The sequence below is a fragment of the Temnothorax nylanderi genome, unplaced genomic scaffold, assembly GCF_030848795.1.
Source record: "Temnothorax nylanderi isolate EJ_2023f unplaced genomic scaffold, tnyl_v1.0 TNYL_tig0011_pilon, whole genome shotgun sequence".
Lineage (NCBI taxonomy): Eukaryota > Metazoa > Arthropoda > Insecta > Hymenoptera > Formicidae > Temnothorax > Temnothorax nylanderi.
The window spans coordinates 706,134-994,491 of NW_027249073.1; the positions used below are offsets into that span (position 1 = coordinate 706,134).

General features: G+C 41.0%; 5 protein-coding genes, 1 non-coding gene and 2 pseudogenes across 24 annotated transcripts; 4 read left to right on the forward strand and 4 right to left on the reverse strand.

Annotated features, from left to right (window-relative positions):
* Positions 1-34,228: 34,228 nt before the first annotated feature.
* Positions 34,229-38,180, reverse strand: LOC139767641 (cytochrome P450 3A18-like; annotated as a pseudogene).
* Positions 38,181-38,322: 142 nt separating this feature from the next.
* Positions 38,323-154,785, reverse strand: Lmpt (four and a half LIM domains protein limpet). 10 transcript variants are annotated; one of them, XM_071697100.1, is made up of 11 exons: positions 154,588-154,785; positions 151,275-151,598; positions 114,556-114,641; positions 79,197-79,371; positions 77,935-78,168; positions 77,445-77,654; positions 56,799-56,999; positions 55,582-55,756; positions 41,978-42,147; positions 40,923-41,109; positions 38,323-40,605 (listed from the first exon to the last, which is right to left on the reverse strand). In XM_071697100.1, exons 2-11 carry the CDS (start codon positions 151,317-151,319, stop codon positions 40,448-40,450), a joined length of 1,641 nt encoding a protein of 546 aa, XP_071553201.1. In that variant the 5' UTR covers positions 151,320-151,598; positions 154,588-154,785; the 3' UTR covers positions 38,323-40,447. The 10 variants fall into 10 exon arrangements, with proteins under 10 accessions (XP_071553201.1, XP_071553200.1, XP_071553197.1 ...); XM_071697099.1 differs by having other exon boundaries at positions 154,570-154,785; XM_071697096.1 differs by lacking the exons at positions 151,275-151,598; positions 154,588-154,785 and adding an exon at positions 121,125-123,803.
* LOC139767608 (uncharacterized) lies at positions 106,108-111,316 on the forward strand (annotated as a pseudogene).
* A 2,230-nt stretch (positions 154,786-157,015) lies between the features above and the next one.
* Positions 157,016-159,318, forward strand: Rpiiic53 (RNA polymerase III subunit C53). Of its 3 annotated transcripts, none has more exons than XM_071697116.1 (7): positions 157,016-157,162; positions 157,322-157,794; positions 157,853-157,970; positions 158,296-158,614; positions 158,685-158,788; positions 158,842-159,072; positions 159,154-159,318. In XM_071697116.1, the coding sequence occupies exons 2-7, from the start codon at positions 157,502-157,504 to the stop codon at positions 159,271-159,273; spliced, it is 1,185 nt and encodes a 394-aa protein (XP_071553217.1). In that variant the 5' UTR covers positions 157,016-157,162; positions 157,322-157,501; the 3' UTR covers positions 159,274-159,318. The 3 variants fall into 3 exon arrangements, with proteins under 3 accessions (XP_071553217.1, XP_071553216.1, XP_071553215.1); XM_071697115.1 differs by having other exon boundaries at positions 157,038-157,279; XM_071697114.1 differs by having other exon boundaries at positions 157,038-157,794.
* Positions 159,319-159,359: 41 nt separating this feature from the next.
* Positions 159,360-168,219, reverse strand: Srrm1 (Serine-arginine repetitive matrix 1). 7 transcript variants are annotated; one of them, XM_071697107.1, is made up of 16 exons: positions 168,080-168,219; positions 167,871-167,973; positions 167,343-167,432; positions 166,855-166,977; positions 164,949-165,119; positions 164,297-164,460; positions 164,029-164,220; positions 163,134-163,946; positions 162,723-162,860; positions 162,149-162,655; positions 161,775-161,997; positions 161,531-161,619; positions 161,218-161,456; positions 160,964-161,125; positions 160,382-160,872; positions 159,360-160,309 (listed from the first exon to the last, which is right to left on the reverse strand). In XM_071697107.1, the coding sequence occupies exons 2-16, from the start codon at positions 167,880-167,882 to the stop codon at positions 160,097-160,099; spliced, it is 3,627 nt and encodes a 1,208-aa protein (XP_071553208.1). In that variant the 5' UTR covers positions 167,883-167,973; positions 168,080-168,219; the 3' UTR covers positions 159,360-160,096. The 7 variants fall into 7 exon arrangements, with proteins under 7 accessions (XP_071553208.1, XP_071553212.1, XP_071553211.1 ...); XM_071697111.1 differs by having other exon boundaries at positions 159,360-159,482; positions 160,193-160,309; positions 167,871-168,163; XM_071697110.1 differs by having other exon boundaries at positions 159,360-159,482; positions 160,183-160,309; positions 167,871-168,163.
* An 896-nt stretch (positions 168,220-169,115) lies between these two features.
* Positions 169,116-175,170, reverse strand: Sap-r (prosaposin). 2 transcript variants are annotated; one of them, XM_071697120.1, is made up of 13 exons: positions 174,893-175,170; positions 173,830-173,926; positions 172,993-173,353; positions 172,188-172,496; positions 171,931-172,119; positions 171,742-171,861; positions 171,384-171,650; positions 171,159-171,293; positions 170,928-171,092; positions 170,630-170,849; positions 170,205-170,519; positions 169,978-170,117; positions 169,116-169,905 (listed from the first exon to the last, which is right to left on the reverse strand). In XM_071697120.1, exons 1-13 carry the CDS (start codon positions 174,930-174,932, stop codon positions 169,744-169,746), a joined length of 2,520 nt encoding a protein of 839 aa, XP_071553221.1. In that variant the 5' UTR covers positions 174,933-175,170; the 3' UTR covers positions 169,116-169,743. The 2 variants fall into 2 exon arrangements, with proteins under 2 accessions (XP_071553221.1, XP_071553220.1); XM_071697119.1 differs by having other exon boundaries at positions 173,830-173,929.
* Positions 175,171-176,924: 1,754 nt separating this feature from the next.
* Positions 176,925-176,997, forward strand: Trnav-aac (transfer RNA valine (anticodon AAC)). Its single transcript has one exon. It is a non-coding gene; the product is annotated as a tRNA-Val (tRNA).
* Positions 176,998-242,921: 65,924 nt separating this feature from the next.
* On the forward strand, positions 242,922-245,485 carry LOC139767642 (uncharacterized). Its single transcript, XM_071697117.1, has 2 exons — positions 242,922-243,385; positions 243,661-245,485. Exons 1-2 carry the CDS (start codon positions 243,215-243,217, stop codon positions 244,399-244,401), a joined length of 912 nt encoding a protein of 303 aa, XP_071553218.1. The 5' UTR covers positions 242,922-243,214; the 3' UTR covers positions 244,402-245,485.
* The last annotated feature ends 42,873 nt before the right edge of the window (positions 245,486-288,358 follow it).

Here is a 288,358-nt window from a genome sequence, read left to right on the forward strand (position 1 = left end):
CGTGAATTGTTTGTTTTTTCACGTTGAATAACGCGAATAACGAAGCACGCTGTAACGATGTATATCATGGAGATTGGACAAACTGAACAATTTCGCGAAACTTTTTTCGGTGTTATATATAAGTTTATAAAAAAAAAAAAACGGAAACTATTAGTTTATCCGCACGGTTTATAAAACCGAAAGCTATCCGTAGGGAATTTTAAAAGCGGAGTTTGATTATATTAGAACCGATTTTTCCGCGACTGAAATATCGAGATGCAAATAACTCGGGAATTATAAAATGAATTGAAGATTGACGCTTTCAGACTATCATCCGTTCCTACTATTCACAATCAGTTCAATTCAATTGTATTTTATTCCTTTGACATTTTAACACGTAAAATAAAATGCAAAAATATTTAACATAAATAGAAAGTTGCAACGCAAATGATAAAATGTTTCTCAAAATTTCCTTTAAAGCAAAATCACCGTTTCAGATTCAATAGAAAAGTCAGTTGTCGAAACTATCATATTATTATTTCTGTATACATTGCACACGATACGTTCTTAATCGTCGATAAGGCGAGAAATGTCCGTGTAATCATAACTTCGGTACGGCGATAAAGCGGTATACACCCCGTAATCGTTGCGAAAGAGATTAAATAACGGAGTTTATGCGTTTCCGCATTGAGCGGCTCGGAACTTCAATGTCAATGTCAGTCGCCCTTTCACCTTATATAACGAATGAGCGCGGCTGACTCGCCGCCGAGACTCGGGCATATTATCCGCTTAATGCGATTCGAACGCGCGCGCCGTGGAACACGACGAAATAATTCCGCCGCCTGTTTTGCCGCTCGCCGAAGAATCAGGAAATGCGAAAATTACGCGCTCTCGCGTATCTAATCCTTCCTAATCCTGGAATCTTCTCTCCCGTGTCTCTACCCTCTCTCTCTTTTTCTTCCGTCGGCTCCCAGCTGTATCCTGTTTCGGTCGGCAGCTCCGACTAATTATCTAGCAAGTGTAACATTACACGACAGTTAACTGAAGCGAGCCACGGTCATCTCACCGTTTTTACCTCGGAAACTTGAAAATATCCTTCTGATCTTTTTCAAATTTAATAATTTCACTGGAATGTTTTCGTATAAGTCTGTTGGGTTTAAAAAGTTATAGTATTTCTTTCTTGGAAATAAGTATTCCTCTTTGGAAATTTGAAATTTTCATAAGATATAATATTTTTTTATCAGACTTAAAGGATTGGTTAGTAATTATGAATAAGAATAATTGACACACGTCAATAGAAACACTTACGTTAATTAAATCTATCAATTACAATAAAATCTCACTTATCTAATTTCTTTCTATTTTCATGTCAAGGAAGAAAAATATTGATGATAGAAGTTCCAATTAAATTCTTTTTACTAAAAGGAAGTGTACCAATTAAGGTACCTTTAAAAACAGTGGGTTTGTTTATATTCGTTTATCTCGTTAATTGATTTTATGGATTTTCTCATTTCTCTCGCACTCGGATATACGAGTTATCCGGACTCGATTATAATCGGGTAATAATTATCTGATATAATTAGGATATTAAATTATTTAAATATTTGTAGTCTTCATGTGTCGATTGAGACTTTTTAAGAATTCTTCAAGAATTTCTTGATCTCGCTGGGGAAGATTAAAGCGAAGCCATAAATGACTTTCGAAGTACGTTGCTCTGTTACTCGTTTGTGAAATTAAAGGATATTTTTTTTAACCATTCGCCCAGTAATCTCGGCTTTTTTGAATTGCTAATCGAACAAGGCTTGCTCCTTCCGTCCACCCGCGTATATTCCAGCAGCGTTCGCGGGTACTTGAGAAAATGGAAATTCTAAGAGATATCTTTCTAGGTAAGTGTACCTCCTTCGGTGCAGCGTGGCGATAGTAAAATGCGTTTATGGCCGTGGTGAGAGTAAAGGATACGTTCACGGCACGAGTCCGCGTATCGCTTGGCGAACTAAATTTAGCGCCGCTCGGAAGATGGACGATTAACTTTTCAGCATTGACAGTGGAAGAAGTCGGCAGCTGGCCGAGAAAAGTAGGTAAATCCGCGACGTGAAAAAAATCCCTTCGCGCGACACAATCCCTCGCGCCGCGAACTATTTTCTCGCGTCTGATTCTCCGAGCCTCATTTACTCAATCCTCTAACCGTTTTCATCGTTTGTCATCGACGTCAGAATCCGGAGACAGAGAGAGAGAGGGAGAGAGAGAGAGAGAGAGAGAGAGACGCATTTAGCGATAACGGATCCGCGACTTGTTTTTATTCGCGCTCAAACGTCGTTCGCGCATCTTCCTACTGGACCGCTTCCTGCTTTACAGTCTTCTGGTTTTGTGTACCCGCCGGTCGCAGCGGGATCACGCAAGTATTTCATCCGCTCTTTGCGCTGCGAGCGCACGTCGTCTTTAATTATCGTCGTATTCTCTCGCGTATTCGCCCGCGGAATTTTCGAAAGGGCGAACGGTCCTGAAACCCACGCGCGTGGAAACCGCTTCGTAAAGTTTGCTCGTCCCCGATAAAATAATCGCAAAGTTATCCCCGTGGTTTACCCTCGTCAAAGCGAGCGGCCGAATGCAAATTGCCTTCTGCCGGAATACAGTCTATACAGTCTATACGGAATGGCGGAATATAATGGAGGGATGATTATACAATCCGAAGTTTCATAAGAATGGTATGTCTTCTCATCGGCGGCGGTGGCGGCGGCTCGCTTCGATTAAATCAAAACGCAAAGAATTCCGCGTTACTGAATTTCTCATCCCACGGTAACGTTACCGGCAACAATTTATCGTCACCTCTCATTGTTCCACGCGCACGCGACCCTGATGCATCGATAATATATCAATTTAATTGTGATCGCGGAATATAGGATACTTTAAGCGTGCTAATTGAAATCTTGATTTATAAAAGACCGCGAGTGTTGTATTTCCATAGAATTATCTTTGCAAGTAAGGCTCCATGCACCGAGATCAACGGCATATCAACATACCGCAGATAAAAAAATTTTAATAAAAGAATACAGTTATAAGTTCTTCCTACTTTTTTCATAAAAAAAGCAATAGCAATAATAATATTGCATGTATAAATTAAGGAATTGATAAAAAAGAAATTTTAAATGTCAAAAGAAGAAAGAATTTAAAAGGTTAGATGGTTACTTTTAAAAGTAACATTTAATTATTTTAGAAAAGAGATTGATTCCTCACATCTATTTTGCTCTTTAAAATGTTAAAAAAAAAATAGTTTCTTCACAAATCTTAAACATTCTTATATTCTCCAAGAAATTTTTCTTCTAGAAATGGTCCCACCTAGTTATCTTGTCAGATATACTCCCGTAATTTTTACAGTATTTCGTATATAGCCAGATTCAGTAACATATTGTCCTAAGATTGATCGTTCAACGGTATATTTACTTTAATTTGACTCAGTCCGCCGCGGGGAAGAAGTGACGAGTTTACTACTCGCGCGCGGCTCGTCGCCGTCGCTGGGCCGACCAGCAAGGCTAAAGCGAAGCGAAGTGAAGTGAAGGGAGGGAATCTCACGGCTGACGGCTGGCCGTGACTTTACTCAACTCAGCCGGCACTCGGGCCGGAGCAACGCGTCAATGTAGAACGGTCATTGACTCCTCGCCTCGCGAGCCTCCTATATACGCGAGCGCCCGAGTCGATTCCGCGCCGCCCGAGCCTTCCTTCCCATCCGCAGACGTCGTCCTCTCGCCGGTGGACACCCGGTATATGAGCGCGCCACGCGGCTCGTGATACTTCGACGCTCGATGCGCGCTTTGACCTCCGCGATTCGATTCTCTACCGATTTACGCTAATTTTCATCTAGATCGCACACTTAGTATACCGGGTAGCCTAGAACTCCCGCGTAAACTCCATATTTTTGCTGCCAATGATAGTCTCGTAACATTTTTTCAGAATACAATAATATTAATCTTGCATTTAGGACTTATTGATATACAAATTAAATAAATTACATTTATATACAGGTGTAAATCTTCGACCTTAAATGCAGAACGCCAGACTGCGGGATTCACCGAATCTCAGTCCACTGAATTTAAAAGTATCTTAAATTCATATCTTTCAATGAATTTCTATCTAAATATTCATATCTCTCGTTGAATTTTTTTCGTCATGCGGGAGTTTCGATTCCAAGTATGTTCTCTAGTGTTTAAATGCGTTGCTTACAATTTCCGAGATTTTAAAATTTCGAAAATTTAATTTAATAGTCTACAGTTTCTTATTTATAATTATACACCACGGAGAAGTAAATTATATAACAATAAATTTTGATTTTCGAACGAATCGTTGTTTATACAATATTTTTTTGGCAATTTAACTAACGATCGACGATACACGCGACAGCGCGAACTTAAAAAGGTCTTCGTCCGTAAATAAACGAGGATTTAACGATGCGTTCTTACGATAAACACTCGTATAACTCGGCTCGCGTGTATTCCGAGATGTTGACGATCCGAGGTGCGGTGCTTCGCACGGCTCGCGATGGGAATTTTATCGCGATGAATTCCGCAGGCTGCGGCGTAAGTGACAATAAGGAAGCGCGCATATAATGATCACACACGATCAACGCGGCTCATTTTGTCAAGTGAATCGCGCTTTCACTGATGGACTGCCAAATCTTGGTGAGAATGGCCCATCCAATACTCGCATTATCATCATTAAGAAATCTATTTCCAATTTTTTGGTGTAAGATTTTCCAAAACGAAATGTAACAGCTTTGATACTACGGTGAGCTTCTATTCGCGCGATTAATGAATCATAGAGAATATGATAAGAGGAACAAAGTATAAATCATAATATTCAATTTACATTTGTCATAGATAATAGTATATTTTAAAATCGTTTCGCGCTGATAATAGAAACGGCAAAGAAGAGGAGGATTCATTTCGTTTTGGAATTTTTCGTTTAGCAAATGCTAATTTTTTTGGCGGATGTGCCACATAATTATCGTGCCAACGCGTTTTATTTGTTACGAGTTGTGTGACATCACGTACAGTACGTTGACACGAATTCAACTTAATTTCTATTGTTCCTGAATTTATCTCCTCATACTGATCGTACGCATTAGGGCCGCAGGTTCATGAGCGATCTAGCGGCACCCGATAGACACGGACGTAACACTTCCGAGTTCAGTGCATAGAGAAACAGAGAGATAGAGAGAAAGAGAGAGGCAGAGAGAAGAAACACAGACATAGGGAGGGAGAAAGAGAGAAGGGAGAGCAAGAGAGAGGAAGAGAGAGAAATTGATTGTGTGTGAACATTTTTTTCGTGCAATCCAAATCGCGAATTAGGTTTAGTACATTTCGTAGTCACCCTATAGATAGCATAATCGGGGTTATGGTACCGCGTAATACTTCGGAGAGTCTAGCCTGCGCGCCGCAGAAAATGCAGGCCGAGTTTATTGCACTCCGATCGCCGGGAGAAAATTTGCACTAATTCGGCGTTTCTGTCCGCTAGAGCCTTCACTGCGAATGAGAAAACCTTCTTCACCGAAATAAATCCCTCTTTTCCAAAGTACTAATTGTAAATATGTGAAATGCTCACGGTCCCAGTGATTTGAATAAAATTTAATATTATTATGAGTAAGATATGAAAACAATAATTGAAATTGTCGTTCAACATTAAAAAAAAATAATAATGAATAATAACGAATTTGAGTCGTTTGTGCTAATTGCAATTTTATTACATAGTGGACGTGCATTGTATTATAATGTATTAATTCATCATTAATAATCGACAGATTCTTAAAATAAAATTTTAAGTCTTGTAACTCTATCATGTTTCAAACAGTTTCAAATAACAACAGTTTCAAATAACGCTGAGAATCTCTTATTTCGCCGTCGAGATAATACAAAACAAGATTTCGAGAATTGCATTATGAGACGATACACTCGTTCATTGAACATAACGACACGACGGCACGACGCGCCGAACGGGACACCCCGTATACGCGCGACGGACGGTCATCGTTACGGTAGCGCGTAATACTTTACGGTTCGGCGTGCGTATTATCGCGGAATCGCACAGGACAAGCGCAATTTTTGCATGGAAAATGGCGCTACGGTACTTTCAGCCTCGCCGCTCGTCCGCGGCGGACGACGAATCTAGGCTAGGCCTAGGAACGACACGGTCATCGACCACCCTTGATTTTTTTTTCTAAAGACGGAGAAAGCCGTGCCGCCACGCGCGCACAGTCCGATTTCCCGTTGATTAGATTATGACACCGTTGCGGTATGTGGCGCCGGGCGAAATACATATCTCAAGACACGCGCGAATTACCTTCCCGAAGATAATCGAGAATTTTCAGTTACAACATAATTTTTAGTTAAATATTATCTGTGTCCTCAATTATATCGCTAAATATATGTGTGTGTGTGTGCGTGAGTGTGTTTGTAATATATTTATTGAAATTTATATATCCTTTCCGAAAACATTGCATCAGACTGACGTTCTTTCTCTGTTTCTGCTTTCTACAATAAAAATGTGATGAGTTTATCGAGTAGAAGCAATAATAATCCTTATTATTATCGTAAAGATAAAATTTTCATTGTGCCTAATTGAAAATTGATAATGATAGAAGCAAATAAACATCAAGTCGAATCGAATGATGCTAGGATTGGGAATATCTCTCGATCTTCGGGCGCTTCGCGGACATACAAGAAAGTACGGATCTTTTCGATCAGTGCCCCCCGTACGAAAAGTGCAACGACCGTTCCAATAAATCGACCGTCCCCCTCCCCTTGCCCTTCTCTCTCGTTTTCTCTCTCTCTCTCTTTTACCTCCACTTCCCCCACCCCGCGCCCCACCTCCCGTCCCAAAATGATTACATATACGCAAGTTCGCAGTGACCGCGGCTACGAACCGCGGCTGCGGATACCGTTATGTCACATTAGTAGGCACCTGCAAGCGTTATTATCCTCTCCCACAGCGTGCCATTCTCAAAATCGAAAAGCACTTATCCTGTAACACGCGAGAAAACGGTACCGGCCATCGACATTGGCCGGACCGGCACCTGAAAATATCCTAGCGTGGCATCACGCTCGCAGGACATTTAGGCGTTGCAGCGTCACGGGACGAAGGATGTTGAATCGATAATCAAAACCGGTACAATTCCGGGAAAGCTCGATTTGCGACGCTGCGAATGCCGCGAACCGTAAATATCTTAAATGGATTTTCGCGTTTGCGCATTCTCGGTAAATATATAAAGACTATTCTCCCGAAATTATATATGGAAGAATTTGCAAAAATAGGACAGCATATGCATATGGCAATTTCGTATACGTCTCAGTATTTTTTAAGTTATGAGATGATTTAAAGTGGTTGTGAAATTGATTATAGATTTGCGTGCCATAATAATTATGTCGAAATCGCACAATTTCAATTCCTATTTTACATTATTCTAACAATCGTTTATTAATAATAAATTATGGTATCTTTTTTGTTTCTGACTGGTTTTACTTAAAACATTATTTGATCAAAGCAGGGTCGTATATGTTATGTTATAACAAAGTTTTTTATATCACAAAATAGAAATTAAAAAATTCTTGAAAGTTTCTGATTTAATGTTATCTAATTTATATTGGTAGATAAACAAACGGCTATTTTAAATTTCAGATATAGAGTCTATTTATTTCTACATATTTGCAATAAAGAGGTCGAAAATGGGAAACCATTGTGATATACTTAAAAATATTCTCTAAATTTACATTTGTTATAGATAGTCAGTCGTGTTATTTCTCATGCAATTAATTCTTTACTGGATATATCAAATTAGAGACGTGTAAAATTTAATATAGTGATGAGTTCATAAGTTATTTACATTTAGATTTTTCAGCACATAACTTTTAATGCTTATTTAAATATTATCTATATATATATTTCAATATTTATATTCTTACATTTCTATTTTATATATACACACATATCATTATTTTAAGAAAATATAATTTTTTTGAAGAATTAATAATAACAGCGCGGACGTTTATGGAACAAAGGATTTCGCATACATATAAATGTGTATCCCTATTTTAGAATTTTATATAACGTCTCATAAACTGTAGAGCTAAATTATCGGATTTTCTGGAGACCCATCTTTCTATTTTGCGATTATTAAATCATGGTGCGCATTCGATAAAGACAAGTCTCTTCGTACTTCTTGAAGCAACGCCCGATAGGAAACGTGGGCCGTAGGTACAAAGGACTCGTTTCCGCTCTCGACTTCCTTTATACTTCGTAATCCTTTGACGCCTCAACAATTTTCCACTCCCCGTGCCTTTCCCTTCCCCGTCTCGCTTCCTCTTTTATCGTTGTCCGCGTTTGGGATTTTGTTTCAAATAAGAAACGTCGTCCTTCTCCGAGCCGAGATTTTCCTCGGCTGGACCGTGAGTTACGCGCCGACGAAAATTTCGTTCGGCCGAAGAAAAAATGGGAGGCCGCAACACACACCGTTATGTCATATTAGGAAATACATGCGTTTAACGGTGTTTCCCCGCACACCTCTCGTTCCTACGACAGGCAGACCGTTCCGATCATTCACTCAGTTATGAGTCGATATTATGCTCGGTTAACAACTGCGCAACAAGATGCATGATGTCACGTAAAAAGATCCATTGTTTATTCTTAAAAAAATAAAAATAAAAGGAAAATCTATAATATAATTATTTATAATTCATGGCTTTGTCGAGAATCACTGCAGAAAAGTTTGAACGGTCGGTAAACAGTTATTAATTTTTGGTTCAATGACCTCTTGAGAGTTCACATTGTACAAAGAAATACTCTTTAACGATTTCTCATTTTACCCATTGTCTCAGAAAAAAAGATAAATTAAATGTTGATTTGTTGCACGAATTATCGGTTAATACATTTATTCAAGATATCTCTTTTATTAGTTTGCTATTGTGTTGTTTACAATTTTAGGATATCAATTTTAGAAAATTATTATCATATCAAAATGAAACTGAGATTATACTTTATATTGTACAGAATCTCTATTTCGAAAAATTCAACAGTTTTTATGCTTTGTTCGTAAATAATGAAAAGATTATAATTGACTCTTTTTGTATCGCAGATAGATTTTGCTAAAATAACATCGGTTTCGAATGCGATTGAAATGAAGCGAGATGATATATTGTATGAAAAATGAACCGTATGTTGTAGTACCGCGGTACTCCGCAAAACACGGACTGTGTTATTGCTTTTACCGTTGTTTTTTTCCAGACTTTCGGCTTGGTCCTGGTACCGTTATGGACACACGGAGGCTCTCGAAGAACGAGCGTGAAGAAACACTTTCTGTATTCGAAGAGCATCTCCCGTGACGTAACGTGTATATCGAAGGGTTCAAAGTACTCGGGACTGCCTCGTATATATTAATTTTCGTTCCGCGCGATTATGCTCGCCGTTTTATCCGACTTGCTCGCCGTCCCGATGGACCGTTATGCAAAATTGCATAATTGTTGGGCTCCGTCGCTGCATTGTCGCTAATTTATTCATTTTATTTTCTGCTTGCCGGTTCGTTATACCTGGTTTTGTTAACCGCCAGCGTACGCGCGGAGACTTAAAAAAACAACGATCGAGTTTAATGCGATTTGACCAGATTATAATGCACATTGATACCTCTTGATTTATTTACGACGATTTGCGTCGTAATGATATCCCGATGAAATTGCGGATGCGAGTATTAATAACGAACGAGGGCGGATTTGCGCGCGTTTAATTCGATAATGTGGAAGAAAAGCGTCACGCTTTTCAGGATTAGTTCTTGACTTGATTTTAATGAGATTTCCGATCGTTTGCCATTATGTCGCACATTAATTTAATTCGCTATAAATTATATTACAATAGCAGTGAAATATCATCCCTTGCATCTGCATTCTAGGAACGTAAATTTATATAATGATTTAATACAAATTCGATATTTTTACTTTACTTTAAATTACTTTAAATCTATTAAGATACAAGAGGGATTTGTATATCAAGATACAGAAAAAAATTTAAGTTTGACGATCAACATTATGATCGTAAAGGTTATAAATACATTGTAATGGCAATCAACCAATTTATATGCAATTTAAGAACGCTAATCGTTTCACGTTCATTGCTGCTAACGTACATCATGTAGTAATCTTTGATTATGAAATCGTTGAAAAGCTTGCGTTGCCGTAAACCTCAAGATCTGATAACTTGGATTCGCCTTTCAAAAGCAAACAGCTTAACCCTGTTATCTCCTTTAAACGCGACGTGATGCAATTTGCAATATTTAAGCTTAGAATCTGACATTTACGTGAAGACGGTTTCTCGTTCAAAAATAAGTAATTGTGAAATTAAAATTTAACACCGATTCTACGAAATGGTAAATTTCCAGAGAAAGTGTTGACGTCATTTCAGTTTCGTGTAAAAAGGTTGATTAATCTTTTTTAAAGTATATCCACATTATTATTATGAATTATTTGTCTAATCGTGGGTTTATCTTTGCATTGTGAAAAGCCTCGTATACCAAGATTGGACAAAACGATTGCAGAGTGTCTAAGTGGTATATTTGTGTTATACACAGTATAACTCTACCTCTCGAAGTGATATTATCATACAATTTATCGGACTTACCTTGCGACGTGTCTGCCTGGCAGCCGGTGGATCCTCTCACGACGAACTGTCAAAGTTCACACGTCGAAGTCACTGACATATCTCCAGTCCGGCGACGTCCGGCTGATAATCCACCATCGATATCGTGTCAACCGATCGTACTGCCGCGATTCACGTCTCGCGATTGTTTCTACGATTTCTTTGACACTGAAGTATCGGAGTACCACCCGGCAGGAGACGATCTCGTAGCGCAATGTCACAATGTTTTGACGGTATCCCGCATTCGCAGTGCACCACCCACGAAAGAGACTCCCTCAGCTGTATCGTTGCGCTGCCGATGTTTAGTTTATTATCGTCGCGGAACGTTTTCGCACCCTTTCGCGCGTGCTGGCCGGTTACGACGAGATGGTTGAACTGAGAGTGCGGCTTTCTCGTAATCGCGCGCCTCAGGACTCCTCTCTCTTCTTTTTCTCCCTCTTTCTCGCTCTCTCTCTCTCTCTCTCTCTTTCTTGATCCGCGCCGGCAGTCGAGGACTGCCTCGTCCTTGACGTACGGTCGTGTACACCGTGCGGAGCCGCGTGGTTCCAACTGACGAGTACGAAGCGGGTAAGGTGAGTCTAGGTGTCTCCTTGCCCGTGCTCTCGCTCTCGCACGTGTGCGTGACCCACGTAGGCAGGCCGCGAGCAGGCGGGCGGGCCTACGTGCGTGCGTACCGCGGTTGGTGTATGCGTGCTGCGTGTCTCTGTGTGGGTATGCACGAGGGGACCAGCGAGGGGACTAAGGAAGGAAGAGGAGGCAGAGCCGCGATGACGACGATGGGCCGTTGGTTCTCTCGCGGCGTTGCTTGTTCTCTCTTTACGGCCACGCGGTGAACACCTCGTGCTGCGCACTCGGTTCCTTCGTTGGTTCGTTGGTTCGTTCGTTCGTTCGCTCTCTCGCTTGTTGGTACGATCGTCCGTTCCCTCTTTTCCTCCTCCGCGCCACGTTGTCTTTCCTCGTTCGTTCCGTCCAGGTTGGTGCTCGCCGCGGCATACAGGCGGGTTATTCGTTTCGTTCGTGCGCGCACGCCGGCATTCCCCATCGACAGAAGCAACGGTACTCTTCCCCACCCCCGTTTTCAGCATCGCTCGGCATCGAGTTCTTCTCTCCCGTGTGTACGCTATCACTCGCCTCCTTCACCTTCTCTTGCACCTCATCCTCCTCGTGCTCGTCTCCCTTTCGCCTGCGTTGGACCCCTCTCGTCCTCCTTATCACCGTGCCCTGGGTGTCTGATCGTCGCTGCGTTCGCTTTGCCGTGTATCCTTTTATTCTTAGATTTCCGCCCTCTAAAATATCCAGCTTTTCTATTTTTATCATATTATCAAAGCAAATTTGGTTATTTGTAGAACTTTAACTTTAGTCCATAGTCTACGCCAATGGCGCGTGGAATGAGATTGTTTTGCAGCACTCTCAGCGTACAGACGTAATGCCAAGAATACGGAAGTGTTAAGAATAGGTAGATTCGAGATTCCACACTTTTATTAACATTTAAAGTTTGGGAATTTTCTTCGCGCTCATCACCGACTCGCTTTGTTTTATTCTTCGTTCCATCTTCTCTTCGGTTATCTCTTTCCTTCCGTGGGTGCTAGTGTTCTCTTTTCTTCTCTCTTTTCCTCCCTCTTTTCCTCCGTCTCTTCCTCTTATTTTGTCTTTCCCTTTTCTTACTCTGTCCTTTCTCTCTCTCTCTCTCTCTCTCTCTCTCTCTCTCTCTCTCTCTCTCTCTCTCTCTCTCTCTCTCTCTCTCTCTCTCTCTCTCTCTCTCTCTCTCTCTCTCTCCCCCTCTCTCTCCTTCCACCTTCCCTGTCTCTCCTTGCCTCTTTTCCTCTGTCTCCCACTTCATCCTTCCTTTTCCTAGTCTCTTTTCCAATACGTTCTACTCTGTCTCTCCTTCTTTCCCTTTCCCTGTCTCTTACTTCTTTTTACTTGTCTCCTACTCCGCGTCTTCTTTCTCTTTCTCTCTCTCTCTTTTATATATCCTGCCTTATTCTTCATTCCATCCTTTTCCCTGTCTGTTAATTCATCCTTTCTCTTCTCTTTTTTTCAATCTCTTACTCCGTCCTGTCCTTCTCTCTCCTTCTGCATCCCCTCCATCCCGAACATTTTCCACTGTCCTCTTTGGAGTCTACCTCGAGCGTATACGTGTGTAGGTCTCTTCTTCCGTCTCCCTCCTTATGAACGGCGAACGAGCATGCCTTCCACGTTCTCTGGTTACTGACCTCCGAAAATACAAGCCGATCATCATATTCGCTAGTAGGATGGATTTTAGGAAATTTTTTCCTTACGAAATATCGTATAACGGCAATCTACGGCATTACTCTCTTCGAATGCTTGCCCATGTATGCCCTCTCCATTTCTTCTGGTTACTGACCTCCGAAAATACGAGTCGTCCGATCGCCAGCATTATATTCGCATCGATTTTGCTTACGAGATGCCGTGAAACGGCAAGGCTCCATCGAGTATCCGTGTGCCATCAGTCCTCGGATCTCTTAACGGACGACGGGCAACGACGGGGAATCTGGTGGCCGCTGATGAAACGACGGAGATGACCGATAACGACGGCGATCAACGTATATTGCGGTTTTGTTTTTAACTACCTTGTCAACCTTCCACCGCGCGCGAGAAATGTGCCCCTCTCGATTTCGTCTGCGTTTCCGATGACCGTTGTCGTTGAACAGATGGTTCTTATTATATTCGACGTTATCCCTTATAATTACTTGTTTAATTTTGATTATTTCAAAATTTATGAGAATGCTTCGTAAATTAGTCATAATTTACATTTTAACAGACAATTACAATGGAAATTATATGATTGAGATACCTCAAAAACGACATAAATTAAATTTTGATACAAAGCAAACTTAAATAACTATTACAAGTATATAAAGTATATTCTTGAATATGAATACATATTATTTGCGTTATTCAGATTTTAATTTTACTTTTAATAACACACACTTTTGAGTAATGTTGTCACACAATCTAAGATATAATGTACTATCTTTCTAAATAAGCTAATAGCTGTTTAAATTAGAATTCTACTCATAGATAATTAATGTGGAAATAGTTGCAATAAATCACAGTCATTTTTCTACTTTTATCGTGCCAATGGTAATCACTATATTTCTTAGTGCCTAGATTTTACTTATCAAAGCCGAGATATCGTTGATATATCGGGCGGTCTGTTACTGCAATATTCCTACAACCTTGTACTTTGCAATTCCATGCCTCTGTAATATCTTTGCAATATTATACCGCAATTTGTAAGAGTTCTATGTTCCCGCGATGTAGCCGAAAGGTACTATATTGTACGAAGCCGATCGTCACGATCGCGATAAAGCCGCTTGCCAGTCGAAGAGCGCCGATTTTGTGCGGTTCGTATTTTTTGCGTTAACACAAAAACATCAGCCTTGCCAATGTACGAACGGATATAGAGATACGGCTATGGCTTCATCGGCATCTGGTGAGCTTCGCGCTCGCCAGAGTCTCCTATCTGGCATTGAAGTCTCCGGAGTTGACGCCTACGTAATTCCTCGGCACGGCCAACGAAACCAACTCTATCCGATTTATAAATCTATACGATTGTCCCGAGTTGCGTAACACGTACGAAGCAGTGAGATCATTGTACTATAACGATATACAGGATATTTTTATTTGAGAAGCATATTGGGATAAATTCAGTCTTGTAACATAATGAATTTATAATTAGATACTGATATAGAGTTGAGATCGACAGTTAGAATTTAGCTAGATTCTCGAAACTGATGGATTCTGTTTCCTTGGAATCATGTATTTGAATATAATGGCGAGTTGGGCTTTTAAAAAAAAATAGACACTTCTTAAAGATATCGAAATAAATGAAAAAAATTAGTACTAAATTATGACAATGTAAAATTTCCATGTTAAATTCTTTAACATTAATTATTATTTGAAACCGTAAATTAATTTTTATTTGTTTATTAGATTTTTAATGTAAGTTTGACGTATGTAATAATATAAAAAAATTAAGAAATTTATAAATTTTTTGTGACGTATTTTATTGTGACGTATAAATTCTATTTTATTGCCGCTGAAGAGATTTAACGTGATGATTTAAGGCAATCCGTGGGCACCGACATTTCACATCAATCACCATCCGGTGGCACTTCGGGTGGCAAGAATAAGATGGGTACTCGTGGAAGAAGGATGCGATCAGAACAGGAAATCGCACGGTAACGGAATATCATTGAACGATTCGCGAATGGAATGTCGTTGCTTTGAGGCGTAATTTCTCAAACATTCTCTCGTCTCCAATCGATTTTTTTCACGGTCGGTAATTAAACTCAGGACCACATTTCATTAGTAAGCTCGACTTGTTCAAAGAATGAAATTGTAATGAAACATTTTCTTGTTACGTGATGTTATCATGAATGAATGGAATCGGAGGGTGAATTGAATTAACGTTAAAGCCTCGCGTTCCATAAAAAGTAAGAAGATGGATATCTAGTAATTGGAGCTCTGAGAATGTTAGTGCATCCTCATTGGAAAGAAAGTCATGGCTGTTGAGAGCTGGTTTTCTATAAAAATCTTAATTAAAAGAAAAAGGAAGAATTATATTTAGTTTGCTAAAGTCGACGGTAGAGATTATGTTTATGTCATTTTCCACGCAAAAGATAAATTATTTGAGTATATTACTTGACTGTGTGAAGAATATTAATCACGCAGTTCAATCTTTTCTCCACCGTGCATGCAATATATGTATATATATCTGCATTTACTCTGCAGAAAACTCAAACTTGTTGCTTATAACATATAAAATCGCGCTCTACGTTTTCCTGGGACCGAGAAAGTTCCCTCGGAAGGACTGCGTAAATGGGAATTTAGATACTTATCACATCCGAATAACGGTGCCGCCACGAGAGAACTCGTCATTATACGGCGTAGGGCGAGCTTCTGCCGCGCAAAAAGTTAGACGGAATAGCTCGCCGTTTTCCTCGAACGCGAAAACGCTAATAGGCGAGTTCTAGAGAGAAGGTGGCAGCGAGCGATCGCCCGTGCCGCGCCGGAGCGGGTAACCGGAACGGAACGGAGCGATCGCGAGTGGTTACTGACCTCTAGAGCCGAGCACTCTCTTACGCTTGCACTACTTAGCTAACTTGTCGTTACCGCGTGTATTGCGTACGGCGCGGCGCGGCGGCGCGGCGGCCCGTCGGTGGTCACGCTGAATCGCCACTTTTCACGGAGATACCTTCACCTTGGACGCAGTTGCAACATCGGAGCATCCGCATAGCTTCACGACTCGCGGTAGTTCCTAGTACGTTTATATTGGGATTGCGAGATAAATTGCGAGGCGAATATACATGCGTTTATACTCAGGTCATTCGTACGTTGCAGAAATTTGCCGACCGCAACCAAAATTGGAATTTCGGATAACCAAAATAATATCCTATTAATATAAGACAATTGATTTACCCAAAATTGTACGACCGTTATATTCGTCACAGTCTGATTTATTTTATCCACATTTTGGATAAGCCAATTCGGCGCTCAATAATCGCTTTCCCCTATTTAGAGCCGCGTCGCGCAAACCGCGCGCCGCGCGATGAACGGAGCATCCGGCGCGGCGCGCGAATGAGCTCGACGTAGCGCCACCGCCGCGGCCGCTCCGAGCTTAGCCCGTGGAGATCGACTTTCGAACGGAACTCAAATTAAAATCACGTTCGCGGAATCGGGAGAAAAAATGGCCGATTTCCCTCGGCAGCGCCGTCATCGAGCCGGTGCCCCGCGTCGTCGTCGGCGAAGCCAGGCAGGCTCGCGAGGAGTTGTGGAAGCGCAAAGTAAGACACGACCGGCGAAGATGGCCGACTCGGCGCCTCTCGGGTTCGTTAACCCCCCTTGAAAATACTCTCCTTACAACACGTCGTTACGTGTTGCACACGCCGCCGCGCGCGGTTCTCCGGCTCCGGGGATGCACTAGTTTACTTCGCGCATCGCCGCCACCGCCGCCCCCTCCTCTCATCCCCCTTCCGTTTCATCCTCGTCTACTAGAGGTAACAGAGGCGGACCGCCCCGCGCGCGGTTCCCCACGTGGTGAGCGCGCGTGAGATACTTGGACGTGTCTTCGTCGTCTCGCACGCTTCGTATCATTAGAAAAGCCACTTCACCTACATCGGTGCAGATAGGAATAGGAGAGGATGGCTCTCTCGACGCGTCTCGCTTTTACATCGCCGCGGAAGAACGATTACGGTCGCCGTCGCGCGCGGTCACCATCCTCGAAGGCGATCTTCCCTCGAAGACGATTAGGATTGAATTTTCGAGCGAGCGAGCGAGCGAGCGAGCGAGCGAGAGAAAAAGAAAGAGAGAAAGGGAGAGGGATAGATTTCGCCTTCAGAATAATTAACTAATTACTCATTAACTCTTTAAGATGCAAATTTTTGTATATTTTAATCAAAAATTTGTGTGTGATCTGGATCTCTAAATTGCAAGCTTTGTTTCTCAAGATATACGAATTATTTCTTGTCTACAAAAATGCTTTAAATTTTTTGTGCCTAGTATATGCATAGGAGAGAGAGAGGTAATAACAAAAATTAAAATATTACTGACAAAATTAATAATTACAACTCCGATGATGTGCGAAGTTTATTTTATCAGAAAGAGATTAGGCCCCGCTCTCGCAAAATTAGAGTAGTCGCTTGGAGCGGATGCAGCAGCTACCGTTGTCGGAAAGATGAATAGCGCGATTTTACTCTTCTCGAGACGCGCTGACTTGCATTGTATATTTACGGTGACACACGTAACGGCGTGCGACCCGTCTGATCATTATCAAATCTGGTTTTGAGATCGCGAACAAAAAATCTCCGAAAATTATTCTTAACGTCGCCAGTAGCATAAAATAAAGCATAATAATCGCTTTTGTGATATAATTAAATTAAAAATTTAGTTTGCAATTAAATTTTTATAAATGTACCAGATATTCTACGGGTCTATGAAATTTATGAGGATACAAAAATGCATCACTTATGGAATCTTTGAACGGTCGTTGTAGAAGGAAGAGTTGAGTAATAATTTTTGAGACTAATAGTGTTTTTTTTTAGAGACTGAATTGAAAAAAGAGAATCCCCGTTAAACTTGAGGTAATATCAATCTTTTTAAGAATGTCTTAAGTGAGCATTTTTAAATGGAAGATTTTTTCCTTATCATAAAGTAAGATACTCGTTTCATCCCTAACACATAAATCACACGGAAACTCAATTCACTTCGCCTATATCGAGAGAACTCTTCTCCAGATCGTATTGTATTCCAGCGAGAAACTAATTGATTATCGAAAAAGGAGTCGAGTTATATTTTGACTAAAAATATGGTATATACTTATGCACGTGCGTGAGTATTGCTGTGTGACTATAAATATAATTTTATTATTTGCATATAAAATATATGTATTTATAAACTGTAAAATTATGATTTACAAATAATTAAAAGTACTAATTAAAATATACTAATGTTTTTGAAGCAGATTTTGTAAATTTAGATTGCTAAAATATATTTCTCTATTCTCAGTTACAATTCTGAGAAGTCTATCCTTAACAGTACATAATTTCTTTTCATTTAAAACGCTACATATTTCAAAAATATGCATATAGATTTATATATATATATATATATCAGGAGATATTTTATTTATAATTCTGCATTACTATTATTAATTCATGTAAAATAAGTAAAATTTTTTTGTATTAGACATGATAATTTTGGAGAGTGTCAATCCCAGAATATTCACGTCTGCCGGTTAAAACGAAATTTCGACCATTTCTGTTCGAGTTTGCTATTTTATGAGAAATATATGGTACATCATCGATCCGTAATAATCCGTCTGGCGATTGAAATATCTTTCTCGAGAGCTTGATATAAATATAATAATAGCTTAATCGATTTTGACATGTTGCTTTTTTTAACAGAAAAATAATGAAAGTTTTAGGAATCTAAAATAAGTTACTAATTTCCAATATTAAATACCTTAGCAATGAGCTTTAAATTACTATTAGAATTATGAAGTCTAAATTAAATGAAACCAATATGCCGTTATTCGTTTTCGCCCTTGAGAGATCCGTTAGAATCCTTTCGTTTCTAACATCGATTACGCGCAATTGATGAAAGCAAATACCAGTTTTTATAGCCTGTCGTCCGCGGATATCCGGTATTACCATAAAAAATCTATCCTTGGAATTCATCCCTTGTGTTCAGTCCCGTAATAACTTTACAATACGACTTTAGAATACGACCCTCATTCCCGCGTCTGAAGCATTCGTTGTATGCAGGTATATCACAGATCGTAGGGTCCCGTTTCCCGAAAGCCGATACCGTAGACCCATCTGCAGCCCCTCCAAAGCTTCGTTCTCGAGTTCGTTCGTCGGGAAGGGCAGGACAACGGAAGGTGGGCCCAGAAATTCGAGCGGTACGTCCCTGACAGTCTCAATGTCTGACTAGTCTAGCCAGCGAAGTACTGTTAGCTCTTCGTGGTCCCAGGGAATGATCGGTGCGAGAGGGGGCGATCTTGTGGATCTGAAAGATCGGGAACCAGCGGGGCATCGGGAGACAGCAGCAGCAAGCCGCGCTTTGTACGGAATCCCTGTGGTGCATGCGTGCATCACAAGTAACACCGAACGAATCGGTGAACACCGAGGTTTGTTCTCGCTGGCTCGCCGAGCGAGGATGAGAGCCGGGGCCCGTTCCGTCCGCTTCGAGACCGCTCAGAAGTGAAGTGGCACACAATGCGTAAGAGTATTTTTAGGGGTCGACGACCGCTCTGCTTCCTCGAGGTTGCCACCGTCCGTCCCCTCTCTCTTTCTCTTTCTCTCTCACTCTTTCCTGTTGATTCGTCGGGCCCCCTCTCGCTTCGTAAACCATCGCATCATCGCGCCATGGGACCCCATCGGCAGCGGATTGCTCGTGTGCGGGAGACGCGACCAATGAATGGCAACGCGCGAAATCGCTCTTTTTAACCGACCGTTCTCCAATCTTCCTTCACGTGGATTTTGCGCGTTTCCCCTTTTCTTTCTTTCACGCATCGGACTCCGCGTGAATAAAATTCAATGCATAACAAGTATATTTTTCGCATATTTTGCAATTAGAATTGTCGACGATTTTCTTTGTCGCTAAATGGGATTGAGTTCAAAATATCGCCGATGGTATTATCGTGGAACTTGTTTCAAAATATATGTATAAGACGTGTATGTATGATATTACCGAAAGATATTTAATTTGCAAACAAATGTGAAGAAAAAATTAGCACAAATAAATATTTTAATTCGTACAAATATAACAGAATAGTTCAATAGGTAGCAACGGAAAATATTTTAATTTATAACATTAACGGAATGCATGCTAATTTGTACAATAATATTTCTTTAGTTGAAAATATTTTAAATTATATTTGAGTTTAAAACTAGGAATAAATGGTGACTATTTTAAAGACGAAATTCCAATAACCTTGAGGATAGTTTTTCAGCATACATTTACGATGATAAATATTTGTCAAATATGGATATAATTTTTCTGAATGAAGAGATAAAACAACTCGATAGTCTTTTTATAACATTTCAGCAGTTTAATATATCGCGAATATTAATCCACGTCGTCCGCCCCTCAACTTTCGCGGTTGATTTACGCCGCGAGGGTCCAGAAGAGGAAACGAACGCGAGTAATGAGAATAAAATCAAGATATCGCGCAGAGGTTACAGTTAAAAAAATAATCTTTTTTGCCGTTTTTGCCACTTGTTTATCATAGTTGTCATTATCATAGCTGATTTGATCGGATGTTCCATTTCGCGATTATATGCAAGGTATACAACGTGCTGTAACTCGCACATGCTTAAATTTTCACTTTTAGGTAATAAATTCGCAAATCACTTTATTTATGCCGCGAATCGTTATCAAATTTACGTCGTACGATGTCGTGTGCGACCTCGTTCGATGAACCACGGTTCCTGCACGAGTTTTTCGCCAAGAGTTCAACGCTCGAGGTAAAAGTTACGTCCTCGCTACCTTCGAAAGACTCGATTGTACTTGTATAGGTTTCTTACTATTATAGATTTTATCTGCACTCTTGTTTTTATCATTGCTTTTACGATGTGCTAATCAAGATGGACATCAAAACATCTCGTAAGAATTTAATAACAGTGGATGCAAAGTAATATATTGTGACATCGACGAATATATCGGTGATTTTATTTACAGATTAATAGATCATGTATATTTTATTCTTATCGCAAAATTATGCATTAATCGCGCTAACTTGAATAACATTTTTATTTTGCGAATACATATTAAGAAATTATTGCACTTACATGGCATCTTCTGTCGCGCGAAATAAGTGATGAAACGTCAAACTGGTAATTATTTCACGTAATTTATCGTGTCATATAAATAGCAACGATGAATCCCGATGTGAGAATCGGCGGCACCGGGATTACTGGGAGATTACGCTTTGAAAAGGAAATTCCCGTAACACATTCGTTTTTATCGCTATCTGGACTCGGGCATGAATCTCGGGTGAGGTTTCTGGGCATACCTTTACGGAAAGTCGGCGAGGTATACTGCTCCGTATAGAAGACATTGACCCCGTTGGTGTTTCGTCGCGAGTCCGCAGCGTTAATACGTATTCCGCCACAGACACGCATGTCGCTATATGTAGTATATAATACGAATACGGGCGTACGCAAGCAAATTCTAACGGTGCCGTCCTAATGGCGACTGACGTAGATCGTTTTGATCCGCCTTGCGTAATCGCCCGTTTCTGTATTCCGTCCGCGGCCGACGCGAATTTCGTTTCTCGCGAAGAAATATTGCAACGTACGTCGGGCATCTTATCTAATGCTGCGAGGAAGAATGTTAACACGTTTTGCAATGAAACGCGTATTAATAACTAACATCTTTTCTAATCTTCTGACGTATCGAAATTTTTGTTCTTTTGAACTAAGAGGCCTATTCTGTAAACGTTAACGACATCATTACGTGCTTTGGGCGGATATAATATGCCAAAGAAAAGCTGCGCAAAGCACGTAATGATACCGTTAACGTTTACAGAATGGGCCCCTAAATGTATTCTTATACAAGCGATTAAACATGATTTTGTCGGTCAAAATAATTTTGTTTGCTTACGTTTGAATTCCGGCTTTTTCTCCTTTATAAAAATATATAATCTAATAAATCTTTTCCTATATTTGCGATTATCTGTTACAGTTCAGTATTAGATTAATAAAACATATCTAATAAATCCTTTCCTATATTGATGTTATTATTTGCTGCGATATTTTTATCATAGTTTGCAGGATCTCGCCTGGTTTTTCGCGCGCGTGATTTCGCACGCGTTATTACATTATTGTAGTTAAGGCTCTTGCCATAATTCATCATCGTCGCGAGAAACGTCTGCGAGCGCAGTCTGCATGAGCGTGACCTAGAACCGAACGCGTGCGACGCGGTTTCGCAGGAGTTCTAAGACGCATCACGGCAGGGTCGCACATTCGAGAGCATTCGTCTCGCGCGCGCATTGTCCCCGCGTTCGACTCGCGCTCGGATAAACGCGCATTAGACACGCGCGGTGGATGCATCCGCGCGCGCGAGAGGTGGTCCCCTCGCCCCCTCGTGTGTGATGCCATCGTGGTCGTGTGGTGCATTCTCGCTGGCCTTCTACGCTCATTCGCCGCCTTAGCGGACTTAGTTGGGAACGAGGAAGACCTAGTTCGAAGGTAGAACGCCGCCGCAACGGCACTAGGTCACGCATCGTAGTTCCTGAACGGCTTGGCCGCGCGCGAGTGTGCGAGCGTGCATGTGCAGCGGTGTGCAGCGCGCGGCACGCATACGCGACGTGAGAGCTTCGACTTCGACTTCGACTTCGACGAGCGAACGATTTTTCTCATCGGCTCTTCGCCTATCGAAACCTTCGCGTCGCCTTCGCGGCAGATCTCGTAGCATCGAGACATGTATCTTGGCTGTTCAAAGTCTCGCCCACAGATTCTACAGTGCACTATTGCACTATAGAATCTGTGTAGAGAAATGGCTTGATGCTCTTAGTTTTGAAGAAAAGCGAAGATAAAGTTCAATGTACTTTCGGAAAAATACTTTCTCTCTATTCCTTTTCTTTTTCTCTATCCTCTTTTCTATTATAATTCTGTTAAGGGGTAATATCACCTTGTGTTCACTATCTTTTTCTGAATTTATTATAAAAAAATGAAAAGATTTATTAATATTTGGGTTTTTACATGTGAAAGTACAAGTCTTAAGGTACATAAAAAAATTTTTTTTAGATTTTTAAAAACAAAATGGCAGCTCTCGCAAAACAATCCTTTTTTTCCCTTACCGTACCGCTACAGGTCGCAATTTTGCACCTAGAACAACAAACCAAAAATTTTCTGAAAATATGGCCCAAAATCTAGTGAACATCGTAGGATTTTTTCGATAAATTAAAATTTGCCGATTCTATGGCCAATTTTCAAGCGATTTTTTCCAAAAGAACAAAAGAAAAAAATTCAAATTGACGCCATTTTTTTAAAAATCAATTTTTCGGAAAAATCCTACGATGTTCACTAGATTTTGGGCCATATTTTCAGAAAATTTGTGGTTGGTTGTTCTAGGTGCAAAATTGCAACCTGTAGCGGTACGGTAAGGGAAAAAAAGGATTGTTTTGCGAGAGCTGCCATATTGTTTTTAAAAATCTAAAAAAAATTTTTTTATGTACCTTAAGACTTGTACTTTCACATGTAAAAACCCGAATATTAATAAATCTTTTCATTTTTTTATAATAAATTCAGAAAGAGATAGCGAACACAAGGTGATATTACCCCTTAATATTAAGTTTTTTTTGTTACATTAATGGGCATAAAACTCTTTCTATTGAAATATATAATGTGCATTATAAATTATATGTTATTTATACATATTAATATTAAGGTACTCTGGTACTCAATTTAAATGTATCAATTAAAGTTTATCTTTTTATGTTATATATCTTAGAATTTATACTTTTTTGATATACTTATTCGACACTTTTCATGCATTCAATATATAAGTCATCAAAACGATCGAATTATTCTATACAGAAAAAGAAAAACATGAAATTATAATTACCAAAACATATTGCGATAAAATAGAATCAAGTGTGTGCCATGTAAATAGAAGAAAATTCACTGCATGTGTAAAATTTAAAAAAAATGTATACATAAAGTTAATCAAGATCATACGATAGGATCAGTTCAGTGATCCTATTTTAGAACTGACGGTCACGCGAGCGCGGACAAACGAATGTCGATGGTTTGATAAGGAGGTGTGTCTCGTGACCGAGACGATTGTCACATGCGTATCTGCACAGTGTTCTGTGCAACAGGAAGTATCAATACGATATCTTGCATAACGGAGAGCAGTTCTACCCTCGGACTACTTGTGCCGTGATTCTGCGTGTCTCTATTGCCGTGCTAGTATCCTCTCTATCCGGCAGCATCCGTAAATCGATACGCTAGTAGTCTTTTTCTGGAATCTGCTTCCGCAGATACGGGCTTTAAGAATTTCTCTTGTCCATGTCCAAGTACGTCCAAGTTCGAATTAATACACAAAATAGACAAGAATCTGTGCAGTTTATCAAATATGTTTTTTATTTGTTACCTTTTTCAACCGATTTAATTCGGCTTAATTTATACAAAATTAGATCTTGGTAGAAATTACCTAGAAAGTCGTTGATCGTCACGACTTTTCAGTTTGCAATATTTTATTTACTCTACATATAATATTCATTTAAAATTGAATTAAGCAGTACAAGATGCTATTCTCCTCTGTTGTTATTATATCACTGTCAATTTTCCTCATGAATTACCTAATTCGTTAATCATCTTACTACGTTACAATTATTTAATAATCAATTTTCTCTATTTCATATTTTAACATTGGAAACATTGTTGCCATTCTGTTTTGCTTTCTTCGGAACTCTTCAAAAGTTCCTCGGGACATATGTGTTCGAACGGTATCGAAATGATCATTGCAACTTCGCACGGAGGTGCCCCGAGAGTTTCTCTACAGTTGAAGGATTAAGATATCCCGATGGACGTCGACAGGACAGCTTCTCGCGATCACGACGCATGTTTCTCGCGCGCCCGCGCCCGCGTCCGCGCTCGCGCAGCACGATTTCTACCTACGTCAGAGCCGCGATAACGATAACGGTGTCGAGAGTCTGCCGGTCCATTCATGTCGAACGATTCTCATGGCGTTTCCTACCTCGCCTTCCGCTCTCTTCCTCTCGCGCGCGCTCGTCTTCCATCTCGTGCGAGCGATTCCTCGATGGTTGGCGAAGAGCGAATCGGAGCCGAGCGATCACCTTGAGGGCTAACGGTATAAAACGCGCGCCGCATTCGTTTCGTCCCGATCGCGTTTAGGGTACTTTTCCGCTCGGCGTCAACGAAAGTACACGATCGGCATAACTGTATAGGGATGAGAGTGAATTTCGTCACGACGGCGACGACGGCGGCGACGTCGCCGTCGACGAGGCGGAAGTCTCCTGGCCTCGCGGCGACAGCGGCAACAGCAACGGCGATGACGCTCTTTCCTCGGCTTGCTTGTTATCGCGTTGACCTTTCGTGCCAGAAACTTATCGCCAACGTGGGAGTACGATCGGTTTTAACGGGTATAAACCGGCGATTTGCTTTACATTTGCTGCCCGAGTAACGGGACCCGGAAGCTAGTAATCTCAGTTTGCGATCACTGGTCTTACCGATATTCATATGTATATGTATCGCACGTTTGAAATCGGTTTTAAAGTTTTAAACAAATAAGTCGATTTTGACAAAAGGTTTGACAAAATAACTTTGACAATGATATTTTTTAATGCATTGTCAAATACGTTTTCTTAATTTTGCACGATGCTATATTTTTCTCATAGATGACATTTATTGAATTTCTAATGATCCCTTTTACGTTGTATGCGTTTCTATGCATTAATTTCATATACCATTATATGTACAATACAATATCGATGTTAATTAATAATTATTAAATGTTGGTAAAATCCAAAAAAATTTTTTTTTAAATCCGAAAAACATGTAAAATAATGTCGTCATGTATCAAAAGTTAACAATTCTAAAAACTTCATCTGCAAAATTATATAATGGCTCTTAAATCGCGTGATGGAAATAAAATTTTTTGACCACGTGTCTTTTATGCATAACCCAATATCATATTTTGCGATACCATTTCGCAAAATGTGTTTTTTTACATTTCAAAGTCACGTCGCTGCACCTCGTGAAACTTAACAATTTCAAAGGTCGGTACACGATTGTCGTTTCCATTATTATATTATGCGAGATTTCGAGAAGCTAACCGGACGGTTGCATCGCGAGACGATTAAAAGTGAAGCTTCTTGACCACGTGCCCGCGGGTCGTAGTTGGCGTAGGCAGACTCGCCTCGCCTCGCCTCGTCTCGCCTCTCCTCGTCCGGCCCGTGGAAGGTGGTAGGAAGTGAGGCGCGCACACTAACGCCTGCCATTGGCCTCGTGCAGTATGGTAAGTGTGTTATAACAACGTAAGCGGGGTGAACGCCCTCGGCAGACCTAGACCCAAAAAGCGCTCTCGTTGTGAACACTGGCCGCTGACACTGGGTTAAGGCGAAATCACGTGACGTGAATGCACATAAGTCGTGCACACATGCAACGCACACATGTGCGTCCGCGTGCACACGCATTTACTTTCACGCACGCGTGAGTATGCGTGAACGATGCCGTTGGGAACGGTGCCCTTTTCCAAATTAAGGCTTATGAGGATAAGACTTTCGGTGATAATTCTGAACTGTAATAGCATTGTAAATTTATCGATATAAGCTTGAGGAATTCGATATTAATTTAAGTCGCAGTTTTCTTTTAGCTACATTACACTCAGCTCAGGATATGTTATTCAGAAGCATTTTTTTTTTCCTTCTTTTGAGACGAAGTGATCTCTTTAATTATCTTCGTATCTTCCGACCGACTGCAATGACAATTTTTCACACTTTTCTCGATGATCAAGAAGTTAAATATATATTTTATTTGCATAATTAAATAAAAAATTATATATATATATATTAACGAAAACTCAAGTTAAAGTATTAAGACTAAAAGCTTTATTTTATAATCAATATATTTATCAAATAGTAAAGATATATTAACAAGATTATGACATAATGAGATATAATTGTAATTCTTCGACACCAATGTAAAGCTCATTAGAAAAATATTATTTTATGAGGTATAATTATAATTCTTGGACACCAACACAAAGCTCATTAGAAATTTAAGGACAGAAAACTCGTTGGCAATTTAGCATTCCTCGCGCGGGTAATTTTGCGATTCGTCCCTTAAGGGGTAATTTTTAACTCGTTATGATCAAATTTTCGATCTTGATTACCGTTAATTAGCGAAAGTATAGTGTGACTTTGTAAGACAGATTTTGGAGGAGCACGCATATGCGCGGTCATTACGACATGCGTTAATCATTAGTGCACTGATTATATTACTGCAACACTTTCTTTCGGATGGTCGAGTTCTGGTCGTCGCTTCGGAAACTTCCTGACCACGCATAGTGAGTCACGAAACGTCATCGGTAGACCTTGCAGATGATATTCGCTGGAATAATTTCCGGGAAAGTTGATTCATTGATTCATCGGTTATCGAAATCAATAAAATCGATGATCGTAGTCATTGACCTTTGAATCGAAATTATCGGATATCGAGGCAAGAATTATACAGCTATTGATCTTTTCCGTTTATAAGAACACATTTATGAAATAATATGATTGCGAAGAGAAATGTAATTGACTTTGAAAAAAATTAAATAATAAATAAATCTGGATAAGTATACCCGAATGTAATTCTGAATTGTTTTTCTCAATTTTGCATATTTGTATCTCTTTTATTTTAATCTTCTTACATTTTATATTGAGCAATATAGGAATTTTTAGATAAAAACATTGAATATATATAACTATATTGATTTCTTCTACTTTGTTATTTATACTTTTTTGCCTCTAAATATTATTATTATTGCAAGGTTCTTTAATTTTTAGTCCTGTACTGATCATTAATGCCTCGATATTGAAATATTGAATATCCTTTTTATTCGTAATGTTTTGTTATTTATTTCTGGAAATATATAGTGCGATATACTTATAATATCTTCTATATTTATATCTGCTTAAATATTGTTTAAACCTCGATTTTCTAAATTTGTTTTTGGTTGTAAGAATGCAGGATAAACTTTCTATTCGAAAACTGAGAAGAATTTCGACGATTTCGTAATGATATGGGAAAACATTCGATTACGAGATATTATACGAGCATGGCGCTTTCGTATAATTAGCGTATCCGCATATACGAAACGCATTTCCGTGGCTTGTAAAAATTCGGATGTATCTTTCGAAGATTGAGATTAAGAGACAACCGTATAATGAGCACGTTCCACATTCCTGTACTTCTGTTTACTCGAACGCCGATCGTCTCTTTCAGCAAGCATTGACCTCACTTCTCGTTTCGCGCATTCGCCGAAGGAAAACACCGGAAATACCGATTTATATCGCGCGCTTGTGTATTCGCTCGGTTATAAAATAGGTACGCGCGAATACAAGGTAATTGTTTTACTTCGTTCGCGTAATTGGGTGACTGCATGCTATTCATAAAGTTGAATAGAAATAGAAATAGAAGAAATATTTATTTAGTACAATTTAATATATCTGAGAGAAACACAAAAATCATTCAACAAGTTTCCTCGACGTTTTATTTCTATGTTTATCCGTAAAGTATCCGTATTTTATTTATTCTAACATAATCTTAATATATATGCATGAATTGTTATCAAAATGTCTTTTTATTTTACGTTATTCCTTTATTATTATTATTAATTAAATATTAATTAAATTGAAGAGAGTATATTATATCTATATATATTGAACATCATATATTGTACATTGTATGTTCCGTTAATCGTAAGAGGACTTGTGCAAAAAAAAGACGTCAAAATTGCTTAAAGAATCTCCTAGCTGAAAGAAGGTACGCGAATTCTGGGACGCCCCGTATAAAACTCCTCCAAACCGCGGTTTCGATCCGTTCTCTGGCATTCGTCGAGGTGACCGAGCACCGCGGGCAAAGCACTTTTCTCCGCGAGGAGAACTCGCTTTTCCGCGCGCCACGCGTGGTTTCGTCTTCTCGCGGATCGAGGCCGTTCGCCGCTACACAGTGGCGGATTTAGCAAATGTCGAGCCCAAAATGTGAAAATTTCAAAAACGGTCAGCGATTTTAATTGCCGCGTGAAAAATTGTTTAATATTCATTTATGTCATATTTATATGTATGAACATTTCGCGCAGAGCTTAATCGAGAGAAGTATTTATATCACTGCTGCAGATATAATTTTAATCAATTTTTACTTTTATTAATATCCCTTTTTTCCATAATTTATTCGATCATTTTTCATGGGGCTTAGTCGAGAGATCCACCCGAATCCGCTGTTATACAAGATAATCGTCCAGACGCGTGTAACAAGGATGTATAATGCATCTTGGGGCCGCTGCCGCCGCCGCCGCCGCCGCCGCCGCCGCCGCCGCCGTCAGTGGATGGTGGAAGTCCATCCTTGATGGAGGTTACTCCGGGGCATCGTCCCACATCTCCTTGGATATGAACTTGCGTCTTCGTTCGACTTGCCGGTCATCTCCCTTCGGCTTCTCCTTCCTCGTCTCCTTCGTCCTTCTTCCTGCCACCTCCACCGGTTGTCCGCCGGCAATACCTTCCTGCCTCCCTCCCATCCTAACCCGGACTTGTCCCCCTCGTCCGCCGTCTCCAGACTCCTCTATCTTATTTCGTCTCGCTTCTCTCTCCCTCCCCCCCCCCTCTCACGTTTTCTCCCCCTTCGTTTTGCCTAGAAGACACTGTGCTACGTGAAACGCGCGTTCTTCACAATTTTCAGTGTTTTTACTCTCGGTTCGTTGTAATTATTTGCCGTTTTATTGATGGAGTCTTCGATGAGACGCAGTCTCACGGTTAATTAATCTCTGTTTTTTCTCTCACTCTCTCTTTCGCTTCTCCGTCACTCCCGTCTCTCTTTAGTCTTCCCTTTCTCGAGCGTTTTGTTCGGAACAATGACTTTCGTAAAATAAGAGATTTTTTAAATCAAGGAATTATATTCTTACTTATTTTTTCTATAATTTTTGTCTACATTAATTGTAATTGCATAAAGAAATATAACGTAGCACGAACGCAAGCGATTGTTGCAGAAGTATCTTTCGCGCAATGTTCTTGAATGGTTATCGACTTTTGATTTACGCCATCTTCATTAGGGGTTCATGGCCGAAGAATTACATCACCGAGTCTCCCTTTGCTTTCCTCCGGTAGCGACGAACTCCCTCTCGACTTCTGTGCGAACGCCACGGAAAGTCAACGGACAAGGTAGCGCGACCCGGATTACACTCCGAGGCATCGGTTCCTTCGCACTTTTCTTCTCTTCTTCGTCTCGAAGAGATTCCGCCGCGCTCGGCTCAGGGTCAAGGCACTCTCTTGGAGGAAGCAACCAGCGGAGGCTGCCCTCCTCCTCCTCCTCCTCCTCCTCTTCCTCCTGCTCCTCGTTCTTCTTTCGCGTCCTTCCACGAAGCCGAAAAGAGAAGCCGAGTTCCTGCCTTAATCCTTCTCTCGCTCTCTTCCGTCATTCCAGCGCCGGTCGAGATGCCGATAGATGGGACGCCGGCGAGGTCATCTCTTTCATTTTCATGAGAATTGTTAAACTCGAGGACGCGCGCGAAACGGCGAACGCGTAGGGCGCCTCGTCGCCACTGGTCATTCAACTCATTGAATTATCTTCATTCCGCGTATACAACACGTTTCGTTCTTGCTTACCGCTTGCTCGCTACCGCTCGCTTCTCAGATATGCAAATGTTTTTCTGATACAATTTATTTTTTGAACAAAGAGATTTTTTTTAGATAAGACTCTTTGATTAACATAATATACGAGCAAACATTATTCTAAAGCAATTACGAAGTTTCATGTAATCAAATGTAAGATATTTACGAAGCGTGAAATAAATTAAGCATTATTATTAAGTGTATCTCGAAATTTTGGTAAGTTATGATCACTTTCACTATTTTACCGCTACATCTCTAATGACTATGGATAACATCGATATTTTTACTTTCTGACATAATACACGAGTCTTGTCGGGTCGAATGTTTCTTCGTTGTTGCTTCCAATATTCTTCTTTAGTCCCTCTCACGATCCGCGCACTCGGTATATGCCCTTCCACGTCGGTCTCTCTGTCTCCGAGGTGTTACAATAGTCGCCCGCAAGCGGGGATGCTAATGTCGCTCCTCACAATGTCAGCGGCCAAGGATTCGTGTTGGCGGACAGGTAAATGGCCCGAACGTTGAACCGACGAATGACCTCCGACAACAACGGAGGCCGAGGCCCCCGTTTTCGGTGTCGAAATCATCTCACGCCGGAATAACACCGCTACAACAGTACGGCAACTTTTTACGCGGCGTCGCGTCGCTGTGATGTGCTCGTTGAGCCGATTTGCCTGTCCATTCCAAGACCAATTTTGTAAAAATTTAAGACGACGCGAAACTCTGCCAGTCTAGTTACGTATTGAGCGTTGGAAGCGTGAAAATTTTCAAGGCGAGCTGTGTGCTCTTATAAAATCAACGTGCAACCATGGAAAGTGATTAAAAATAAAAATAAATCCTTGAAAATAGACTCGCTTGTGCGTCATGGCTCTGCCAAGGCTTTGGATTTTTGTAGAAATAGCGGAAATAACATTTTGCAGTTTGTCACATTGACGTCTCAGAGCAGATGTTCTTTTTCTCCGAAATGTTTTTTCTATAATTCACAAAGATAAGCAGTGTAAATATGATTTTTTTAGAAATAATGGAAATAACATTTTGCGGTTCGTCACATTGACGTCTCAGAGCAGATGATTCTTTTTCTCTGAAATATTTTTTCTATAATTCAATAATAAGCAGTGTAAACAAGAGATATTTACGAGGTTCTACCTTTATTTTAAATCTCTTTTCCGTAGTTACACGAGATTACGTGAGAGCAGAAATTTCCCCGTTTTTGACATCATAACATACGCATACGTGATTAAATTGATTAGTTTTAAATATGTAACATCGATCCTTAAATTTCAATATTCACGGAAAAGAATATATTGAAATTAATTATGTTTGCTCCACAAATCTATCAGATTTCTTGGAAATCGAATGGACGCGGTTTGGGAACGTTTCTCTTGGCTCTCTCGGTGTGCGAAAGAAAAAACAAATGGGTTTTATAGTTTTATTTATATCGAGGAAGGCGTCCGACAAGACTACGCGGCAAACGCCCGCGCCGTGTTGACCTCGAGATTGAAGGCTTAACAGTCATTCTACAGTGAGATTCCGATGTCAGACAAATTCGAGGTAGATGGACAGAGACGCGAGGGACATATGGGAAATGGATCAAAGAAGAAAGATGCTAGAGGAGAGAGAGAGAGAGACGAAGCCAGAACCCGGCGCAGTACGAACCAGCTCGCCGAGGATGTAACGTTATGTCTATTAGATTCCGGAGAGGGCCAAGAGGAACGTCATGACCAAAGTCCACAAAGAGACACGAAGAGCAAGATTAGGATTCGAGTGGACAGCATCCGAAGCTGTCCCGTCTCCTCTGGGGATAAGGACGGTTTATGAGAATTCTCATACAAGCTGACGTATACGAAGGAGCAGAGGCAATTTATCGTGTTATTACATATTCTACTGCAGTATCCCAATTCTCTTCGGAATTATGTTATTTCGCATCTAATATTCAGAAAACTTCGATATATCAAATAATATTCAAATGTACCAAAAGTTTCGCGTGTTCTATTATTTAAATATAATCAAAATAACAGATAAGACGTATGTTAATGAATATGTATTTAAATATTATTTAAATAACAGAATTTTTTAACTCGACTAATAAGTGAAGCAAATCAATCACAATTCTCATGAACGTTCTTCTGTCTCTCTCTCTCTCTCTCCCTCTCTCACGTGAGTCTTAAATATTTTTAATTATTTATGTGGCGCATAGTATGCAGCTCGTGACGAATATCCCTTTGTTCGTTGGGTCGATAATAATTACAATTACAAGCGAATGCCTATATATTAAGCTCGCGCTTGCGTGGACGAGTCCCGTGGAGGGATTTTCAGGGACAGTGTCGAGCGGAGCACGAGCGGGACAGAGTCAAGGCGAACGGTGACGTTTGTGGGGGTCGAGGGGGGGGGGGGCGGAGGAGAGAGAACGGAGAGCCGGCAAGCCTCTCCGAGGAGAGAGGCCATCAGAGCGCGCTCGCTCTCCCTCTTCGGGACGCGGTCGAAGACACGAGACACCACCATGGTCGCTCGTTACATAAGTAAGGTAAAGGATCTCCTCTTCTCTGCTCTCCTTGAGTCGATCCACATTCGCGATTATACCACTTTCCATCGACCTCTCCTTACCCCGAGCGCGGTACGCTCGTTCGCGCATGTAAGCGCGTACGGGTCGTCCGCGCGTGTGCGTGTGGCCCACGTGTAATTATCAGTTCGATTCGGAGCTGTTGTAGAATTTGGCTTACAGCGGACGTGCGTTGGTTAATAAATTTACAGAGCGACTCTGCATCGGGAACGCGCGGGTCGTTCTGTTCAGCGGATTTAAACGCGATGGGGAGCGTAACTTCGAAAAGGAGATTAATTTTACAGAAACGGGGTAGCTAAAATTGGGACATGAGACATTGAGAGCAGGAGAAGGAGAAGGAGGAGGAGGAAGAGAAGGAGAAGGAGCAGAGAAAGGAGATCTGGGAGGCTTCGAGCGATAATGGAGCACCGATGGGTAAGTAATTTATTCGCTATCTATTTATGTATTTCTTAACCATGAAATTGATCCCCCTCCCCCCCGCGGGAATGGCGACCGAAGCGCAAATGGGGCGCGTCTCAGTTTTGTAACACTGCGTACGCAATATGCATGTATATCTTTTATTATTTTAAAATATTTAAAATAATATTTACAAAATGATTTCCGTATTTGGACGTGCAATTTTTAATATTTTTCTCGATCTTTGGAATATATTGCATTCTAAAGTATAGATATCATGAGATAGTGATGAGATACCTGCATGTGCAATTTTTAATTAAGTAATTGACAATTAGTTGTAGCTCAGACTTGATTTATTATAAAATATATTTTTTACAATTAAACAATTAAAAAAAAAGTTAGATTCAGAAATTTATAGATCTTATTACAATAACGTAATTTTTCATACAAAAAACGTTCTATAAAGAATTGCAAGATTTCAAGTATTTTATCTGTTTATTCTTATATAAAGACACATATTATTCTTATATAAAGAATATATAAAACATAAAGAATAATATCATTTTAAATATCCTAATCTCTTATTTTTGTATAAATATACAAAGAAACTAAACATTATATAGTTAAATTTTACTTATTTTCTTGCTAAATATTAAGAGCTTATAATATTTGCATAAGAAATTGCACTACAAACAAACATATAATTACAAGTATCTTTTCTATTTCTGTATAAAAAAAGTAACAATCATGAAAGCTGATAAAATTTGAAGAGAATTTTATTTTTTGTAAAGACAGAAACTTTTTCTTCGTACATAAAGAAATCATTCATGAGTTTCTACGCTAAAAGCGCGGAAAAAATTTGAAAGAAGATATTCGTGTTTAAAGATCCCGAAAATAAACCCACAGACCACCTTTTGGTGTTGATAAAATGGCTCCAGGAATCATCTTTAAGGGTATTTGCGTCCTCGGGGATAGTTCCACGCTATATTTTCTCAGAATTATAGCCAGACCTGCCTTCATCTGTAGCTGGGCCATTCTCATCCCCACGCAAAATCGCGGACCTTCGCTAAAGGGAAGAAAGGCGAATCTCTCGATGCTGTGTTTTCTGTCCGAGTTGAATCTTTCAGGATTGTACTCTTCAGGATTTTCCCAGTATTGCGGATCCTTTTGCAAAGCTTGAACCGGTATCAGGACCTCCGTTCCGGTTTGCACGCGACAGACAACTCCATCCGAGCCTGTTTGACGCTTTTTAGCAGGATTTTCAATTGTGTACTGGAAAATGCATAGGTCAAGCTTTTTTTGATGTTGAGCCACTTTTCGCCGGAAAGAACGAAGGGATTATATGACGCGAGCGGATCCACTTCATAGTCAATATTGATGGTGTTCTCAGAGAAACTTGAGAAATTGGTTTTCAGCACCGTTTTCACCAACTCCGGCTCGAGAATCATCAACGACGGCGACGTAAGTTGGTAAATCTCGATCATGCTGCGACCCTTGTTATCCTTGCAGATATTGTAACAGAAATCGCCGAGGTTTGTCTTCATGCAGATTACCAACAGCATGTGACCGAACCCCGGCAAGGCTCCATCCATGCACGGAACGCCACGGTTTTGCCAGTATTTGTAATTTCGCGTCAAGTAGAAATAGAGGGCTATAAGCGCTCCGAGAATCAAAGACACCAGCACAACGGTCATATTGCTTCTCTCGGATGACAAGTGACTTGGGCTATGTTCAAATATACACTGCCAGAACTTAGAGTTCCTATAATAAGAGTTAAGCCAATGTGGTGATGATTTTTTATTGGTCCCGCCATATGTTTCAGCCAAGTTAGTGGGAGTGAGACAAACTATAAGTGAGAGTGAGACAAAGCTATCATGGTCGCCATATGCTTCAGCCAAGAAGTTAGTGGGAGTGAGACAAAGCTATAAAACGGTGTCCTAACTCTTATTATAGGAACTCTACCAGAAAACTCACATTGTTCCTTTTCTATTTGCATCAGACTTGCAACCGGTTTGCACATTTCGGCACTGTTGCCTACTGCCATCTCCATTCCTTTTGTTTCGCAGCATCAACTGCTCGCGAAGATTTGTGATGCTCGAGGTCAGGAACGATATTAATTTTAAATTGTATATAGGTCTTCGGCGAGCGTTGCCCGTGCTCTGTTCAGAACTGCCAAATCTAGACCCCAGCCTGACTCGTAAATCAAGTGGTGGGGATACTACGCGCGCTCGCGGCGCTCTTCGAGCTACGGCTAGCTTTGGAATACTAGACGAGGACAGTCACACACACATTATGTTCTGTCTATATACTACCTATACACTACGGTATATATACTACCAGTCTGGTAGTACGGAAGAATTCAGCGCGCGAGAAAAAGACAGAACATAATGTGACTGTCCTCGTCTAGTATTTCGAAGCTAGCCGAAGCTCGAAGACGGACCGCCGAGCGCGCGTAGTATAGACCCCACCACTCGATTTACGAGTCAGGCTGAGGTCTAGATTTGGCAGCTCTGAGTAGTTTGTGCATACATAGAGAATCACCGTTCCAGAACTGTCGTCAACGCTTTTATACGGATTTTGGGACCGAATTGGAGTTCATTTATTTTGTATTAAAATGGAGAGGAAACGTTCGAAATAAGTCTCGTTTTTGAGTATAATCTGAATCAGAGATATAGATATTAAAAGTGCTCACATCTTTCTATTATATTATATCTATTATTCTATTTTATAGAAGTCAGCTCTATACTAGCTTAAGGAAAAATCTAAAAAAGGATTTTTTTAGAAACTCGAAGTATTATCTTTTGATTTAATTTTTTATAATTATATCTCTATAAAAAATAAATATATAAAAAATATATTAAATAATACATAAATATTGTATTTTTGAATCGACTTTGTGAAGACATTGTAAAAGACAACAAAATTGCAATTTACAAAACTGCAAAGAGTATAAGACTTCGCACGTAAACTTACGAATAACTTTCTTGGAAGGTATCTCCCGTTTTTTGCGGGAGGAGTCCTCGAAATTCTATAGCGCCTAGGGGCTCCGGGTGATGTAAAAGAGTCATTGTAAGTGGGCTTGGATAAATTGATGTCGGAACTGATGAAATAAATTGTAATTTGGAGGTCGTCATCCAACGGGTGGCTCGCTGTCACGCAGGAGAGCCGAGCGTGCATTGACCTATCGTGTGACCTCCGACAACACGACCTTAATGCCGATGATGAACTCGAGACGCCGATTTACGTGCGGTGACCCTGCACATATTCAACTGTGTGTGCCGAAATAAATTTCCACTTCTGCGATGCATGTGTGAAACCAGTCTTTAATCTTTATACAAATTGCTGAAATTGAGTTTTAGCAGCAAAAAAATGAAATAAGTACTGGAACCGAAAATTACAGGCCCATTACGTTTGACGAGAATATAATTGTACAACATTGTACATTATTCATAGTCTTTTCATTCATCTTTTTGCTTTTTGTTTTAAAAATTTAACTCAATTTAATGGAAATTGAATTAATTTTATGACAACTCCATCTATTGTTAACGTTTATTTAAACTGGAAATTGTCGTTAACATTTTATTATAAAGAAATATTGATAAAAATTGGAAATTAATGATTTAATTAAAAGTATGTCAACTAAAAAGTTATAATAATTTTTTTATCACAATTGTTTTATCATATCGCGTAAGGAAATAGTACAGACATCTATAGAAGAAAAGAGAAACTAATTTTACATCTGTGGGTAGAACATCATCAGCAGAAGATGGCTTTACCTGATCTGCTAGATGGCAGCAGAATAAACGTCAGACGTTTAATTATGTTTCTGTTCTAATTAATCTATTTAATTTAATATCATATTGGACAATCTTGTATTGACGAATTGTTAATCAAATCAATTTGATCGTATCACAGTTCTATAACTGTGAATTATAATTCTCCTGAAAGTGTAATTTCAATTCTTGATTAAAATTTACGATTAATTATTTTTTATTAATTATTTCCTTCAGGTTTTGCAGGTAATATAAGTAAATTAGAGAATCAATTTCTGCATGTATGAATTATTACCCACTTTTGAAAAAGGCATATAAATCGGAAATCGTATTTAAAATTATTTTCCCTTTAATGCTAAATGATCGTCCCGATGCATATTATATGTACGTTACCTCTTGTCATGAACGGCTGTTTTCATTGCATGTTTTGATAATTCGTATGTTAAATAGATTAATAGCATGTAAATTAATCAATAGGCTGTTAAGAAGCATTAAGAATAAGCATTAATATTCATTACTTATTTAAAGTATTTAAATTATTTTTATAAATTTTTTTTTTCAAAAAGTGGAAAAAAATCTTAACACATTTTGTATAAATTTTAAATTATATAAATTCTAAATTTTTAATTCTATACTTAAAAATTAAATTAAAAATTTATAATTTATAATTAAATTTAAAAAATATATTATAATAAATTATATATTATATTATAAAATAAATTCAATTTACATTCTTAATTTAATTTTTAAATTTAAATCTAGTGGTGTGTTCTGGTACTATTAAAAAATCAAATTCTATAAGTACCTGAATAAGATTAGCTATTTTTAATTATTTAGTTTTTTAATGTATTAATAATAAGTGACTATTGTTAATTATGTGTGTGTATTAATATATTAAATAACTATTTAACTTTTTATTTCTGTGTGTCAACAATATTTAACGTTAAAAATACAAAAATTTCGTTAATTACGAGGTAAGTGAGTTGGTAATTCATTACCATCGTGTAATGAATTCTCTCTATCATTCTCAATTTCAGTAGAATTTTCGATGATAGGAGATGAGGTAGAAAACCCCTGTGTAAATAATTACATTTATTTATTTATCAATTTTACAGTGTAACAGTGTATAGGATACGCTGAATATAGAATAATCTCTTTTTTTATCGTTTACTAATTAAGGCGATTAGTGTGTGTAAGTGACTCCGTCGGATAACATACATATTATATTATAGCACGTGTGTGACTTATATTGGTTGCGATTAACAATTCGAACGTTCGCGGTTCGAGCTTGTCTCGTAGTTCCCGTGTTCGTGGACTCGGTTCGCGCGGCGTTACACTTACCTTCGTTCGCGTTGTATAACAACAGATTTGATATTAAATAACGAAGTAAATTACTGTAAGTTAGTTCCCTTTTTTTTTTACTCCTATGGTATTCGGTGCGGATAAGGCCACAATTAGTATTTCCGCGTGTGCGTCCGTCGCACACTCGTTCGCATGTATGTATACTTATATGTGTGAGTATACTCGTGTATGTCCGTGTACATGTAATGCATATGTAATGGATAAGAGCTTTGTCCCTTCTCTTTCCCCTACATCTTTTTTCAACAAAACTCTTTCAACATGGTATTGCAAAAAAATGTTCGCAGCATGTGTGTGTGTGTATATCTGTGTCGTGTACGCATGTGTCATGTGTCATATGTAAGTGTGCGTGCGTGTGCGTATGTATGTAAGTGACGCGTGTGTGTGTATTTGTGTGTGCGCGCGCGATTTACACGGGGTAATGATGGATCCCTACGTTGCGCGCCTATTTCTCTCGACGAACGAGAGAAAGGGAGAAAAGGACCGAGAAGAGAAGAGAGCCGGGACATCGTGAAAACCGAAACACGTACATATTGTTTATCGTATTCTGCTTCGACTGACGACACGCGTGTATGTAACGTGTACAGAAACCGATAAATCTTTTGATAAAAAAAATTTTTCACTCTGCCGATTCTTCGGGCATTAAAATAATTTTCTCTCAAAATCCGAATATAATGTATTGACCGTTTTGGAAAATCGTGTCGTGTAATATATGGAAAATTGGTAGAGATAGATTTTCTCATTTCGCAGTTCCGTTTATTAATAGCTGACATTATATTGTTCGGATATTAGATACGAGAGAACAGAGTGTCGTACAAAGAAGGCAAGAAAAGGAAAAATAGTGTCGGATAGACCTGTGTCAGTGTGTGGCGTGGATGTGTACGTGTTAGACCGTCGCGTTTTTCGCGCGGGTGCGAGTCGAATAGAAATAACATCGCTATACGTATATCAAATTTTTAGTTCTTCATAAGAATATATAATAATATGTAGGACTCTCTTTGTGCGCACACGCGCGCTTATCTCTCTACCATTGTACAAAGCAAAAACGTTATTAATATTAGTAACATCACGAGAGCACGCGGAGCGCTTAGGCTTATTCATTATCCTAATCGACGTGTCCGTATATCAACGATCGTTTTATTACAGTAAGGCGATTTGATTTCTCTTCATCAAGCTCGCTGGTTGCGCATCCTCTCCCCTTTTTTTTTGTTTCTTCTCTCCCGTTCGTATCTCTTTCACTACCCGATGTCACGCGGTGATCGAGCAGATCATTTCGAACACAGGCAGATTCGCGTCAGTGTCCTCATAAATACACGTATAGAACGAAATAACGAATAGACTAATGTCGCTACGACTACGAAGCTAGAAAGGACTCTCGGCGCCGCCTTCCTTTCCGAACGATCAGTCGACGATCGTGAAATCACTGTGCCGACCAAGACGAGGACTTGGTCAGAGGATTCGCGAGCTTGGCCGTCCTCTGAAAGAAAGTCGGCGCGGAAAATCTCGTCGAAACACGTCGGTTATTCGTAACAAAAATTATCGCGGCGCTAACGCGAAAAGGTTCTGCTTTTCTTTTTTAATTTATAATTTTTATTACGTCTCCCCGCGATCTCTCGTCTCTCGATGTGAGCTCCGCGAACGTTCTCTATCGTCTGCGTGCGTCTCTCAAGTTTGACTTGACGGTCAATAAGATTCGCGACGACGGTATTATTATGGCGTGCAACGGAATCCGCTTGACTATACGGATTCCGCGTCGGAGCGCGTCTTGCTCCTCATCCTTTCCTCTCCCTTCGCTCCTCCCCTGTCGATACCGCTGTCAATCTCGTCGTCGTGAAGCCGCGCGCCTTACATCAGCTTCATCTTGGCGCACTCGGGGCAGATGATGTCGTCGGCGTCGGTGATGAAGCCACGTCCGACCAGCGAAGTTTTGCAGCCCGCGCAGATGAAGCAATCGTTATGCCAGTGCCTGTCCTCGAATGAGATGAAGCGAGTCCCGCCAATACCTGCAAATTAATCGATGCAAATCGCGCTTGGATTAAGCTTAATTCCAGCTGTTCACTTATATCGCGTTCGTGTATTGTATTCGGAATTGTTTCTAACGGTAAACGCGCGTATATTCGTTAAAAGATCTATTATCAAATAACAATGAACGCTCCATTGAATGATCGGTTATTATTGGAGAGTCAAATCCATTTAAGTCATTAACTGTTGGATTTTTTTGGAAGATTCAGTTTCTTAAACCTTTCTTAATACTTATCGTTCGATATTTATTAACAAGAAAAGAATTTTTTTATTAATAACTAATAAAGGTGATACCCACCGGTGATCGGCTTGGAGCAAGCGGTGCACCTCTTGGCGAAGAGCTCGCCGAAGCAGTCGGCGCAGTACGGTTTGTCGTCGCGCGACGTGAATCGTTGTCCCGCCAGGGAGTTGTTGCAGTTGCTGCAGGTGAAGCAATCTCTGTGCCACGGCTCGTTCTTGTATGTTACGCCGCCGCTGGTGATGATCTGCAACAAACAGTTCGCGATATCTCATATATAGGACAAGTCGTTTCATCGATCCGTTGTGTCTCTGCGACGCAATTCACTCGAGTTTTTTAAAACACACTTCATAGAACTTATTTCTCAAGATTTCGCTTCAAAACACGATGCGAAGAAAATAACAGAAACAGAGAGTAACGGTAGCAAGAATCGATTAACTGACTATCCGCATAAAAGTTCAAGTTGAAAAAGAGATGAAGGACTATATATTTCTAGGTATATATATATATATTATGTAGACATATAGGATATAAAAAATATATATAGAAATAAAAAAAACTCTTTTAATAACGTTTTTGCTTTAAATATATATATATATATATATATATATATATATATATATATATATATTTACGCAAGCACTGATATCGACGCAATATGTGTACAAGTGGTTGAAGAGCTGTTTGACAGATGATATTGAAGTTACATCATACGTATCAATAGAAAGGAAACGAGTTCCAAAGATTGCAAGTGATTTATGAAAGATTTATGGAAGGATGTTAAAAACACGCGGACATTTAAAAGCATACAGGACTTTTGTCGAAAATAAAAGAACGTCTATAATTTCGTGATTGATACGTTTATATTATATGAGTTAAATGAATAACCGAATGCTGTTGGCCGTTTCATTTAACGACCTACGTAACTGTAAAGCATCAATACGAATGCAGCATCTGTATCAGTGACTTTATCGGATTGAGATTTATGATCTCGCAACGAGATCCCATTTTTGATTCGCCTGTTACGCTCGACGAGCTTTTTGCGCGACACGCAATAAACGAACGCGAGACGAGATCGCGGAGCAATCATCGATACAGAGAAAGGAGTGGCCCACCTTGTTGCACTTAACACACCGGGTGGCGAACTTGTCCTCGTAACATCCGGCACAGTAAATCTCTTGCTCGCGCGGGATGAAGCTCTTCGTGCCGATCGGATTCTTGCAGACCACGCAGCAGAAGCACTTCTCGTGCCATTGTCTGGTCTTGTATTCCATCTTCTTGGTGCCTGAAACATGCAAGCAACAAAATTGAGTTATAAATATAGTGCCTTTGAGATTGAATGACATTTAACTATATTTAACAATATTTTATTTATATTCAACGAGTCTAATAATAAGTAGAAGAGGAAGAGAGAAACCTGCGCACATTACTGTTTAAGTGTGTGTTGTTTAAAACACAGTATAAAAGGACCATCCAATTTTTCTTCCAATTTCCACTCTTACTTATTATTTTGTTTTTCAAAATCGTTTCATTCCCTCTGTTGAATTCATGTTCAATCGATTAAGAAAATATTGACGCTTACTGATGATTGCTTCGCAAGTTGCAGGAAATTGTAAACAAATTCAAGTTTCAAATAAGTGTAACGGGGGTTGCTGCGCTCCGCGTTTTAGCGTCCAGACGAGCGGGTGGTTGCGTGCGGCGACTGGTTGGCTGCAATTCTGCAAATCGCAGTCGCGTGCATCATCGCGTGTTTCGTTCGAGCACTCCGTCAGCTACGTACATGGCGAAATAAATTTTTCGTAAATTTCTTCGCGAGCTCCCTATTGGGCATTCGTCTATAAAACACCGTTCATTGCGAGCGAATTAGATCGATCCGCGGAATTTCTTCGCCCATGGTTTCGCATTTTGCCTCGTTCAGAACCTCGTTCGACCATAGAAAGCGTTCCCGTTTTGCTGCCGCGTATAGATTCGCTGTCTTTCGCGATCCGGAATTAGCACATGTACAGGTGCAAACAGTCGCACGGCCGGAAGAAATTAACCGCACTGCGGTCCCGGAGCTTTGATTGGCGAACCGCGTGATTGCGGTGAATTAGGAAATATAAATTATCGAGGCGTATAATAGGACTTTTATCCAGAAATAAAAGTGCTAATTTAAATGTGGCTTTATTAATAAAATATCTCCGCTGTTAATCTCTTTAGTTTTCGACATGATTTTTCAAAGATGTATTTCGATATGTATACGTGAAGATAAAAGCACCGCTAAGTCATCGGAACAATCGTAAGATTAGGATTTCTTTTTCACATTATTTTGCTCATCCACCACGAAATTGCCGTGATCTATAAATAGGAACAAAAAGGTCTCGGTTACTTGTTTTCATTAAGATTAGGAATATTATGCGAGAAACGTGACGTAACGTAACGTTGTCTGAGCAGATGAGTATTGTCGGTTCGTTATCGTGGTCACGTTCTGGCCCGTGACTCGAGAAACAGGCAGATAGCACCGAAGATCATTGACTAGGAAACGCAAACGTATTGTCTATTGCTAATGCCATTACTAATCTGAATCACATACTTCAAGTTAAAATTCTTACACCATCTTGATACAATAACGCGGTGATTATCATAACGTATTATAACGTGTTGTTTCATACGTGAAATGATTATGAAATGTACGAATATGAATATGTCCCTCAAAATTTTCTAAAGATATTTAAAAGTGCCGAACTAAATAAATATATTAAAAAATCATTTAACATTAAATTTTTTAAACATTTTTATATTAGGTTTTAAATTCTATGTACGATTTGTTTGCAAACTTACGAATTTCTTGAAATAAGCATTTATTTTATTTATTTCTATCTTAAATTTTAATATATCACATTCTTAATTTTTCATTTAATTAAGATAATACATTACGCTGTATAATTTTTCTTTCTCTATACATTTAATGAATTTTATATCTTATTTTAAAACTTTTGAAAATGATATATATGTTACACATGTAGAATCCAATTCAACGACGACGCAATCAAATCTATTCGCAAAGAAGAGTAGTGCGCGAACGTTTGTTTTTTTTCGCGTTTTTTATTTTTCCTGTTATGTCCGAGAGACACACAAGAAGACGAATTAATAATTCTGTCTATTTCGAAAGGTGATCTAAACCCCGGCCAAATGACACACTTAAATATGACATTAAGTATAATAACGTGTCTCGTGAATCATCAGCTCGATCCTAAATGTTTATGACATAGGATCACGTCTGAGAGACGACAGATCTCTCTCGATGACGATCGAAAAGCTTGTTTCATTAAAGAACGCTCAAATCTCATCTCCATCTTTTTTTCTTCGAAGATAGACGGATAGAATATGTTATATATACCACGACTTTGTAAAAACTAACTCTAAATTCTCTCCTTGACTGATCTCTTCAATGTGTCTGAAAAGATCACTCATTACCCTATCGAGAATAACGTTTGTATTATCGCATATCGACTTGAGTGCCGAGATAATTGTCTCCATCATCACCGATGTATACGTGATTATTGAACAGCGCGCAATATCTGTCAATACCAGCTCTAATTATCGTGAGCTGATTCGTTAAATTATTCGTCACTGATCACTTTGTCAAATTTTGCTCAATCTAGTCTTCCAATTATAACTGCATCGCCGCGGCCGTCCACAAACTACTAATTATTCATCCGTTGCATTATTCAAGCAACTAATTACATTTCGATCGCGGTGAACATAATAATTATGTTATAGTAATCAACTTGAGACTGCAGAATCAAAAATATTAAAGCAAATTCAATTAATTCATCTTACGAGAGTTTATGCCATTTTTTGAGAGAGTCTTTTGCTACAAATAAAAAAATGATATATCGCCAAAATTTCATTATTTTTATTATTTTTTTCATTAAAGAAGATATTCACATTCTATACATTAAGATCAATGCATTCGATCTGCAGATAGGATTTACTGGAACATCTATGATGTTCAAAATAAACATGCAGCATATATTCTTAATTTAGATATATCTTCATTTTTTTCTGTCATTTCTTTTTATAAATATCTAAATATTTTTTAGAAAGGTATATGTACATTTGAGATTTTTATTTTTACTACTTATAGTCATTTATATATGGAATTTTCAAGTGCGTTTACTTATTTCGATACTTTTCAAAGTGCAAATTAAAGGTGGACATTCTGATATTCATGTATCTTTCGTGCACGACATGCCGCCTCCTGGACCACTATGACTCAAGTAGAGATTCGTGACGTCACGTCAGCCAAGCAATACCTCCGTATATGTATAAAGTTGATGGCCCAAGGCTGATGTGGTAATCTTATGCGCGTCGCGTTGTAATCCACGCGTGTTATTCGCGCTATGAACGGTGCGTACATGTTAAAAATTGGGTATTTACATATCCTTCATCAACATCCAACATTTATATATAGTCGCCATTGTGAAGTAACCTTTTATATATAATCTTATCAGCATTCTTTAATCTTTTAAAATGTGAAGAATATCTAAAAAAAAATAGATATGACAATAATGATATTTTACCCACATTATTGAATGTTTAAATAAAAATCCACCAAAAAAAAACTGGTTACGGGTTACGGAGTTTATGAATAAAATAATGGAGTGTTTGTACTTAAGGCACTCAAGAGAGATGTATATTTAAAAATACGAATGCTTAATGTAACTGTAGTTATATTTCAAGACATAAAGCAATTCATGCTCCTTGACAGGACACGTGGTAACCGTATGGAATCGCACCTCATTGTCAGGCACGAGAGATGCGCTTTAACACCTACTTAAGAAGTGTCATTCACGCTCTTAAATGACCTGTTCGTTCGTCACGGTAATGAAGTATCTCCCGGCGCCGGTGACGAGGAAGATTTTTCGATTACCGCAGATACTCTCAAACATCATTTGAAACTCATCCTACTAACAATAAGTCTTTTCATATACATACATAACGCAATATCACGATTCTTATAATGTGTTTTCGTTGCGACCATTAACACGAGATGCATAAGAAGTATTTCAAACTACTGGATATCCATTTAATTAACTGTTTCTTTAGCAATAGACATCCATTAAGGCTTGTTAGTTCCCTCATTGGCCAGACGAGTAAACAATTCAACAGAAACACTATATCTATTTCCATAACTTTGAATGCCATTATTGATTATCATCATTCTTCTTCTTCGATGTTTGCCGATCGTTAATATGATCATTCAGATGAATTTTATGGTCATTACTCGTCAAATTGGTAACGCACCCTTCTAAGCTGACTCTATCGCGAGGCAGAAGCTGCCTCCTCTTTCCTACGTCAGGTCTAAATATAATTCAACGAGAAGCAGAAGCTGTCGTGCGGGCGAAAATTTCCTGACCCAGGCAAACTCTGTTCGCTAAACGTACGAAAATGAATGATCAAAGTTGTATATAAATTGTTAATCTCATGCCCGCGAAACTATTCCCAAATGAAAGTTTCTTTCAGCTGTGTTTTTAATTCTGCGACGTGCCTTCTCGACTTTTAATGATATTTATCTATAAATATATTCGTATAATTTTGTATGCAATGTATGAGTAAGTAATGTCAGCGTTATGCTCTTTTTCATTTGATTAATTATTTGGACAGAAATATATACAGCTACACACATAATTAAATGTCGAATATTTGCATTCTTATGTAAATGAAACACGAATATCACGTTAAGGATCGGACTTGTGGAAGAGATCAGCAACTCAATAATGATACGTTTGTTTGGACATGCCACACCGATTGACATTCAAGTAAGTATGTATCGACGATACGATCTTCCGTTATGCAGCGATTGATGATATCATTCATATTAATACAGCGATATCGAGTGGAATCCCTCTTATGGAATCATGTTTGATGATATGCGATTTCGATATAATCCGTATAACTGCATCGCGATTGCCAATGTTCTTTTTTTCCTTTCAACTCGATCCACTCGTGCATCGATCCTTTTTCTACCAGCTCAGCAATAAGACGTATGTATATAAACAGGACAGTTCGTTACAAATTGCACAATTGTTCGCTTCTCTCGGAACACGTAACGTATATTAAAAGTTCTGGTGGGACGATCAAAACGAGTTGCATATTTTTTTTTTTTTTCGTCGCAGAGCCTTAAACACGCAGTCGCGATGTAGGCCTTTTCATCGCATTAAAACGAATTCCAAGGTGTTTCACAACGATTTTTACGTCAATCATCGTGTACAATCGCTGACAACGTCCGATTACGTATTTGGGCGAATAAATTACGGCGTGTCAGAACACGTGTGTTCTTTTAAACATTTATGCAATTAAAAAAGATATCCTTTTCGATTGACTTTCGTCACCGTAACTTCGACGAATGTTTCCCAATTTAATGGTACGTGACGAAACGATCGTAATCGCTAATTGGTTTTTTCGTTATGAATTAGAAATTAATCGCAGATATGCTTCCTTTGAAATTATCCGTTTGATTCGATGAAGCCGCGATAGAATGCGCATGCAATTCAGTATATTTAACCGCGTACACGTGCTGAGACTATCTGGACGTTTACGATGTCGTGAGTCACGTTTGCAATAAAATCAATCATAGATACGCGAGCCTGCACAATCGTCGTATGTACAAACCTGCCCACCTATACAGAGTGTGTCCAAGGTTTCCTCGCACTTCCTTCTATCTAGCAATCTTTTGATCAATTTGAAATTAATTCGGAGTTTTCGCGATTATAGATGATTAAAATTCAGGAAAATTCAAATAAAGCTTGAAAGAGGCAGATAATAAAATATTATTCAACTTCAAAGTTTAATTTCGCTTGCTTTTAAGAGACTATTGGCTGTATCATTAGTTAAAAAAACATTTAAAATTAAGTGTTAATGACATTTTGTAAAAGAGAGATATTTGAATAAATATTGAAGTATTTTGTAAACTTCTTTTAATTTTTTTTATAATAAAGAAATTAATACGAGACGTAACTGTATATTTTAAATAACTTAAGAAGAAAGAAGATGTTCAAATTTTCTATTTTTATCAAAAAAGGGTTGAGTTTAATTTTGTAAAAAAGATATAATAAAAAAAGTTTTTTCTATCAGCGTATGTACGAATAATTTGCTTTAGAGTTCAACCACGTAGGTTTTTTTTAAATTGTATAATAGACGTGCACTTTTGTAATAATACAGGACAATTTGCATGATATAAGTGTTTTCATAGAAGAAAGATTAGATGTAAATCGATTGAATGCCATTATCATATTTTAGTCACCTACGTGACCATATCTTATTTCCGCATTTTCACACAATCAACACAGTCTGATATCGTTCGATGATATAATCTATATTTAATGCAATTACGAGCAATATTAAATACAACTAAAATCTTTATTTATATACTGAAATTTTATCGAATAAACTCAGATTTTTATGCATATGTTTGTCTGCCGAACAAATTATTTTTATAAAAAAAGATTTTTTACACATAATACAACTATAAAGAATTTCTTCACTCCTACGAAACCTATTATGCTTATCGAATTAAATTATTCCTTCCCAACTGTTTTTCGAGATTAATTCCAATTTACTTATCGAGTTTACTCGTTTCGAAAACTCGTAGTTATTTTTATGGATGACTGTCGTGCGTCTATATTACTGATGATACTATTAAGTGGCTGATTTGAATAACCATATTTGTCAGCTACACCTTCCTTCGAATCCGCGTGCAATTAAATTAAAAGAATAAGGACGCGTAATGCAGCATTTGCGTTGTGACAACCGAGATTTCCTCGATCTCCATGCTGCGATTCCGTGCAAATATTTGTCAGGCTTAAGCGCAACCATGCAAAACCCACACGTGGACGTACACGGCGACGGGAAGACTCGCTGGTAATCTTCCGCGCGGGCATTATCATCGACGATAACGAGGAAGGGGCCGATAATTACAGAACAAACGCATTAGTGTCGGAGTAAACTGAATTGCGCGAGAAAAATTCGAGCTGATGCGTCGCAGCGATTCGATGCCTGTTGATCGTTTGGGAATTAAGGCTTTGCATCAGGTGGCAACTAGCAATTAGACAGCCGAATGCACCGTACACAGCCGAGCAACTGTGCGCACTGGTGTTTCCTGATAAGGTCACGCTCGAGGTTCTCCATCTCCCTCCTCTTCCTCTCTTTTTCTCTTTCTTCCCCCATATACGTTGCGATATCATTACGTTCAACCGGTTCTGATATACCTAAGTTCCTTCAATCTTAGGAGAATTTTGAAAATGAGCCCTTATGTTGCAAAACCCGTTTTGCAAGAACGCGAGAACAAATAAAAGGTTCTTCATGTGTATCTTATCAGATATGCCGAAGATGAAAATCTTAATGATGCACAAGTATCATTTCTCTTTAATACTTGACATATCTGATTATACCACGTTTTCAAACGTGGTTGTATAATTTTGAATATATTAATATATGATTATATTAAATGCAACTTTAATTAATTGAATAAAAGTCTTTTGATTTAATGCTTCTGAATAATGATTTAACGATTCTGTACGATATATCTCCAACGTATTCCTAAAAATATTTATATTGTAAATTATTATTATTACTTATATCTATATCTGTTTGCGATTGCATTATGATAGTATATCATACGAATAAATGTTAATTTATGTTCACTACGACATAATCCGCTTTTGAGTCGAATGATCGTCGCGATCATCATTTGGATCATTTGTTTTCTTCGAGTTTTCGACTAGACAGTCTTTGTTCAGGCAGCATTTGAACTTAGGATCACCCTCCATGAAGAATGTACTCAAAATTGCGACATCTTCTCCTTTGCCGTTCTCTTCTCTTCCGTCTTTACCTACAGGCGTTCCTTGTGTCATTTGTTCAACAAGTACTCACTCACAATCAGTATAAACTGATTTTTGTGTGGCATACGAGATATCTTCTATCGCAGTTGAATCTTTCTCTCGAAACGTTTGTACAAGCAAACACGTATGCACCGGCTGCCACTCGAAGTTTACACGAAATGCGATCTTACAGAAACACAACTTTTGCGCGCCTCTTTACAAGGTGTTCTATAATGGTCAAGATTAGATCTAATTTGCGATTATGATTAATGACATCGAGATAAATTTACGCGAGATAGCCGCGAATTAATGAATATTTTTAATAATTATAATTGATAATTATCATATCATAATGATTATTTTTATTAAAATGTTTAAATTAGGCGCTTATTTAACAGTTTATTAAAATTGTCATTTCAATTTTGGTCTATAAACTCAGTTCCTTTTTATATTGAGCAAATAGGGGATCAAGTTCATTAAAGCGCAAAATAAATTGCGATAAAAGGAAGGAGAAAGAGAGGAAACCGTAAACCGGCGAGCCGAATAATTGAACGTGGAGAATCGAACTTGCGATTGGATCGAGGTCTTACAAATTGAAAGCGGACCGCTTTTCGGCACTCGCTGAAGTCATTATTGCGAGCCGCTTGTGTTATCGTGTGACAAGTTGGCCGTTATGTAGCCAACGAAAAAGGCTTTGATTAATACCTGCGAATTATACCTGGATTATATCGCATCTCTTGATATGCGGTGACAACCATGGATCCGTGCTGATCAAAGATACATTATGGGGACCCTCAGTCTTGACTAATTCCCTTTCTCAGCCAGGAACAATTTGCATAAGGCATTACTTTTCAAATTACACTAATTTAAATAGCACGAGATAATCCGCGTAATATTTTTGTAATGTAGTGACATTCGAAAAGCTATGAAATGAGAGATTTAATGTTGAAAGAATATATCTCTCAATTAATTTGCAATTAATGCTCTTATCGCGCGGATTTCCTTTTTGTGATTAAGATATTTCTATCCTAGTCACGTTACGAGATTCTCAAGGATTTCGCATATTGTGAGCTCCGATCATCGATAGAACTGCGCGAATTGAAATTATGTTACTTAACGCGACGTATCTCCATATACAAATTGCGTAAAATCTCGACTTCAATTTTAATGGATTTTTGTCTAACTTGAAATCGATTTTTTCACAATATATTAATATGACTCTACTAACTTTACTAACTTTGCAGTTATGTTAGGCGATTGAATATGAAGATTCTTTGGCGAGCTTTCGATGTCAAGAACGTCGACGGCAAATAATAATTTCGGTGAAAATGTATTATTAAGGAAATGCTCATGAATTCATTTCTCCGTCATTATAAACTCAATGCAAGAATATACGCCATATATGTGGTTGCGATATTTATATCATATTAATGAATGTCAACACTGCGACATAATCCGTTTTTGAGACGGACGATCGTCGCGATCGTCACCTGGGTCTGTTTTCTTCGGGTCTCCGATCAGGCAGTATTTGCCCAGACAGCATTTGAATGTAGGATCGCCCTCCATGGGGAACATGCTGAAGATCGCGACATCTTCGTCTTTCTCTTTCGCCCTTCTGATTCTCTCCTCACCCACCGTCTTCGTCAGCAGGTGCAGCTTGCTCGACAGTCGCTCACTCAACGCGTCGGTGGCCATATTTTCTCTCAAAAACGTTTATACAAACAAACACGCGTGCATTTGCCGGCTACCGCGAAGTTTACGCGAAACGCGAACTCGTAGAAACAAAGCTCTCGCGCGCCTCTTTACACACGGCGCGGCGCTCTGCAAAATGACCGCGATTGGATCTGACCTGTGACTATAATTAACGACGTCTAAGATAGAATTACGCGAGACAGTCGCGAATTAGTTATGATTATTTTTTTTTAATTCAAATGTGTTTAATTTAGGCGCTCGTTTACCAGTTTATCCAAACTGTCATTTCAATTCCGAACTATAAGCCTTAATTCCTTTTTAATTCGAGTTAATTAAAGTGCGAAATAAATCGTGAGATGATGGAAGGAGAGAGAAAAGCCCGTAATCCGAATGTGTGCCGAATAATCGAAGGTGGAGAATCGAGCCGTGCGATTGGGCTGAGGTCTTACGAGCCACTGAAGGCAGACCGCTCGTCGGTTCTCGCTGGAGTCACCGTTGCGGGCAGGCGCAACGTGTGTTACCGTGTGATAACTTGGCCGTTATATAGCCAACGAGAGAGGCATTCTACCAGCGCTGGTTGGTGCCCGCGGATTATATCTGGACACGCGCCTTCAGATTTCGAGACCGTGGATCCGTGTTGATCAAAGACGCACTGTGGGGGATTCTTAGTTCTAGACAACCCACCTTTTCAACTGGGAAAAATTTACATAAGGCACTTCTCGAGTTATACTGACTTAAATAGCACACGAGATAATTCACGTAATATTTTTATAATAAAGTGAAACGCGTCACAAAGAAGAATTTAAGATCTCTCAATAAGTCACGCGCACTTCCTTTTCGATTAGGATATTTCTATCGCAGTCACGTTACAAGTTTCTCAAGGATTCTGCATATTGCAAGCTTCGATTATAAATGGAATTGCGAATTGGAATTATACATCCATCTAATGCGACCTGTTTCCATATACAGAATTGCGCAGAATCCCGACCTCGATTTTAACGATAAGTTTCTGTCTAATTTGAGAGATCGGCTTTTTTTTACAACATATTAATACAATTCAATATTAATATCTTTGAAGTTATAACTAGGTATAAGCGATTGAATATACATGTAGTTTGGCGAATTAAGCTTCCACAATGTCAAAAATATTGTAGCAAATAATAAAATTGATTATTAAGGGAATATGGATTCGTTTTCTCTAACATTAATTATACGTGCTATTCTATATGCAATTGCAACTTTCCTGAAGTTTTCTAATTTGGAGCAGCAAATGGACAAATTCGCGTGGAGAAAAGCAATTTGAAATCTTTTATATTTCTTGGCAACTTCTAAATTTTTCTTCGGAATAATATATCTCTTAACTGATTTTGCAAATAGAAATAAATACATGACATATTTAATATAAAAGGTTGTCAGTTGCTATTTATGGACTGTTATTCACATTTCGTTACATTACAGTGCCTGAGGATTTATCTGCGGACATTGAATGATTAATGATTCGTAGTTTCTTTTAACCGGTTGTCTGGAAAATTTGTTCCATATGACTTTGCACGTAAGTGTCCATAAGTAACTCTCTTCAATCTATTCTTCAATCGATATCGGAAGAGAATCATGGCGGAAACGGACATAAAGGAAACGGGAAACTTCGATGTTCGAACAGATCGCATGTTCGCGGTATCATGAATCCGGATCGGAATTTATTAACGATTTCAAAGATTGATACGTAGTTCGCGAAATGTCGAGCTCCGTATACGGACACACGTTGGTACCGAATCATTCACGCCGACAATTTCTCGAATTGACCCCGACGTCAGCTAATCCTTTTTATCTGTCTAGAAACTAAATTGGAATTCGTCCTAACTCCCACGCCGTCCGACCTTCCTCAATATGTCACGCAAATCTTCCCTAACGAACAACCATGTTGTGAGAACAATGCGAGCTGGATCCTGATGATAAGCGAATTTTATTAGAGCGCACTGCGTCACAAATTTTGAAAATAAGTAGAAATAATGTATCGTTGAAAATTATAGTTTGCGATATTTTCTCGAAATTTTATAGCATCAAAGGTCTTACTTTTTCCGAGGTCTACGATTATAATTTTCTATCCTACTTTAGAACGAAAAATTTCTCTTATCTTTTTAGTTCTTCACAATCTTCTACGGTCAAATCCTCAGATATTTGAATGCCATCTATTCAGAGGGCGAGAATTTCTCTCATCTTTATCTCATCTGTTATCTCATCGATTATCAAGATCCATAAGTCAACACACTTTGAACGCTCAGATATTTAAATTATATCCTAGTTATCTTGGGTAAAACGACATTTGTGCTACTCTGCCGAGGTTCTCTATAACATTTTTTAAACGTCTCATAATCTTTCGAATGGATCGTGCATGTGAACTGTATTATAATATAGGTCATCGTTCTCGTGGTATCTGCCGAAGGTTGCGCGTACTTTAAGCAAACTTCGAGTTGTGTGGATATGGCGATTATCATCTCGGATAACGACCGGTTCCTTCGTCGATTTATCTCGAAAAAGGTCGATCGTCACGGTTGACCACTAATCTTCACAGTTGACCCACTTACGTGCGCGTTTCGATTTCGCATTGGATGCGGAAAGATTGCCTTTCGATGTACTCCATTAATTTGCAGAACGGTTTGCTTTCCATTGCAGAAATTAAAGAAAGTATAGAGCTTAATGTCATATATGTGTTGTGTACTATATTTTGTTAATTCTATTGCAATTTTTATAAATCCAGTCCTGCGTTATGATTCTTACGACTTTCGCCTATACATTTTCGTACACGAAGAAAAAACTTTCTTCAAATAAGAATTAATCAAAGAGATAAAATTAATACTTAGATTTAAAATCTAAACAGACTTATTGTTAGCTCGTTGCAAGATAAACACTCTCATTGTCCACACTTATCGGCTTCATTATCTGTCATACATTCTCATAGCCGAGAGAGCTTTGGGCAAAAAGACTAACTTTGAGATCGATCCATGAAAGAAGCCATTTCAAGAGGTAGAACAAGATATCTAAATACGAGAGAAAGATAAATGCAGCTTAATTAAGATGTTTATGCAAAACGATTTAATGCTATTATAAGAGAGCTGGTGAATTAGACGTAAAATGACGTACTCAGAGTCTCAAAACGGCTCACAATAATTGGCCCGCGTCTGGAGCCCGAGCCTTGACTCAATTACCTTAATAAGAAACGCCGAATGCAAGATCTATCGGTTTTCTCTTTCTTTCTCGGTCGTTCGCGCTCGTACCTGACACCATGAATCACTGTCGGGGAACGATTCGCCAACGATCGATCAAGAACAGGTGTTAACGCGGTCGTAGGTGGAAATTACTAGGAGATTTGTTTCTGACTCGACCTTTCATTGTACGCCATGACTGTTACCTCCGTATTTATCTCTCTCACTTCGTAAATTATACTCTTCTCACGTTTGTCTACGTTTCACGATATAATCGCCGATGTGGTCATCCAGACAGAGATAGACTGATTAATTGAAACATTTATCATTTATGTTTATCGATTGCGTTGATTGTATTGCATATTGGATTGATTGTGTATTTGTATTTTTACGTTTAAATTTATTTTTACATTAATCACTTTTAAAAAACATATTTAGTCTCATTAAAATCGAATGGTTGTCAGAAAGTGTACGCGATGCAGTAAATTACAAAGACTATATTATTGCATCATAAAATTCGTAACCTTTTCAGGAATATATATTTGTTCTAACTTTCTATTTTTTCTATTTTCGTTTAAAATGCGAAAAAAGAGAGGAACAAGAATAAAAATAAAATACTTTCATTCATTGCAAATTCTAGTGATCACAGATACAGATTTTTTTTTTCAATGATCATGTTTTATCGTGTAACACCTAAATGCAAATCTCCCAAAGTTTTATGAAATTTCAATGGCTCTGCTTGCGTCATTATAAAAAATAAATGAAAACTGCATTTCTCACAGTTCGCGTACGTGCTATAAATAGCTATATAAACAATTGTAATATCCGCGTCAGACATAAATAAATCATGATCATATAAACGTATTTACATTTGAAAGACTAGATCGAGGTTCCGTGACATTTTAAGGATCTCTTTAACTGTCGCGTAAGAAAATTAACTACAGTATTAAGACTACGTACCAGCACGGAAGATCTCGCCGCATCCATCGCAACGACTGGCGAATTGGGAGTCGTAGCAGTTGCCGCAGTAGATCTTATCCACCTTGCTACCGAACTGTTTGTCCACCAAGGACACTCTGCACCTGTTGCAGAGGAAGCAGGCCTCATGCCAGTGCTTATCCTTGTACGACAGATCCTGAAAACGACATTGAACTACGTTAATCCTTTTCAGTTTACATTTATTTTTTTTTACTTTTATCTTATGCAATTTTATTTTACTTCTGTAATTTGGATAAATCTATTACGTAACTGTTTCATCAAATATATTCAATGTCGAAAAATTACAGGCTCGTTTACGCAGCGATGTAAAAGCGATTCATTTTAATATTTCTCTTGGTAAAGATTCGACCCTGAGAGAGCTAAAATCGCACGATTTTCATTTGGGAAATGCATTTAGCGTATCAAGTTTTGTATTACAGAAGAATTTGATTAATCTTCCGCCAAGAGCGGCACGTGTGTTTTATCTAAATAATTTCTGGAAACCGTTGCGGATGCTGAGATCACTGGGATTATTAATCATATGAATTACGTAATTCCGCGTGATGATGATGGTCGCGAGGAAAATAACGTCTTCACTTTCCCACTACAGGTCGTTGATTTTTGCGCGTAGGAGCGAACGAAATGTTATAATAAAGGCGATCGGGAAAGAGAGAGGTGCGGAAATCGCGGTGCTCGAAGCCCGATACACCGCACCTGCATCATCGCTTCTATTTCTAGAAATGAGTAAGTCAACGCCCATGCCTCTCCATCTATTGACACCGGGTCTCGTAATCATTCGACGGCCGCTAATTACGCCTCTAGGCTGTACAACAAACGAAGTAATTTATCGTTCGCGCACGCATCGAAATGCGTAACCTAGCTCAAGAACGTTCAAGGACGATTTTCTGGACGACTCTGACTTAGCATATCTTTTTCACATGCAACACGCAAATATATAGTTTCTATAAAGCTATTCGCGTCTGTTGTCACATCTTATTATTTATGACTTAAATAGTTTAGCACCGGGTTATGAGCTTTGTTTCAAAAATTGATACATTAGAAAATTAGGAAGAGATTTTAAATTGTCTACATCTAAATTAAAAGCTAATAAAAGTCCTGTTCTTTTTTTTTTTTTATAAATGGAGAAGCATGTTTGAACAAGTTATATATAAAACACTTTTTTCGTATGATATAAATACCTTGGAGTCGATGCCGATGATTTTGCTGCATTCCTCGCAGCCATTGGCGAAAACGCTTTCGTAGCACTTAATGCAGTAAGGATGCTCGTCTCTGAGAACGTAGCGCTGTCCTGTCAGGGATTCGTCACACTGCCAGCAACAGAAGTGGCCGCTGTGCCAGTCCTTGTTCATCGCCTTTGTGTACTCGCCACTGAAAATCAACTGCAACGCGAATACCAAGCGTTTAGAATGCGTGACACACTCGTGAAGATTCATCTCGGAGCTTTTACATCAGTCAGTTGTCAGTGTAATTCTGTATCAAAACTAATTCTAAATCAAATCTTGTGCGATGATCTTTAAACTAGAAAATCATAAGGAGCTATATATGAAAATTGACATTTTGCATAATAAAAAATGCTTTTCCTTTAATAAAACATCTTAAAAGATATATATAGGACACACATCCATAAAATTTAAAAGTAGGTTAATTAAATAATAAATGTTAGTAACAATGATAACAAGATTCATAAAACATTTAAAAAAAACTTGTGCATATTTGAAAAACAATGTAAAAATGTTTAGCTCCTTATAATTTCCATTCTACGATTATATTACACATGAATAAGTAACAGGAAAAAATAAGATTTAAGAAATATTTTATATGTTTGTCATTATAGTTTGCGTTGCTTCGTATATCTTTATGTAACCTAGTTTGTTTTAATAGAGAGAGTATTGTCCAATGTTTGCGTAGTGGTACTTTGACTTTGTTGCTACAAACTATGACGTAATGTACACCGTTGACGTTGGTATCAGTAGTTTCATGTTTACCATGTAACTATTGTCGAAAACATGTCGATTTAAATTGTTTCATAATGTTAAGTTTGTATACTAGTTGATATAATAGTTTATCTTTATAATATTTATATATGGCTTAAACATCTCTTGTTGTTTCTATATAAAAGAAAGAACAAGTTATTGATTTGAATATTATTGAGATTTCTCGAACTCATAAATTCCAGTTATGAGTGCATAAATATGCCGTGAGTTAGTTTAAAATTTATGAATTCTAATCGTCAATTGTGCCTTTAAATTAAATTTTTGCTACGCATTTTGGGCTATGCCTTATTCCTACGCTGATTTTTGAACGTTTAATGGTACTAAGAGAAAAATCATTTATGATAGTTGAAATATTTCCTCAAAATTTTGTGGAAGTGACATAAAATATCCAACTTGAGATAAGCTAAAAAATCGCTCCTCTCAAAGTATCGTGGTTTACTTCTCGTCGAGAGTTCTTCGATCGCCTTTTTCGTTCATGTATTATACGCGATCATGGCGAACGGAATCGTAGATACGTGCTGGTAATATGTACCTTGGATGAGTGCTGTTGTATGTGCTGGCTGAGTATTTCTGTACAAAGTCATATCTATCGTGACGCGCGTATGACTGTACAAATCTTGTTCTGAGCGTTTTCATTGCGCGAGTCGAACGAGTGTTCTTTTTTTACTTTCTTAATGACAATTACTTGCTTTATCAGCCCTTGAAAAACTGTTAATTAGCGAGAAAAAGGTTAGAGATGTTTCTCAATCATACTTATTGCAAAGTATATACTCCTAATTATATTTTTCCATCAAAAATAAGCTGCATAAGGAAAAGATACATAAATATCAAGATATAACATTATAAAATTTTTTGAAATGTTCCAATTATTTTATAACTTTCTTACATGGTAGTTACTGATATCTGCCGCATCCATTTCATTCTTGAAATTTGCATGGAACTCTAAGTTTAGAAATAAACGCAGTTTTAATTAACGCAAAAAAGACATGTATGATCTAAAACAGTGAATTCTAAAATTCCAGATAACGCACCTAATTTATGTATGCATATAATAAATAAATATAGCACGGTTTTAAAATTTCCTCCTCTCATTTTCAATGTTTCGATCAACTTGACAATCTCAGAAATAAAATACACCGTTCCCATTTTTTTCTTAGCAGAATAGAATCGCCGTAACTATAGTGGCTTTTCAAAGGCTGATAAGACAATCATGCGATCTTATGAAGGAAGAGCCGTTTCTCTTTTTCTCATGTAATTTTGGAAAGGCTCGAGTTCCTGGAGCGTCACCCTAGTCCTTCGCCAAGATACGGCAAGGTACGTCCGTCGGATTGTGGCCCGCAGTCACGAAATGTCAGGGGATATCCGGAGAGGATCATTCACGACGAGCGATATCGTTTTAGATACGGCAAGTGCGGTCTTCGCTCGCGTGACGAGATGGAAACGCGATGCCCGAAGTTAATCTTTCTTCACTCGCGAGTATTTTCGGCCGCTCGTAAATCGCCCGCAGTTCGAGCGAACGGAGTGAAAGGGTGTTTGAGATTAAGCGCGTCGTCGTCTTCCAGGTTACGATCGAGTCGCGAACAAAATGAAACCGCAAGGATACGCTTATAACCAAAGATATTAATTTTCGCGTGATACGATTATGTTAGTTTGTGTAGATTATCTATAAAGAGCTCAACAGAATTGAATTTTAAAATTGACGTAACTTTGATGCTATCGATGGAAATGCCACAAGACGTATTTTCTCGCGCTTATAGTATCGAACATAGAAGTCAGCTAAATTATACCATTTTTTTCTCTCTCAAACTCTCAAACAACATCAAAATTCAAAAGACGTCCAAAAATAACATTTATTATTAGAGCATCTTTTGCATTTTATTTTAGACTGGTTGTACAAACAATCTTTGTTAAGTAATCTTAGTTCACTATCCTTTAATGATCTATATTACAGTCCTACACTTAATAAAGAAAAAGATTCACTTATAACCGAGATCAGCGTCAAACTTGACGCAACCAGCTCTCGAATGTCCGCGTTGTCTGTGCTACCATCACCATTGCTATCATGATTCCGGTCGCGCGCGCGCGTAATTTTCGGGCGGGGGGTGACGCTCGCGAAATCCCGCTCCCGGATGATGTGAATCGAGCACGACAGTGACCACGACGACGACGGGTCGTCGTTAAGACGAGCAGAAAGAAAGAAAAGGTGATAAAGAGGCTATGCGGGTCTGCCGGATTGTATCGTCAGCCAGCACATACTCTTCGATGGCGTGGTGGTTCTGCGTGCCGTCGACCTCGGTGATCGTGACCTCCGACGCGTTCTGGTCGCTGCTCTCCCGGCGCTTGGTCGTCTTCTTCACTTTGCGCACCTTGCGCTCGGTGGTCGTGAACACTACACTGTCTACGTCCGCCATCTCTGTGTTCTACCCTCTTCCGTCTTCTGTCGTCGCGATGCGCTCTCTCCTAAGCGACAGAATCAACTGCGGACTGTCGTATTCGGGCTGCTCTCTCGGGAGGGTGAGAAGGACACGGTGAAGAGAGGAAAAGACGAGAGGGGGAGAAAGAGAGAGAGAGAGAGAGAGGGAGCCCGCGAGTTTTTCGACGTCGTCGGTTTGGAAAAAGAAATCAGAGCGGCGAGACCACTGGATCCGGGGCTACTACTGCTCAGCGGCTTTCGAGCTTGAGAACTGACTGAAATCTAGGATCGGCCCGCTCCGGGCGTCATCATATCGGGACGCTATTTTCGGCGTCCCGACGACTCCAGAAACGCGCCGCGCGCGCCCCTCCGTCTCCCCTTCGCCACCCTCCCCCGTCATTCTTCCGCACCCTCCTCCATGCCAACCGACCGCTCTCCTTTCTCCGCCACCCTTCTGCTCCCTCGTCTCTCTTTTGGCGTAGCCTCTCCTTCTCCTGAATCTCGATGCAGTGTGCCGGGTGCAACTTTTCTACGTTACGCCCGTCTACTCTTTCTCTCTCTGTCTCTCTTTTTTCCCCTCTCTCGCTCTTTTTCCTCGAGTTTGTCCGAGCTTCTTCGAGCTTCTTCATCTTGCTCTTCCCCGTCGCTTCTTTTGTACGATTTTCCAGTTCAGAATGTTCAGATACCAGTGGCCGATCTTCTCGATGACATCCCCCCCGCCTCTTCCTCCCACTTTCTCTTCTTCTCCTCGACGTTCTTCTTTTACGAGTATTTATGGAGCAGCCTGTATCTGCGATTTGCGCGAAGAAACGAAACGGGGTCGATGTAGTCTGACGCGAATTCCGGAGGAACGGTTTTGCTTCGCGCAGCTCCTGGGATCTCTTGATACCAGGAGGAGAACGGGGAACTTCCGACGCGGGTGTACGCTTCGTTAAATTCATCTCCCTTCAGCTTTATCCTCCGTGTTAAATCGTTGATGTCGCGTCGCCGTCGTCGTCGCCGTCGCCGTCGCCGTCGCCGCCACTGCTACCGCGTGCGACAGTCGCGAAAATACTCAAATTTATTTTTCATAGCGAAATGCATGTTTGAATAATCGGTTTTAATAATTTATGGCTGCGACTTACTACGACCACAATCGAAACGACGTAACCAAGAACTGTGAATATGTCGATTCTATTAAGATTTAAAAAAAAAAAGAAATTATTGTTCCTCAGCAACGCTTTTCATGTTCAAGATCAGAAAAATATTAATGCTTAACTATCGCTTCGTCAGTGTAAATAATCCATTAAAAGTGCAAAGTTCTTCTTAAACTCGAACGTTCGATTTGATTTTGATCGAATAAAAATCATTTCTTACTTAGATATCGTTTACAATTTTTCGTGATACTCAAGAAATAAAAGCTCTTACAGACTTATTTTGCCATAAATGATTATTTATTTAAAAATAATTATCTAACTCCCAATATCTCTATCTTACATATTTCGCAAATAGATATCAGACATCACTTGTAAAGGGTGAAATACGAGGGAATATAAATCTCGCGCTTGTTACGCTTCTCGTTCCGCTTCATTTATGAAACATAAGGAATGATTAATTAGTCTATTCGCAAATTTACTAGAGATTGCTACAATAAAAATAGCGGGTTGCAGTTGGGAACAACAAATCTCCGATAGTTCATAAAGGCGCCATATAAATATTCTTTAAGAGTGACGGCGAGCGACCATAAACCGAACCGTTTACGATCAACCGTGAACGCTCCACTCGCGACTTTTGACGGTTTTGCAATGAGACGCGCCGCGTCGTAACACTATGACTATGACATTTAGTATTATATCTATCTTTTTTAATTTTATGTATCTAGCAGCGAAAATAGAGAGATCATCCCTTACTGGCGCGTTCGTTCGCGTTTCCGTTTCACGAAAGAGTATCAGATTGCCGAGGCTACCCGACACGGTGATAAAAATGCGCGGTCGGCACCCCTCTGACTCAGAATTCCCTGTCGATTTTTTCCCTTCGAGTCCGCCGAAGAAAAAGCTTCGCCGCGCGCGGCGCCTTGATCCCTTGCCAAACAGGTGGTTCCGGGCCACGCGCGTGGGAGTGCGGAAAAATAGAACTCGAACGAAAAGTAGAGATAGAGAGAGCAATCGGCGATGTAATTGGGTCGGAATGTTTCACACATCACCAATATCCCCCGGCCACCTACGCGCGAAGAAAACTCGCGCGCGGACGTTAATCCGCGTGACGCGGAATGCGAACTTGCCGGTTCTCGATTCGTGAGAGAATAATGTGATAATAATACACGTAAGAAACCAAAAAATATATATGCCTTTCAATATATTATTAAAAATCATTGAAAAGAAAGAACATCGTTCTTTTCAATTTTTTCTCGAAGAACAGTGTCGTTCTGACTTATAAGAGGTTGCCGATATAACGTAATATGTATAAAGAAATCTCTGTGTCGTAGCTCAATCTCGATGGTTCAATATTTCCGTGTTGCACTTATTTCTGTACCTATTCTTGAAACGTGATCAGCGCTAGTATTTTATATTAGTTAACTGTATTTGTCTTATTGCTAGTCTTATCGGGAATGCAATATCGTTAAAGATAATTGCAATAAAACGAATGCAATTTTATCTTGTATAATTCAAATAGTCATAAAATACGGGATTAGTTCGTCAGTTTATCGTTATCGTAAACAACGTATCGAAATAGCTGCTCGTAAATAATCAAGATATCGAAATGTCGCGGCGGAGGATACCTAGAATATAATATTACGAGGACCGGAAGAGGATGGATTAAAAATATTCAGGCGACGCGCTTCGCGACGCGAAAAAAGAATGAGGCGTCTGATGAAGTTCGGCGTCGAGTCGGTGGAGTCTCGTCGTCGTGTAAATGTCGTGTTAGATGCGCGCTCGCGCGCGATGTATACGTATATTATTTGCAGACGGGTATGAGATTGATATTTTGGGAGACCCCACGCGAGAGGCACACGGCACCAATAAACGCCGCGGCACCGACGAGAGGGTTCCGCGCAAATATCAAGTACGTTTTGTTATGGCGTTTGCGTACTGTTCTCATGTGAAAGCGTCCGATTGCGAAATTGCACCCCTCGCATGCTTGAGGAATCGCTGATAAAGCAAAGCCGGCGTTAATTGGTCCCCAGCATGTGGGGTCAATTAACACAATTGCTCGTGGAACCCGAATGTCGTTGTTTTATTGTGATACATCTCGAGCATGACTTCTAATTTTGATTGACGCGCTCGCATGTTGTTAATATTAGTTTGTTTCTCGACTGGCAGTCGATGTTGCCGAAATAGTTGGCTGTCTAAATGGCTCTTGCTATTAGACAATTTTAACTACTGTCTATGTGTGTGTGGATGTGTGTGACAGGGGCAAGATTGTATAAATATTTAACATATACAAAATAATATATCGTGAGTATGTAATCTAAAATAATTTAGATATTTATTTTTACAAATATTTAGTAATATAACATGGTAATAGTAATTTCAATTACATTTCAATTACATTCAGTAATCAACTAGATTTCCGTACATTCGGACTGTTGTGATGCCAATACTTGGTTACTAATTTCACGAAAGTAGGCGAATATGTCTGGTAGGGAAGTGCGTGGGATCCTTTAGTAACGAATGCTTGCTTTGCGTAGCCAAATATTCGAAATATTTTGAGAACAAGCATTGCGCAAGATCGGAAGCTTGACTTGCGCGAGATTCCACGCGAGGCGTGTCTGAGCGTGAGGGAGATTTTCCTCACAGTAGAGTAGAGTATGAAAAATAAAGTTAGTGAACTGTCCGGATCTAAACTGCCTTATCGAATAACATTTATTGACATATTGGACCACGCGAGTAAAAACCAATGATCAACGGCGATTATTTTTAGTCGCTAAATACGTTGGATATTAAAAGACTCCATTCGTCTTGAAACCTGCTCGTGGCTATAAATGCACGGCTTCTGGACGTAGCAAGTAAATGCTCTAGCTGAGAGTAAATCCCTGCTTTCTTAACTCAACCCGCACAGATTACGACTGAGGATCCGCAATAGCTACACTAGCTCGATCACGTCAGAAGTGCGAAAATTCACGCAGGTTTTTTATAGCTAACATAAATAAATAGCTTTCGTCAAACATAAACCACTTTAATTCAATAAATAGACAAATAAAATGTTCCAGTAATTCATGCATAGAATAATGCATAGAATAATCCAGCCTTATTCAGACTTTTTTTAAAGCCGTTTTAATATTTATTTTATTTTTAATCATTTTATGTTTCTATTTAATGTATTAGATTTATAAAAGAATTTCTAATTTATTTTATGAAAACATTTTGCCTGATCTTTCTCACGAACAATTTTTTATTTGTACATGATTACAAGTATTATATTCATATGGATTTTTCATAATCTTTTAACATACAACAGTAACTGTGTGTGTGTGAACTTTGGAATTGAAATATGAAGTTTGAAAAAAGGTAGAGTCATAAGAAAATTAAAGCTAGAAAATAACGCGAAGAATCAGATCAATTGTGAAAAATTTTCGAAATTTTATAAAGATTGTTAAAATCAACGAAGACTTTCGAAAGGGAATAATAAAATGATTTAATTACATAGATTAAAATTATGATTACCCGTTACTTGAAATATATTTTTAGATGACTGTCAGAAGGCAATCTAGAAAATTTTCCACATTCTCACATGTCTGATTGCAATATCTCGAAGAACATTAGTGTAGTTAGAATAAAACAATAATATAAATGTTTTTTTTTCATCGTTTGCAGTGTATATTCATTAAATTGAAGATTTTTATGTCGTTACTACAATTCAAGAGGATTCTGAACTATAAGAAGGACCACCATTCTGTAGTGTATTAATAAAAGCCACAAATTTTATAATCGCACTAGTCTGTACTAAAAACTCGATATAAAAATGTAAAAATAATTATTTAACATTACAGTTTTTGGAATTGGTATAATTTATATGAAAGATTGAATTGTTCTACCATATTAGATTCTACAAGCGATTACGAAAATATTTAAAATTAAGAATTTGTGCAATTATAAAACATATGACTTTGATTGTCAAGCGTATTACCCAGAATGCTTTGTTCTGATCGGTGTCGGGTGTTGTGTACTGTATGGGTGGCTTTCCGGAACTCACATCCTCCGCGTCGACGAATTCATCGTCGTCCTCTTCGAACGATGATCTCGCTCTCGAGTCCTCCCCTCTCCTCCAAATACTCGATTCCTTACTCGTACTATCGAAAATAACATTTCTGATTCTTTCGTAGTCCTCCTCGCTGGCGTCTTCGAAGCTGGACACTTTCAACGCCTTCGTCTTATCTCTTCGCGATCGTTCCACGGAGGCGACGGCGCTGGTTGTCATGTAAGTTTGTTTATCCTGATCATCCGACTGATCTCTCGAGCTGGATCGAAACCTTTTGTTCTTGAAGGACTTTCTAGCGGAGTTTGCTCGAGAGGACAAATCCTTTCTGCTCTCGGAGAATCCGATGACGCTGCTAACCAGCTCCTCTAAGGCATCATCATCGAACAGTATGTCCTCCAAAACGGTCTGTACTTCTACCGAGACGCTCTTCTTACTCTCCGATCTGGACAACGACGGGCTATTGGTTGGAGACGTGTTCGTCGACATGTCCTTCAACGCGTCGCGCACCGTCTGCACGGATATGTCAGACTTGCGACGTACTGAATCGCGATTTTTCTTCGACTTCTTCGTGTTCAAATCCTCCGCTGATTTACTGATTTCCGCGTTCTTGGACTTCAGTCTGGTAGGCTTTCTCAGGATCGTAGTGGAGGATTTGCCGGATCTCGGTTTCTTCTGGCTGACGAAGGTCTTCTTCTCTGTCTCTTCGGCAGCTGGACGGATAGCCGAGTCGATTTTCGTAAGATCGTTGGAGAGTTTTTTCACTTTTTTGGAAATGTCGATATTTTTCGATTTTTTCGATAAATCTGGAGATTTCGAGGCAGACTTTCTCGGTCTTCGCGCGACCCTTCTCTCCTCGTGATCAGACTCGTCGACTGACGAAGCTGACTGCGAGTCCTTGTACCTCTTGATGATCGGAAAGTCATCGAAGGATCTCGTGGTGGGCGCCTCGTTGCCCGAGTCCTTGTCAAAGGACGTGTCCACCTCGCTCGAGGAGGCGGATATTTTTTCTTCTTCGAGGGCAAACGGGATCGGCGTCGGTATCCTGACATACTTCTTCGGCTCCGGCGGAGCCAGCGATCGCGCGACTTGCTGTAAGCTCTCTCTAATTTCCATATTGATTTCCTCCAGGAATTTTTTCGCCTCGTTATAGTCGTCGTTGTCAACATTGTAATGTCGATCGGGTTGGACGATCCACGTTTCATCGTCCTCTCGTATGATATAACTGAAGTCCGGGCTGAGTCTCGAGTCCGGACTGAGTCTCGAGTCCGGTCGAGAGCCACCGAGCAAGTACCTGGTGCTGCACTCCGATAAGGTGCTTCGACCGTCGAAGTTCCTGTCTAACGATCGGAGTTCGCTTCGCACTCTCAGACTGTACTCGTGCAGATTTTCGAGCTTATGCCTAGCGTCGCGAGGTAGCCTCACGTCGGTCGAGTGACTAAAGCTACAGAGCGAATCGTGGATGCTCTGAATGTCATTGTTAGCCGGCTCGTGATAGGAGAGGCATGGTGTTGGTGGATTGATGCTGATCACTACGGCGTCAGACGCGTGTCGCAGGCACGCCAGCAGCTCCAGAACGCCGACGCAGCCGACCAACACCGATAGCAATAAACCCATCTTCGAATTAATTATTGAGAATGATCCGAGTTAGCTCATGAATAACCGTTCACATTTGGCTTCATCTTTGAATGAAGAATTTGTCTTGCAAGCAGAAATTCAAGTATGTTTAACATAAGACTTTTTTTTTTCAAGGAATTGTATCGATGATTGAAATTGCAGTTTTGTTTATATTGATTACTGGTGATATTTGTCTCGTTGCATAATTCAAATGAGTGTTCTCGTACTTTCAATCAGCTATAAATAATTATGTTCTGGCAGCGTTTCGAATGATGATCTAATTCTTCACTTTTCATCAAACATGATCGCATCGTCGCTAAAATTAGCTTCACAGACGTCATTAAAATCCAAGAGACTTTTATGCAAGAAACGATTTTTTAAAGTAAAATTTTTAAAACAGATGGTTTCTTTCTGCTGATCGATGAAGATCGTCGTATGCGATTTATTAATTTCTTCCTGTCCCGATGGAAATTGCTGACGAATGACGTCACATAACGAAAGAGAGAGAATGAGTGCCAATTCGCTGGAGATCATATGAGTCGTACACGCCTACCTTTTTCCAAATTCGTACGAAGTCCTACACCGCGCGATCGGGAGAACATGCGAGTCTTCTCTCTCTCGAGAGAACAGTCGCAGTTTGTAATCTCACAAGAATATTCTGTATTCCGGTCGATGAAAGATAATTTTGGCAGACGCCGTGCGAGCACGAAAACCCAATCGCAAGACACTTGTCTTCAGCTTCGGATTCACCCAGGATTTCCAAGAGTATTCCTGTGAAGAGTATTCTCCGCTCGATATCTATGTCGATGTCCTCCCGAAGGAATATCCAACGAGAACCCCGACGTGAGACAAATTCGAGATCTCGTGAGATTTCTCACAGTCACGTTCAAATAAAGAAAGATACAATTCGTGAGAAATTCCACCTTAGATAACATTCTCGGGGATATTTCTCCGCATCTTTCCAAAGATTCATCGGTGTTCTGGCGTTCCTTCCTGAAAGCATCGTCCGGATCGGGGGGCCTCCGACCTTTCGCGCGAGGCAACCTCGTGGCCTCTCAGCGGCGTGAGCACCGGTGTCTGTCGTAAGCACGGTAGTAATTCTTGGTGTCAATGACGTCACCGGGAAGACAGACGACGATTACGCGATCTTGAGAGGGGGGCCGGACCACCCACGCGTCACTCTGGTGCCACCACTGAGAACGTAAGCGTTCTCCACTCATCGATGAAGGGGCATTGTGACGTCTGCGTCCCCCTTTTCCTCCCCCTTTCCTTTCTTTCTCTCCCTTTCGGCGCTTTCGGTATCGAAACAGAAATGAGCGGCTATCCGAACGCGAGGATCATGTCCGATCACGCGATTATCGGCTTATCCATGCGGCCGGATGGCGGCCGGAGCACTGTTTTATTTTCCGCGGGCAAAAGCGGCTGACCAGGCTGGTGGCCGTCGGCTCGTTATGTCCCGATGCGTCGACGTCGACGTCGACGTCGCGAGACGACGGTTACGATGCGCGGGGCCCCGGCTAAAGGCTAAAGTTAGCCCGAATGTCCCTGAACGCGAGTCCCTGTCCTTAATGCACGATGTGATGAACGGCGCGATCGATCGGCTGCGGACGATAATTAGCAATGCCGATCCGCGGAGGCAGAGCAGCAGCAGCAGCAGCAGCAGCACTCACCGCCGCTACCGCGCCGCTTGCCAAAACTGTCGGCCATCGATTGTGCAGCCGGTTCAATAATCGCAGTTTGTTCGCGAGAGAAAAGCAAACTCGCCGATGTTTTAGTGCGAGCGCATCGAATGCGACTCTCGTTCGTTAGAACGACCTGAATATTTCAACCACGTGATGACGCCGGTAATCTCATGTGGCTGCCAGAAGCGTAGATCTGAGAGGTAAACAAAATTTTTTAGTTTTGATGTACGTGGTACGTTAATTTGGCGCTTAGCCACTGATAATTAACTGATTCATATCTGATTGCCTGATAGCCGTTTTCGCTCAAGTCAAGGTTAACTTTAATCTCTCCGATGCTGTGCCTTTCTCTATCATGAAATAAGATTAAGATAAAAATTCCATTATGTTATTGCAACATTAATGGAACATGAGATATAAGAGAGAGAATTAACTCTACAATAATTCTATAATGAGTTATAAACTTTATGACATGGATAATAATCGTCTGTTATCGTTTTATATCGTCGATGATAATCATCTCACTAAAGCCTTCCGTGTTTTTATTAATTGCAAGATTTTTCTTCCATTTTCTTTCAACGCGTGCAGATTAGAACACATAAAATACATCTGGAGGCAAAGTGCAGTTCATTCAGTTCAAACAATTCTAAATTTATCGGAGGAAAATGTGGATTTCTATACTCGGGTAACAGTACTCGGAAACCGAATTCCGTGCGACTATTAACAGGGTCAAGAATAGTTCGGCTGCAATTCTAAACTGGCTCTGCGTTCGATTCGCCGGATACGTTCGCTCTAACACGCGCGATGATTCTCGCGCACGGCGTTTAAAGTTTAAAGGCTGCACATATCATGCCGCGCGCGGTGTTTACGCGCGCGCGGTCGGCCGCGGTCGGCCGAGAGAACAGAGTGAGCTTCTGGCGTCACCCGATAGATTTTATTTCGGTTACTTCATCGGTTTGTACGGATCAACGTCAGGATTCACGAACCCCGATGCCGCGCGTTTTGCGCGCGGTACATCGCTCTGGCGCGCCTCCAACGAGAAGATATCGGAGCGGAGGCCCCCGGATCGAGCCCCTTATCGAACCCCTCGATGATCCATATTCGCACGTCGCGATAGCGTCCGCGAACGACTCGAACGCAACGGAATCCGGGAAAGTCGGATTTCACGGAAGCGACGAGCGCCTCCCCCGGCCGCGGTCGCCCGATTTATCGCGTCCGAGTCACGACGCGAGTGGACAAACAAGATAGCAATGTGACAAAAATGTAGATACAACGAGAACGCGTGCTAAACGGTCAACACGCGTTGTCTCATCGACGAGTTACATTCTTGCGATTATCAGAAATGTTTTACTCACAGAGCAGACATAGCAGATGCAACGCAGGGACTTTTTAAGATTCTACAAAGATGTTTGAGATCCAACAAAAAGTACACTGATATAACAAAAAGCGAATTCTTGATTCTTTAGTAATGCAATACAAATAAATTAACGCATTCGTTAAGAATTATTATGACTATCTATGTTTAAATAAATCTTTCAAATAATAGCAAAATTTTTAAAAATATTAAGAAAATATAGTTAATCCAAGATCCATTTAAATATCTATTTAATAAAATGTAACACGAAAATAATAAATGGTTCTGACGTCGTAATGACGATTTATTGCGCGCCGGAGATTTAATTGTGTCAGCGTAAATTACGAGGAATAAGATCCATTTGTATCAGAAATTTTGCGCAATCGATTTAGATTGCTGCAGTGGGGCGTTTCCGAGTAAAGACCCGTTAATATAATTAATACCGAGCATTGTCTTTGAGTGATGCATTTGTACTTGTGCCGCAAGGTTTAATCTTAATCTTAATCTCGTCCGCTTTGTTTTATTAACAATGAATAAATTTTTCAACGTTAAGTGCCAAGTGTTCTACGCAGGATATGACTCAATCATTTCTTAGTGCCATTTTACACGATATGTGTTATCTATAAATGCCGTCGAGAGTCTTCAAGATACCACATGTTGAAGACCATTTTCTTTTAAACCTCTTTTCTCTTTTAAACTTCTGTTAAGATAAGTACTGAGATAATAAATATCCAATGTTAGACACATTTTGACATTTTTCCCAATGTTCATTCTTTCTGGATAAACTTAGAAAATTGTAGATGCATTTCCGAAAAAACGCTTACTACTGTTAAGAACTAGATTTATGAAAATCTCGCAATAAGAAGAAAAGATAAAGAATTATGAAATCATTTGATAGAAAAACAATGTTCTTACATCAATATTCAATAATAGCTATATGATAATTTGTTTAAGTTATTTTAATTAATTTTTCAGATCGGAATATTTAAGAACACTTACGACACTTTCAATTTAATGTTCTTATTCGTATTTTACTGGGCGTTTTTTTCCGGAGGCGCGATACGCTCTATTAAAATTCATAAAGACATGCAATGGAATCGGAGAATGAAGAATCGCGAGACACGCGAGTGGATGATGGAGCATCGGCTGCGCAATCCACCGGTCCGGACCACTTCCCCGACTACCGCCGAAAATAAACGTGTACGTCGACAGCGTATCGGGATGCAAACCAAAATAAATCGGCGCTGCGTCTTGCGACGTCTCGCTCCGCGAATTTACTCGTCAGATTATCCGACGCGTCGAGTGTCCACTGGCACGCAATCGCGATTAATCCAAAAAGTTTTGCTCGGCAAGCCAGTAATCCGTAATGCGAGAGAATATATACATCGCTTTAACTCATTAATCTCTATGCAATTACGGTATAAATGCGATAAAAGATCATTTTCTTACGCAGCGTATGTAAATTATATGTATTCGTAATTTGTGTACATTTTTATTTTAAATCTTTCTCTCTTAAATATGTATATCGAAACGTTTCTTTCTTGATTCGACCACATGCGAATTAAGAAGCTTTAAAATGTTTTTCGGTAGTTTTGAAATTAACTTTCGGATTAGCACATTATTTTATGATCTCTGCTAATCACATATGACACTTTTAACACGTTGCTTTATTATTAATAAATGTATAAGCGGTTTCGTGAATTGTCGCTGAACCCAATTTCTATCTTTAGCATCTTGACAGTCTATTCAAAAATCACGAATCACTAATAAGATATTCAACAGAAATATGTGAGGAAAAGGCGACAGCACGTGTAAAGAATAAATAAGAAAAAGCAGGTGTCAACATAATATCAATTTGACGTTATAAATAGCGTCATGGTACCGAACGGTAAGCCGTTAAAGCATTGAGCATACAATCGGACTACACCTTGTCGAAAAGCAAATTGGACTCGCTATGAGTGGAGGACCTTGACTCTGCCCGTAAAAGCCAAGAACGGACTCGGAGCGGGTCTTCCCCACGTGTGTGCGCGCCGTTCGCAGGTAATGGCTAATCGATGAACCGTAAAAAAAAAGCAACGTCCAAACACTCTTGAGAGAGAGAGAGATCGATCGGCGTGTAATCCAGATGTAGAAGAAAACGCGTGCTCGCGACATCGTATCCTATCAGCGACAGCGACGACGGCGGTCGCGGTGGCGGCGGGCGGGCGGTGCGGCGGAGGTCGAAATTAGTCGACCTCCTTGCCCGCACCCGAGAGAGCCGGTTCTCCTGGAGGGAAACGGAACAATGCCAATGCTATTTCGGTCGATGATCGAACGGCGGCGGTGGCCACGGTCGAAGAAAAGCGTGCCACCGGATCTGAAAAGCCCCGCAACTCGTTCGCCGAGCCGACCGAATTAGATTAAAGTGGCGGAACTGAAGTCTAGTCTCCGCTGACGGGATTATTCCCTCAGGACCGCGCGAGTCCCTCGTCTCTTCGGTTTGACATCAGGTATACACCTACATCAAATCGACCGTGATCTCGTTTCGCGACTCACAGAGCCGTTAATATACGCTCTTCTCTTTCTCTCTCACTATCTCTATCTCGTTCTCTTTGCTCTCCGTCGTTTCTTTTATCTTAACTTCAACGTACGTTGGTGGCGCGTGACCCAAATTGCGTCGTATTGCTGCGAACTCGTTTTTGTCGCGAAGTATTTATTATTGGACCGTACAATCTGTTACGCTATCGGATATTACAATTTTTTGCAAAGCAATTTGAAACAGCTTTTGCGCGAAGCAAATATATTTTATTCGCAAGATTCTTTAATGGAATCATTTATAAAGCGAATTAATTATTTGCAGTAAGTACAATTTAGCCAAATTTCGCTAAACCACATGCTAAAACTTTAAGATAAACATTCTCAAATTAGTTGAAAAATTATAATTTGCTGTATAAATATTTTTCAAAATTGTTTATTTTTAATCAAATTCGCGGAAGTAATTATAATAGTGACAGACTCGGTCTGGCCGATCAAGATGAAATGTACCTCTGGCAACCAGGAAATGGTCAAGTGCAAAGACCTAGCTAGAATGCCTGGCGTTCGAGAGGCGCGCAACCCCTTGCCATCGCGCCATGCATCGCATAGCATTTCTTACCAACAAGAGTGTCACTGACATTCTAATTATTTTTGTTAAATGTCTCATTCATCAGCGGATTGCAAAATGCTATTATGACGTTGAAGCTACAGTTATTTCGGACGTCATTTATATCGTGCTATTCGAACCCTAATAGTTTATTATCTGCTTAAATATTAATAAATATTGTATGTATAAATAAATACTTTGGTATTTAAAACAAAATTTTAGATATACTGATTAAAGTATAATTTTCTAAAAGAATTGTGGATTACATTACTATAACCGAGTGAATGAGCTATATTTAACACAAATGAGCGCATTCAGAGATACATTTTTAGCTGTTCGAGTTGGCATCGAGCTGAACGGACAACTAATAATGATCTTTTGCTACTAAAAGCTTTAACTAACATTAAATCATAATGAATCGCATTTAAAAGCAAAACCTCGTTTTGCACAATTGGCCAAATCGCAGAGCAGTATTTTTACTGTATGCGTTGTTTCTGTTACATTTTCAGTTTATGTGCTAATAATAAATTAGCGGATTTAAGAAGTGACTGCTCGATAAATCACTTTAACACGAGTGTCCATGTAATTTCGCGTCTTGAAGCACTGTTGTGATTAATTTACATGAAATATACAAGTAATTCAGACAACGTCTTTCACAATTATTTTACTTTTCAAATTATTACTGGCATAAATTTATCGCGTATAATTTTGCCTGATCCATATTTATTTATATCTAAATAATCAAAAATCGTTAATTATTTATACAATCGTTAAATATTTATCGTATATCAATAATGTCTCCAGAAACAATTTCTTTTTACAAGTACACGTAAAGATATAAATTGATACTTAATTGCCTAGCTAAAATTCATGGTAAAATCTTAAAAAATGTGATGTTATCAATATTGAAAATTATAATTTACAGGCCCGTTCTAAATTCGTATATCATATAGCAATTTTCATGCAGCATTTGCACGTCGTAAAAACGCTGCTCGCTTGAAATAGACAATATGCCAGAATTTTACGGTGACGCTATTACAACACGTTGCGTCATTGTTACGCCATGCTTTCATATAAAACCCGCCACTTGCTTGTTCGGAGCTCAGAACACTCGCAAAGTCCCGACAGAAAGCTCCAACGACCGTGCCAAAAAATCGCGTACCTACTCCTACAAAAATTGAGAACTCCGTTTATACGATCCGCATTCTGCGCGATTTGTATCGTAAATATTTCCGCAAATTGCACCGATGTAAGTTGTCTTTATATTGCACAATCTTTTGCATTAAGTTGCGTTATTAGAATACATTAATTTTTACTGCAAGTCCCAATCGGTTGTCACTGTATATTCCATTATCACATCATTTTTATCGTAGACGGAACAATCTCTAATTCACACCGTCGCGACATTGCAAATATGTATAGCGTGAATTGTCTTTGTGTAAATTGTTTTGTATCCTTAGGCGCGTCGCAATTTTACGAGATGTTCGCGCGGGTGCGAGTGGGGGAGGGGGGGAATGTGTACTTTGCTTTCTGGGGTAGTGTTTGCGTACTTTATTATCAGATATACAGATATAAATCGATATAGCGAGTGGGTCATTTCACCAGGATCCTTACCATCCCGCCATGACTTTTACGCGACGACTTTTCTTTCCGATCGTTCGCGGTTGCGGACGATCTTGGCAGCCGACCCGTAAACACTTTTCCTCGAGCGATTATCGCGCAACCGTGTCTGACTACGCGCTGGCGCACTTCACTTACCGAAATCCAAAACCACCTTTCTCGAGTGACCGCAGGCCGTGGTCGTCACGACGGATTTCGTGTCAGGGAAAGACGCGGTCACTTTTTTTTTTGGTTTGTTAATCGGACGGAAAGAGAGAAAAGAGATATCGCTTTTCTGTATGGATTTAAAAAGAAAGTACGAATCTCCTACTACCGCAATAAGGATATTACGTCGATTGATTCGCGCGCTTTCGTCGTCTTTCGTTCCCTTCCTGAAACTCTCTGACTGGCTCTAATAAAAGACCCGAACGGGTCAGTCTCTGGATCCCATCGTGGGGTGGGAGCTTCGACAAGGAATCAAAATAGATTACCGGCCAACGAGGTTTCCGGTTGGATTGAAACCAACCTGAGGCAATATTTCTTAACGAAACAGCTGACACTTTTCGTAGGTGAATTCCGCAACCTCGAAGAATCTCGCGTTACGTAATTCGACTTATGTATGTAAGCCTACATTACATGAATCACATGATATCGTAATTTTTTTCACTGTATCGATTAATCTGAAATAAATCCGTAGTAATTCTCGATAAGTTTGAGAATAAAGTACTGATATCAATTTTATTCCGTAACAAATCCCGAAAAATCCGCAAGAATTTTTATTTTAATGACAGATTTTTTTAAATCTTTAGTTCTGAAGTTGTTTTCGTTGAATTTCAATATTGATGCGTCAATAATCTTCGAATTTGAAGCGATAAAAGATGAAAGGCTCTTCGCGTACTTTAAAGCGAATAAAACTATAAAATGACATAATTTTTAATCGATGTAAATAAGTTTATTATGATAAATTTAGTTTTTCAAAACTTGTAACGTTTCTAAATTGCAAAATATATTATTGTCAACTTCTCTGGCGTGATATTTCGTGTAAATTGTTATGATCCGCCAACTGGCTTGACAGATCACAATGAAAAACTGAGAATCTTGGCGCATAAATCGGCGGTTCGTGTTGTCGCAATATAATTTGCATTGCGCAGTTCCGAAAGTGACGAACGGCCGACTATGATGTTCCTCCGCTATCTTACTCGATCTCTATTTTCGTTCATCTAAATAAAGCCGAAAGTGGCCCAGTTTCTACGCAACAAGCGAAACAACGGCATGCAATCGCGCGACATTTAATATTATTCTTCAGATATTTTATAAGAGAGGGCTAAAGTCCCTTTTATTGCTACATTGCCAGTTTACGTAGTATTTCGCAACGTGCAAACAAACACGACAAGCGGAATTACATGTGTGTTGTAATAACGTATTAGAAAGCGCAGATAATTGAAAGGCTCACGCTAAAAGATTGAATTGCAATTGTATATATTGCAAAATTCAAACACATGCCGATTCAGCTAGCTTACCTCGCAAATGTATGTATGTAATATTGTAATGCAAAAGAAGATGCGCGTCTCTGTGAAAAACCAGTTAAAGCTTAAAGAAAAGATGCGTTCATTGAAAACCAAATTGCCGGGACGTATGACTTAAACGTCTACCTTGACGACAGCGCTTATATTTGGGTCACTTGAGATTTCAGGTTTTCTTAATGCAAAAGCAATGCCATCGGCGTAATAAACGTCTGGCGAAATGATGTACGGTACGAGGTATAGCCTTACCGGCGTCGCGAGAATGCCTTAAATGGATAGGACGACTCCGTCGACATCCCGGGAAAGAGCGCATTCGAGTACAGATACGATCGGATTGCGCATAATCGATTCTGTGCAGTCTCTCGGTCTTAAATTGTAAACCATGGAATACAGTGATTGTGATCTTTTTCATTTTTTTTATCTTTCATATATTTACATTTCTTATTGTTTAGCGTTTTATACAATTTCGCTTTTATCGGGCTCGCGCATTTTACGGGCATTCGTACGATCGCCAATGCCAGTTTCACGGACTGTTGCATTAAGTAGATACGTACCGTTGCCGGTAAGGCAGATGGCTGAGGATAAACTCGTTAACTGAGGTCTGACAATTACCTACCTCGACTACTGCGGCGGCTTTCCTTCGTTAACGCCCAACGATAATTCTGTTCTTAATAAATATTATCTACTATTGTTTTGTATAAACAACGGATATTTTTTTAAATAATGTTTTATCCATCCCAATGTCTCTGATTATTTTTACATCAACCATGGATTTATTTATGCAACTGTTATTGAATAATTTTGAAACATCTTGATGCTAGTATGTTACAAAACTCAATTGAACTTAATTTTTATTTGAGATTTTTACTTGATTTTTACTTGAACATGATATTTTTTACTTGTGATTTTAAAATTATCTATTTGTATTTATATGAAACATCGTGTAAACCATAAAAATCATCAAACATCAAATCAAGATATTTGCCATACAGAAATAATTAACATATCTCTTTTTCGAATTCTTATTTTTATCATATTTTGATATGTTTGTGTAATTCATATTTTCTGTAATTCTTTCACTGACTAAAATTATAATGCAATATATGTTTTCACATATATGATACCAATTTTTTTAATTCAAAGGAATTAAATTGCAAATAAATATAAAGATATAAAGATCATCAAATTATAACATTTCATATTATATAGCTAGTCAAAGTACCACAATTTTTTTACGCGGTAACAATTTGCGAAACAATCAATCTGAATTCAGCAACGGTCGCCGTTTTATTTCATGTAAAATATAAACGGCTCTCTTTTTCCGTGTGTATGTAAATGTGGATACTCACCTCATCACACGCTGCACATCTCGGTTTAAGTTGTTCCGCATAATGCCTCTCACAGAAAAGCATGTCGTCGTGCACGCAATAAGCGAGATCGACCAGGAGCTCTTTGCAATCCGTGCATCTGAAGCATGTCGGGTGATAGAGGAGACCCAGTTTGCTGGCTGACACAGCGAGGCTGCCGTATTTCAGGGACGATTCGCACACGCCGCACTCCTGGAAGACAAAAGCCTGCATATTAGAAACTTTGCTGTTGACGCGGATTTGCGTTTGTTACTCTCAATATTGATTCCTTACGTCAAAGTTTCATTACCCTATCATTTTACGGAAAGATCTCATTTTGCGTTGTAAAATTTTTGTGAGAAATTCTTGTATTAAAAATTTTATATCATATAAAAATTAATTTCTATGTGATATAAAATTTAGTATTGGTTTTATAAATTAATTTTCAGAATTTTTTTTATGCGTGGTGCTGAAAACTGAAAACTCTACTCACGAGATCTCTCTCGGGAACTTCCTGGACACTACCGATGTCCAGGGCGATCTCATTCCTGGCGGCCATGAAATCGTCAGCGCTGCTGGCATGTTTGGGATCCAAGTGGCGACAGTAAGCCCTTGCTAAATCCTGTTTAGGCAACTGGATCGCTAATTGACGATCTCTGTGCCGTTCGCCGGGCGTGCCGAGTCTTGGTACAGCGATCTCCGGTAGCATTGAGAAATATTCTTCCACCTGCGAAAAATAATTTGTCAGTTTCAATTACATAAGCTGCAATCGTATCTTTACTTGTGAATGCTAATAAAATTTAGGTTACAAATATATACAAACAAGTAATTGGATTTTTCTTTAAAATAACTACAGAATATAAGCTTCCAAAGAACATCGCTTATTTCAGCTTCTGTATAAAAATCTTGATTTTTTTTCGTAATATTGTTTCCAGCAAGATGTGCAAACGATCTACGCGATGCGATTTTAATATTACGAGCATCGAAAACATCGTAAATGCATCACAGTGCCAATCGGCCGCGAGTGGCCCGGGCTCGTAAAAAAATAAGGAGCGTCCGTAATAAAGCACACCGGCGGTGATAAAGACCAGTTCTAAGCCGTAAAGCTTCGCGCCGGGATTTTTCGAAAAATATTGAAGGTTGGCGGCAGGCCAAGATTCTCGTCGGCCGTCAAACGTCTCGCACGTCTATTTCGCTATGCACGCTTCGCTCCTACCTTTCCTCCGCCCACAACCACCCGTTATTATCCCATTCGCTTCGCGATATAAACCGCAAACGGCCGTTTAGGGAAACCACCTTTGTCAGCTGTGCGAGTACTGCGCGTTCTGTCTGTATACGTGAACGGTGATAGACGCGTTTCGCGACATCCAAAGATTAGAATTGCGATAGATAAAATTGTGTCAAATTAGAAAATAAAAAATAATAATGCTTTTATTAAAAAATAAGATAAATGTTTTGTGCTGAGAACGTTGAACGGAATTGAAATAGAAGAATCTTCAAAGAATATTGTAAAAATTATTTATAATTTAATGGCAAAAAAGGGAGAGAGAGAAGAGAGACGCGATTTATAATATTTTCTACAATATTTAATACACAGACACAGATAATGAAATATTCTTTACTTTCTACATAGCGATCTGTTGATATTTCTTCATGTACATGTACATAACTCGTACATAATTTCTATAAATTATACTTTTAATATTCGTTTTTACAAAATATACAAAAATATAAAGAACAACGAAAAAAGCTGACCTTGTGCGATGGAAGTCCAGGAGGTGCCCAAGCGAGGCCTCTTTCTCTCGGATCCACGCCGATGGGCCCGTTCGACTCGTCGCCTTTAAGTCCCAATCGGGATCTGACGGACACCCATTCTTCGTGGCAGACATCGTGGGCCTCGCGGGGACACTTGCAGCTAGTGCAGTTCTTTCTGAAAGAAAAACATATTGTTATTAAGTATCAGTTCCTCAGCATGCGCAACGAAATCTTTTCCATTATCCGGACACTTTATGGCGGGCCGATATATAAACTTTGGTTTAATTACAGAATGATAAAGATTATTATACGTAAGATCTCGCGACTCAATTAAAGTCTTTCGATTAAATCTCTTTCGTCCAAGAAAAGAGGTTCTCTGATAAATATTTGCTGCGTGTCTGTTGTTCATTAACTCTAGACCCTGGGGCGCTGTGAGAGAGATGAGGTATCCAATAAACTTTTATTACCTTTACATGTCATGCTCGTGCGTCGATAATCACATAATTAGGCCGAATGCCAACAATTTTTGGGGAAATTTGGGTTATATTTTCTCTTTAATCCTACAATAACGCTGTTATTTGTCATTGCTGCGTTAAACGTTCGCCTATAGCTTTGCGATAATTATTTACTAATTACTGTTTCACCACATCGTAAAGCTAAACATCACTGTTGGCGTTAGTTAATTAAATCAAACATTGATTAAGTGGGATGTTAATCAAGTAAGACGCGTTACAAAAAGGTGAGGACAATATAAATGTCGCTATCGTTGCATATAAAAAATTACGAGAATACAAAAAGATAGACTCCAAGACCGAAAATAGATTTGAATAAACGTTAAAGAATAAATTATTACCGTATTGCAAAATATAAATACATGAAGAACCCGTCGCAGAGCTATTTGCATCATTCTACATTTGTATCTCATTCGCAGGAACGCCGATGGATCGGCGAATAGTCTTGCGACATACGCGACCGATTAGCATAAGTAATACACATAATATTTGTAGCGAGGTGTGCGAAAGATATCAATACCCATATGTTCGTGACGCGTGGGTGCGACAGGAAACTTTTACTGGCGAAAAGAGCGCGCGAGAGGCCGCGGATCGATACCAGCACTACCGTATCGAACGGCGATCGTATAATCAAGGGGATGCATTTGCGCCGGACGTTTATCGCGGCTTTACCGCACCCTTCCGGATGTGTCGGTCCCAAGGTCGTCGAAACCCTTGCCGCTAATGCCAGGGAGACCTTCTCTCGCAGCTATATCTATGCCCCTTGTACACGATAACAGCTGGATAAGGACTCGATTATCGCGTTGGTAGGAATTTATTCTTTTCCTTTTTTATCCATGCTTCTTGTCTTTATTTTAAGACCCATTTGCACAAGAAGAACGCACATCCGTTGCATATTAACATTTATCATTTGATAGTAATTTATTTTTTGCTTTACTTATTTAAAATATAAATTTTTACTTAATTGTTAGTTCTAATCGCAATTATATCCATCTTAACAGGATTATTAATTTCACTTTGAATGCATGACATTTTTTTCTCTGTATGTGCGTACATTTTTTTCTTTATGTGTACATACATTGTTACTTAAATTGTAAATAAGATTTATATATAAGTTATTAATAAGCAATAAAATTTCATTTTTGTGTTTGATTTCTTTTTATTTTAATATTTTATGTATAACAAATTATATGGTTTTTATATTATCTATATAATTTCCAATTATGCATTATATACTAGAATAGTACAAAATTCTACAAGGTTTCAATTACATTTAATATTTTAATGCATATTTTCAATAAATGTTCACTTTATAAAAATATTCTTATTCTATAGCAACGAGAGTAGTTGATTTTACACAGAATAATAAATTATTTTTCAATCCTATTTTGGCTTTCTGTTTTATAATATCTAAAGTTTTAGAATCGATGAAGGATAAAGTTTGTTATACAAAAATGCAAGATGTCAAGGACGATTACTTCTTCTTGTCGTGCGAAGCGTCTCCGGGGGCGTATCATCGGCGATTTCCGTAATGTCACGTTGATAATGTCAGTCGTACAATTTATCTTATTTGCCAGCGAGCCATAATTCGCGGTTTTACGAGGAATCTTGCGCTATAAAAAAAATCCTCCTAGATCCTGGAAAGCGTTCGTTCGTCCCTTTCTCCGATGCTCTCGTTACAGCCAGACTTAATCTTATGCCTTGTCGAATGCGATATTTTACGCGAGGTTGGGTGCAAATTAATGTTGACGCCTCGTTAATTCGGCGGACGTGTTACGTTATACTTGCACGTGGATCGTAATTCACTCGAACGTAACTCACATCGACGATCGCCGCGCGCGTATATACATTGCACTTACCGCCGTCATACGGATTGCAAACATAACATTCGAAATTCCTCTTTTATTTTTAACTCTTACCTAATTATGAGCAAAAAAGACTGACACGCTCAGTGAGTCATGGATATGAGCAAAAAGATACATATTAAATGTATCTTTTACGCGAAACGTGCTACTAAATTTACATATAAAATGTATCTTTTGCACGAAACATATTGCTGAATTTATGACACCTATTTTTTATCGTTTTCTATTTTTAAAGATCATAAATTTGACAACAAATTTTGGCAGACATTAACTATACCTTAACTTTTTTTTCGCAAGAATTCACGCGAAATTACTTCTTGCACACCATTTTTAGAAATTCATTATTTGCTTTGATAATATGCTTGATAATATATCTTCATCCATGTATCCGGTTTACTTTATGATTCGATAATCGAGACTTAAGAACATCAAAGAGGAATTTTATTTTATTTCGGTGTCATATCAGATATCGATATGGCAAATTAATTTTACAAGTGGGAGGCGTGACGCGCGCGGAATAGCACGATAAATTCCAAGAGAGAGATCCTTCTTTTTTTACAGAGGCGTAAGACATGTCGAGAACGCGTAAAGAAGAAAAAGTGCAAAAGTCGAGTGGAGAAACGCGACGTGCCATGTCGTCGACTTATATTAACACGACTAAGCAAAAAGAAAAAACGGACAGACAAAAAACATCTCTCGCGTTATAAGGATTGGGTTGTAATTAATACCGTTAGATATATTAGAGGAAAAAATTATTTCTGTAATTCTGTTAGTCAAAGAATCGTAATAGGATGATAGATCATTTGCATCTTATGTAATAAGAAAACATAACGATAAGAAGAAGCAAGAGAGGCTGCGTGCTTAATAATATCTGGTTCGCAAGCAAACGTGGCAGCGTGAAAAATCAACTTCATTAACCTACAAACGTAGTCCAACATAAATCATTCGGTTGGGTATGGCTTGGCGCTGCTTGCCCGTCGTTTTCCATCGTAAAGCACTGGGGAAACTGTTAGAAGCTTTCACCTAATAGATACTAACGGCAGCTAATTGCGTTCGCGCTATGTTCACTGGACGTTAGCGATCTCCTAAAACCCGATTGATAGATGGACCGCGTAATCTTTCGCAGACAAATCCGGTCAACAATTCCGAGTCAGTGGAATCAAAAGCTTGACTTGATTGAAATTCTCTTCCAAAAAAGCACTTTTATTCTTTCTCTATAAATTATTGAGAAAGAAAATCTTTATTCACAGAATTTATTAGAAGAATTTTCAAGCTATAGTTACAAATGTTACGTTTGAGTTTAATTTCGTATTAACAAATTGATTGTTTTATTCTGACTGTATGATTTTACGTTAAATAATTTGATAATAGAAAAATTGACTTTTTCCGAACTTTACAATGCGTAATATTTTTCTGATGATTGCTTTAAATGTGACGAATCTAAAATCCAATATACGTTATGAACAAGATATTAAAGGTTTTTCGAATATATTAATAACATGATCTAAATTCACAAGTGTGCATTCATTTTTATTCGTACGAGCCACATTTATCAAGTCATCAACGGCCACATGCAATTACCTAACGATCAGCTCAAACAGCTCGAACTGGTCGAACACCTTGCAGTAGAGATGCAGCACTCGGACGCAGGCCCACTTCATGCCGGGCCACGGCGCCAGGCTGAGATCCAGGCCGTCCTCGAGAGGACATTTGCCGATCGCCATACTCCGCCGGAGCTCCGCGCCGGTGATGGTCGGGTATCGGTTCTTCCGGTCCAGCATCGGGTTCCGTCTGCGCGCCTGTAGCGGTTCCGTGGAATTGGGGATAAGGCCCCGTTTGATCTCCGCGCCGGACAGAGTTGGGTAACGGTCCCGCCGTTCCAACGACGAGGTCTTCCTGTAGAAGTCTTTCTCCGGAACGGACGGACACCTGGTGCGCATCGCGGTGGACTCGAGAACAGGCGGGCTCATGGGTCGCTTCTTCGGCTCCGGTATACGGACGCGAACGCCTTGCGGCTCGGCGCCGGGCGTCGGGACGCACGACACCCGCACCTCCATCTTCGGGCCTTCCTGGCTCCCGGGCCCCTTCGGGCTCATCCTCGTCGGGCCCGAGGTCGGCCCCGAAAGTAAGGTCGGCGTCGTGTGACGCCTCTGTAGTCGCTCGTTCAGGGTGCCGAATCGGTAATCGGCGTCATGATTCCTTCTTCGTCGCTTTCATTTTCTTCATTGTCGTTTTCGAAGATCTTAACTTTTTTCGAAACTGTGTTCATCTCGGTTAATCAATTTACATTAGCCCCGAAATAAGCGAGATAGTTTATAACAGTACAAAGGGTGTTGTTTAAAAATACTTTTCAAAGGTAATATATGGTTATTCTTATTCAATGTTTTAATTAAGAGTTTATAGTCACCGAAATGGATGTCTATTATTGAAATTATAGCGATATTCACTTGAAGAAAACTTATAGCTTGAGGATAGAAGAATTTCTCCATTAATCCTGAACTTGGCAATATGTCCTATAAGAAATAAACTCGTATTCTACAAAATTTATTATTTTTAAGGGTTTACAGTTGTAACATATTTGGAAGTTTGTTTTAATAATGTTTCTCGGAAGCTATATTTGTACATAATTTTCCAAACTTTTTTAAAAAAGATAATATAAAATGTAAAATAAAATGCACGTTTTTGTGTTTTAAATAATAAATATAAAATATTGAGAAATTTAATAGTCTGTATATTAGTGGATAAAGAAAATAGACATATTATATCTTAAATTCTAAAAATATTTTTTGATTAAAAACTAAATATTGAAAATTACAAACAAATTGAGGATTACAAGAATAAATATTACACATGCAAACATTGCAAATTATTTATGAAAGTAGAATGAAAAATGCAAATGAGAGAGTGTGGCCGCATTATCTGGATACAGAATACATCGTAAACTGGGAATACTCAGGTCGTGAGCATACCGTGATCACATCAATTCCGCGCGAGATAATCTGGTTTATCTCTTGGCGTTAAACGAGACGCATGTGGACATCCATAACGCAAACACCGTGTCGGCGTCATACATCGTGAGCGTAGTTTATAATTTAGGCAAATCGATATTCACGGTTTATTTTACGATCGGCGGCGAGTGGGTGCCGGCTGTCTTCGCGAAAATAATTGCAGCGCGCCGCTATGCGCACGTGTCGTGTGCCGGGGATGCACGGCGGACCCGAACGTAACGCGGGCGCTAGCTCGCACGCGCGGCCACGCACATACATATCGTTGAATTTATTTTCATTGCGGAAATCGCCGCGATTCACAGTCGCGTCCGGTTATTTATAGTGAGGAAAGATCGTCGGCCCCTCGTCCCGCCCGAACGCGCAGCGAAAAAGGATCCGGAGGAGCAGAGATCGAATCGCCCTCGACATCAAAGACGTACATCGTCAGTCATGAGACTGACTGCCGGCTGCCGGCCCAGTTAATAACTAGCCATTTATTTGACGTTTCGAGGGTAGCCTTGTTTGATCGGTTTCATCCTTTCGCCCTTTCTCTTTCCTCTCTCTTTTTCTGTCTTTTTATCTCACCGACACATGCATCTCTGATAAAATCGACCTGGTCGAGTACGTTGAATTACATCATGCATGAGTAACGACTGGATAGTACGAAATTTTGATAAATAAATCTGATTATTTTATTTTGTTATATTTTTTTCAATTTTGAATCTGATATTTTTAAATAATTTGTGATTAATTTTGTTGTTATTTAATGCTCTATATAGCTTTTCTAATATTCGTAATTAACTTTTTTATCCAACCACTGATGAATATTTGTTAAAGCAATTACATAATAGGAATTGATTTGGCCAATATCTATTTTGAAATTTACTTCTTTTTTTCAAGCTATCTTTAAAAAGTATTTTATTACTCGTCAAGCAAGTGTATGTTGCTATCCAGCTATACATCAAACACTAATGTCAGATGACTTCGAGTAATTTTGAAAAACGCGAGCGTCAGCTCGTGAAGCTAATCTTTCGATCGATACGCACGATCGACTTGCCAAGATGGGTTTTAAGGAACGCGTTCACGATCATACGTGGTTTCTCATGTATACGTTAAGCGAATAACATCGAAGTGCCGTATGCTGTCCGGCCAGTAAGTAGATTATCTCAATAAATCTGACAGTGAAGATAGCGGAACGCGATCGACTTTTCGTATCGTCTGACTTTGGTTCGTCCGAAAGAAAACGGCAAAATTTTTAGACTCTAATAACGAAATTTCTTCGAACGTAAGAATATATCGATGTATCTTTATGATTCTACATTAAATTAAAATCAATGTAATAAATTATCATAATTTTTCAATCACTAGAAATGATAGATAATATTTTACTCCAGTTATAACTTCCAGTTATACCTCTTTAAATTATGTCTTCCAAATTTTTATAAAATATTAATTCTAATATTTATAAATATTTAATATAAAATGTTTAAATATAGATTTAAATTAATATTATATCTCAAAATAAAAATATATAAATATTCAATATTCGCTTGTTTCTGGAAATTAATTGAAGTGAAAAAAAGTTAATCTCTACTTTCTAAAAGTTTACAAAAAAGAATTTGCACGATTAGATGATATATGTTAACAACGACATGTGGCATTTCGATGATTCGAATCGCAGAAAGCCAATGAAAAGAATGCGGGCTCTTCGATGTTGACATTTTCCACGTGATTCGTGGAAATGCATTAACTCGAATTGCTATTTTTGCACAATTCTGTTGTACGCGCTGAATAAAACATGCCCGCGGCCGGCCCCGGCGATGAAAACTGTATAAAGGGGATTGACGTAAGTCAAGAGAAGGCGGTAACTCTACGCGGCACGCATCGACTGAATTAATGGATTACTATAATCAAGAGCAATGACGTTTATTTAATAGGGCACGTACGCTTTTCCACCGCGGAAACGGCTTTACCTGGAAAATAGCTATTTCGCCCGCAAGGTGAATCATCGCGGTAGAGAGGGTGCCCGTTAGTCAGTCACAGATTCGCTCTGCCAAGAGGGGAATCTAAAACTAGGACTCCCGGCGCATCTTGACACATATGTGTGGAACAATAATCGTCATTATGATCATCTGCGAAGTGCAGCACGTATCGCGCAAAAGTCACGCGAAAACATCTCGAAAAAGGTTTGCATCTTCCATTTCTCGTAAAGAAAAATTAAGCTTATGTACAAAATATACTTAACCACGCGTAGAGAAATAAATTAACGTAGAGTTATAACAAAAAGAGACTTTAAGGCGGATAAAGAAGAAAGAGAAATTCTCTCGCGCTATGATAATTCCATTGTAATCTACGAAGATATTTTTTAAGTATTTCTCATAGGTCGCGCAAGTTCATAGATCGCGCGATGTGGGTAGCAGTATGTAAATCGCTCGGTTAAACTACTGACAGGTGTCACGCGGAAGAAGGCGCCCGGAAGCTTTTCGACTTAGCACAACATCGCTCCGACAAATGTCAACCGAGAATCGGAGGCTGCGCGGCTAATAGCTATTAATTAGATAAATGCACGCTATATATAAGCGCCAGTAATAGTCCCTCGTCGGAAATAGACGCAATAACGCACGATAAAACGCAGCTTCTCGCGTCTCGCACGAGATATCTCGGGTGTTCCTCGTAAGATGAAACGGGGAAAGTCGCGCTGTCTGACTAAGCGCGTCTTTCCTCACCACTAACTCCTTACTACAAATATACTACAAATAGAATAAACTGACCGAGTAATCAAGATAATCGTGACGATGAGATAAATGTGACGCTAAACATGACGCTGTTTTATCTTCTGACAATTATTTATAATGTTATAGTGACAATGGCCTCAGGATGTATGAGAATTAAATTATTCTGTATCCAATAACGAGTTGAGAACAAAAATTTTTTCGTTTAGTACGATTTCTTCAAACCTTTTCTATTTATCGAAATAAATCCCAAGTGATTCAAAAATATTAAATTCTTCAAATCAATAAGCGTATCGGAGCAGAGTCGTCGCGAGTCATGCTTATGATTCGAGCTCGTGAAAACGAATACGTGCACTAATATTAATTCGCTCAGTCGTCTTTCAAGATGTAATTATACCGCGGAATATAAATACAATGCAGTCTCTGCTATTAAGTTTTCCAACTAGCTGCCACTATATACATCTCTATAGATCCCGACGCGAACGGAAAACCAAATGTCACTGTCATTTTTCCCGAAATTATCGATCGTGATCAATAAAATCTTTTTCCGACATCGAATCTGGGTAGACTGATGTTTAGGCTGGACACGAAGAGACACAAACGAAACTATGCCACACGCGTCACGTAAGAGTGCATCCGCAAGAGGAGCGTGCTTCAAACTGGCGCCATGCGGTTCGACGACGACGACGTCGGTAGGTGTGTACCTATAGTTAATACCGGGTGACCGCGAGAAACAGCCGTCACGATGGCGCAAGCGCGACTACGATCGCGTTCGTCGCTCGTAGTTGAAAGCTCGGCCAAAGCTCCCACTTTAGGTTCGTGCGAGCTACAAGGTAGCTTGCAAGCCTCGATCTCGGGCGTTCCCGATGGGCTCCGGAACATTTGGCGCAAATGAGACTCGTCTGCCTGATGCGACGACGCGTCAAGCAGAAGGGAATCTCATGAGATGACGATGCAACTGTTGCATTATGCGTCCTTCCCTTCCGGAAACGTCCGGCTCTTCTCTGATCTGCCTCGGATAACTCAGTGAATTCAGTACGTGAACGCTCAATGCATAATGCAATGAATAAATTGGAAGCATTTGAAAAAGTTATTTCGGTCTGTTTTCTTTCTGATTGTTGAGAAGTAATTGTGTCTATTCCGAAGAAGATATTGGTTTGTAAATTATTAGGATTATTCTTTTGGTGAAACGAAGTCTCGCTGTCGTAAGATCCATAGAATCGTACAAATGGCTTATCATTTTAATCGCGACTCTCTCTTTTCTTTCTTCTAGATGATTTTTGAATATTTGTTTTACCAATCGCATGATCTATTCAGTTACAGATGTTATGCATTATTAATTGGTTATTAAGATTGTAAATTCATCGTTTACCATTCGAAAAATTCTGCATCTGCAGATGAAGAAAGATGATTTGTATTCTTGATTCTAACAAGGATCACGTTGCAAGGCCGGCGTTTAGCGCCGATCCAACCAGTGTTGAGCATGTAAGTTGCCATGTAAAATGACACTGGCATTTCGCTTCGCTCGTTAAAGAATAAGACGCGCGTTCGATTTGTGCGCTCGCCAGACCCAACGTGAATATCCAGTACGTCCAATGACACGAAATTTCATATTGCGCATACATATCGCGAACAGAAAAATCACTTCTTCTATTTAGATTTTCGTTATTTGCTTAATAAGCATTGCTAGTGTTGGACGTATATCTATAAGGACGTATATCTCACTTACATGCGAAATATGTAATTTCTGCGTTGCTTCGCGTGTGCAAAGTACGTTGCAACTGGTATTTAACTTCAAATCGGGCTCATCGTTATTCCTGAAGAAAGGATGATATTTCGCGATGATACTTCGCACTTGCAGAAAAATAAAGCAACTCCTTTACGGTAGAAAGCAGTAAGATGACTGCGAAAACTATGGTATCATCAGCCCCATGCTGATGTTCGCCGTTATTTGCGCGATTCCGAGCCAGTGGCCGATCGCTTTAACGCTCCCAGTAACTTTAATTACCGTCGTTTTGCTAACTCGCCGCGGATCGTTTTACACGCCGGAGAAAGATCGCGATGTCCGATGCGTCTCTCGCCGCCGCCGCCGCCGCCGCCACCACTTTAATATCGTAAAGGATTTTATTATCTTTAAACAGCGCGTAAAAGTCCTAGCGTACTCTCGACGAAGAAACGTGCATCGTCATGTTCTGCCAAGGGTAAATTGGTTAAGAAATTACTACAAAGGAAAATTTGTATATAGTTTCTTATCTGGTGGACATGCACATGTTTCACGAAAGAAAAGATTATAAGAGGGGGAGGATAAGAATAAGATTAAATAAAAATAAATTTCTATAAGCTCACTTTCTCCTTTAAATATATGTATATGTTTTCACTTGTAACAACAAATATATGTATATAGAAATTGTAAATCAATGTCTATTGAATAGAAATTATGTAAAAATATAAAATCTATATATGCTAATTGTGAGGATTGTGAGTCACAAATGTTTCGTCAAGAAAGAAAAAGAAATAAAGCACGAATATGCATAAATATCTTCATATTTAAAGACAGTATGACAGTGAATATACAATGAGAATGACCTCAAATATATCATTTCAAATTGGTCTACAAAATATAAATTCTTAAATAACACACTTTACTTATATATGTCCGTGCCTCCCTTCTTCATTTGGTTCGCTTCTTTTTTTAGAGCAATTCTCGTGACTTAATATAATAGCTTTCTTTCTTCTTCTTTCGCAATCCTCGTCTCAGCGGGGGTTTCCTCGGTCTTATTGACCAGCTTGTCTCTGCGTTTCGCTGCGATAAAATTTACTGGGCAACCGTGATACTGCGGATTGCTTGAAACGCAGGATGTAACGCGAAGAAATGCGTGAAAGTTAGTCGTTATACTAATGAAGACTACGAGGGACATCCAGAAAATTTAATTGGCAGATATTCGTTAATAAGTGCGCGCGCACGTAATTATCGCAATAAGTCCATAGACTAGCCGTAGTGGACGTGAGCATCGAAATTGTCTCATTAGCTACTTCAAAAATAATCTCGTGAATTTAAGATTATTATCGTCCTGTTATGAACATTTGTTAATGTCAAATATTTTTTATGTTGTGTGTGTATATATATATATATATATATATATATATAAATGATTATATTTATATATATAATATATATTTTTAAAAATATATACATATATCTGAAAATAATTGTATAAGAGTGACACCTAACTTTACTCATATCATGTCGCTTAAAAATTAGTCAGGTAATTAAGCAAGCCATATTAAACAGCGGCCTTGCAGCAGAATGCTACATTGACTGAATTTCCGGCGGGAAAACTGATGAATGGCGGCGGGCTGCGCGTTCAAAAATTTGCGTCATATTCGTCGGGAAGACGTCCGAGCATTTAATTCGTTCGGGTTTACGTAACGGAACTTTAATGAGTAACTCGGTGCGAACGCATTAGCTATCCCGCCAAGCTCGATACGGCGGCGTAGCTGCGTAGTTCCGTCGCACAAGCCCGTGACATAACTTGACAAGGTTTTGGCAGACCCGCCTTTACGGCCAATGAAGGTTCTTTCTCTTTCTCTCTTACTCTCGAGGTGGGATGTAAACGCGACGTATCTTTTTTGGACTGGGTCGATAATATATAAGCCTTACAAGACACATGACATGGTACGCCAGTAATCTCAGTAGGTACAAACAATGATTAACAGCAGCATTAACTAAATTACAATAATCGGTCTTTATTTTTCAAGAGCGTGGTTATATTTTCTTTCTATATATAAATTCTATTTCATATTTTTGCAATTATCTTGAATATGCAAGTGTGTTTCTTACTTTTTATTACTTTGTATAGTCTTTTTACATCTTTTCAGATAAGAGATAAGATATTATTTTTAAAAGCAAGTATTTTTGTGTGACGATATTTTGTTATATACCAAGTATTTATTTTATTCTAAATTATGAAATGGTAATAGTTAATTACGATTTAGTAGTTAATAATAAGTTAATAATATTATTTAAAAGAAACGATATAAATCCATAGACTGTTTCGGAAGCTATGTACGTTATATTGAAACACAAACAAAAATCTAGAAATCACATTAGCTTGCTAATTAGTTATTTCAAAAATGCGCATGATTTCGTCTTTAAAAAACATAAAATAATTTCATCTAAATAATACATCATCTTAAGATTTATTTGTAATGGCTGCAAATTTGAGTTTGAGTTATTAACATAGTATTTCCAATTAGCTTGATTTACGGTCACTATAATTTCGCAAACACTTCTCCGTTTTCCATGATTCGAGATTTAGCCCCGAAAATTTTCCGCTGCTCGGCTGTTTGTTGTTTTTCTAGATGGTACCTCAATGGAGAGAATGACGAGCTTCGACAGAGTCGAGACGTCAAGAGTCGAATCGCCGCGATCTATAGAGAACCGGACTTGCCGGACAGATCACCTTGGCAATGAGTCCGTAACTTATTCTGGTTCACAAATGCACAAAGATTTATCTTCCGAGATTTTGACATCGCGCGTGTGTGGTAGGCGGCTAACTTTTCGAGTAATAAGACTTGGAACATCTGGCGCGTGCGACTTTGTTGAAATGGACCCTCCTCCTTTTAAATAGCGGCTTAATTACTAATTAACCGCTCTATTTAGCGGCACAGCGCTGTAACGATGTAGTCTGTTATTCTTGTTCATGACTCACAGAAACATATTTATAATTTTACGTTCGACATGCTTCTTGTGTAGGTAAAACTGCGAGGGCTTGTTTAAGATGAGTTTAACTTTAACATATCCGTGTATGTATATATGTATGTATGTAAAAGAAAGTACAGAAAATATGGAAATATTAATTAGGAAATATATGCTGCCTTATTATCTTTAATTTAGAAAAAAAATTATTACAAGATTATATGATTACATATACATATTTCAACGCTTTGTTAAATGCAGTTTAAAAGAAATATTTTTAATGCACTTTTTTTATGTATTTTATATGTATATAAGTTTTCTCATCTGATTACATGTTTTCTTAATCTGATTACATGATGAATCTTAAAGTTCTCGTGACCGCGTACTTACGGTACTCAATATTCGATCCTCGAGCGTAGAACGAGACATTGTACACGCACGTTGCGCAACTTTAATGAGAATTATGCATGTTCGTCGATTTAAAAAAGCGATGCAGTACGAAGTCTTATAAGGCCATCGATCGATCTTGTTATCGATCCACGTATTGATCCCGCAGGCACAGCTTATCATGACGCACTGCATCGTGGAGGATCACTTATGAATTTGTACGCTTTTAAAACATGCCCACGAATAAGGTCGCGTTCGCGATTCATATTACGCAAATATGTATGCCCGAAAGGCTTAATGCAAGATTATATATATGCAGAGCCCGGGGCAGGCCGGTTTAAGACATTACGGAGCCTGTCGCTCCGAGAGAAGATTTAGGGGCGTCGCATGAAACGCCACACCATTAACATGTAAATAATTACGGAAGAAACATGAGAAGATACATAGGAATGATTTTAATCGGATTTTAAGGGATTACGTCTCTTAAATAACGAACTTGAATAATGTTAAGGGACTCTTGTAATCGCTGAGAGCAACTTCGCGATCTTATTGAATATGCGATATTTGTTTGTAACTTTGTAAAACTAATATACCCTTCGGTTTTTTTGATTCTGATATTGTGAGAAGATATAGTACTTGCAATAAATTTACAGAAATATCTGTTTAATTTCACTTTTTATTAAATATAAATAAAGTTTATAAAGAAGCATGCAAAACTATTCATATCTTGAATGCCTTCTTAATAATGCTTAATGTATGCGAATATAGTTTATTATATTCTTATTTCCATTATTAACAACATTAATAATTATTTTCTTTTACATTATACTTATACAGAAAGAACTGTTTTGCTGAAGTATTTAAAAATTTAGCTAGATATAAATCCAAAAATAATTTTGTTGGATCATCAAAATAATTATGTAGAACACTCAAACTGATTGCTAAAATGTCAACATTTTTTACAGCATTATCATCATACTTCAGCGACCTACTATAGTTATTTTGATGATGCAACAAAATTATTTTCACATCTGTAAGTAGCTAAATTTTTAGATACTTCAGCAAAACTGTTCTTTCCATATATTTTTGCTGTTTTACAGCTACTTTTTTAAATTAATTTTCATGTGTTTATTCAAAATATCTTTCTCGCCATATAGATCGTTTTTTCTGTATTAGCAATCTATGTTAAATCGTCAAAGTAATAAAATAAATCGTAATAAATCAGCCGTAATTTAAATAAAGCTTATGAATTTTGCTGTTAGTATGTGCTTATTACGGATCGAACGAAATAATTCGGCATGAATTCCATGACGTTCCAACTTAACACGCTCGAGCAGAATACGACTCGTCCGTATTTCCCGTTCATCGAGAGCTCGCGAGTTTGTGATTTAACTCGACTACCGCGCGCGGCGATATCTCGCCCATCGCATCCTCCCACGAGTGATGCACGCTGAACTGATCAAAGCGGTCCTTTGCGACGTCGTCCTAACGAAGACACGTGACGATGATTCCGTGAGAATTTATGATCGCTCATGCGGGTCTGCAATCAAGGGCCCGCGAACGGATTAGTCGCTCGATCGATGATCGTATGAATCCGATGAGCCGCGCATACGAGGAAGAACATTCTGAAAAAGCTCATCTTCCGCTACTGACGTCGTCGATAAATCACCGCGCGGACTTATGAACCGTGAAAAACGGACAGGTTACTGTCCCCCGGGTTTCTGCCGACGCGACGCCCCAGTATAACGAGGATGTTTCGTTAATGATCTCATTAAATCAACGAAAGGACGGCCGCGCGCCGTCGGCCTCTATGCGCGAGCGATATCTCGTTCTCTCTCTCACGACGATAATTCATTCCGGCAACGGTCGCCGTCGCTGTCGTCGCCGCCGTCAACCGACCCGGAAAATTATTACGCGACGTACTTAATTTGTTGCACGTTCCGCCTCTTATTGATCGTATAATTCGCGCGAGATTACGAGGGTCGGATTTATTTCAAGTAACTGTACTGTACGCTGCTATTTCGCATAAATTTCTTTATAAGTAACCTTCACGTTTATTTTATTAAAGTTCAACCACCCTTTCATCGTTCTTTTAATATATCGATTAATTATAGATTTACGCGATCTGTTGAACAAAAAGATTTTATATAATTTCATTACGTGAATGATCGTTTATCTTCATTTTAGAAAATTTATTTGACAAATTATAAGATAATTTTCTTTTCGTGAAATATCTAAATGAATTAATAACTAATTATATAGTATAGAATATATATGATGTAAATGTATACATGAAAAAATCCTGCGTTTGACTTGTTAATTACAAAAGTCGGTCCTCAGATAGTTTTATATTGAAATTAAGTTAATCATGTCAGTCATTACACTGAGAAAAAAATGTTGTTAATTTGACTAAACTCGTTTAGTTGTAGTGATTTGTTTAATGTAAATATTAATATATTTAAATCAAATATACGTGAGTAATATCAAGAAATATTTTATTTTATTTTATATAATATTTTTTGAATTAACAAATGTTAGCTTGACAGCCCGTGACCGCTGCATTTAGTTGAATCAAATAATATTTCTTTGAATCAACGATTTTTTTTTCTCAGTGTACGATTAAGTAAATTTGCAGTAACATCTTTTTCTATGTGCGTCCAACTCTCCTATTTGTATCTTGTCGATATCTCAATGTACTTTTATTAGCATGCACACTTTCATGCGACAGATTAAGTTGAGCAGCAACAAATCACGCACCTTCGTGCGCGCGCGCGATGCGCGCATTGCACCGATAAGAGAAAATAAATTCTTACACGTTACAATCGCTGCTGCATGGATCCTCGTAAGTGCGACGATCAGGTTCCGCGGCGTCCTGCGGCTCGATCGGAGGGGCGCCGATCGGCGATGCCCCTCCGATGATCAGGGAGGAAGATCTGCGAGGGCCGCGTCTCCTCATCGCGAAGTTCCGCTCGCGCGAGGGGAATCGCGGTGTTTTCTTCTTCATTTCCGTCACCTCTTTCACCAAGAGCCCATTGTCCCAAACCATTTTGCTAGCGATCCCGCCGAGGAACTTTAATCGCAGTCGGGCAGAAATTCGCACAATTCGGTAGGGAGCGTTTTCTAACGCACGTTATTGCGTCGATGAAAGGACACGGAGGATCGAAGCGGTAACGGCTGAGAAAGCGCGCGATGACACAGTTGTCTCGACCTTCGATCGGGTAAAACTGAAACCAAACCAAACGCGCGATTGCCTAAGGCTGTGGTAACAACACACTTTACCGACATACACGTGACTTGATAAATCGGGTTACGTTAACGCGATTATAAATCGATGACGTTCGTCTTCGCCGTTATAATTCGTTTGCTCGCGAGGATCATTGATTTGGAAAGTTAATTCTTTGAAAAGCTTGATTCCCCCACAGAGGTCTTTAATATTCAACGTTCAATTCATAAGCAAATCTTTTAGAAACTTCAGCTAATTTTGCTATGAAGAGGTCGCTGAATTCATTCTAGTAACAATTAATGTAATAAGAATCAAAACATCATAAAAATATTCTTACGTCACGTTATAACGCGACACAATTAATCATATCCATCCATCGAAAAAAAGAGTACGCATTTTTGCATCATTTAACAATTAATTATATGCAATCGCGTTTCCAATATTTCCATACTGATTGACGCAATCGATGGGTCACGTTTTTTTCAAACGTTAATCGCAAAAAAAAAGATATGAGGAGGGAAACAGAAATCGAGGAAATCATGTTAGTAGAAATACTGAAATGTCTTCTCTATTCGTTTCGGCTCGTCGTTTCTACGATTTCATAATCTACGAGCTCACATGTCAATTAATAAAACATCGGAACTAAGAAACGAGATGTATTAGAAAGAAAAACTGCGTTACTAACTGCGTATCCTGAGAACATTAAGCAATGCAATAAACTTCTCGAAATGTTTTTCCGTTTCCCACTATAATATGATACATTATTATACACTACCATTAAGGGAATCACATGACGCAATTCCGCTATGTGCGCATTTAATTAGTCGACGTCTCATCGTGCATTTAATTAAGAAGAAGAGACATGATAGTGAGCTTCACGCTCTGTGTAACGCAACCATCGTTGCATCGTTACAATTCTGCGTCCTGCGTCCATGCAATATTTTTCAAGCCGCACAGCTTTTCACCGAATTCCAGCACCGTGTTGTTACATTCGATTGCGTAATTTTTTAATGATTTTATAACGGATAACACATTCGGATTTTTACCAACGTTTTTCTCATATCGACGCTACGTCGCGCGCAATAAACTATAATCATTTTTTTTTCTTATCTGATACCGATCGCAAAACCCAACGGCGCGTTCTTAGCAGTCGCGCTGAAATTGTGCGAGAATACGTTTCCTCTGTCTCGATGCAGAATCTTTCTTTCCGATCGCGCCTGCGAGTTCTACCGATTTATGCTGAATCGCCTTCCACGCTCATCCACGCACCAGTTTCGACTGACTCGTCCCCTGCGAAGCACACGGCAAAGCGACACGGTTTGGTCGCAGAAGAAGGCACGACGGCGACCTTCGAACGTTGGTTTTCATTACGACCATTGTCCTGGATAGCTCTCGTCCGCTTTATGTCACCCGTCTTCCGCACTGCTTCTCGATTGCAGCGAGCGGACACCGTCAGCCATGCCTCATGCGTCACTAATGCACGTCGCGTGAATGGGCAAACGTAGTTTGCATATACCGTCTCGATTTTTGCATTTTCTTTACGCGTATATATCTGAATATATAAAAAATACGAACGCACACAAAATATATAATATATAAAAAATGTAAAATATAAAAATCGAGAAATAGATTGCGTGAGACGCTTCTACCCGCGAACGCTTGATGCAATTTGGAGAAGCACCGATGACGTGAATGACAGCTTAAAAGATTTGTGTGTGAAATAACTATAATTTGCTCGATACATACACATCGAAAATACGGCGAAAGAAAACGTTATAAGAACTTGACAGAGTTTCTCGAACAATTTGCGCGTTTGTTACATCGGTCGTAAATCATCCCGCGGATTATTCGAGGATCCCCATACGTTCGCGACTGTTTCGCATTAAGTACGGCCACATTAGCCACGTCTGCGTTTATCTTTATTCGCGTGTTTCCTCGGCGCGCGCATCGAAATGACCTTCCATGAATCGCAGTTTCCAGCGAACTCGCTATACGCGACGCTGTGCGTGCACCGATTATAGCACTCCGGTAAAGCCGGGCGTTTTCCATTAGGCAAGCGAAGAGGAGACCTTTGTTACCCTGGCATTGAGTCGGACTTTGACACCGCGCGACCGGTAATTTCCTGAGATATTAACATAGATAATTACGCCAGGTAGATAATTACGCAGTGCGCTAGGAGTAGGCTCGCACGTAACAAAAACAAATTTATGCGTTTTGTCAAAGTATTTATACTATATAAATACCTATCGTAGTAGCAGCCGTTCCGCGAAATTATATCTGACGCGATCGTTATGATCTTGATTTTTATCGAAAATAGTAATTTCGAATTATTTACCACCTGCAAAAATGTTTACGAGCGAAATATGACGTAAATCGCCTACATCGCGTGATACGCGCGGCTCGTCATCGTTATCCTACGATGTTATGCACGCCACAGCCACACGTTTATGTGAATTTAATGGCGAGGAGGAGTCTCGGCTAATTCGATTAACGAAAATAACGTTTCTTCTAGAATCCCTTTTCTTAGTCTTCTATTTTTCTTAGCCTTATATTTTCTTAGTCTCTCAATTAGTTTCGTCCTTTCCTTGTGAGAAAAGATAATCGTTCTAAATTAGATTAGTGACATGAGCTGTTTTAGTTCATTTCTCCTTTTATATTTTCAAAATAAATATTTGGCGCGCGCGCGCGCGATATTTGATTAACATTGAATTTAAGAATGGGGACAACTGACAAAAGGACGCCACACCTGGGAGTATATAACGATTACCGCGTCACACATTTATCACAACAATGAATTCAAACATACTTCATGTATAGACTAGGTCGAACTCGCGGATTGGCTTGATGGACAATGAACTCCGAGGCACTCGCGAGGAGACTCGCACAATAATAACACGACGCGAAATACTCGGATGATGATCGCGTCGCGTTCGCTTCAGCACTGAATACGACTGCCGGCGGTCGGAGATTCAGTCAGTGGCATCCCAGTCGATAAGGATTATCGCGAAGGAATGACCTCGTTATCTTAGGAATCCTCGACCGAAGTACGAGGGCGACAATCGGGGCGGTCGACCGCGTTAATCGTAAAGTAAATATTACAAACAAGAGCCTGCTGAGCGCTGAGCGAGTATCTCCCGCGCCGTTTTACAGCCCTTTATCATCGCGCTGATGTTCTTGCCTCGCGTAGAGATTATGCATGCGTGTTATTTAAGCCGCGAGTGAATTGGCGCAAAGTGTATCTCAATGAGATGCACGCTGCACACGGGGGACGCTCGTCATCTACGCGGAGATATTATTGCGGCCGTTTCTCAGTGCAGAGTAGACGAGTAATTCGCGTGCGTTAGGTGCTCCGTGAAACTTCTAACAGCAGGATTTTATTCATCGTGTAAATCACGCGCAATGACTTTCCTGTGTGAATTTAAAATTTACTGCTTTATTATACTACTTTGTTACGAGGAGTAACGTGATATTAAAATATCTATACAAGTAGCCATTGCCTCCTTTTTGAAATATTGTCTTGATAATACAGATTTAACTTGGAACTTCAATCTTTTTATTCTTAATGTAACAAATTAATCAGTAATAAAATAATAATTTTTTTTGTACATTACATTGACACTATTTTAATCTCGGAATATGCTGCTAACATCATTCAAACATCATTCCATATATGACTATATGGAATAAATGCGGATGTTTAGACTCCAGGTACTTCAATATTCATTTCATCGATGTGTGCGAGCCATCTGAATTCCATCCTTCTATTTATAACAGGAATTATGTATATCATCGCAGCTACTTTGCATTTCACGAAATGCACGAAATGCATTTTGAAGTGCCATGTAAAACGGTCTCGCTAGCAGGTTTCTCAGACTGAGAATCCTTAGCAGCGAGACTGCTAACTGACTTATCGCGTTTTACTGTACAGGGGGACATTTAGTGCGGACCTCTTTCCGTCTCGGGGTAATAACTTAAGACGATTTACTCGTAGCATTTGAACTCGGTTCTCCACGGGGGTATAGTCGTTTTATGCACTAGGCGTTGTAAACTCATTGTCAGTGTTCGGAGCCTGCGAGCTTATCAAAAGAAAGATGATAATATTCGAAATATATATAGATATATCACGTACGTGTAGATTTATATTACATGAAACAGGATTACACAGCACATTATGTCGGACGATTTCACGAGATCGCGCTGCGTAGCAACAGAAAATATTATCCGTATATACCCCCGGGTTTAAAAGAATTGCGCGAAATGCAGTTTCGGACAATGACGTGCGCTTGTCACAACAAGCAAGATGCACTTATTTACCCCGATCGTAAAGACGCGCGCTCGATCACGAGCGTGGCGCGATGCCAAGAGTCGCGCGAGTTCGAACGTGCGATGCCCGGTGTATACGTGACAGTCACACAGAAGTTAATCATGAGTTTTCGGTGTTTTATGAAAGCTAATGGTAGCGTTCATCCAAGGTTCACACGCAGCCAAGAAGGAACCAAGAAGTTTGCTTGTCTCTATCTTTTCCATTAAGATGAAGTAGACATTTTATTTCCCCATGAATAAATAAAATAAATTAATGTTAAGTAAGTAGTGCATTTTAAGATCTATTTTTTAAACATTTATTAATTTTTTTTTGTATAATGTCAAGTTTTCATTCTTTATGTATACCGCGATTCGAGTACAGAATGTTTCAATTAAATATCAAATTTATTTGATAAAAAATTTCACGTAATAATTATAACAATAAATATCTAATGAAGTAAAATGCTACTCTGTGTTAGAATTGCAGTATAATGCCGTGTCACATCTGTTGATATATATATTACGAAGGGGTCTTAAAGCGAGCTGTTGATAGATGCATACATAAATCTTTTTACATCCGAATGCGCGTAATGACACGTGTAGAAATCAAGCGTCCGAGAATAAACCGCTACGAAAATGTTTTCCGAATTATCTTCGGGAATACTTGCGAAATGTATTTCGACGAAAATACGAAAATAAGCAGACCTCCTAAATAGTTCATGCAAACTATCTAGACCCAGGATGTTTCAGATCTATCAGGTACATCTGCTCAGCTATAAATCTTTTGCATTAAAGAGTTTCTATTAACGGAAAGTTGATGCAAAACCATCACTCGTTCCGATACCCCATTTTTCACAACCAATATTTTACATATTTTAATAATTCAACTAACGGTCGCATAAAAACTTAAAGATCCCGACACACTCTCGTTTTTATTTTCGACGTATCACTCACCGCGCGTCATGACAAATTTCCTCCTCTCGATGCCTCTTGCTCTCAAGAATGTCGCTCGCGTGCCACGAATCCTCCCATTTGGCCCCCATCTCGGGTGCAGCGATTGAATAGCCCGCACGTGGTAACCACGTGGAGAAACGTGACGAGAATCGCGAAGGAGTTCACTGACCAAATTGCGAGTCACAGTCGATCGATTAAAACGACACAATGAATCCGATTGTGATTGCCGGACCGAAATAAATAGAAACGAGGCTGCTCCAGTTGAATATGATCGTCTCTATTCGTGAAAGCGACTTACGAACGCAGAGAAGCGTCGTTCGAGAAGGATTCACTTCCGATCATCCACGCTCTCTCTCACAAACTTGCAGCCTGCTCTTGAACACCCGTCCAATAACTTTATCGCCAGGCTGTTTGTCCCGATAGCGGCAGACGACCGGTCGATCATACTCTAAATTTAGCGGTGGCGCGCAAGCGAGAGAGAGGAATAGTGACAGGAAGAGGGAGAGTAACGCACGCATATATGCACGCACACGTCCGGAAGGGAAGACGCGATCGCACGCACTGAGAAGAGACGCGAAACGCGCGATGATGATTCGCTGCCATGCTCGTGCCTCGTCAGTGTCAGCTGATCGCGTCGATAGTTGACTTTCACGTCGGTGATTTATCGATTTGTTCGGTAATAACCTTGTTGCTTCGACACGTAAACGTATACGTGTTCCTCTACCCGACCGATCGAATGATGCTCTTATTGTTAGTCATTTCGTGAATTCTGTCAGTGATTCGATACCGAATTATTTATTGTTGTAATATATAAAATCGGTAAAAGAAAGAAATGATATTTTTATTTCCAAGTTTTCATTCTAAATTTTCTATTTTTAATAAACAAATGTCCTAAAAAATATCATTAATAAGCTTCAAATATACTTGTAAATAAAAAACCGTATCAAATTGGATTTATATTTACAGGACATTTTCTATTTCATTTTATATCAGAAACATGCTCCTTCTGTTTTGTACAGTACGTCATGTAACACTTTGTATAAATATGTATAAATATATAATTTATATCACACATAATATTAATAAAGAATACTCATGAGGTCTCTTATATAGTTTAAAAAATAACACTAATAACAAAAATAAAAGTAGAATAATATATGTTATACGTGTACACACTTTCAACCGTGAAACCGGATATATTGGAATTCGGAGATTAAAATGTAAAATCGATTGCAAGAGATACATTGCAGAAGAAATTCGCAACGAAGTGCCGGCCGACAAAGCAACGTGTTTCCTACCACGGCTCGTGCATGCATGGATTGCGCATTACAAATTTCCGTGACGGCATACATATACGCGCTGTGTCTGTCGCGAATGAATGGACGCCCACGCCTGTGCGTCTATCCGCCTTTCAATTTATATAATAAGAGGAATTTATCGACGTCTGTCGTGGATATTACCTAACATCAGTTATCCGATAATTTTAGACTTATCGAACGCGCGCATCGAACCCAGCGTTAAATACTTGTGATGCCTTCATATATTTCTGCCTTTCATGAAACCTTGATGATAAACCGGATATACTTTATTTACGTCGAATATTTTAAATTGTAATTTATACGTAGAAAATTATGCGGTGACGCAAGTACGCATTTCAATTAGGAATTTTATCTGACGTTAACATTGAAGTCTGATAAAATATAAAGTTCAGAATATGCAGGATCAAAGTATGTTACCGTGTACCAAAAAAAAATTCTAAAATAGAGTATCCCGGAATAAGTGAAAAGATAGTACGCGTCAGAAATCGTTAGGATATATTGAAATCAAAATATACTTGAATAAATCAAGACAACAGATTGCGATCTGGAGTGTGTTAGAGCGTTCATTCTGATGGCGATGTACAAGTCTTTTCAATCATGCCGCATCACGGTCACCCCACTGAGCACCATCAAGGTTGATTTAATCATATTCTTCCGTCACTCTTAATTTTCGCCCCGCCTATTGTAGCATCGTGACATCCGTGAAATTTATGCTGTACGTTTACTTCTCAGCACTTCCGACGCCCGTCCGCGTTATAAATTATTTGTGTGCGTTTCATATATCGCCTCGAATACACGCTACATCAGATTGAATCAAAATCGATCCGACAGAGGTTTCAGATAGAGATGTCGATAAAAAATGCTTTAGCTATGATTTAAATGTAACCCCTTAAGATTATATAAAAATATTTCCTCGTTTCCACGTTTATTGTTTCAAAAGTCAATGACCGAACGGCTTGACGAATCACATGAATATGCATTGTGAAGAGGAAGTTACCTTCGACAAGCTCACGATATTCTTAAGCGGAGAGACACGTGGCGGGCTTCATGTAAACTGAAGACGACACGCTTTTCGCGGGGAATTCTAAACTCCTTCGTGCTTCGCTCACCCACGCATTGCATTCTCATACGACGGCAAAGAAGCGAGGGGCATCGACGACGACGACGACGACGACGACGACGTGATTATGCGTATGCACTTCGCATGCAGGCAAACACGCATGCATACACAGCGTGTCGCGTGTCTACAGGACGGATACTGACACGTTGAAGTATATAATGCGATACGGCGAAAACGTGCGCACTTTGTATCAAAGCAAGTAGAGAGGCCTCGAAATAATCGTGCGACCGACGAGTTCAACGTATTCTCGTTATTATGGCAAGCGCGTAGTTAATTTTACGACCATGTAACGTTCGATGTTTAAATTTTTTTTATTAAGATTAATCACGATACGAAAAAAGGGAGTTTAAAATGCTGTGTTCGATTTGGTAACTTGACGTAAGACGATAATTTCTCACAAAGAAGCTTTTAACTTATTTTTTTATCCGAATGACGCGCGCATGGGTGTCGTCATAAATAAATAGTCGCAATATGACGTAAAGAAAATGCATTTCTCACAGGCAATATTGGATTGGTTTGTTTTTGGAGCGTCGGTATATAACTTTCAAAATCTATACGTTATACTCTAATAATTAACGACAAAGTTTAATTTTAATTTTTTTCATTGTGGTCCTCCGCACTTATTTACTTAATTTTAATTCGTATATTTCCATATCTTCTCTAGAAAAGACATTTACAGATTTTTTTTCAAACCCGCTTCGGCTGCGGTACTGCTTGGAGCAACACGAAATCGCTGCCAAGTCGCCGTCGCCGTTGCCTGAAATCACGTCCAATAATCCATCCGTCCGTCGGACATCGCTTGAAAGTTAAGAATTGTCCTGTTTATTCCACGTCCAAGTTGCCATTCGACGAGACTATTTTACACGGAACGCGCACATGTACCGCAATCTAAATTCGATACGATGCAATTCCGCCGGCAGAAATGGTCGTGAAGAAAATCGTAAATATAATCGCGCGCGGAGATCAAAGATCCGCGGCGATTATTACGGATCGTGATATTAAGAGGCGATCGAGCGAATGAGCCGAGCGAGCGAGCGAGCCGAGCGTAAAGTTAAGTCGATTATGTCTCTATTACACGACGCGCGGGTGCCCACGGAATTCGTGACGGGGTTATTAACGCCGAGCATTAGACGCAATAAATGGGCAGCCGCGTCGTGCCGCGATATCCAGAAATAGTCTTCTTCCCGGAGCGAGAGATCGGTCGATTATATCGTCAGGCGGTTGATAAACGTATCGGGGTCTCGTTCGCTTCGGTTCGTTCGTGCGATACCGCAACGGTATCTCGGCAATTTTTCCGCCTAAGGATGATAAGCGACGATATCTTCGACGTTAATTACACCTGGTACGTCGTGAATTACGCGATTTCGCTCGATCGCGGCTCTTATTTAAAGAGCGCGTATTCGCCGTAACGTGAGATTCGAACTGCTGCGGTAATAATGATAGATAAAACTAGGGTAAAATTATTAGATGATGAAGAATAACAGCTAATAAAAGTTTTATCGTGAATCAATTGCTATAAATCTATAGACATACTCTTTTTTATGATTCCATGCTACTAACCTTTATCGTTAAATATCATGGTAATTGAATGTCATATATAAAATGGTTTAATAAGTGTATAATATTGTTTAATTTAAATTTACGAAAGAACGAACTCTTATTATCTATTTACAACCGTGAGATTTAATTGAGTTTAATCGAGTTTAAAAGTTTTCCATTGACATTTGGTCAGCTAAAGAGAAATCGAATTGTAAATTAATCAGAATATATATCTACGAATATAAATATCACTATGTTATATCCATACGTGAAGTCCAAATTAATCGGATCGGAAATACTTATCCGCGATTTCATAATATTCTCACGAACTTCTTGAAACTCAAGCCAGCTCGGCACACGAACTCCAAACTTCGCCGAATGTGCTTCTTTACCCTATTCTCCGCAAAGACACGTTATTTATTTCGATAAATGCGAGCGGGAAGAGCGAGGGGCACATCCTCTCAACATCCCTGCACGTGAACCGTCGAGGAAGATGAAAGGGAAATATCTTGCGCGGCGCGAAAATACCGCGCGATCCTTGGAAAACTCTCTCAGATTTCGGTTTGTTTAGTAAATGCCTTATGGCCTCATCGCTAAACGACTTAACCCTCTCTTTCCGCGGTAGCGGCCATGACGCCGGTAAAGTAATGCGGTAAGCACGATATTTACCAGAAATGTCGCTGACTACCCTTTCCCTGAAGCTCTCAAATAACACGGGCCAAGAACCGGCCTACGGAATTACGACCGGCCGCGCCCAGATTGCCCGTAAATCCGACGACCACGCTTTTAATTGCCCCATCTCATCCTTCAACCAACACAGACAGCCATCGCGATACATTTTTAAACATATCGATTAACATTATAAGGAAATTTCCATTTTTGCTTCGTCCTCAAACTCAATTGTTACATATTCTTACGTTTATGATGAATTGATTTCCGAAAGAAGAAAAATGTCCATAGGGTCGATTAATATTTCATTATTTTTGCAGGAGATCCGTCGCGTGGCATGTTTCCGCACATCTGCAAATTAAAACGTCCCGCACGGTGATGACGTGCGTGCGCGAACACAAATCTAAAGTGTCCGACGCTGAGCCGAAGTAATTTGTCAATCTGACAGTGACACCTTCACACGCAACAACGTCGCCGTTGCGATGTTGCGCATGGTTTCGACCCTTTGAAAACTCGACATTTCCGATGCGAGAAGCACGCCGTTAGAAACAAATGCCGCGAAACTCGCGATCGTTAATAATCGAGATTCTTCTTTGAGCGAAGATGTCGGAGGTAAAGTGCATGGAGAATCTTGTGTCGCGAATCTTGTTGTGCGTTAACTTACTACTTTCAACATAACATTCTTATATCGTGCGAGGTGTTATACAATCTGTTTAATTATTTGATTATAAATTAAAAATCGAGACCATTTACAGGTATCAATTATTATTCAATAGTAGTATTGTGATATTAATAATTTTTTTATTGCTTATTGTAGATGTCTATTATGTAAAATACATTTGCAATATCAATGTCTTTGCAACAAAACAAAAGTTTATATTGAAAGAAATATAATTTCAATCTAGATATTCTGTAATAGTAAAATGTTTCACACTTTCAGGAAACTACCCGCTCTGTATAACAAAAATATGATGTCAGAGTACAGGATGTGTGGGTACAGGAACATTTTCGTAAGTCCTACGGGTTTGTTTCACAAAGGCATTATTTTTCGTTCGACGATACGACAGTCGGCCGTGACTACGGAGTTAAAGTATAAAGGTGATCTCACTGTGCGTCGCGTGGGTGAACGGTATCCGAGACTCACACGCACCGCATCGCACACCTGCGCGTGACCGCCGCGCAATAATTCTACTGGTTACAATTATTGCACGAGCACCGTCGTTCCTCGAGACAAACGCACGATGAATCCGCAAACCCGCAAGGAATCCGGAAAATAACAAAAGAATCGATGAGGATAATTGGTGTACGTTAGCAACAGGAATTTTCTTCAATTATCAGTAAAACTAACTGTATAATAGCAAAAGTAATAAATACTTGTCTTTACACGTTCCCTTCTGCTGCGATTTCCGTAAGATAAAAGTAATAGCTAATACTACGCTATATCCCCATCTTTGATTGTATAATACATCATATTCGAGACACAGCTAATATATTTTTCCTGTACTTCTTAGGTATTTTACATTACAACTATATTAGCTGTATAAGTTACAGCTTTAAACCGTATTTGTTTGGTGCATGTAGGATAGATCATTGGGAAGAATATAAATTTCTCTCTCTCCCCCTCTCTCTCTCTCTCTCTCTCTCTCTCGGCCTTCGCGGCACTTAGCCATAAGTTCTCCAACGAAGAGTGCAAAGACGTCGTTACTGGTCCAAGACCGAGAATAGTCTTTTATCGTAGCTTCGGAAGGAGGTAGGGTATCGTAAATCAGCGTTTAGTGCGTTTAAAAACGCGATAGGTGGCCGGATTTAAGAATAGCACGGGTCGAGAGAGTGCACGAGAGGCGCACATGCGCGCCGAACGAAATGCTCTCTCTCGCCTTAAATCGTGCGGAACCGCAAAGAACCGTCCGTCCAGGCGCATTTTCTGCATCCTGCCGCTCGAGAAACTGAATATATATACATACATAATCCCGCGTCCGAGAACTGTATTTGTATACAACATTGATAAAGGTAAAGGCGAAGCAGATGCGGATGCGGATTTATGTCATATAAACGTGACCTGGTTCTCAAAAGTCAAATGTATTATACGTGATATTTATCAAAAGCAAAAATAAACGGTAAAATACCAATTTCAAAATTGTGTGGCTTGATATTACAACGCAAGAACAAACTAGGTGAAATTTAAAAAAGTTTTCTGATAATCTCACAAGCGTATTAATTTGAAAATATTGTTTTTAATATTGTTTAATATGCTACAAAAATCTTTCAATGGAGAATCCGAAAAATTAAATTAATACATTCTCAGCAGGATGCAGGACGCACAAATATCAGAATTACATAATAGAAAAAAAAATGACTTAGATCTCTCTATTAGTAGCACGAATTGCGACGCGAGAGTAAAAACGTGCGTTGCAAATCGTGCTAAAACTTCGGGTCAACCATCGATCCATCGGTCCGTATCGAGTCTCCGTTAGATCGATATCATTTCCGCCTCGTCTAGAGAAAGATTGCCGTAGGAAGAACCGTTTAATTAGTTTCTGAGAGACTCGATATCACAGAATACGATCTTGCCATAGCTACGTTTAAAGATCTGAAATAGTTATACCCGTCCAGCTAGCCAAGAATGTTTGTTGAAAGGATTACCATGCAGAAATAACTGCATTGCTGGAATTCAATACAAAAATATTAAATTGAGTTATTATTATGAAAAAGACACCATCGACGAGATGTGCACCATCGACAGACGTCAAATAATTTTAAAGCACTAGTTTAAAATTACGTTAAAGAATTAGCTTACATTTACAATGAGAAAGATTTTTGAAACAATTCTTTTTTTAATATGATTTTTCTGGAATACATTGTTTCGTATTCGAAAAATAATTATAATCAATTAGAAAACATACAAGTATCAGAACTTAATTTATGAGAATTATAAACATTTAATAACCAATGTCGAATATAAACGTGATTTATGCGGAAGAATAAAGAAAATACATTTTGAAAATAGATTTTATCTGTAAATAAAAAATTTTATAATCTGTGCAATAAAAAGATGTACCTTGTAGGATGTTGCCAAGTTTAAAATAAAAAATTAATAAATTGATTTGGAACGGAAACTGGACGGAAACGACATTTTGAAGATAATTGACGAAAACAGCCGTTAAATCACTCAATCCCCTTCAACTCGTGAACGTATAAAAGCTCATAAAAAGCGTATTAAATCCGCTCTTTTTCCCGGAGCCAGGCATGCGAGCAAATGGATCTTAACGGTATGCGGTTGAGTTAACGTAGATAATAGCGGATTCAAAGATTGCTCGCGAAGCTTGCTATAGCGACATGTGAGCATATGCGCGAAAGAATCCAAGCGAGGATGAAGATAGTAACAGAGTCAGTCTTTCCAGATAATTTCATCGATGTGAGATGCTTTCATAAATTGTATAGAATATGAAATAAACAACCAACTAGGAAGTAATTTTTCATGAAAACGCAAATAAACGATATTTTTTTCTTGATTGAGCGCATAAATTTTGAGATAAGTAATTTCAATAATTTTGATTGAATCATTATTGCCAGCTTTTCCTACATATTAAAGAATATTAATGTAGCCGCGGAAAATACGAGTATCTAATGCCTAAATACATAACATAATGTCAAATTCTAAAGTCGCCTATCACAAATGTTTTACTAATAATAATCAATAAATAATACATGTCTCAAAGTATATAGTAGATTGAATTAATATATAGTTAACTATCAACGTATATCATGATTGATTAAACACTCTAGAATTCAAATTATATTTTTTAATTACTTTAATTATGTTTTTTGCATCTTTGTTTAATTATATCTTTTCACATATGCTCTGCCACTTCTAAAAGGATCCTTTAAGATATGTAACGCAAGATTTAAAATCTGCGAAAAAAACATTTAATCCAATACGTGGTACAAATATTATTTCAGACGATGGCTAGTTCATCGTCACGCATATACTTGCGTAATCAACTTTTGCCGTTTGGCAGATTAGGAATTCACCGAATGTAAGGCGATAGCGATGATCACGTCGTCAGCTGATCTCACCTGTTGCATTTTACGCGTAACACAATCTGCACACGCGGCAACGCTCTCGCACGCTAATTCTTTTCTTCACTCAGTAGTTACAATCTTCCTTCATTTATTAATCACTCATTAATTTTTAAAATGTAAGCAGCAAATATTTCTCACATTCATAATGAGAATCACTCGCCTATAAGCCACTACACATGATCTTCCTTTTCGATGTTACAATCAAACTTTCATATCCATCTCATCACCTCCTAAATCGTCGAATTTTAATAATCGCGATCTTGTTCTTTGTCTTTAAATCACTTAGGTTCAACGAAATCCCGTGTCCTCGTTATTCACTTTGAAACCGTCTAATTTTTATTGAACAGAAACAAAGTTATCTTCCACGAGATACCATTCGCGCTCGCGCAGACAGCCGCGGTTTCGAAAGCGCCAGCGAGCCGATCTGAGAGCGGACGCGTGATCGGGCGGGAATTTGGAGCAAGCGTGATCGGCGCGCCGGCGGCCCGGCGGCGCAGCACTGGCCGCAGCACGCGGATTGTCGCAGACGCGATGCGATGCGGTGCGGTGCGTTCGCGACGGCGTTCGGCGACAGGTGCCGAAGTAGCGTGTGTCGTCGGTTTCGCACGTAACGCGGAATCGGGACGCGGTCGTGTGCCGACGCGCCCGCCAACCGGCCCCGCACTGGCCGCGACCGCATATAACGCCGTCGAAGCACGTGCGCGGACCGCCGCCGAGCCGAGATCGACGAGAAAAGCCGCGATGCAGGCGAGAGCGAGCCGTGGCCCGCGTGAGAGTGACTCACCGGCCCGCGCCGCTGTCGCCGGCGCGTGTGCGAGACACACGCGGATTACGGCGCACGGCGCGTGAACATATCAAGCGGTGTATATACGCGAATTGTAAGACGGTATATAATTATTACATAGAAACGTAGAAGTTGCGAGATCTTACAATATTTGAATGTTTTATTTTAAAAATGGGACGAGAACTATATCAGATTCTATCTAATACGTCAAGATCCTCTCGTTTATATTCCCAAAATATTCTGTACAAAAGTCAGAAGAGAGAAAGCAAAGTATAATTTGTATAAGTTTTATGAAAGAAAATGTTTAGACATTGTAACTCGTTTTCTAGATTAAACATTGTTACAGTAACAAAAAAAAACAGAGTATTTTTAAGTTTTTTGCTGATACAAAATTAGTATCGCGGTCTTTAAGCAATGATAGTTATATTACACACGCATGCATAAATGGATAAACTATATAGGGATTGGTGTACTATTTGATTTCGCTATTGTGCAATGCTCATAGAAGAAAAAGTGTACCTACGCATAGGTGGCCAAACAAGACGAGATGCGTGGCATACGCCATCGACATAGTACTGGACTGCGCTATCCGTATCTAAACAGTGTACCAAAATGGTCCACGTCATAGAAAAGGATAGAGCGCATGTGCAGCCAATCCCTGACTCTTTTCAACCAATATTACAATGTTGAATAGAAAGAGATAGATAATTGGCCGGCACATGTGCTCTATCCTCTTCTATGACGCGGACCGATTTTCACGTGCTATGCGCGCAGTCCAGTACTGTATGTCAATGGCACACGCATACACCAGTTTCACGTCGCGTACGTTAATAAACAAACCTACATATGGGACGCAGTCATATACATCGCGGTTCATATATGAAGAAAGTACGCGAAAGTACACCGATTTCCTATTTCCGGAGACATCAGTTACCATTTTATTAATAGCGGAAGCCAATTCCGAGATCACCGTTCGCTGAGTAACGCAACGGGATCACGAATAAATTTAGATACGCGTTGTAAATAAGCGTGTATCACTTTGAGGAATGATTATTTATGAGTTTTCAAAAGGTACACATCACCGTTGCCCCCGCGGTTCACTGTCAGTCGCCTGTCGCGTCCGACAATCGCGCGCGAAGAGTTCGAAATAAACCGAGCCGAAAATTTTCGACTTGGAGCTCCTTTGACGCGATACGAAAAGCAAAAATAGAGAGATAGGTACGCGAAAGAGTCGTTTAAAATTCGCTGCGCGTCCGATTCTTTCTGAAACGTCAAAAATTGATTCACTTCGTCATTGAAGTAACAAATAAAAAATAAAATTGCGACATGAAAATTCCACTTGCAAGCCAGCTCCAAATTTCTGTAGTATACGAATCTAATTGTAATTATCATTGCTATAAAGACCGCAATTCTAATATTATAGTAGAAAAATATTAAAAATAAAATGCAATTTACTAATGTCATCATTTTTATGTATTTATTATTATAAAATTGTTAATATTATATTTCTTAAAAGTATTTAGTTTTAATCTAATTTTAACAGATGTAACAGAATTGTAATAATCTTTCTATAACGCATAACGCACGTTCAATTACTGCAAAATGCGTATTAAGTTATGATGTCTTGACAAAGACATCGTGGAAGAATTAGCTGCCACTGCATTTGCTCTTGACAGGGTTTGATATGTTATAAATCTATAAATATCAACGGTTGTACTCAAGGAGGCGCCGGTCAAGATTCGAGCCAGAGCAGAGCCGCGTGCCAGATCTGGTGGCTGGCCGCGAGGGAGCTTTATTTCGAATCAGTATATAGCCACCGTAAATCAAACAGATTTTACGTCCCGAACAACACAGATTGCCAGAGGACACTCGCAGTTTTACGCATACAGTTTTATGCCCATATTATGGATGACAGTCGAAGATACATGCGAAGAATCCTGTCGGCGCGTAGCTTTATTGTGAGTGTTATTTGCGTCCATTGGAGTAGCAGAACTTGATTTAGAACGTAATAGTGATGATTTCAATTTATTTACTTATCTTACAGTTATAGAGCATAAAGAAATATAGCATACTTACAAAGATAAGAAAAGAAAAGACATAAATTCTCTTTGCACCATCTGTTTTATAATATACATTGAAACGCGATGGTGTTATTTGACAAATCCGAGAATTGGAATAAAAAATGAGAGAAGAGAGATTTGAAAATTAATATAGGAATTAATTAAATAGTAAATATATACCTATACTGATGAATAATAATTGCTTATAATTTTTATATTCACATAATGCAAATTGTAACATGGCTTTGATATTACTTTTATTAATTTTATTCTAATTTTATTATTTATTTTACTTTTATCTTCTTTTATAATAACACTTTTCGCCACAAAGCTATGATATTCGAAAAAAATTACGTAATATTCAAGGCACAAATATATAACAGCAACAGTATACTATTATTTAATAAAAGATTGTCTAACAATATTCATTAACTAGTTATTCACGTAGGTGCATCTATCCTACGCTTAATGCAATCTTCGAGATGTACTGGTTTGCATTGCGCTACCGAAGAAGATAATCATGAATGGCTTGCACGAGTCGGGAATTGTGCAACGGTTGCTTATTCTAAGTCAACGAGATCGGCAGTTATTAATCATTCGAGGCCGAGACGCGAGTGAAAGAGACGTCTCCGAAAGAGCACCGTACCGCCCATAAATGTCAACGATTTATTTTTACAACGTGCGCCCCGATCTCGAGCGTAATCGCGCCCGTGTTCTTCGCTTATGTCCGGGCCTGTTGTTTCTCTTCCTGTTTAACGAGACTAATTTCCAACGAGTGCAAAACGGCGCGTCGAGGATACAGCGGCACCGATTCATCATCAATTTTACGTTCTCTGTCGGACACGTTCGTCCTTTCTCCACTTTGACGGACATTAACAAGTGTTTTTCGCGATAAATAGCCCTGACTGTAATTTCTTTGAATCTCACACTTTCTGTCATGTACTAAAAAAAGTTCTTTATGATTATGAATTTATATTTTAATATCAATTTGTATGTCTTCAACATTAAACAATTTATTATTAATCGAACTTATTATTTACGCTTTCCACGAAACGTTAAATTTTGAGTAATAACTTGTCATGATATCTCAGATTTAAATTTTTAGTAACATAGTTTAACAGTCCTCTATATATATATATATATTTTATATCTATATATATTTTTCCAAACACTTAAAATAAAATTAATAATTATAATATGTAAATAATGTTTATTCGTTAAACAGAAATTGGTTAAAGCAATGCTTCCAATTATTTTAAAAAAATCAGGACATATATTTAATATCTCATATTTTTCGATATCAATTTTAAAGAATTAATCGCGATTCTTTTTAAATATTAGATTACTATAGTAATCAGTCATTTATCCTCTCTTTCATTATAAAATAGAAATAAAATGTTTTCGACATTCTTTTCAAGTCAAAATTATAACAAGAGTAGATACTGCTGTTATATATTTTTAGAAATCCGCAACGTATTTTTCCCAATTATTACAATCGTAATTAGCGCAATGCGGCGAAAAATTTTCGTGCTTTGACTTGTCCTTAGGCGGGATATAACTGTGAATCCATCTCCATGCCATAAATGCACTACATGACGCAGCGGGCCCGCCTTTCTCTTTGCAGCGGAGAGATGCTGGAAGGCGGCCCCGCCTCCGCTCCCCAAAGCCTCAGGCAATTAATTCGCTATTACCGCATTACTGGGCCGTAAGTCACGGAGGGTAATTACCGAGCGGTAATTTCACCGCTGCTGGGTTACGCTGCCGGGGTAATGGATACGTCGCGCGGTCATTGGAACCTAACAGTTTCAGCATGATTCGGCAACCCGATTACGCGATCGGATTCTCGCCGATTTGATTCCGTTTCTCTCTATTCACCGCGTCCGTGGATAATAACATTATTTGTACTATAATCAGAAGGCTTCGTCGTAGAAACTCTATTTCCGCAATCGTAATGGAAACAATTTTGACCATTTCACATTTCGACATTGCAGATAGACCAAAAAGCGAGGCCTATGTTTATGTACGACATGCTTACTCGTATTGACATAAGAAAGAATTATCTGATAATTGCATTCAGCCATATAGTTTCAATCTTTGTTTCTTTATTGCACGAAAAAGACTCACCTCCAAGTATGCGGTGAAAATCCGGAACATGCTTCTCCACACTGCAAACAGGGTTGCCCTTCATCCACGTCCGTAATGAGGACGCCCTAGAAAGCGAGTAAATTCGTTAATAAATAAACTAATGTGATAAACAAGTATGATAAATTAATAATGTAATAAGTTGATCTTAATTCTTAATCCTAATAATCCTTTTTATTTTATTTAAAGCAGGTACATGAACTTATGTTTTATCCATTCATTGATAGTCTAAGAAAAAGTTTCTATATATGCTCGATCATTCAAATATATACCCCGAAATGTAATCTTAATATCCATTAATCTACAGAAAATTGATTAAGTTTACTTAATAAAAATAAACACGAAAATTAATTTAGTAAATGGTGCCTGTCATGAAATTAAAATCAATTATCTTTAAAAATTTTGGAATTAATGATCAATTTTAAAACATTTATAAATTAATAGCAAATATTAAAAGCTATCTACAATATCGGCAAATAAAATTCGTAGTAGATTATCTAAATGTCTGAACGTAAATGTCGTCCAAATTCCAATAAATGCAAACGTCCTCGATCGACGTGACCAATGAAATCACGTTAATTGCAGAACAGTGAAAGGTCTGGATCATTGTAAATGTCAACCGTTGTGCGCAAGCGTTGTTTTATAAAACGCTCTTGACGACAATTCGATAAGCAAGTAAAAATATCGATTATCTCAATCATTGTGTGTCAAGTGTATCAATATTACTAAATAATTTTTCTGTTTCAAAGTCGATTTCTTAGCATTGCAATCTAAAGCTTTTGCAACATTGAATAAAAGCCTATTATATTGTAAAAATTAATGTATTTTAATATGCAATGTATATAAAATATTCTCAGAAAATAATAGATTGAAAAAAAAATATTCCAGAAGCAATCAGTGTTTTGCGCGGAACAATACGTTTTTTCTTTTACTGCCTTTGAAGTATCGATAGCTAAGGTAATTCCACGTTAACGTCTAATTGTAAAGAAAAATATTGATGTTAGGAATATATTGAGTGTCAAAAGCGGAGTATTAGCACTTCGGTATTCTAACTCGCAAATCTTTCCCCGTGATGGCGAAGAAGAACCACACGGGAAAGTACGTCGTCGTTTTGTACATGCATGACGCTCGCTGACACGTGTGAATGGGGACAAGGTCCTCACGAAACGATAAACCACGTGCAATTGGGAAAAGTTTTTAATTGCGCGAGCCTTGTTATGTCACTGTACGTACAAGGTGGTGTTTATCTCATTTGTAAGCGGACGATGAACCATTAATGAGCGCTCGTCGCTAATAATAATTGTCGACGTGATGTCGGCGAAGCTGACACGAAACATACATTAACTGCGACTGAAATTTTCTGTTTATCTCTTCTTTTTAATTTTCTGTGTTCTTTGTCTTTGTTTTTACTTAAAAAAAAAAGGACTAATTAAACCCTCGAACTAAAAGAATAAGCCTTCAACTAAGAGAATATCGCTGTAAAAACCAAAGATTTCATATCAAGGATGTACTAAAGCAGATAAATGGTATCCGGAAATTTGATGTCGAACGTAAAATGTTGCTCGGGCTGCAAGTTAAGGAAGGAAGCTCTAAGCACATTTATTAACAGTTTCCACATTAGATAAATCGACGAACGGGCAGGATGTAATAGGTGTATTACATTATCATCGAGCACATTTACTGGCCGCTTCTAGTGCAACTATCACCTCGTATTATCGTCTTCGGTCAGGAAACATTAATAACACGTCGATTTCCTTGCACGCCCTGAAAGCCGAGATTACTCGGGCTCGAGCAACGTAAATTATTATGGATGTTTCACCGCGCGTTAGTCGCCGGCTACCATCGCGTTTTTAAAAACGTCCCAAGTATTTTTGACAGCGCGTTTTTTCCTAGCTCGCGCTCATATCCGTCGATGATCACCGGAAATCAAATTAATGGGACGTCATAAATTTTTCGAAGAAGGTTACGTTTCACCGAAAAGGAGGACAGGCGGAACGACATAAAATGCTAATATATTAAATATTAATTTATATAAGCACTATTCACACAAAATGTAATTATTATAAATTAGAGAGAATTCATAATAAGTAGAATATTATGTAATCCGAGATATAATTTCAGGTTATAAAATGACGTAATTAATTTTTATTTTTATTTAATCCCGCAAAAAAAGGGAAATAGGAAGATTAACACAATCATATAGAGAGTAAAAAAATTTACTGTATATCATCACTCTTTTACGTAAATATCTCATACACACACATAAGAATTATTTATTTTAATAAGAATTAAAGATTTAAGATAAAAAATTTTTAATCTATCGGAGAGAACTTCTGACAAAATATGTGATTGCGAGTGGTTAAAGAATTGATGTCTGAGAGCGTAGATCACTAAAAAGGAACCGCTGAGTATCTAGATAATTGTTTGCATCGGTCGAGAGATTCTTAGTCTCGGTCTGTAGTCATCGGTTTGTCTACAAACGAAGAGGAGAAGAGAAAACCGCCGCGCTGGATGGAAGAAAGTGCCTGAAGCGCGTTGGATGCGTTCAAGAACCTTCCGGCCGGCGTATATGGTCGGTCCGCCCACGTGGGTCCGCTCACTGCCGGCCTCATCGCCAAATATCGAGTAGACACGCGTTGGAAAATGTGCCAGCCGTCGCCGATCTGTCTCTAGCTGCCTATATATAGCAATACCGAATAACGATGCCCGCAGCGCCGAGCGCGTTGCTGTCTAATTAACATATTTTTCGTCCTGACTCATCGCGCGGTGAAGGGCCCGCTCTTTCCCTCGCGATGTCAAGGCGGATCATACGAAAATATAAACGAGCGAGAGAAACGAGCGCTTAATCATATTTCGGATCTGTAGGAATATTTCGATACCTGACTTTTTTTATACCTGACCTTACGTCGCTTACAAAAATTGATGTATATAATCTGTGTTCAAAAATGAGCATATACCTGTTCATGAAGGAGGGTCGCGATTGCTGAAGATTTAATGAGAATTTTTAACTAATTGTAATTAATCTGATTTTAGTTGGAAAACCCCTCGAAAATATCAAAGTTACAACTTTATTGCGTCAATGTGGTTCTGATTAATTATCCCTCTAAGCATTAAAGGACCTTTTATCCATCTACAGTTTATGCGCAAAAGTAGCTCTTGAAATGATTAAACGATGCTTTTGATTGCAGCTGCGTTGCTCAAGAAGACAGATTACTTAGAATTAACATACCGCGAACGTTGTGAAAAATTGTTCCAATCATTTGCGGTTGGAAATTAACGGCGCTGCTGTAATGCAGAATTGTAGCGAGAATGTAGTTTGACGAATCTGGTTTGATTCGACGGCTGCACACTTTCGCTCGGTCGCTATTTTAACGGATCATATAGCTGCCGTTAAGATGCCAAAATGCGGCGCATTTAGAATTTAGATTTTTAATGGAACGATTGCATTAATCTTCGTTTCAATTGAATAGATGTAAACGACAAATTTGGAAAACAAATGTTTGCTCCTTGTTGTTTATTCCGAAATATCTTAAACGTAAGAAATAAGAAAAAATTTTCCCGAAAACTAAACTGTAAGTGAGTTTTATTGAATTACGAATTTTTATTATTCCTTAAATAATATAATATATTTAATATCCGCATTAAATTGAGTAAAAATTGTTAGGTATTGTTCCCGCATTCGGCCAATATAATTAGCATCTAAATTCATACGGTGGATCTTGGAAGAGAAATTGATTAGGACATAACGGGTCAACACTTATACCTACCCCCTTAACGAACCGATCACTCGATTATCCCGCGGACAAAGGCCACGTTTTTAACGTGACGACCCGTTTAAGGAGAGATGTTATCCGTAACGACGTGTCTTACGCGCGATACTGGCCATTCAGCTCGTGGGCGGTTCGCTGACATTTGCATGACGCGTTGGCCAATAGACAAGGTGATTGCGAAAGTCCACGCGTTGAAAACCTGTGCGCACGGCAAACCCGACGACAAATTGATAAGTAATTCCCGCCGTTGGAAAAATTTGGTTTGTTTCACGATACAAAATGCATAATCGAATTGATTGTCTCAAAATCAACGAGCCACAGCTGCAAAATTTGGAGTGAAAATCTGTTAGTGCTATTTATAAAATAGTTAATTATTCTTTTGCATAGAGCGCAAAAGATACTAAAATACTAAATAAAAATCCATAGATTTTAAATGCAAGTAATAAACTCTTACTTTTTTGTTAACGTTACGTATGAGTGCAAACTATAGCAGCTGCAGAAAGTTCTTTTTGATTTTATTTTATTAAATATCTTACATTTTTTCCGAATTAATTAATTATTTGATTTTATTCAAAATGATGACAAAATAATAGAAAATGATATTTATTCAATGATAATAATGTGATGCGATGAAATTAACTTTACGAAAATTTTTTTCACAAGTAAGATCACAACGAGTCATTGCGTCGTTACCATTTAAAGGATTAGCAATGGTAGCGGTCGAGCTACCGGTATTTAGCTTTCACTTAATCGGATTGAACCGCGATGAAGCGTAATTTGTGCACCCTGTGGACGTAAATAGGCGTGGATGATAAATGGAGATTATAAATTGCCCGTTCTGGATGGATCTGAAACGCTGAAACGAAGTTTGTTAAGAAACCAGCGTGCCATTTGAACGTCAATAAAGTTGCATTGATCCTATACTGTTTAATTTAAGAAAACAGTTGCTTGCAGATCGCGTAACAAACGTTTACAATTTAAGAAATATATAAAAATTAATGTGTGATGTTAAAAAACATGTACAAGAACAAATAATAAAAGCAAACTGAATAAAATTCGCAAGAGCAAACGAGTATTAAAATATGAAAGAAAATATAAATGTGAATTATGAATATGATTAATGTAATTATAATATTTTGTATTGTAAAACATAAAAGAGAATCTGTGAATGTGAATTACGATTAATGTAATATATTGTATTTTATAGGTTTAAAGGGGGGAGATTATTTTACGTGGTTTAATAAAATGTAACATTGCAAGGGTTGGAGAATAAAATTGATGAGACCGATTATTCAGGAGAACTTTAATAAAATCCTGCTACACACAATTCGCTGTGTTGTGTTTATATTCGCAAGTTACGAAACTTATCGTCTCCAATATAGCCGCTTAATTTTAAGGTATCGCGCTCTCTCGACCGTAAAACGGCCATCGCGAAATTCCAGGCAAATTGCAATTTTAGTGCACGAGGCGTGCGATATTGCGCAAGGTTTCCATGGTGATTCAGTCGCTCGTACTCGACGCGCGAGAGATAACAATGCCGCTTCTCGCTCGCCAGCGATCGCGGAAAATCGCCGATAAACAAGCATACAAAGTGCGCACGGACCACAACTACAAAAACCAAACCAGTCTAATATATATCTCATCATTTAAATTCCGTATATCCGAACTTTTCGAATTCCCTCCGCGAGAAGATCGCTATTAAGTGCACCAGTAAATGACCATCGAATTCCTATTCCTACTTCTGTGATAATCATATAAGAATCGTTATATTTCTTAAAAATGAGAATACGGTATAATTTCCAATAATTATAGTTATAAACGAAGGATAAACCCTTCTCTCTCTCTTGTGCTACAGTTAATAACGCTCGTACGGTAATTCCATAATATACAGGTATTAAATGGTAATTCTGCCAATAGTCCGTAATTATGCTTATTAGCTATTAAAAGCTAATAATAATATACATAATGTTAAGTAATTTCCATGATTTATTTATTAGAGATAAATGTTTAATTGCACATTTCTGGTATCACTTAAGAGGATATTAAATACGCCAATAACATTTTAATTTGAAAAATCAGTATCTAATCCTTTCTAATATTTAACTACGAAAAATTTGTCAATGACTTATAATCTTATCATAATAACCTTACCGTCATAATAACCTTTAAATTAAAGAAATCTAAAGAAAATATCTTTCGTTATTAATTTCAAGTAATACACCTACCTATCACGCGCGAAGCCAACAAGGAGATTTAAACTTTATTCAATGGCTAAGTCGTAATGTATGTCGACTATAAATAATAATCCTGTTTATAGCGAGAAGATAGAATTATCGAACAATATTTCTTAAATGACCATCTACTGATGCATTGCTATACTAGACGAGGGCAGAACGAGAATTACTATAGGTACTTCTCGCGTTACGACCACACGTGACGTTACAATTTCGTCTCCGCACGACTTCGAACTTAGAACAAATTCGCTTGACAATGAGTCGAATTCCAGGGACGGCGGAAAATTGACACAATCGCCTTGACTATAAGCCGATCGTTCCTGCGAATGGTGATGGGGATCGAAGAAACGGGAAAGCCGGGTTTCTCTCTCTCTCTTGCTCGGGACTTATCTTCGATAAACGCCTCGACTCAACGCCACATGGAGTTTATCGTTCCCAACCAAGACTGCCGTCTTTTTCATCTCCTCCAGCGATTTATAAAAGTCGCCTCGCGCCTCTGAACCATAAAGGAACGATCGAAAGCAATTGACTCATGAAAGTGCCATACCCCTTCGCGGTAGTTCCAGACCGTTCTCGAGGGTGTCGCGCCGCCGGCGTCGCCGCCGCCTCTCCCCGGCAGGATTCCGCCGTCCCTTCGAGTCCTCCGCCAACGATCCTCCTCTTCGTCCTCATCGCTGTCCTCGTCGTCGTCCTCGTACGCCTTCCTGCGCCTCACCGCGCATACTTCCTGCGCGGGACGACGTCGACGGCGCCTCTCAGTCGCGCTGCCTCCTCCGGAATCCTCCGACGATCGTATCCTGATGATCGTGGTACCGTTGCGATCGCGAGTCGAGGAGAATCGCGGCGACTCGCTGTCGCCCGAGTCAATCCTGCCGCGCGTCTCGAAGCGATTCTCCTCGGGATCGAATGTCTCAACCGTGCTGCCCCGTGCGTCTTGCAGGATCGAGAATCCTCGCTCGGGCGAGACTTCGAGTTCGAGACGTCCTTCTGGAGCACTCCGCAGCTTACTATGATCCCGCAGATACTTGGAGGAAAACATCCGGTTACTCTCGTGCCAGGACTTGGCGCAGAAGTTTTTCGAGTCCTTGGCGTTACTCTCTAGCTCGTCCTTCTTCAGTGGCGACAACGCTCTCAAGTACCTGTCCGATTTCTTCTCGAGCACCTCGCGATCTCTGCTTCGCAACGACCCGCGTCTCTTCGAGGAAGCGTCGTGCTCCTTGAAGGAATTTGTTCTTACTATTGCTTCGTTGTCCTCTTCCTTGAAAGGACTCGAAATGCGTAGCTCATTGTCTTGCGTCTTAAAGGATACCTTGCCGAACTCGATATACCGTTCGTTCGCGGTTTTCCTATCGATATTATTCTCGTAATCGTGATATGATGCTCGCCCGAATTCCTTGTCATCATCCTTGAAGCTGTTTTTCCTCCTTTCTGAATTACTTTCGCGATCCTTGTAAGAAATCTCGCCGAGCTCGGCATTTTTTTCCTTGAACGAGTTCTTCCCGAAATTTTCATTTGCATTTTTAAATGAATTATTTCTACTCGATTCGTCATCAACATTTCTCAGGACAATTCTGCTGACGCCACCTGCCTGTTCCATGGACGAGACTTTCCTCTCCGCCTTGTCGTTCTGCTCTTTCAGAAAAGTTCTGTCGAATTCATTATCTCGTATCTTGAAGAAACCCTTTCTATTTATATCTGTGTTTACATCTTTGAAGGAATCCTTGCACGAAAGATCGTCTTGATCCTTGCCGAAATACCTGATCGAAGCCTCGTGTTGATTTTTCGGAAGGTGCCTCTTATACGAGTCATTATCTCGATCTTTAAAGGATGTTTTTCTGACTAAATTAGACTCACCGCGATCTTTGCTAATCGCCCTCTTAGATTCAGCTTTGAAGGAATTTTTCTTGGTTATCGGTTCTCGATCGTACTCCTTTAAAGATTCCTTCCTGACCAGATTCGGTTCCCTGGACGAGCTTCGTCTAGGTGAACTTCGCCTGGGCGAACTTCTGTCGAGATCCCTCCTAGGCTCGAGGATAGCCCGGTCGTACCTCTGTAGCCTCACGTCGAAGTTCTCCGGCGAGCCTTCATAAGTGTAATTCCTCGTCTTCGAAGAATTGTCTCTCGATCGCGGATGACTTTCCTCCTCTTCTATCGATCTTCTCCGGTAATTTCTCTCGTCGCTCGTTTTTCGAAAACTGTCGTCTCTTCGAGGTTCGCGAGCCACGTTCCGCCTTTCTGTGCTTCTCGATTTTCGATCGGTAGAGCGATCGCGTCGGTCCACTTCTCGATCGGGTTTTCCACGCAGCTTCGATTCGCTCGATCTGCGTGGCTCGTCGCCATCATCTTTTAATTTCCTACCTTGATCGTTAGATAGATTATCGAGCGGATGATCGATGATCGGCGATCTTAAGTCACTCCTCCCATCGCTTTTTGTCATGCCGTGCGCTTCCTTTTCAGGACTTGCCGATCTTTGCTCTCTCTTGGACCGTAACTTACTCTCCTCTCGCGTTTTCAATCGCTCGATCATCGCCTGGATCCTACGGTCCGGCGACTGGCTGCCATCGGTAGCTAAATTTTCAATTTCCTTAAGCAGTATGTCCCTTTCGTCGACGGGTTGCATCGAATCATTATTGCTATCGTTGTTCCTGCTAATCTTGGATCTCCTCCCTCGATTCCTCGACTCCATTTCCTCTTCCCAGGACTCTTTTATTCTCGACTTATGAGAGCCGTTGGCCTCTCTCTCGACAGACTCGCCTCTTTGTCGACCCTCTCTCGACAAGGACCCTACGTATCCTTCGTCTCGATACTCCGGGCGATCGTGCAATTTATCCAGCTTCACACTCACGGGCTCGCTCCTAAATTTTCCATTTGTCAGTTGCGTGTCCTCGAGATCCTGTTTCTTCGATTTTCTCGTGTCGTCCTGAACGGCGTCCTTGATATCCCAGGAACCGAAGTGTTGTCTGCTCTTCTTGTACAACAGGTCGGCATTGTTCTCTTCCGTCTGCGCATTCTTGTTATATTCCCGTCCGTTCCGCTCTATCTTGTTGTCATGCTGCTTCGACATGCCGAAATGATAACGATTGTCGCGTCCACCGTTCTTACACCGGTCGGAGTGTACTTCCGGCTCGTTTCGATGGAAATGATCCTTGGCGAACGAGGCAGCCCTCGGCGTGTCCTTCACCGCCGAAGGGCCACGCAGGCGAGATGTCATCTTCGCGAGGAACGGAATTTTGAAGAATAAAATTGTTATATTTTCAAATAATATCGCTCGTATGTATGTATGTATATATGCTGTATGATATATATGTGGGTGTGATTTCTGATATAGCAATTAATATCACTGAAATTCTCGAATTTCACGAAGTAATCCTTTGTACAGAAAAATTCGCAGCTTTTTTCACCGAGGAAAGTTGTCGTTAATTCCTCACGATATCTCCAGGCTTGAAAGAGGAACGTAGGCGCCTTGAGACACGCACGGTTAAATGTACGAGCGCTAACCTATTATTATTCGCGTATATCGAACCAGCCCAACGGCTACCGTCGATGCCGATCGATCTCCGATCCTTCGTCATCCACCGTTCGTACGTGTTCGTAACTCGACGTCAGTGCACGAGCACTGAAACTACCTGGGTTCACTAGGATTTTTGAAATCAACATCAAAAGCACCGTTCATTGAAAACGTAAGATATCATGCCTTTTTAAACGTAAACCGTTTTTTCACCGAATATATCACATCCAGACGAGAAGATCTCCTTAACGAAAAGGATTTAACTGATGCTCTAATACAAAATACGCTTTGACATAGGTTTAAGTTTCGAAATGACACAAAAATATGTCACTAATAAATTTACTTCTGGCGAATAAAACGCTTAAACTGATCGAACTAATTAACCGCACAGATTCTTCACAGATTCGAACCATTTCTTCATCTCAAACAGAAGCGGCTCGTACAGATCTCCACAGTCTTCGCAAAAATCAAACTGGAGTTTTCTCGGACCACTGAAATCGGGGCGTCACATCGAGATAAACAAACACCAACAACGTGGACGATGATCGCGGCTGAATGATGACACGCCTGAATATCCACTGCCGTCGCGATGAGTACCTCGCCGAATCCTTTGTACTTTCCGCGCAAGGACACACCTTCCGAATCTCACGGTTACCGAACCGTAAACGTCTCGCGTCCGGGAACTCTCCCTCTCTCCCTCTCTCTTTCTCTCTTTCTCTTTCTTTCTTCGCCTCTGATGTTTTTCTTTTCGGGAGAGAAGCGAAGGACGATCTTTGGATCCTCGCGAGTCCTCGCGCCTCGCCAAAACTCGCAAGAGTGCGAGAGAGCGGCCGGTCTTCTCTCCTCTCGAGGTGGCTCCTCCTCGGCGAGAAGCCGCTAGCCGGCTTCGGGATGGAACGACGACGACGACGAGAACGCGCGCAGCAGACGACCCTGAAAGTCGTCTGTGGACTTTCACGAACGCGAGCACTTTGCCGGTCGGAGTCACCACGAGAGTGTGCACCGGAGGGAGAGCGTGTTCCTCCCGCTCTCCCGTCCCAGCCCCCTATCCTGTCGAGGCCCCCCTCGCTTCCAGCCGTCCGCGGGCCCTCCCCTTCCTCGCTATGCCCTCTCTACCCCGTCACCACTGCGCGCCACGTCGTCCCCCCTTTTCGTCCTCCTTCGCGCCGCCGACTCCTTTGCCTCCTATTCACGGTCCTGCGGTCCTCCCTAAGGTGAGCACGATTCTCCCGTTATTCCGCTGATACTTTGGGCAATCACGAGATATGTCAAGCATGTAAGTTTCGACATCACCGAGGTCCATGGCATCGGTCTCTCGAATCGACCGATGAAGCCTATGGAATTGATAAAAAGCTTATGCTCAAAGGAAAGCTTGCTTTTCCGAGAAAATATTTGCTAATTGAAGAGGAAACTCGAGTCTTTAAGAGTTGGAAACTCTAGATTAGTTTGAGGACATCAACAGCTTGATGCGATAAATTGCGGCGAAGAGGATACATCAATTTAGCTGTGAATTCTACTGAAGCTACTGAACTGGGACTAATGACAGAAGCATGTTCCGTCAATCTCGTTATAACAGCTAACGCAAGAAACCAATGACGATATATTTTTTTCGAACGACAGAACGAGAGCGGAAGCATCGTCTTTCACTTTCGAGCCGGGCGTTCGCGCGGAAGTTAATGGCATACTTCAAATGTGAAAGGAGCTAAACGTGCGAAAATATAAAAAAAAGATATTATATTCTCATTACTGATATTGCAAGGTTTTGCAAGTGGATCATCCGTATTACGCCTCATTAAAACTTTCCTCTTATTTGCAGCGACTAACTTAAATATCAAGTTAAGAAATTAAATTCCAAAGAAGGAGTTACGCCGAAGATCAGCAAATTCCTAGGAATTAAGCCAAAAAATTAACAATTAAACTTGACGTTGAGCTTGAACATTCGAGCATGCTGCAATTCTTCTCGTGCGCACTGCGCATGAAAGCGCAGCTCGCGCATTACACTCGGAATATCCAAGCGGAGGTGGACGTCGCGGATACTCTCGCAGGAACTTCGAGAATGTCGTCGGCGCTACAGGCGCCGCTGTCTTGCGCCGACCGTGGTTCCGCAGCTTAATGAGACCTTAGCGATCCCTTAATGGGGCTGGTTGGATAAAAAAAAAGATAATATCCCATGGAGAACGTTACTTAACGCACGTTTTACGCCGACGAAAGTCAGATGACAAAATCGCTGACGGGGAGAAAACCAGAAAAGAGGATGGGCTGAGGGGAAAAGGAGAAGCACCTTCAACATCATACGATATGATCTAGCTCGTAAAATCGTTTTCTCCTTATCTCGCGAAAAATTACAAATGATTCAATGAAATCGACTCTGGTGCGAATTGCGATATGCCAGTATTGAAGTTATCGGTGATCATCAGCAGGAATGTTTTAAAACTATTTGAATTCTCAGTAATTACAACATAAATCTTCAACAGATTTTCAACTGTCAGTAAGATTCCCGATCATATATATAATAACATCATAAAACTTTCAACAATCGGCCGTCGATTCTTATTGTTAACGAAAATGTAAACCCTATAGTCAAAATTATTATATTTAAATTGACAATTTAAAAGTTTAGCATCCACAAAAATTATGATTTTTTTCTTGTAAATCAAATTGGAAGCTTTGAGACAATAGCGATAGCGTCTAGCTACGAAAGGGTTAACGAACGATCCGTTGCTGAAATGGCAAAGAGAAGGAACTGGCCCGTGAATCATCGCCAAATAAACGCTGACGTTCCACAACATGAAAACGCGTGGTATAAAGGGAGAAAAAGATATTTTCTTCGGCGAAACGCACAATCGAGCCGTCCGTGCGTGCCTAATCGCTTCTCGACCTCGCGGGTGCGGCGAGCGGCGAGATTTTACTGCGAATCGCTGCGTGCCTCGAGAAATGTTCTGTACGAATTTCTTTTCATACATTCCGATACACAAAAACAGCTTTTAGCGTACGAATAAAAAAATGAATAATACACACGGGATATTAAACGCAACGGTTTTGATCAATAATGACATAATAATAAGAAAATTGGTAAAATTATATTCTAAACTAAAAAATATAATAATTACATTATTTTCTACGATCGCAAAAACAATAGATTCAGTGGTCATTCACTGCTAATCGTTCACTAGTGCACCCATCCATTATGTTTCCACGTAAACGGCACGCTGCAATCTTTCCGTCCCATCGAAGACAATGCGAGACCAAGACGGCATTGAACGCGCGAAATATCACCGCTCTCCGTTGCAGCGTGGATAATCGCTAAATTAGCTGAATCGTTGCCCGTGCGCGCATCGATGATTAGCTATCGCGGAATAATTTATATCGCGCGGCGGGCAGCGTGTTTACGGCGATTAAAAGCTATCGCGGGGCGAGCCGATGCGGCCCGATGGCTCGATGGATCGAGCGCGTTTCTTCGCCTGGTATATCCGATTCGCGAACGCGCGTTATTAATCACGCGTGTCCCATAAGCGGGCTTTCACTCTTGCGTCACGCCGTAAAGCCAGACACAATCGGCCTGGTGCTTCATATATCACGTCTCCCGTTTCGAGCGTCGGACGCGCAACAACGACACGATGATAACTTGATCAATTGCATGACTCGCGCTCGCGACCGCTCGTCCTCGTCGAGTAATTCGTTAAATCGTCGCGCGATCGCATGGACGCGGCGATATCGATATCGAACGACCGCCGCGCGCCGGCGAGAATCGCCGATCAGATATTAAAATTCCAGCGCATCATGCCGCAACAATTATCGCGGCTCTCGAGACGATTAATTTCTCCGGGTCGACGTAATTAATTTATCGCGTGCTTCCAGCATCGCGTGGCGTTTCACTGCGTTTCACGAGAAATCGCGCATATAGCCGTGATCGCTTAGTTTACACATTCGCCCTCTCTTATTCTTCTCGTGGAATTTTCACAATGATTGTAAAGCTTCTTTAAACAGATCCTTAGCTGTATATAAAATTTAATATTTGTTAAATGTTAGACGGATTATGTTTCTTTTTCATTTTTAATTTAGCTTGACCGAAATGTTCTTGTCATCCTTACATTTTCAAACAATCGCCTATACAAAATTCGAAAGCGCATTTGGATTCAAAGATTCCTCCTTTTCTGAAATAAACCTATAAGATGGTCGAATCGAAAGTTGCACCCCATTTCACGTTCCGGTTATAGACGTCGCAAAATGCCGGTTTGCAATTTTACGATTCCGATGGCGAAGTAGAAGGGCCAGTTATCCATAACCGGAGAGGATGAACCGTTTCCAGGTAACATGCCGGTTGTTTAACGGGTCCCCAGCGCTGCGAATGCGCACAATTAAGTTCCGCTTTGCGCTTCTTTCGTCTCTAATTGCTCGATGAATTTCCAGTCGCGCGAATCTACTCACGATTCTTTGCCGACGAGGTGAAAAAGAGCGAAAGAAAGATAGAGGTGTTGCGATGAGGAAAGAAGAGTCGAATCTCGACGTCGTTTTACAGATGGCATATATAATAAGCGGGCTCGTGAGAGTTTTTATTCGTACGAGTTCGTGAAAGGATTAATTCCGGCGACTCCTACGCGAAATCGCTAAATTATGCTACGTGTAGCATAATTTATTTTAGATAAAATTAAAATTAAAATGGCCCACATTCATTAATTAATTATGCAAAATTTTCGTTAAAATAAAAAGTATGATAAGATCGTATTTTCTTACATACGTTCATGATAACGTTTTTTGATAAAAGTTCCCTCGTATGCATTAAAAATGTACCTTCGTATTTTGCATATTATTATACTTTTAAATGAATGAGCAAGTATTACTTTAAAATGATATCACTATCTCGTACGCCGGATACACTCGTAGAGACGTTTTTGCCAGTCGAGAAATATCGGAGCGTAGAAAGTTAATGCGAGAGATAACGGCTAAAGTTTAGAAAGTAAAATAATGGAAAAAGTGTCGCGCGCACTTATCAAAAAAATGTAACGCAAAAATAAATTGAATCCGGGGACGTATCACAGTTACCTGTTCAGGTAGTTCATAAGACGCGTGTCAGATAAGAACTTCATATTGGCTAAGTCACTTTGTTCCGCGGCATGGAGACACGGTAAAACGGCTGCTAGTATCAAAAGCCACAATAGAGAAAGAGAACAAGAAAGGAATCACTTTACTCGCTCGAACGGTCCAATTATCGTGCCTTTAGATAGTATCTCCGTGATAGAAGACTCAAATAATCGCAGGCTGCGTACTCGGGATATTAAAGTTTCGTTCAGTTTTACAATTCCAAAAATTAAAGTAATTAGCCTGTGTGGCACTATTAAAATTTGGAATATTGCACTCTTAAATGTTAAACTAAAGAAAACTCAAGCGTTTCTCTGTTTGCTGGGCAAGAAGTATGATTGAAGAAAGCTCCGCGATAAAAAATTTCTCGACTTTGAGCACCGAAGTCAATAATTTCGTATTTGTCGATGACCGCAGCGCCCGGCCTTTCTTTGTTCAAAATCGCTTTTCGTGAAATCTTCGGATACGTCCCTGCGTGTGGGCCGCGACAAGGTCCTGTCACAACGCCCCCACGTTTTTGCACGCCGTGCTGTGACCACACGGTGAACGGTGCCCCTTACGCGCGTATCGACTTTTTCGCCCGAAATGGCAAGACCGAGGGTATATACCTCGAGCCGAATCGGCTGGCACTTTGACTATCCGAGTTGAAAAGAGTGGCTCTGCTGATCCACCGGTTTCGAAAAAATTTGTCAACTAACCGAAATGTCGACACAGTCGACATTTAATCGGTATTTAATCTATTCTGTTTTCCATTACTAAGACAGATGTATCTGCATTTCTGTTTGCGTTCTTGTTATTTACGAAAATATTTTATAACATATTTGCGCGCGAATAAAGTCGCGTTGAGATGATAAATGAAAGATGCATCTCGTAATTTAAGAGAGACCAGAGCCTTTATTTGAGCGTCGCGCTCGGTGCTCGTCTTTGGGTGTGTTTCCTTCGAGAAAGTGCACGAAAACGAGAGGTCGGATCCGTAAGTAGATACAGACATGCATAGTCGTCCATAATGTAAGACAGACGTTGCCCACATATTTATCGGGATTCAAGGGCGCTACCACACGCACTGCAACGGTTTTAAGGCGTCATTCACACCGACGAGACCCTCCCAGCTAATAATCAGAGGAGTTAATGGACGCGTGCCGATTTCCATTCCACCTAGTCGTGACCGATATTCCCTGCGTCCGTCAACGAAGGAACGCAACGCCAACAACAGTCAACGCTTCTTATATAGACTTTGTTACTCTCTCGCATAAACGAGATTATACACATATTATATTTTATACAGAATACAAAGAGTTTTCAACATTGTCTATCAATTACAGAACCGGTCATCAGACAAATCTGAAATGGACTTATCCTAAATGGACACGTTATATAAAAGTAAAAAGCTACATATCAATTAAAATAATTAATATTCAAGATGCGAGTATTTAAATTACTTTCGCAAAATTTAAATTCAAGTGTTATGACCAGACCTTTTAATTTATACTCTTGAAATCTGAAAAATCTTGAGGAGCAATAGCCCTCTTTGTTAAAGACCATTGTCAAAATCGAGGAAAAAATTTAGGTCAAAAGAAAGTAATTAATAATTCTGAAAAAATTTATTAATAAAATAGTTTTTCATTATATTTTGCAATAAACCGTAGGGATTGAGCATTGAAATTCCATTGCAATCAAATTGCAAAATTAACTTTTCTTTAAAGACTATTCTTTATATATCATCGTCCAATGTGACGTTTAGGATTTACATATTTATCTACCACTTGTCTGGCACACTTACATTTATCTACATTTATCGCGCGACACCTACGCTGAAAAAATATCAGCGCGTCGGAAGGCCGTTTTCTCTCTCGGCCACGCTACGCGCGAGAAAAAAAAAGTGTTTCAGTGTGCGAAGAATGGACTTAAGATCGAGTCTAAAGCGTGACAGCGTCTGCTTGATGATCTTGCGCGTCATGTTTACCTCAATTTACAAGTCAATCGTTCCCGGAATGTCCAGCGAAACGGGGGCTGCCGACAGTCCCGGACAGCTCCTTTTCGTGGTTTTTCGTCAGATCGTCGCGTCATTCGCGCTATCATCGCATTGTTTGTGGCCTTCGGATACGTGACCAATCCGCGCCGGATCCGGGTACGGCCGCGCCGTACGCCGGGCGCGCCGCGCGAAAGAAATGCTCTAATTGGATTTACCGCGGGCGACCCGTTAAGCATTTAGCGGTGCACGTCACAATTGCGTTCTGTGCCCCGGCCCTCTCGTAATATAGCGGTGACTCACTCGCGCGGCCCGTTCTCGTTTCATTGGAGGGAACAGTGATTCCGGCTCGCGCGCGCTCTGGCGCAACTCGAGAGCTCTCCGGAATCACGGTCTCATCGGTATTGAAAGAAGGAGCTAGGAATCGGCGGATTGCTCCCGAAAATCCGCTGTAGCGGAAAAACAAATATTTAATATCTTGTGATTAGTATCTAAATTACTTACGTTTTCGTTAAATATTCCACAGCTCTTTTTCTAGAAAAACTGTTAAGTTATCGCTTTTGACATATAATATGACATAATAACTACTGTATACTTATGCACTTGAAAGAGATATTGTTTTTCTTTTAATATTTCGATTCTTTTCGCGCCTTAAATCAGTAATAAGAGATCTTGATGTTCAGAATCTTGATGTTTATCTAAGCTGATCTAAGACGTCACTTAAGATTGACCGTGATGATACACGATAATTTTGAAAGCATGACAGGCATGTTATATTGAGTTATTCCGCATCATCTGTTAACGTAAAAAGCAAAGGAATATTACTGTATTAATGTCTTATAAGAAGCTCTTATAATGACTGTAATTCCGGTCGAGCAAAAGTACACGTTCTGCCACCGTCTAACCAGCAACTGCTTTTTATTGGCAATGCCGTTATGCCGTTTATATTGCGAAAAACTTGGCGGCTGTCCGAGAGAGTCCGACGTAATGGATGTATCTATTAGGGAACATATCGCGTTCTCGGAAATGATCAAAGTCGCATAATGATCGAACTCTTTCGAGATTTCAAGTTTATCTTGGTCAATAATTTATCGTCTCTAAATCAAGAATTATTTACTAAAACATTTTTTGTCCCTTAGTTAAATTAATGAGCTATAAACATTAATTGATATGCCAATCTTGTTCTACTATTTTTTAATCAAAAGGCTCGAGAAGAAATTAGCAAGATCAATCTTCCTATCGCGAATGGCTCATAAATATGTATTACGTCGATCAATTTTATATACAAACAGCGCATCGAAATTTTTATACGCATCTCTCGCAGATTCATAAATATTTTTTTTTTATTCACAGTGCAGGTTCATTTATTGCGCGACTTTAATCACACGGCGACATCGTAAAGCAATGACGAGAATCTTTGCTTGACGTCCAGTGTTATCCGGAGCCGGCATTACAGCGCTCTGCAAATCAAAGCTTGCAATGATTCAATCACGATTCGCAAATATGTAGCAAATATGTTTATGTTTAAAAAGATGATGCCGTGAAAAGAAAGATAAATCTTAAGAAAGCTATACTTATTTGCGAGAAACAATTTTAAGCGACAAAGCGATGGTGTTATAATTCGTATAACTGAAACACTAATGCAACATCTAACGCACGTGTAATTGTAATGTCTTTTTTTAAGAAAAAATAAAAGTACATTTTTACATTTTCTTCTTTTCATATTTTCATACTGATATATTATTACGAGGAGCAAACAATTATGATTGCGCTGCGTTACCTATGACCTTTTAAAAGCTGTCACAACGCTGTAGTGTTCTAGAATACTCGAAAAGATACTTGGCAACTGGATTATAATACCCTGTAATATTGAAATCCAATAACAACTTCGATCGTGCATAATACTCGTTTGAGCCGGAATCGCGTGTACACGTAATACTCAATATAGATTGATAGCTCGCGGATTATGTCGGTGCTTTAAAAAGTTATTAACCGATAAGAGAAGCGGCGATGTAAAATACAATCAAATAATCGTTATTAAAATGATTAAAATATGCAAACTGAAACAGCATTAAAAAACATTTGAAAGATTTCTTCAAATCCTTCGCCTGATTTTCTGTATTTACTGCCCAGAGAGAGAGAGAGAGAGAGTGAGAGAGAGAGAGAGAGAGAGAGAGAGAGAGAGAGAGAGAGAGAGAGAGAGAGAGAGAGAGAGAGAGAGAGAGAGAGAGAGAGAGAGAGAGAGAGAGAGAGAGAGAGAGAGAGAGAGAGAGAGAGAGAGAGAGAGAGAGAGAGAGAGAGAGAGAGAGAGAGAGAGAGAGATGAATAGTAAATTACAGAGTATATGCCATTGCGATATAGTTTTAGTCACTTGCATCACGGAATTTTTTAAATTTCCCCTTCCTTTGTTTCCCTCTCGAAAACCAAAATCTATACATATCTCCTAAGTTCTCCGAGGGAATACGCAAGTATACCGGAAGTCTCTGATTATCATAATCTCACGACTCGTGCCAGCTGCAAACTGAGAAAGGACGAATTCTCCAGTGGGCAGCCATCACCGATGCGAAGACAAACATTGACATTGAGCCGAGGCATAATGATGTCACTCGCGCGGAAGTGACATCATTTCGTCGGCTCCTTGATCCGACCCACGAATAATTTGCAGCTCGTCCAGACTGACCTTTATTTAAATCGCATTTTTTCATGCATCGCAACTTTAATGTATGTACGCGCTTCAGGTCTCAAAAGCGTACGTAATACAGAAAATTAATTCAGATTTATGATGCTAGATCGATTAATCCCGTATATGAAGAGTTTTTTGGCATATTATAATTTTTTTATTTATAAGTATTATATTTTTTATAAATAATGTTATAAAATTATTAGCGTTTATATGTATTATAGATTTGAAAGATTGGAAATGAGATAAACCTTTCTATAAACTTCGCAGAAATACACCTGATGTAATAATTGGTGCGTTCTAAATTTATCTAAAATTATTTTACAAACTTGAGAGACTACAAAACGAAAGTGCGAATTTTCAGTATCACGAGATCGCGATAAACAAGTTATAGTTATAAATTCGCATGGCGTCACTTTGTGTGGGCCCATCCTTGAACCACTGCTACCGAGATTAGAGCTTTTAAAGATAAAGTCTGCGTTTCTCCGCATTGCGATTGTAATTTTTCATTACGACTTTTCGAGCCGACTCTCGCGGACAGAGTCTGTACATGGATGGCGAATCGCCAAGCGCACAACAGCTTTCAGTTTCTCCGTTCCCAATCGTTCCCCCGTCGCGTTTTAATCACTGTCTCTCGGCGAGATTCGCCCGCAATACAGTTGCGATGCAACTGCTCCACGCTGCTAATGTAACGAGCCTAACTCGGATCATTAAGAGTCGAATCATCAACGAGGAAAAATTTATTAACGCTACCGCAACGCTACCGATTCATTTAAATTAAATTAAATTTGACGTACCACGATTGCGCGTATATCTACAGTTTTACTTGTAATACGTGTCATATTTCTTTCACCACTAACTGACCGTTAAATTTTCCCTCACAATCAGTTTCCGCTATATCCGTGTACTTTAAACCGCTTTACGAAAACACGATTCCATTCGCAGAATAAATACAGAAAGGAAATTGCAGTAGAAGAAAGAAGCGGAGAAAAAAAAAGAAGAAAACTCAATTTCATGGATGTTCTCTATTTCGCATGAAGAGATTCGATTTGGCGATGCTTTGATGTTGAATAAATCCTTGATTCGGCGTGATAGCAATTGCTATCCTAGCTGAAGGACTTTCTATACGCATTACAGTCAGTCGAGGAATTAGGATTTGGCCAATACGACATGCACTGCTATGATAGTTCCGCTCTATGCCAATGGTTAACTATAAAAAATCGCTATTTGTTCGTGTCATTTACCGGTGCAAAATCGAAAGGCTTAAATATATAGGTTTCTTTCAGCCATATCATACTAGTTAGCGTTATCTTGTAATTTATAAAAAGGTGTTACTTAATTTAATTATCATGGAATTAATTTAATTTCAAATAGCAAATTTTGACTTCCGTGTCTCTAAAAACGCACGAATGAGGATCGCGAGGACCTGAGGTCCTCCGACACTGGCATTCCCGAACGATTGTGTCACGCGTACCGATAGACTCTCGCTCTGCATTTCGGTCCACCCTGTATATAGATACTGTCAGAACGCAGTTGCACGCAGTTCGTTACGTGTCAGAATGCGTCCGAAACGATCGTGTTAAATCCGCGGCACGTGATATACGCGATCCGATGAAGGCCAAACAATCGCGGTGCGCAAAAGAGACCCATGTCGCATATAGCGCGATATATCGTTATCGGGCCGGCGTTTTCGCTGCTAATCACATCATCTGATATTTATACGTAGAGACGCGAAAGTGTGTAATATGCTTTTTATATACTCCAATATAATGAGCATGATCTCTTTTGGGTGATATATTTTTTTAAATAGAAAATCAATCACATTCTTTAGGATTTCCTGCAGAAAAAATAAAATAAAGAGATAAGAGTGATGAAAATATGTCATAAGAATGAGATCCTTCTATTTTAGGCTATGCTCTTTCCCTCCCGAATAAAAAGTTTAACAATATGTTATACCTGAACGAATTTTTGTTAAATTATCCGAAATATATGTATATATAAATAAAGCTTTTGATGAGCCTCGCGGGTTTCCGACAAGTGTCATTTGAATCCGCAGGTGGACATGAAGAAGTCCTGTATTGGTTCGCGGGCACATACAAATACGTTCGCGTGCGTTTAACCAACCAATGTTCACGATTGGAATGCCGTGCCACTCGGTCGCTATATTTAGACACGCGAGTTTTAATTAAGTACGCGACAACCTATCGCGTATATGAGGTGACGGCCCAACGGGAGGTCGAGAATCGATATTCTCGATAGCCGATAATTCTGACGATTGTGAGAGCCGAATCTGTGACTGGATAAAACTCGATTTCTGTGGTACAAGTTGAATTATACCAGATACGAATAAACCCTGGATTTCCACTATCTATTTTAATCACTATCGGTTTAATTAGGAGAATTACTGATAAGTCAATAAGTTAGTATATCGAAACGAACATAAATTCAGCTATGTAGTAGTAACACGTACGAGCGCTCATACATTTTTAATGCATTCTTTACACGAAATTGTGATAGAAAGATAAAAACGTAACTGAATAACTGCGTTTTCGAGGTAATTTATTTGCATTCTATGGAAACTAAATTAACATGTTTTTAAAATATCTCTGCGCATAGTGTCAATTAAAATTTAAAAAAAAATGTATTTTAAAATAGAATTGCTGATTTAATCAGCACTTTGTAGTGTGTTATGATAGGATTAGAAACATTATGTGGAATTTCGCAGTTTAAGGTTTTAGAAGAACGACTCGGTTAAGTAGAGTTTAACGTCATACGGTTTTAACGACGAGATCGGCTCTCGTTTCCCATTTATGCCATTACGCATGCAATTCCACAAACTTTACGAGATTACGGTTTCTCGTAATAAACACAGTGCCAGTAATTGTTAGAAATCCTAATACGGTGATGCTGCATCACCGTTCACGACTGCAGACTGGTTTACTTCTAAATATAAGGTGCTCGTTTATAAAATTTATAAATTTCGAATCTATAACGTCTAACCGCTTACACATAAAAATATATATAAAAATAATTTTAAAATATGAAAGTGTATTCAAATATATATATATATGTTATTCAGTAAAATCAGTATGTAAAGATAAATTAAAATTGTTTACAGAACTTTGTCTTTTATTTATTCTTACATATCTTTATAAATACATATTTTTTTTATCTCCTGTTTATTGTATATTAACAATATTACATTCTATTCTATTTTTTATCTATATATAATATTTAAATTTTCCGTTCGTATTTTCCATCAATTTAAGTTTATTTTATCATAATAATTTCTCGAGGTGTATACATCTTTCGTCGCAGGTGCGAAAAATGGTATAGGAATCTCGCGTAGATATTGTAAAAATGAGGCATCAATACGTGTTTTACCGTAAATTGTGAACCCTATAGATTTATTGCGACGTAAACGATGTGCGAGGGGATTAACTTTTAAGCGATGCTCGACGGGAATATATTCAGGGGCGGCGGGAGAGCGGCCGTGCGAGAGAGGATAGACGGAGTCATAATTCGTAAATTATGCAATGACGGCTAACGTGCTTATCCACGGGGCAATTGACCTTTATTATGTTAAACGACGTGACCCTAACACAACCGAGAACGACGGTCATGCTTGTCGTAAAATAATTCAATAACGCATTCCCTTGCGATTTGTGAAACTAAATGGCGCAGCAGCCAGTAATATCTAGTGTTATTCTAAAAAGAATCCCGTGATATTCTCTGTGTATCATTATATATAATATTGCATAATGTATTACTATTAGAGATTAAATCGCCTCGATTATAAAGCTTTTATTAATGGGTTAATTTGCCATAAAAAAATATATACGTATATAATGTAATGTGTATGTTATTAATTATATATAAACTTAAAAATTGCATAAAGCAACTGTTATAAATATAATAATGTAATAAAGTGTATAGTCAAAGAAAAATAATAACCCTGTCCTCACAATAGGATTTTATCAATTGTCACAAATATGATGCGGACTATGTCTAATCGTTTTTTTAATCATTTAATGCAAAATGCAACGGTAAAAATAACTTTGTGCTAAGATAAAAGTAAAGTCTTAACTTACCGCTAGACGTGCACAATCTGAATTAGTCAACCGTGAGTTTGCGATTTGTTGTCCCGTTGTACGATTATGTGGACTTACCTGTAACATAAATGGAAAAGGGAAATTTAATCTCTTGGTTAGGAGCAATCAACGTCAACTTATTTGTAATGTCTATTGGGATAATCAGCGAATAACATTAACTTAACGGATTATCTTTTTACGGATTAAATGCAGGAACGCAGTTTAGTCATGAAGATACAAGAATAGCTTGAGATTCACGAGGACACGCATAATTAACGAAAAGATTTCTAATCCTCTAATGATCCAACCCACTTTTTCAAGAGAATACAAAAAAGTAAATCTACATTTCTAATTAATCTTCTCAATTTTAATAAAATTAGTCTGGATACATGAATTTAATTAAACTGTGGCAAAGAAAAGAAATTACTTTACTAGAAAAGTAGGTTTATAGACCGGCTAATAGAAAATAGGATTGTTATATTTTTTATGAGAGATCCAAAATAAATTACTGCAGCGCCATGAATCCGAGAAATTCCGTATACAACGTGAGTCTGAAATTACTGTCTCCTGTGAAATCAGATTGCTGCGTTGTGGTGCACGAGAAAGAGTTCTCAAATTATCCGTGATCTCCCGAGAATTTCACGGTGCTTGGTCAAGATGAATTTAAGCGTGGCATATTCTCCCATATCTCAAAACGAGGCGCAGGAAGACAGATAATCAGCTGTTACTACAGTGACCGTTTCCGGCCAAGCACTGCGGCTGTAATTAAACGCGATATGTGAGTAATGCATGAGGCGCTTTCGCGCTAATGCGCGTTAACTTAAACGCGAAACGGTGTCACGTTCTTTTGATTGCTGAGAAAAAATGCTGGCTGTATGTATAATCAAGTTTGACAGACAGTCAAAATGCGCCTCAAGTATATTCCACGGACAAAAGCGTTTTTGAAATCACTCGCATTGACATTTATATGTACTCGTTTAAATTCTTTTAAGAAATAAAACCAGATATGATGCGTCATCGAGAAGTTAAGAAATGAAGTCATTAAGGAAACCAATTCCAATTCGAGGAGTAAATTTTTTTTTAATTTTACGAAGAGATACGTTCTATGCGGTATTAGAGAACGCATGATGCTATCTTTATGACGATATGTATGATTTATGTGTTGTGCAAATGTTGAAGAGAAACATGTATATTTTACCGCATGCATTTTTTTTCATTAAGAAACACAATAGTTGATGAGCCTATAAATCGTCGATCTTTATTATGTCGCGAGTGTAAAACACGTTGCTCGAAGTGTCGCGCGAATAACAGATGAGAAGACAAACTCCTCTCTTGCCTCACTGTTCGTCTGAAACAATGCGCGCGTAGGTTAAACTTATCAAGCTGTCTTGGTAACGTCGAGAAAAAGGATCTTCCTCCGTAGCGACTGTCCGTGCTCCAATGATTTCCATTTCGAAATTCTATCGCCAAACACGGCAGTATACCAATCACATCATGCTATTTTAGTTTCATGTTTTTTCATGTATATTATTTTTAAATATAATTAAAAATGGAAACCTATGAATATATAAGTATGCATAAACTCTTACAATTATACGTAACTTCTAACTTTAAGCATTTCATTCCTAATCCTCGATTTTCGATTGTCTATATCCATTTTTGTGAGATATACATTATATATGATTCAGATTGATAAAAAATCGTAATTTATACATCCATGATTTTTACAAGATTCTTGTTAACTAAATAAATTGGATCTTCGTAATGAAAGACAAATTTTAAAGAATTTATAAAACAGATATGCGCGTGAAAAAAAATGTTAATCCTATATAAAAGTGCATAATGCTCCATTTATGATGTAATTAAGAAATAATATTTTTCGTTCCATATCGCACACAGTTTCTTGCTATAGTTTATCGAACAGTGATCTTCAAGGATACTCTCATCAGTTATTTTTAATTTCCTGTCTTCAGTAAAGAAACCTGATCTCCCTCGGGACAGTTTCTACACGAGACCATGTCTGCTTTCAGGGCCACGAAAGGCGAAGAGAGAAGGGAGGCGATCACGAAGGGTGCAGCCTAGATAAGAGCCGAAGGGTGCGGTTGATTATTCTTGTGTCCAAGCTAATACCACAGAGTATAGGCTCACCTTTCCATAGTTGGCACCCCATTTTGAAAGTTCAAAGCTATTTGGCTATTTAACCTGATAGCCAGCTGGACGCGCAAAAAATTTAGAATCTTTATCAGGCTATTACTTTTGGTCTTCAGGTGTCGAGGAAGTAAATTTAATTTTAATAATAAACTCTTTACTTACTCTTTATAATCTGGACTCTAATTCACAGCTATTTAACAGTAATTTATTACTATTTATAAATCAACCCAAAAAAATCATTGTTTGTTTATTTCTACTACCATCGTCCAGATATAAACTAATACTGACAACATCTCTTTTATATTTATTCAGATGCATACAATAAAATATTTTAACATGATAAAAAAGATTTTGCTATGTTAAAATATTGTGCTAGTTGTACTGAATGATTCTTCTATAAGTATATACAGTATTTTCCTTACAGTTCTTTTTAATAAAAGTTATAATGTTCCAATTGCTCACACGGTCCACGAGGTAGAATTAATTTGACACACTTGATATACGGCATCGTGAAAGACGTTCGCTCCCAATAATCTCACGTGGAGATACGCGACATTCAAAGCCATCTAGCTTACCGTTACGTGTCTGACGGGCGTTCACGGTAGTTTGCTTTATCCGGATATTCGTTATATGTGTCGTTACAATTGCGAGATGACCACAGTCTTTCGTGCGGATCCACAATTTACTGCCAAGAAATCCTACTCCTGTTTCACACGTAGAAACTCCCGATGACCGGCTCTTGCAACCTCAGTTGAACGAAATATGACTCTCTCTAGTTGTCTTTCATTAAATAAAAGGTGATTTAAAATCTATTAGTACCTATATACTTGATTTATAATTATCGCTATGAGCAATGAGAACGAAACATGTTTATACAGAATAAATTCAGGACTATTGCAAAAAATCAAAATTAAAATAAATAGAATATCGTATAAGAGATTAATGTTTGTTTTAAGATCTTTTTCTTAATAACTGTACTATCTTGCAATGTATTATTTTATGCCAAAAAACGCGAGATTTGAAATATGTATATTTTATACACACTGCAGAATCTCTCTCTCTCTGCAGTGTTCTTCCCAGCATACGAGTAACATTTATATAATTGTGATATTGATTTTGCCGTTTTTTATATTCCACTAACTACTCCGATTGATTTAATTTGATGTGAACAAATACAATCGAAGCGACAATATCGTTCTACATATCTCGTTAAATTAACTCATGGCAATCGTGTTGAGATGACTGTTCGATATCGTAGTTTGCAGTAATATTCATTATAAATTTACACATAGTGATTTTATTTGCCCCAATTTTTATTCTGTAAATTATTAATCGTCATTAAACGATCAGTTTTTGTCTTTTTAGAACAAGCATAAATAGTAAAATATTGAAAGGCAAACATTAAAAGCGATAATTTATTAAATAATCTATTATATCGAATACAAATTATATATCTGTATACATTATTGTTTCAGTAAAAAATAAAATACGTTGCTCGTTAGGTAATGTATAAATCAAATTTGCAATCGGCAATCAACGATATAAAGTGGCAATAATAAGTAAAATAATCAGTAAAAAAACAATTTTTTGAAAACTAAAGAAAACATAAAAAGCATGCATAAGAACATGTTTAAATATCAATTTAAAAGAATGTAACAAGAAGATTGAATGTAAAATCATTTTTTAACTAAAAGATAATCGATATATTAGGGAAATACTCTTTGAAAGTTAATTTTTTCTGAAAGAAAATCAATATTGCAATATACTACAATGCAATACCTACTGAAAATATTACTAATGGTCAGACATTTCGTTGCGAAAGGTTGCATTGCTTTCGTATATCGAGGAAACTGAACGAGATAGCGAAATCTGAGCGAAGGTGCACGTGCGACGAACCGTGAAATTATAAATGATTCGAATAATATCCGAGCATCCAACGCAACCCAATTTAATCTATCGTCGTTGAATTGTGATTATTAAACAATTCTGTTTGCGTTATACAAACACTTTTAACATGTGTCTATGTTTCATCTTTACATTTTTCTTACATTTCCTTTTTTTTTTCGCTCGAGTCGCGCAACGATTTCTGTTTCATTTCGAACGCAATAACATTTAGAAAGCACTAATGACACAAACGGACATCCACGGAAAGAATTTGATTTTCCGCGATAATCAGAATCATCACGCCATCGCTGTTTAATCATGGAGCATGACTCATATCATTTGCGCACTTTGCTCTGTTTACACGATTCATGCAAATTATGAGTTCTTATTTTCTCGCTGGCCGTTATTGTGCCAGGCTAATCTCGATATAATTGAAGTTCCATAAGATTATAATTGAACCGTTAGATGTAAAAAAAGAACAAGTAAATATACTTTTGCAAACGAGGGAAGCTGAGAATTTTTGTTCATTAAACGTTTCGCTTCATTTCATTAACGAAGTACATAATGAAGGTGTACAGGGAACGCCCTGCATTTTTTTTGTACCAAGTTTCGAGCTATTAAGAATATTAATTGGAAGAAATTATAGACTGACGTGCCATATCGATTTTACCAAAGTTTTGGAAGATAAAATTACATCATCAAAATAAACTGCTCTATGTATCTTTGTATTTATAGAACACCTTCCCAAATGTACATATGATATGTGTACAAGCGTATTTTCCCAAAACTAATTGAATTGCAAACAATTATGACTGATATGATCTTTTGGTATCAGTACGTTAAATTTAATTTCCTGGTTTTAACAGGATATATATGTCATTTCCTGTTAAAACCAGGAAATTAAATTTAACGTACTGATTTAACGTACTATATTTATCCCGCTTCGATTATGAAACTCGGCTATGATAACCGAGGCTAGACTGCGAGAGGCTACCCTAATGACGTTGCTCACTCGACATTAGGTAAGCGTCCCTCGGGATATTCGCATAAGTCCCGGAGGATTTACAAACTGCCGACAGTCACGCGATCTCGTCTGACCGTGTTACACGCGATAACAGCTCCACACCGGTCGTTCTTGCAAAATAACCTGCCGGACGGTAAAAACACGTAAGGATTTGAAAGGAATCGAACGTCCAACAAAAAGCAGCGTGTCGCGACGATAATCGCGCGGAACGTCCATCGATCTGCGTAATTGCCATATTTCCTCCTCGAGTGGAAATCTATGGCTGTGAAAAGAGATATGCATCGCCGGTGAACTCGAAACATTCGGAGCTCTATATAAAGCCAGGCGTGGCCTTCGCGCAAGGATAAATCTCGTTAGGTGGAACTGTCACTCCCCGTTTCCTGTTTATAGCGTTACGTGTATCGCGAGCTCGCTTTGGGCGCCGATCGCGATCTATACGAATGAGAAAATATAGCGGGCACGAAGTGGCGCAACGCGCGGGAAACGTTGAATCACGGTGTACGAGCTTTGCAGGGAAAACGTATTGATTTATTACCGGCATTTACCGCGACGCCAGCGTGCGTGGCATTTCTGTATACATAATCGTACGTGCATCGCCGCCGACAATTGAAATCTCTATTCGGAAAGCTACGCAGAAAAACCACACGCTCTCCTAATTACTCTCGGGGCTGCGATAATATACGTAAGCGGCAACCATCCAGCCATTGTAAAATATTTTGTGCCGTTCAAGATACGACCACCTCCGACACGCATTCATGCGACAAATGGTGCGTAACAATGACGTAAAAAATGACGGCGCTACCGCGTGCTCGGAGCGAAACCGCAAACGCGTGCTAACTATCGATAATTGACGTCTAACAGTCTACCCGCTGTTTATGAAAACCCGCTGGTTGCCTAGCAGCTGACGTTTCTTCCTCGCGTGATAAGGCAAGCACCAATCCTATACCCTTCCCTTAAAGCGAAAAAAAGAATCGTCAGTGTATATAGCGTGAACAGAAGCTACTTATTTACATAAGAAATTCCGGGTTACTATAATATTATATATGAAGTATTTATAGTCTTATGCACACATTTGTGCACCATCGCGCACCGCCTTCCACCGTAATACTTATGAAAATGAGTATTTCGTGTAGCACTTTAAATTCAAAAGAATGCAGCGTGGGCACGGATTACCCCACTTTCTCCCTTGCGACTATTACGAGGTCATATCACCGCGGAAGTTCGTCTCTCGCAATACGTCATCATCCGCGACCGATTTCTTTTGCAGACGCGTCACGCGAAACGCAGCCTCTGCAGATTAGTGTATACGAGAGTAGAAAACGGCGCGATGACATTGGAACTTGGAACATTCGTCTCTATTAAGACGAATACGCACGTTTCTGGTGCACTTGGAGTTGGACTGATCTTTCATTTCTATTAAATTAAATTTAGAAAATGGGATAAGAGTTTGTTTAGAAAAAAAACATCTATTTTATTTTATAAAATTTGAGTAGAATAAAATATTGATAAAATGTGAAAATCAAATAAATTAAATTATAGATTAAAAGATAAATTTATTTAAAAAATAAACTATAAGAATTGGTGTAAAACGATCTTTATTGCTAAAATGAGAGAGTAAAAAGGAACGATTATTGCATCGTATTTCGAGAAAAACGTTTTTTCTCGTTTTAGTTGCGTTGTGCGAAACGCAAGCGTCACTTGATAACGGGTTCGGGTAAACGATAACAATTGATCTAATTGTAGCGGCATGTGCGCCGCGTCGACGATGTATGATTTGCGTCTCGTGTTTTACTGTAAACCGTACAACTTTCGCACAAAATTACGACAATCGTGTCAAAAACTTATAGTAAATCCTAATGCGCTCACTAACATTAATTGAATGACTAAAGTGTTATAAGTGGTTCATCTACAATTTCTAATACTTTATTCAAGCAATGAAAATCTAGTTTAATTCCGTATGTGCAAAACCGATTCTTGCTATAATAAAAAAGGTAATGATATATGTATAATAAAATTAAATAAAGTTATTAAGATAAATGAAGTAACATATTAGTAACATTAATAATAAAAAAGCAAAAATAAATATATTTAAGATGCAATAAAGAAGCAAAATTTGTTTCTCATCTCGCGTGTTCGCTCCCGTTACGTGATCCAAATGCAAACCGGCTTTATAATCATACATTGTATCCAAACAATCCTGGATTACATCGTTAGCTTTAATCGCCAGCTCTCGCTCCGTCGTTCGAAAGAACGACCGTCTTTACGATCCGAATGATCGAGGATATCGAAGCACTTTTCGACGTATGCGTCGCACACCTCGTGAAAGTCCAGCGCATGGTAATACGAAACCGAAAAAGTCACCGACAAAAAAGCGCCTATACGCGAATGGGTTCCCCGTTGCTTTCACTTGAGATAAGAACGGGTAGGTCTTTCACGCGGACAAAAAAACTAGCTGATCGCGTCTGAATAATATAAAATTATGACAATCATCGCGGTAAAAATGATCAATTAAAAAAACAAAAGTATTAATCATTATGTATATGTATAATTGGATGCAGTTATGCAATAAGGAACCAAGCGCCATTTTCATGATTTTTAGTTTATCTCTGCATTGCCAAGTGATCATAAACTAGACAAGAGATTTTTTTCTAAAAAACGCATATAACACATGGAATATTGTATATGAGGAAGATTATATTCGGTCATTATATTTCAGATAACGTTGGCACAGAATTTTATTTCTAATATTTCGCTCTAGAAATTTACTCGAGCGGAAAAGTAAGGTTTTGAAGTTGGTTCTGCATTGCAGAACTGGGTCCAATTAATAAATTGTAATCCAACCATTTTTCCATTTGTTCACATATTGTCAATTTGTTTAGATATCAGTATAAATGTTATGAGGAGTAACGTTAATAAATATTAATCTCAACATATCGAAGCATTTGGTGAAACATTGGTATTGTCTAGCATTAAAGACGACCCATTCATATAATAGCGAATTATTCAAGCAAAATTATCGAGAAAAGGGGCTGTGTGCAATACGAATTTAATCAAAACTAATTTGACTAATTCATGAAATTCCAAGAGAGGAACGGTGGAGGACGATTACGAAACAGAACAAATCTGTCAAAGCTATCACGTATTTGTTACACTTTGCAATTAATTACAATCGACTACCTTGACAAGCCAAGAAACGTCTTGTAAAGAATATCCATACTAAAACGTGACATAGCAAAGTCTTACTTTAACGAAATCTGGATTTTTTACAGTATACGTGAAATTAGAAGCCGTGCAAAAATGTGGAAAGGTCAACAAAATAAATTTTCGATAAAACAATTATGATTCCATTTCTGCTGTTACCATTTCCGTACATTTTTCATCGCACTTTCCGTGGGAAGAAGGATGATATACGATGCTTATGCGAGTGTAATTAATCGCAACAGTTTTTATCGAATTGCTTGCATCTGATGGCGCGGAAACGTCTCGATCGAGTATTAACAGTTCGGAGTGTCGCGAGGCGTCGAAGAGCCGCGCGAAGAATGCTAATGAATCGCGCGAATCGACGTGCTCTCTTGAAGGAAAAAAAAAGTCTCTTTCCAATTAGCACAATGCCATAACGGGGAAACTGGATACCCTCTTATAGATAGGGCGGCATACGACCGACGCGTACGCTCGGTGGAACTGGGTTGTCCCGACGACGTCGCTCATGCGGCCGTCGCCGTCTCTCTAAAGAAGGTCAAAAAATGTCGAGGACAATAAACCTGTCTTGTTTAGCTCCACTCGTGTATCGAGGACAACGACAAAATTCGAAGGGAAGAGAGCACCGTGTATATAGTCTATCTACGATCGGCTGAAATCATGCAATGCATATATCCAAGTCGTCCCAGACGTAATTGGCGCATGTGTGCAATAAGAAACGAAAAGCAATGTATCAACAACGTAAGTTGTCTTACCGAGTAGGTATCATTTTTGCTCGATCAAAAGTCGCTCGATATCTGCGTTACACGGCAGATATTATCACGCCCTGTTTCCACGAGATCACACTACCCTAAGAAGGAAATTCCGAATTGACAGAACGATCGCGCTGTAGCGAATCTTACGTGAGAAGAAGCGGTGAGACCGAAAGAGTGAGAATTACGTGTTCCGGGGAAATTAGCATAATCCCACGTGAGAATACCTTAATACATCCGTTGCCATTACATCCGGCCGAAATTGGCAACGGTCTTACGTTCGGGTAAAATATTAAAATCATTTCGTATCTGGCGCGGACTCGTAAATAACAACTGCGCGAGAAAAAGTTGTTCGCAAGAAGAAGTGCGTTTAAATCGTATGGATTCAGGCCGACGCGACGCGACGCGACGCTCGAAACTTATTATTTCACGGACTCGCCTTTCGTCACGCGATAAAACGGTTTGATTCGATTGAGATTAATAATGCTAATAATGCTTACTCGAACGTGCATTCGACGCAATATGATTCTTTTCCGTTATAGCTATTCTATGCGTCGTTTGATGCTATTATTAAAATTGTATTAGTCAGATGGAATTTAGTCTGTGAATTTCTAATTTTGTTGTATGTATCTATACCCGATGTATCGCATGTATCGCAGATGTAGCATGTAACTGATACAAAAGAAAATGTCATGTATAACAGAGACACCTATTGTTAATATAATATAGCTTTTAGGTCCATTATTGCAGACTGCATTATTCAGATCGGTTAATATTAAAGTTGGCACGTGCTGTTTCATATAATACAAACTCGATATATTATACAAATTAAAGGGCAAAACCAATATAATTTTACTATAAGTTTACTATAAATTTACTTAACCTTTACAGCAATTTTATATTGCTTGTTAATTATTTTCCTACATATGAAGTAGTCTTAATTTTTTTCAGTAAATTAAATAAATATTTTATATATCTCAAAGTATTTTGACTATTTAATTTATCATAAGCTCTAAACGTCTGTCTTTGAAGAAAGTAAAAAATCTTTTAAAATTTTTGAAAGCTTATTTAAAATAAAAAAAATTATTCTTGTTACATAAAATTGTTTCCTACGGGGTAATTTTTGGGGAAGATATGAAAAAGATTATATATATTTATCATTAACTTTTTTCATCCGATTATCGATCCTAATGTATCAGAAGGGGATCAATCATCCTAGGATCGAGGAAAGGTCAACGACGTGGCAATTCTGAATGAGCCTTTACTTCTTACTTCTATCACCATAGATATCGCGTTACATCAGTGCACCGGTCACGGCGCGCGCTAAGGCACCTAATTACACGTTACGTTCGACCCACACGCATGCACACGCGAGTAGATTACCGAATGGTAATGCTATCCGCCGCTGGCTACCTTGAGAGACAGACCGAAGGAAAGTGGGTGAACTCAGCTCGATTTTGCGACGAGAAACCGGCGCGTTGCTCACTCCACCTGTCTCCCGTTTTTTCCTTTCCCGTTCGTAACTAGATCTCACGTTGAACCGAGATTAACAGAGATTCATCTCGTATTCGGATGACGCCCGCGCAAAGCTTAAAGTTGTCCAGCAAGCAGCGAATTCTAAGACTTATATTAGGGAACACCCACAACGGGGAAAAATAAGTCCGCTTATTTTTATCTCCTCAATTGACCTTGCTGTACATTTTACTTTTTTCTTCCTCTTCTCGACAAACCTGACATGCCTATTTCGCTCTAATTACTAAGAATAAAATAAAACGTAATTCAATCAAATAGATAGTAACTAACTCTTAATTGTCAAAAGATACACAAAGAATTGAATTTGTCAAAAATAATCATACGCGATTTCTAAGAATAAACAAAAAGAGATAAATTATGAGATACTACTAACTAATAATAAAATATAAATGCTAATCATTTCTCGATCATGATGACGAAACATAGAGACCATTTTCGTGCCTCTACACGGAAAAAAGAAATAATGTTGTATCAACAGCATCATTTTTGGTATAATCAACAGCATCAGTGTTATTGAGATAAAATTTATTGATGCAACATCAATATTAATGAACAAAAAACATCAGATAATTGTTTTAATAATTTAAATATTTGGTCCAATAATATCCAACTGAACTACTTATGCTTGTGGCAGCCCGTGACGTCGACGTTTAATTGAAGCAACTTCATTTTTTTTCCGTGTACAGCATCGGAATATTAATTTAAGGAAATCTTATCGATGCTGTCTTAATCGCGACACACAAATATAGAGTGTAATAGAGATAAAGACCCTCGACGCGCTAACGATATGATAATGATATTTCAGCAAACACGAGCGATTTTTAAAACTACGTAAATACATTGTCCTCGATGAAAACGGGGTGCCGTTTGCCGTGCCGTACGAAGTTATACACGGCATGCGAGGTCGCGGATATAATCTAAGCGCGATCGATTTAATGTTCCGGTGAGGAAAAGAGCATTGTGCCATTTTGCTGGATGAGCCGACCGAAATCAAAAGTATGTATGATATGCTAAGCACATAATCAGGATATAAGCAAGGTGTAGCATAATGCTCTATAATTTAGAAATTTGCATGGAACAGCATAGAGAGCATAAAAAATGTCTGAGATGGTGAAAACTGGCATTCTTAAGGTGCTAAAAAAGTTCCATATATAGCTCAGCCAAGATCACTCGTTAAATAATACATCTGGTTCCAGATAAAGATGATAATGCGCCGTACATAAGCTCCAGGTTTAAGAATAGTAATGTATATGTAAAAATTTTACTACGTGAGTTATTAAAGAACTGAGGCATTTAATAATTCTAATTCATTCTCTCTCACCAAACGAAAGAAATTGCTCCACAAGCAATTTCTTTTATCAAGTATATAACTCTCGTTGTTTTAATTAATATTCTCTCTCATATCATTTGCCTCGATGTATGAAACAACAATCTGTGATAATTACTCGTTTGTAATTAAAGACTGATAAAACAGAGGAATTTGCAATTAACTGCGGTATAATTAAAACTGCGTGACATATGATTATTAGAAAACGTCATTAACCAGCTACTCGGAAAGATGCACGTAAAAAGGACACGGGGTGTGTAGATACGTTATCTCGATATACTCGACGACACCGCTGACAGCCGTACTCCTGGATAGCGCGGAACAATCCGGTTCAAGGGCATCGCAGGTACTAGGTTACGCAGGCCACGGTCATCGTAAACGCACACGTGTGACACGATGCACCTTGCACAAACTCAAATCGCATCGATTCGATCCATTAGGCACGAGCCTTCAGTGAGTCGCGCCGCGTCATGGAAAAATACGCTCGGAATTTTTCGATTTGACTTCATGTACCTTAATTTCTGTAAAAACAATACGATATCTCATACCCTGTCGCAGTGTTTTACACACGTAGAGATATCGTAAAACGTGACATTGCGATTTCAAAGTAGGTATTCTAAGTTTCTCATATCTGCACAGAGTTTTTGCATGCCAGGTTCTGTACATACTAAAGTAGGCATTATTTTTATTCAGAAATTTGTAAGCTTCAGCGGTAATACTGGATTCGCAAAATTGTAATTATCAAAGGATAATACAACTTAAATAATTTAGAACTTTAGACACATGCCGAAATAAATGTGGTTAGCTAAATATGTAATTGCAAACAAAAGCACGTCCCGATCAATAAATGTAGTATGTCAAAGTGCAATTAGCAAACTAACGAACTGCAAAAGATTAGGATAATAAATCGATTAACTGCGCGATCTCAGAAATATTTACTGATTTTCATCATTATTCAACACATTATCTTTTAAAACGCATTATATAAGGAAAGGAAGGACACATTTTAGATAGCGTTTATGAGAACGAAATTTTCTAATAGAATAGAAATTTACAGATAAGGTTTCATTTATTGCCTGAGATTTCCAGCAGGAAATTCACTTAGGTACTAAAGAAATTATAAAAGGAAAATGCTTTGTGAATATATTCTTGTAAGGAAATAAACTTACAATTAGTGCATAAAGCGTAATATTTTAATTGTATGGCCAGGCTTCGAAAAAAAAATCACTTTTGCAAAGCGTGAAATCTGGTAGATCCCACTACAACCTTGGCCAAAATTATTAGGCATCCTCATAATCATTATGCTGTAACTGAATCTAATACCAGAAAAAATTTCTTTTGTTTAAAAGTTGTTTACTAAAACGTTCATTATCATGAACGCGTTTATGCGTTTATTTTTTCTTTCAACAATAAATGTTATTTTGAAAAAACTTTATTTTAACAGAGTGTCTCTAATAATTTTAGCTGTAGATTGATTTAGAGTAAAAGATTCAGCCTCTACCTTTGCGTCAAAAGCCTCGACGGGAGTCCGTTGCACCCCGTTCATCTTCCAACAGGTTAAGTCACTCCTGATATTAGATCAACTCACAGTTTTTGGTCCCGTTCGTGCACCCCGTCCACTATCGGGGATCGACAACGAGAGAGCACGATGTCCGATGTCACTTTTCACTCCGAGAGTTCGCGACACTGATAAACTCCATTTCGATTCTCGTCATATCGCGAAAGTTCGGAAGTTTATTCACGTGCGGTCATCCACAAAGGTTTCGCGAATCCGAACGGTCCCGCGAGTCTCGCGCGTACATTCGCGAGATCCGCGAACGGCTAACTGTACGGTATATTGATATTAATATCCGGCAACGAATCGCTGCCGTCGCGGCCGTAGACGTCGCGTCGGGGAGAAGACGCAGTCGCGACATTTGAGCGAGGAACGCGCGTTTCCGTCTGCGAGAGACGCGAGATTTGAAACGCGTCTCGGGGACGCGCATGCGCGCCGCGAAGCTCGCGAGCACGTGCTATCTCGGAGCACGCGTTTGTTTTCGCCGATCTGAGGGAATTTGCGCGGGAGGTGGGCAAAAGATAGGCGTAATAAATATTACGAGAATGGAGAGATCCGATATCTTCATTCATGTCGTCTTACGATGATTTTTTTCAAATGTTATAGTAATTTATATCACAAATGTGATATTGTTCTTCATTCTCTAATCATCAACTTTATTATCAGAGCATGATTTTTTCAAATATACTTTTACATTTCATAACATCTCTACTTAAAAAAATATAAAATAAAAAGACTAAAGCTTGAACGTGACAATTATTCTAACAATAATGAGTATTCGGGTAATAATTTATTTATAATAATTACATAAAACAGATAGATCGATTCATTAAATTATAGTAACTATATTTTTTCTAATTGACATATGTAATATTAAGATCGAGTTATACCACCTTACGTAATTTTCTTCAAATATAATCAGCTTATAATACAAAGAGAGGGAACTCTTTGAAAGCATAATTAATTAAGCAAGAAATTGAAAATGTCAAAATATGCCTTTTCCATTCTCAATAATCCAAACATGATTTAACATTTAATTGTATTAAAAGCAACTTTTCTATCATCAATGCTCTGATCTATTTATTATACTCTCTTCTATTAGTAATACTCTGTTTTATTTCATTTTATAAGTCATAAGATATTAGTTATTATAAAAAGGAGTATGTATAACGTCTGCTAATAAATTATTTACATAGTTCCTAATATATCTTATTATATAATATTTTTATATAAGTCGTTATCATAACCTTGCAAGCAATATTTTTATTATTTTTTTAATCGACATTTCATGGAGACATTTTTAACTGCTTATCGCGAAATATATGTATGCGCAAGGCTCACAATCTTTATCTATTCGTAACCACGTAAACCACGTTATGTCAGCGTCGACGTTTCGGAACACATTGAACAATCATTGCTGTCAGCTTAAGCCCAATTATCTATTTATTGTTACATTCGTGTCTTTAGCCTTACTAACGCAAACACACTACTGACTTTTCCAATGTGATAAAGATCCTGATACTACAAACATTATGAATGAAAAGTGATCGCGCGAAAGATAATTGCGTAAGTATTTCCAAAATAATATTGTCCATATTTCTTCACATACGAAAATTTCAAGACGACGTTTAAATATCGACGCGCGTTCGTGAGGAAAGCGCGAAATATCGCATTCGGAGGCGCGAAATAACCCGTCCGCGACCACGGGATGGCTAATGAGAGGATTCTGAAAGAAGAGATTCCCGGCGCGAAAGACTTTCAGGAAGACACGCTCTCGGATACTTCAGCTGCTCGAAAACCCGTCGATGTATCCGATGTCTGAGGGGGAGTACAGAACAGGTTTAAGAACTGCTGCGGCTGACCGAACTTCAAATCCGCTCTTCTACGGCCGAAGTCAGAAACGGCGCTCCGAAATCAATTCGTTCCCTTTCGCAGAATCACGATCAGTAATCGATCAGTATCGTTAATTTCGATGAGTTCTAACGTCGACGCTACAAGCTGAAACTACGTTGGATTTTATCGATGGCAATGAGCAAGAAATGATTCTGAATAGGGTTACTTTTGACAACTTCGAAGACTTGAAACTTTAAACCTTCGAAGTTTAAGGTGTCTTCAATCCTTCGAACCTCCGAAGCTTCAAAATTCGAATATCGAAGCCCTCGGGACTTCGAAGTTAACTTCGAACCTTCGAAATTTAAGCTGTTTTCAAACCCTTTGAACCTTCAAAACTTCGAAGCTTCAAAATTTAAAGCCTTCGAAGCAAATCACCAGTCTTAATTCTGAACTGTATATTAACATTTATGTTATACCGATATAAAAAGAAACGGACGTAATTTCGGCGAATCGAGTTTTAAGAACGTCAAGAATTCGATGTTATGTAAGATAAGATAAGAACATGTATAGATAAGATACGGAAAACGTATATTCTTACGTCAATTTTTGCAGTTAAATATAGAGATTACCGTCATACTTCGATATGACGTGGAAACGTGAACTCACCGAAATTGTACCGGTTTCAATTCCCGGTTTCTGACACGCAGGTAACGCGAATACGACTATCATGCGTGACGGCGTCCTGTCCTGTATGCACCACGCAACAGCTGTGCATTGTGAAAATAATCGTATCGGATTATAGAAAGGACAGTCAGTGCACGAAGAAAGTCTTCACTATGCAAATTACACTCGTCGAGAGGCAGAAATATATCTAAAGTATAGCTTGTTATCAACGCACGTTTCTCGTGAAAGCGACGCTGCATCGTGGAAAGAAAGAAATATTCGTCGTGGAGAAATTAGATATAAAAGTGAGCGGACAATTGGTCGATCAAAGTCGGAAAGTGGTCTGTTTCCTGTCAGAATTTAATTCGCAAGGATGTCTCTTTTCTAAAATCTACAATATGCTCGCAACGTATTACTTCGAAGTGGCGCTGCGATTTTCGAAACAGAAGTGTTAATCCTCGCGGAACACCTTGTCCCCTGACAGGACTCACTCACTTTCCCATGGTATACCGATTATCGAACACCACGTGCATATTTATGGAGATAAATTAAATTTCCGTTCTATACAAGCGGGCCCTCATCTCACGTTGATCGCGCGGGATCGAGATCGATCGTAGATCGTGCGTCGTTCAGCGGAACCCACGGATTTGGGGATTCACCCCTGGCGCGGGGATTCGCGCGTTGCGGAAGGATTTAGAGGAGAGGCAATTCGAATGCCGGTAGCGGATTTGCTCCGAATTTTCACCTCCTGCCGGAGGACGACCTGGGTGAACTCGCGGGCACGCTGAAACGCACGGCGCCGTGGCACGTGGCACGTCGTCGCATGTCCTGGCGCACGCTCCTTCGCTCGCACGCTCGCTCGCTCGCTCGCTCGCCCGCTCGCTCGGCACCTAAACGCGTGCGGCGGCGGCAGCGGGAACGCGTGCAGCAGCGGCCGGCGTTCGGGCGCTCCGCGTCGCGACTGCCGGCGCGCGGCGCGGCTAAAAAACCATACGATGACCTCATCCGCACCGACGGTGCTCTCCTCCTGCCCTGCCCCATGTCACTGCCGCTACTAGCCGTCCTGAAAACGTCACGCCGCCGGCGCCGACGCCGCCGTCTTCCGCAGGTTGCCGCGCCGCAGATACCGCGCGCTTATCTGCGCGCGAGCAGACGCGAGCAGACGCGAAGGCGATGCAAGAAAATGCACCGTCAAGTTTCGAAAATTTATACAGAGAAATCAAACATCTCTCTTAAATACATTTTTTTTTTAATTCGGCGAAAGATAACTTAATCGCAAATCACTCGACAAATTTATCCCTTTAAAGTTTAAACTATTCTCTCAAAATTTGCGATGTTACAGATTAAAAGCGCTCTCGAGTAAAATCTTTAGTTTGCGAATCTTCAAATCAATATCACTGGAGAAGAACGGAAACATTTTATTTAATAAACAATTCTTTATGTATTCATTTATGCAAATTATCGATATAATCACGAATTATTCTGAAAATTTACTTAATTGATATTTCTGGATGATTTTTGTTTATCAACGCATACTGACTGTGGTCAAGCGGATTTGATTTTTTGTGAAGCGCCGTCGTTGCTATCGCAATGTAATTAAAAATGTCTCTTTTTAATATTATAATTACGTCGTACTTTATTCGTGATGAAGAAATTTAACGCATGACGATTGACGATTGCCGTCTCGCTCGTCGCAGAAACAAACTTTTCACGGCGACTTCATCAGGCGTCACACAGCGACTAATTGTTTCATATTTATTTAACATGGGTATATATATAGGTAACGGTATTTCTCCGTTACCATCAGTAGTGTACTGACTAACTGCTTTTCATTCCGGCCGCAATATTTGTCGAGAGAATGGGTGCGATCCACTTGGCGCTCCAAACGCTCTTGGAATCATTTCATCCTTGTTGTTTATCAAATGTTAAACAAGGACAAAATGATGCTCTGAAGCGTCTAGTGGATCGCACCCAATGTAATGTACGAGACTTTTTCAAATTAGGCGAAATAGATCGACGTTGCTCGTTGGCTTCAGTTCTTTCTCAGCCTAAAGCTGCCTGTCTTTTAATTCTTTTTGGCCTAACGTCTTCCGTAACAAAAATTTCGTTATAAGTAAAATAGCATTAAATGTAACCTTCCTGGAAAGCTCGAAAAAGATGAAACGCGACGTTCAAAATATATTAGGATCGATAAAAAAACAAGTTTGGTTTTTTATTCTGGCATTAATCTGAGAGAGAATTAACCTTAAAACATGAAAACAATTGCGATTCAATCAAAAGTCTTTGCATCACGATTGTGATTTTTAATGGCGATTCGTCGATTCTCGCAACGCGCGGAATCAGAAAATAGCGACCCTAAATTTCTCTGCCGCATTCGACATTCATACGATCGCACAAGTATGATCTCCGTAATTACAAAAGAGATACGCACATACCTGGCGATAATCGGACAGCTGTTTAGATTTACGATGCGCTTCGGCGAGAAAACAGCTGGAGAGTGGAGACGTGCGACGAAGATCTCACTGCGTTGCTCCAGACGCGCAAAAATGGACACCGAAATCGCGACATCGCGCGCGACGTGTTACAAGTTATATACAAGCACGCTCGTCGACTCGTTAACTCGAACGACACCCCCGACACTGTTCGATGCACCCGCGGAAGTCCCTCACGCGCGAAATTCACCTTCTGCTCGAAACGATCGCGAGAGATACGGTATACGATTCGAATCCGCGACGCCGCGCGTCCCGTGACTCCTGCGAAGTGTGACGTAGTCCCCGGGCGTATGTACAACCCTGAACTTCGCGATTCGAATCTATCAGAACGACGCCGCTGCGACCCTCTAAGCGATATCGAACTCGACGCGAACTTCGCAGCAAACGATCACTTAACTTAACGTGTCGTAATATAAAGACTATAAATAAATATTTTGACAAACATCGGGAATTTAATTGACAGATTAGAGATTTTTACATCTCTACATTATTCCAAAGATCGCTCTTTGATTATCGTGCAACGGCAACTCAGATTCACGCCGAGATACCGAGAAAGCATTTCCAGCGTAAAAACATCGTCGATCGCGCGAGCTAAGTAAGAGCGACAAGGAGGGAGTAATATTCTCCCTCTCGCTCGGCACTGCCGAGCGCTGCCGACAGTGCCGACACACCGATAGACCGAGCGTCACTCTGTGTGCGTAGTGGATGGGCCGCGCATGCGCGAAAAACCGGGCCGGATTCACATCACTGGCGTGGTATGGCGTGGTAGGGCACAGTAGGGCACGTGTAAAATACTGTGCATAAAGAAATTCGCACTGTGCGTAACCTCGATGCGAACTTCATTAAGTGCGTATTAATTGTGCGAGTGTTCAGTCGCAAAGTTCTTCTCTTTTTCTTAAACCTCTCGACGGACGGACAATCGAGGCGTTGCGACAATATCGCTTTAATTTCGTAGTATTTGAGGTTAATTGCTGACTGATGAGAGAACGCATTATATTGTTGCAGAACAAAATGCTAATCAATCCTGAAAAATAAATCTATGGACGTGTCAGAACATAGAACATAGAGAATAAAAGAAAGAAAGAGAACCGTGCTGTGTTTGGAAACAGGAGCACGGACCGCACGGACGTACATACTACTTTATTGACAAATAGAAGTAAGGCTCATAGAAGACCGTCTGTGAACATGGCTTCAAACAGTTCAAGTTCAAACGATTCTGCCAGTTCGAACGATGCCCTTCACGCGAACGTGCGAGTGAAGATAGAACCTGGCACGTCTGTATCGTCGGAGCCGTCGACGTCGTCGCTTTTGGAAAGGGTGACGAACATCAAAATGGAGCCAGGCTTACCCACGACCACGCAGAGGCTGACATCCTACCGGCTACCGCGGGACCTGACCCTAGGTGGAAACATTAAGACTGAAAAACCGAAGAAGGTGTACACGCCAAATCTCAACGTTCAAAGGAATAAGAAAAAGGAGTAAGCTATTTAATTAAATTGCGACCTAGTCTAAATGCTAAAGGTAATTCGATTTCAGCGATCCAGCGATCTTGGTCAAAACTGAGCAGGCGAGATCGAGAAACAGCGATCGCGGAAGGGAACGAGGGAGAGGAGACAGAGGACGTGGAAGAGGAGACAAAGGAAATATAATACAGGTAATGCTACTATTTTGAATATCTTTTAGCCTAACGTGCCTAATGTGCTCTCATATCTTTATCAATTATTTATATTATTAATTTAATATTACTTTTAGTTCATTATTTATTTCCAAAATGATTTACCACCTCATTCCTTTACTCGCAATCTTTAAACTCTTCAATTAACCTCTTATAAATCGAAATATATATACAGGCAGATCGTTGACCTAATATCACACGTGAATTTAAAATTGTTTTTCTTTAGGTGTATTCAATATCTTATAATCATATAAATACCAATTTTATAATATATAAATCATATAGGATTATTCTATACTTCTAGTCTGTTGGTGTATGGTCGGAAGGAATATATACGGCACCTACCGCACCTAGAAAATTTGATGGTCCTAGAACTTCGAGTAGCACAGGAAGTGCTACAAGACGTCTGGAGAAACCAAAATTAAGTAAAAGTAAGATTATCGATAAAATAGAAGAAGAGAAGAAATTACCGAGTCTGTCAGGATATGATCTTATCGAGGATGACCCTTGTACTGATGAAAAGATGTGTCCTCTTACACTGCCACGAGTTAAAAAGGATATATATGATGGGATTGATAATGACAAGACCGATAACAAACCGGTCATCTCAGAAAATGGTGAAGGTAAGTATAAGATAAACTCTTTAGTAATCTTATCGAACTCATATACATATATAACTTTTTTCTTCCATAGCCGTAAATATAGAAAAAAGTAAGGAAAGCGAGCAAGACAAAAGGGAAGCACTCCCAATTTCTCAAATAATCGAAAACAAGGCCAATTCCTATACATTAATACAGGTAAGAATATCATATGAATCCATTATAACTATTATTTAATAATTGATCAACAGTTTCCAGAATCTCTGCCAGGTCTGGAATCTAGTAGAGAGGAAGCAGGATCAAAACCAAATGATACAAGTACTCGTAGTGATAGTAAAGCAAAAACCGAGCATTGTACCTTAAAAGGTTTAAGAGATGGTCTTTTAGGCAAACTCGAAATTTTAAAATCGGGTAAAACGAGATTACGTATTGGCGAGATGAGTTTTTTTGTCGATATTGGAGCGCAGCAATGTTTTCAACAGGTATAAAATTGTATTTTTATAATTTGTAATTCAAGCACAAAAGTATTATCACAATCCTTCAAGTAATTAATTACTTTTCAGGACCTTTTAGCTGTAAAAATAGACGCTGCATCACAAACCGGTGATCTTATCAATCTTGGCCCAGTGAATAACAAATTAATTTGTTCGCCAGACTTGGAATCCGTGTTAGAAAATTCGTAAGATTCTGTAAATATGTATTATTTTAAATATATTTATACAAAAGGATGTTGAGTTGTAGGAAATTTATGAACAATACATAATGCGGATTATATTTCTCAATGCTTTTATATATTTTTTTTAATACTAGCAAGTTACGTTAATTATTAAATAAATTATACGTCTGCAAATTCGGTATGGCGATTCTGATGTCTAGGAGAAATTAGGAGTCACTGTAAAATAGAAACGATTATATCATTCGGGAACACACAGTTTTTGCAAATGGGGGTTTTTGATAGTTCTTCGATTTATACACACAAGTTGCTGTAACATTGTCATTTAAGTATGCTATTTTATTATTTTCTAAACACTGCAATGAAAACTAAGCTTTATACAAATTAATTCAAAGAAATCGCTGTGCATACGAGTCCTAATTCCATTTCAACTTAGAAACTAAAGTCTGAAAAAAATGTATATTTTTTGTCGAGTCTTCAAAACACGTAAAACCTTTACATTATATCAGCACGTACATGCATATTCGTATCAATATGAATAAGTATACTATCTGTACACTGTTTACTGATACAAGAAAAATGAATCGTCACGTAATTCTAACAAATCTTGATGAAAGAGGACATTAATCGTATTTTCTTCAATATGTTTATGCGAAAACTATTTCACAGTATGAATGCCGTTCGATCTTGTTCCGAAGGGATTGAGTGATAAAAAGTAATAATCCAATTATTGATAAGAAACGAAAGTTATTCTATTCATAATACAATTAAAATGTTATCGCTATGCGACAGATACACGCATTACACATTCTCAAGGAGATCACACGTTAGTCTCAATCACTTCGTTCAATGCTATGTCCCTTTTTCATAGACTTTAATGCTTTTTCCCGAAGTTTCTTTTCCAGTTCTTCCGTATTACCTTCACTTACATCAGATTCATCTGAATCCGCAACCTTCTTCTTCTTGTGCTTTCTGTGCTTCTTATGCTTCTTGTGCTTCTTGTGTTTCTTCTCCTTCTTTTTCTTCTTCTCTTCGACTTCGCTTTCCTGGAAGGACAAAAAACTCAGTTAACGAATATTTAAGGAGTATAAATTTGTTGTCTGTAATAAAGACGTTACCTCCGATTCGCTGGTGCTGGTTTTTGCCTTTTTCTTACGCTTCTTTTTCACCTTTTCGTCGTCCGAACTGTCGTCAACTTTCTTTTTCTTCTTCGAATCTTTATCTCCAAGTTCATCATCTTCTGAGCTGGAATCTCGTTTAGATTTCTTTGATTTTGATTTAGTTTCGTCTTCACTTGTCGAATCTTTTCTGGACTTTCGCGACTTAGACTTTTCATCGTCTGATGATGTCTCCCTCCTCTTTTTCACTTTTTTAGGTTCTTCGTCAGAACTAGAGTCTTTCTTTGATTTCCGAGATCTTGATCTATCATCTTCATTTCTACTTTTTTTAGATTTCTGCTCTTCTTCACCCGAAGAAGAGTCCTTTCGTGATCTTTTTGATTTTTTTAATTCTTCCTCTATTTCCTTTCTTGAACGCTTTCGCGAATCATTCTCAGCAACCTCGCGTTTCCTACTATCCTTTCTATCTTTATTACGATCATCCACTGAATCTACAACAAAGTAATACAAATTATTTATATATAAATTGTATTACGTATTTTATCAAAACATATGCCAATTATTTATTTAGGAAGAATTTACCGGTTCGGCTAGTATCTTTAGCTTTTTTGTTTTTATCTGAATGCTTTCTGTCATCCTCAGAGTCTGAGCTCGATCCAGCTTTGCTCTTATCAGATTTATCTTCATCCGTCGAAGCTTTCTTTGACTTCTTCGATTTTTCTATCTTTTTCACTTTTCTCTTGCCTGTAAAATAAATATAAAAAAGGAAATATATTATATAAAATATTTATTATACATTGTTAATCATTAGCTAATTATTAAAATGTATATTTTACCTTCACCATCGCTATCTTCACTATCTGTAGAACCATCACGCTTTTCTCTCTTCGTCTTTTTAGCCATTTCTGCAGGTTTCTTGGATGGAGGTTCCAACGGCTTTTGAGTAGACTTTTTGTCTTCTGTTACTAATTTCGTTGTTTTCAAAGACTTTTCATCTTTCTTTAGAGGGAAAGCGTCTGCAGCAGTAAAATTCATATCTCCAACCTTCATTGGTGATTCGTCCTTAGTGTCTTCTCTGAAAGTAAAATATACACAATCGTAGTAACGAGAATATAATACTATTCACTACACAAATGTCTTACAACATACTTAATCGTCTGTTTAATTTTGGCTGCTATTGCCACAATGTCTTCGGTCTTCTTGAACGGCGAGGGTGTACGCGACAAACTCTTCGAGAACTTAAAAGTAAAAAAAAAGGAACTTTTATAAAAGGATTTATAACAAAATGTGCACCTTATATTAATATAACAAAGTATTTATATTATAGATATTATAAATTATATTATAAAATTAAATCTCTCTATTAATTTACTTGATAATCAAAACAACTTACTCTATGTCTGGTAACAGGTAGTGAAGTAGCTTGAAGTTTCTTGGGGGAAACACTGGGCTCGGGCTTTTTCGCAGCAACAGGTTCTATCTTCTTAATTTCTTTCTCCGGTCGCTTAGCAGGTTCTTCTTTCACCGTTTTCTCTTTCTCTTTCTTCTTGGCATCATCCGTATGTTCACGTTCTCTTTCTCGCTTCTCCTGCGGCGTTTTGCGCTCGATTGATTTTCTGTAGACACAGAGTGCAAGCACATTTTCTGTAAAACATTATTCAACAAACACGCACACACAAGTACATCACGACCGAGTATCCATCGATTATTATCCACCGATCGTAGACTCCGTGAAAGTATCATGTTCAAAGTGAAAATCTCACTCACCTAAGTGATTCGTCCTCATTGCTAGAGGAACTACTCTCGCTACTTTCCGAGCTACTCGACTTAGACCGGCCATTTCGTAATTCTTTTCGCGATCCTGTATCAGGCGGTCTTTTAGTTTTCTCATCCACTTTCCTGTCCTTTGTCTTATCCTTGGTACCCTTTGCACGATCGGGAGACCGCTTCCCGTCTCTCGAACGATCCACCGATGATCTCTGATCCTTGGATCTCGATCTACGATCCTTAGATCTAGATCGACGATCCTTATCCCGTCGTTCTCTGGAGCGATCCCGCCTACTCGATCTGTCGCGCGAGGAAGATCTATCGTACCTGCTCGATCGGTCCCGTCCGTCCGGCGAACGACGTCGGCTTCCACGTTGATCGGGCGAACGGCGCCTGTCACGTCTCTCCGATGACCGTCTTCGACGATCCAGCGATCTCCTGCGACGTCTGTCCTCGGGGCTCGGTGACCTACGACGATATCTCGCCGGACTTCTGCGTGGTGGACTGCTAGAACAATTTCTTATGCACACAATGCAAAAATCAAGTTATTTAGTATACAAAAAAGAACACCAACCTGCGCCTATTAGGCGGTCTGCGCACCGAAGGTGGTCGCATGCTGCGGCTGCCGCTGTATCGGTCCAATCTCTCCCTTTCCCTCTCCCTTTCGCGTTCTCGCTCCCGCCTCCTATCGCGATCCCGGTCCAATGATCTCCTAAAAAGACAAAAAACATCGAAAATTCATACAAACTGTCGTCATTAAGCTTAAGTTTTGTGGTGCAGAAAGATTAGATAGGTATATGGTGAACATTATCGCATTGTAATTTACTGTGCTTAATTTGGTGCAAGATATAACTGTGTCTCTTGATAATACAAGGAAAATTGTGTGTAACAGTTATAAACAAAATATTATATATAATTATATATCTTTTAAACAGCATTTTACATTTAAAGATTAAATCTGTTATCAAAAGTTTATAAATCTTACCTTCGGTTTCTATCTCGTGATCGTGATCTATCTCGCGATCTATCTTGCGATCGGTCTCGTGATCTATCTCGTGATCTGTTTCTGTCTCTGTCTTTAGATCGACCCCTATCCTTACGCGGCGAAGGACTTCTTCGCTTAGGAGCGGATTTTCTCTCCCGACTAGAGTCGCTATCACTGCCACTATCATCTTTGTTGGTTTTCCTGTAGGATCTTTTAGCTTGCACGCCATCCTTCTTCTTTCGTATCTCGAAGTCGTTCTTATCCTTCGCATCTTTCTCCTCCTCGGATTCAGAGCTGCTGCTAGTACTACCGTCGCGTTTTCTATTGGACTCTCCAGTGTCCTTCTGTTTCTCCGGAGACTTCGAGCGGGACTTGGAGGATCTCGAGTCGCTCGAGTCGGACCTCGATTTTCTCGACTTGCTCCTGTCCTCGCTCTTAGATCGAGACTTCTTGGATCGCGATCGTGATCGTGATCTCGGCGATTTGGATTTGCTCCGCTTGGACTTGGTACGGTCCTGCGAGCGCGACTTTGATCTCCGGGATTTAGATCGAGATCTCCTAGATCTCGACTTGGAACGAGATCGTCTCGACTTCGAAACAGGCGATCGTGATCGACGTGTCTTCGAATCCCGACTAGGTGACTTCGATTTAGATTTCTTCGAACGACTCTGTTCGAACAACGGCGATCCAGATCGCGATTTCCTTGCTGATTTTTCCAACGATTCTGGTGACGGTGTGCGATTGTTCTTCTTCTTTCCATCAGCAATGCTCATCAACTTGGCTTGCAATCTTGATATTGCTACTGCGGCTTCCCTGCAAATACATAAAATTTAAATTGTATTTATAATATAAAATGTGTATTTCAGTAATGTATAAATATAATTAGTTTACTTACGGCTTGGTTTTAACTGGCATCAGAGGTATAGCATTGTCCGGTTGCGGCGAATCTTCTCGTTCGACCTTAACCTCGAGCATATCTTTTCCGTTATCCTTCGAATTTTTACTCGGCGACCTTGAAACAGATCTTCTCTTACGACTCGATCGATCGCGATCTCTGTGTCGATCCCGCGATCTACTCCTTTTGCTCCTATATAAAATAACGTAAGATAAGTGGTATGACATATAACCATGTTTCTTAAAAGCTATATTTTGTTTGATGATACCTGTCTCTATCACGATCCCTACTTCGATCCCTTCTACGCTCCTTCGATGAGCCTCTATCTTTCTCTTCCTTCTTCACTTTACTATCAGCGTCATCCTTTTCTTTTTCACGCTCCTTTTCTTTCTCTTTCTCCGCCAACGATGCTTGAAGCTTCTCTTGCTCTTCCTAATTTGATATATTATGACATAATATAAACTAATGTTACTTACAAAATATCGCTTCCTTACAACTAAATATAATAACTAAGTTAAAATTGATCTCATTCATTTGGTTATATTCAATTGAACATGATTTCACTGATTGTCAAAATATAGTGATTCAATTGTTCATTCATTTCTAAGAAACTTCATGCAATACTTTTGCAAGGACGTGATGAGCCAATCTATTTTTGTAAAGCTGCATGTATGCACTTTGCACACATACAAATGTTAAATATAACTATCGGATACTGAAGATTATTATGCTTATTATCTGAAATAAGTGCAATAAAATTTCCCACATAAATGTTCCATGTATTAATATATCGATATTTGATAAATAAAAATTACACGCAATAATAATATCAGATAGCCATATTTAACAATAGTCATGCTGCATGTGCTTATGAGCCTTGATATTCGATTATTACATAACAGGTGAAAACTGATAATTACCAAACGTTTTTTAATTTGATCTTTTTTTTGTTGCAAGAATGCCTCGGGAATGCCCGTAACACTTTCTTGAGCAGAGACCAGAAGGTCCCATAATTCACACATGAAAGAACGGGCATTCCTACCGTTGAGGAAGCCTGTCAGGTTGATCTGCATTTTTCGGGGGTCAGGGAACTGTAAAATATACAACGTACAAATTTAATTCTTTGTACATAAGAGTAACGAAAAAAGTCTTTGTGCAAACAGATTTTAACGATGAAATAAAAGTAAATTGTGTTAAATTTTTACTAAAATTTTGACAGATAATCTATATTCCTATTCTGTTATGAACTGCTTTTCCCCCTCGAAAAAGCAGATATTTAACTATTCTATATCTAAGCGTGCCTTACCACCAATGCCGCCGACCGCACTCTTTCGTACCTGCATTAAATAGTTACATGCTGAGGAGAAAAAAGAATTATGTTAAATGCAAGTAGCAGAAAATAGACCGATACCTCGTCACCCTTCATTGATTTTATTAATATTTACACCGCTAAGGTGCGTGAGCTGAAACGAGAGAGAAGCATGTACATATCGGATATCTGGCGAAAATGTCCGCCTGAAAATCGGAGAGATAATGTGGTATAAAAGGATCAACCTTTTCACCAACCTGTGACAGTGGCAAAGAGTCAAACCATGTGTAGGGATACCTCCGGGCGCCGTTTTCGCCTCAATCATGCCGACGCGTGACCGACAGTACGTCCGGAAGAATATCGAAGTCCTTCGCGAACTGAGTTTTGGTGGTAAGTAAGCGTCAGGTTGGCGCTCGACCATGCTCTTGGAGCTCGACATTGGTGGTTCCAACGGAGAATCGTAGCTTGCGGCAGATGAAAGTTCCGAGGATCGTATTGGCACGCGAACGCCACCGTGGGATGAGATGATCGGGAAAAACGATGCCATCGCGAAGTTGAAGCTCCCTGGGTGAGCGAAAGCTGCAAAGCTTTCGAAGTCCCACGGCTCGCGACGACAAACTACCTCGGTTGAGGCAGTTACAAGAACAGAAGTGACGCAGATCCGTCGCAGGAGACTCGTAGACTTTGGCAGGCTCCGGAAAAAGACGCGACACGCAGGAACGTGATGTGATGAGAGTATCACCTGGAGATGCCGGCGACGTGTCGCGATGTTGACGTCGACGACGTGCAGTAGCCACGAAGATGGCGGCAGTGGCGGCGACAGCGGTGGCAGCGGCGACGTAACTGCTGAAGCTGAAGATTTGTCGGCGGTTCTAAGGTGATGTTGAGATACCAACTGCCACAGCTGACTGATTAGGGTTGACGGCTGATAGAAAGGCGGCCAATCGGATGTAGAGAGGAGCACATCCGAATGCCATTTGGACAAAAGGGTTGGGCCCCACCAACGGTCTCTACTTATACTAACGGGGAATTCAAACACATATGATAAAAGACTGATTTTGCACAGTTCAATGTGGCAGGATCAGCTACAGATCAGTTTTTTAACCTTTTTTTTTTCTTTTTTTTTGTTGAAGTGGATATGCTTGGAAAGGGATATATAGGCCGATTAAAAAACGAGGGACGATGAAACTTAAATATTGAGTGACGATGAAATTTATGGAAATAAAAAAAGAACAATGCGGCAAGTATGCCAAAATGGCTAAGAGAATATCTGCCTCATTACTTTGTATTATCCAAACTCGGCACGTCGTGCAAAGTTTGGATATCATACGCTTGCGATTTGTACGAAAACATCGTGCTGAAATAATGCATATTTATCGATTTCCTATAATGATGAGGGGAAAAAGCCAAGTGACTGCATTACTACATTACTGCTTTTTCATAAGTTGTGGTACTAAAAGTGTGTCTCTTATAAAACTGTCTAATTTCACTTGAATTAAGCGCAACACATCTCTTACCTTCTCGTCAAGTTGATTATACACAAACTCTACCACCACGTCGTCTTCCATTCCTAGAATCTGCGTGATCTTCGTCGTGATCCATGGCTTAAGCACATCAAGTTTCACTTTGCTCATATCCACCTATGACAAATGTGTTGAAGATTCATGTTGTATTTAACATAAATTTTATAAACATCATAAATGCAGGAGAATATACAGTAGCAAAACTAATTTCAACAAATAAAAATTTATATGTAATTTATATGTAAAGAAACAGCAAAATTTAATACTCCACTTAATCAAAGGCGATTAAATTTACTTTCGTAAAATTTAATTTAACTTTTGGATACTAAAATAACTTTTTAAATACTAAAATTTTAACTGTCAGAGATAGAAAAAATTTGCAACATTCTCGCTAATGCAGATTGTAGTTGATACAGCAAATATTAAACATTTAAAATAAATCTATAAAAAACATGATGTAAAAAATGAAAATTATTAATTACTTTTTGTGTCAATGAATCTCCAAACTTCATTTGCTTTAGAAGCTTCTTCTCCTTGTCGCTGAACCTGGTGTCCTGCGAAGCAGTTGTCCCCTGAAAAGACACACAAGTGGAAAAGATAAATTTACAAGTTAGATAAAAAATTACAAGTTCATAGGCTAGAGAGAAACTAGAGAGAAAATTAAAAATTATCTATTAATCTCCAAAACATTCACTACTTTAAGTTGAATAAAAAATTGATCTCTCTTCAGCAAAAATATGGAGTATGGTCACGATATCACTTGAAAAGCTTCTAATTTTCCTAATACTCGAATTAGAAATTTGTCGGTGCAAAGTACTTTTCCAAGTTAAATAGAAATATAACATCTTGCTATACTCCGTTCGCGTCTCTATAAGTTTAAACGGTCAATAACTCCTTCGGTCAATAAATCATTCTCAACAGCCAAAACGAAAACCGCGAAATGCCCTCGGCGAGAGCGAGGTCGAATATCAGGTCAGGAAATAACGCGCCGGTGACGCGGGGCCCCTTACTGTGTACATCATCTTGGCAACGTGCAGCAGGAATCCGAAGCTCGGCGAGACGAGGTGCGCTCAAACGGCGAGACGCCAGTCGACACTGTCGACAGCTTGTCCTCTGCGACGACAAACGAGTGGGTTAAATCAGGTCCGTGATCGGTGACCGTCGACGGAGCGACGGTGTTCGGGCGCGAGACGCGCTACTTCCCCGCGGGACAATTTACCTCACTAAAAATCATATACGGAAACTGTCGGAAACTCAGCTCGGTCCACTAATATGGCGGTCGTGGAGTCGTGCAACGATCACGCAACAGGAGCCGAGCCGAGGCCGACTCCGAGGAGCGGCGCGCGCAACGGCTGTGATATACGATTTATCTAGATACAGAAACTCGACACACAAAACCGTCTGAACTGGTAGCCGGTAACGGTAGGCGCGAAATGGACAAAGAAATTTCTTGAAAGAACACTACTGCGGCTACTCTTCAGTCCAAAATTGAAGAACTAAAAATTTTCCAAGTAAAATATCCCACAAGCACAAGGGAATATCTTTATTTAAACAATACTGATATTTAATCATACATTTTTAGGAATGCACAATTATATTCATTTCTTATTTTGACGATTGAATCAATGGGTGCGTTCAGCCGATACTCCGCTAGCCTAGCGCACGTAAGCAGCGAGCGCTTTGCTACCATTTGCTACGGAAAAATTTGGCTGGACAGAAGCGCTAGTAGTTAGCGGTTGTTAGCGGTTGGTCGTTGCAAATCAAAACCGCTACCAAACGAGCGACTGCTCACGATTGCTAGGCTAGCGGAGTATCGGCTGAACGCAGCCAATGGAACGATGACGGGACATTTTACTCGTTTCGATTCACGTCGTTAGTCGAAAAGGCACAAAATGACTGATATTTTTGTGGTCGCGATATGTACAAGCAATTTTTTTCCTACGAGAGCAAGACGGTTTTAATCGGTGATAAACCAACTGATATAAAAAATAAGCTGCTCGAAAGATACATTATCTGTTGTTTGATCGATTTACACGAATTTTTTATTGCGGGATGCTCATTATTTACTTAACACTTTCCATCGATTTTGATTTTATCTTTGCCGAAACTTGCGCTTACAACATTTACGATCCTATGCGGTTTATTTTACTACTGTTCTGCATATTGAATCACTCAAATGTGCCGAAAAACGTTAATGATTCGATAGATAAAAACATTAATGAGTGAAACAACGATACTCTCTAAAACTGGAAATATTCCACGCACAAAAGATCACCTTTATTTAAAAAATACAATATAAATCATACATATTTAAATATACACAATTCATATACAGAATCAAATTATACCTTTTTATTCTTTATTTTACCGTTATCACAGTTAAAAATAACAGATCATTGCTGTAGGTTGAATGTAATAAAAAAGAAACACGTAGAGAGACGGAATTCGTATTTTTTAATATATCGGGTTTGATTATATAAAATAACAACTTATTTTATCTTAGCCGGAAGAAATGGATTCTTGCAGCGATATTAAAAATTACAAATTTCGTTACGTCAATGTAACTTTATGGCTAACTATACGCGCGACATTTGGTACAAGTAGTGCGAAACTCGCAGGGCATTCGTCGTGTCTACACAGATCAACATTATCCGAGTGCTCAAATACAGTTAGAGAGATTTAATAAAAAGATCATCGATATATATAATATCATAACATGAAATAGGCTATTCGCTATGGCTAATATCTCCAGAAATCTGATTACTTCACATTAAGGAGCGTAGCGCATCACTCTTTATCAGCTCACTTTCGCTTCTTAGGTTCGCCTCCAATTTGCAGCTTGTATCACCCGCAACCTGATGAAACTTATGCTTACGAAACTTATTACGAAACAATTGATCGCGATATACGTGGATTCTTAAATGACATCGCAAAGTAATCACTGGAAGAGCACAGACCCATTTTGCTGCACATCTTATCGCTATCCACTTGATCTTTCAGCATATTTATTATGCTCGGCCCGTAAATTTCCACCATCTTGTCGCACTGTACAGATTTAAATTTCAGTGTCAAGTCATTAGTTTTTCGTTAAAAAGAAATCGTAAAATAAAATATTACCTTGTCTTGTCTATCTGCTGGTAAATAATAGCACACCTTCTTAACAACTTTCTCGATCTCAGCGTCCACCGTTGAATTACCTAACAGCTTGACGATATGCGATATAATTGCTCGACATAAGGCACATTCAGATACGGATTCTATAGAAAAAAGTAATTAAATTACATATATAATTTCCACATAATATTAGCAAAAATTGTAATAAATTATTATTTCTAACACTGTACCTTGAATCTGTATCATGCTCACTTTGCAAAGACCTAGCACGGTACAGGCCTCTTTAGGAGTGACATCTTCTGAGAGGATACTTATCAGAGCGTCAGCATACTCATCGACAAAACTATTGCATTCCTTTGCAACTGTTTTTGGTAAATGATTGCATACACCATGCACTGCCTTTTCGATCTTATCCCGTGTCTTTTGATTACCAATCGCTTTATCAATATATTGCATTGCAAATTCGCAAATTATACACACACCATCGTCTAAAAAGTTCGTGGGCTGAAGTATACGTAACGGATACTCAGGTATCTCATTGGTTACTAAAATGTTTAAAAAGAAGTTACTTTTCTTGCAAATATTTTTATTGTAAAATAATGGAGAAATTGCTCTATTCCTCATCTACATAAATATACTTTAAGAAATAACTAACATATCTCTCCATCCTTCGCAGCAATGTTGATAGGTTTTGGACCAGGATCTTTGGTTGGATCACACAAATGAAGATAGACGCATACTTCCTGAGGCGTCAAGTCTGCAAGTAGCATCTCTACAAGTTCTTTACTATACGACGTCACAAAATCCGTACATTGATCGGTCAAACTACGTGGCAAATGACTACATAATTTACTCAATTCTGCTACAATGTTAGCCTGTAACATTAACATTGCATGAAATAATAGATCGTATAGTTAAACAGAATCATAGCATGATAAACTGCAAACTAATACCTCAGTTTTGTTGTCTTTGATAACGCTATAAATCTGCGTTACTGCAAGCAAACACAATGGACAACTTGGCTTATCTTGTTCACTTGTAATGGTGAACTGCTTAGGAATTTTTTCCATCATGTTTAATAATTCCTCTGATGGGCAAATACGTATCATGGGACAAACCTTAAATTACACATTAAATTATACTCTTTATTGATCCTAATGTTTCAAATACAAAAATACCATTACCTGAGATGGATCTATTTCCTGGACAAGTATGGCCACGATTGCATCCCCATAAGTATTTATGAATTCTTGACATTCGCCTTCAATGGAAGAAGGTATCTTTTTACACACTTTTCCAAGAAGTCCTTTCACTTTCTCCTTAAATTTTGATATATTTACGAATAAGAGTGTGTGTTGTGTATGGCATAAATTTATATATATGCTTTCATAAAATTTAATATTCATTACCTCTGTTACAGGATTTGTCATAGTGTCTTGAATATAATGCAACAAATATTCGCACAATGTACACGCTTTCGTTCCATTAAGACTTTCGGCTTGCAGTAAAGGAAAAGGCATTAATCTTTCAAGTGGCAACTGCATCTCGTCAGCTTCTGATTTTGGATGTTCTTTGCCAATAGCTACTTCAACCTCATCTTTTCGAGGTTGTTCCTGCTTCATTATACCCAATCCTACTTTTGCTACGTCTACTGGGACCAAAGGCCAAATAGGTCCCTGTTTTAACATAAAATGTAAAATAAATGTAACTAGATTTTTTAATCTGTAAAACATATTTTATTATCTATAATTCAATAGTGTATCTTACTTGTATCGCTTTGCCAGGACTAGGACAAATTCCAGAAATTTGACAGACGACATTGCTATCCAAGCCGTTTGTAAGATATTCATAAATTTGCGAGTAATACTCATCAACTATGGCTTTACACTAGAAAATTTATTTTTATTAGTACTAGATATATGAAATAATATGTGACTACTTATTTAAAATACAAACCTCGTCGGCGAAAGATTTAGTTTGTTTACAAAGGCCCAAGAGAACTTCTTTAAATTCTAACTCCGTTGTGTTTGCAACTAGAAGATCTTTCAAATGACCAACAAGTTGCTCACACAACTTACACGGGAGATCATCTTCGACTTCTACCATGCCTACACTTGACAGTGGTGTTATCTCTACTTGTGGAACCTGTTATCAATAACAATACATTAACGAATAAATTTTAGCCGTATAAATATCTTTATTAACATACTTACCACGTCTGTACTATTTTCATGCTTATGATATTTGCCGCTGCACTGTCCCGACAAGTGACATATGTTATCAGCATTGAAATTATTCTGTAGATGGTTATAGATAGTATCAAAATGAGTCATAATAATGGCCGAACAGGAATCCGAGAAAGAACTAAGTTGACCACAAATATTCAAAAATTGTAGGAGCATCGTGTTCTGCGGTGTTCGATGCAATTTGTTTTCCATATACTTTGCTATTGTGTAGCATTTAGTGCACTCGTCAGGCTCGAGTTCATCATTCTTTAATAAAACTGACTTTGTTTCGGCCTTCTAAAAATATACCAATCATACTGATACATAACTGACATTCTTCATCCACTGTTATTTACAAACATACAGATAAAATTTGATATATTTTTAAACTTTATTGTTGGGATAATTAATTAAATAACGTAATGAATATGTATGCATGTGTGGGAATGTTATTGAACGCTATTTACGGTAGATTAAGTCCCACTAATCTAATCTAAATTGTTAAAAAATATTCGAGGACGATAGATATAACATATATGAATGTCAAGTTATTTGATGACAATTGACATAACTGAATTATTAAATAAAAAAAAACAGAAAATAAGATGCTGAATAACTCAATCTGAAACAGTTTAGAATAATCACTTCTCAAGCAAAAGATTTTATTTTCGGACTCGTCACGTATACGATACTAAGAATTTAAGTGGAAAAATATTTTACTTTAATAAAAACAAAATCTGTGAAACATAAATTTAATCTCAAGGTAATTGGCGAAGACAGAACTGAATCTTACCTTAACTGGAGTTGGATACTGTGCAAGCAATTTATCAATGTGAGCATTGTTACAGAGTCCTGCGACAGAGCAAACGACAGATGGATTCATTTGAGATGCCAATGTCTCCACAAGTTCAGGGATAAATTGATCCACAATTTTGATACATTCATCAACAATTGGTTCCATGTGAATCAGTTTGCAGCTTCCCTCAAAGACATCTTTCAGGTCTTGTTGAGTCTGATTACTTTCCAATTGATCTCGCGCCTGTTGCACCATATCTTTACAAATTCCGCATACACTATCATTATCCTCTGGAACTTCCATCTGCTCCCAGTATTTATGAATACAATTCTTGACAGCATTGCATCCCTTAGCTGTCCTATTATTAGCAATAGTATAATCAGTATTATTGTAATATTACATTAACTATGAAAATTTAAATTAAATTGTCTTATCATTATTGTCTACTTTATAAACATATTATACATTATAAACACGTAACAAAATGTATTTTAACACTACGCGGACACCGTGCTTTTGGAGCACTTACCTGGATATCCTGGGACTTTTCAAGTCCAAAGAGTTTTTGAAACCATTTCTGTGTTACAAAAAATCTATACAAATTCATGTATCATCTTTAAAGATTCAAAAAGTGATTTCTGTACTTACATGGGCTGGAACTATTGCACAGCGCTGAAGCCATTCCCGTGGAAATCAAATGAAAAATCGACTGTGCCTTAAAAGGCCACGGTGTCCGCGCAGTGTTAAATATGTTTTATAAATCAACCTCATCTTTTTTTTTTCAATATACAGAAAAAATATTTTAGATTCTAAATACAAATTACTAAAACTTACTTTAGGTTCTCGCACCAGTAACTCGGACCCCACGTACATTCATCTACACCTAAAAGACCATCTTTCGGTTCAGCAGTTATGACCACTCCAGCTGCAGCTACTGAAAATTAAAAAATTACGTTCATGTAATTTTCAACCCTAACTTTATAAGCTGAATATTACAAGGAGTTTAGAGTGAAAAAACAAAGCGCTTGGTAAGTCTCATTGTCAGAATAATATCTTCAACTTCTCGCAACAGTGAATAATCTTTAATACAGGAAGTATTCATTGCCTCATAGTTTTTTATGTCTGCTAGAGTCAGTATATTCATGGAAATACACGAACGACTCAACAATATAGATTTTTGAAACAATCTCATCTTACAAGAAAGCACTCATAAATCATTCGATGATAAGCGTTATCGGCATTATTATGAGCAATTATTATTGTTATTATCGCAATCCGCAATGTAACATTCCACAAAAGAATCGTACATTCTACCTATATTAACAAATTACAAGCTCAAATTAACTGAGTCATCCTGTTCATCCTAGAGTAACTAAAGTTCCTTTGCAATGAGTAATAGAAACGTGATTTAGCCGGCAATGAGAGAAAGAGAGAGAGAGAGAGAGAGAGAGAGAGAGCGAGACACAGCGCAATAACAAAAGAGCGAAAGAAATGTCCACGGGGAGAGGGAGGCCGAGAAAACGCCGAGCGGCCGAGAGGCCCGAGAGTACTCCATCACGGATGGAAGAGAAAAAAAAACAGAATCGATTAAATCCAACGCCGTCGTATGCACTGGACACTAAAAATCGTTCGCAAGAACTAAAGGTCGCACGCAGATAAAGCCAAAACGTCACAATGTTTACGAGGCCGAGGTACAAATATAGATTACGTGCGCGTAAGCACGCGATGCCAAACAAAAAACAACGTTCTAGAAGGAAGTGCGCATCGGAGCGGGATTGTCGCGACGACAAAGGGAAAACGGGGGGATGACGCAAGACACACGTTGAGGAAATCGCCGGGATAAGGAGGAAAAAAGCCACGGACATACAGGAAACGGCGGGCGGCGACGTCGACTCACCAGCCAGAATCGCGCCGAGCGCGATCAGGATCTCCTTCATGCTTCCACGTCGCCTCGTCACTCACTCCGTCCAAAGGCGTTTTCGAAATGTGCGCAGTTGGATTATCGCGTGGTTGGCCGTGCGAAAATCAAGCAGCGTGAATCACTGAACAACGGCACTTTCCCGGAACGATCGACACCTACGGCTGGACGGCGAATGAATCGCTGCAAGCTGCAACGGCTGTAACTTCAGGAACAGCTCTTTCCGTCTCGCAATTCGTGGGCTTCGGCAATACTCGGTGACGTCCGCCGCTCCGTGGCGCAGTTCACACGCAATTCGACGACTAATCCGCCGACAGCGTGCACGTACACGTGCGCACACACTGGCGCGCCAATCACGATGACCAATCAGACCAATCGCGTTTCGTTCTCCATTGCGTGTCGCACAGACCTGTCTTTGTCCAATATTTTCCGAGAGGTTCCAGGAAAGAACAAACACTTTATGTTTGTCTAGAATAGGAACTGAAGTTTTATCCGGCGCGAGAAATGTCGACGTTATTGATCTTAAAATGGAGATATTTTATTCTTATACGATTTTCAAAAGTAAAACTTATCCGGCGCCCTAGTCGATTACGAAAAATTTTAATATGATAGAAAAGGTTCGAGACCTCATTCGATAGAATAACTGTATCTCCGACTGGGTAAACTGAAAATGTTTTATATAGTTTACCGAGATTTTTATCTTGTCACGAGTAACATTCTAGAGTATCGTTATCGCATATTCATAATATCGGAATCTAAATTAGGTCTAGGTCGAGTTGCAAGCCAGAATTTTCCCGTTAAACCTACTTTAGACGATCTGTAATTTACACATTCGCAAAATCGGAAATACGTACATAAAATTATAAACGACAAATAGAATCCTATCCTGAAAAATTAAAGCTCGTCTAGAATAGGATTAAGCTTTTATTTCTATATATTCATTATGCACAGTTTGGAAATAAATGTGTGCACTCGAGGCTCGTTCACTTCAAACACGCTATGAAACGGATTTATTCGAAGATCTCCCAGAACCAGCGTAACGAACCTCGTGTGAAACAAGCTTTCATTACGATAAAATTTAGCGTTAATAAATTTTAAATGCGGAAACTCTGTATTGTTCCTTTCGTTCATCTCTTGGGCCGAAATCCAACTTCGTTCTAGCTTCATCTTATTGTTAGCAACTTCGTTTCTCGCATAACGTCCTGAGATTCCTGAGGCCACGTGACGTTCTGCGTAGAAAAAAATTCCAACCGCCGCTGTTATAAATAAAACCTATAGATATATAAGCGCTGTGAATTGCGAAATATAGAACGGACTGATATTTATGCGCGAAAGCCGAGCGAGTTGTATCACGGTCGATGATGGAATCGACGGTGAAACCCGTGAAACGATGGTGGAACTTTTTACTCATTCCGATTCGCATCGTTGCGGTTCTATCGAAAAACGCGCGAATCACGATATTCTGACGAAGCGCATACGTGTGTGATCGCGATACGAGCAATATTTTTTTACGAGAGCCAGTCGATTTTAATCGGCGATAAACTAACGACCGATACGGAATCAGCTGCTCGAGAGATACCTGTTCGATTGATCGCTTATTGCACGATATTTCTTATCACGGAACGCTTTTAACACTTCCCGCCAATCTCGATTTTATTTTCGGGAAACCTGCATGCGTTTACAGCATTCGCGATTCTTTGCGTTTTATTTTGCCGCTTTGTACTTCGAATCATTTGACAATGAACACGCCGAAGACATTATTGATGACTCAATAAATAGGAAATAAGAATATTAATAGCAGGATAACAAGCGTCGATAATTTTAGTCGTAATAGCATAATTATATAAGTTAGATGACGTTCTTGCGAAAAAAATATGCTGCAAAAACAATGATATCTTTTTTTCTTGTATAATAGCACATAGCACATAACATAGATGCGGTGTGTGTGTCCCAGATAATTTACAGATATCGTCCCACGAAAATACGTGCAGCAAGTCCATACTCCCAATAAGTTTCCGTGGTGTAGTGGTTATCACATCCGCCTAACACGCGGAAGGTCCCCGGTTCGATCCCGGGCGGAAACATTTTTTTTTTTTTTTTCGTCACCGTATAAATTCGGTCATTGCAAAATCGCAGATAAAGACCTGACCCATTTTCAAAGGACACTGTGAGAACACTTCTACACACTGTTAAATATATTAAAGGATAAAATTTAAACCAATACCTTGAGTTAAATAACATTTTGTTATTATTAACTGACATGTGTGTCGAAATTTATTATTTTAACACAAAAAAGTATTATTTTGACATTGGTTTAGTTCAATTAACATTGTTTTGGTTAAATTAACGACATATTGAATAAAAAGCAGCGACGATCTATAAAAATGGTTAAAAATAACTGAAATTGAATATAATTTGACACGAATTTAACAGTGCAAGATACAGAGACAAATTTTTCTATCAGACGCATTATTTCTATTAATAAACAAACTCAAAGAATTCGAAATTATTTCCTGGATTGGGAAGCAAACGTGGGTAATATATGCTTCGAGAAACAAGTCCATCATGGAAACGACAAGACTACCTGGACAACATTGAAACGTTTTATAGGATGTCTTTTAGGCACATAGAAAAACGTAAGAAGTAAAATTTAAGCAGTACGTCGTAAACCAACTAATTATAGCTAAGACTTTAAAAATAGTAGGTTTATATTTTCGACAAGTCTCGATTGGCCAATTTGTTTATCGCTTAAGTCTTACCTTTTAAGTTTCTCTATTTAGGTTTCTCTATGCGCCACTGACATTATAAAATTTACGTCTTATAAAGTTATTAGAAAAACGTCTTAACAAAGATGTCCTTTAAATACACATGTTGTATAGGCGATCTCTTTTTAATCACACGTAACTCTACCGGACATCAAAACGGTTTGAAACTCGAATCTTATCTCAACACAAAGAGATTAAATGTAACTCAATCTATTTATGATGAATGCGATCTGAATAATCGTGACTTAAACAAGCCTTTGTCATCTGGGTTACGGAAATAAAACGTAAAAATATATCACATTGAGAGATAATTTATGCTAAATATTTATATTCATCTAATATCAATCTCATCGCCAATTATTAATCAAATTTCGTACTTTTCTTCGGATGTGACAATGGTACGATGGACCAGAGTTTGTGTCATGAGTTTTGCATTGTGCGAATGTGTTTTCAGTTTAACTGCGAGTCTGTATTCAGTTAGCAGCTTTGTAATCTTAAAAGTTTCATATAAAAATATAAGCCAATAAGAATCACTTGCAACAGGAAAATGATACGCATTCGTATCTCGTTATCATTAAATTTTGCATTCAATGATATGTACGTGACCAATCTTATAAAGCAAGTTCTGAGCTTATCATATCTGTAGGGTTTGTCGATACCACTTGGAGCAAAGATACAAACCAACCTTTAATTCTTAATTTATTACAATAATCATTCAATACATTTTTATAATTAGTGCACATGGCGCGAAATATATATTTCTTGTTGCATATCATTTTTACGTTTAAATAGTAAAAATAACTTTAATATTTTTCAATCTATGTATTTATCATGCGTCGATAACAGATGTTATCGGCTCCTAGTTTGTTATCGACAATTTTCTTTACCTTCTCTGAATGTTCCTTATCTTCCAGTAAATGAACAGTTTAATTTCCCCAGTGACCCATAGATGACAGCAACTTCCTTCTCATAAACGAAAATGTCTCATTTGAGTTGGATGATCTCACGTACACAGAAAGCCAATTTTTTCACATCTTGTATACCTACTTTCAAGAAAAAAAATCTTATATTCAAAAATTTTAGAATAAGAATTTTTGATTGAAATCGCAGTTATAAAATTCAATTAGATACAATTTGAAGTGGTATTATTAAATTATTATTTCAAAAACGATAATATTCTATCATTTCCTATTTATTTCCTATTTTTAATATATTTTTTTATATACACAGGTATTTCAATATTCTAGCATTTATACTGATGCTGAGTATATATTATAAAAATAACTTGTACATTTCTTACAAAATGAGTAAAAAATGTTTTCCTTTTTTTTACACTATTTATAGAACGTACGTTTTTGCAATATATGTTTTTACAATATACATTGTTACAATATATGTATAGAATATTTAAAATGACATGAAAGAGAAAGAAAGAGAAAGAGAGAAATTATTCTAATAAAATACATTTTTCAAGCCAGAATAATTACATACAATCTATTACGACTTGTATACTTGTCATTCGTCTCCACTGGAATAAACGAATTAACCCCGGACATTCGAAGATCTTTTCCCGAAATGGATCCCCCGAGTATCCCGGGATCATGAGAGATACTCGTTTAGTTGCATGAGTCATATCATCACGATTCCCTGCCATCGTAAAATGTTTGTAGACGACATCTGTCAGCGTGAGAACGATAAATCAAAGAACTTAACGCGGCTACGTTATTAGCATTATTTTGCGAAGCAACGGCGACACGTGCTTCGGCATGCACGTGTGTATCTGCAAACTCATCGCGCGCACGCCCGCGGCTCGCGTGCTTTCCCTCCCCCTCCCTTCCCCTTCCGTTATTCGTTACGTAAATTTATTCGGGCCCTTCGCGATCGGCGTTGTCGAGATGTTGTCGCGATATCGGTCCAGCGATACTGTTCGCGGGACTCTCGGCATTGCTAGTGTGGGTGAGAATGTGCCGCAATAGAAAAGGGAAATGTGGCCTCTTCGCTCCGAGAAACACGCTCGTATTTTCCTAACATTATTCCGGAATTTAAGTTCCGACTCTCTTATGAACGATACGATAATTCGCACATCCGTGTTCGCACATCCGTGTTCGCACATCCGTGTTCGCACGTCGTTGGATCGTAGTAGATATATATAAATATAAAATATAGAGCAAGGTATATATCAATCTACGGATCTGTAATTGGAGCGCCGAAAGAATAAGGGCAGGAAGGAAGAAAAGAGTCGCAGAATATCGGTCGATCTTTAATTATGTCCGACAGAGTCCGTAATATTAAAGACAATTGCGGTCTCTACTGAAGTAATCTATATTTTCCTCTCGTCCCTTAATCTCCATCCGATTTAACTATTCATTACTTACGAAAGCATCGGTGCTGACCGAATTTTTCTTAACCTTACATTTGATAAGATATCATTCAGTAAGATATCATTCAGTATCTACATTTTCCTATGACTAAAAGAAATTTTTGAATTTTTATAAGAAAAGATATAATTATATCTTTTTTGCAATTTTATTTATTCGATTATTTTCCATCTTACAAACAGTTTATGAACAAAATAAAAAGTTCCTAATATACGTACGACTTTTCTGTTATCTTTTTAATTAATTATATTTGAAAAAAATTTAAAAATTAAAGATTTAAGAATTAGAAATATAAAAAATTAATATACATATATGTATATGTCTTAAATAAAAAAACTATGAAATTTTATAATAAAATAAAAACATGTAACAGATGCTTTATTAAAAAAACAGTGTTTTTTAGAATAATTTATTGACAAAAATATTTATGAAGTAAAAGTTATTCTAAGTAAAAGGTATTCTAAGATATCTTAGAAATTAGGTAATCATAGTGAATATAATGAAGGAATAAAATGAAAGTTGAACACGCGGATAGTTCTATTTTTATATTCAATTTAAGTAAGATTTATTTCGATCGTCCGGATAAAAGTTTCGGATATATCCTTTTGTGTCTCACAACACTTATGCGCGAAAACGTTGAGCGATGCATCGAAGAAGCCGGCTTCAAGTATCGATGAGGCGGCATCGCTACTTTCATTCCATTTTTAACCGCCTTCTCGCGCCTGCATTCGTATATTCGTGCTAATCCTATCTTTGCTCCGACACGGACACGTGGCGCGATCGCCGAAAAGGGGAACTCTATATATCGCGTCAATATATCGCGATTTACGGCCCGCCGGACTTTCGGCAGGTGCATCGATTTCTGAGTTAACGGCGCGCTTACGTGCGATAAGACGTTCCGCATCGTCGATGCAGCGCACGCGGGGGTTGCGAAATTGCCGGGCTTAGGGTTACGGAGGGAGAGAGGATTGACAGTGGGATATCTGTCAATACAACACGTGGTACAGTTTCGTTAAAAAGAGACTAATGACCGGGATCGTAGGAAAATATTGTTTTACGTTAATATCGATTTCCGACGTGCCATCTCTCTCGCTCCGATAAAAATTATATAGATGCATAGAAAGAGCTTTACTCTATTTTATTCTGGTAAAAGCATGTTGGGGCTAAAAGAAATATGTCAGAATATAATACGCTAACAAAATTGCCGTTTAAAAATAAAATCTAGCTGTGCTGCCGGAAAATGAAAAATAATCACGTCATGTAGCAGTCGTAGTAAAAAAGTATATCTTTAAAAAATAAGTATTGTTTGAAATATGACGCACAATTCTCATTTTTTTTTCTGTAAAACGCCGCGCGATAAACTTTCGCTCTCGCGTCTCTCGACGAGTCTAACGAACTCGCTGTTATTACTTTCGAATTAATCGTCTAATTTTTGATGCCGCGATTGTGCAGCGTGCGCGTACCTCGCGACGTGGCTACACACATACGTGCGTGTTTCTCGTCGCGAGGAAACTTTCCTCTGCGCGCCGCTATCGCGGTGGCAGTTATACTCTACCGCGTGCGTGAATAAATAAGGAGCGTCCCGGACGCAGCCGCGTGTCCGGTACACGCACGGACGCACACTGACGCGGAAGCCCGTAACTCGGAAGCGAGGCTCTCCACTGAAACCGAGCGCAGTCTCATTAATAATGGAGACAATTCTATTAGAATGCGAGGAGGAGGACGGCGCCGGAGTAGCGAGTAGCGAGGAGGAGGGGCGGTTCGAACGACGACGCACGCCACCTTTGCATCGTCGTCGTCGTCGTCGTCGTGTTTGCGTGTACATATGCCCGTCGTGTGCGTGCGTGCGTGTGTGAGTGCGTAAACGTGGGGAAGGGTGAATAACTCGTGCCAGGTGAATCAATTGCTCGACACGCTCGGGATGCGCACGGTAAAGCGTATAGAGCGCAAGATCGTTTGAAATCATTTGTCTGTCGAAATAATCCCGGCTGATATATAATTAAGTACACATCAGAAAAATAACTATCATTCTATTTAATCATCCTGATTATGTTAATTACGGTTATGCTTGCGATTTGGGGGTATCGTACTTTCTGTATCGCTTGAGTGATACAAATTTCGTGGAATTATTTCGCTACGTTCTCGGTTTAAATTTCTTCTATCGGGCCGAGACCAGTGGTGATTACTAATAAAATTCATTAAAACGATCGATATTACTGATGTATTCAAGCGGAGCTCAGTGTGATTCTAACAATGGCACGATAATTCAATAATGATTATTTAACCGCGACAGCAGCACGATGGCGTTTATTCAATTTCAGAGCAAGCGAATAGTAGAGGCGGCGATCAACGTGAAAAGATATACTTAGCTCTTGGCCCCGATTGTCAGCGAGAATCTCGCGAAATCGAAGAAGCGGGTTTTACCGATTTTCAATTAGTAACTGAATATCTAACGGGCCATTTAATGGATATGATTCACCGATTCCGGCGGTCACTCAGACCGACGGAAATAATTAAACATCCGCGATAATACGGGACTCGCACACGATAGCGGTCGCTTATATCTTTTCATCGTTAAAATTTCTCGACCGTTATGCGAATTAGTATTACTAGAAAACAGAGGGATCAAAACACAACGGCCAAAATGAGAAAAATGCACAGATTTATAAGGATAAAACCGCTGGGACGGGTAATCGTATTGGCGAACGCTCGTTTGCTTTTAACTATCATTAAATCGCCATTCGAACGAAGCGCGTGGCTCACCAGCAAGCGGGGAAAGTTTAGGATGCTGCGCCCGATGCTGGTGCACTCTCGGCCATTGGCCGCTTCGACGGACAGGCGTCGAAAGCCCGAATTAAAAGCGACGTGTGATCGGCCGAACGTGTAAGCTAGGTAGGTGTTAGATTGAATAACATCGAGAGAGTGGATGGGGCGGTGCTCGACGGACGGACAGGTAGTTCGCGGAACCGTGCGTACGATACGCGCCGGTGAGGAACATCTATTTATAAAGCCGGGGTTACGCGGGGTTAGATATCGGCGCGCGGGACCGCAGGGATGCTCAGAGGGGTAATTGCGTAATGCCGCCAATTTAAGGGAGGCTTCTCTTCATACCGGCGCGGGCGATACGAACGCGAGCGCACGTACTCGCGCCGGGATCGTACGTGTATCTCCGCGCCGTGTGGATACTGTTCCAGGGCCCAGGAGCTATCATCCTTCCTCGCGTGAGGCAGCGCGCGAGCACTCGTACGCGCCGTGTTCATAAGATAATTGCGTAATCTACTCATGCGCCACGATCCAACCCCCCGCGAACGCCATCCCGGGTCCCGTCGTTCCTCGCTCGCTCTTTTCATCCCTCCCCCCTCCCCCCGCCCCTCTGTTTCCATCCCAGCGTCCGTCGTCTCGATACGTCCGCATGTTATGCATCGGCCACGGTACACGGTTTACACGCGTGTTCATCAGCTAGCTAGCCAGCCAGACAGCCAGCCGGCTCGCGTAGCTACGCGTTATGCACGCAGCCAGCCTCACGCTCCGCGAAGTGGGAAGCGGATTTACCGCCTTACCCCGTCGCGAACAATTATAGACTCCAAGTTCGACGCACGCCGCGGTGATCGGCGTGAGAACGCGAGGCGAGATTTACCCAACGATCCTATCGCACGATCTTTCCATATAGGAGATCCGAATAGATCCCGATATTCACGATTTATATTCTCGCAACTATGTATGCCGCCTATCATCCTCTCGGTGAAATATTCTGGAAACATTAACGCACGTGCGAACGAAACTCGTAAGATTGATGCAAACGAAGATACCACCGAATGAGCTGACAGGCCTATCCTTATAAGGTCAACAATGGAGGCACGACAATCGAGAGATCGGCTGAATCGCGAGACATCTAGATCGGTCAATACACCCCAAGGACGACGGGACAAAGAATAGCGCCGTTCACGGCGGGCGACGCGAGGAGCCCACGACGGAATCGATTGGTCGCGCTTCTCGCGATCGGCCGATCCGCTCAGGTGCGTTCGTAGCCCTTTCGACACGTGTATCCCGCGTGCGTTTCTCATGCCACGGGATTCTGCCCGCCTGCCTGTCGGCGGAGCGCAAGAAACGCAAAAAGGACGAGGCCGACGCGTCGGCCTGATAAATCGTCTCTCACGCATCCGCTTCCCGCGAGAGGAGATGAGGTCATATCGATGGTGCGAAGATTGAAGCGCTGCGAGGAAAGAAGAGTATATACGTTGAAGAATACAGAATCCTCTCCTGTGTGTGTTGCCCGCATCGTGTCGTGGTACAAAGAGAGAGGCTTGCGTGCGATATCGTGATTGAATTTTGACGTTGGAAGATGAAGCGAGTATTGAAAGTGTAAAACACGGAGGTGAGAGATGCATTTATTACGTTTTTACGGATGTACCTGCGATATTGTTGAGGATTCGAAATACTGGGAAACTCTAAAAAATGCGGAAATGTTTATGATGATGATGATGATAATGATGATTAAAATTGAAGGAGAAGAGAGCTATCTTGCAAGAATATCATCTTGGCGAAGGTAAACACGTAGGATAGAAGATGTATGTATTTTCACGTGACTGCCTGGAAAGTCTTGGAACATTTAGATCAAAAGGAATCAGAGCGTATACCGCATGGCGAGAATCGGAGCCAACTGCGCGTATCGCGCGAGATAAAGGACCAGCGTAAATCGATGAAACGCGAGAATTCAGTCGAGAAATTCTGGTAAATGATACCCGCATTGGACAAACAGACATGAGCGATGACGTACGTTGCGTGCGTGTAGATATCGGGGATATTTGGCGGAAAGATCGAGTTACATCCTGGCGTACAATCGCGAGGTACAATACTAAATACTTAAGAAAATAACTTCCGAAGTTTTCCCTCGCATTTTGAAGACTTCTCCCGAACCATTGGGTCAGCGAGTGAGGCGCGGAAGAATGGAGGATACGTGGAGGCACGAAAATAACCGGGTACGTCGTAACCCGACGAAGAAATCAATAGCGATCGATCGTGCACCGATCGGAATTGCAGATGAGTGGTATTTACGGCGCGCGACTCGCGCAAAAATCTTCACGTATTTCGCGAGAGGAGAGTGCACGCGCGACGGGAGATGTCGATGAAAGAGCGTCCAGAGCTCCTTCATCCAAGGAAGAAAAGACAAGAAAAAAGAGGGAGAGAGAGAGAGAGAGAGAGAGAGAGAGAGAGAGAGAGAGAGAGAGAGAGAGAGAGAGAGAGAGAGAGGGAGAGAGAGAGGGAGTGAGAACGAGAGAGGAACGGAGAAAAGGAGACAAGGCAGGGAGAGAGCGGGATCGCGCGTCTGACGGGCGCCCAGGCATCTTACGTCTTGCGTTTAAGATACGGAATCGTCGGGAGGCTGGGGAGACTCTGATGACGCTAGCCGGACCCGGACCTAGGTGGCGTAACGGAAGGGAAGTGGAAGTCCGTGGAAGGAGGCGCGCACAGACGGCGGTATCGACCGACGCTCCGGACCTGCCCCACGCCGCTCTCTAACAACGCCGCCACATCGCCACCCGTCGCCCACCCGCTTACCCTCCGCGTTGCCCCACTACCACACTGCACCGTCTTGCCTTCCGTTCGCACGCTCTCGCACACCGGCGCGGGCAAGGGCGAACGTAAGCGCGGACGCGCGCGACGCACTGATGACGCTCGCGTTAAGTCGCCGCCACGACGAATGCACCCCCGGCGAAGTGCGTCCGAGGGTATTAAATTAAATTATCAAGATATATATATATTTTTTTACTGAGCGACTGTCACGTTAAAATACAAAAGTGACATGAGAAACGTGTCTCTATCATGAATTCTGTATCGTCAGATAAACACGTGTGTACCAAGCGGAAGTCGCGGGAATCGGTCATAAGTTATTAATTTTCGTAAAAATGTAAAACAAATAATGCGTTTGCTTGCGTTCAGTTCAGAACAATATCGCTGAGATGTAGATTGTATGTCCATTATCGTATCGTGTGCGTCGTGAAGAAATGTATGCGTGCGTATATACGGGGGGGTTGCACGAAGTGTTAGAATATTGATGCCGATCGACATATTTAGACGTCGAATCGAGGATGCGAAAAAGCGTATATGGACCATATTTTACGCCGCAACTACGTGACGATATCGCTCGTCTATGTATCGTTCATGTGACTTCTGAAGTGTGCCGTTTCAGAGTTACGGTCTTCCAGCTTGTCCGATCCTCCCTCCGCTGGCACCCTCGGCATAACTTTAAAGGGTACGGAATATCACCGGAAACAAGGCAGTTAACACTTCGCTGACTACGGTAAAGGGCGAGACGGAAGTGGGTGCGGGGGCGAGGGCGAGGGTGAGGACAGGCGCGAGATTGTCACGTGAATTCCCATCTCTTGATAATCTCGTTAATTAGGATCTTCTTTTTGGTACAGGTCGGGATTGTGCGACGCGGTTTGTCGTCAGTCCAAACGCACCTCGCGCTAAGTGATACACCCAATTAGTGATACATCTAACGAGATTACACGATGAGTTCCATCAAGCGAACGTTGAGGAGTCATACATGACACACGGAATGTAATCGACGTAATTGCGCCTACCATTTAACCTAACCATAATTTATTTGCGAGGACGGTAAACTGTTTGAAAAATTTGAGTCTTTCGAAATTAAGATTTATATACAAATATGTATTTTGAAATTAAGCTGTATATTCGCTTTGTAAGGTTACAAACTTTGCGGAAAAACAATCCGCAAGAAATAAAGGCTTTCAAATGTGATTGTAGCGATAAATTAGATAACACAGAATGATCGGTAATTGAACAAAACTATAGTGGACGTTGATGGAGTTAATGCCGTTAAGCGCGCGGGACGATGCGTCGTCCCTAGACGGCTTTAAAGACGCGATATAGAGATACACATGCAGGTGCACGCTAAACCTTGAAACGCGATATCCGTGAGCACTTGACCACCATACCCCGAAACGGCTTTAAAGGGAACGTAATATTGGCGGGAAGAAGGCAGTTAACGCCGCGCGCCGGTAGTCGTAAAGAGTAGGACAAAGAGCGTGGGGAGGCGAGAACGATGGGGACGGAAGGGTAGTCGGGACGGCGGATGAGTCTGCCACCCCTCGATAGTGTGTTAAGCAGAGCCTCCGCGTGCGATACGGGACCAGGTTTATGATGCAGTCTCTCCCTAGTCTAGACGCAGCTTCCCCATTAAGAGCGTAATTATTTAAAACGACGGAAGTAAAGTAAGTTTATAAGGAGCACTCGTAGAGCGACGTCAATTTCGAGAACACCACGGCGTCGTAAAATCTCATTCGTGGCCGCGGCATCATTTATCTGTGCGCGGCACGGATCTGATAAACTATTACTGTTTATCCTATTAAAGCTAATCCTGAATAAATGACGCGTTAATAAATAAATGACGCTTTAAATCATCGATCTGCGTCGTCCCCGAAAAAGATCAGTTTTCTAAAGGTGCCTTTTCACGTTGACGCTCGACGCTCATTTTCAGCAAGCAAAAATCTTCTGAAATAATATTTTTTATTTATTATCCATAAAATATTATTACTTGAAGATATCACTTGAAAATAATTAATATTTTACGTATTTCGAAGTCTATGTTTGATTGTACTGGGACGATTAACGACGATTCAGCGACGACGCTGAATATTAAACAAATTCAACTTTCTTTGACGCTAGCGTCAAAGCGAAACCACCACGTTCACCTTGTTGACGCTCATTTTCAGCGTCTCATGAATTAGCACCTTAATACGACGGATAAACAGATAAATATAGATGTGTGACATGAGCGCTACAAGACGGAAAAGAAATTTGCAACAAAATATTAAAATAAATAATGAGAGCTTAATAAATCGAAAAATCTGGAGGGACACGAGCATAGGAAACTAAAATAAAAATGCAACTGATGACGGTGCATACCGAATAATATGTTAAATATTAAATAATAATAATGTGATATAATGGACAATGAACATACATAACGTTGTTTTAACAATTGGTTACAATAATAGCACAATAGCACGAATATAAATATTGTTCATAAAATCACGGTTTGGAAACTTTGCATTTTAATGTAATGCGACCATAAACTACATTTGTCAACCATACTAATCGATATGCTTAACGAAGTACGTGTTTCGATCAGTTTCGACGCATCGCGACGTAACCCCTTACCGATTAGGGGGTTGTAACGCATCGCGCGAAAACAGTTCGGGACAGTCTCTCGCGCGTCCGCCCTTTCGTCCGTAAATTTAAAGAGAACCGGAATGTCGACGGCAACAGGGCAATTAACACCATCGCTGACTGTCGTAAAGAGCGCGAACGGCGAGCCAGAGAAGAGAAATATGCAGCGAGAGAAAGACGCGAGAGAAAGTGCGCGAGAGAGAAGAGAAGGGAGAGAAAACAGGGGGCAGCGCTGGCAGGTGAATCCCCATCCCTCGATAGTCTGTCGTTAAACAGAACCTCCTCGCGATACGGGGCCAGGGTTGTGACGCAGTCTCACCCCGGTCTAGACGCACTCACCCTTTCGCACGCCCTCGCGTTCCCTCGCAAAGCCGTATCTCACCGACACCCATCCATAGCTATTTCTCCTCACCTACACAGACGTAGATTTACTGCCGTGGCACCCGCCGTCGCCGCCGCCGCCGCCGCCGTCGCCGTCGCCGTTCCCGTCCCCTTCGGCCTCCCTCAGCGCCGTTAATGCCGCGCCACGTACTCTCGAACACGTACACGCGCATAAAGATACAGACCGTAAACCCCAACAAGCGCGAAGGCGTGCATTCCGCTGTGTGCCTGCGTATGCGCGTGTATGCGTGCGTGTGTACACGATTATCCGACCCAAACACGCAGACACACACACATGTGCGCGTACGATAATGTCAAGCCGACATCGAAGCCGCGAAGAGCGAGAGCAATGACGAAAGAGGGGGGGGGGGGCTCGCGCAGAGATGGTACACGTCTTTCACGGGCATAATGAAAAGCAGATTAAAAACTTTCATCGAGAACAGGACAAGAGTGACGCGAAACGATTGGAGGATGAAGCCATCCCCCGAGTTTTCGGTCCGGTCCACCTGCCGCTCCCCCGGGACGTCACGAAAATGCACGGTACAACAGTGCGGTAGGAATTATTGAGTTGGGATAGGTCGGTTTTACGATGTACTACAACGACGCTACTGACGAGAACGAAGAATCTAGACGAGGAAAGCTCAACGATCCAACAGCAATTATTTTCCGACAGAACGTTAATTACGCAATATTATCCCATCAACGCGTCTTTGAAGTGAGTTTATTTTAAAAACGACATAAGCCTATTTATTCTCCCGAAGCTTTTGTCAAATCCGATTGTCTCAGTTTGTATATATGTAATATTTCAAAACAGCTACCTTCACCATTTTCGTAATAAGCTAGAATAACGTAGCCCCCCTTCTTATTTATCAAAGGGGTATTAATTTTCATTCACGGAGGATTAACTCGTTAAAATTGTCAGATCGGCGATAAAGCGCCCTTGCTTAACGTCATGTCGCGGATCGATTTGATGAATGAAAGAGAGTGAGGATGCAGGAATGCCCGAAAGAGGTCACGCTAATTACGATAGCATTATTCATGCCAAATAACAGAGTAGATAAGACAGGGCAATAAAACTATCACGAATATTAATTAAAAATGGATCTCTCCCCTTAGCTTAACCCTAGCGTACACGATATACTCAGCTAAACTGTAGTTGCCTCAAGACATTCTCATAAAGAGTAAATCGACGCAAAATTATCGGAAGAGTTCTCTGAATTGAACGATTGACGCGAATCGTCTTGCCACATATGCCGAGGATACGATTTCAGAGGATTGAATCGTCCAACGTGCGATATGCATAACTGAGGAAGGCATAGCTCGGCGAGAAATATAAACCGCGAGCGATCAACGCTACGGAGAGACGCGACGAGGAGCGCAATTTTTGATTGTCAAGCGTTAGCCGTTAGCCTCGTTACGTTCGCACAACTGGAGAAGGCTCCCGTTGCGCTCGACGCGGCTGGGCGCTACGGGCGACCCCCGGGCTTTATTAAAACTGGTATATCGCCTGTACTATCTTATAGCCACGGCTTCCTATTTAAGGTTTTGAAATTCAAATCGGGCGCGGCCCTACCGTCCGCTATTGATATGCGAAATATCGCGGGTCTACCGGACCCGCCCGCTCGCTCGCTCGCCCGCCTATGAGCGATGCCATAAAATCGCAAAAGAGCAAAGCCGCCGCGAAAAAAAAGAGATCGAGTGTCCTCGCTTCGGGTAAAGGCCTCGTCGCGCGTCATAAGTCCGATATATAAAACGCATATACATATCGGGCGAGATATAACGGTCCGACGAGCGCGCGCGGCATGAATCGGTAGGCGAAATAGAGCCGCGCCGCCGCGCCGGGGATGATAATCGGCCGCCGCGCCGCGCGAGCCCGCCGACGAAGTTCCGCCCAATGAATATTTATCTGAATGATTAAACGACGTGTAGTTTAATCCTCGCTGATCCCACCGAGCGGCGAGCGGTAGAGCCACTGGCACTGGAAAGAGTTTCAGGAAAGATCGTCTCAGGAGGACCGAGACTATCTCCTCAACTCTCCGAGCGTTCTTTCTCCCGCGTTTCTCTCTCGTGCGCCCCTCGAAAATAACACCAAAAGTTTCCCAAGACTTCATCGGCATCTCACGCGAATCGATCCCCGCTCACGGACATACATACGGACAAAATACAGCCGCGCGCACAGGATTCCGGTTGTCTTTCGATTGATTAGGTACCGTCATTCGGGATATCTCTCGGACACGTAGCCGTCCCGACGTCCCGACAGACCGAATTTTCTCTCGTGCGTGTCGTGCACGTCTCCGTGTATGCGCGGTGTGACGCGCGTGTACGCGTGTCGCACACGTGCGCGCCGCGATGTGCCCGTCGCGTGTACATACTCTTGAAACCTTACAAGAACGGAGACGTGTGAAGGAAGAGGACGGAGGAAGAGCGTCGAGAAAGGGAGAGACGACGATAGGGATGGAGAGGGCGAGAAAGGGAGAGAGAGAAAGAGAGACGGTAGGAGAGAGCGAGAAAGGTAGGAATGGTTCACGCAGACACTCGCGAAATTACGGCCTTCGCTTACGTCTGGATACATCGCTCGAGTGAACGAGCTAGCGCCAGCGGACGACCAGGGTTTATAGGGTTGCTGCAGGCACGGCGAGGGATGGCAGCCCGTTGGTGAGAAAGAGAGAAGGGAAGCGAGAGAGAAGCGGCGAGACGGCAGGAGAGATGCGGCGAAGGCAGAGAAGGACAGAGGCCTCCGGTAAGGGTATGAGAGGACGGGTCGGTGGAATAGGACGGTGGTGGTTACGGGGACGCACACACCGATGTGGTTTTACTGTTTCGGAAGTCTAGCCGCCCCCAGGCTATCCACCCCCTTTCCGGCACTGCCGGAGTCCCACCATCCACCCGACGGCCACCCTTCGTCCTCCCGTGGGGTGGCCCACCCGCTTATACGACCTTCCACCCCCTTCGGCCAGACTAGCACACACCGAAGTCGTAAACCTACACCCCTGCCCCTCCCGTCCTCTCTGTCTCGTTTGCGCCCTCTCTATCCTCTCTGTCCCTCGTTCTCTGATCCTCCTTCCCTCGTCCTACCCGCGCTCGTTCCATCCTCGCCCTCGTTCGACCACCCTCGACCCGACCCACCCTCGCCCTCGTCCCTTCAAGCTCGCACGGATACCTCGAATGCACCAGCTCTTTCTCATCGTCTGTCTGACACGCACGCACGCCACCGTTACCGCTGGGATACGAGCACGTATTACACACACACACACACACACGCACGCACACACATATAGGTGCACCCGCAGACATATATAGATGAGGGTGCATGATAGCGTGTACGTGTGTGTGTGTGTGTATGCGCGCGAGCGAGATCGCGTTCGTCCGCGCGCGCCTACAAACGCGTGCACGTACACGCGTCTAGATGTAGAGTATATACGATCTTTCGTAAGAGGTGTGGGGAAGAACGTAATTCCATCGGCACCGTCGGTGGTACCACGCCGACTGACACCCCTCCCCCGCGGCTCCCCTCGCGCCCGACTCACTCCACCACCCCCTGCGCGCTCCGCCGCGCGCGGCAGGATCACGAATTCGTTTCGACGAAATTGTTCGAGTCCACGTCGAGAATTATCGAGGTTCGAGTAGTTAAACGGCAACCCCTTCCACGAGGAGGATCCGGCCGAAGGTGAATGAGGTCGGAGGACGAGTTGCTTGGCCTACCTTACCGGCTTTCGTCCAGAACTCCTTCAGTCGAATTGTTAAGAACGCTCGTTTTCCGAACTTTTCGACGGTAATTAGGCGCCTTTTACGACTACGTCAGCGACAGTCGGAACGCGCGCGAGATATTGCGGATCGCAGTGATGCCGCGAGAAAAAAACCCGGATCGTTCGATTGAATAATTACCGGTCTTTACGAGAGTATTCCTCGCTCGCCAAATCACCGTTTTATAGCAATGAACGGCGATTACGACGATAATTAACATTCCGGAAAATTCGCTTGACCGTGTGACCATTGGAAAATACGATAATAATGCTTTTCATTATTTCTGGTAGAGGCGATACGATGATCGAATTTGAGGTATATAAGAATGTTTTTTTCGCATGTAAAAAATTTGTGGTAAGGTTTTTTTTATAATAGGAAGAAATATATAATTATTAAATTATTGAATATTGAAAATTGATATATTCTGACATATTCCGATCGAAAGCTGTAGGTAGATAAATAATTTTATTTATAATATGAACGATTTAGCTTCAAGATGAGTTTATAAAATAAATTAAAAATTAAAATAAATTGAACGTGATAGAAACACTGAAATTATCAAATTATTTTAATATCTAACATTTAACTAAATGCGACATGTAGTATTCGTTAATAAAACTTTTAATATGAAAATTGATTTGTAAAAAATGACTGATGGATAGAAATGCGAATTTGGTAAAAAATATTTATACTTAAGTGAATGTATCTTAATCTCTGTCCAATTGTATTACGGAATAAGCTTATCGAAAGTATCTAATTATATTAAAAATCTTAAAGCAGTTTTTGAAAGAAGAGAAATGATGGTAATCTTTAATATTTAAACTGCACAAATTTTGTTTTTAAGAGTATGACAAAATTATCGTTTTATTCGGATAACAATAGGCTATACGTATTATGCAATTAATTATGTACATATGTTGATTAACTTCCTTCCGTTCTTTCAGGTACAAGTGACAATTCGAAACAAGAAAAAGAAGAAAAAATGAAGTAATTTGACGTTATCAACATTTGCCACTCTCAAGAACCCCTTTCTCCCGCGGCGCGCCGAACGAGGAGAATGCAACAACGAGTAGAATTCACCTCACACCGGCACGGCGCAGTCGAGTTTATGGCAGGATTTTAGGTGTGTTTTCATGGAATTAATACAGAGTTTAGCTTTGCGACCATAAACTACATCCAGACGGCAGTAAAACGGGCGAAATGGCCGGGGACAGTGCTGTCTCGCCTCGGGCCATTAATGGGTCACGAGACGGGGCTAACTATAAATTGATAAGAGGAACCTGACCCGTTCCATTAAGAGTAAAAGTTCGGCAGACGTCTGGCCTGTCTTTTTTATGCGCGACACTGTTCCCTCACTTCCGCGCGACTTTTTACTTTTATCGCGCGGACGGGGCGGACCTGAGGACGGACCAACCAACGGCGAAGGAAATTATGGGTCCTCGGTCCTTTCCTCTCCGACGCGAGAGGAAGGAAGTGCGATCTTAATGACGCGCTCGTTCAACCGTCCCGTGCGTCGTGAAAAACTCTCCGGTACGTATCTTCATGCGATCGTTTGCATATCGGGGCTTTTCATCTCGACGAATGCACACTCCGTCTCCGCATATAAATGTGCCGCTATTGTCGCCGAGACACAGAGACACCGCCGAGAGAGATGTTGTTAAAGCAACAATTGCTTCAATCCGGATGTCATAAGTAAAGCTACGGGCAATCTCGCCCCATATGTGTATGTGCGTGTATATGGGTACATACATATATTTTTCTAATTCCCTTATTTGCAATATTATGTTTAAGCTTATTTATTACAATGGAAACCACGGAAGTTTTACGCGCGATGAATCTTTTAATCTCAGATTATTTCAATTATTTGTCTCTCGAACTGTGCCGTGTTCGATAAATCGATGACAATATATAAATCGCCTCGATTTTATAGGAATTTCCGAATGCGGCGTGCGGAGAAGTAGCTCGTTCGCGTTCATCGATTCGCAACAAGTGTAGATTTATTCACGGACATTGAGATTTGTCGCGCATACACGCCCGATCGCATAAATTATTCTGGCCCCCGCGAAAAAGTGTTTGAAACATCTCTCCGCGATTCGAATCCGGTGGATTCTGCGGCTGGAGTAGCATCTCGTTAATATCAGCCCGGAAGATGATAAACGAGGCCAACTTATCAGCAGTCTACGAACACGACCAAAAAGTTTCGGGGTCCAAAGTAGCGGCGCTGCCGCGGACGCGGAAAAGAGAGCAAACAGAGAGACCGATAAAAGGGGCAGAAGCAGTATCCCGCCCCGCGCGCAGCGGGGGCGTGAGGAAGAGGGCTAAGGAAGAACGAGAGGAACGAGAACGAGCGATAAAGCGAGAGGGAGAGGGAGAGAGAGAGCGAGCGACCGAGAGAGAGATAGAGGAGGGAAGAGGGCTAGGTAAGTCGGTTTTCGACATTGACTAAACGAGACACGGAGACATGGCGTCCGTAGGAAGGATGGTAAGTGCGCCGACCATCAACCCCCCAACCCCCGCGCTCCGCTCCTCTTCCATCTCCGTACCCGACCCTACGTCGAGCCACGTCAACCCCCGTTCGGCTTCCCCTTGACTTCCCCACCGGTTCGCCAGGACCTATAGGCATGTAACACCCTCCGCCGCAGGCTCCTGCCCACGAGCGAAAGGGCATTGCCTCGCCAAGGCGCAAAGGAGCCCTTCTTCGTGTGTGATGCACAACCCCTCGTTGGACGCTAACGCTTAACGCTCGGGCCGCTCGCTATATACGCGCTTACTTCGCGACCCCTTCGCCTTCGTACGCCCCCGTCGTTCTCTCCCTGAAACCCCATTGGCAACCGTTCTGCCATGGTATCTCCACGGCAAAATGGCCACCCGACCTTCCGCTATCTGACTTCAACCCAGTTCGTAACTGGGTGATGTATACCGGTGTCCCCGAGGTCCGACAGCTATTCGTCACACTATTGTAATGCCCGAAAAATAATAAGAGTTTCTCCGTAGCTTCTGTCCGTTCCATGTATCTCAAACGAAACTTCATGTTTTATAAAAGCCAGTTTTCCGCAATTTAATTGCTACCGACTCCTTTTTCACGACGTTCACCCTCATCAAGTCTATCATGTTTAAATTATCTTGCGACTTTACGTTTTTAACAAAGATATAATATTAAATATATGTTTTATTATATATATATATATATATATATATATATATATATATATATAATATATTTAATGTAAGCAATGTAAAAATTATCGCTCCAAAAAAGTTTATCCCGAGTAAATTTGTGAATTATAATATAATTGCAAACATCTTTCCAATCAACGATCGATTCCCCATTTTTTTGTGCCGGAACACAACGTACGTCCTTGAATCCATTCTAGCTGCGAAATTGATCAACCCAGATTTTGGTTCAGCTTGTTCGTTTAGCGGGAACCTGTTTTGTCGCAATGCTTGTGAATTCTCGCAGGGCGGATAACACGCCCTAAGGTATACGCTGCTGCGATGACTTCTGACGTGCGACCCCGATTTTCCAACCGCGTCTCGTTGCCGTCGTCGTCGCCGTCGTCGTCGTCGTCAACGGCTTTTCGAGAACGGTCGCACTGGCGCTACGTGCTATGAAAAAGGGATTTCTATGAGAATTTCGGATTTCTGGGCGCGACGAGCGAGTGTCAGCAGAGCGCCGTTCCGCCCTCCTGCATCCCTCGCTTTTCACAGAGTTTCTGCCGTGGCGATGTTAGCCCGATGCGGTAGAAGTGGATGAATCACGGACGCGACGTGGACCAAAAGCTGGTGCTTGCCGAGAGTCAATATTCTCGGATGGCACACAGCTAAAATGAGACACGAGAAGGGAGAGAGAGAGAGAGAGAGAGAAACGAAATCTTCAGAGATTTCGATATATTTCCGGGGTGGATCGTGTCGCGTACGCGATCTCTCTTCTTTTTTTCCTACTTGTGTCTCTCGAATTTTTCGCACGTGTGTACATGCATGCACGCATCGATTCTTCCCTGACTGTCGCGTCAGCGTCAGCACGAAGGGCGAGGATTGAAAATTGGGAGTTCACGCGAGAGAGAGAGAGGAGAAAAGAGACGCGCGGAAAGAGAAACGCGCGGCGTTTACGGGAGGTAATTTTCGTGGAACGAGAGAAAAAAAAAAGGATTCGCGTAAACTCGGCGAACCGCGCGGTCCGTGCGAGTGTCAGCAACCGTTCGCCCTGTATACGTTTTTGCCCGGCATCTACGACCCTCCTCCGGTCTCGGGAACGCGGTCCGAGGACGGCGGGATAGAAGACGGTTACGACACGTAGAAAACGCGACGAGCGCGGAATGGCTCGGCGGAGACTGCAACTGGGAAGTTGTCTTTTTTTTTTCCCCGGGAGTATAACGCGGGATAAATTCAGTCGGCATAGCACGGGAACTCCCACGATCATTTCGGGTTCTTGACGCGTCGTACGCGCGTCAGCAGTACGCCTCCCGATGGCATCTTGCTTTGCACTTTTCCTTGCGTCAGGCATTGGGTAACGAACCAAAATAGGATGAACGTGGCTCTCCTATATAGCAATGGAGACGGCGATGATAGCTTTCGAGCTGGCAGATTGAGCAACAAAAATATATAAAGAATTAAAAAATATGACAATAAAGTTGAATTTTTTTTTATAAGATAAATGAAATAGCATATGTTTTTAATTTATTCGCACATAACAAATGCGAAAATAACAGTAAAATGTTCATGACGCCATAATTTTTATCTGCATTTGCCCATTTAGTTTCAAAGATCGAAATTTTTTATCTATTTTTTATGACCTCATTTAAATTTCTAAAGACAGCTCTGAAATGAAAGTAGCAATTCAATCTAATAACAAAGAACGTATTGAAACACAAACAAGTAAATTTATTAATAGAAATAGAGAGGAAAAGTGCACAATGAACAATCCTTAATGGTAATAAAGGATTGAATCACTTTGAAGCCGGAACTCTTTTGTTCTATGAAAGTGAAAATATGTGTACCGTGTGTTCCTAACTAAAAAGAACGTAAATGCCATTTGTGTGAAAAAAGCACATTAAAGGAGAAGAAGTGCTTTTTACAAATTAAAACATATCAATTTCTAAAAAAGTCAAACTTTTTTATTGTCACATTCGTAATCAGGACATAGAAATTAACAAAGAATGAATTTTTTTATCCGTATTAAAAAAACCTTGTTGATTAATAAGTAATAGTTGAAGAATTATAGAGTTACAGAAGAGGCACAGACAGATAATACTATAAAACTTTTTAAAATATTTTTGAAAACAATTATTGATTTTTATGCAATTCGTTATTTTTACATTTTATGCTTTAAGACACTTATATCTTATCGATAAACTAAACGAGTGTCTATAATAAAGAGTAAATAAATTTCTGAATAATCTAATTTTTAATAATTTGTCTAATAGAAGTAAGAAGCATCTAAAATATAGGTAAAAAATAGATGACGATTTAAGTTACGCAAGTCAATATACATCTCAATAAACGGAACTTCATCGTCGTAACGCGCGACGATAGATTCGCATAATCGATCGGGAGAGGGAGGCGCAATTTCTTAGTGTCCTCTTTCGCGCGTTTCCGTGGCATCGGTGGTGTCGTGACAAGGCGGGCTGGCGGCAACGAGCGGCGGGTGGCCAAGCAGGGTGGGCGGCTACACGCGGTCCAAAATGTGGCTCCTTCTCGCAGGCAGGACGCCGAGGACAAGGACGAGGACGAGGACGAGGACAACGACGACGAGGACGAGGACGAGGACGAAAGCGGGGTGTTCTGTAGGGACTAGCGCGAGGGCGGATCAATACAATCGCTAATCCGGTGCATTGTGAGGCGAGGCGTGGCGTAGCAAAGAGGCGAGGTGAGGCGGTAGTAGTGGTCTTGCTTGCCTTCTCATCCCCCTCGCGTCTCAGCCGTCGGTTTCAACCCTCGCCCTTTCGCCCTCCCATCCCCCCGTACACCCACTCACCATCCGGCCTCCCCCGACCACCACCGCGCCCTCCTCTCGCCCCCCCCCCGCCCCTGCCCCCGCGCACGACGGTTTTCCTCCTCTCGCCGCTCTCTGCGTTTCAACCCCTCGACGAGCCTGCCTCTGCCTTCCTTCGTGGCCGTTCGGCCCACCCGCGCCCCTACACCGTCGTCGTCCGCTGCCTTCCACCGCTGCCGGCACCGTCTTGCCGCACTTCCGCCTTCCAACCCTTAACCTACCCCTCGGCGAACCAACTACCCCCTCGGCGGCAGCAACGGTGTAGGATCGCCGTTCGTCGACGAAAACGCAATCTACAACCGCGATCGGGTCCTCCGGTCGAAGGAGCTTACGAGTCAGCTCGCTCACGGATTCACACCATCACCGGCTCGTTTCCTTGTTTTCCTCGAGGTACGAGAGGAACGTTTTGAGGAGAATGATAAAAAGCGTCGATCCAATTTTTTAGCACGCGCCGATGCGTCTCCCTCTCTCTCTCTCTCTCTCTCTCTCTCAATCTTGATTTCTCTCTCCGTACGCGGCTGCATGTTGTTAAATTTTGTTACGCGGAGTTTGCTCTCTGTGCTGTACGTGGGTAGGTAGCGAGTGAATTATAGTCGGTGCGCTGAATTAACAGTGGGGCAGACAACTGCCACTGTGTAAGAATCAATTTTACCGTCTCAGACGTCGCGACATTATTATTTTTTTATTACATACACTATAATATATATATGTATTCTTAAAACGTCCGGACGCGGGTTCTTGAGAAATTTAGGGAGGAATGTAACTAAGCACGCCGGGAGAGGTCTAAGGTCGCTAAGGAACTCATACTCGTGTAATTGATAATTTGTATTCCTGGCTCGATATATCTTGCCGCTATTAAGAATGCACGCTAACGGAATTTGGACAAGGAACAGCGGAATTAAATAGTGGCTGTAAGTATCGGGCTGTTACAGAGACCACCGAGGTGCGCTTATAAAAAGTTAAACAAGATTAAGGTGGAGAGCGAAGAGAAGCCCAGGAGTGGATAGCCAGCTGTAATTTCTAGCCTTCTGTGCAACTTAAAAGATAAATGCCTTGCTGCTCGCAATGAGTATGCACTCTGAAAAATATGTTAAAAGTTTCGTCCGTGCGTTGGGCGAAACGCGAGATGACGCTTTTCCCGAAATGTCATTCGCGTGAATTACACGTCGCTTTGTAGGGCGATAATTATAGAGAGTAAAAAATTATATATATATATATATAATATATATCGATATATATATAATATATATATATATCGATTTTGATAAATAGTAGTCATATATATATATATATATATATATGACTATTTATCAAAATCGATATTCGGAGTAATATTACGGGGGTTTAATTGCACGGCGTCAGATTTCATTTGTTAAAATTATATCTCGCGCTGCGAGCGGGTAATCGCGAAAAATAATAAGCGGCTATTTATCAAAGTTAAAATTCGGAATAATAATACGGGAGTTTAATTGCATCGCGTTCCCCCCTCCGCCTCCGGCGTGAATTTCCGCGCGTATTTTATCAGTATCAAACCGACACGTAACTCCCGCGATAAACAGTTTTCGTCAATAGGCGGGGAACCGTCCGTTGCGTAAACGAATTTATTTATTGCTACGACCGCTGTTGCAACTTCTGAATGGAAATGTCCACTGCGCGCGGGGAGACGAGCGCGCGCGGTAATCGCGCGTAGCCCGCCCGCTACTTCTACTGATGATCGCGCGCGCTGAGCTAACTTTAGAGAGCTACAAAAGCATAATTGCTTTGCAGCCCGTTATACAAATCCGCGAGTTGCCGAGGAATTTAATAGCGGCGATGCCCCTTCAAGATTCACTCGCGCGCGTGCTCACGGGGATTTTGCCCTATGGCGCTTTTTCGTGCGAACCGTAAGTCTATTACGATTTTTTGGCGACAATTTTGTCTGTGTTAGTCACTTTTTTGTTGGCCCAAATAAATACTTTAGGTTTCTTCTTCAAAAATTGCGGCTCTTTTGAGCCGCAACGCTTTTCTTCTCAAGGTGCAGTATATGCACAATTTGGTCTGCCAAGAAAAATTACATGGTCAATATTTTTTTGTTTTAGGGGATCGCACGTGGTCGAGTTAAAAAACGGCTGCCGAAAGTATCACGAGGCACTCGCGGTTCCACGCCAATGGGCTACCACCCCCTGGCAGCGCCGGCGATATCAGAGCGGCATTCCTGCATCCTTCACGGAACCGCCCACTCTTAAGCGAGATGGACCCAAACAAACTCGCGAACGAGCAGCCGAAACTGTGTTACTAGAATAAACTCTGTTCGCGGCAGTAGCACTCACAATTTACCAATACTCGCGTTTCGCGTACACGTACGAGATTACCGTTCGCGCGGACACGTTCGCGTATTTGAATGCGGAGCGCGGCAATGGATCGCGTCGCGGATGATGCAGCGCGCAATTCGCTTTCTGTTGGCATCAAAAGCGGAAGAAAGTGCCATAAATTCGGCGCGTAACGCCGTCGCGCTCGCCGGAAACCGCCTTCGCGAAACGTTCGCGCAACATTCCCGCTTGCGCACCGCGCTGCTGACTTACCCCTTTGATTTACGAACGGCCCGCGGCGCAACAAGCGTACGATTCCAATGTCATTGCACAGAGAATCGGTAAGACGTGCTACGACGTGGCAAAGAAACCACGTATATGCGTACACATTAATTCTACAAACTCTGTCATCTGTAAGAAGAAAAGTCTTCTTCACTTTCTTTTTTCTTTGTAAATTATATTTATATACGTATTAAGACATTTTTTGGAATATCTTGGATGTGTAATAACTTCGAATATTGATGAATATGTAATATTAGGAATAAATAGGAAAACAAGAAAATTTGTTACCAGCGACTTCCTTCGAGATGCGTTCACGAGATCGTCACGTGTAGTACAAAGAGAGAGAGAGAGAGAGAGAGAGCGAGAGAGAGAGAGAGAGAGGCGATATAATTACTCGACGTTCGTTTGCCGGATTTCCATTCTACGAATGACCATCTGAGGACGTGTCCAGATGGACCGGCGCGTGTGTATATATACGTAGGGTCAGGCTAGCCAATTATCAAGTGATTGCTCGCAGATTATAGGAAATGCAGTTCCGCGAATGGAAGGTGTGCGACGTCATATCTGCGCATCGTCCACCCACACCCCGGTCCGTGCGATTCTCCACTTCCTCTTGTCGTATCCTTCGCGAATTGGTTATCGGTATTTGCCGTTCGGCGATCGGGGCGCCCAGCTACTATTTGTTTGCTATTTCCAAGAGATTATCTTTCCGAGAGATGTCCCATTACACAGGCTGTATCGGAGAATTACAATTGGTACAAGCGAATTCTCCTCGTAACAGTCTGACGTCATAAAAAAATTATTACTCGAGAATTCGCCGACGCCGACGCCGACGTCGGGATCGATAAGAGACACAAATATTGTAAGAGCGAAAGCAGAAATTTATGTGATTGATTTCAAATGTTACGGCTTCGCATTTTCTTTCTATTTTATGTCATAAAGATACCTACAAGGATGAATAAAATTAGTAACGATAATAAAAAATCAATTATGAATTTCTTTCGATGCTGAGTTTTACGCTGATTTTGAACAATTCAAATTTATTTAAATTCAAATAGTATCTGGATTTCCCTAATATTTTAATGTTTGTAACGTTCAAAATTATATTATATGTCTTGACTTTAACAATCCGAATACCGCGACAATCCGACGTATACCATTAATTTAATCGAATTAATTAGCTCGCGTTATGAGGTCCGCGTTGCTCTTGAATTGAATTGAGAGACGCGCAAGAGCGTGGGAGCATTAGGTATCGGCAATACGCCATTACTTGGACTCGCGTGGCGGACTGAAGCCACGTCATCCGCATCCGTTATAGATTATTGTTTATCCGCCAGCAATCTGCAAATGGTCGCGCCGGCGGTAAAACAACGAAGGGAAACCTAAATTCCCCGCAATAAATGGCGGAGGGGAGGGAGCGAGGGACGTCCGACCGGGGGATGTATGCTCGCTCGCGGGTGTACAGGAAATTTGCCTAGAAACCCCGTATTGGCTATCAGGAAGGTCCGGTTGGTCGGTCGTGCATCGCGTCCAGTCTGCGCGAAGTTGCGCCAAGTTCTGCAATCGGTCCACCCTCCCGCGCGTCATCCTCCCCCTCCCCCCCCCTTCCTGCCCAACCGATCGTTCTTTCTCTCCCGATATTCCCGTTCTCCACCCTCTCCCCCGACCGCCCTCCTTGCTCCTTTCTACCCCCTGCTGAGCCTACACTCGCATTTTCCTCTTTCTGCGCGCGGTCGCTGCAGCCTCAGCCCCTTCATCGCTCGCCACTCAGACTTCAATTAATTTCGCTGGTTCTGGGCCGACCGTTTTCCAATTTCGAGTTTCTACGGTGAACGCGAGCGCTCTCGATAGATAGGGGGATGCGGGAGACGCGGGAAAAGTGAAACGGTCGCGTCCATGAGACCGACAAGAGAAGAGAATGCGCAGATGTATGTATCCTGGTGGTTACGTGTCGCGTGCGCGCGCGCGCGCGCACGTACGAATGGCGAGTGCGTGCTTCGTCGGGCAAAAATTAATTGCATATGCGCATCGCCCCGAGGATGTCTCGGGTCGTCGTCATCGTTGTCGTAGCTCGCGAACGAGTGAGCGAGCGAGCGACACGAGAGAGGTGCGGAGGCGTTCTCGCCGTGGATTACCATCGGGATTGCACGACGGACCGGAAACCGCGTTTAATGTTTACATCCGCGTAGCGCGCGAATTACTTTATCCACGTCTGAGATATTTATGTTCGTGCAATGTAAAATAACGTTACTGCGAAATCTTCTCGCTTGCGTGCTCAACGTTAAAGCAACGTATTACACGTCGTAACACAAAGGCGACCGCTTGTCCGAGGCGATGAGATCGGCGCGTAATATCCGCGCGTAATGTTTTGTCCCTCTATGTGTGTGTAACGATGCGCGGCGCGGCGCGGCGCGACGCGACGCGACGCGATGCAATTCCACACGCGTAAGACATGGACACGCACGAATCGGCACTAACGCGCGCCGACCGATCGGCCGGGGTGGGGCTCGGTGCACGCCGATTGATTTACAATGGCCGAAGGTGTGGCAGAATCCGACACCAATATCATGCCGATGGCCGGCCGGGCGCGTGGACAATTATCGTAGCCGGACAAAGGCTACGGGGGTGTATATACCTATCCCATATACACATCTAGCCTACGGCTCTTTACGCAGCTGACGCGCCGCGGTATTAAGAAAACGCGTGGGCCCGCGCACGTCGTGGCGCACGTGCGTGGGCAAACACCCGCGCGCGTGTAACGCGACGCGCACGCATATATTCGCGCCGAGCGCCGAGCCGAATGAGATCCGAGCGTTCTTGTGTTCCTCATGGGAGGTGGGGAGAACGGAGCCTGTAAATCCGCGAGATGTGAACGTTCCGCGATGAACTTGATTGATATTTATGTAAAAGCGTTTCTACATATTGATTTTTAAACGTTGTTTTTTTTTTCTTTTTTCCAATATGTCACTGCGTTTATCGCCTTGTGGTAGCTCTGCATGATATCGTTTGAGACAGTTAGATGGACACTTCTTCAAATATCCATGTTACCTGCATATTTAATGCTTTGACAGTTCCTCTTGGTATCTTAAATTTGAGAAATCTTTGTTAAACAGATTTATATATGCAAGGGGATTTTTGTTATCACTAGCAAGGAGTTTACTAGTGATTTCTGTTCATAGAAAGCTGCAAAAAGATGCTTCAAGAAAAATGATTTTCTAATTATTAGTCTCAATATAAATTAACTAAAGAATATTAATGGAAATGCTAGAATCTCTAATCTTCGAAGTTAGGGATTTAAATTCCTCGCTTTACACTCAGTAATCATAATCGATCCTGTGTCGACTTTTTAATTGCATTAGACTAAATTTATTTTTTAATATAAACAATATGTAATATGTTCATGATAAGCTGACAAACAAATAACCAATGTCCGGAAAAGATATATATATATATATCTATATATATATATATATATATATGCTATTTTATCTACTATTGTATCTACAATACTATTATATATATTACGCTATCACAAGTTAATCTTTCGAAAAAGGGATTCTTGAATTAAACTAAAGGATATTTCACAAAATTCATTTGGCACATTAAATACACATGCCTGAGTGTCTAGAAAGTTAAAAATTGACATATTATTAATAAATTATACGTCAGAACTATTTCCAGGATAAAGTAGTCCACACTATTTCATTGATTACTAAGCTTTTCAATCGGAAAATAAATGTCAATTAAATGTTCACGTGATTAACTGACACCTGGATTTTAATACATGGAAAAATTGCCGAGTAAATAGTCGAGAAAGTTAAATCCATTGTCGAGATATGCATTAATTTTAGAATGCTCTATATATTCATAAAGAGTTTCTCACACACGAATATATAAACACACATATATGCGTATATATTTGGCACGTTATATATATATTTTTTTTCATCTCCTCGAAGAGGTGTACACCAGTAACACCGAATAAGTTGCAATAGAGCGTGTACCTGGTTGCACCTATAGTCGCCGATCCGGAACAATCGAAGCCGAGACGATAATGAGAACGACGGACCGAGGTTCGTCGACTTTCCTTTTACCTCGGCAGCGTTCGCAATTTTTTTGCCATCCACCCTCTCTACCCGCCATCATGCTCATTCCTTACCGAGAAATCTTAGAGCCTCGCCTCTATCGGTTGAAGATAAAGGCGTCCTTTTTCTTAAGGACACGGATGGAAAAACACGACAGACGAAAAGCCTCTTGCCGTACTACCCTATCTGTATAAAAGACCGGCCTTGCGTACGATAGCACGGATTACGTTCGTGTTGGTGAGTGCTGTGATGTAATCAGGAAACGACGAATACTAGAGAAAAGATAGACCTTTTCTCTCGGACTTTTCTCTTCAAACGTTGGACGTTCTAATTAAAAAAAAAATGGATTTCATAGTTTCGTATTAACGAAATAATTTTTTTGTAAGTAACATGAGAATTTGTAACAAATATTACTATAATAGACAGATAAGACTAGTGTGATATGGCAGAGTCTCAATTAAATATTCAAATATTCCATTCAAACATTCCATTGCTAGAAAAATTTTTCATAAGACTTGCAAAGTTGTGATGGGATATCATTATCAGGTCGATAATTTCTCAAGTTACTCGGAAATATTAATGATATCTCATAAAACCATTTTGCGAAATAATATTGTTGGTAAGAGAAAGAATGGCCGATGCAGTGTTAATCCGACAAGAATACTGCATAATTAACTCGTATGAGATGTTTCGGGAAGAAGTGTTTCCGATAACGATCGCATAATCTAATTAACGTGTCATACCTGCGAAATCCTCATCATCTGAACATATAGTTCGTAATTGTACCGGCAGCTTTTCAGATAATCGTGTAATATCTGAAAATAATCAGCGGTCGGATCCCGCGGACGCTGAATTTAAAGCTTGCGAATTACTTCCTAAGATATCAAGCGATCCCGGTCTTTCACCGTAGCTCGAATTTCGCCAGGCTGATGCAATCTCGCTTCATCCTATATTCCGACATTCGCGCGCTAACTATGCACCGTACACGGCGACGCGCACGTACGAGGCTCGACGCGTATGCGTGCGTTTGCATGTACGCGTGATGATAAGAGGAAAGAGGGAGAGAGAATGAGCTCCGGTTCGCAAAACCCTCATTCGCCGCGCGTCCCGTGAGGTTGGATCCTAGCCACTTCTATCATCCGGGGTCTCGCTACCACCGACGAAAGCCGCATCGGGTGCGGCGGAACGAACGAACGAGGGGGGTCGGAGGAGAGGAGGGTGGCCCAGAAGGGCAAGAAAGACAGAGCGCGTCGTGTCGGGTCCCTCTTGCGCCCCTTCGCGCGGCCCTTCGCGTCTCCCTGCGCGCCTCGCCCTTCCTTCGCCGCCACCAACCAGCCGGCAGCTTTGAGCTTGCAGCTTTTTGCGGGGTTCAACCACCTCGCGACTCGGAGCGACGCACGCAGAGGCCTCGTCGGGCTCTCACGCAATCCCCGGTTTCTCGGTTGCCGAAAGCGGTACCTAACGTCGTGGCCCGCCGCCGCCGCCGCCGCCGTCTTGCTTGTACCCTGCCGCCACCATCCCTGCGAGCGCGCACCAACCCCCCGTCGTCGCGTCGGCGTGTCCTGCCGTCTCAGCCTGAAGTTCACCCCCTCGCAAACCCCCCTCGCCCGTCCCGCCGCGACCACCGCCACCGCCCGCGGCCGACACGAAAGACCTTACGAGAGAACCTCGCGCCTGCATCGACCACGCGAGAAAATTGCATCGTTGCGCTTTAAGTGTTACGAGTGGCGAGCGTGGCAAATCGCTCGGTGGTTGCTTTCAAGACTCGCGAAACTCCCGAGGTCGACGGCTGCAACGCACGCGTTACATAGCAGCTGCGATACCATTATAGTCGCGACTCGGAAAGAGAAGGGTGATTCCAAACAAGATTTGGTGACATAATAATGTAAATTGAGGTTGTTGCGTGGAGGAGTTATAAGCGCACATATTTGATATTTTGTATGAGTAACTAACACAATGTATCGGATGGAGCTATAAATTTTCTGACCAATCGAGAAGTAATTTTCTTGTCGATAAATCAATAATCGTTCATTCATAAGAGCAGATAAAAAAGAAACGGTCTTTGAATTTTCCACTTTCTTGACTGATCTAATCTTCAAACCTTACACTCCGTTTTATCGTCACAGAGAACTTCTCATTGATAAATCATCATACGATAGCTATACAATATACATATGACGGTTATATATGACAGGAGACTATATCTGTAACATCGATTTCGTCTCGCTTATTACACGTAAATGAGAATGACGAAATTGGCATAAAGAGCGGAACGATGGGGTTCCGCGGTAAGGTGCGAAATGGGAAAGGGGGAGAGGGAAGTGGGGGCAGGGGGGGGTGTGTGCGTGGTGTAAACGGGGTGTGCACACGTGCGTCGCGCATTGCATCGCTTTCCACGAGAGGTTACGGGAGAGAGAGGAAGAGAAGAGAAGAGAGAGAGAGAGAGCGAGCAAAGGACGAGGGTGCGGAGAGAGGGGTGCTCTACGTGAATCGCGATGGTGAGAGGGAGAGAACGAGACGGAGATAGAGGGATACGAAAGGGGGAGGGGAACCGAGAGTAAACAGAATTTGCATGGAAACAGTGTGCCAGTGGGTCGCGTCGAGCTGCGGGTATTTAACGCTGTTCACTTCGCCCCCTCGCCGAACCCCTCGCCTCTTCATCGCCATCCTCTTGAACCTCCATCCTCTCCACCCTGCCCTCTCACTCTATCTCCTTCTTTTCACGTATTTTCCCCGCTTCGTTCTGCCTCTCCATCTTTCTCACTCTCCTCCTTTCTCTGTGTTTCGCGGCATTCTCTCGCTTTAATGTAGCCGCGAGGAAATTGCTCTTTTTAACCGGTAGCATAATTCTTCCACAGCCGACGCGGTAAACGCATTACGGCGGCGACATTATGCATGTAAACGTGGCATTCAGGGGGATGAATGGGCGCGCGCTCGTCCGACTCGCGTCGGTTTCCGAGGGGGGAAACGCGACGCCCGCGCCGCGCAACGATCCCCAACAGCGCGCTCTCACTCTCACGATGCAGCTTCACTTTTGAGGTCGTCCTGATGGAAGGACGGAAGAACGGGACTGCGGGGTCGGGAGGGGAAGGGAGAAAAGATTTTTCGGTATCTGGGTCGGTCGGCCGGAGCGTTGAATCGAGACGAGTCCGACCGTCGTCGGCGATGATTTGGGGCGCGAAACGCGAAGGACGGCCGCAGAGATTTACGAGCGCGTATTTCCGCGATATCTTCATACACACGTACGTACACATACCCTCCCGTGCTCTCTCTCTCTCTCTCTCTCTCTCTCTCTCTCTCTCTCTCTCTCTCTCTCTCTCTCTCTCGTCGCTCCTGTCGCGAAACACGAAATAAGGGAGTTTACGTAAGGGCTTCCCTTCGCGAAACGGTCCGGTGGAATATATCAGAATAAGTCTCACGGGCTCGAGAATTTACGCTCGCGGTTAGTCGGCGGCCGTCGCGAGTTTCCGACGCGCGTCGCGTCGTCGCTGCATAAACGGTGGACTTTTTTCGTTTTCGGGAGAACGCGAGAACGCGGTGCGACGTGGCAAACAGGGCGGAAGAGCGCTTTCGCGACATAACAGACGATTACAACGCCTAATAACCTTGCTACTTGACTGGTATACTACTACTTACTGGAGAGTGGAAAGTTTCGAGTTTGAAAGCTACTTTGACTAGCGGCAGCTAGTCGACGAAGGAGCCAAGGAGCAGCGGAGGCGGTGGCAGCGACGACGACGGCGGTAGCGCGGGTGCCGGTGTAACGAAGTTCCTTAACGAGGCTACCCATTTTGTCGACTTAAGTTGATCGATAACTGTTCGCCTACAACGTGCTTTTCAGACACGGGAACGGGCACGTCGCGCGAGCTCGGCATTATGCGGATTTCAAATGCGGATTAATCTGCTTACCGAGCGCGGCGAAGGAGAAGCGCTCGACCGTGTAAATTAATAAAAGAGCAAGAGAGAGAGAGAGAGAAAGAGCGAGAAAGCGCGCTTTTTTGAGCAAGCATTTTTATATTCTCGCTTTAATTGCACCATCGTTTAGGGCATTCACCTAAAATGCCGATTATAACTTCACCGATGATCGCTATCACACGATTACGATGAAATCAACTACAAAAATAGCGACTGTTTTTGTCCGCGGTGATATAAATACGGTTCACACGATTAGTCGCGTTATAATCGATAGTCGGGATCATTCATTTTGATTAAAGTTAATTTTAAACTTTTATAACCAATTTTTAGCTCAAATATTTATTTAATAATAATAATAATAGCGATAGCGCGAGAGATAATGGAGTAGAAAAAGATTTCGTAACATCCATTATAACGATTTAAAAGACGAGAACACAACGCGCTGGTAAAAGGCAACGAACAAAGTAACTAGTTGAAACTCCGCTGAAGTTTCTCGCGAATCCTTGCTCGCGCATACCACGTTTCAACGACAAATTCGTTGTGTTTGCGTCCTTCCCTCTGACCCCCTTCCTGCATTCTAGTTAACAATGCGGATCGCTTTAAGAAAGTAACAGAAAGTCTCCCAGCGTCGCTAGTTTTTCGAGATTTGTAGGTCGTCCTTTCCATCCGCAGCCTTGTACAGATCCGCGTACGCATCCATCAACATCTATAGATAGTATTATTTCTTCCTTTATTCAGTGATGTTACGTCGTCATCACTGTCCGGAGGATGGCTGTCTTTGATTGCAATTATTTAATAATGAATCATAAAAATACAGAACAATTAATTATAAGTATAATCAACGGAAAAATTAATTTTTATCAGTTGACAATTAGTCGGATCACCCTTTTCCCTAAGAACGCCTATCCCGCCTATCGCGCTTGATCCCGGAAACATTAATTCACATAACAGATTTGAAACGCAAGAAGCGGAATTCAGGGTAATGCATCATCCCGAGCACCGTTTTAGGATTAACGCATGCACGCATCTCGAGTCTGCCTTACACCCGCGATACCCTACCTGATCCCGTCGTATCTCGAAGAGGAGGCGCAGGCGACACGGCAGTAGCGACGGCGGCGGTGGTGGTGGCGGCGGCAGCACGCGCGACGGCGGCGGACACATCAATAATTACCCATGGCGGCGCGGGGTGGGCAAGACGCGGCGCAGGGCACCGGGCGGGAGGGAGGGTGGACGACGGAAGAGAGAAAGAGCGTGAGAGGAAGAGAGAGAGAGAGAGAGAGAGAGAGGGAGGGAGGGAGGGAGGGAGGGAGGGAGGGAGGGAGAGAGAGAGAGAGAGAGAATGGGGGATGAGGCGCTAGAGAGAACGGCGCAGAGAGGCGCGGGAAGTTGGGGGATGGAAGAAGAGGAGGAGGAACGTAGGAGGTGGTGGAGGAGGAAGAGGAGGAGGAAAGAGGAGTCTCGGGTCAACCGGGGTCAAGTCGCGCCACCAGACGCAAGCCGCGCTACCACCCTCCTTCGACCCCTCGCCTCCTCTCATCCAAACGACCCTGCCACACTTCCCCCTCCGCCTCTCCCGCCCCCGCTGCCTCCTCTTCCTCCTCGCTTAGCTCCCACGCTGCCCTCCTCCGCGCCCTATCCAAACCTCCGCCGCGCTTCTACCTTCGCTTCCTTCTAGCCGCAAGGGCTGCGAGGAGTGGTGGTTGGGTGGGTGGTCAACCACCCCCCGCGCGACGTTCGGTTCTCACGCACGCACCACAGCCCCGCGTCCGACGACATCTCCGCTGGTACGCTGCTTCTGAGGACGGCTTTACGACGGCCTTACACCCGTATAAATTCGGCCGGGCGGTTCGATGGTATGTCGTTTCTCTTTCTTGCCCGATGAGATTTCCTTCGCAAAGTATCGAAGACGCGACCAATATTTCTACCTGCGAGTATTTTGTCACGACTAAAGTTGTGACTAACTTTAAAGAATTAGGATCCAATATTTTCGTTCGCAACGAACGAAACTTATTCTCTGAAGATTATAATCCGAATGTCACTGCTTTCGTATATTTTTCTTGAGTCTTAAATGCATAACGAAAACCGCAAATTATCATAAAACTCTAGAGTCCAGATATTGAAGCATAATTATGAATAAAACTGAAGTTAATTTGAAGATAATCTTCAACCTGTCTCGAGGAAGAGGTAAAGAATCAGTTGAACCTCGGTTAACTTCAAAAACTAATATTTATATGAATGATCCACATAGAAAGCTAACGAATAAAAGTAAAGCGGAAGGTGCGCTCCCCCTCGTGTTATCTCGTCGTATGCCGCAAAAAAAAACCCGAGGGCTCTCGAAATAATTGTGTCAAGCGTTTCCGCTGAATTTCGTCGATGCGACGATGTTATCGTTCTTTATTTCGTTAGGTAGACGTGGCGAGTCTCTTCGTTATTCTATCAAAATCCCCGGACGGTTCATCCTCTCTCATCCTACCGACCGGCGGCTCTAGGTAGGCGATATGTACTGTATATACGCGTGCACACAAGGGGATCGCGTTGATCTGTGTGCCGGTCTCACGCACGCGAGGCGGATACGTCCACCGGGGTTCTCGATTTTGCTCGCGCGGCACGTTGCCCGTAAACGGAATCTTCTCGGAGCTTTCACGAAGCTCTGCGTACGGACAACACACTATGTACCGGGGGCGAGAAATAAAATGCCCCACGTTTCTCGCTTTTTATCGTTCGTCCACTGTGGCCGGCCGAGCGTGTCCAGAATTCCTTCTACGTAACGTAAGTCAGTGATACCGTCGAGAATCAGACGATCCTCGCGTCTTCGCGTCTGCCTCTCGGCATCGAAATTTTATCACTGTTTCTTTCCTCCTTCTCCTTCTTCCCCTTCTCTTTCTTCTTCTTATGTTTTCCTCTCTTTTTTCTTCTTTTCATCTTAGTTTTTTTTTTAATATAGATGATAATGTTGTTAACGTTACATGCCTATTACCCGCGATATCGTAGCATTCGCAAACTCATCTCGCTCATAATCGGATATAATTCAGAGGATTAAGGACGAACGCGGTGATGAAGGATGGAAAGGATCGTTGCTTTCATCTCCGCGGTTACTACGAAATCATTAGAGTCGAACTTTCAAATGCTAATTTTAGATATTTGCAATTTCTTATATCGAGTCTCACGAATACACGAACCAGATGTATATCTATTCGGAAAAGTACTCCGTTAGAAAAATACCGGGAGTTCGGTGGAAAACTCCCTCGCGATTGAGACAGTGCAAACGCACTTATCCCATCGATATATATATTCCGGCGCGTCCCCGGGAGAATCATACATGTCCGGTCAATTACTCTCCGAATCGTCAAAGGCCCGGGCGCGCGGACTTCGTGGAAGAGAAATGACATAATTACGATAATTGATCCAGAGCACTCGGCCTTTGTCAACCTCCGGCGCGAGGTCGAATTCCGCCGACAAACGTGAGTCGCGCAACTCCCCTCGCGGTCTCGCTTGATCCGCGTAAACCCACCCTTTCGCCATCAACCTCTTCCTCCCTCTCCCCGCCGGCCGTTCCTCCGCCTCCTTGGGGACGACGGGCACGCACGACGTCGAATATCCGTCTGGCCGCCCAACTTTACTGCGAGGGGGCCGACTAACTGGAGGGGAGGACAGTCGACCGGGACGCGGGAGAAAGGGGGGGGGGGTTTGAGAGACAGAACCCCGAACCCAGAGTTCGTTCACACCGGGCTGCTCGTCAGACAACGGGCCGGAGGGACGATAATATTCGGGATCGGGGCGTAAAACTTTGCCCCGGGAAAAGAGATAATCGGTCCCTCAGAAATTGCCCGCCGAAGTCGCCGTCGTCGTCGTCGTCGTCCAATTCCTCGTCGTCACGATTTCACAATTCGTCGGAGACGAGCGAGATGGTCGGACGACGCGTCCCGCAATAAATCGCCGCCCGTCCGCGTCCTACACTTTGCCGATTTGCACGCTAAAGCGTCGTCACTTTTCGCCAGCATTATTCGTCGAGAGAAAAGGAGAAAAACAAAGTAAAGATAACGAATACACGAGTCTGTTGTAGGAGACAGACTCTTCGTCCGTATCTGTTACAATCTCAATCGCTCGCAGTGAATTTTTCGAATTTAGTAGGTCATCTTATCCCAATTTTCATGAAATTCCCTTATTATTATAATATTCCCTTGTAATTAACTTTTTAATTAATTACCTCGTGAATTTGTAATTAACAGAAAAGGCATAATTTTGTTGCCTGTTTATTCAGGAGATTTTCCTACCTATCGCCATTAATTAACCATTTATGCACACATGCAATGATAAAGTTCTGAATTTAAAGTAGCATATCAATGCTTTTATTGTACTTTTAATGTTTCCTCGGTTGAGATGATTCTATACATAGATGTATTGTTTTCATCACTATCACTTTTCATAAAAGACCTCTATTATAGAATCAATATGATCCTACACGCTACTTTTTATCCTTTATTTAAAATAAACTTGAACTAATTCCCTCTTACTTAAAGCCATTCCGTCGGTGAACGTGAACGTGATGGAATATAATTATCACAACTTTGCGCGTGTTCCATGCCGAAAACGGCTGCGTGTACAGAGCAATAACCGGCGCGTTCGCGCGTCAACGCCACTTGTCTCTCGGGGGACGCGCTGGGACCCTCGAATTTTCGAGTGCTTCCGTCCGAGGGTAAACGCGAGGGTTCCACCGCACCGGTTCTGACCCCTCCACCGCCAGTTCTCGCGCCACGCTATTTTCGGTTGTTCCGTGCACGTTACGGCGCGTAAATTAAAGCGGAGAAAGTGATTTGGCAGTCGGACGTGCATCGTTGCGTGGCGAGCGCTCGTTCGTCAGCCACCTAACGATCGTCCTTTTTTACACATTTAATAGACCTTATATAGATACGCTCCCTTCATTTAAAGGGATTCTCTTTAAAGCACTACTCTGCGCTCCTCTTAACATCTTTAACGATTCGACATCTTTACCTTCCAATTCGATCTTTACTTCCTTTATCATTCTCCCCCCTCTCTCTACAATTCTTAATTCTTTAATCAAAATTTATCCAAGTGAAAAAAATCGCGTTACAATGTGATAAATTTTCTTTAATTTATTTCATTGTAATTTAAGGATTACTAAAGCCTCGATATCGAAAGAGCAATCCGTTCTCCTTAATTCGTTCTCTTTACGTCTCAACATCTTTGATGCCTAATTGATGCCTATTTGATGCCTAATTATTCTACTATTTTGTATCCTAACTTCTAATTAAGATCTGTTTACAAATAATCACAAAAGTAATATAAGTGCCAAAGCTCTTTAATCTTCAATTCCTCCCCTCGTCGTTGAATAAAAAAGCTAACACTTTTTGCTATCTAGTAGGTACCTATAGTCCAGACGAGAGGCGGTAAAGCTCGAGAGAACACACATAACACAGAGACAGCGCACGCCGCCGTCGCGTATATCAAGACAGTGTCATAATCGACGTAAGCCGATATCTCTTGCTAACGCAAGTAGCGCTTTTATCCACCTACTTCCCTCCCGCGATGCAATAAAACAATCGATTCGCTCGGTGTCGCTTCTTCTATCGCGGCGAGAGTACGGGGTTACCGCTTCGACAGGTGGAGGGTATAAAGAAAGAGAAATAAGGAAAACGTAGAAAAGAGTACGTGGCGAACGTCGAGGGTGCGAGCGGGCATTGAAGGAAGGAAGAAAGAGATGGCGAGTCGACGGGGGTATATCGCTGGTTGGTTTGGAACACGGCATCGGGGGTGGAGGTCGAAGGGATGGCGACGGGTCGTTGCCCGAAAACGCGGCACTGTTATTGTCCCTCCCTTCACCCCTTTCTCTCCCTTACTCCTAACTCCGACTTCGGTATACACACGCTCTTGCACGCACGCATGCATGTACGCACGCACGCATGTACGCACGCATGTACAAGCGCACGAGAGGGACCTCGTCGAGCGCGTGAACAAGCGCCGACTCTGCGGCTACGACGCACACGCATCGCTCGCCTAACGACGCGTGCGAAATATTTGCGCGTGTGTTTATACGCGCATGTGTGTATATGCGTAGCTCTATATGCAGCAGTAGAAAATGTACGTCTCTGTGTGCGTACTCGCGGGAGTTTCTCGCGGAAATTCCGATGGCGGAGTCCCCGCGTTAAACGAACACGAAATTTTCGCGCGAACTTCGCCATTCAGATCGTATACGTTTTCGTCGACATTAATCAAGGTGATATAATTGCGTCTCTATATAAAAAAGCATCGCGCATTCGAGAACGCATTTTTAAAACGTTTTTCTAGGATATTGAATGAAAGTAATCTAATTACGCGATAGATTGAATCATATAAAAATAGGGAATCTAGAGAAAAGGATGGTATTAGAGGTAATATTTGTCAAATGATAAGATGTAACAAGTTCGTAATAATTACAACCAGCATATATGTTCGATTTCGCTACGCGAGATAGAAATAAATTTACAATGAATCTACGAGCGGCGTCGAGAAAACGTATCCACGAAGATGCGTATATATACTTGATTATCGACTACTCCTGGGGCGCGTTCAATAGTCGGTAACGCGCGAACGGAAATTAAAGAACGAATCCGCCGTGAGACGCGATATGATGGGGGAGGAGAAAAAAAAAAGAAATCCTCGCGCGAGCACGTACACTTGTATTTCCGGAAAACTTGCACTGCCAGCGCCGAGCCCCAATCCCCGACTCCACGAGAGAGAGAGAGAGAGAGAGAGAGAGAGAGAGAGAGAGAGAGAGAGAGAGAGAGAGAGAGAGAGAGAGAGGGAGAGAGAGAGAGAGAGAGATGAGAATATTTCACGTGCGCGGATGTATAATCGAAATTTCCGCGCTGGGCCGCATAAAATCTGGCCGTCGCGATCAATGGTTAACCAGGATCGTCGGCGCGGTGCGTAAAATTCCGTATCTGCATACTAAAATACGCGCGCGCGTCCGCTCGCTCGCTGAGCCGGTGTTCTCCATTTTTTTTTCCTCTCTATTCTTTTTCTCCCCTCTCGGACCAATCTGCCAGAGAGAGAGAGAGAGAGAGAGAGAGAGAGAGAGAGAGAGGAGAGAGAGAGAGAGAGAGAGAGAGAGAGAGAGAGACCGTGGTAAGCCACGTTCTCTCTCTCACCCCCCCCCCCGCTTTCTCCCGTTACTTTTCGTTATTTCGCACCCGGCGAAACGCGCCACCCGCCTTAATCAGATCGTGAAATTAGACGCCCCTTCTAACCCACGAGTAATCATGCGCGACGTCGCGGTAACTCGCCACGTTCGCAGATGCAAATGCTATTCCGCGAAGGCTTGGCAAAGCCGGAGGTAAGGAGAAGTCTTAAGGTCTTTCTCAACGAAAGACCGCTGCGTACAAGATACATTGAGAATCGCGCTTTCCAACACATTCGTTCTATAACGTAATTTTTTTGTCGACAAAGATTATATCGGAGCTATATTCTTTGAGAAAATTGAATTTTATGACGATATAGATGGAATACAAGATATTTCTGAAACATCTTGACAAACTTTAGAAATACGTAGATTCCCCGCGCACAGCGCAGCAGAGAATAAAGAGAAAAGTTTATACGAATACCGCAAACGCTTAGAGTTTCCGAAGTATAAAGCTTACCAACGTGTTGCTCCATTCGCAGTTAGTATATTATTAGCATAATCGTTAAAAATTCAAATTAAGACAATCTTGATGTTTATGAAACCATTGTGCGCTCCATGATTTTCAAAGGTGTAAAACATACATTTAAATAATTTAAAAATACCCTGTACGTAGATCATCTTAATCGATTACAATTATATCACGTCACATTCTTATTTTATTTTATTTTTTTAGATCCATTGTGCGGGGAGTGAAGGAAACGGCAGTATGTCATCTAACATCATATAGAAGATGGAGAGGATTACAAGCGCCCCTAGAAGGGCGCGCAAGAGATGCAACAAAACGAGCGTAGGAAAACGAGTATACGAGAACGTGCGTAGAAGGTTGCATGTGGATTTGTCGCAAACGCCACCGAGAGGGTTATATGGCGAGCCGCGATCGACAACTGCGGCTGCACTTTGCATTGTCGGCGGAAAGCGGGCGGGAAGCCGAAGTTTACTGCCGCCGACGTGTCAATCCATACCGGGTTTTACGATCGGCTGCGTGAATTCCACTCGCGGCCTTGCACCGCCATCGTCGTCGTCGTCATAGTCGTTGCCTCCGCCGCCGTCGCCGCCGCCGTCGTCGTCGTCGTCGTCGTCGTCGTCGCGGTGGCCGCAGATCGACGTCTACGCTGCTACCCAAGCCAAGCCCGTTGCATCGTCAACGACAACAGATGCATTAGACTTTATGGCGGCTGGCTCGTTAACCCCCTCCGACTGATCCTCGCGCCACTCTATGCTCCCTCTTCCACGCCCTCGTCTCCGCGCCACCCCGCTCCAGAAACGACCAGACTTTAGGCAGACGGCCGCACCTGGACCCGATCGTATACGCGCCCACCACCGCGGATTTTCATGACCGTCTCATCCCTGCACATTTCCCCTTGTCGCGTCGCTTCCACTCGTCGACCTGCGCTACCCTCTTCTCCCGTATCCACTGAGAGTGGAAATCCGCGGTACGACGGACTAGGTCGTCGCAGTGTTGAGATGATAGAACTTTACGACGTATTACTTTAACTGCATTACAAACAAACTTCATTCTTTTGCACTTCGAGAGTGCATCTGTGGTTGTTTTGTATTACAGTTATTGGTTGCTTTCTACAAATAAAGAAGAAGCATACTATTTTGAAAAATTTGCAACGACAAACTTGAGTCTAGGCGAACGCTCAAAGATACTTGTAATAGTTCTCAAACTTAACTGCATATCAATCGTTAAGCAAATTATTTGTATTTATTAGAAAATTGAACTTATAACATTGTAAATATATATTAATTAAAAATAATTTAACTATGTTATTACTATAGATCTATATAATTATTGTAAAATAATTTATTATATAATTTGTTTCCTTCATCGTTACAATTATTCGAATCTTATTGCAAAATCGATATAAATAAATTCTATGTGCAGAAGTTATTTATTTCTAATGATTTTGAATATTATTATTTAAATATCCAAAACTAAATTATAAATTTATAAATACCTATGAGCCAGCCTCATTCCCTCCAACGATTATTAAAAATTTATTTTGCTACATCGTATGATATATAGAATTCGTTGACTAATACACATCGTTAGACATATCGTTACTAATTGACTTTATAAAGTCGATAATCTTAAAATATCATAAACGTATCTTCATTCACTGTGCCTTTTATTTGTAGTTAAATAAAGTACGCAACCTCGCCACCGTCGCATTTATTCAAATTGTATTTGTATCATGCGCTTATGTGTGTTATGAAATGCAGAGTCGCATGCCGCGAGCAGGAAACAAGTGAAAAGGGCGGTGTAATAAATGTGCTTTAATGAAGTGTAATACACATGTGACACGAAAATATATTATTTCAGTAAAAATATTTTTACGCGAATGAAACAACACGGATAAGTACAAAAAGATAGTTATATCTGCCTTCCGCCACAATATCGTTATCGCACGTGCGCGTTGTACGTACGCACAATTATAAAATACAAGCAGGACGCGATCGAACGGCAAGAGATAAAATTATTTTAATCAAGTATGAAAAAGCAAGCGCTAATAATGTGCACTAATAATTACTGGATGGAAGCTAGATGTTGCAGAAGTATTATATTTCATTCGTTTACTTTTATGTACTATATATATATATATCATATAAAAAAATATTAAAAATAATTACGACAAAGTAATATACAATTTTAACAGCTTTTTTAAAAGCAGTTTATTATTTTAACGCGCACGCAATGAGTGCTTTCCATTTACGCGTATTATTTCTCAAATATGAAAGTTTGGAATTTAACCACCTTCACACACAAGTATGCCAAAAAGTGGTTCGCTGAAGACCAGCAAAAAGCACCTCGACGCTTGTAATAAATCTACGCAAAAATGTTCCGTTTTATTTTCTCTTGTAAGATTAATATTTCTCTGAAAATAAATATAATCCTAATAATATAGAGAATATAACTCTTTCACTGTCAAATTAAATTAGGCACTATGTAATGACGCTGAATTTAGAAGATAATTTAAACAAATTAAAAATTATTGTATTATTGTACTATCGCTGGATATCAAATTAAAATCCAATAAATATTTAAAATATCAATTTGTTTAACAATTGATATTTGAACAAATATCATATTGTTTAAATATTTTAGTTTTAATACATTCATTATTATCCTTTTTTATTTTACACAGGTAGTATTTCTCGAAATATAAAAAATTAAATTTAGCCTATGAAGAGAGTGAAAAAGAGCGATGAGGAGAGGGAGAGAAAGGAGAGAGTTACATGTAAGCTCGTCGAAGGTAATTCGTCGAAGGTGGCTCGTCAAAGAACCAGCAAAAAGCATCCTGGTCTTCGGACGAGGAGCGGGAGAGGCGATGGAGGCGCGCGATTCCGTCGCGCCCGGAAATTGTTCGAGTCGCTCAAAGTAGCGGAAACGCTGCGAAAAAACTCGACAGGGGATGCGGAGGTGGGGTGGGCATCGACCGATCCCTCGGGAACCCTGTGATTAGGCGGCCGGAAAAATGCGACCGACATTAATAGACCCCCTTTAAGGGGCACGACCCGGGATAGCCGGCGCGTCTGTTTTTCCTCCGTCTTCCTGACTCCTAACAAATGCCAGGCTATCCCCGTCACGTTCTCCGCCCGATAGATTACCGTCTCTCTCTCTCTCCCCCTTCACCGTTCCCCCTGTGCGATGTTGGGGCATCACGAAAAATCGGTTATCGGCAGCAACCCCGTGAGTAGCATTACGAACACAATGGTCGAACGGATTTCGAGTTTAACTTGTGATGCGCCATCAATAGTTAACGCTAAATTTGACAATTTACCATAGAAAATCTATCTCTGTTTCTCGTGGCCTATACTTGTAATTTCTTGCTCGCTATCAAAGTAATTCTTTCGCAATTTAAATTTACGTTCTCACAATTTTAGTATAATAATTATTATTTTGTTATTGTAATTTAACTTATATGAAGTAAAAATTGTATTAAGTTAACTTCAATTACGTTACATTAAACTCAATCAAATTAAGTCAAATTAAATTAAAAATTAAATTAGTGCCAAATTTAAAAATATTTCAGTATTACAGTTCACTGTTCACTCGTTTAAGAAATCCAATATCTCCTTGCCGATGCGATGGTATCGCATATACATCAGAATGTGACATCGATTCCGCCGGAAATAAACCTAAAATACAGCCTCTGATTATTAAATGCTTTTGCCGATAAATCGCGGGACGGACGCATCCCAAAGCATGGCTTCTATTTCCGAACGTTTTGACCCAAATTTTCATCGTGGATGTATGTATATGAGCTCGAACGAATATCGGATAACGGCGAGACTCGTTCTCGCGAATACGGCGAGTAATTAAATTTCCGCCGCGTGTATTAATCCAGTTACATCGTGGCGGACCGATGTAGTTGTAACGCTCGCGCGATTTTCGGCGAATCGTGCGCGATCAAACCAATAACGATTTCTTATAATGTTTTTCTTTCATCAGATCCGTATACCGTGATTATTTTCGCGTATACCTTTGCCAATTCATGATTCGTACGCTCGATTAAAAATCGGATGCTGTCAATGAAATATATTTGGTCTGCTAACTTTTAGCGATGTGACGCGACACTCTTCGGTCAATTTATTGTTAAGTACATATATACCGTACAAATTTATAAACTCGTGAAATTGTAATGGTAATGGACTAATCAATCGCGAACATATTAGAAAATAAAATTTAGCTCAGCACTATGTATATAAGTAATTACATAGTAATTAATATATATACATATATATATTAATATATATATATATATATATATATATATATATATATATATATAGCTAGCATTATGTATATAAGTAATTCTTTATTCGTTACTCCTTCTTTAATTATATTTGGGATAAGCACATTTTATGTATTTTGACTATTAATCATAAATATAAGAAAATAAATTTCTTAGAAATACACAATTCTAACTTGATTTTTAACCTGTTTCTTCTAAAACCTACTCGATTTAAAGAATGCGATTGAAAATTCAACAAGAATATTAGGTACTTCCAAGTATAAGTAATAACTTCAAAAATATATCGAGTTAATTAATATCATTAATTAGATTTATCCTGATGGCGTTTGAAAGGAAATAAGAATAATGTTTATCTCAATTGTATATATATATATATATATATATATATATATATTACCTATATAAACTTCATATTTGCAAGAAATGCGAAATAAATTAATATCTAGCTGAACCGTGATAGTCTCTACATGAGATTCTTGATGCTTATGGTTCAAATATGAAAATAGGTGACACATCCTACGGTTGATAGTACGAAAATCAGAGCACCGTTGTCGTCGTTGAGAGAACGAAGAGAGAGATAAGACGTTTGATCGCGGGGCAATCAGTTGTGTCGGCTGCACGGCATACGTAAGATCTGGCGCAGCCGTGGAGGTGCACGTACGGGAATTAAAGCCGAGCGATATTCCAGGGTTAAGGTTACCCTTGTCTTAACTAACACCGGTTACGATTCCTCAACGTGGCGCGCGCTCAACTGCTCGGGGTTGCCGACCTCCGCCGACTCGCGTAGCTCTACCTCTCTCTCTCCTCTCTCTCTTACTCTTTCTCTCTCTCTCTCTCTCTCTCTTTGCTCTCGCATCTAGCTGGGAGAGAGCCGGTTGTTTACAGTCTTCTGGTATATCGCGTACCTCCGCGCACGCAAATTACAGTCAATTAAAGGGCCCCGCTTGCTATATCCACTGCGAATACCCCGTGATATCGACCTCGCGAACCGGCAGCATCGTGCCCTCATCGCGGCGTACGAGATACAGATGACCAGTACGTATATCGGAGAACATATTGTTTGCCGGAAATAAGTAAACTATGATAATGTACTTTCGAACAAAGAGATTGGTACAAAGATCAATGAAATTCAGAAGCGTTGCATAGATACAGCATAATATCGATCACGAAGAATGTGATTCGTCAGAAACGACGAATCACATCCGGACGAAGGGACGGATAAACGTAAACTTTATCATATTTTCGTTGTTTCTCTAATTAAAAATGAGATAAACGATGTATGAAAAATCGACTGGATTCGCGGGGAGGAGTTACACGTGCCAAATCAAATCTGCAGAAGCGCGACTTTGTCCATCGGAATCGTTCACGAACGACGTCAAAGCGACGAATGTATATGCGCGTACATCACGCGCGCGCATACTTGCGCGAGGTAACTCACGTCCGCGTGCTTCTCGCATCCACCACGTACGTAGAGACGTACTTACGTGCGGCGCGTGAGATAAGATAGCACAGTACGGTCGCGCGAGCGACGGGGGTGGCGAAGGGGGAATATAATTGCGGAGGGCAAACGGGATAAGAGGGAGGGAGGTAGAGGAGCGATGCAAACGTGGACGTGCACACGCACGTGTGCCCGCTGTGCGAGCGACGGAGAAAGAAAGATGCGCGAGGAGATGTTCTCGCCGGGTCAGCACGGGGTCACGCTTGGAATCCAGAGCAAACTATCCCCTCCCTCCGTCTCCCTGCACTCTTTCCCACTGTCTTCATCTCTCTCCCTCTCTCTTTCTCTTTCTCCTTCTCTTCCAGTTCTTCGTGCTCCTCTCGCTCGGCCAACCGACCGCTTGCCTATCTTGCCTTTCTCCCCGATCTCCTCTTCTTCTTCCTCCTTCTCCTCCTGCTTTTCTTCTTGCTCTCCTTTTTTTGGTCGATGCCAAGTAAGAAGCTTATATACCATCGGACCTTCGTATAACCCTTCGTCCCCTTTTCCTCCGTTCCCCGTAACTTCGCCATCCCCCTTGGCGATCCCGCTTCGTCTACGAGTTGGACGTGGTACCGTTTCGCTCTTTCTCTCTCTCTCTTTTAGTATAACTGCCACGTGAAGTCCACGTCTTCCGCGTCATTGCGGCGCGATCTTTCGTCGACGTGGACGAGATCACGACCGAGGGACGTAAATCGAACCCTAGAACGGAGATTGGAGCGACGCAGATAAATAAATATCACCGGCTCCTCGATCGTCTCTTTGACCCAATCGTGAAGAATAATCGCTGCTAGAGGAGCATTCGTCTTTTAATCGTTTCCGAAACCAAAGAGAAAAGAGAGAGTACAGACAAAGTTCCAGCGACAGATTAATTACATCATCTCATTATCGTTCCGGTATCTTCAACCTGGCAAAAATTGATCTGATATCTTAATTTCATGCTGCTCTACTTTACGATACTTCACCACGTTTAATCGCTCTTAATAATACTTAATCGTGCTTCGCGAAGCACGCGAGAATACATCCCTCTTACCTTACGAGAGAGAAACTTCGCTATCGCGCGATGCGCACGCCCGCTCGATCTACCGCGTGCGCGGATTGACCTTTGCAATTTTTAACCAAGGACGAGTGTCAAACGAGGGAGATTAATAGCCGGCACGCTAGGAGGCGAAAGTTCGAGTCGGTCGCAATCACGCCGATTGCGCGTGTCGAGCCTAACGCCGAAGAGCGAAGCGTGTCGCATAACGCGCTCGAGAGAGGTGCGGTATCGGTAAAACGCGTTTACGCGCCACCACTTATATGGCAAATCGTTTCGTCTCAGCAGATACCTTTACGGGCGCAACGATCTCTCTATGGCTGCGCTTCGAGGCATCCGCGTTAGACACTCGATGCCCCCCGTCAAAAAGGATAACGGATACAAAAAGACGCAGCGCATCAGCTATATCGAAAATGCATCGTCACAGTCCTAGCAGTACCATTACGGGCTATGCGTTACGACATAATGCGCGTATTAAGTGAAAGACGCGTAACTCCGACAGAAAATTATTCATACTTAATAATTCGTAATGGCGAGTTCGTGAAATTCGTAAGTTTATAAGAGAATCGTTGAAAATTCTTCCTTTCAGTAAAGGTTCGATGAGAATGCCCGTGACAAATCAAACTCTGTCATGTCCTTGTTCTCGTTACTTAAATAACAAAAAAAACTTTCATGCGCGTGTTGTTTTCTCAGTATACGTTATAGCGGAAAAAGTTAGTCTTGAGCTCGAGCTAAGCCTTTAAATTGCTGATGAAAGCGAATCTCCATTTAGTCGTGTTCGATTGGATATTCCCTTGGTCTATAATTCTTCCGTGCATAATTCCTGTTCCAATAAATCTGAGTGTTCCAAGATTAAAAGCGATTGCACGTTGAATATCATGAATAAAATGATGTACAAAAATATCCATTTTTCTCCTTCCCATTTTAACCATTTTACCGCTACATGTCAAGAATATGTAGAAATTAGAGAATTATTAATTAAAATTGTTTTCGAATATAAGCTGGATTACGCTCTAAATAAAGTAGCTGCCACATATTTCTCTCGCCGACAAATCGTGTAATAACAAAATCAAATATTTATAAAATAATTTTAGAATTGGAAAAAAAACTGTATTACCGTTAGTATAATACATATTACATAATTAATATAACTAACAAGAGGACTATTGAAGAGTTTAGGCTAATCTTCTCCATGAAATAGAGAAGTTTTCAATTGTATTCGCGTTATACATAAACGTGATTCATATTAAAAGATCATCAAATCATAAATATCGATCCGTGGACAATAATCTAATAAGATGAGAAACGTTCTTAATCATTTCTGTTCATAATGAAAGCAATAATTACCTCATAGAGGCACGGTGATCAATTATCGGGAAGCCGAAAGTTTCCCGGGTTTATTCTATTTGGTACAGCCGTGAACTCTTATCGAGCGATCTCAAATGAATGGAGTCTCGCGGCGATAGAACGCAGTGATCGTGTGTGCGCGAGGCAATATCCGCCAGCCGTTAATTATAGCGACATATCCGCGCGGCGTGGCGCGGCGTGGCGCGGCGCGACGTTACACACGTATGAAGTATTTCCATTTCCATGATTGGACCGACGACAACGCGAAATCGGCGGCGGCCGGTGTGCGACCAGCGCGGGCGCTATACAGATGCGGATCCGTGATTCCAAGCGCGGGGCAGAGGGAGGGTAGAAAGAGAGAAAGAGACGCGAGTAGCGTGAAATGGAGAGACAGGACGAGGGAGACGGAAGAAACGGAGGGAGAGAGAAGTGGGGGTGCCGAATGGGGGGTCGCGACGTGTTAGGGACCCGCCGCGTGTCAATTAAGTGGCTCTGACCGGTGAGATACGGGGGCTCCTTCCCGTGCGGGATATGCATACGCTCCGACTCCGAGCTCCGAGTTCGAGCTCGACACGCCGCGTCGACTACACGTATGCACGCGCGTACTTCACACGCTCTCACGCACGCGAAACACGGCGCGTATACAAGGGTGCGTACAGGTCCGGCCGCAATGTTGTGTCAGACGGCTGTTACTACATCCGGGAGAAAGTTGATAAATTTGCAAATTTACTACTCTTTGACTTGATCGAGTCGAAAGCAACTTTCTTATTAGATATTAGAAAAACAGCGCCAGCTTGATAGAAGCTTAAATAATTTTAAAAAATTTATAGAAGCTTCGAAGAATCTAAGTGAACGTTTCCGTTTTATGTGAATACGAATAAATTATATAAATTATGTAACTTACTAACGATTTTTGGTCGCTAATTTTTCCTTTTTCACATATTGCAGTAGAATTAAATACATATTATAGAATTAAATACATACATATATATATATGTACTTAATAGCGTTTATTTGCTCCGTACCATGTGATGCACACGGTGGGCCAGCGATACACGAGCAAAGGTACATGCCACGCTTAGTGGTCTCATCTTCTTGCTTTTCTTTGTCTTTTTGCGCCTTATTACGAAAGCACGTCCTTCCCAACGAGTCTGCCTCTCTTTCCCTCCCTCGCCCCTTCTCTTTCTCTCTCCCTTCTGACCCCCGGCATCCCCCCTTTCTCCGCGCGTGACACGAGACCTCGTTATGATGACCCCGGCTCGAAACGTTCACGGAGGCCCTATCTATCGCAATCGAGAGCCGATCCCTGTTTACCTTCGGTCTCAATGACCGACTCCGTACGAGCGTATTATCCTCCCCCGCTTTTGTTCGCCATAGACTCCGCTATTTTTTCAGCTTAGTAAACTCGTTGCTCTCGCAGAAACATTTTCTTCCATGCGAACGATACTTAACGAATATCGATTCCGGAATTCGATCATTCTTGTATCTTATCCTCGCACGTTGTCCATTTATCTCTCGACTTAATGGTTGATCTCTAATGTATGATGACTTAACATTTTTTTTCTACTAATTTATATATATTATTACATAAATTATATATAAATATCTTTTCTATTATTAATCTTGTAGCCTCTCACGAGTTTATTAGCACTTTCTTCCGTTCGTCTATCATTTTTCTATATCTTTTACAAAAAGAATGATTTGTGGTTAACTGAGCAACGACACTTTAAATAAAATTAGACAAGCTGGGTAAATTAAATATTTATTTCAAAAAAATATTTAACGATAACGGAAACGAGAGAAAAAAGATAGGCATTTCTAGAAGTAGGTTGAGGGCTGATATATTAATGATATCTTATTATGTTTTTGTTTTAAAGTAGAGGAGAGCGATATAGAGCGGAGGAAAGCAACCTGAAAAACGCATTATAATGGATAGCGGTCATAACATGTAACTAATTTGTCACTTGCGGGGAAAAACGTCAAGTGCAAGTAGACTTGCTTGTTAAGAAATTCGGCTCGATAATTTTTGACAAGCTTACCGATCGTACCGCGTGCGTAGTAATATGTAAATATGGGGATGTTTGCGTTATTTAAATGCGTACGCGCGGCGCGCCGTAACAAGATTAAGATTTACGACGTTACACCGGTACGAACTTATGAAACATCGTTGCGCTCGTAATGCGGCAGCCAACTATACGCAAAACTTGCCACCCTTGATATTTCATGCCCTGTTATTACGCACGCAAGGTTGCGCACATTGTAGGTAACATGCAAATCCTCATGCATCCGGCCCGAAGGAAATGAATAAGCCTAGCCAGTAATCGGCATTCCCTATTTAGATAAGCTCACGATTTCATTCCGACTGTTTTCGCCAAGGAGAAAACAGTTCGCGAATAATCGACCGATATCGTACCCCGTCATCTCACGCGATCGCCTATACTACGATAAATTGCAACGATTATTTAAGTTGTCCGTATGCAGAAAAGCGGTATAAATTCAAAAATCATATTTCCTAAACCTTTACGTCGGCCCGTACGGCTATAGCATCGGAACGGGTCGGTACCGGCAAGTTTTCAACGTGGGACCAAAATGTTTCATATTTCATTTTGAGTAAACGCAGTTGCCGCATCAATTGTGGTCATTAATAACATCCGCGAAACGATATTAACAATTGTTTGTTCAAAATTTATAAACCATGTCTACGGATTAATTTTTTTTCAACGGCACACACATACATACTTATATACGCACAAATACATACATAGAGGGAGAACCCGCGAATAATATAATATTCAAATATTTGTTATCGCCGCGTTTGCTCCCGGTATTACATGCCATTATCCAATTTCGAAGTTCCCTGCGGATTTTACACAACGCGCTCGTTATTTTCGTATACAAAGCGTATCAACAATTTCATTCGTTCGGAAGCAGCGATCGTTAATTGTCTCGCCAATAATAACGAGACCGCGATCCTTCAAGTTCTTACAGAGAGGGATATACGTCTTCCGAGATCACGTCGCTGTTCAATTTCTGACTTATTGAATTCCCCTATTAACCGTTCGCCGCGACGATTACACTTAAGAGGAGAAAAAGAACTCCCGTCTAATTAAGCGCGCTAATGGAACCCGTTCGCTCCAGGTGGGAGCTACCGTCGCATCGTAGCGTCAAAGTGCAAACATTAAATATGCCGCGGACGATTTTTAAGGACGCGATACGGCGCCGGGCTTACGCTGTTAATGGAAGGATAAGAGGACGAGGTGAGCCGGGGCGGCGCGGCGCGGCGCGGCGCGGCGCGGGGATGGCGCAGCGGGGAGGCTGCGACAGGGGGTGGCGTTGAAGGATGCGAGAGGACACGAGTATGAAAAGGGCGAAAGGGTCGAGGACCGGAAGTGCACGAAGTGTAGGGTTGACGCGCGCGTGAGGGGGCTGGCGAGGGTTGAAGAGCGGTTTAACGCGTTTCCGCGGTAGAGCGGTTTAACGCGCACATACGGCGCAGCCGTGTGCACGTATGTATGCGTGTGTGTAGTATCTATGCCGTGTGTACGGATGCGTAGAGCGCACGGCTGTAGGTGTTAATGCATACGTATGGTATACGCGCGCCGTGTACGCGGCACCGTGTGCTACACGGTAAAATCGTTGCAACCCTCTATCGCGTTTCAAACTGCGCTGATATTATTTTCAACAAACTTTCCAGTTAGACGATCCGGTTAGAAAGGCGCGAGATTAATCGCCGCATTGTCCGATTCCGTCGTCTTCGTCGTCGACGAGATAATTCTATGACTCTCGTGAACGTCATAATGTCGGGCGTGTGGAAATTTCGTGGAAAACTGAAGGTCGTCGTGAATTATGCATACGGCTTTACGAATCGCGTATCGAAAATCGATACACAGATCGTTTGTCATCGTAATATATATATAAATTACACTCTACGGATTCTCTCTCTTTCTCCCATTTTCCTGTGCCTGCACAATGTAGGTATTTTTATCTCATTCTACACCGATGTTTACAATATTCGAATCATCCGTGCAACAAGCCTTAATGAAAACACGGGGATTCTCTTGTTTCATACTCGTTTATTACACATGCGAAAGGCTCGCTCGCATCCCTGCAAATTTGCCGGCGGGATTAGAGGACCTAATAAGTTTTCGCACGGACAGGAACACGTGTAACCCCATAACGAAGAAAGCTTTCTTGATTATACATCCTACGCAGCTTTTCTTAGTTACACAGAAAGGAAGAGAGAAAGAGAGAGAAGGAGAAAGAGCTTTCTCGATTATACGTTGTAACCAACCTTTCTTGGTTATGCAAAAAGCCCGCCTTGATTACGCGTCGTAATCAAGAAACCTCTTCTGATTGTGCTAGTGAACGTATTTACGTCCTCCTACCTTGCTTCTTCCGCGTTATTCCTCCCAACATGAGGCGTTATCTCGACGTTATCTCGGAGATATTTTCTGAAAGTGAAAATATCACCATTACGTCATCAGGGAATAGTTGCTGCGATAACGTTCTCTTAATAGAATCAGAAATCTTCCGATCGCGAATAAAAGACTTTCATCGCAAGATCTATATTTGTCCAAACTGCCTTCAATGCGATCTTTATTTGAAATTTTTGATTTTTATATGAGTAACGGAATTATACAGTATACGGAATTTTTTGTATCGTTAAATTCTACGCTATAAGGTATCATAAAAATGCGCGAATTGCTTCCTCGTATATCAACATTACACGCCGTAGTAGCGTGTATGGGCTGCGTAATGAAATGCTAAACGCACAGCGGGGGGTGTGGCGGCAGCGTAAAGAATGATCGTGTAAAACTTTCGTGACGACTTGTGCGCGCGCGACGTCGCGCCGCATTATCAGCGACACGATTGTAATGCAGATTCGCGTCGGACTAATTGCTAGAAATCGCTTATACACCTGACGCTTTTGCGAGAGAGCTCGCTTACATACTTCTTGTCTCTATTTCTCTCTCGAAATATAAGAAGAGAGGGAAGGTATCCTGCTTTTCTACGTATTATGGAAATGCTCCACTCACATCTGCATTATATATCAACAGTGTTCGATGCAGGAAAGGCTCTCAGAAAGTAATCCTCTCCTCAAAAAATTACGTCATTTTTTAATAAATTTGCATTTTTTTACGCTGTATATTAAGTAAGTACGGCCGTGTGTCGTGTTTGAGAGGTTTAGGATCGCTCGGTGTTAAAGAGTTAGTTCGGGATACGGAAAGAGGCCTTGTCGGTGCACGAAACGGAAGCAATCAATGAGGGTGCGCTACTGTATACCCAGCAAATGCATAGAAGAGAAGAGAGAGAAGAGAGAGCGCGAGAAAGAGAGAAAGGTCACGCGGGTTTCGTTTAAAACGGCGCACTGCCTGACCAGCGAGGGCCGATGCACGTCCAAGTAAGTGCATATTATCGAGTTCGCCGTTCCGCCATCCGCGGCCGAAGGGGGTTACGCTGTCCGTGAACGAATGCACGATCACGAAGCAACGGGGGGAACGGCACGAATACGGCCCGGTTCGAGCATAATGTCGAACAGGGGCGGATTAGAGCTAGCCGGTGCTAGCTGCACGCGCGATTATCCGCAGCAACGAGCGCGAAGAAACGGCCGCGGTCGCGGCCGCGACTGTGTACTTAAGCGCTCGGTGCTCGCATAACGCTGGAATTAAGTATTTATTCGGCCGCCGGCGGTGCGCACGCGATATTCAGCGACAGACGTTGTATTCGACGTTAAATGTGCGATAAACATGAAAGCCGCGGCGCGGGAAAACTCGCTCGCGCGAGAACCGGATGGATCGGGACACACAGCCTGATACTCGCTTAATTGCGCCGCTTAAGTGAGTGAACTAATGACGAGTTATTCAGAGGAAACGCGGCGTTTCGAGGGAAATTAGTTCCTTTCGTGATTAACAAGACTGTAGTTATGTATATGCTTCGTCTGCGAAGAGGAAAAAAAACTGGAAAGAATAGCAATGCCAAAAAATATTCGCGTAGATTAATAAATTAATATGTGATTACTGATTACTATATATATATAGAATTGGATGCGTTATTAATAAACGCTAATCAGACAAAAGTGATTTCTGTTTAAATAGGCAACCATCTCCCGCTTCAGCGAACATATAAAGAAATCTTTTACTAATATAAATCAATTACTGAGCAAATCGATTAATTGTGATACTTAAGTATTTTCAAGGAACATAAATTATATATCTGTGTAGCTAGTTCCTTCAAATAGACCATTTCTTTCAAATAGACCAATATCGAGCGTAAAATAATGCTGAATGATTCAATTAAGATGCACTGTCTACGTTTAATTGACCGGCATTCGAACAGCATTCATTAGGGGACGCGGATGAAGAACGCTGTTCTCATTGGTTCGCAGTGGCGGGCGCGGGAAAACGATAAGAACGATCTTAGGGTGGGGTAAAAGAGAGCCACGCAAGCAGCGGTGGTAATCCGCGTGGTGCTCGTACGAGGGAACGAGTGAGAGCAGAATAGCAGAACGACCATCCGCCCCTGGAGGCGGGCCGAGTTAGTCAGGACTAAGCTCGGCACGATCTATCCACGGTCGTGCGTGTTCGTGACTTGGGTCAGGCTGGCCTAGCTTGGGCCAGGTTGCGCGGGCCCGGGGTCGTTCTCTCCACCTGCCCCCACAAACGAGATATGTACAAACATACACACACAAATACACACACACACACACACACGCACACATGGGTACGCTAACGCTTCCGCCGCATCGCAAGCGTCGCGTTGCCGCCACCATCTCCTTCTATTGCTTCTGCCTTCGATTCTGCGGACCTAAGGAGCAGTCACGGAGCAACCCTTGCCGTGGCGGGCGTTAGAATGCCCAAGGGGGACGGACGAGGGCCGTGATGCAGCGGCGGGCGAAGGACGAGGCGGCGGTGCAGAAAGCAAGAGAAGGAGGTGGAGGTGGGCAAGAGGGTCGACTCTCGGTTTGGAAAGAGGAGGGCTAGGGGGGGGGGAGGCAAAGACTCTCCGCAGGTCGATACCATCGCTAAGAGCCACCAGGTTCAGGTCTCCCGCTGCCTTCATGCACCAAGAAAGGGGACAGAGGGGAGAAGGTGGGTGGGCGAGAGTAAGAGGCGGCGAAGAGCAAGGGAGAGGTGACGCAAGCGAGAGAGACGCAGGGCTTCCCCGTAATTATTCAGCAAGGAGGACCCGCGGGTCAAGTCAGGTTATCTTAGCACTAGGATGCAGGGTTATCTACCCTGCCTTACTCCTGTACCTCCCCCGGTTTGAGAGCGAACGAGACCGAACGAGGGACAGAGAGAGAGGAAGGCGGAGCGCGAGAGAGACAACAAGACTTTTCTCCGTGTCCCGCAAACGTCTCTTACCTCTCCGCTTATACATGCTCGTAGAACGTAGATGCATGTAAGTACTTGCGATACCAGGCCGCGATACTCATCGGGATGCACTGAATACAGGAAAGATGTCCTTTGTCTTTAAAGACACAAAAAAATCATCGATTAAAAAATTTATGGTAACATTATTCACATGGACGCGCGTGACACCCTGTAAAATTTTAATGAAACCCAGGAACGAAAAATTAATTTAAAAAAAAACTATTGCGTAACGATTGTCAACTTTCGACGAAAGCAGGTCGAAATCGCGGACTGTGTCCTCTGGGTTTCCTTGTCTCTAAGACGCGGTATATACGCGGATGCACGCACGTGCGCGTTCCCACGTCTTCGTACATGCGACGCATTTGTATCAGCAGTATCAGTACAGACAGAGAGAAAGAGTGAAAAAGACAGAGAGAGAGAAAGAGGGAGAGAGGGAGAGAGAAAGAGGGAGAAAGAGAGAAGGGCACTGCCACGAATAGCTGCCTCGTATAGCCGCGACAATTGCGGGCTACGCGTCCCGCGAACGTGTCCCATTCGCCCGTTCAGCGGTACCCCAGGATCCGAAGAGTATTATGTGGCTTTACGGCGCGAGCGTGAGGGATGCAGCGCAACGACGCGGGAGGAGAAACGGGGAGAAAGGTGCAACGCATATGGCGCGATAGGGCGTAGCGCACGTAGGGTCTCTATGCGGAGACTCCAGCTGCGCCATGCGCGTCGTTTGCCGCAAACGTGACGCTTGCTCGTCATACGACGAACGACGCGGGGCCCCAAGGAGACGACGATGCTTTTTTATGAAGTCTGTCGCGAGAAAGAGAGAAAGAGAGAAAGAGAGAAAGAGAGAGAGAGAGGAGAGAGAAAAGTGAAACGTCGCATCGTCACCGCGCTTGCTGTTTGCCCCTCTTCGTTGGGCGGCAACGTACCCGGAATAATTTTTCCGAGGGTACACCGCGCCCGGTACACGTGGGAATCGAATTACCACCGGCTTTCCGATATCCGGTTAGTCGCGCCTGGAGTGCGATTCGCGAGCTCCCTGCACGCCTTGTTCCCCCTCCGCCCCCTGCCGCCTCATCCGCCTCTTGTTCGACGCGCGAATGAATCTCAGCAAATATTGATTCGACTTGACGCCCGAAACGCCGGAGGTGGTGGTGTACCGGTACCGAGGCATTTAAATCGCCAAGAAACCACCGACGTGGTATTCCATCGCCGTTATATGCATCGTGAAATTCTCTTGCGAGACAGCTAACTGTGTGATCCGTCTCGATTGCAGTTCATATTTCACAATTCATTCTTTTCAAATTTTAATTTCATAGTTTGAAAATTTTTAAATAGAAACGTATGTATAAAAATATTGAACATTCAATATTACAAGTTCACGAAAAATAAAATTACCTTCAGTCAAATTTTTTAATAAGTAAACGTCAATATCAACTTCCGAAGTACATCGACGGAACAAAATGTAATGATTATAAGATTCGAGTTATGAATAACACCGTGTAATCTGTGCGGCATACATTTGCGCTAGGTATTACCGAGAATATCGAAGAAAATCTTTCTTTTTATTTCGTTGCCGTAAGCCGTAAGCTCCATTTTCCCTCCGTGGAGGCTGACCTCCGAAATGCGATTTTCGACGAGCGCCCAGGATCTTCTCGGTACGGATAATGGCGATCGTTCCGGGGTTTGCAGTGAAAATTAAAGAGCAAGAGAAAGAGAGAGGAAGAAAGGGAGAAAGAACGGGCTTGCGAAGGTAGAGGAGAAGAAACGCAGAAAGGGAGGAAGAGAAGGCGAGCGGGAGATCGCTGGTCTGATTTCACGCTCGGGCTGTTTAGCGATGGACGTAGATACGAGACACCTTCTCGAGCGTGCAGCAACAGCGGGATACCAATCCTCCGGTTCGCCGAGATCGTGACCTTCCATCCAGCGAGAGGGTTTTCGCGAAAAAGTGACGAGGACGGAGTGAGAGGCCGAAAAGCGGTGCCGAATCCAACCATCGGCTAGCAGCATTATGCTTAGCATGACTATTCCCACGCGTTTGCATCGTCGTTCATTGTCGCAAATTTATTTTTTCCATACATCACCTAATTTCGTTTCGCTTAATTTTTTTATTCAAGGCTACCTTTTTCAATCGTAATCACTCCGTTTTATGAATCCATGCGTAACGCGCGATTTTTTCGCTTTTCCTGAAAAGATGGGACCCCGCGTCGCTTTCAGCGGTTTTGGCTCGTTTGATTGCGCGTTCTATTGAATCCGCGAAAACCCGCGACGATAATCCTCTCTTTCCTGCTCGCACAACAGGACTCCCGCCGACGCGGATGTCGTGAAGCCGTGGCGAGAACGCGAGCACGATTCTCGTGGTATACGCGAGTGCGGCGTAACGTGTCTATATATCTCGAGCCGGGATGCTGTAGATAATCCGCGCGCACCGCCGCGCCGGCAGAATCAGGCCGGAGAAATTACCGGCCGTCCGCGATTTCCCACGCAGCTCTCCCCCTCTCGGCCCGATCGCGAGGAAAGAAATGTTTTTAGAGAACACCACCGACCAGGAAGAGACGGAAGAGGAAGAAGAAAGAAAAGGAAGATTTCCGATCGAGATTAAGGACCAATGCTATCGCCACGCAATTGCCAATAATCGTAACGCGCAAAGTGTTTGTTGTTCCTGCCGTTGATACCAATCGCGCGCGATCCTGCGGAATATTCGAGTACATTCACCTTCGATTAATTCTTGGATGCGATGCGGAGTCCGTGAGCTATTCGAATTTTTCCGATACCCTTTCATCGACCTGCTACGTGCATAATTGAGAGACCGGATACGAGTATCAGGCAGCTGCATTTTTAACTAACTGTGTGCTTGTTGAAAAAAATTCTAAAAATTTGCTCAAGATATTTCGAAGTTTAATTTAGATATGTATTTAAATACTAGTTATTAAAACAATTACTTTCCATTAACAAAAAAGCACATTCGTAATTTATTTAAAAAAATATATATATATCTTTGTAATCTAACAGTGGCCAATTTTTGTATTCATGAAATTATCCGTAAATTCAATCAAATTTATTTATTAAAGCGTTTAATCGAATTTTATTTTTGCTCTACTAGGTATATTTTGGATTAAAATTAAATAACAAACGGGCCACTCTTTTATAGCAGTCAACTTAAATTTCTTAAAGTTACTTTTGTGTTATTTTGATATTTTCGTATTTAGTTAGTCTTTAGCTTGTGGGACCGTATATTCGGGATTCTTCTTAAGAATCAACCTGCACATGCAGAAATAACATATTTATAGCTTATGGAATAATTGATCACTTCTCGGTACGGCAGACATCTGACGTATTTGTCCTGATCGTGTCGCGACGTAACGATCGGACTTCCTCCATCTCCTTCTTCTCCTCCATTCCTTCCCCGTCCTCCTTCTTCGGAGAGGAAAGCGGCGCGTTTCCGCAACGTTATCCGCGGTGAATTAAATTAATCTCTCTCGCAGACGGCGGGATTGTTGCGGGAATAGGTAACGCCGCGTCACTCGTGAGTTATTATCGCACGAAAGGCGCGTCTGTGCATTCTCGCATCCGCGAGGAAGACGTCACGGCGCCATAACCGCCGCCTGCAACTGACATTGCCCATGGAAGCCACCCGCGAGAACCGTCGGAAACGCGTTCGGTGCGGAATGTGGTTAAGGCGATTGCTCGCGGTTGCATCCGAGGCTGCGGTTCACTGCGGCCGATGCGTTTAGGTGTTATCGCGCCGAAAGTCCGCGAGACGTCGGGAAAGTTATGGGGAGCAGGCACAGTGGCTTTATCGAATTCACTCCGAAAATTAAAGGCGATTGGAAGAATCTACAATACAAGAATAGGGTTTCAAATTATCTTTTCATGCAGTTCTCATTTAAAAGATGCAAACGTAAAGTAACCATTCTGGCATTCTCAACTTCCAGAGTGCCTGCGATAAGCAATTTGTTTCAGTTCGGATGTCACATGTGACAAGGTATTAAAATGAAATTAAGACAAGGCGTGTACAAGCTGCTTAAGTCGTCAGCGCTACGTTGCGCATTCGGTTATCTTTGCACGGCTTGGCTTTCTGAGAACCTCAAAGACTTCCGAGTCGTCGTCTTGCAGGTCGCGCAACCACCGGAAGCTGAGAAAGGGCTGGCGAAGACACGCGGGGGGAGGGGGGGGGGAAGTGCTACGCCGAACAATGGTCGGAATAATGGAAACTAATGCAACGTCGGAAGCCAGACCCGCAGTCTCGCTATTGAAGGAATACCGTCCGTTCCGAGTATCGTCTCATTGTTTGTCGGATTCTGCGAAGCCGAAGTGGGCGGTGACGGTCCTCGTTCTTGCCGCTCGCGCATTTCGCGGCTCAAATTTCGCAGACGCGTTAGCTGCGGGCATCTTTCTCGACTTCTTGCTTTGTAACTCCGTGACGACCGAGTAACGCAAGAAGCGCATCTGAAAGAGACTCAACCGGCGAGGCATATTCATCGTTCCTAATGCCGCTGAATTAAAAACTAAATCGACATGTTCATAGTAAATAATAAAATATTATTTAGTAAAATATATAATAATAAAATATTAAGTAAAATCTTCGGAGTAGAATAAGTGCAAACTTAATTGACTAATTCCAGACTCATTAAAACTTATCCAGATTGATTTCGATATTATTAACAAAATAAAATAATAGAATAAATATTGAAAAATCAATTGCTTAATGCACTTACAAAACTTTATCATCGTGTTAGTTCTATCCCATCGACTCTATCAATTTTTAACTACCATATGATTGAAGGATTAGGAATAACGTGCAGAGACATTAGCATAAGTTCTTCATTGCAAGTGATCGACGTGCGGACAGGAATGCTTCGACACGATGCCTCAACATCGTCGGGTTTAAACTGTTTACCGCGTAAATCGAGAAACTACTATACGACCCTTAAGAGCACAGCGAGTATTCACGGTCGATCGTATACCGTATACGGAATGGCGATTATCGCGATGCAGCCGCGCGTCGGCGGCTGCGGCGGCGGCAGCGGCGCGGCCGAGTTAAGAAATAAATCAGGGCAACGGTTTGGCATTAATTGAGCCGCATTGTATAACAGCGCGTCGGTGAAATACGCCGCTCCATCGATTTACGATAGATAAAACATACTTTATGGGGATGTTTCCAGGAGGGCAGCCAAGTTGTTTACAGCTCTCGCGCGGCGCGCTTCACGAAGGATGAACGAGGAAAGAGGAAGAAAAAGGTGCACGAAGCGGTGGATCGAGGTAGGGAGTCCGCGGAACGAAAAGGGCGAAGACGCGGGCGTGAAAAATGTCTCGCGTGCGCGATGGCGAGCAAACGGAACGAGGGAGAAAACACGAGGGTTTCACCGTCAAGAGCCGACGGCTACATTTTTAATTTGCTTCCTTTGGCGCGAAAATGCGTTTTACCTTTATTAGCTACGGATTTCCTTCAACATTCGTTGTCTTACATAACTTGCTAAAAGAGAAGAACATTCGTACTTTACCATTAGCATTGCTTTTAACTTTAGTTCTCTTTCACTTTTAATTTTTACATCTACGAATTAAAATTTTTTACCTGTAAATGCAGTTTAAAACACATGAGTTTAAATCACGAAAAAACTTTTAATTCGAGGTGATTCGAGGCTCTTCTAATATTCCCAAACATGAAAAATGCCATTTGATGGCGCACGTAATCGAAGGAATTCCTAGAGTTAAATTCGACTTAACTCGAGTACCGCGGAACGCCGTTCTGACGTAATTTCCGTAATTTTACCCGCGCGCGTATTCGCGCACATATCCACGCACATACGCACGCATTACAAACAGTTGCAGGGATATTGCAACGTGTTACGAGTTACGCGATAGACGCGCATGGATGCAACTACGGCGGTGCGTATGTACGTGCACTTAATGATCCGTGTGCCGCGGGCCCTCCTCGCTACCTCCGCCACGTTAAAGCCATATATCAAACGGCTAATTAATGCCGCGCGTAATTACTGCCTATCATAATGCGAACGAGAGAGTCCGCGGGATGGAGGGGACGTGAGCACCCCTTCAACGGAGCAATAAGAGGTATCCTTCCACGAAAAAACGTTCCCCAAGTAAGCTTCTGCTATTCAGCACTGTTTTCCATTATTGTACTTGTAAGTCGACGTAAATTTAATATAATTACGTTTTTACGCATTTAATATAATTATGTATTCACACGCAAAAATATAAATCGTAAAATGATGCAGAGCGTATCTATACATTGCGCGATATAAAAATAAAATATATTTTAATTATATTAGTGCATAATATATAAAATATTCCTAAAAAGATAATTTTCTTTAAGAGAGCTTGTTCGAAATAAAATAACCGTTTTGAGAACTTACTATAAATAATAGCTGATTGTGCTAGACACTTACTTCTGACAATTACTTTAATAGTATTTATATTCTTAAATCTATTTCCGATACCATGTTTATAACTTTCTTTCATTTAATCACTCAAACATCCCCTAAGGAAATCCTTTTCATGGGAATCCCATGTATTAATATCAATTACAGCGCTCTTGGCCTTTGCTCTGTACAGATAATATAGCTACAAACTACAACTGTAGTCCTATTTCACGTAAGCTATTCCCGCATCTTAGGGCATGGCGAATCTTAAAGCATCCATCCTCACGTTATCCTCCGCCTAAACTACACACTAGGTTGCGGAATTTTCTCACAACCGTTATCGTGCCACCTCGCCATCTTCGTTTTACTCATCGTACACCATGCGGTGCCCGCCGAAATTCTTAAGCGCTCTTGAACGGTTTTCCAATAATCTATTTTCGTGTAAATGTCTGCACGACTTTCTGCTTTAGTCCCCGGTAATTGCTGACGACTTTGTGATTCGCGAAGCTAGGACGCTATCTCGAACAATGTCGAAAAAAAGAATCAATAATCAAATCGATTATGAAAAATATCTATTGTAATTAAATTATTTCTTTCTTTTTCTTTATATCGAGGACAATCAAATTGGTTACAAGTGCGTTTTTACGCATAAGCATCCAATTTCCTGGATTAGGGATAATTAAAATTCTCACTGCGCGTATAAAGGTCGAATAAGTTCCACCGTTCGAGTTAACGATTAAACGCGTACGTCGTAATAAAATGCACCCGCGTCGCGAATTTCGTCGGACCCTCTCCTCCCTCCCGTTTCTTTTTCGTACCGTTTCTCTATATCCGCATAGGTACGCACGTGCGTCTGACGCACGTGTACGTCGTCGGCACAGACGCCGTTCACCGCACTGCACCGCCGGGATTCGTTTACGACGTCGTATAGTCCCTACACCATCGCCGTCGCCGTATCGTTTCGTACGCCGCCGCGCCGTCGCGTATCAGTTTAACGCGTATCCGCATTACGTATCCCACCCCCGAAGTGCGCGTAAACATTTGCCTGCGTCTGGTGGGCGAAGAACGTGACCTAGACCAAGCAAATAAAGCGTCGACAGAACGACGGGACGGCCGCTGATACGACTTTTCGATCTTATCGGTGGCTCGATGCGGCTCGGCAATTCGCCCTCCCTTCCCCCTACGCGTTATGATGCAATAAACGTAAAAAATAACATCAAACGCGAACCCTTAAATATCGCTTTACTGCGATTACAGGGCGGCTAATGCCTAGCACGCTTTCTGCACCGACACGCGAATCGTTCCGCGAACGAATATCCGGTGTTGGAAACTCACATTTGAGGAGACTGTAGAAATTCTTCGTGAATATATCTCGGTATTTCTACGGTATTATTGATAATATCGCAGATAGCTTATTACGCGGCAAATTTCGTGCGGTAAAGAAATTCGAAGTCTCGCAAAGATTACGAGGCATGTTAAAACTTCGGTTCCGAAAATAAGATCTCGTGATACACGTGAACAGATGCGCTGAAAGAGCGCATTAATAATCGATGATTAGGCGAAGAAAATGTACGACAATGATTAACGCGCCTTATCGGCGTAAGCGGATTCCGCGGCCCGTGCTCCGTGCGGCGCTTATCTCTGCGATTATGCCAACTTTTCCGTGACCCTCGCCGCGACTAATCGAGCGCGACTATCGACCGAGCGTAAAACATTGCGACGTATTCGATAAATTATACATTCCGTCTCGTGCGTGCGCGTGTGTTTGCGGAATGGGCGGCGAGTACGTCAGTGCCCGCTTGTTCTCCCGCGTTTTATGGAGTTATACGGGCGTAGCGCAAAGTGTATACGCGGCCCGGTGTAAAAACCGACAGAAATATTTACACGCAAATTGCGCAGCTTCGCGCTTGAAAGCGACGTCGCGCGGGAGGGCAGAAGGGTGGGCTTCCCTTTCCTATCCAGACCTCTCCGTTTCCTCCCTGCCGTCTCTCTTCTACCGGGGCTTTTCCACCCCTTTTCCCCCCTCTGCCCCCCGCGCACCCCGCCGGATCCCTCGCGCTGCTGGACAACTGTTGCTGGTAGTGCATCCATTATTACAGCATTACGATTTGCTGTCGTGTTGAGTATGTGCAGTCTTATGCATATATGCAGGAGAGTTCGTGCATGTACGTCGCGTTATAGTTCGCATGCTCTCTCTCTCTCTCTCTCTCTCTCACGTGTACGTGTAACGAAGTAGCGGGACGCGCGCATTAACACCTTTCTTCGACGTCGCGATGTACTTATTTCGACGTGTCCGCGGTGCATACACGACATTAGTCTCGTAACGTATCACTATATATGATCTCATCGTATTCAGATCGTCGTGAGAGCAGACGAACGACACGTCGAGTCTTGTTTGCCTGGGTGTCGACGCGGAATTCTGAAGTTTTAGAGCCACGCCGGGGCTCGCGACTAGTAATCGAACATCTTCGGTGCTACGCAGCGTCGAGCACAGCATCTTACATCGTCATAACAACGGCATCGTACCTGCTTTCCGGTTATTAATCGCGCAAGATCGTATTTCGCGGAGGTGAACGTACGCGTGCGTCGCACGTTTTGTAGATATGCCATTAGAGATACGTATCTATGCGCGCGCGTGTCTTTATTCGACCGCGCGAGAAATGACAAATGCACGTGTATGCCATACGTACACACCATATACATATACTACGTACGTACCATCGTCGGGTGGCCTTATGCGAGCGATCGAAACGGCCAACCAGCCAGCCAGCCAGCCAGCCAACCAACCGACCAACCAGCTTTATTATTACGCGGTGGCACCGTGCAATTCGCGCGAGCCGGAGCTTAACGTCCGTAAAGCACGTAGGCATTATCGCGCGAACAAGGGGTTCCTTTAATATTTCGATCAGCGCGCCCGCGAGTTATTATCCTCGCAAATCCCGCCGCGGGCCGGCCCGTGCGCCCGCATGAAGACATTACACGAAAGCACCAACCCGCCGAAACGTTCGAACTCCGTAATTACGACTGCTGCAGGGGTAGGAGGCGGCGGAGGCGGGGGCGAGAATCGCGCGTGACAAAGGTAATTGCTCCCGTGTTAATTCTTGCCGAATGTATCGACGGCACGTCATAATTCAGCGTGTTAGTCTTGCGAGAAACATTTAATTCTTAATTTAACCGGCCCGTTGTCTGTGTCTGATGTTAATCGCATATCTGTTTTGCACACTTTTATATACACTCGTTTAACCCTGAATATCTTCATTTTTAAATATTTTTTTCCCGCTATTTTTGTTTTAATCTGCACAACTTTATAATAGATGTTTTGAACAAATAAATGTCTTTTAAAAAATAAAAATTTTGAATTATGTCGATTACTTTGTACAATCGAACAAAAAAATTTACCTATACGATAAAAAATGTTAACAGGGTTCGTAAGATCTCATCGTGATAATTAAACAAATGTCGCACGAATATCGTAATGATGTTATATTAAAAATCGTGCAAGTTTTCTCAAATGCTTAATGCCCACTCTCGATATCACGGTATCTGCCGATAGCTCTTATCGGGATAAAGTGTTCGCAGAACGGAATCTGGAAGATGCAGAATGCTTAGAAGAGAGAAGAACTCACGACGGAATCTGATGTGGATACACCGCCTCGAGCGATCAATCATCTCTCTCCGGGGAAAATGGCATCGAGGACACGTTGTTATTTAAGATGCAACGATTTTTCTAAAAACGCAAATTTGACACGCACTAACAACTCGCCGAGTGGTTGATCTGACTCGCGAATAGAGACTCGCGAGGCGCGTCAAATTGCAATCGTCGCGATCACTTTCATGTTTTTCGCGCGATAAAACCGGTTTTGCTCTCTCGAACCATTTTCATCAAAGACACGAATGATCGACACAAATAAACGAGAGATCCTCTAATTACCCAATCGGAGAGAACCTTCGTTCCCTTATCGTTCAGCCTTGTACATCAAGTCTGAACATAGAAACGGGTGCCCTAGCCCTATAGGCAATCGCTATCTCCGGCAACTTCTCGCGAGGTAAGTCAAGATTTTGCCGACTTTTATAATTAGTACCAGTCGCTTCTTCATTCACTTGTTTTAAAAACAGTTACTAAATGAGATGCTTGCAAAATATTATAAATAGCTAGTATATACAATATATAAATACTATATAAGAAACTTAATAATTTTAAAGAAATTGATTACTAATATTAATTTAATGCAATTAAAACCAACAAAATTCAATATAAATTAAATGTAAGAAGTTAATATATTGAATGTAGAAATAAAAAAATTGGCTACTTTGTAGAATACAAAGCCATCATCTTGTAATTTCATATGTAATTTATTATTTATATAAATTATAAAAAATAATAGCTGCTTTTTACTTACTTTATGTGTTATAATTACAAAATTATGAGCTTATAAAATAAATTCATAAGCGTGCGCAATGACTTATGTATAAATATTATTAGATATATTTCATATATACACACACTATTATTACTTCCGCTCACTTATGTATAAAACAGTGCAATTCCAGTTTTCATATAAATGACTATCAGCTGTAGACAACACAAGCGTCGTGCAGGTCATCGCGTATGCACGAGACATATTATATTTACGTCGTTTCTAATATTAACCACCGGTACTTTCCTGACCGGACCGGATGTTTTCTCGATACCGCCGATAATGGTCTGTGCAACCTTGAGATCTACTATAAGAAGCAAACATGAAAACGGTTGGATTCAGATTCACTGAAAAGTTCATCGCGATGAAGCGAATCCTAAGATTGTTCGTCCTCGCGAGTTTCTACCGGTCGATCCTGGCTTCATGTACGACGACTGAATGCTATGGACTGCAGAATTGTTATCACGACTGCGAAAATCTCATGAATCTACAGGTATTATTTTATATAGTCCAAGATTTAAATTTTTTCCTGAAAATTTTCTTCAAGAACAACAAATTTCTTTTTAGTTTGCTTATTACAAAACCAATTTAAGTAACCATGACACTGAAGAAATATATGGAATATAACGGAATATTTCTCCAATACTATATATATATATATAAAATTAATAATTATTAGTTTTCGAAATATTTTTATGTAATATAAAGTCTATATATTTTTTAAATCTTACATTCGTCAATCATATTTTCACATGCATCTAATTATAGATGATCTCACATTTACCCACGGGAGTAATAGCCATCAGTATTAAAAATTCGAACATTACGAATATACCAACGGACGCATTCTCGGTGTATGGCGGTTCTCTGGAAGAACTCAATATCACCGGATGCGGTGTGGAGAAGATCGAACCTAACGCGTTTCGAGGTCTGGACAGACTACGCGTGCTGGGTTTGGTGGACAATAAAATTCGAAAACTGGATTCCTTATGGATTCAAGATTTGTCGAATCTTAAGGCGCTCATCGTGTGGCGCAATCGAATCTCTGAAGTCGATGCGCGATTATACGATTTGCTGCCGAATCTGGAGTTTTGGGACATCGCGCACAACGAGATGAGCGCTTGTCTGCCAACCGAGTTGCTGAAAAAGCTAACGAAACTGAGGAAGATTTATCTCGCTAGCAATCCGTGGTCGTATCGATGCCGCCGCTCAATGACTTGGTACCTAGGTACCAGTCACATCCATTTCGTCCAAGACTGGGGTACCAGTGATTTACTGATTGAAGAATGCCTCGCCCATGAGCCGAACGCCGAAGTCGATGATAACGCTTTATATAAATGCGTCGATCGCAAGGTCGGTTCTACCGAGATGCTCCAAACTGTGGCGGGAATGACTGAACAAATCCGAGAACTCTCGAGAACTTTCGAGAAAAAAATCACCGAATTGGAAACCGAAGTCACAGCCTTGAAGAATACCGGATTAACTCTAAATTATCATTATCACGGTTAGATTCTGATAACCCTGGCGCCTTAATTTGACGATGGTTTCTGATAGTACTTTTAATGCCAAACAAAAAATTATATAGGTCTTATAGGGCTAACTGTTCTGGTTTTCGAGATATACAGTGTTAAAGTTGATAGATACAACTTTAGATTAAGGGCGACCTCACCGATTTCAACCTTGATATATGTTGGCAATATGAAACGAGGTGCCACATGGGTTTACAACTTTTCACGCGTAAAAAGCCCACGCATATACTTTGAAGGCACACTATGTGTCTAGTTTAACAATAGTGGAGCCCCCCGGAAGGAGGCGAAACCTACTGCCTCCACGCATACACTTTCCACGCGAAATGAGATGTCACGAGATGCCACTTTTCAATATCCTAACTATTCTCTGCTGCTATAACAAATTATTTCTGTTACAGATATTAAATATTTTTACACAATGCAACTTTTCATACGAAGCGACGAAAGAAGGAAAAACGGGTTTTTAACTTTTCACGCGAACCGAGGTTCACCCCTACCCCCCCTGCTTGCGGGGGAGGGGCGGCAGCCCCTCCCCCGCCTACGTGTGTACTGTTTATACACACACAATTGAAGTATTATTTAAAAATTCATATTATTTATTTTTAACTTTAACACTGTATATCTTGAAAACCAAAGCGGCTAGCCCTATAAGACCTATATAATTTTTTGTTCAGTGTTGAAAGTACTAGCAGAAACCATCGTCAAATTAAGGCGCCAGGGTTATCGGAATCTTGTCATTTTCACTAGTTTGTGAAATTACGTTAATGTATAATGTGTCTGATAAATTCTTGCAATGATAAATTTTGCTATGAAATATAACGTCAACATATAATAATTCAATACTTTTTAAATCAAGATTAAATACCGTGTCATTGCCCGATTGCAAAATGACAAGCTGAAGTAAAATAACAGCTCAAATTTACAATGAGCTTTGATAAATCGATAAGACCACTTGTTCCAAATGTGATTGCGACTTTTCAACAAGATACAAATGATATGATTAAACGTAAATTGTAGAAAAAGTTTCGAAATTGGATGTATATCAAATAAACGTTCAAAATAAACGCTTCGATTTTAAATTCTCACTATAAGAGGCAATCGGTGATGCGATTATTCGCGCTTGAAACGATTGAAATATTATACAGCGACGCACTGTGTAATAAGAATACCTACTTTGATATTCAGTCGCACCGTATCATTTATATAAACGTATGTCGAATTTCGAATAAGTTTTTCCGAAAGCTGGAAGCTTTATCAGCACAAAATACTTTTTTATATCTGGCTATCGCTATCCGAGAGCACAGTTTTACAATCGATAAATCTTGCATGTGTCTATAAATCTCTTTTTACTTCTTTCTCGATCAAAGCGAAAAGATTCACAAAAATCACTATACGCACTTTCGATTCCCAAGGCATTTGTAGATCACAGTAGTATGTCGCTTGCGAGCGTGTTAAATCATCCCGTGTCCGCGGGAATTTCAGTTCTCTTCGTAACGAGACAAGAACATTTCTGGCTCAGCCGTCATTCATCAGTGTCGATTAAAAAATGCGTATCGCGCACATTTATGGTAGATCGCACCCGTACTCGCATTCATAAGAGATTTTTAGGGTGGTTTCCGCGATCATTAATAATGCCAAGACGGCAAGGTGAACGGGGAAAAACGAAATGGGCGTTGGTGGGGTAGTATGTACTGGTCTACAGCGTAATCGTAAAGCGGAGATTTGTTCTAATATGCGTTTGGATCTTATATGCCGCATGCTAAAAAAAAACATAGAGAATCTCTATTGTGCGTACTAGAGTAAAACAGCTAATGTGAGTTTTCTTAGACCGGCGACGAAATAAATCGGTTTATTCAGTCGTTTTATCGTGTAATCTCTGACGGATTTCACGGTGATCGACGCGATTCGTAAAGTCGATGCGGTAGAAACACACATACATGTACGCACAGTAGCCATGTGGAAAGGACATTGTTCCACCTACTGTGCGCGAGGAAACTACCGGTTCTCCGGTGATTTATGGAGAGGGTGCCCACTGCTCGTACTGCCGCACACCGGATCCTCGGGGCCCTTCTCTTCATCGTCGTCTTCGTCTTCGAACTCCGTCCTCGTCGCAGTTTCACCGTGAAGCATTCTCGTATGCAGGGATTGCTCCAGTTCCCACGTGGCGAAGACTATGCTCCTTCTATGTATCTCTGATTCTCTCTGTCTCTCTCTCTCTCTCTCTCTCTCTCTCTCTCTCTCTCTCTGCCTATCTCCGTCTCTCTCGCTGTCTGTTTGCCTCTCCGAGAGCGCTCACCCGCCCGCCTATGCGAGTCATACCGCACGCTACGCGCGGTTATCTATGCGCCGCGCTGCACATGCATGCCCTACTACGCACGTCGGTACCTACCGATGCTGCACGCGGTGCATTAACATCGCCGGCTGCAACCCGGAAATCCGAACGTAACAGGGGCTCGATGAAGCCCCGCGTACTGGCTGTACCGCGTACCGCCCGTTGATCTCGGCGAAAGCTCGGCGATGCAAGACGCTGTCAGATCTCCGAGATCTTCTCGAAATTAACAATGCCGACACAACGAGTAGTTACACGCTTCGCACCGCGTTCGTATGCAACGTGAAGAGAGTAGCAGTATTAAAAAATACAGAAAATAAGATATCCTCTCCATGGCGAATCTCTTCGCGCGATTGTACAATCGTCCTCTTCTCGTTCCAATACACCCTAGTACCAAACAAGGCAAACTGAGCTTTTCAGGCTTTATTCCGCCTGCGATGCAGCCATCGGCAGGACCGTCAAATCATCGTACGCGGAAGAGAACGTAAAAATCAAGAGAAGGAAGAGAATCCGAAGCAGTACGTCGCCGATACACTACAGTTCACCTAAGCTTCGCTAGTACAACGCGCTTTTGTTCAACGAATAGAAAAAAGAAAGAAAGGAGGGTGGCTGTGCCTAAGATGAAAGCACCGAGGCGAGCCTCGCGGCCGGCTGGAGCCCCGCCAAATAATATACCAGCGCCCTATCCACGCCTCCCACACAACACTACCTTTCTCTCTCTTCCTCCTTCTGACGAGGCAGCAGTCGTGTTACTATCGGCTGTACGAACCCCGTTGGCCCGCCGGGGTACTTTTATATTTATTACGAGGACACGAGAGAGAAAACGCGGGCAAGGGAGAGATTGTCAACCGACATAAACGAAGGAGATAGACAGAGAGAGAAAGACGGATGACCGTAGTTGTTATACGTAGCGCACAGTCGAGGTGGAGCCGGATGATTCTAGCCTATATTTCGGCTTTTGTCATATCGCGAAACGGTAAGCCTCTTCATCGTCATTCTCCCCGCAAGGAAGGCTTACACCGGTCTTTTCCGTGTTGCCGTCCCCCGGATTCCGTCGACGTACTTGCATTCCCATCTGTAACTGTCACCGACCGAGTGTCTACCCGGAATAAAGCGGTGCGAACGACTTACGAGCCAACGTCGAAATTGCCACGTATATCCGGCCGGATTTATATCCGCAAGGAAAATGCTCCTTCTTAGCAACGTTTATCGATGTCCTAATTATTGACAAAACGCGCGACATAGCAATAATAACAATTAAATTATATATAAATTATAAATTATTCTACATATAGAGATCGTATCAACTTGTCGCTGTAATTATCACACACGATATTTTCAATTGAATAAATCATTGATGATTTTACTAATAAAATATCGATATCCGATTACACGTTCTAGATTTTTCATAAAATGAGAGAAACAAGGGAGAAGCCACGGGGTAAAAAAAGAAATCTTATTATCAAATTTCTAAAAGATCAGATGTGACATAGGCACGTGACGCGGCATGACCGCGTAATGCATTGACGGCGGCTAATTTACAAATTCATAGCTCTCTATCATCTTTTTGTCACAAATGTTTTATCGTGTCAACTTGGCAAATAATTTATCTTCTCTCCCCTTTCTATTATAATTACACTATTATTACCATACAATAAATAAATGCCACACAAATTGTGGCATGTAATAATAATGTAACTTGTGTGTTCAAACGGATACATAATATCAATGATAAACGATAGCTATTAGCTTTTTAAAAGAGAACAAACAAGAGACGCTCACTATTAAAACACGCGAACGGGAAGCTATGGACGAATTTGGGAACGACGATTACGGCTTTTCGCAATTTCTCGTCGCTTTTTTTCACGCCATTCGCTCCCTTTTTCCGTCTTCGTGTAACGAAATGTAAAAAGAAGAAAGAGAGAGAGAGAGAGAGAGAAGGAAAAAAGGAGCGGGGAAGAAAGTAGTTCGCGGGGTGCACGAGCCGGCTCTCTCGCGTGTAGCCGAGTTAAACCGACGCGGCGGTGATTGATGACGCTTCGGTGTAACGATCGCCTCTGCACCCGCGAACGTGGCGCCGGGTTAGGCTCCACCGGGAGACACGAACGAGAGAGAAAGAGAGCCGGGGTGGAAAGAGAGGAGCGAGGGAGAGGAGGAAGGAGGCGAGGCAAGTGAGACAGATGGACGTAGGAACGGACGAAGCCCCTCGTTATCCTCGATTTTACAGGAATTAAAGGGCCGATTACGCGCGACCGCCACACCCGCGATTAAGACGGACGCGGATTAAAATCGCGCCGCTGGTGATTTTACATCCAACCAAACGTCGCTCGCGAGAGCCACCAACATACATTTCAGTTAACTCAGGACTTTTGGCTAACTCGAAATAATGAGCAATTAACGTCGCGTTCGATTATACTAAGGACTGACGATTAGCGTACTCCTTTTTATTTTTCTGTTACTTGCTTTCATCGCTGAGATAAATAAAAAAAAAGCGAAATGATGGAAACTAAAGACATCGCTTTCGAAATTGATATAAATTTATTTATCAACTTCAAAATTTTATCGCAATAATTGAAACTCGAGAAATATCCGAGTAAAATCGCGACACATCTGGAAATTAATTATCGATCTCTCCAAAAGAACCGATCTAGAATAAATGCTCTGAATTATATTATTATTATATATCGCATTATATGTATAGATTCTAGGCACAATAGGAAATCTGTACAAAGCACTTCTTTTGTAATTCGTAAGACAGTGGTAAATTTATGGCGAAATTGAAAAATTTATCGCGACGAAAGAGAGGGGGGAGGGGGAGGGAAACGAGCAGAGCGGGCAAGAATTTCGACGGGCGAGAAATTTATCGCCTGTTCCACCGAATTCGCCGGAGAAGCCGTCATTCGGGCTGTTAACTGTCCCGCTGATAATGGGAAACGTCTGAAGACAGTCTGGTAGATACGTATATATATATATATATATATATATATATATAGTGTGTGTGTGTGTGTGTGTGTGTGTGTGTGTGTGTGTGTGTGTGTGTGTGTGTGTGTGTGTGTGTGTATGTATATACATATATAAAGGTAAGACAGTGACGGCTTCTCAGGAGAGGACACGACCGGGTCGCCAGTAACTAAAGCCATTAATCGCCCGCCATACTGCCTACCTCGTCCAGTCATCCCTCCTTGGCGGTTCCGCCACCCGTCTGAGCATCCACTTGCAGTATCCCCATCCCTATCGCTTTTCCCCCCTCAACCACCTTCTCATGCTCCATCTCGCATTGAGTAGCAGCCACCGTGGGCCTTGAGCTCGTCAAGTCGCCAGCTTGGAAATTGCTTTCCTCATTTATAACCGGGCCACTGTCCGACCCTTGTTCGCCTTGCCCCCTTTTCTCCGCGATCCTCTCCCTGCCCTCCACCCCTCCGTCAACTTCATCCCCGAATGTCCTTCCGGCTTCGCGCGTCTCCTCGTCTTCGTATATCGCCCTCTTTCTCACGCGTTCTTATCGGCTATCGACCCCGTATAATCTATGTAATTTTTCAGCACCCCTGCGACTCGAGAGTCGACCGATTTTTTATTACGTACTTGTCTCGAGCGGTGGTCGCGCGGTAAAGTATATTGCGACGCTTTGATGGAAGAAAAATTGTGATCCGTGATAGATCACGAAAAGTAAAACAACTGCTTCAAAAAACAGATATTTCTATTTGATCACTTAAATACTATGCAATTTTCTTTCACTGCCGTGCGATCTAAAATTTCGTGCTTTTATTGAAAGCAAGTTCCGCAGCTTGATAAGGACAAACAGAAAGTGATTTCTTACTGGTGATATGGAAATGTTAATCGCCTCTGGTTATTCTGGAGAATGCGATTCTGTTTACAGAAATAGACGGCTTGCAATGCAAAGCGAACTAAACAACGATTTCAGGTGGAAAACATTTCGGATACCGAAAAGAGGTCAGATCTTGTAAAAGAAAAGAGGTCAGATCTTGCAAAAGTTAAAAGACGTGTGTGAAATATTCCCAACTTTTACGCTTTCTCGGTGCTCGCGCGACCCAAAAATAAGTTTAACTTCAGATTACACTTCGTCCGTGCGCAGTCGCGATTATCCAAAGCCTCGTGTCTACCTAATGGACTTAAGTTAACTTGGTAAACAGGATTAAGATTTCAAGCGGGCCGATATGATCTTTCCTTAAGAACTCAATTACACCGTGTTACCCGTCTAAGGGGGCAGACACAAACGGGAGAAAGCTCACATACGACGCGACACAGGCAATCAGATTACAGAACGTTACGTTAGACGGCGGATTAAATGCGCGCGCGCGCGCGCGCACTACGCTACAATCAGCCGCATCAAAATTACAGAAGATCTACGGCCGATCCCGATAAAAGCGTTGTCTCCTTTGCGTCGTCCTCTTTCACTACCTCTCAGTGTGCCTCATTTGCATCACTCCATTTGCATCGGGCATCGTGAGGTTCGCGAGTAAACATCCGCATCAAAGTCCCACGATCCCTTTCCCTAAATCCTATCGTATTCAGAATATCATTTCCGAGCAGTCGATTGCCGACCAAAGAGTATTATAGGTCGTCGCGCTTGAATCGTCTGATTTGCAAAACTAGCACTCCGTAAAATGTTTTTATAAAACAAGAAAGTTTAGACACTTTATTTCCCCGCGTAAAACCTGTATTGATAAAAAAAATGGTAAAATTACTAAAAACATAAGTAAAATCAATGATAAATAAATTGCAATGTCTTAATATTAATGCAGGATAGCATTAATAATAACTAGAAAACGCTCCACAGAGAAGTTTCTGTTATCCAACAACAATCTCTGTTATCCAACAACAAATGTGTTATTCAACCTCTTCGGTGAACTAAGCGTAAAGTTGTACGCATGAGTCAGACGCAAACGGAAGAACGAAGGAGGAAATCTCACTGAAGAACGCGTTTCTCGGCATCGCGTTACGTGTCTCGACCTCGAACGGAGAGCGGAACGAAGGCGGATGCTGACAGAGAGACCTGTGGCGAAGAGCACCGAGAGCGGGAAAGTAAAAAGGATCGGGCGGCGAGTTGCGGGCAATTATGCGCGCTCTCGGTATCCGCAATTACGCGGTAACGGCGCGCAGAAATCGGCGATTCCAGCGAGGCGAGGTTCCTAGCCGATTGCAAAGAGGATGATCCCCACGAGGGATCATCCGCGAGGCGCGAAAGAAAAACTGGTTTTGCACGAATAGCGCCCTTCGAACGACAGAAAAAGCATATCGAACGATCAAAGCGATACGTCGTCGATGCTAATAAAACTTATTTCCGCACACGTACGATGAATTAATTTATATCACGTATAAAGTATTAAAATATTTCATAACAACGATAATGATAATACTTGAAAATTTGTGAGAAAACAGAAAAAGTTTCGATAACGATTTCCGTTTTCTACTAGATATCTTTTTGATAGAATACTTTAACACAAGAAGAAAGAGAAGAGAATACATAATGGAGAAAGTGGATTAGCAAAAGTTGACTACGAAATCAACGTGGTTCGATCATTGGTCTGAATTGTACGATCCAGGAAGTGGATGAAGAACGACATATAAGCGACGAAGTATAAGTTCGAGTTGACAGGAGCGCACACATCATCGGGAAGGAAGTCAAATCAGCCTTGAAAGAAAAGGGCTGACGTCAAGAAAGATACGATCTACGTTCTCTTTGAAAATTGACGAAGAGACGCAACTTGCAAAGACAGAGGACCGAGGAAAGAGTAAAGAGGACGGGAAAAGGAAGGATGAGGAAGAAAGATTGACCGGGTAGCGTCTGTCGGGCGATCAAAGGGAGAGGGTTGGTAGCCGAAGCAGGTTGCTATTTATGCCGCTCGCAAATCGAAGGCGCGAATCGAAACTGCTTCGGTGCGTCGTCGTCGATCGAGCGTAGACGAAGATCGACGCTTTTCGCTTTCGAAAAGAGAGGAACGAATTGAACGAGCGAGCGACCGGCGACGATCGTCGGCTGTGAGAGCGCGAAGTCAAGCGAAGGTAGACAAAGGATCGCCGAGTCGCACGGTTAGGCTGCTGCGGAGGGTGGGCCGAGGAAAAGAGAGTAGGGTTGGTGGAGAAGAAGGAGAAGAACGAAGTCGAAGAAGATACTATCGACACCTCTCGGAAATCGACGTTCCGCGGCACGGAACGAAGGCGCAAAGAGGATGAGGACGAGGGATGAGCGGGCTAAAAGAGAAAGACAAATTGACAGAACGAGCGGCCGGCTCGAGCGGAATAGAAGAGAAAGAAGAACGAGGGAGGCTGCTATTTACGCTTCGCAGAAGTCGCCGACCGAAGAGGGCTCGTCCCCTCAACGAAGAACTGCGAAGAAGAGAGGACGGAGAAAAGACGAAGAACCGAAGGGAGGAAAAATGGAACTAACCGCGTATCACACGCGGCGAGAGCGAAATCAATCGGAAGGAAACTACTATCATGCTCATCAGAATATGATATAAAATTGACATAAAACACAGTGGAGCTTAAATAATCTACATTTAGATCTCACTAAAGAGATATGAGATTGTGACAAGATTGTCTGGGGAAAAAGAAAAAATAAAGATTCGAAAAATCGTAATATCAAACGATATAATCCTTCAAACGTTTTCCAATAATATTTGCAATAATGTAAATTGTTTGATTACCAAAGAATCATTTAATTTAAATTATTGTACTTCGCGACAATCTGAATTGCGATGTCAAGTCATTAAAAAAAAAGTAGAAATATAAGAGCCAAATACCTACTAAAGAGTTTTATAACTTAGTTATGTTTTGAAGGAGATAGAATATAAGCAAACACAGACATTGACAAAAACCAGAGGTATAAAGATAGGCGAAGTTACGTACGAGAATTTGAGACGCGGGCGCTTGATTAAACGCGGGAACGGCGTGTGATAAACGAGCCAGCGGGGCAACCGGGCAGACGGACAGAAGGACGGAGAAAGAAAGAGTGGGAGATAGAAAGAGATACGTCGACGGAACCGCACTTCGTGAAAAGCGGCCGAGTCTGGCTGAAGACTATGAGAAGTAGAAGATGAAGAGAAGGGCGTCCGTAGAGAAAGAGAGACAGGAACGAGAGGCTGCTATCTACGAGAACGCATACGTATATACGTGATATTAGATAAAATCGAGGGATAAAATATGATATGCACAATGCTTTCTAAATATCAAAGTTCTCAGATAGCTTCAGTGAGCAAAAGAAATTTACGAAGAAACGCGTTATTAGTTAAAAATATATATCTAGACGCAGAGTAAACGTTTATTTTTTGACGCATTAAGAAAAGCGAAAAATATCTGATATACCGGACCATACATTATAGAGAATTGTTATGGGAGTACGGATTTCCTGAAGGTTATTGCTGTCACGCACCAAGATGTAACGTGCGATGCGAGTCAACCAGTGATGATTGACGATTTAGCATCGCGGCATCAATATTACGGATCGGTCGATGGTCGATCGATAAATAATCCTTTAAATATCGACGTGTAAATAGATGAGCACGAACTGCGGTACTATACACTATTACTATACACGCCGTATATCGTGAGCGTGTAAGCACACGTGTAACAGTACATGCACGCCGCGAAAAAGGGGGTAAATGAATCGCCGCGCAAAGCGCGCTGAGGCCGGAGAAAAGGCGGGCGTGCACGAAGCTTATCCACGGAACGTGCAACAGTACGCGTATTAAAAGTCGGCTAATTTAAAATCGAGCGAAGATCTGCGCGCGGGCTGCAATCGAGCTGCGAACCGTACTAGAGCTGACTCACGATTTGCCGAGCAGAGGCGTAGCCGCCGGGGGATTTCCTGACGGAAGGTCGTTGCCTCGTCCGCAAAAACTTCTCGGCCTATAGTCCGTTCGCGATCTATCATTCGAGAGAGAATTTGTGGTAGAATTATATCGTTAATTCTACGATACGTAAAAAAAGTTATTTTATTCGTTCTGGTCCTAAAAATATAATAGATGTTATAGAATAACATCTTTTTTTTTGATACCAGAAAAAGATGTTATTCTATAAAGAGAAATTATTTTGTATTGTATACGTAATTCGAGATATTTTGTTGTGTTTTTCTTATGTTCAGAAACAAGAAAATTAGAAAGCATTATTTAAATTTATTTTGTGTTTCAAATATGTTTACAGAGTTGGCACGAGTTTATCAGAGGAGTGATCTATAGAGGCAGTGTCACTGTGTTCGCTCATTGTAAATCCTGAATCGGTTCTGCACCTACATAATGGCGAAACGTAGGTAAGTGCCATCATGTTATCGGACACGAGTCGATCGTTTTGCGTCACATCTTCATCCGCCACGATCGATCTCGAAGGCGCATAACGGTCGAGCTTGATTAACCCTCGCACGCCTCGAGAGTATCGCGAATAATTCTTGGCGTTTCGCGCACACGCGCGCGCATTGACGGCCCGAAGAGGCTCGATACGAGAGCACGCTTGCAAATGACTGAATCCCTATAAATCAGGGCTATAAATCGATAGCTCAACTTACCGGGGCCCATTAAGCGAGCGCCGTAATAAAGCTGTATCGGTAACGTTATTGGTGTCCTCTTAATAACAACTCCACGATGCGATCGCGACTGAATAACAGAGAGTAGTATGAATTATGGATATAAACTAGACTCCACCCTTTTCTCTCGCCTCTCTGCTCCACGCGTACACCCAGAGTATCCACAAGGTGTTGCAGGTCTAGTAGAGCTAGGGATATATATATACATATGTGCTATCAAATATATGCTTACTCCAAGTATATGCCTATCCAAAAGATCTTTTTCACATTGTTGTCGAAAAGTTCAATACATTTAGAATAAACACGCCGCTTCTGTTTAAAAGAAGAAAGGCATATACTATTATGGAAAATCCGAAAAAATCGCAGGGAACATGCACCGTCAATCACGGTCCCGAAGTTTTTTCTCCGAGATATTTTTACAACGCGCCAAGCCGATATTTTCACTACGAACTTTTAACGAATAATTAAAGACACGCTTTTATGAACGCGGGCATATACGTAAGCACGTTAATGCTATTACAATAGTACTGAAGTATTTGTAATTTCCGCATCGATATTCCAATACTCTCTGTTTGATACTTTCTACTGATTAGTATATAAATAATTTCTTAGTTACATGTATTAATATACGTGTATAATATATTAATTAATTATTGTACATCGTAAAAAGGATATTTTATATTTTGCTTGTACATAACAAAATATTAATATTTCTGAAATTAGCAGAAATTAACATCCATTCTAAATTTCTTTAAATTTTGAATTTATTAAAACTCCTTAATTTAATGAGAATATTACTTAAATATTCTATAAATTCTTATTAAAAACTTTAATTATGATATCGATGATACGTTATTTAATAGTATCAATAAATTGTGTCCAATTGTAAGTACAATATAATATTGTTATTTTTTTTACATATATATACATTGTCTCATATTTCGTCTCGATAATTCTACGCTTACGTTGCCCTGAATAATATCACGTACAGGAGCGATGCAACACCGTGGCGTTATAGTCGGCAGATCAACACGAAAAAGTCGATAGTTATAGGCATACGAGATCATCGAGCTCGAGGATCTCGACACGCCCGGAGTTCATGCTCCGACCGACGGGGTCATTGGGCAGCCTACTCGACAACAAATCATTGCTAATGATCTACCCGTACCTTTGCAGTTACCGTGCCTTATACCGACCTGAGGCATCCCTCACTGGACCTTAGCAGCCCTCCTTCTCCTCCCCTTCTTTTCTCTTCTATCGTACTCGTCCACGATCGTTATGGAACGAAGTATGACATGTCCATAGAAAAACCGCAGAAGAAACGTTAAGACTAACATAATTTCGAGAGAGAATAGGGACATGTTGCACATCTCGTTTCATAAAGCATCACAACATTTGGTAACAATTTCGCAAAATTATACTGTTTAGTCTCGGAAACAATTCAGTATCACTTAATTTAAAAAGACACTGAGTCCATTTGCTTAAAAGCAAACTAGAAAAATCAATTAATTTTTCACCCGTTAAAAAAAATTATCATTCTAAATTTAGAAATACATAATAATTAGACTGTATTTTATTTCAAATAATTTTTGTAGAATAAAAAGATCCAATAATATATGTACAATCAAGGAAATTTTGTTATTATTGCATGTAAAAGAGTTCCCTTTATGACGCATGTCCCTCTTCACACAATCAATTCGATCGAATAATGGCGGAATTCACACGATTTCGACGAATACGTGGCGAAACACGGTTAATACCTCGTCAGAAGATCGCAAATCTGTCACTCGCTCGTAAATTGTCGCGGACCGCTTAATTAAATACGAAGTAATAATAGCGCGCACGCGACGATGGCGCGGGGGTGGATACGAGGCAACAATTATGAGCGGCGGATGACCTCGGCTATAGTCCTGGAGGCAGCGAACGAGAATTGCGAACCTATCTATTTCGCCATCGCGCGAAATGAAGGCGGAAACGACGCGAACGACGACGACGAATACAAGAAGTGACTGTCTCAGTGCGCAAATACGAACCTCCGTACGCGGACATCCCTGGAGGTCAACCCGGGTCAAAGAGTACTCTCCGTGGCAATATATATCGGCGTCGCGATGCCCCGCGGCCCGGTCCGTCGGGAGACCGTCTCGTTCTTAGAGAAACAGATCACGGGCGTCGATCAGCGTCGTGAGGACGACTTGCTATTCGGACCCGGTCTTACAAAAGAGAGACATAAGAATAGATCCGTTCGTTTCAGAGCCAGCGATGTAAAATATATCATAGATCCAAGTACAAATACCAAAGTATTTCGAACAAAATGTACCTAAAGGTAGATACGGTCACTTTAAGTATATAATTTCGAGATATATAAAGTTGTAAATAATACCGTATCATTAAGCATGAAGTAGCGGCGTTACATAAGTTAAGTGCGCCAACTAGAGGGAAGCAAGCTTATAGAATAATGTCGTAACATGCGAGATACTGCCTACACGCTTGTACACAAATTGCTCATTTGAAACATGGATAAGTATCTCAGAATATACCCCGATGTACCTAGGTGCAAGAAAGATATTATATCTAATTTTCCATTATCGATACTAGAGCAGTACTTCTTATTCACATTTTTTTCGTTCAAATATTCAAAGAATTATTAAAGGAATAACTCTAAAGAAATGAATGAAAATTATTAAGTACGTCTGAAACAAACAGACCTAATATACTGATATAACGCGCAATATTAAAAATACATAAAAATTTGACGTTTTAAGGTCAAATTAAATTAAATTAATTTTTGCTATTTTCTTTATTGCGAGAATATCTAACGGTTTAAAATAAATAGACCACATGCATGAAGATTTTCCTCTCTTTTTCTTTCTTTTCATCATTATTTTATGATCATTCTTAATTAATCACTTTATTTCGATTATTCAAAAGACAATAAAGAAGATTGTCTCAGATAAAAAAAAAGGAGATGAAAAACACTATTTCAGCAAAAAACGTGATCAGACATAGAAAGTGGTGCTGCTTAGCGGCCGATCGGCCGCGCTAATCGGGCATTCCGCATCGCGCTCGTCGATCCGAGATATCGGCAGTGCGCAGCGGTCGGACGAGGTTACGGCGGGTCACGGCGACGTTCGTTCGAGCGATTCCACCTACGCGCCGTTCGCTCTCGCGTTCGCTAGCCGCAGCGCAAACGAGAAGGGGAACAAAATCGAAAAATGTCCGCGGGCACCGTTAGTCGTGCGCGAGAAGCGTGCCCGCGGTCACGCGTGCGTACGCGCTTACGTGTAGAGCAGATGTGGGTGCAGCATCGGCAATACACTCGCTCGATGCCCGAGCGTGTAATGTCCTTTGTGCCGCACGGTAATAGTGTTCTCCACCTTCGCCAATCCACGTTAATAACAATCGCGCGATATTCGCGCAGACAATCGAGGCCGATATATGACCAATCGTGCCAGCGATCGGGCCCGTTTTTGTCGCCGGGCGATTGTAATCAGCTGGCGATTGCGACAGACGACTGATTTACAAACTAGACTGAATTAATGTAGGAATATCTCTATTGTATAACGTAGAGATACGAAATATATAATATATGCACGGTTTATATAATGGTTCGATACACGAGGCACTCGGCGATATTTATGATGAAAAATGATGAAAGGAAATGAGAAAGGAAATGCAGGCTTGTGATAATATTTTAATATCCGAAAGAGAACCACGATAAGCGGATTCACGCGTCGCGGCGCGCAATGCCAGCTTCGCGCGCGGAATTATTTCCCTATCCAAGCGCACGCACGTGCGTCTGCGCTCGCGGAAAGAGTAGTCGGAACTCGGAGTGAAGGGTATAGAAGGGACAGAGAGTAGAAGGTAGAGGGCCCGTGGGGGAACGCAGTGGGCGGTTCGGCGTGCGTGCGTGATCGTGATCAGGATCGTGAGGTAAGATAGCGAGGTCGCCATCATAAGGCTCTCGTGTACTATACGGGGTGATCCAAATCTCACGGTCGGGCTCGGAATCGTTCGGCGAAATCCCGCGCGGGAGAACGTGCCGCCGTATTTTTTCGAGCGCGCTTTACCGTAGCGCGGCCTGTGCGCCGCGAAATTATCGATCTTCAACGACCGCGCGTCGATCTCGCGCTCCCTCGCTCGTCGAGCGAATAAATTCGAACGCCGTGAGCACGAACGGCATGGTCTCGCAATTGGTTATCATCCAATATTCGCTCATTTTCCTAACGATAATGCAATTTCAGACGTCCGACTGACCGATTATATAACCTTTATCACTGAATTTTGAGAGCAACGTAACCACTATAAAAAATTATTGAAGAGCTTGTTTCAAGAAAATGCTAGTACATTTCTTAGTACAAATTGAAATTAATTAATTAAGCAATTTGTTAGTTACATATAATAAAGAAGAATAGCTATGTACATTTTTAAAAAACTGTTGCTGTTAATTACGATACGTAAGAAGAGTTGACTTTTACATGTTATTCTCGCAATTCGATCATAATAACAAAAATGATATATAGATTATGCGAGAAAATTATATTGCTGAAAAGCATTCTTGGCAGACAAATAAGAAATGAGAATGATCTAATTTATCTTCTTCTGTCTCAAAATAATTTTCAATTTGTGTTTTATTTGTTCTTTTATTATGAGTTGGGTACTAATTGACATGAAATCATCACAGCTTGAAACCTGGTACCGCTAAGATTAATCTGCTTCGTGGTGGTACGTGGTGCTCTGCGAATCTTTCTCGCGTCTGAAACTCGAAACAGTGCGCACGAGACGAAAATTTGCAACGGTACTCCGTGTAGCCATCGGGCATTATTTACTCTTACATAAATTACAGCTATCAGCATAAATGATCACACTAATACATGACAAATCGGCTGGCGATAAATACCAAAAGGAGGGCACTTTCGAGTAGGTCATCGGCGCGATAGCGGTGATACCCCGCGCTCTCGAAACCCGTCGTCTGTCAGTCTCCGCGGCGTTTAATATCGTCGGCGTCCACTTTTACGCGGCCATTCGGCGCCGATTTATAACTTCGAACCGGCACGGCGCAACCGCGGAGAGTAGAGAATTGGACGTCGCGTTAACGGATTCCGGTTATCCTTGGTGCCGTGAGTCGCCGCTGAAATGTCTTCGGAGATCGTTTCGCGGGGAGTAAAGATCGCGGGTGAGGTCGGGTCGAGGAGCGGTAGGCAACGGACGGAGAGTAAGGTGGAAGGAAGATGAGATTAAGAGAGACGAGAAAGGAGGAGGTGGAGGAGGTAGAATAGGAGGTGGAGCTGTGCGGTGTAGGGAGGTAGACGGGACAGAAGAAGCGGCGGCAGAAGAGACGAGGGTATTGTTAGGAGGGCGGGCGAAGGGCGGGTGGGTTCTGTCACGTTTCGCATTGCACGCACCAGAACTTTGTGCGGAGGTTGCCGGGCAAGAGAGAAGAGGATCCTCTTCCCTCTTCTGCGAGAGCTGCCTTTTGCGAGCGAGGAGCTGATCACAAGCGCGATCTCGCCGTCCCTGGACGCCGCGGAGGATCACGACTTTCGACGTGATCCGTCGTGACGACTATATACCCCACCCGCACTCGCGTTCGTGCCGATATTATTATTATATCCTTCGCGAACCACGTACAGAACGAACATTCCTGCCGCGCGTATCTGATATTGCTTGTCTTTTTTTACCGGCTGCCTGCCCGTCCGCCGCGATTCGTCGCTCCGAACTTAATCGGGGAAAACGGCATGATCGAGCCTCGCGATGTATCCGACACATTCGAAGGTGTTTTCGGAAAAACGTAATTTCAGCGAAAAGAATATTAACAAAGGGACAAAGGATAAGCTTACTTTATCCAGTTTATGAACAGGTTTGTGAACTCGTGAATAATTTTAAAAGTGTTTAACATAAACACTATTTTGGTATAAAATCAATACTTGCATTTAGCTCTACATTTAACAGATAACATATGTTAAAGAGAGAGAAGGTTTTATTTTGAGCTCAATATATTATCTATTAATCATATTTATAAAAAAAACGAAAAGGTTTTATAAAAATAATGTTGTGTAACAAAAATTACTCTTATGTATATTTTATTATTTGTACGATTTGCGTTTTATGTCACTCGTTAAAAATTGAGAGAATACTATTATCGAAACCGGTTACGTACGAATTACGTATTAATAGAACCATGCTGTAATGATAAAAAAAGACAATGGCGGAGCTTCGCTATTTCGAGTTTGTCTTCATAGTAAAACGTGCATGTCTGGTGGCGTAATACTCTCTGGCGAAACCGATCACGATCAGCAGACTTTTAATGATACATACGTTAGAAAACGAGACGTGGAAAAAAACGTTGTTTCTCCAAATGTAATTTCGGGAAAACGTCAAAGCTTTGCGCGCTATTCTCCTGGAGAGCTTGAAGTTTTAACAAGCTCGGTTCATAGAACCCTCGTATCTCTACTACGAAACGAAGTCGGGTGGAAAGCGGATTCGTGATCTCGGTAATAATTCATGCTCGCCGCTCGATTTTCAGAAAAATGAAAAAAGAACCGTCCTCTCATCGCTCGCGATTGCTAACCAGAGAGGGAAAGGGAAGGGGGGTTGGTGACCCCGTGGTTTTTTAATCATTTTTAATTTGACACAGAATCATCGCATTGTGCATTTGATTATTTCATTAATTTAATCTTGTTTTTAATAAAAATCTCATTCAACTGTTACTCGTTTTAGTTAATCGTCTATAAGAATTAACGTTTAAATACGTATCACTTTTGAAGTTTCTCGTGTCTGATAAAACACGTATTTATCGGGAATAAACTGTTTTAATGTCACTGTGCAATAAAAGCACATTACATATGTTTTTAGATCACAAATACTATACTTGAATAATTGAGAGCAATAACTATTAAGAAAGAATAATGAACAAATTTTAAATACGCACATATTAAGTAATAAAATAAAATCTCATGTATTTATATACTATGTATATCTATATATAAAATCATAGAGAATAGAATATTGAATATATGAAAGCAAATAGAATAAAATGTATTGTTTACCATTAGTGTAGTCATATTTAAATCTGATCTACAATCAAATTATTGAAACGCTTAAACAAAAACATGCATTTAAAGATATGTTTTTATCCATAACTTCTAATATGAGGGGCAGTATAAGTAGATGTAATCATATGTTCATTCGACATTATCAAACAACCCGAGGCACTCTTATCGCATCAATGTATATTGAATGGTTCGTCTGTCCTTTTCACATTACAGATGCGAAGATATTGCATCAAAGAGTTCCGGCATCCCGCCAATCGTGATGCACAAATCGAGTCGCGCGTTGCGGAAGCTAGCTTGATTCACACGAATATATTTTACTTAAATATTTATCGACGCATTTCTGCTCCTAACGAACAAGACCTGATATTTATCGATGCTATTCGATCATCAGTATCTTGATTATTTCCTGTTATTTAACTTTTTAATTAAACTGATATCGGTCAATCACCATTCATCGTCAATGGACCGTGTCAAAGTGCATCTGCGTAACTAGAATCTTTTCTCTCTGTGGTCCATTGTGTGAGATAATGTCGAGACTGACTTCTTTCGGAAATTCATGAGAAAGCTTTTAACACAAAGTTAATATTGTATCGTGTTACTTTTCAAACGCGCGCGCGGGTACTAATAGGTAAAGATAAAGATAATGCTAGATTACACAACTTAGCACAACTAGATTACTCGTAAGATTTGTTAGCAATACATATGAAAATGATGTTAAAAAATACTTACGAATAATTATTTGAAACGTTGCATGTTTTACATATGAAAGTAAAAAGCTGTAAAAAGCTGTTACACGAAACGGGCTTTGCCTATAGCATATCGGTAATATTTTTAGAAATCTTTAAAAGCTTTCTTAACTTACATTGACCTGTTATGATTCAATAAGAGATAATTTTTGTTATTTATTGATACAAAAATTTTATGTAAAATTTAAAACATGTATAATGCAACAGGACTTCGAAAATCACTTTCACGTGAATGATAATTAATTCAACAATGAGGCATTCAGGATATCGTTAAAAGAAAGCGTGTTTGATCAGGAAGGTACATCGTACATATCCCATCTATTGGGACAAATAATGTCGTGAGCATTCCTAAGATAATTCATAGAAGATTTCCCGTTATCGGCACGCCGGAGTCCCGATGGAATCCAAGCCGCAAGTTCTAGTCGTGCCCGGCTTTTAAGCGGATTCGCTTGTCGGGGGAGCTCCTACGCGCGGGGCACTGAATTTACGTTATTACCGCTCGCCGATCGGCAATAAAAAGGAGCGCAATGCGTATTGGAGGCACGGCGTAACGGGTATATCGCGAAAGGTCAGGGGTCCGCTCGCATTTCCAGCCGGAGAGAAGCCGACGCAGCGTTAGAACGAACGTTTGCGCGCGCGCGCACTGTGGAAATTAATATGCGTGCGTATTTGCGTGTGCGGCTTTTAATATAGCAATCCAATTAACGCGCCGCGCATACCACGCCTCGATCAAAAATCTTCGTAGAGCCGTTCGCGTTACAGTCGATTACTATCCGACCAATCCGTGGGAAAACGGACACTACGGTAACGTGTACCTGATCTAGTTTGCGATCGCGCATTTCGCAAGAGGAATTACGCAATTTCAATACAAATTTGACGCGCAATTAACGACAATTGTAAAATACTTGTGAATAATAATAAATGACTCTACGTCACAATCAGAAATTAAAATTTTAATTGGAATAGATTTGACAATGGTAATACAATTTAATATTTTATTGTTAAAGAAATACAAATTGAATCTTTTTTCCCGAGTATTTATAATCCAATCTAGTGCGGTATAACCAAATTTTAATTGCTATAAGAAGTATGATGAAAATTACAAGCAAATGAGAAATTACGAATGCAAATGATGACACATGATTTCGACGCACGTCAAGATCCCATCGGCAGCTGAGGGTGTCGGCATCACCCACGGTAACCCTGAATAACTCCGACAAGAGCACGAAGGATCATCACGTCATTCGGACAAAGAGGCACGTCCGTTTACGGACCTGCTCTTCGAAGAGGAGGCGGATAGACAGATGCGAGAAGGAGGATTCTCGTAACGAGGCTACGAGGAGACGATAACACGAAGGAGAAGAAGAAGAAGCTGAAGATGTGAGGAAGAGAAGCGGGAACAGAAAGAGGAGGAAAAAGAAGGGGAGGAGGTAGAGTGCGTGAGCTCGCAGTGTCTTGGCCCCATGCATTTCTTCTTCTAGAAACCGAGACGAAAAGACGAAGGATCCCCCAGCTGGCCTGCAGGAGAAGGAGAAGGCGAACAAGAACGAAGGGAACGAACGCGGTGGCCTCAGGGTGGCGTCGCTCTGCTGCGGTGTGTTGGCCGATCGTGGTGGTCGGGCTATATACTGAGTACCGGGTACCGAGTACTAGGTAGTCAGCAGGTAGGTAGGTAGCAAGCGGGAGGGGGGGACCAGCAAGGAACGAACTAGCGAGAGGAACGAATAGTGGGATATGGAGAAAATAAAGAGAAAGAGAGAGAATTGAGAAGAGGAGGGAGAGAGACTAGAAGAGAAGACAGAGCGGAATGTGGTAGAAAGCGTGAGGCGTGAAGAACGGAAGAGGATGGAAAGCTGTGCACGCACGATAGGCGAAGGATAGTACGGAAAGAAAAGGACGATCATGAAGGGAGAAGGATAAAAATGCTCTAGGGAAGGAAAGGAGGACTCGAGATGATCCGATGCGAAAGAGAGACGGGGAGCAGCGAACGGAGAAAGGAAGAGAACGAAAGAAGGAAGGAAGAGAACGAAGGAAGGAAGGAAGACAAACAGGCAGGCAGATAGTCGAGTACACCGAGCACGAGTTTTGCTCGCGATACGCGTTCTCGATGAGACTCAGGGTCCCCTCCGCAGCCGCAGCCGCAGCCGCCGCAGCGACTTCCCCGGCACTGGCTCACGCGGGGCCCGCTGATCTGTGACCCGGATCCTCCCTACCTCAACAACCCTGGCTACGGGTTTCACCTTAGCTCTCAGGACGCTCACCCACATTCACGCACGCTCACATATATCCACGAGGAATCTTCGTGAAGCACATGTCGAGGGAAAGGAGGGGCACACGAAGGGTGCGAGAGGGGACAGAGGCGAGGGACTTCGGCGGGGCAAACCGGCGTGCACGCATCCTTCGTCTCTATCTCTATCTCTCATACTTTCTCTGTCCGGCTCTCCTTGGGGGAAGGAACTTTTTACCGAATACGTAATTCCACGGTCAGGGTTCAGCCAATAATCTGGTTCATTCCGAAGAAACGTGTGTGTGCCGTGACGGTGAAGGGGAAGCGGGATGTGGAGAAAAGGAGCGGAGGGGGTTCTATCCCAGCCACGGTGTGTACTATCGGGCTGGAATCTCTTTCTTTCCCCAGCGCCCCGCTTAATCTCTTTTTCTCCTCTTTTTCTTCCCTCTTGCGCGCATCTTCTGTCTCTCTCTCTCTCTCTCTCTCTCCCTTTCTTGCGTTCTCTCCACATCTACTCTTCATCATTTCCCGCGCTCTTTCCTCGTAAGCTGCAATCTATGCCTTAGAGGCGTGCGATGTAGTACGGTCAAAGGCGAAAAAACATCCGGTCAAAAAAAATAATCTGTCCCGCTCGACTTCTGAAGTATTAAACTCATCAACACGCGTAGTCCGTGTGTTCGCTAATTACGCGAGTAATGAAAAAAGCGAAAAAAAATTCTGCGATGGATGAAAGAGAAAAGATATCTGCGCGTACAGCCGCCCTCCGATATTTGTGCGGGGAACGCGAATACGCGATTACGACGGGCGCGGCGCGAGATCTTTCTTGCGATCGCTCGAAGGCACTCTCGCCGCGGTGTGATCGCACTTCGCGAAATAATAGCTCGCGGGCGGGCTCGTTCTCGTGCTGTATTTGATTGTGGCAAACTTGCGGCCGCAGTTCGCAAAGCACCCGCCGAGGAGCACCGACGCACGAGCTGCATTATGTGCAAAAGTTGGCCGCCCGTGCCGATAATAATCTCGTTGCTCTTTCTACTCGGCTCTTTCTACTTCGCGCCTTGGACGTGAGATGCGATTCGCATGTGAATTATGTGCCGAGGCGTGTGGAATTAAAAATGCACGCACTAGTTCGCCTCAATTAATCAGAGTAGGTAATTTACGCGAGCAAGAGTCTGGAAGCAATTAGAACGATATCGTGTCATGCGCATCGCGCTTTTTCTGATCTTCTAACGGCAATATGATGCTTTTAAATTTTCGTTAAGATAAAATCGCGCTGCCGAACGCTCACTTTCAAGTTCGGCTCTCCAGTCATTATATTAGAAAACTCACATGATTAAACATATTTCTAAAATCTGTAATTTGTTAAATAATTGTATATCAATTTTTATGACAATAAAAATACGCGTATACGCATACACATTCGCTGTTACATAATCTAAACTTTCCTACCCTCATTCATAGGCTTATATAATTTGTGTATGACAACATCGATCAAAAGGATGAATCATCATCGAATGAAGCCTTTCGTCGATTCTTAAGAAGCGGCGATCTCTTGGCGAAAGCAACAAAATTGCACGTCATTGACGCATACATTAACTACGCGCAGGTGCGTGCATCGCACCGCATCACGCATTACCATCGTTGCATCGCGCTGCATCACGGTGTTGCAGATCTACGCGAAACGGCTAGAAAGTCAAGTCGAAAACGTCGGGAGGAGATTAGCATTATAATGCATGCTTAATTAATGGACATGTAACATAAAATCTTCATTAGAGCTGCAAGAGCGATCGAAGTGACAGTCATGCTTCTGTGTAATATATCTTATATAGAAATAACATTTTTCGAAATGTCACTGTTCAAAAATAATTCAGTAAATTTCTTTTTGCAGAATCCAGTATACAAAAAACTAAAAGTTCTCAGATAACAACTTTAATAATTAAAATAATGTAATTGTCTAGTACCTATTATATATCTCGATGAAAATTATTGTAATATAAAATAGTTGAAAAAAATAGAAAATAAACATAAAAATAGAAAGCAGAAAATAAAAAGCAGAATAAAATCAATCGGAGGAATCATTAAAATTGAAAAAATTCTTTTATAAAAATTCGGTATTCTGGTATAACTCAATTTGTAAAGTTTTGTAATTATTGAATTTCATATAAACGGTTAACGAATACGAACTGTGGATAGGCCTGTATTTTTAGTTCGGACCCACGCATATCCCCACGATACGGAACGCACGGCCCTCGTAGCGTGCACTGTCGACCTATGACACGCACGCTATAAACAATCCTCGAAAGCAGTAAATGGATATGTGCTGTCACGCGGCGCCGAGTTGAAAACTGATCAGTCCCCTCGCGAAACGCTTATTGGATGCACGCCATGCTCCTGTGCCAATCCCACAGAGACGTCGGCGAATATTTTTCGCTTCATCGAATAAATTTTCCACGACGCTAGTCGGCGCAAGTTAATTATTGACGTTTGTATATGCATGTCGCGAGAACTTTTAACGTTGATATTACGACATTGCGTTACATACGAAAAAGAAACAATTGAATGGCAAAGAGGCGAATTTCAAAGGTAAGAGATTCTGGAGTAAGAGATAAGCGCGGGAATCAAACGAAATTGACGATTGAAATGTCACGTCCCTGGAATCGTTGGAACTTGACGAACTCGGTATGTCGGAATTAAATGCGACATTTTAACAGCGTCCGAGTTGCCTTCGCGTCTTAAGCAGCGTGATTTCGCATTTATCTAGATTTTATTACGAAAATTCGTATTCTCCGCCGAGCTCTCTCTCCTGTGAAGCGAGAATCATATCTGCCTTGACTTAATAGTTTTAAAGGATATAGTCGGCATGCAACTTTAAGAAGACTTCCCTCAATTTAATCCTCGCCCGTCGAGTTTTGCAGGCGTCTCCTTACGCTTTCAAGAAGAGCAGCTCCGCGAAGTTTCTTTCGAGAAACGGACATGAAAGGCGTAATGCTATGCCACTTCATGGAACGGTACGTAGTGGTGGCTCCCGCCAGCCAGAGGATTCGTAACGAATGCTCCGCAAGTTCGTAATTCCGGATAGGCTCGGAGTTCGTCCCCGCGAGACTATCGACTCCCTTGATATCCCTCTAGTTCAACGAAAATGTTCTCAATCTCAAGAACGAAAGTATTTCACCGTTCCATCTCATTGTAACTATAATCTCCTATTAACTCATTTTATCTTGAAAATTGGCTATGCGAAAGTGAGTAATTATGTTCTCACTTATACTTAATACTGTTCTGTCTTACCAGAGATACCTCGTTCATTTTTCACTAATAACGCATGACGATTCGGTAATTATTTCTAATTTATGCAATATAACTCTGCAATAGTTCCCAACTTATCCTATGTACCTATCTTAAAAAACTTAATATTAGCATCCAATCTAAATTTATTTCAAGTAAAAGATTAATAAGCGGTTCTAATCTTTCGCCATACCGTTCGGTCCCAATTTCGCCAGCTTTACCTCTTGTCGCACTAGTCACTTCCTTCGAAGTTCGTCTTTGAGAAACGGACGCGAGAAGAGAAGCGTAATGTTATGCGACTTCGCGAGATAGTTGGCGCACGTGGGGGCGGGTAGTTGCTTTACGGGAGCGAGTTACAAGCGGGATCTTCGTGTAAGCTGTAAGATGATACTCTCTCCCCAGTAGGATGGGCCCGAGATGAAGGTCGTACGAGGAGAAGGCAGCCAGCACGGCGAAACTTTTGTTATTAAGAAGAGCTCTTGAGAAGAGCGGAGAAGCAAAAGGAAAGAGAAAGAAGAAGTCAAATACTTGGCACAGGTACGATCGCATGTATTAGGAAACGAAGCCGCCGGATTTTGTCGCAACTCGCCGCTCCTATATACCATGTTAGTCGAGTAGTTCGCGTTTCAGAAACACAATGCGATAGCATACGCACGATGCTGCTCCGCACCAAAACGGAAGTAGAGGGAATAGTAAGTGCAATATCTAATTCGATAAACGCTTTTTAAAATTATGCTTACAACGATGCCCTACACGGAATGAGGGAGGTTCCAGGTTCGAACCCTGGCTGAGGTAATATTTTTCGCAATGAATTTAATAATTTAATTTAATTTAAATTAATTTAAAAATGAGATGCTTATATATATACATATATCAAAGATTATTAACGTCTTGACGACGAGGACCAAAACAAATGGTCGAATCGTCACGATGATTGTTTGCCAATTATAGCCGAAAGAAATGAAAGTTTAATTGCTTACAACGATATTTACAATTTAGAAAAATTAAGAAGTAAAAAAAATTAATGATTTGAAATGACTTAAATACGAAGAATGCAGCAAGGAATGAGGAATGCAATTCACGAACGCACAATTATAGCGATAGGAAAAGACTTTTTCATTTTTCTCATTTCTCCGATCAATCTATCTATATATATAAAGGAAGATGTCCTGACTGACTGACTGACTGACTCATCAACGCCCAGCCCGAAACCCTGAACCTAGGAACATAAAATTCGGGTAGTGTATTCCTCTCATGACGTAAGCACCCACTAAGAAGGGATTTTTAGATATTCGACCCCTAACGGGATGAAAAGGGGTAAAACATGTTTCACGGATACCGTAGCGAAAGCACGGGTGTATCAAGCTAGAAATACTATCGATATTTGAATGTCGATTGTATATAGGTATGCGTAACGCATTATCGTATGATTATTACGGTGGACATCGCGTGTTTCCCGTGCCACCACAAACTCGCCGTCGTGTACGCGACGAATCGGCGAGAAAATTACGACGCGGATGGCCGCGGAAATCGGCGAGACCGAAAGGAAATTAATAGTTCGTCCCGGATGCCGTGCTCCTGCCGTGGGATGCGCCGCAAACATTGACGTTACCGTTTCCCGTTGCTCTTCCTCGCCGCGGAGGAATCGAACATTCGCGCATACTTTTTTCCGACGACGCATATTATCAAATTTAACAGAACGCATATAACCGCATTGACAATCAAACGGATTTACTGTTGTGCGCATTAAAACCGAAAAGTATTTAAAAAAATATGCAACAATAAAATTTTAACGAGATTTTTTGAAGAACTGCTTCTATAAAGATTACGACCCGCATGTTTATTTCACATATTTAGTACTAAATAAATAATATCGTGCAAAAACAAGTTAATCCATCAAATAAAAAGGCGAGTGTCTAAATTGAAAGAGATTTTACAGAGTTTCATATTATTCAGTTATAAATATGCAGATGTACAACTTATCTTTTTACGTTTTATTAATTCATTTTTGCACTGTCATTCGAACATGATCTGGTTTTCGGAGCGAGACATATTATGCAAAATTTATCAACTAATTAAGGCTCATTATCAGAATCAGAAAGTCGTGTCTAATATTAAATGTAGGAATATGAATATAAATTCGAATTTTACGTCAAATTTTCTCGCAAATTTCATATTTAGTTTCTTGCGTATTTTTGCTCGACATTCACGCGAATTCCAAAAATGTTTAAAGCTGTTTGCTTAGGTTGCGCCTCAGGGCGGATACTGAAGACGATTAGAAGTCGCGTTCCTCGACGAAGTTAATCGCGAAATTGAGGAGCCGTCGAAGTCGAATCGCTTCCAAAAACCGGTCGCAGCGGAGGGTGTATATCGGCGTCGGCCGCGCGTTCTCTCTTGCGTCGCGTGCGTGCATACGTGCGTGCGTGCGTGCGTGCATACGTGCGTTGCGTGCGCGCGCGTCCAGTCTGTCCGTCTACCCATCCATCCATCCGACATTTCGTTCGTTCGTTCGTCCGTCCGTTCGTTCGTTCGTTCGTTCGTTCGTGCGTGCATGCGTGCATGCGTGCGTGCGTGCGAAAAGGATTCGGTCGGGATGAGTTCCTAGAAATGGCGTGCGGTATCATCCCGCTCCATCCCGCATGCCGTCAGCTGCGTAGGTGATACAGACACGCACGTCTCACATGCGCGTATCGTCCGCCGGCTCGCACACGCACGCGGCGGACACTTACGTATCTATATAGACGCGCGTACACGCGCAAGCATACGGACATGATTCCACCTCAGCATAGGTCGGGTCCGAAGCGGAGGGCCCACGAGAGGGGCCACCAGGTACGTTTCGCCGTCCGTGGCGATGCAGGCGATGCGAACGACAGGAAGGACTCTGGGAACGACTCGGTGGTGATGGCGGTGGACGAAGAGGAGCTTCGAGGAGGTCGAAGAAGCGGGGGAACGGAGCCGCGCGGGGAGCCGGAGACGGACGGTGAGGGGAGAGACGCAAGAGGGAAGAGTAGAAGGGCAGCAATCTCGCGGTAATCTAATTTCAGCGTGCGGAGGGTTCTAGGAACGCGGCGTGACATTAGCGAACCACCTTCAGCATAGTCCGTTCCTCCCGTTCTCCTCCCGCTCTCCCTCCCTCTCTCTCTTTCTCTCTCCTCTCTCTATCTTCATCTCCGTGCTCCTTCCTCTCTTTCTCTTTCCCGCGTTCCACCTACCGCGCCATCTCCACCACCTCCACCATCGGCTCTTACGCCGGGGGAGGCTATCTCCTCGTTTGGTTACCAACGCCGAATAAAGCGGTTCGACGTTTACGCCAACTCGGCCTAACGAGTAATCTCTCTCTGAGCGCATCCCCTGCGCCCGACACTCCCCCCCTCGAGATGCCGTACTTCGATACTACGGAGGTATCGGTATTTCCACCTCGTAATATCGAGACATGGAAGTCTCACTTTGCGGATTATAGTTGCGCAGAATATTTAATTTATACTACTTATATTATAAAAGTATTTTTCTCTATTCTTAATCTGCTGTAGAAAGCCCTCGCGTTGAATTATTATAAAAAATACTGATATTGCAACAAAATATCGATGTATTTTGAAGGAAATATCAATATCAATATTTCTGTTATTTAAAATGCAAAATGTATAAATGTATAACTTACGTAAATTTAACTGTTAACCAATATATAATTAATTATAAATAAGTCGGAGTTAAATAAACGACAATTACACAATGAATCAACAACATTATTTCAAAATGCCAGTCTTATATGTGTGCATAGTATCGAAATTTTATTTTTATTTTTGCCAACATTATCTCTCATCATAACACATAGATCACATAAGCTTTTTATTCACTGGAAAACTTGATCTTCAAAATTTCATAAAAATATATCGATTAATTCGAAGTTGTGCAACTTCGTCTAAATATTTCTATTCCACGAGATACTGCGCGTGATTCTCGCTACGATGCGGTCGCATCCGCGAACGGACGGCTTCGCTGCTGATCACTATGAGAATTTCGCCGGTACCGGACAGGTGCACGCAGGGGCAGGCAGGACCAGTATGGTGGGTATGGTGACCACCATACGTGAGATTTTTTAGCATATGGTATACCATACGTGAATTTTAGGTTGACATTTTTTGTATTAAAAAAAAATCAAAAAATAAATGAAGAAAAATTTTCGATAAATGAAGGGTTTGCACTTTTCGCTCTGTATATATATACATGCTTTACTTATCGATGCTCGATAGATCGAGGGTCGAATTCAGTCGATATCATCGGTCTGCCTGCCTATTCGACAGTTATGGGCAGGGATCTGTATATTGTTGTACATACGTTATATATACATATAGTCTAAAGGTATAATTTCTCATGTGTTGCAAACTCGTGCAGCAAAGAGGTCACGTGATCGAATTGGACGAATCAGCGGCCACACCATCGTCACTCATTCGTGTATCTTAAAGCGAAGAATTGGTGTTAGTGAGGGTATGGATAAGTACCTTCTGAAGAAAAGCAAGCAACCAAACCTCAATGTGGAACCAGCGACATCATTTAGTTTGGACGCTTTTAATAATAATATGCCCACTACTTATGCGATTAATGCGACTTAAATCAACGATTACGGCCTTTATAAATCTGCCTTTATAATGCATGAGCCGTGGAAAACAAAAAACTATCTATTAACGCTACACGAGCGCGGGGCGCGGGATCCACTCGGCCTCGAGTCACGAGCCATTGTGCCTGCTGCTGCTGCTGCTGCTACTGTTACTGCCGCTGAAAAGAACTGGACCGGTGTACGCAAAAACTGAACCATCTCACTATGGATGTAAGTATACACATTTAATCTCAAAGTCTCGGGTACTCGCAACTCGTCGCGTCGCGTAAAAATATATTATATTGGTATATTGGAACGCATTTATTTTATAGGATGAAGAACTATCTGACGTAGACGTCGAAATGGCGGATAAGGACGATAAGGACGAAATGACGCGACTGAAAATAGAAAATGCGGAATTGCGGCGAAAACTCGCCGCAATTCAATCGCCACTATCACAACTATCCGTGGTATCGAAAAACGCACAGTCGGCACCTGCACAGCCGGAACCACCAGCAACGCCGGCAACATCAACTCCTCAACAGAAACGTAAGTACAATTAATCTTTTAAAATACAGTTATGGTATTCAATCTTTTAACGTTTTTGACTGTGCCACATCAGCAAAGCTCGATTTGCCGATATGACGTCAATAATCGCTCTCTGAGCGAACAAACCCGGCCCAGTCGAAAACGCTATTTTTTCTAAAATAAATTTCTGTTTGTTATAGCAAAGAGATGGCAAAGAGCTGGGCGTAATCGGTACAACACAAGAGGAAGGGGAAGAGGAGGGATGAAGATGTATACGCAAACCGTTTATTTATAATAAGTTTTGCGTATACATCTTCATGAAACACCAAAAGAATACTATTTGAGGATGTACTACGAAGTGTTCGACAGAGTTTTGATGTCTTTAAAAGAACGTTTTGAAACGAATAAACTTTCACATCTTGATGAATTTGAAACCTTCTATTGGTGGAGATATAGACACGAAAAAAATTATCGATTTTTATGGTGATTTTTATGGTGACTTTGAAGAAGAGAAATTGCTCCGAGATCGTCAAATGTTTTTGGACATAATTCAACGAAAAAATGTTCAATTGAGACATGTGAAAAATGTACTAACATACTTCGAGAACAATGACTGGTGTGCTACTCTCGTTCCAGAATATTTCAAGCTCATTCAGCTTCTCCTGACTATACCGGGTTCCACTTGCACCAATGAACGAAGTTTTTCCAGTTTAAGACGACTGAAGAATTATCTACGTTCTACAATGTTGCAAGATCGTCTTAATAACATTGCAATTCTACATGTTCATTACGACATGACAAAGAAGCTGGATTTAGATAAGTTGGTTGATGAATTTATCTTGAAGAATTCAAAACGTACTGCAACGTTTGCACTTTTGCATTAAGGACGTTGGTTAGTGTCCCGCTGCGGGGCAGGCGGCGCGGAAGGGGGAAAGCATGTAGGTTAGATTTTCGTCGCGTGAAATAAACGAATTTTAGCAAATAAATATGTGGAATGCATTCAATTGCTGTTTCTTAAGGTCTAAAAAGAGTTGTTTGTACAATTGAAACCCAAATACGTTATTATCCACGTTGAAATGTGAAAATAATAAATGTGGTCTTGTTTTATTTTTACAATTTCTTGATAACTATAAAGACGAATCATTTCAGTCTTCGAGAAAGTTCTTCCTAAATATGTAAAGAATTATTTGTACCTATTTTCATTAAATTCTTATCATTTTTAATATGCTTTCGAGAGTTATGTTACAGGTTAGGTAACATTTTTGTTGTGTCGCCCGTGTATAAGAGAGAGACAAGAATATAACTTCAATAATTAATTACTCGACAACCATGCAGACAATTATCTTCAACTTTGGCATGGACGACAGATTTCCATAGACGAATATCTTCCATAAATTTGAACTAATTCTTATCAAATTGATTTGACTAACCACCCTCCTTAATTCGAAATATTAAGGCCCGATCGCACCAACGTCGCATAATATTTAAACTTTAGCTTAACTTACTCTTCATCTCTTTCTAAGGGGACAGTTAGAAAGAGATGAAGAGTAAGTTAAGCTAAGGTTAAATATTATGCGACGTTGGTGCAATTGGGCCTTAATATTTCGAATTAATACAAAAATGCAAACGTTTAGAATTCTTCGAGATAAATTCATCAATCAACTCAGGGCCTCAATCTTTAAGCATTAACTAAACTTTATAGTGTTTATTTGAAACGTTACCTCAACTAAAGTTTATTTAAAACGTTATATATTTTTTGAACATATATATACATATAATATATAATAATAATAATATATAAATGGATTAAATATATTCAAAAAGTTTGCACTCGCCTGGCTACCCCCCCCCTCCCCCTAGACCTCCCCCGCCACAATACGTGGGAATTTTCTGTTCTGCCGTCCCTCCCTGGGTGCACGCATAGGCAATTCACGCCGATTCCAGGATCGTCATGAAGAATGGCGGCACGCGTGGGAGATAAGTCGGACGGACATTAGATAGCCAGCACTACGTCAACCCGAGCATGTCGATTCCCGATTTCTTGAGAAACGCGTTATTTTCCGCTGTATGTTCAGCGCTATACACGACTATCCGATTTTCATGTCGCGTTGTTACATCCCAACCGCGCCAATATCGATCAATCAAATCTTTTATAACAAGCGATTTTTACGAGTGATGGAAAAATCGATATACGCGAGTCCTTCGCACTATAAAGTCACTAAATAAATATAAAAAAATGACGATAAATGGAGCAGTCTAAGTATGTCGACTTATACAAAGCGTGATTTATCATTACTTAGAAACATTTTTTTGACAAATTATTTAATGGGTACGTACATTTAAATCTTTCTTTGTTCAAAAGGTTTTATCGCACTTTTTCAGTTTTTATTGTTAAATATCTTCATACTAAGTCTATTTAATTTTATACAATTACTTTCTGAAACTTAGAAAAACAAGATTTTGCTATTTGTTCTTGAAACCATAAAACTTTAATAAACCGTCATCCTTTGTATCAAATGGCACCCTTTGCATAATACTGTGTACAATATCGGGATTAAAAGAGCGGGTTAAATTGTACGGTAATGAACGGGGCGAGCAGTATTTCTTAATGGTTATTGTACTTTTTCTCGTCAAAATATTCTTGCCGTTACGTTATCCGAGCGTTATCGAAGGAGATTAAGTTGCCGATATGGAGAAAGGAGAAGGAGAGAGGTGGGTCGTGAAGGTAGAACGGTAACGGGGGTATGCTAATGCGAGAGAGGAGCCCTCTCGGGCTCCCACCCGCACCTCTCCGACCCCTATGGCCAACAACACGCGTTCCTGACCCGCCGCTGTCACGACTTTAGAACAATGGCGTCGATATACATGTCTCATTTATATACACGTTCCTCGATACTTGGCTGCGCGTGATTCCGTACATTTAGATAGAAGGAGAAGAGCACAGAGAAAGAGAGAAAGAAAGGAAGATAGAGCCACGAATCCTCGAGGCGATAAAATTCTGAGAATGGAAATCAATTCAACGGAACGCGAATCAAGAATCGGCACGGCGCGACGAGATGCCGAAGAGTTCTTAATTGAAGTGCTTTCCGAAACGGAAACGCCGTTATTACAAACGCCATTGCCCGATTGTGAAAATGAATATGCGACATTGCCTATTTAACAAAATATTTAGTGAAATTACATAAAATAATGCTTCGACACGTACGAGGGCAATATGTTTATTTCTTATAGAGTTATATCATCTTAACGAAGAAAACAAAATTACTTTACATACACGTCAAATCAATGGTCTATTTCCAGACACTTTACTATTAAAATTCACTTTTATCGTTAAAGTACAATTTTAAATATAAAGAACGTTTTTCTCAAAGTAATTAATCTTGAACCGAAAGCAACGAAAAATTCTCAAGTCCGCTTCGAGAGCTCGTCGATTTCTTAACGCGCGAGAAAAGAAGGCGTAACTACCTGACGTTTCCGGGTCAGGAGCTGAGACGTGCGACCGGATTATTAAAAGCTAAGCGAGAACGGGAAAGAGAGCGAACAGAAGGAGCGAGCCGTGGTCGAAAACTTTGCGTCTGCACAGTTGCGAACGTTTCTGGAACAAGGGACTCTTGAGCAAACTCGCTCCTCATCGAACTGCCGACTTCTGAACTATCCATCCGACAGCTAACGAACCTCGAATACTAGGGGTTCCGCGTCGAACTTCCGGTTTGAATGTTACGAACGAGCGTTCGCCGATTTCGTTTGCTTCGCGAATCGGCGTGAGCGAAAGTCTATTCGTCTCTCTGTCTCTCGCCCGATGACGCCTGCGACTTACCGACGCTATTACACATGACTTCGTATTTTTCACGTTCACAGATAAATATTTGTCGGTTCTTTGAGAAATGACGTACGTTTTGCCCGATTATTATTCACGGAGGTTTATCATCGCGAAGCGCCGCGCCGTGCCGATTTGGCTTGCGATCATTCCGCGTTGTTGATGCATCGTTGATGCATTTATATAGCTGAAGGAGCAGCACAAGCTCGCTTCTAAGACAGATAAATACATAAACAAAAGACGAAGTTAGAAGAAAGAGATGGCAGAATTGTGAAGTAGGAAGGAGGCACAAGGAAGAAATATGAAGAAAGGAAAAGCCAAGGAACAGAAAGACTGGTTTCGTCAGTCGGAAGAGAACGAGAGAGAAAGAGAGATATAAAGAGAAGGGCGGAGGATAGGACTCGCGAGTCTTGAAAGAAAACGCGCTTTTCTCTTGGAGGTATAAAAGAGCAAAGCCGCAAGCGGATACGTGGAAACGGCGAGGAAAACGGGGCCGCGAGAGGAGACACTCGGGAGATGAAAAACGCAAGAAAAGCGTTCGCGAAAAGCGTAACGCTCCTTCTCGTTTTTTCCCCTCTTTTTCTTTCTTTCTCTTTTTCGTCCGACAGATACTTAAGTGGAGGAAAGAGCGTACGCAAAACCGTGCGCGGATATGAAAAATGGAAACTCGACGCTGGAAAATTGCCGGTAGACGTTAATGTAAACCGTCTGAGAAAAGGGGATCGAGATCTATCGAGATGTGCTGTTCGATCGGAGCGCGTGCACGCCTCAGGCAGGAACGCGTTTTAACCGGAACTACTCGCCGAGCATTCTCCCCTCGAAGAGGCATCGCGCGCCGGAGACGGCGCGGTATATTGGGAATACTGTTGAGAAATGCGTCGCGCATCCAGCGAAGCACGAGAAAACGCCGCGACAAACTATCCGCGAAATTTGCGGAAAAATACCTACACGTTTGGATAACGTGAAGAGATCTAAGCAGGGAATAAAAGGAGGGAAAAAGTATTTCACCAAAAGATAAAAAGAGATCCATATACTTTAGCTCGCGTAACGTTCCGCACATACGAAAGCTAGAGAAAGCAAAATATTAGAAAGAAGAGTAAAAATATTTCTCCTTTCTTAAATGTAGCATATATACATATATTGTATTTTCTTGAATATAATTTTATTTAAAAAAATATAAAAATCGAGAATCGTAGAAAAATTCGTGCTTCGTTGGGTCAAGGAGTCAACGACCGGAGGCTGTGTACCGAAGTAATATGACATGTTACGGCGAGTCCGGGGCGTAAAGTAAAGAGAAACGCGCGCGGCGTATCGTCGCAGCGGCAATTCAATCGGCGCGGCGCGGCGCCGTCGGGCGGTGTATAGCAAGTAGGCGGAGGAGGTCCCTCTCGCACGTACTCGTGCGGAGGCGCGCGGGAGTTCAAATGGTCGAGCCCGGGTCTGGGGAGATATATAAGAGGGATAATTTATTAGGCCCGGAGGCGGTCGAGGCGTGCTTCTACGGAACAAGCTGGTGTACACGATGCCGCGAACGCGCGCGCGCGCGCGCGGGGTACCGGGGCCGCATCGGTACGGCGCTGCTGCAAGCGGCGTCGTCGTGCTGGTGGCGGCCAGGGAACGGGGTACGGAGGCACGCGGGAGGGCACAGATCTCGTTACGTGCGAGAGTTCACGGGTCACGCGAGAATCGTGAACCTCCAGCACGGCAGAAACGGCCGAGAGCCGAGAGAGGGACCCGGGAGACACGCGGCTCTAACGATAAGTCGCGTAGCCCCCTTAACTCTGCATTAATAATCCGTAGGGACTAGCGCCGCGCGAGCGGCCGCCACCTCTGTCCTCTCGTCGACCTCTTCTTCCTCTGCGATGCATTTACCTGCGAGTCCTCTCGTACTTTCTGCGCCGCGGGATCGGCGATTTACGCGTTTATACGCGGGTTACGCAAGCAGTCGCGTGTACTCGCCTCCACCGAGCGTATCTATGCCGTATTTGCGCGGACAAAGACTGCGAAGGATTATGATTTCTTAAACATGAAATTCCTGAAATATCCCGTCGGCGTCGTTATTTAATCTGTCTGACTTTTACGAAAGAATATATGGATATGTTCCGTATACGTTTTTTTTACATATTGGATTGTATTGTTTTACATTATACGCAATTACAATTACATTTTTATATTAGTGGCCACACATATAGAAAGTACCAAAGCTCTATTTTAGATTGATCATTCAAATCGCTAACTTGTGAACTTTGAACAGTGAACAACGGGATAAATCTGCATCATGTCAATCAGCGAGAGAAGAGTAATCGGAGAACGCAACGCATCGGAAACGAGGAGAACGAATAACGACGGGATGCAGCTAAATGTTAAGGGCGAACGTGGAATTCTGCGTCAATATTTATACAAATCGAAGTAATAACACAAAAAGCGGGACAAATAAAACGGTCACGCTGAATGAGCATTGCCGTTCTCCAAATTGCGCGACGGCTTGAACGAGACGATAGAATCGCTGCGATTAATTAACAAAAGAGCGACTTCCCTGCTCTGTGTGCACGTTGATCGAAACCATCGCGTCGGTTCGACCGATCGGCAAGCGCGCAGACCGGCGTCAACGTTCGCGAAATTATGAGTAATAATACGAAACTCGAAGCGCGCCGATCAATAAGCATTATCGCCGAAGAGTAACGATCGTTCAAGCGAGTTACCTTAATTAATCAGTGACGGAATAATATGGAGAGAGCGACGAGTGGATATATTTGGTACTGTTTTCCTTGCTCGTCACTGCACAGCTATGTCTACATTACGCTTCATAGTTTGAAAATCAAATTGCGCTTCATCCGAGACGCGCAATTATCACTCGATGTTTATCGCAATTTCGTAATCTCTAGCACACGAGCATTATTTATCGATTAAATTTTGTGGAAAAACAAGTATTTAGAATAAACTCGGAATATCCGAAAATTTTGAATTTAAATTATACAGCAATTTAATAATTATCACGAGGAAATATTAATAAATAAATAAAGCTTTTAATAAATAAAGCTTTTAAATCAGAAGATACTTGTTAATTAACGCTGTTAATGAATATTATAATTGCAAACATTGCAAATAAACATACTTTAGGATATACCGCACAATACCGCTCTAGGAGTTTTTTCAAGAAAGTAGAAAAAGCTTTAGGAGGTTCTACAGATAATGGATGTATCTAAAAATTGGAAAAAAAACTTCATGGACGTATAAATTGAGATGCGAGAAAAGTGCTCGAAAAATTTTAGCATCGGTTATCGTGTAAAAATTTGCAATGAATTTTGAAATCACAGTTTTTAACATGAGCTTTTATGGCAGAGGGGTTCTTGGAAACAGGAAACGAGATATTAATTATATATGAAGGCGGCCTACCAGAGATTCAAAAAACGGAGCTCTTATAGATCTTAATCTCAACTTCTCAGAAATATCAAGAAAAACAAGGGTTATCGTGTAAAATTTTGTGATATTGGCTATTGAAACAGGCCATATCACAGTTCACGTAGCGTGTTTCGAATAACAAGGGAGATTTAGCAACGTCGCAGTGACTGCATCCGTGCGGAAAGTGTACAGCCAGTACGGCACCACAGTATGACAGCACCTCAAATTTAAGCACCTAACCTTTACCTTTTCATTATAAATTTATAAAAGTAAACACAGTCACTGACTAGAAAAGAACCACGGTCATCTGAGCAGAACAGCGAGACTCAAGTTCGCGACGTTACCACATTTTCTCGCATGTATAAGCCGGAGTCAAAGGAGCACTTACACGATATTTTTAATTATTCCTCGCTTCGACTAATATTGGTATGATATAGGCTCTAACGTCATCAAAACTCATGAAAATATTTTATGAATACTTAGAATTGATGAATTTGAAGATTTTCTCTTCATCTCTCAACTGACTAGAGAGTACCTGTAGAACCTCCTTAAAAAAGTGAATATTTCTTTAATCGATTGCCATTGCATAAGATAATCTACTATGTTAAGTACAAATCTGATATTTCACTGTTCTCAGTGAGTAAAATAATCGCGCTGGATACAAGTGAAGCTGAATCTTCGCGAGGATTACGAAGAGATGCTAGACGAGCGTACGATCAGAAAACGCAGAGTGTTTTAGTTTCTACATACGCGGAATTCGACTGTTCGAAGTGGCGGCAGCGTATATAAGGCGTCTCAAGGCGCATCCATCTAATCGGCATTACCCAACCTCTCGCTACAGTGATTTACGTGATCGTCTACCACTTTTACGAGCCCGAATGCTCTTTCGCGCGCGGTTTTCTCTTCTCCCGTCGATCGCGAGTGTTGCGGAAAACAGATAACTCTCCTTTCTGAACTCACGCGTTTCCTACGCGCGCTCCAAGTAAGGATTCACTTTCAGTTTATAAAGATCTCTAATAATTGTTAAAGGGTCAAATATAAGATTTTATACAAGACCGCTTTAAAAATTATGTATTAAGATAGAGATGTTTCTTTTTTCGCGCGTAACGTTTGTAATGCAACACTTTCACCCACTTGCCCTTTCACTTTGATGTACTTTTATAGAAACTTTTATAGGAAATTCTAATCGAGTATATCCTTTTCTATGAAAAGTTGTGTTGTTACGAAAACAAAAATTACATTTTCCTGCTCTTTTTATATCTTTGCTTATTGATCAGCATCAAATGGACTGTTATTCTCGGTGTATTAACGAAATGAGGAACGATGACTCGGGGAAGAGAAGCGCGGAATATGCGGACATGCGTTTGCAGCCGCGTGGTCAAGACAATCATAAAATATTGCTGTAAACGCGTCGTAAAAATTTTTTTATATACCTTCCGCAGCGCGCGCGGTGCAACGAATTATGGATTTTCGGATTTATGGATTTGTGGAAGAGCGCGGCGGCCGGTGACCGGCCGCCTCACGCGATTTATGGATTCTTCTCGGTTCGAATGTCACGATACTACGTGTATGGATGTAATACGCTTGTCACTTAACGGCCGCTAGACCTAGATTTATAGGCGGTCGTAGATCTTCAAACATACGAGCGCATTGGCGTTTCGGGGACTATAGAAAGATTGGGAACCGCAGAGATTTTTAAAATCATCCGAACAGGAGATAAAAGCGCGTGAAAAATCCCTTTGTTTGTGGTACTGTGTGCCGTATCGAAGTGATTCGCGAACAATTTTTGATTTTTACTGAAACTAGGTTGGAGATCAATCGGACTGCCGAATGAGTGAAGAGTACCTGTGAATTCTATATTATTTTTTATTTATTGTATTGTACGTATAATATTTCAGCAGGTTTCTGCTAAATGTTGAAAATACTTTTTACTCTTTCAATAATTTTTTTCCGAGCATCGCTCGCTGGAAGCTACATTTAAGTTTAAAGAAGCCACGTTTAAGAAATGATCTTGTATGTTAAAACTGCACGGAATTCGGAATTTCCTAAAATCGGAGATAAGATTTTCGTTTTCCCTCTGTACAATCCGTATATAAATTTTATTATTTAGCTCCGTTTTTTTTTACATTATTATTAACTTAATATAATTTTATAACACATAATACATTTTATAACATTGAATGATTATTAAATATTGAAACATATGTAATAATAAAGTCCACACGAAGAACTCATCTATCTGTTATCAATAGCGGAAAGTAACAACGCGAGATGAAAATCGGATGGTCGTGTATAGCGCTGAATATGCAGCGAAAATAACGCGTCTCAAGAAATCGGGAATCGACATGCTCGGATTGACGTAGTGCTGGCTATTATGCAAAGGGTGCCATTTGATACAAAGGATGACAGTTTATTAAAATTTTATGGTTTCAAGAACAAATAGCAAAATCTTATTTTTCTAAGTTTCAGAAGGTAATATAAAATTAAATAGACCTAGTATGAAGATATTTAACAATAAAAACTAAAAAAGTGCGATAAAAGCTTTTGAACAAAGAAAGATTTAAATGTACGTACCCATCAAATAAATAATTTGCCAAAAAAATGTTTTCTAAGTAATGATAAATCACGCTTTGTATAAGTCGATATACTTAGACTGCTCTATTTATCGCCATCTTTTTATATTTATTTAGTGACTTTAGTGCGGAAGGACTCGTACATCGATTTTTCCATCACTCGTAAAAATCGCTTGTTATAAAATATATGATTGATCGATATTGGCGCGGTTGCACCGTTGTGCGTCGTCAATGCTACCATTTCAAGAATGGTATTTGCAGGTACGCGAGGTCGTCTCTGTAGCGCAACATAGAATTTAAAAGTGAGGGGAAAGCTTATGACCCCATGGGATCGCTTTACTCCGCCTTCCTCTATTAATAATACACGGAAAACTACTTGACCGCGTAACATGGATGAGCTAGTGACTTCTCCATTCTCCAAGAGTAAAAAATGTACTAACGGATAAATATAAACTTAAACGTTTGGATAACATTCCCCTCGGATCTAATCGGCGATCGAAAAATATTTTCATGCTCAAGAAATAAAATAGAGACTAAAATTGGTTAATTGCATTTTAACTCGAAAAATTCTGGATTTGCACGAGAAATGCATTGAATTAATCTTCAGATTTTCACATGAATTACGTAACAACTTTGAGTTACGATATCATTTATTTACATGTTTATAGCTGATTAAGTCAATTATTGTAAGATCAAGACAACAATTAAGAAGTTGATAGAAATCATGCGCAATCGTAACGGAAACGCGTAGAACGTCACAATTCTTCAGACGTAGACGACGCAAAATCGTAGCGAACCGCATTATCGAGGAAATGGCGCGACGCGACGAAAAAGGGATGAAAATAGGACGTGACGAAAACGAATATATGTGCATGTGTGTGAGTGTGAATACATATATGTATATGCGTGCGTGTATGTACATATATGTATTTTTTGCTTATATATATACACTATACACATATATATGTGTATGTGTATATGTATAGGTACGTGCCGGAGGACGTGGGTGCCGAAGGCTCGCGAGGGTTGGAAGCGCAATTTTGCAGCGTAAACCTCTGGCACTGGGCCAGGGGCGTGTATCACTCCGCATTGGAATTCGTTGTTCCACGCCTGGTTACCAGCAGGAGTGTTTTCCGCACTCAGACCATTTCGCACCCTTTTATCTCATCCTTCCTTCTATACGCGGCTATTTACCTGCATAATATTCGCGTAGGACACGCGGAAAATGTTCACGCGCCTCTGTGTATTCAAGGTCGCGTCCATAGAAACCTCGCGCGATCAGAAAAGATCCCGCAGAATTCGATCCATATGACCCCCGATAGTTTCGATAAACAAAAATGGCTAATGCATAAAGTTTAGTCAACATAAAATTGTATTACATGACGAGCGGAGGATATTAACTTTTTTAATTTATATCGCTTTTGAAAATGAAAAATAATTTTGTTAGTGTCGATCAATGTAAACCACATAAAGATATCAATTTTAATTTGTAAATTAATGTATTTGCGAGAAGTTTATGCAAAAGTTATCACCAAAAATACGGAAGCTCGTAGATTCCGAATCACCAGATTATTCTCTGAGAAAGATCTGCTTCGATAATCCTCGATTATTATCGATGATCGTCGTAAACTGCAAAACCGTGCGCATTTTCAGCGTGTGTACGAGTGGCACTGGTGGATTGTGGAGTGTCCCATGAACTGACCGCCATTCGCGTCATCATTGAGTGGTCTTCGCGTTCGTTTTGGAACGAGGTTTACCGCACCCCTTGTGGCAGATGAATGATGCCAGCGAAACATGCCTCAATATCGTCGGTTCATGCGCTAACGAACGACGACAGGACAAGCATGTACCGATTTTAACCTGACCTCATTAAAAGACTTTTAGTCAAAAACGTTTAAAACGAGAAGACATGTGTTAAATTAATATCTTGAAAATTTAGTTATTACAAACAGAATCAACCTCCCTTAAATAAACGAGAACTATAGAAGATATATAATTTCTGAGAAACAAAGAGAAATATTATATTAAGAATTCAAGTATATAGCCATATATATTCCTAATTACCTTAAATACTCGAAACTAAACCATGATAAGACATTTCTCTCACATTACGTTATTTTATTCCAAAAATTTACATAAGGTGATTTAATAATTAAAGGGTAATTAGATGTAGCTCTACTTGCTTGCCTTAGTACATAATTAATTAGAATTGTCTCATTTTCTGTAAAATTATATAAATATTATAACAATGATGAGATGAGAAATTCGAATAATTTCAAAATTCACAACAACGACACTTTATCGTTGTCACAATATCGAACACGTGAAAATTCGACGCGCAGTTTACTAATATTTTTCAATAGCCTTTCGGTAGTGCGTGCGTCGCGCTGCGGCAGTCTCCATTTTCTCCCCTGGCCGTCGCCCGTTTTATCGCGCCCACGTGGCAGCCCCGTAATGTAATAACGGGGTCGACGTAACCTACCCCAATGGTACGCGTCGGAGTCGAGGGAGAAAGAAGGATAGATGGTTACGAAACACAGAGGGCCGGGACCAGCGCGGAGAACCGTAACACGATTTTCCCGATTATCTTTTCGACGAGAACTGGTAGAGAACTTGAGCTGGATTATTGTGCTCAGGTCACGTTTTGCCTGTCGCTTAACCCTTTCGCTGCGACAGAATCGCCAAGTGCTTACAACGAACCAAGTCGGTAATCCATTAATATGTCAATAACACACAGCTAAGAAAATGCAGTGGAGCCAAATTCCCCTATAATATAATTAAGTAATAATAAAATAAGCCGCGCCAAATTTCGTGACTATCATAAATGTATCATAAATGCTGTAAAATTTTACATTTACAAGCAAAAAAGTAAAAATTTTTTTAAACTTGCGAGTATTGTACGGTGTACCGTTCTCGGACAGAATTCTTTTTTGGACGTCCGTATGCCCTTCACACCTAAAGGGTTAAATGGGACTTGCAGATATCGAGTGCACTGTCCCTCCGAGCGAATCGTCTGCGAAATGCGCGATCGGCTGTGATCGTTCTGAACTACTTCGGACCCTTCTTACGCCTTCGAGCTCTTCTTACTCGCGTCATGTGCTCATCTCGAACTTCCCTTTCTCGCCAGTGATTTACACCGACCGCATGATATAATAATGGAGACCGACGTGACCTACCTCAACGGAACACGCGGTGCCGAGTGCCATGGAGGTAAGAGGAGGAGGAGGAGAGGAGAACCAGCCAAAGGGCCGGGAATCCCCATCCACCCCGACGCGAGAGTCGAGGGTCGTAAAACCCCCTACACACCAACTTAGACTCGTCCTACCGCCCTACCAGACAGAGACCCTAACCTACCTCACGTCTAGCTGACGTTGGGCGGGCTAAAGGGGCAACGAAACGTCGTCCCTCGTGCCACAGAGACACACTTTTGTCGCAGCCCAACCCCACGATTCCCCAAACAGCCCAAACCCTCTTCACTTCTCCTCCTTCTCCTCCTCCCCCTTCCCTTTCCGCCTGCCTTTCTTCCGCACCCCATCAACCGGCATGCTGTGTTACTGTTCATTGTTGAGAAAGTCAATGCCGCGACTTTTATCACGCTTAAACTCTCCGAAGTTTAAACATATAATATATAAATGTCTATTTTTAACTATCTCGATAACGAGCAAAGATTTATTATGAAAAATTCGGATCAACATTAAATAAAAAAATGTTTCAAGAATCGTTTCTCTCTGATACAAAAAAGATGAAAAATAAATGTTATTTAAACGTATTTTAGTGTTTAAAAAATTTCAATTTGTTTTATAACTGTTCACATATAAAAACTTTTTGAAAACCAATAGAAATCAAAAAGAGTAAATCACGAAAAAACAAAATTATAAATCTCGAATCTATATATAAATTGTATAATGTAATAAATGAAAGAACCACATACAATTTTTTTTTTTTTAGAAAAAATCTTTAACCTGCAAACAACGCTATTTGCTGATAAACAGTAAGCGATCAGACCGATGCTATATGTAATCCGGTGGTAGATGTAGAAAACCTTCAACCGTAGTAATTCGAGGCAAATTAATCGGGCAGAGATTAAACCGACCAGTAGATATTTGATGCCGAGCGGAATTCGTTAAGTTTAATTAGATGCGGCAACTCTACAGCACGCCACAATGCAGTCGATTATCGGAATTATTAAAGATCGGGATATCATGGAATCCGTGGAGCACGAAGATTTTTACTTTCGTGAATTCGGCCGCGATCGAATCGGAAGAATATAAATAAAAGGAAGCGTAATGACGGGTAGAAAAGATCTCGAACGAAAAAGGAAAAAAAAACGAAGGAAAAAACGTACGCGAGAGAGGGAGAGAGGCCACTCTTCGCACGCGAACTAATTTATCGAGATTCGCCCTCCTTCGGCGCTCCGAGGCGAAGTTTCCGCTCGACAGGCAAGGAAGGCAGGCAGGAAGGAGGTCACGACAGCGCTTTAACCCTTCCGAAGCCATCCGAGATGATAGCGGGCGTCTTGACCCGTCCTATCTCCACTTTGCCGTGCCCTATCCTCCAACGTAGCGTGACGTAATTCCACTCCGTGAGCCCAAGTTCGACCTACCTACCTAGACGAGAGAGCGACGTGTGTGTGTGTGTGTGTGTACGCGCGCGCGCGTTCACACACAAACACACGTGGAGATAGTACGCGCGCGCGCGTTCACACACAGTGACGCATACGCACGCGCATGTATCCAACGCGGTATATCCGAGATTCGAGCGCACAGAGAAGGCTCTCTCAACTGAGGAGAGTAGAGAGAAGGGACGACGACGACGACGTCGTCGTCATCTTGCTTGGCTATGTATTGGTCA

Bases quoted from the DNA above. Each gene is read 5' to 3' on its own strand.
- Lmpt (XM_071697096.1), bottom strand. From the start codon at position 123,788: ATGACATCTCGCCTGCGTGGCCCTTCGGCGGTGAAGGACACGCCGAGG. The intron at 79,372-114,555 runs GTGAGTCTTTTT...TTTTTCTTTCAG, and splicing joins TTTTCACCGCATACTTGGAG to AAAGAACTGCACTAGCTGCA. The intron at 57,000-77,444 runs GTGAGTATCCAC...TTCGCGTTGCAG, and splicing joins GATGTGCAGCGTGTGATGAG to TTGATTTTCAGTGGCGAGTA.
- Rpiiic53 (XM_071697116.1), top strand. From the start codon at position 157,502: ATGGCTTCAAACAGTTCAAGTTCAAACGATTCTGCCAGTTCGAACGAT. The intron at 157,795-157,852 runs GTAAGCTATTTA...ATTCGATTTCAG, and splicing joins CAAAGGAATAAGAAAAAGGA to CGATCCAGCGATCTTGGTCA. The intron at 158,615-158,684 runs GTAAGTATAAGA...TTTCTTCCATAG, and splicing joins CATCTCAGAAAATGGTGAAG to CCGTAAATATAGAAAAAAGT.
- Srrm1 (XM_071697107.1), bottom strand. The intron at 163,947-164,028 runs GTAAGTAAACTA...ATGTATTTGCAG, and splicing joins ATGCCAGTTAAAACCAAGCC to GGAAGCCGCAGTAGCAATAT. The intron at 161,620-161,774 runs GTAAGTTGTTTT...TTTACTTTTAAG, and splicing joins TACCTGTTACCAGACATAGA to TTCTCGAAGAGTTTGTCGCG.
- Sap-r (XM_071697119.1), bottom strand. From the start codon at position 174,932: ATGAAGGAGATCCTGATCGCGCTCGGCGCGATTCTGGCTG. The intron at 172,497-172,992 runs GTAAGATTCAGT...GTATATTTTTAG, and splicing joins AGTATCCAACTCCAGTTAAG to AAGGCCGAAACAAAGTCAGT. The intron at 170,520-170,629 runs GTTAGTTATTTC...TAAACATTTTAG, and splicing joins TGCGAAGGATGGAGAGATAT to TAACCAATGAGATACCTGAG.
- LOC139767642 (XM_071697117.1), top strand. From the start codon at position 243,215: ATGAAAACGGTTGGATTCAGATTCACTGAAAAGTTCATCGCGATGAAG. The intron at 243,386-243,660 runs GTATTATTTTAT...ATCTAATTATAG, and splicing joins AAAATCTCATGAATCTACAG to ATGATCTCACATTTACCCAC.